Source organism: Rhynchophorus ferrugineus, unplaced genomic scaffold (genome assembly GCF_030347505.1).
Source record: "Rhynchophorus ferrugineus isolate W39M unplaced genomic scaffold, kcgeb_rfMv2 rfM5, whole genome shotgun sequence".
NCBI lineage: Eukaryota > Metazoa > Arthropoda > Insecta > Coleoptera > Curculionidae > Rhynchophorus > Rhynchophorus ferrugineus.
Window position 1 is genome coordinate 27,745,529 of NW_027472584.1, and position 246,653 is coordinate 27,992,181.

Genomic DNA, 246,653 nt, shown 5'->3' on the forward strand with positions numbered 1-246,653 from the left:
AAAATTGGGTAATTAAAAAAAATGGAAAACAAAATAAAACTGGTTAATATCAATAATAAAATGTGGATATTTCGTTAAATAATATTATTTGGTTTAATTCGATATAAAAACTAATATTGCGAATAATATTTTTAAAAACTGCCTTTATTTGTTATCCGAGTATAACAAATTGTGTTAAATAATATAATGCTGGTTATATTTGCGTTTTATTATGGACCATTATTATTAATTTTAATATAAATATATCCTATAATTAAAACGTCTATATATATATATATATATATATATATATATATATATATATATATATATATATATATAATGTTTTTTCTATTTTCTGTTTGAATTTATTACCATATCACTGAGTTTAATGTCCTATTTATTTTAATATCAATAAACTATACAGTTTTAAAATATTTTAATGCACCTTCTGATATTATGAAATGTAATTAACAACGATGGATGCTTAACAATAAAATATTCAATTTATAGGAACTCAAAACTGCATGGGTACCTACATCTATGCCAGTTAATCAACCAACTTTACTGGCTGTTCCACCAATTATAACTCAGCAAACTTCGAATACGACAGTTACAGCTACTGTCCAGCCTGTACCAACTGCTTCAACACAAATCAACTGCGTTGCAACAGTTACATCAACAACTAACATCCAGTCTAAACAGGATACTTCAAGTAAGTCTTATTAATATCTATCATTATATTGTACTTTTTAATATATATTCTTGATATACATACACATTAATTATTAACATTTAATATTCTAGGTGTTATTTAACCGATAATCTTCAAATACAATTTGTATGTACATGATGGACATTTTCTATATATACCCTTTTCGCAATTTGTTACCTTATGATTAACTATTATTTCGAATTTTATTATTAATTTGGTCATAATTTTTATTTTAAAAAATTTGAAACGTATTTGTTACGAACAATATTAATATATAGTTTAATATTTATTATTATATTTAAGTTATATTCTTAAAAAGGAATACCTTTTAAAAAAAAATGTTATTAGAATGATGTGTAAGACGAAGACAGAGTGGTTGTTTATTTTTATCTAGGGAAAAGCTAGCTGGTGGCTGTTTTTACAGTGTAATTGTTATTCGTGTTGTAATGCCTCTCAATTTTGTGCCACATATTGCGTGTTCCTCATACTAATATAACTTTTGTAATTTATGCTATATTGAAGGTTTTATATTTTTAACTTGCATTTAGTTCATAAGCTGGTTAATTAGCGAATAGAACTTTTCTAATTAATGTTAATATAAAATTTATCACGAAATCTTCTAAATTGACATATATGATTATAATGGTTAGAATATTAAATATGAATATTAACACCGATTACAATTAAAACGGCCATATAATTATTATTCGGCAAAATATTTGATATAAACATATTAAATAAAGTTTAAATAATAATTAGTTTATTCTAATCCTATCTAGTGTCCATATATAAAGTCCAATTAAAAATTAATGGTCTCATATACACTGTGTAGCTTAAGAGGCAAATTCAGTTTGATGTTGAATATTTTAGAAAGGATTGTCGAGCTAATCAATACTATTTTACCTATTCAGATATTTGATTTAACATGCTTCAGCTATTTTTTTAACTCATGATACTATTTATTTTAATTAAAAAGATCAGTATTGACGTTGTTAAATACTGTGTGTTGAATTTTGATTAAGTCATTTATCAGATCTAATTTTTTCTTAGGGGGTATATAACATAAATTTGTGTATAATACTAAAAAGGTACGTTGACAAAAATTATCTTACACAAAGGCGAGTTTCCTTCCCGCTAAATGCCGACCTAAATGTCATGCAAACCCCAACATCATAATCAAAAAAGATGAACCGTTGAGAAATAGAGGACAGGCAAATAAGAGATAACTTGTCAAGAAACAATGTAACAATGTTTGATTGTCGTTCAAATTTTTCAATCTACGTACATGCCTTGACCATGTGTTCGATTAATATGCCTAATCCTATTTGCCAGGTGAAAATAACGTAGACCATTTGTTAAATAAATGCATAATCTAGATTTATAGGAGTATTCCATGGGGAATTTCATTAAGCAAACCGAGGGTTATTGATGGAAGTGATATATAGTCAATATCATTAGATATTTATACTCATTTATGCATTGTATAAGAGAATGTACCCTATACGGCGTTGTTTATGGAGTTGGTTAATATTAATGTTCATTATTGCTCGGTGAGTTATGCTTTACGCATGTCATATTTTTCGCCTAAAATTTACACATGTATGTCAATTTTATTATCAAAAATCAACTATCAAAGGTAATGTTTTTATGAACAAAATTGTTTATTAAATTTAGTAAAATCATAATTGATAGGTGTATGATAACCATTTACTAATTATAACGAATTTTTAAATATAATTAAGTAATTTATGATACATTTTATGGGTATTAAAGGTTTATCAAGTTGTTGATATAACGTATAAAAAATAAGTACGATATTATGATATATTTATAAGTAATATATTTCCTTAAAACGATCACCAAAAAATATAATGAACAAAATCATTTTCCTCGGCAAATTCTGAACTTTCCACTTAATTTCATTTAACTCGCAGACCTTTAATAACGTAATTTTAAGTTTGTTCGAGTTTCCAGAAGGTTTTACACAGATTTGCCGCCTTTTTAAACATTCAAATAATACTAAATCTCCAGTTATTCTTGCGTTGTTTTGTTTCATCCGATATCAGTAGTATCCTATTAGGGCTTCGATTTTTTCTACCTACCTACTAATTTAATTAAACGGATTAGTTAGCTACCATTTCAAACTTATAATGACCCTAAAAGCATTGAATGAATTATTTATCAATTTTAGGCTTAGAAACCATAACAGTTTTGTAGTGTTTACATTTCCGAAGTAATCCTCCACTATAAATTGATAATTATGTTTTAATATTCATTGAAGGGTAAACTAAGCCACAGCTGAAATCTACAAAAAGAATTATTTAACAAACCTTTTAGAAAATTCTCTTTATTTTACAATATTTTGGAACAAATGAATATAGATTAACCAAAATAAAAATGTTCAAAGAATTTGTCGGCTATTGTTATTAATTTCATTATCATCATCATCATCATTATAATTATCTTTCCAACTATATTGAAATTTGTAATGATGATTCTCATTATTTAATGATTCGATATAAAAGGAACTTATACTAGCAATTATACAAGGTACCTTAAACATATATCAGACGTTCTGATAGGATTTAATGTTAATATAATTCTGTTAAATGTCACATAATAACTATCAGAATCAGATTAAACTGGAAACGATATATAATCTTAATATATATCTAATACTCAATGATCCCAAACCACTTGACTATATTATCTGAACAGTTTAGGATAAAATATCAATAAAAATGTACGATTAATTTATAGTTAAAAGAAAACGTCTTAGATCATTAAGCTTTATAGTCAAGTATAGGGGGCATTTGATGGAGGTAAGTCCATTAAACTTTTCTACCCCTTATGTGCCACTATCGTCTACAGCGTTTCGACAATAGGATCTAGAATAATCATTTGACCAATTCCATTACTAAATGTGCAATATCGAAATAGATTTAACTTATCACATTTTCCTGCACTGTGGAAAGTTTTAAAATATAAACTTTATCACCGTCATATATATTTTCTTATGTGTACACATGAAATGTGTCTCTAATTTGCATATTTACCCTCCCATGGGGTATAATTCTTTAGAATGTGTCATTTTCTCAACTAGAACCCCATTATTAATATAAATTAAAGCAACAAATTATTTTTCAGCTACTGCACGAGAAATAACTGATTATGCTTAATATTTATAAGTGCATAAATATACTTTTCAAAATGCTATGTAAAATTTATAAACTGATTATAGTCACGGCAATATTCGTATCGTTATTATTCTTTATAACATTATATTTTTCTCAAAAATGAATCGAAAGAGGAAAAACATTAACAAGAATAAAGAAAATTCCATATAATTGTTCCATTTCTGATCAGAGGGAACTGAATATGACGAATAATGGGAATAGTAACTTAAATTTTACGATTTTTTTGAACGATGTTACATTATGAGCTAATAATAGGTCTTATAGAACACGAAAGTCATTGAACAAATTATATGTTTTATTTTACAAAACTCCAAGATATTTTCAAATTAATATATTCTCTTAGCTTTTTCATTTTTAAACCGTAATTTTCGTAGGTAAAGTCAATAAATCATACATTGTGTTATTTTATGCCACACCATAGAGATGAATAACAAAGATATCTTTATTAATATAATATGTAGGTGATAAAATACAGTGTATGTATAAACCTTCACGAGCACAATGTTTCTTAAAAAGCTAAATTTCTTTTTTATTCTTCTAGATTCGAAATACTCATTTATACGTTTATATAATTATAAATTGAAAAGAATAATATACATAAAGAAGCCTTAAAGGTAAATCTAATCAAAACTTAATCAGATACATATACACTAGCGAGTTTATAGGTACTCAATATTCGTCAGCTTATAAATATGAGCCCTTTATAAGATATTGTAAGATATTAAAGCAGTTTAATTAATTTTCTGAAATGCAACACGTGTATGACGGATATATCTGGATATCATTAGAAGGTGGGAAATGCGGTAGTTAACTGAAGATTGATGCTGATACATTTAATAGAGCAAGGAATATTTCATTGATGTTGTGACTTAATTTGCTTACGAGCCAAATTTCAATTAATCTACCTAAATCGTAACTATTTTAATTTCATATCGAAATTGTTGTAATTAAGTTAATATTATCGAAAACGAACATGTATAATTGTTCATAAAACTCTTATTAGATTCTATATTATACTTTACAACACTCTTTTTTCTCAAAAATGAATTGAAAGAAGAATGAAAACATTAACAAGAGTAATGAAAATTCGAATTTCAATTAATCGTAATTATAGTATCAAAATTGATATTATCGATAACGAACCTATATAATTGTTCACAAAACTCTTCTGACGACAAAACTTTCACGAGTAGCCGTTTCAAAAGTCTTCAGCTACAAGTTTGAGGCAATATTAAGGAAACAACAATTATTTTATTAAAAATACGATTTTTTTCTGAGCTAACTTTAAATTATAGGTTAGAAAAAAGTTAGTTAATTAGTATCAAATTCCTAAAAAAAAGTCGAATTACTTTTAAAATGTTTTTAGTGTGTTTTTTTCACGTCACATGACGTATTGGGGTACGGGAGAGGGAAAAGTTTGAACAATCAAACTTCCAGAAAAGTCATCTCGATTTGTCGTTAATATTTTATGCAGGAATTAAAATGTCCTATAAATTAATTGGAATTAAGGGAAAACAAACTATAAATTGCTGGTTCTCAACTATACCTCTTAGAAGAAACAAGTTGAAAAAAGAAATTAAGAAAAGAAAATCGAATTAGATCTACAAACGCTTTAAGCAAAAAAAAGATGAAACTTAATCTATATAATATTGCTATAAAGTAAATTAAACTTTTACAACAATAATTCTCTTTCTTCTTCTTTTATTTTAATGAATATTGTTATACATTTGGATTACTCAACATATTGTTCATCATAGTTCTTTACAAAATACAGTATTTTAATTATTCTTTTTTAATACAAAATACAGTCCGGTGGTAAGTTATGTGATTACAGATGATATACAGATTTTTTAATGTATCATTAACAATAATATAACAAGTTTTTGTTGGGAAATTAATAAAACCTGCTAAAGAAAACTACCACTATATCATCACCAACCCTGTTCACAAAAAGAACAAAACTGTCATCTTTTTATTAGTACTGCTACTTATAAGTACCTACTGAATCTATAAGTTTTTGAAATACATCAACGTCACGTATTTGAAATAACAATTATCAATACATTTTTAAGAAGCAATTGAATTACAAATACTAAATTGTGTAAATTGTACCTGTATTTCAATTACAAGAAATTCAAATAGTGCCAAACTCTATCTATACCTACTCTTATCATGATAATAATGACAATATTATAAAAATAAAGTTGAAATATTACAAGAGTTCAAGTGTTTCTCAGATTTCAATTTGAATCAAATCCCATGCAATAACAAAATACATTTTAAACACATTTCAATGTTTTTGTTAATAATAAAAAACCAATTCATTTGTTGGTATTGCTTAAAATGGAAATAGAAAGGAAATGCTAATGTATATATCTAAAAAAAGGATTGATGTCTATCCGAATTTAATAATTATATCCCACCTTTGACTGGCTTTCATAAATATTAAAAATTTCATGTTCATATTTGGTAGATTGCTTTTTTAACGATATTTTCATTTATCGAGTTAATTATGAGACAGCTTTAAATTAGCTAACGCGTCTCTATAGGGGTAACTTTGCATTATTTGAAAATTAGAGCAGATACCGCAGGTAAAGGAACTTTAAATCTCACCCTTGATGGTTTTCATTTCTATTAAAGGAAATTTAATATCTATGTAAAGATAAAAGGATAAAAAGGCTCTTTTTGACTACAGGAATACTTCTAGTTTTATATTATCAGGCGCAATATATTTAAAAAAAAATATGATAATAATTTAAGATTTAGAATGTAAAAACAGTAAATGATTAAAAACTAGTTAACAGAAAATTTATAGATTTTATAAATATAGTATAATTTTCATTTTTTAAATAACAGTAGCATGTATCTATTTTTTTCAAGTTAATCTTAGAAGGAGTGTCTAAAAATATTTGATTGATTAGGATATTCCTATACAATATCTAATTAGGTGAAGTTAATAGAGATAATTAAAAATCAATTTTTAGCACACAGTTTTCTTTAACGAGATTCAGGTCAATTCATATGAGTTCGTTTTAATAATTATAAATTAAAAGTAAAATTAGAACGACTCAAAATAACTTGAAATGCTAAATTAAACAACTTGGAGTGAAAATAATCTAAAAATATCTTTGAGATTGACACATCATGGTTTTTGAATTGTCCCAATGGGTTCTTTTATAGAAAAATATATATTTTCGCCTAGATAGACATCCGATGGTTTTAAATAATGCGAATACCACTAATTCGAATGAATTAACAATTTGATTTATTAGAATATATTTGATTTATTTGAATAATTTTGATTAATTAGATATAACGTTTGACGTATGTATAAAAAGAAGTTAGCTTAAGATAGTGTATAGAAAATGTAATAAAGAAACAAGTAACAGGTCAAAATTAGTTTTTTTAATTCTACATAATACCCTTCAAAGGTGACAATTTCTCCTCAGCTAGCATTGTTTTGAGAACAGCAAATAGTCGCGGGGGGCGAGTTCTGGAGAATACGGTGGATGAGGAATCAATTCGAAGCCCAATTAATGGATTTTTGCCATCGTTTTCACCGACTTGTGAAACGGGTGCATTGTCTTGGTAAAGCAGCATTTTCTTTTTCTTCAAATGTGCCCATTTTTCGGCGAGTTCGTCCTTCAAACGGTCCTATAACGTTATGTAATAGTCGCTGTTGATGGTCCTTCCTTTCTCAAGGTATTCAATGAAAATTATCCCATGCGCATCCCAAAATACAGACGCCATAACCTTACCAGTCGACTGTTGCGTTTTCCCACGCTTTGGAGCGGGTTCATGGTGTGCAGTCCACTCGGATGTCGATTGGACTTCGGAGTGAAATGATGGATCCATGTTTCATCCATTGTCACATATCGACGCAAAAACTCGAGTTAATTACGCTTGATCATCTTCAAACACTGCTCCGAATCACGAACTCACGGTCATTCAAAATCATTTTGTAGATTTTTTAAATGTTTTCGTCGGTAACAACTTCTTTTGGGCGTCCACTGCGTTCACCATCTTCGGTGCTCATTTCACCACGTCTAACCTTAGCATACCAGTCCTTGATGGTTGGTTTTCCTGGCGCAGTGTCTGGAAACTCGGCATCAACACAAGTTTTTGCTTCAACTGTATTTTTTGCTTTCAAAAAGAAATATTTTATCAATACGCGAAATTCCTTTTTATCCATTTTTTTCACAATAACAAAAGTTGCTTCACTCAAATTGATATAATTCACAAAGACAAATATTTACAAAACACAAACTAAAGTTTATATACACGCATCTTTTGAAGGTTAGGGCTAACTAAAAACATGGATTTGATTTTAGTGGCTACATCTATGTGTCAGGCCGGGAACTTTTCAATTGACCTGTTCATGTGTACAAAATAAAAATATGTGATTTATCATAACGTGTAGAATTATAAATAGTGAATAAAGTCCATAAGCAGTTAAAAAACATTGTTTATTATTTACTAAAGCTAAATAGCACATTAAAAGCAAATTGGCCCTTCGATGCCCGTGTTAATTTCTATAGAGTTAAATATTTGATGAACCGAAATCGCGGGTTAAAAGTCCCGACAATATGTTTAAAAAAATGTTAAATTAAATGTTGTTGAGTGAAATGAAAATAGGAGAACGTATAGACGTTGACCTATGTAAATTTTGCGGTATGCAAAATGTATTCAGCAGTAAAACCTGGGCGTCAGAAAAGATAAAGTCAAACAAGCAACTTAAGAATTTCAAACAGAGTTAAATTATGGAAACCCACCCCAAGTGGTAGACAATGTTTCGGAACGGCGCCCTCTATTTCCACTTACGGTCTCATTAAACGTAAACTATGCGTGTGCATCTGCAATGTTATGTCCTGTGCGTGCTGTCGTGGTCCTCAGGAGAATTTTATTTGCCACCGGCCCAACCTTTCGGACTATTTTCGAAAAACCTCATAAATACTTAATATAACCCGGCAAATTAGTTCACCCAACAAATTGGCTCACGCGGATAACTTAACATTATTTAATATTTTACCAGCTATCCAACAGGAAAAAAATAAACGACGGATTTTACTTTTACCGCTTTCATATATCACCGTGATAAACAATTTAATGAAAATTAAATTAATTACGCACTAGGAACTGATTAAAACGTCTTATAGAAAACATAAAATAAATCATGCTTTACACCTAGTAGATTATGTTTGGATTTATTTTATCTTTTACATGGCTGTAATATAGAATACACACAACACATATGGACGTTTATTTTAAGCTACGAATATTTACGAAATATTGCGTAACACTGTTATTTATTTAATCTCTTTTTATTTTATTTTCTGTGGTATACCAATGTAAATTATTAAATAAATAGAATCGTTTAATGCAATATAAACATTTAACAATTAAAATAACTATCTATAAGTCATGTAAAAAATATTCTAAGAGCTGTTTAGGCTTTGTAATATTAACTTTATGTTTTTAGTGTAATGAATTTTTATCATAGGATGACACATCTAACTCACACTAAAACCTTTTCATTTTCCCAGTGAGACTGTCTTTATACATTTTCTCTTATGGCAAGAATCTAGAAGGTATATCTGAAACGTCCAACAGTAGTCCGCTATCACATAAACACTCCATCTTCATTGCTATCTTTTTCCATCTCATTAATATCCTGATTAGTAATCGAGGTGGGAATGAAGAAAATGTACTTTTAGATTCTTTTGACGATTTGTTTACAACTAGCGCCTTTATGAATGCCTGAAAATATCTCTATGACTTCCTTATAAACAATCTACTCTTCTTTCTCACAATTCGTCATAGTCATGAAGAATTGTAGGTCAATCATAAGCCGTCTAACGTCTGTTCCGATGAAAATTCTTTCTTTCCTCTTGATTTCTGAAAAGCCTGCAATCATTGAAGGAGACAAGTCCTGAAGATGGTAGATGAGATTCTGCCCAGAACGTCGTCAAGACATCAAATATTTTATTAAGAACCAAATGTATCTACCAAATTTTGCTACTGAATACATTTTGCATACCACAAAATTTACATAGGTTAATGTCTATAGATTCTCTTATTGTCTTGGCACTCAACAACATTTAAAAATTTTCAAACATTATTCTCCAATTCTATCTATAAATTTTATATATCAGATTACTGTCTGATTTAAATTTACGGTATTCGCCTTATTTAGCACCGTCTGATTTCTATCCTGTCGAAAAATATATATATATTTTTTATAACATCTTTATTAGATACGCTTAGTACAATCTTTATTATTATTACAATTAATTTATTACTACTTTTCCTATGTGCTTGGATTAATTAACAAGCAAGACGAGTACGAGAAAATACATCAGTATGTATTCCTCAATTATAAAATTATAATTATTTATTAATTATTAACTTATAGCTATAGTTTACACTAATAATACACACTAAATGTTCACACAAGTTCGTATGGTTTTGTTCGTTTCAATCTCCTGACATCCTGAGCGCTGTCCAGCAGTTGTATTGCTTCCACATTAGAATGATTTAGTAATCTTCTTTCGTGTTTCAAGGCGAAATCCTGCACAACTTCGCAAATCCATTTGATTTCCAGGTCATCGTGCAGTTCTTCATTGGTTACATAGCGATAGGCATTGGTAATCAATCGAAGAATCTTGTTTTGACAGCGCTATATGATTAACTGATTTGCATTTTTTAGTGCAACCCCATATTTGCACCCCATAGGTCCAAATTGGCTTTATAATGGTATTATAGATCAACCTCTTTGATTTTAGATCAAGTTGAGAGTATCTTCCGACTAACCAGTATAGTTGTTTTATTTTGGTTCTAATGTGTTTTGCTTTTTGTCTAACGTGATGCTTCCAATTCAATCTACCATCAAGATTGATTCCAAGGTATTTTGCTGATTCTGCTTGAAAAATATATGTTTTCATAAAAAAAACTATAGAGAATATTTAAAAAGTTTGATACGACAATCTAAAAGAAGTTCTTACATTATTTTTACTCCAAAGCGTTTAATTTAATATTTCAAATAACTTTGAGTTATCAATACGGTGCCATAACCAAGAACCGTCTAAGGTCTCTTCCCAAGTAAATCTGAATATTGAAAACTAAAAATCGCATTTTAATTATCAACCGTTTCTGGCATTCGCCTTATCTAGTATCGCGTGATATCTATCTAGTAGGCTCTTCCAAAGTACATCTGACTTTTCAAAACAAAAAATTACATTTTAATCATCAAGCATCAACGTGATTTTAGATTCAGACCGGCCATGACGAATATATAAGTAATGTCGTTAGCAGTATTGGACATATCAGATTATAATAAATAAAAAGCATCTATAAAATTAATTGTAGTTTAAATAATTAATGTTGATATTTCGTTTTAATTCTGCTTATTTTAATTATCTGTACCGAACGAATACAACTAATTTGTTATCGATAAATGAACAGGAGAATTTTTGTAATTGCGGTGGGCATGGATTATTTTGACGTGCCACACATAAATGAAATAAATAAAATTAAATTGCAGTAATCGGATGTGTGTATTGCATATTGGATGCAGTCAATTTGCGACACAATAAATATTTAGGCACCACTTAAAAATGAATAAAGTGATCATCGAACTTAAACAAGCGTGTGCTGCATCGAGTGAAAGCTGAACAAGTGGAGAGAAAAATAAAACCTCTCGTAACAATTTCCATCAAACAATTACTTCAAAATATTATATTTGCTTTTTTGTTATTCCACAATGTACCGTTCGAATAACAGTATATAAACTCTTTTTAAATCGTTCATATTTTATTAATAAATATCAAAAGTGTTTCCTCCTATACTCACATACTTTTTACGTTCATTTATTTGTTTCTAAACTCGAAAATGTATGTTAACACTATTTTTATATATATTTATATTTATTGAGTATTAGAAGATCGGTTTTATTTCAGCAAATTAAATACAGTTCGAAAACACCAATTTATGATCCAAACTAGGGATGGGCCGATATTTTTTGATATTTTTCAAGTAAGGTTGGAGTGAATAAATATCGATAGTGTTATAAATAATTATCGACAGTTTTTGAACATCAATATATTTCTCCGCGCTGGATATCCTTAAACCAAACTATCAACTAACTAAATGTTTTAATCTTCTACTACAATAGGACGAATTTCCGTGACTGAGGTTCGTTGAATATTCTTGAAAACCCAGAGAGAGACTCTCAAAGTTCGTGGAAACCTATATGAAAACAATAAGTCTCCTACGCTATAGTTTCCAGACGCTGTTCCTCGTGTTCATTTTTACTAGATTGCTTTTTAGTAATATTTTTATTTATCGAGTTAATTATGAGGCAGTTTTAAATTAGCTAACGCGTCTCTATAGGGGTAACTTTGGATCTCATCCTTGATGGTTTTCATTTCTATTAAAGAAAATTTAATATCGATGTCAAGATACAAATATAAAAAGGTTCCAGGAATATTTCTAGTTTTATATTATCACATGAAATATAATAGAAAAATACATAATTAACAAAACTATGATACTCCTTTAAGAGTTAAAACGTAAGAACAGTAAATTATTAACAACTAATTAACATACATTTTATGGTTTTCATAAATATTGTCGAATTTTCATTTTTTTAATAACAGTTTCATGTATTTATTTTTAGTTTTTCAGTTAATCTTAGAAAGTGTACCTGAAAATATTTGATGAATGATTAGGATATTCCTATACAATATCAAAATAAGTAAAGTTAATAGACATAATTAAAAATTAAAGTCAATGTTTAGCAAACAATTGTCTTTTACGAGATTCAAGTCAATTAATATGAGTTTAGTTTCAAAATTATACATTATAAATAAATCATAAGGACTCAGAATAACTTGAAATGTTAATTTAAACGCTTTGATGTAAAAAATGTAAAAACGTCTTTGGTATTGTCGCAAAGTTCAAGTTTTTTCAATTGTCACTATGGTTAGTTTTTATCGATAAATATATTATTTCGACTAGATAGAATACCACAAATTTGAATCACCTAACAATCTGAAATGTAAAAATAACTCGAATTGTTAATATATAGAATTAGAGAATATGTTTAAAAAATGTTAAATTAAATGTTGAATAAAATAAAATACGAGAACGTATAGACGTTGACCTATGTAAATTTTGAAAAAACCTAAATAAAATCTATATGCCTCATAACCTATATTTTCCAGACGTTGTACCTTGTGACTAAGACATTTTGTTCAATATGGGATTTAGACTCTGCCTTAATTACTGTTTTTTAAAATAATGTTTAAATATTTTGTTATGCAAAAAACGAAAATGTTATGAAAAAAAAATGTTTTGTTACAATACAAGAGGAGTATAGCAGAGTGCCGTATTTTTATAGATTCCTAAGGAAGGAACCTTGCTTCCATTCCTGTAGATCATTCGATATACCCTAAAGTAACCTGCAACAGGAAGCAAGATCTGAAGATGGTAGATGAGATTATGCCAAAACATCGTCTAAACCATAAAAGGTTCTTTTAAGAATCAAACGAGAAAGTATCAAGAAAAAATAACATATCGACCCTATTCGTATGATTTAGCCCTCTTTGACTTACTTCTAAGCGTTTTCATATCTCGAAAAATTCATTCATAGAGAACGATTTTCATTATGTACGCTTGTGTGCGTTTGACATTCCGTTTATATAAGAAAAATTGAAAAATTTACTACACAAAAATAGTTTATTTTCCTTTCGGAACGCCCTTATTCGCGTCTTCAAAAGGTTATTGAAATAATAGCGCAGGTTCCGTACATAACAAATATTTCAGCTAGCGTTGTACCATATTTATAGTGCGTTATGACTTCGCAAAACCCTTTTAAAAAGAAAAACAAATAGAGTGAATCTGAAATAGTTGAAAGCCCTTTACTATAATATTTCTACGATTTTTGAGGGTACTCGTTTAATCGGCTTTCTCTGTTGCGTGATTTTAATTACCCAAATAAAAAAGAACTAAACTAAATGGCAACTAAATATTTGTTGTATTTGAATCGAGTGCATCCGATATTCATATCAAATTACATAATTCAATTTTATTTATTTTAGTCCCATGTTACGGTAACTAGAACTGGATATTTCATCTGTGTTACAGTAATAGTTCATTCGGATGACAAATAAAGCAATTCGGTTTATTATATATCATTTGATACAGTTTACCAATATATATCCACCCTGCAAATTTAATGCTAATTAGTTTACATTTATAATTTAAGTTCACCGTAATATTTTCCTACATAAAAACTGATTTTAAATTTCGTTTTAACCAATCTAATATTAAAGCCTCGCGAGAATATTGCATTTAACAATGTACTGTATAAAATATTCGACGTAAAAGGGGTATTCATCCTATCTTTTGCGTGTTAATAAATTACAGTTGGCTCTAAGAAGCAGAAGCAATAGAGAATGTAATATCTTAAACTGTATAACAAGCTGGCGCTTTTTTATATACCTGAAAGGGTTAAAAGCCTTTGATGTTTGCTACTTCGTGGAATATTCCACATCCATACGTCAGTATAGAGGTATTCTATTACGTTATAGCTAAGTACTAGTTTATTGCATTGTCTCATTGAAATATCAAGAACTGTGTTCTGTGAAAACTCCTCTCACGTAATAGTTTATTTTAGCAAGTTAACAACGTTAGTTCACTCCAATTTTCCATTTCAATTGCCTCTTAATTCATTTTCCATATAGGATAGAGTTGTTTAGGTTACTGGACATAATCTTTTTGTTTTTAAAAAAAATATTATTTTATTTACAAATTGTTAACGATACGTATTTATATCTAATGCACGTTCACTAGTACAACCATTTCTTTTTCTCAAAGAGGATCTCCATTATATGTTTTCAATTATAAGAAGAAGATGGAAGGTCTCTAAACCGTCCAACAATAGTATGATATCATACTATTATGGGACGTTAAATTTGACTTAATTTACAAATATTTCTCTTGTTGCAAAACTATCTTAATAATTCTAATAATAAACTTTCTGTGTCATATTCTTCTATCGAAAGTTTTTGCATACATTGCACTGACAGAGGTATACAACAGCCAATATTTAAATTTTTATTCTAAAACTGCAAAATACATACGTGGGCCATGTTGATATTGCCTAAATTTGGCACTTGCTAATATATAGGGAGTATCAAAATAATAAATGATTATGAAATCGGGAAAACTTTATCAAAACTCACAATTCTGTTATCAAAAATTAATTATCGGTTAATTAATTACGCTAAATACCCTTACGCTAGATGATTGGTTATTTTCCCATAGACAATATGGAAATTGCCGGAAATGAATCTATATCATTAGGACTAATTCTACGGAACATGAACCGTAAAAAGCCTTTCACTAATATACATTAATCGCCGTCGACTAATCTTTAACGGTTGGATAGTTTTATTTTATTCTAGGACCGTGTTTCGTTTGACTAGCTGAAACTTTAATATAACCCTTATATAAACCGATAATATATTAGTATATTAATACGTGTACATGGGTAATCTCTGGAAATTAAACATGAGAACGACCGTCTATGATAACAAGACTGAAATACACTTTAACCAACGAAATTTCCTGTTTCAGGTCAACAATATATCTTCACATAAGTAAAAATTAGCATAAAGCATAATTCCTCCTACTCTGATTCGCCGTTATTATTTTATTGAATTCCATTACACTTTATGTTATTTATTAAAGAGAAATATTTTTGTCAATATCGTAAATTTAACTAAATACTCTTGTTTATACAATACTTTTATTGATACGATATATTTGAATACAATCAAGGAGATTTTTGTTAAAAAATGTCGACTTTTGTTCACAAAAACACTCACTATCCATAAAAAATGCATTAATAGAACAGCCGTCTATGACAATAAGATAGCAAAGATTATTTAACAAACGAAATTTCTCATTCTTGGTCAACAATATACCTGCACAAATAAAAATTAGCATAAAACATAATTTATCCTACTCTAATTCGCCGTTAATCTTTTATATAATACTATTATTTTTGTGTCATTTATTAAAGAGACTTTGAAAATTTTCAATTATTTATTATCCATCAGAAAATGGCGTTAATAGAATGCACTATTTAAAAAAATCTATTATTCATCATGAAATTTGTATACATCTTAAAATAAAATTTTAAAGATAAGATTTATTATCATATATAAAATAATCTAAACAAATACATTAATATTAACTTAATAAAAACAGTCGACTGATTTATCACATGTATCTAATATATACAAACAGCTACACTAACTAAGAAAAATGATGTTGTCATTAATTTTATTAAAAAAGGCTCCCGCAGCAGCATTTTGCAACATACCAGAGTGTGAATTCGTCACATATAATATATCTTGATTTTTCGTTGTGGATTTTATCACAAAAACATAAAATTCTGAATATAAATCAGATTTTACCTATCAGGACCATTTAAATGTACGATAAAACGTTTTATATTTTATCAATACCGTGTTTGATCAATTTGTCATCTTTATATAACTATAAATTTAAATATGATAGCATCAACAAGCCATCTATCTCATTATTTCATCGGATTTAACACGAATAATGTTGAAACAGTGCAAAATATTTCAGAATTTCAATTAAATCACATTATTTTTAACAAATACAGAGTTACAAAAACTAATTTCCAACAAAATTTGAATAGGAAAAATAGCAGAAAGCACTTTAAGTTACTTTATACGAGTTATTAACAAAATGCTACTGTTTAGAATGAGGTTTAGAACTCATCTAGAACTTTGGTAAACCACCGCTAATAGAATTAACAGAGTAAATTAATTGCTAACTACACCAGTGACATTCTAAGAAGGAAATTCTCTCAAAACGTCCGTCTTTCTTATTTAAAGTTAGTCTAATTTTATAGAAGCCTAGCATCCGCCACGTTAAAAAATAATTAATATATTGAACAGGATATTTAAATAAATATGGAGAAGCTTTCTATAAATTACGACGAACAAACAAAACGTAACGTGTAATTTCGCTATAATGACATAAAGCCAGATTACAGTGAAATATTTTTCAATTTCATAATAATTTAAATCAATTTTGTCTTTCCATATTTACATTGCACACCACTGTTCAATCGGAGAATTGCAATTACATATTCGAACCGAAAATTTAATAGTATTTAATATTGAAGCATTGTTAATATAATTTTGAAATTAATAATTATGCTAATATTGTGCTTTTTTCACGTGTTGTGCTTTAAAAGATTAAAAAAACGGTCTACGGCTGTTTGGATAATATTAATTTCCAGTTATTGTGGCGTATTTTGCTTTATTATGAAAAGATAATACAAGGTACCTCACTAACAAAATATTGTTTTGTTTTTGATGTATTCGTTGCTGTCTACGAAATCTAATTCAGTTAAATTAACAAGTACAATTAAAATATAATTATTACAATATTATTTCTATGGTCAATCCATCAGGTTAACCATAGATTTCAATCAAAATCGATAATACCGTATTCAAATATTAATTAATATTTTTATCAGCTCTATCTGCTTACTATTAATAAATCCACACCATTTAAACTAGTAACTGACTTTGAACATAATATACTATTAATCCAAAGAAAGCACCCGGTTATAACTTAATAACTTAACTAATTAGCTGAAAAAATGTACCTAAAAAGTTAATTATAAAAAGTAAAATCGTAGATCAGTTTGCTTTTATGAACGAATTTTCAACTAATGAGCAGGTGCATAGAACCACAGGCATTATTGAAAAAGCTTGCAAAGAGAAAAAGTTTGCTGAGCTATATTTTGGACATAGTACAAGCTTTAATAAAGTTTGGTATAAAAGACTTACATATAAGTTCTACAAGATGTTACCGAAGCAATACATTGAACTCCGATGTCAGCCAAGATATTTAGAGTTAGAGAACAAGAGGAAGCTTACTCGACAATGCAAGAAACAAACGCAGGTGTACTAGTAAACAGAGAACATTCGCAATGAAGTGATTCGCAACAAGACATAAGGAAAGACACTACTACTATTAAAACCAAAATGCTGTAACCCTTGTATAATACTGGAACTTTTATTTTATTAGGCAACGACTAGTAATAATATATTAATAAATTCTACATACTTACACAAGACAAAAATAACAATCAAACACTACATAATTTATCCTACTATGATACCATTATTCTTGTATAAAATAATATTTTTATGTCATTTATTAAAGAGTAATATTTTTTATAAAATTGAAAATTTAGCTCAAATGTTCCTGATTATACAAAATAATCTTATTGATATTATATAATTAAATCCATTCAAGAAGTCGACAATGACTAGTAATAATATATTAATAAATTTCTAAAAACCTATACCCTACTTCAGAGATATCAAGTTTTACAGTCCTAACCTGAAACTGTTTCTATAATATCTTAGTAAGTTATGAATATATTTTGGAATATTATATCTTAAAATATGCAACAATCAATATACATAAAATATTTAATAGTTATTGCGTTAAGTCTTGTCAACAATTTGACACAGAATACACCACAAAATTTTTGATATAATCAACTTATTATCTGCAAGAGGAATTGTATGGTTGATTTAATAAAAAGTTATATAACGCCGTCATCTGTATATCAAGACTATTCATCCATCAATGTTTACAAGCTTATGTCCCTAAGGAAATGTAAATAATTGTGTTTTTTTTTCGTAGCCGAAATTATAATTGCGAAAATTCCTTGTTAAATTCATTGTGTTTTTCTTTTGGCAATATGATAATTTTTCTTACTAAGGCAACGGAAATATCAAAATCGTAAATATTTGAAAAGACCTTTTTATCATAAAACCGTTATAATATTTAAGAGGCTATTCATACATTAAATATTACATTTAATATCCTAATGCAAAGTGTTTCGTTTTTTTAACAACTTCTAGATCACTCATGCTAAAAGGGAATCTGCAAAAATTTATTTTTACTTTTTATTACTACAGGAAACTATCCTTTCGCCACATAATATCTGGTGTAACAAAAATGTATGAAAATTATAAAATGTATATCATGTATAGACAAATTATGAACGATTTTATTTTAAATTAAAAAAATAACGAAACCAAATTATTGCGAATAAGAGAAGCAAACAATAATCTACCCTTATACGAGTAAAGTATTAATTTCCTTTAGGAAACATTTCGAAAGTTCAATTATTAACTGAATTTATTTTATGACCAAGAGCAAGCATCTTCTGTGCATCTATTTATTACTATCAAATATTTAATGTTCACATCAAAGGTAATTAAAGCTCTAAAGGTTTATTTATTAGACTGTTAGTCTCTGATATTAATAAACAATACAATGGGAATAGTTAATTGGGATAGGTTCACCGTCTAGTTTGCCAATTATAACGCTCAAACCTCCTTTATTCCCTGATAATCGCAATTAAGAAACGCCTCATAAACGCATAATATTATGTATAGCCTAATTAGGAAATCAAACAAACCAGATACTATTACGACAGTATTCATCAATGGTTAAACACACAATATATTAATGTTTCTGTTTAAATATATAAGATGTAAAATATTAATTAGAAAATTAATTATTGATATTTGAAATATTTGGTTAAAGATATTCGTGTAAGAAGCTTTGATCTCATTTCCTTATTATCCTGTTATCATTATCCTTATGGATATTTGATATTTTAAAGAATACGACAGCATTTTGTAATAGAAACTTTAATATGTAAAGCTCGTTTATTAAGTTTACTGCATTTTATAAATAGCTTTAGATAATAACATACCCGAAGGATAATTCAAAAACATAAATTAGATACAGAGTAAGTCGATTTCTGGTGGTATATATGAAAATTGGAAGATTTTATGTCCTCATAACAATTTTATTTCATTCTAAATTGGATACATAAACAGACAGGTATATAAATCTTTTTTTTTCTGATAAAACAGTATTTTTAAGAACTCAAATGATCTTAATTTTTAATTAAATTATTCCCAGTTGCTGGCACATTTATTTGATAACTAGTCTTGTGCAAATGGTTCAAAATTATTTGGAAACTCTTAAACACTGAAATTACTTTTTCTTTATATTAGAATCTCGAACTATTTAGCTATACTTGTAATTTAAATATATACAGAAATATAATATAATGATAGAAGGTACTTGTTGAAGGTATTTTCTATCGTGTAACTCGTAGGAGATTTAAGAGGCTATAATTTATAAGAGTGAATGTAAATTTGGAATATTGCTATGATAGTGTAAAATAAAATATAACAGTATATTAGACAATAAAGATAATGTGAGTAATGATAGAGGGTAATTGTTGAAGACATTTTCTATCGTGCAACTTGTAGAAGATTTCAGAGGCTATGAATTATAAGAGTGAATGTAAATTTGGAATATTGCTATGATAGTGTAAGATAGAATATAAAAGTATATTAGAGAATAAAGATAATGTGTGTAATGTTAGAGGGTAAAGTACTAAAGACACTATCTATCATGCAACTCGTAGGATATTTAAGGGGCTATGTTTTATAAGAGTGAATGTAAATTTAGAATATTGCTATGATAGTGTAAGATAGAATATAATAGTGTATTACAGAATAAAGAGCATATGTGTAAAGGTAGAGGGTAAAGTACTAAAGACAGTATATATCACGCAGCTCATGGGATATTTAAGGGGCTATATTGTATAAGAGCGATTGTGAATTTGGTTAGAATTAGAGGAAAAAAATTGGAATATTGTTTTATGACAGTGCAAGAAACAATACAATAGTGTATTACTGAACATCATTTAACTTGTGGTGAATGAGAGAGTGAATGTAAAATTGGAATATTGTTTTGTGACAGTGTAAAACAGAACAAAATGATCTATTAGAAAATAAAGTTAACGCGCGTTATGGAAGGGGGGGGGGGGAGGTAGAATTATCGAAGACAGAGAGACAAAAGTAGGAACAAAGAAAAAACTAGCGGAGCTTATGCGTTCAACAAAATGAAATAATCCTTCAGATAGTGTAGTTTATGATCTATTCCGATCCTGCAGCTCACAAAGAGTGCGCGAACGGCGCCGAAGCTGATTCCCGTTTGCCGCAGTTGAAATAAGCCACCGTTCGCACCAGCACGGCCACTATAACTGTTCCACCCCCACGTCCTGCCTCCCCCGAACGAACACGACACAACAAGCCGCGTTATGCAGTCTTTGAGTTGCCCGCCGCGTGTTTAGTGTGCGACACACCAGCCACTGCGCCGCTCATTCCGTTCGAAAACGAACTAGCGCGAAACATAAACACTCACGAAGTGGCCGCACGGCAGGAGATTCACGTTCACGAACGTCGAAGTCGGTAAATTTGTTGTTTTTGTTGTCGAACATGTTAACGATGTCAGCGTTGATGATGCCCGCATCCGCGGTACCAGCCGGAATGACCGCACCAGGCCTGTTACCGGTACCAAAACTCGAAGCTATTCGCATCAATCATACTCCTCCGAATACCACACTAGCTACAACTCCAACTACACCATCTACGGCTAAATCAGGTACAATCTTAGGCTACGTTTTTGTTTCGGATATTTATAAGCCACAAACATACAGTCTGCGGCGCGATAACATCTCTTTAGACACGCTGCAGTCTTTAGAATAAGCAACACGTTTCTCCAGTGCGAATTTTTAGTGCGAAAATTTCACCGGGCCCAAGGCATGTCACTCCGGTTTAGTGTACCATAACGCTTAATTGAGAAAATTTAATTACTATAACCCGAGGTTCTCATTGCTAGAACAGACGACTTTATTTCTTCCGCAATGCGGAGAAATTACTAATTGACTATATTTTTTTTTTGTAGCAACAGGACTATATAACCAGTTCTATTTTTTTCCTCACCTAACGCTTCGTGTTTTTAAACCAGTCGAAAAATATGATTGCGATTTTTAAACGTTTTCGTTTTTTTATTTAAACGACCTTACGCAAGAACAAAGAACGCCAGATCAGATATAAGAACACTGTATTATTATGTAATTAACCGTGGATATGGGGGATTTTCGAAAATATCCGGAACAACAATATTTCGGCCGTTAAAAGAAATTATGACTGTATTAAACTTTTAATAATAAAACTTTGCCCTAATTTTTAAATATAACATCCCTTCAAGCTTTCAAAAATGATTAATCCCTTTTAGTACAAAATTAACTTTTAAAATACCAGTCCCCCCATCGTGCTCAATTTTTTTTTGCTTAATTGTTTGGATATTTTTTTACACGATACATTACCTTAATTTCAATCGATATTAAAATATCATTATTCTTCCTTATTTTTTTCCCTTATCCCCTTTTTAGGATGTTTAGGATAAAATTAATGTATATAAAAAAACGAGAGGGATTGTAAAAGAGTCAAGCTTACTCCTAAAGAAAATAAAAAGGGAAGTTTGTGAGGGAGCTGAAAGAAAACTCTAAAAATACCCGCTGTGTAGTTTTACGCGTACCCTTACCAAGATAGTGCTTTTAGTTTTTCAGTGTAAACATGACTCTTTAGATATTGACGCTTTTCGGTACAAAAGTGAAAGTCCCCATAAAGATATATAGCCCTGTATTCACCAAAAAAATCTAATATCTTAATTGTAAAATTGTTTTATTGCAATTAATATTGTAATGTAATAATATATATATATATATATTAAAAGTCTACAAAGGGCAAACAATCCCCATTTTTATGACTATATATATGGAAAAATGGTCAAAATATTTTTGATCTCAGAATATGCCAATAAATTGATAGCATGTGTATTTTGCGGTGAAAAAAACCCATAAAACCATCTATTTCAACCTCAGACTTTATGTTTTCGAAATATTAGTAAATATCTGCGAAAGGTGATATTTCAAGAAAGAGACCAATATATCTGTAACTTTGAAAATATTGAGTATATCAAAATAATTAATAAGTCATTAAATTTTGCATAAAATTTTACATATGTTGTGTTATTTTCATTACTATAAATGTCTTTGAACCAAAGTTAGAATTAAAAGTCTCAAAATGGGCAAATATCACGATTTTTCCTGAGTATATACATGGAAAAAATGTCAAAATATGTTTGATCTCAGAATAAGCTAATAAGTCGGTAATATATGTATTTTATGATGAAAAAAAACTATAAGATCATCTATTTTAAACTCAGACTTTATGCGTTCGAAATATCAGCAGATGTTTGTGAAAGATGATTTTTCAATTTAAAAAAACTTTAGCGGTAACTTTCAAAATGTTGAGTATATTAAAATAATTAGTACATAATTAAATTTGGCGTAAAATTTTGTATATATTATGTGAATCTCATTACATTTATTATTATCTATATATTTTAACCACAGTCTTATTTTATTTGAGTTTTTTTTTTTGTTCGCATAATTTTTAGGTTTGTGATAGTCATTTCTTTTATTTGTTCAAATTCGACTTAATTGAATTAATATCAATCATCATCATCATCAATTCTTTTCACGATTAATATTTTAATTCAACCTCGAATGTATATCTTGCGACTTTATATTAGGCATATAATATATGAATTGAATTGATTATTTATCAAAAAATTAATGTAGAGAAAGAAAAGCATAGAAATATCCTTATATACATAAAAATTTAGAATATTAAGATATAAAAATAAAATAAAAGTAGGAAAATATAAAAAGCAACTTCAATACAAGTTTGAAACCCTTTTATTTTACGGTCCCCCTTAACTCAGATTGATATTATTATTTCGTTTTATGAATGGCTATCTGAAATGTTGTTCATATATTTTTTTTTTAAGTTATCATGTCCTCTTTTCTGGTTCTATGTAACTATCACGTATACTTATGAAATTAGCACGTGTAAAGTCATCGATTTAGATTTAAGTTATTTTTGATCCACCCTATATACTCAACCGTTCATATTTATAATTTATGATGATATAAAAAAGTTATGATGGCATAAAAATTTCAATTTCCATATCAGATGGCAACCAGCAAATAATTTCCTCGATATAATATTTTTCCAGTCAAAAAATAATCACTATAAGTATTTCGATACTGATTAAATGCCTTAATTTTTAATTAAAAAAATCGACTTAAATTAAATAGTTTTCCGAATTTTAAATATTTTAAAATTTAAAAAAATTATTACTAGTCTATTATTCTTATATTTAAAATCATAAAATAGTGTTTCTTATCGATACAAGCTAGTATATTGTAGTTATTCACTTTCGTATATACGCAACGTCATTTTAATTACCACCGAATCACTTAATTTTCATTATGTAACAACGTTCGGGTATAATTAATATTTTATTATAAGTGGCATCAGGTGTGGCTAGTAAAAAACAATTTTTCTAACTCCCCTAAAAGGTTCAAAAACTAACCAAGCCCAATATTAATGTACAAATAATAAATTATGTTCCTAACAATAGGATATTTTTATAGGTCACATCAGTTTTTTACCGTATCTATACCCCAAAATATTGTTTAATACAATTATATCAGCACTCGCCAATAAAATAAAGTATGTTTAGTTGGAAAATGTATTAAGTGTTAAACATTGGAAAGGCCTGCTGCTTTAAAAGTCCAGTTTCTGGCCTCATCTTATTTCGTATTCAAGTCGCAAAATCTTGAGTTGTCTCTTAGCTCTGTAAATTCGTGGTACGTCGATATTGAACTTGATGGATTTAAATGTAGTACAAACAATTCAAACTAGAAATATTTTGGATGTTTAACAAACAAGGAATATATTTCAATCATGGGTACTTTTGGAATAAATTAAAACATGTAATAAATAAACGAATTTCTGCCACAGGCTTATCAAAATGAATAAGATATTATCAAAAATTCATCTAATATTAAACAAAAGCATAATTTTATGGAAAAATCATGTATTTTTCTGATTGTGGAAAACAAAAACTGACTGACAATTCGATATTAAAAGAACAAGTTATTTTATATGTATAATCATATTGCATAATATACTACTCATATAATAAAGATTATCCTATTACGAGGCTTTATATGTGACGTATAATCACGTGGGATAAACGCTAATTTTAATCAGGGTTGCCTAACTAATCGCAAATAACTGAATTCCGGATTGGGTTGTACCCTTGTCTTTTATATTAATTTACTAAAACGTCTAATTCAGACAAGGAGGAACAAGACAATATCGAAAAACACGCCCGTATTTTATGAAATTCATCGAAAAATAAAAGAAGCCAGGCCAGGAGAATTGCGTAATTAACTTTCTCCATTCGCACCATTGAGTATCATTTAATTTCGGGACGTATTTCACCTTAAGACTTTGACCTATTAATAATTATATTAATAAAATTTAATTGAATGTTGAGAAAAATTGCTCCCACACCAAATGTTTGCCTATCTTCATTTTATCTTCTTTTATACAGGATGGAAAGAAAGATAATCTTGAATCTCTCACAGTCTCACCCATGCCCCGCCCAACCCCTTCACTTCTTTGCCAAACGAGGGATCCCGGACAGGGTAAAGGATATCTAAAATCTGTGACCGTTATATCAGCTCAAAGGATTTTTCTTTGCTTTTCTTCCTCTACATTAATTTTCTGATAAACAATCAATTCAATTCATATATTGCAAGCCTAATATAAATTCGTAAGATATACATTCAAGGCTTAATTAAAACATCAATCGTGATTAGAAAGATTACGAAAATAACTTGGTGATTTAGTGTAATAATCTGGCTAGTGCAGTCTCTATTTTTTACTAGTTTCTACAAAGTATTGAGATAAATACATTGAAACTATATACAATATAAAAATTTACATATACAAACATAAAAATTATGCGAACAAAAAAATTTCTCAAAACAAATCTCCAGAAAAACAAGTCTGTTGTTAAAACAGATGGTTTCATAGTTCCTTTTGCCCTAAAACAGATATGTTTCCGACTTATTGGGTTATTTCTAAGATCAAAAATAGTTTGGCACTCTTTCAACCCTTTTAGACTTTTAACTATACCTTTAGCTCAAAGAGACTTAAGTAATGAAAATAACAAATCGTATATAAAATTTTACGCCAAAACTAATGGTGTATTAGTTATATTAATATACTCAACATTTTGAAAGTTACAACTACATTGGTTTCTTTTATTAAAAAAACACATTTTACAAACATCTACTAATATTTTGAAGACATAAAGTCTGAGGTTAAAACAGATGGATTTATAGTTTTTTTCGCCGCAAAATAGGTATGTTACCGTCTTATTGGCTTATTCTGAGATCATAAATATTTTTACACTTTTTCCATATATATACTCAGGAAAAATTGCGATTTTTGGCCATTTTCAGATTTTTAATTCTAACTTCTGTTCAAAGAGACTTACAGTAATGAAAACAACACAACATAGGTAAAATTTTACGCCCAATTTAATGGTATACATATTATTTTAATATATTCTATATTTTCGAAGCTACACCAACATATATGTTTTTCATGAAAGATCATCTTTCACAAAGATTTGCTAATATTTCGAAAATATAAAGTCTGAGGTTAAAATAGATGGTTTTATAGATTTTTTCACCGTAAAATAGATACGTTACCGTCTTATTGACTTATTCGGAGATCAAAAATATTTTAACATTTTTTCCACTCAAGAAAAATTGCCATTTGTAGCCATACTCAAACTTTTAATTCTAACTTTAGTACAAAGATTTTTTTAGTAATGAAAATAATACAGCATATGTAAAATTTTATGAAAAATTTAATGATGTATTAATTGTTTCAATAAATTCAATATTTTCAGAGTTACAGGTACATTTGTCTTCCTTGAAAAATCGTCCTTCACAAATATTTACTAATATTTCGATAACATAACATGATTTTTCACCTAAAAACAGATATATTGTCATCTTATTGGCTTATTCTAAGACCAATAAAAAATCTATATAATAATTATAATATTTGATAGATTCAAAATTCGAAATGAGTTATTAAAATTCCATTTGAATTGGCAAGGACAGTAGAAACACTATTATCCGGTTATAATATATTCCTTAATTGCGATTAATATAGGATAAAGGAGGTTTGGGAATAACAATTAGTTGAATAGAAACTACGTATTACAATAATCTCTATAACGTTTGCTAACATCAAAGATTAACAATGTCAATAAACAAACGTTTAAATTTTAATTGTCATTGTCATCTATACATAACATTAGAAGCTTGGTATTAAAATTAACATTTATAGTTTAATTTTGATATATAATAAATAAATAATCAATTATTAAAGTCTGTTCTATTCATTAAATTGGATAATAATTTATTAATACAGAAAGTATTTAACGAGTTGAAAGAATATTTATATAGCGAATAAAATAAACTAAAGAGAATTTAGACAACAAAGGAATACTGTTTAGTTTACAACACAAACTGTTATTACTGTTTTATTTATGAAGTTTTTTCGGACTTATTCTTTTAACTATATTGACCAGGCATACAAAAACATTGATGTAAATTTACCCTTTGTAAAAATCCCCAGATTATTTTTACAGCCAAATCGGTCTTTCGATGGAATTAAAATATTGGCCTCTCTATTATTTATATTCGAATTGTACCTCATTAATATTCAAAACCTATTAAATACTTTATTTGGTTGATAATACATCAACTTTATTAAAATACTTATTGTTCATAGTTACATATACTCTAATTTTTCAGGTACAGAAACGTTACTTTGATTAAGACGTGAGCTGATCCCGCGTGACTATACATTACCGTTGAAAAAAGCTTCGCTAATTACTTCTAGCGTTCTGCGCTATCGAATCTGTGATATTCAAAAGTCAACTCAATAGAGCCAACGTCAAATACAGGAAAAACTATGCTTAGCTTTGATATAGTTAATTAAAGCTGTTAAATTATTTCTTGTATGGTTTTATAACATAATTCCAATCAAATATATTTATGAACTACATTTTAATAAGTAAAAGTTATCTTAATAATCATATTAATAGAAAGAACCAACGATAATATTGATGATTATGATCAAGGTGAATTTAATTACTTCTCTAATTGTTTATATATTTACTTCCATAACGCAATGTAGTTGTTGTTTCCTACCTATACAGTTGCGGTTATCACAATTACTGCGCCTATATTGATTTATATAAACATGCTATAACTTTTGGCCTTAGTCAGGCAAGCTTGGTCTGATTAACAAAAGAAAATAGTTTTATTCTATATAAAATAAACACAAATAAAAATATATAGTTTATAATAAAAACTATATATTTATATTTGTACTAGAAATTAATTATATATAAGAATGTGACAATCATAAACAAATAAATTATGATGATAACATTGTTAAAACAAAAAAGTTATTGAATTTGAATGAAATATTATTATAAGTTGAATTTAAAAAATTGGATAATATATTTTAAATATTAGGCAATTATATTATTATCATATATAACGAAAAATTTAATATGGAGCATAGTTTACTTTATTCTATTTTCCAACATGGTGACGTGAAATTATTTTTATGATGGCATCAGCTATATACCAGGTGTATCAGAAAGTCATTGTCGGTTTTCTAACATATGTCGCTAGACTTAAGCATGGTATGTTATGATTTGACGCATATGTCATTATATTCTACTGACATCAAGCTTCAAGGCTATATATGTTATATTTTGCGAAACTAACACCGACATAAATTTACCAATACCTCTTTAAAAATGTCAAGTTTCGTACCTGAAAAAGTGCGTTTGTAGCACACATTATTTTATTTAATAATCAAAGGAAAAAATCCGCTGAAAGTCAATGTTTGCTGGTATAAATTTCCGGAAGATATTTCTGATTTATTTTGAAAACCCTAAGCACAAAAATATCATGGTTATAACCTGACAAAGCCGCCCGATAGGCTCCAAGGCCAAATCATTTTTGACGCAAGACAATGCTCTGTGTCTGGTGGGACCAGAGTGGCGAAACCTGATGAACCTGTTAATAGATTTTTATTTTATTATTTAATTAATATATTGTTACTAGTCGTTTCCGTGTAACCTACAATTTGTCTTTATAATAACTTAAATCTAGGTATATATCTAGGAACTAGGAGGACCCATCGATTTTTCGGCCCATCCCGGCCAGACCCATTCATCGGAGGATTTTTTTAATATATGCACTTCACTACACAACACTATACAAGACCAGATGGTTTGATTCTTTTGAGTCTGTGTCCTGTTCTGGTGGTATCCAATAGTTTTAATATTTCAATATTCGTGTGAGAATGGAGTCATTCCTCAGTGCCCCCTTGCAATTCTATTGATTTCTTGACTGATTGTGGGTATCTGAAGGTCTCAATGTAGGTAATCAGCTCTATAGTATTTGGGTGCGCCCACAATACCTCTCAGGACCTTGTTCTGAAAAATTTGTATTATATTTATGTTACTCTTTGCAGAACATCCCCATAATTGAACTCCATATGTCCATATAGGTTTCAATATTTACTTATATAATAGCAATTTATTATGTACTGAGAATTGTGATTTTCTTCCAATTAGCCAGTACATTTTCCTATATTTCAATTCCTGTTCTTTTCTTTTCTTCTTTATATGTTCCTTCCCGCGAACTTTTGCATCTAGATTCATTCCGAGATATTTAGCGTTGTTGCTATATGGAATGATAGTATTATTTAATGTTATGGGTGCTTGTACGCTCTGTTTATAGGTGAACTACACATGTACAGATTTACTTTCATTAATTCTTATTTTCCAAGCTTGTATTCAATTATTTATATTGTCACTTGCCTGTTGTAATTTTCGTGAGGCTTCTTCACTATTGTCTCCGATAGCTATAATCGCAGTATCATCAGCAAATGTAGCCATCGTAATATTTTCTTGTGGTATATCACAAGTGTAGAGTAGATAAAGCATTGGTCCTAGTACAATTCCTTGTGGTACACCTGCTTTAGATTATTTTATTGTAGAGTAAGCTTCTTCCTGTTTGACTCTAAAACATTCTGGTTGTAATGCATGATTTTAATAGTTCGGTGTGTTGTTTTGGTTTTCAATAACATCTGTTATTCTGTGGACCTGGTCAATTGTTGAGTGCTTATTAATAAACCCAAACTGGTGTATAGGTATTAGGTTTTTTTCTCTCTATGATCGGTCTGTTAATTGTGATCGCTATCGACAACAAATGATCAATTTGAACCATGCATTCATAGAAAAATGTCCAGAATGGGCCCGAAGATACGGTAAAGTGATTTTACAGAAGGATAACGCACCCTCTCATAAAATAAACCGGTCAAGTAAACGTTGAAAGCATTTGAATGAGACATATTATCGCACCTGCCGTACTCTCTAGATCTTGTTCCGTTCGACTATCGACTTTTCACAACAATGGGATTCTTCAGAGCAGCATTGCGCCAACTTCGAAGAAGTTAGCAAATGTCCCGATAAACATCCATAAATTACCTGAAAGATAGGCAAGATGTATAGAATCAACTGGCCAATACTTTGAATAAATATATTTTCCCATTTTCTTGAAAATTATGTAGTTTTTTCTTTCGAAAAAACTGGTACACCCGGAAAATATAAAATTATGCATAGTCAAATAAATTTATCGAAATTTTAGTAAATATAGAACCATGGTCAATAACCGGCTAGTATGGGGACCGTGTTCCTAAATCATTTAATTAATGTGAATGTCTAATGTACAAGGATCCCATAATCCAATTACATTAACGCAAGAATTATAGCTTGAAGCTATAGTTAGCTTAATACAATACATCATAAATTTCGATATACTAAAAAGGATTTGGCGAAAGGAATATTAATGCATAGAGCACTGATGATAAATGCATAATATTTATGATCCTTTTTAATAAATATTATTTAATTCATATGAGATAACAGTTATAATTTATTATGTACGCAATTTCTTTTCTATTACAACTAAAATACGCCATTAGGGTCATATCATTAATATAAACAAATGTCATTAAATATTTTATTAATAAAAAATTAACTACAACCATTTCTGATTAATTTAATTAAACCTAAAGGCATTCACAAAACTAGACTAAAATCGTTAAATCCTTTGTTGCACAACAAAGATAATGATATTGAAAAGAGGGGCTATAAAATAATTTATTTAAAAGCATTTATGAATAGACAGCCTTTCATCAATACGATACGTCCCATGTTATAAAAAAAATCACTATAATTTTTTAATACTTATAAAACAGGTAATGACACCGATAGATGGTAGAGCCAAAATTAATATTTATGGTTATAAAAAATGGATGTAAAAGAAAACTTTTATACTTTTACCTTTCGAAATGATTGTCTTATAGATTAACCGAAATAGTATTCCTGATAGCAGATAATATCAATAAATATATAAATGCCAGCATGTTTTTTGTTATAGGTTTTACTAAATAAAAAAACAGAATAAAAAACCTTCACCGTATTAATATTTTAAACATATTTTATATATGTGTCTTCAATATTATATTACATCTTAGAAATATGAAGCAATATATATATATATGAGATAAAAACAATTATGTAAAACATGGACTGAAAAATCCGAAGCTTAACACATAGAGAACTTAACACATCATCGCTTTTTCAGTTAGTACTAACATTCAAAAGAAAAATGATAAAACTTCATGATATTCCGCTCATAAGTTTGTGAGTTATTGTGCTAAGAGCGACATTGCTTTTATTATTTTCAAAACAATGGATCAAACGAATTCGTGTTTTAATATTACACTACTTCTTAATAGGAAAAAGTATGGTTTAAGCCAAGCAATGGCTTGAAAAGTGTTATAAGAACTCCGCTCTATCAGAAACAACAATAAAACGTTGGCTTGCTGACTTCAAACGTAATCGTAGAGACCGAACACAGTGGACGTACAAATGAGGTGGTAACATCAGTAACAAATCCATAGAATCGTTTTGAATGATCAAAAAGTGAAGTTGAGTGAGTTAGCTAACATCTTAAAGATATCAAAAGAACGCGTTGGTTTTATATTGCATGAGGATTTGACTATCAGAAAGTTCGGCTCAAAGAGGGTGCCGCGTTTGCTCACTGTTAACCAAAAACAAAAACGTGTTGATGATTCTGAGCAGTTTTTGGCCATATTTAAACATAACAAACCGGATTTTTGCGTTGATGTGTTACAATGGATGACACATGGATCAGTCGTCATCTGAGTGGAGAGCAACTGGCGACAGGACTATTTTGAGGCAAAAGTTAAATATTTTTACAGAAGTGGTATTTTTTACAGAAATGTTAGAATGGCACTGGAATGATTTTGTGGCCCTTAACGGAAATTACGTTGATGAATAAAGTCAGTTTTGTCAGACCATGTATTAGTTCTTTCACTGAATTTTTGTCCAGAAAAACTTAGTGGCATAAAACAAGTTCCATATTGTTCTACTTTCTGAATAACTTGTCGTATATTAAACAAGTTCATGATACAAATATGACTTTCCGTTTCTTATTGTTATTTATTTTTTCAGAACATCACCACATATTCGTAGGAGATTTGAGTCCAGAGATAGAAACACAAACATTACGTGATGCTTTCGCTGCTTTTGGAGAAATATCGTAAGTAAAATTAAATAATTAAGTAAATTAATTAATAACCCAAAACGTTACATTAGTATAATTAATACAATATTACTGTCAATCGATATCGGACCCAGAATAACTAATACCAAACTGTATATTCGAAAATAATATGGTCCCTTTTCTTCTATAACAATCAAAAAAATGTATGATTAAGTATAGCGAAGGGAAAAAAAGTTAAATCAGATATATGTATAAAAAAAACTTTCCTTTTGTGGATGTTTTTTCCTTGCAATTTCTGCCCGGTATAAAAGCTATGTTTTCATTCAATATCTAACAAAAGAAGGTCCTGAAATACAAACCCCGACGAAAATACTTTTATCATCTTGATAGGCTAGCATGCAGCAAATAATAGGAGGAAATCTAGATTTGACTGAATGAAGGGGAAACACTAATTGACGGTCAACACTTTTATTGGTTCAAGCTCATTTTCCGTTCTGTGAACTGCGTGAAAAGGAACAATTTTATCTTGTAGTAGAACACGCGAGAAAACATTATTGCAAAAACAAAACGATATATAGCTGAGGTTATTTGGTGCAATAACTAAAAATATATTTTGCTAACAAAAATAAAGGTAACAGAAATATATTGTTATAATCATATATTACAAGATTATTTTATGATAAATTTTATTACATTTTATAACAATTAAAGTAAATATTTCATTAATTTAGTATAGCAGATCAATCGGCATACCAACTTTTATTATTCTGATTTATGATTATTGGCTGATTTGTATATAAGGATATGATAATCATAACTAAATAAATTATGATACCTATATTATATTTACATACTACGTAAGTTACAATGAATTAATTAATTTAGTATATATATATATATATATATATATATATATATATATATATATTTATATACATATATAATATATATATTTATATACATATATAATATATATATTTATATATATTGTATATATGTATTTTAGATTTAATATTCATTAAAATCTACATATACTTATTATCTTAGAAATAATTTTTATATAAGGATATGACAATCATAGAAAACTAAATTGACATCAATACTATATCTACATATTATATATGTTATAAATAATTAACACATCAAGAGATGTAGAAAGGCTTATTTATTCATTGAAAATAATATATTTTGCCAATTCTATCAATACTGTGTAATATTTTAGATAAAAGTACAAAATTTTGTTTTTTTTAGCTAAAAAATGTATTCTACAATAGTTTTGGTTAACCTTAATTTTTTATTGTGTTTCATTATAAACATATATAAATTAATAGCGAATATTTGAATTCAGGTAACATTTTATACGTAATACAAGCATCATTGTGATAAGAATAAAAGTTATAGCGAGGTTTGTTGCCAAGAGAAAGGAGGACATTTGGTTCGATAAATAAAGCATATAATTAAATATGATTACAGTGACATTTCCTATTACATATGAATCTGGTTATAAAAAGGAGTTATTTCTTATAGGGTAAAAAAATGTGTAGTTGAATCCCAATTAATTAAATTGTGTTTTAAGTCGTAAAAACGTGACAGTCCATTGCGAGTGACCTCAATTTTTTTTGAGTAGATCATAAACCCCTCTGCCCCTTTGTGTGCGACGCTGCGTTATTTCGGTTGGTTAAAAAAATATATATCACCGCTCCCCCATATAACCGTAACAGTAATTAACATTAATATTTCCATAGTTTACCCTCCAAGGTGTAATATGACCTTGACAAACAACATTTTCAAATTACCTGTTCATTATGGCATGATTAAGTACTCAAAAGTTTGCTGATGTACTTTCTGCAAATGACAAAGTCAGCTCAACGTTATTTGTAATTAAAATTTACTTCCACACGTTGGGTTATTATTTGTTTATATATATAGGGAAATACTAAATGTATAAAGGACGAACTACATTACTCCATATTCATTAAAACAAATAAGCATAGGAAAACAGAAAAACTCATAAAATTACATAAACAAAGTTGCAGGATTTAATGGTTTCTATATGTAATATTTTGATAAACAATATTACTCAGGAAAATTTTGACTATTCTCAAACTTTACTGTAACTTTGTTTCAAAGAAATGTATAGTAATGAAAATAACACAACATATATGAAATTATACATGAATTTAATGCAATATATTTTATGCAATTATACAATATCTTATGCTATCTCATTGTCAATATCTGTTATACTTAATATTACTCAAATTATTAGTAACTTTCGATCGGGATTTTTTGTCTTTTTTTTACCTTTAACCCTTTTTCAACTTAACTTTTAAAACTTTGGTTCAAACAGAGATATAGTAATGAAAATAACACAATATATGTAAAACTATACGCTAAATTTAATAGTGTACTCATTATTTTGATATATTCAATATTTTCAAAGTTATAGATAAGTTTGTCTTTTTCTTGAAATATAACTTTTCACAGATATTTACTAATATTTCGAAAACATAAAATTTGATGTTGAAATAGATGATCTTATGGTTTTTTTCACCATAAAATATACATGTTATCAACTTATTGGTATATTCTAAGATCAAAAATATGTTGACCCTTTTTCCATATATATATATATATATATATATACTGAGGAAAAAATTGGATTCTTTGCCTTTTTTAGACTTTTAACTCTAACTTTGGTTCAAACCGACATATACTAATGAAAACGATACAATATATGTAAAATTTTGAGGCAAATTTAATGGTGTACTCATTATTTTGATATAATCTATATTTTCAAAGTTACAGCTACATTTGTTTTTTTCTTTAAATATCACCTTTCGCAGATATTTACTAATATTTCGAAAACATTAAGTCTGAGATCTGAGGTTTCTGATCAAAAATATTTAACCCTAATTCCATATATATACTCAGGAAAAAATAGGATTTTTTGCCTTTTTTAGACTTTTAACTCTAACTTTGGTTCAAATAAACATATAGCAATGAAAATAACACAATATATGTAAAATTATACGCTAAATTTAATAGTGTACTCATTATTTTGATATATTCAATATTTTCAAAGTTACAGATAAGTTTGTCTTTTTCTTGAAATATAACTTTTCACAGATATTTACTAATATTTCGAAAACATAAAATTTGATGTTGAAATAGATGATCTTATGGTTTTTTTCACCATAAAATATACATGTTATCAACTTATTGGTATATTCTAAGATCAAAAATATTTTGACCCTTTTTCCATATATATACTGAGGAAAAAATTGGATGCTTTGCCTTTTTTAGACTTTTAACTATAACTTTGATTCAAACAGACATATAGTAATGAAAATGATACAATATATGTAAAATTTTAAGGCAAATTTAATGGTGTACTCATTATTTTGATATAATCTATATTTTCAAAGTTACAGCTATATTTGTTTATTTCTTTAAATATCTTTCGCAGATATTTACTAATATTTCGAAAACATTAAGTCTGAGATCTGAAGTTTCTGATCAAAAATATTTAACCCTTATTCCATATATACACTCAGGAAAAAATTGGATTTTTTGCTTTTTTTAGACTTTTAACTCTAACTTTGGTTCAAATACACATATAGTAATGAAAATAACACAATATATGTAAAACTATACGCTAAATTTAATAGTGTACGCATTATTTTGATATATTCAATATTTTCAAAGTTACAGATAAGTTTGTCTTTTTCTTGAAATATAACTTTTCACAGTTATTTACTAATATTTCGAAAACATAAAATTTGATATTGAAATAGATGATCTTATGGTTTTTTTTTCACCGTAAAATACACATGTTATCAACTTATTTATATATTCTGAGATCAAAAATATTTTGACCCTTTTTCCATATATATACTGAGGAAAAAATTGGATTTTTGCATTTTTTAGACTTTTAACTCTAATTTTGGTTCAAACCGACATATAGTAATGAAAACGATACAATATATGTAAAATTTTAAGGCAAATTTAATGGTGTACTCATTATTTTGATATAATCTATAGTTTCAAAGTTACAGCTACATTTGTTTATTTCTTTAAATATCACCCTCGCAGATATTTACTAATATTTCGAAAACATTAAGTCTGAGATCTGAAGTTTCTGATCAAAAATATTTTAACCCTTTTTCCATATATATACTGAGGAAAAAATTGGATTTTTTGCATTTTTTAGACTTTTAACTCTAACTTTGGTTCAAATACACATATAGCAATGAAAATAACACAATATATGTAAAATTCTATGCCAAATTTAATGGTATATTAATTATTTTGATATACTCGATATTTTCAAAGTTACAGCTACATTTGTCTTTTTCTTTAAATATTACTTTTCGCAGATATTTACTAATATTTCGAAAACATAAAGTCTGAGGTTTAAATAGATGGTTTTTTTATGGTTTTTTTTCACCGAAAAATATCAACTTATAGGAGATCTAGATAGACATATTCGGAGATCAAAAATATTTTGACCCTTTTTCCATATATTTTTCATGATTTTTTCGCCCATTTTCAGACTTTCAACCTTAATGATGATTTTTTTTACATTCTCATACTTTAGTTCTAGCTTTGTAAGATCAAGTCCCTAAAAACATAAATCATTAGCTGATAATATCACCAGAACGTCAAACAATAAAAATATCTATCGTTTTATTTTTGAAGTTTTATAATCGTATGGGTAATATTTATTTATTCATCCAGAACAATATCGGGGTACACGCGAAACAAACAACGTTTTATGCAAATATTTAATCCATTTTGAGTCAAGCCACAGATTTAGGTGTTTGAATTTAGGTTTGGCTAATTTAGATAAAATACAAACCATGTCGCTTACAGCAATAAATAATTATTGGACCACACCAAATATTAAGTTGATCAACGAGATTTATTTTATTATACCCTTTAAAAAGCTTTATAATGTTGTCAAAAAAAAACAGAAACAAAATATTTAATTATCTGGCTTTTAATCTGATCGTTAAAAAGCACACACATGTTTGAACTCCAAGAGAGTCGGAAATCAAAGAGAGATACATCTGATGAATAGGGTGTATGAGAGTCAGAGATTTCTGTAAGTTACAACAATAATCTAAGGTAATTTATGAACAAAATGTGTTTGCACCTCAAGAAAACTCCCTTCAAGTTTCTATTATTAGAACCAAATTTCATTTTTGCTACCAAATAATGACTTTAATAATAGCTTTTGAGTATAGTCAGAGAATGTAACATACATTTTGCATAATAATTTCTAGAATCCAAAATTTCATTTAAAATATTACACATATCATTTTTAATAACCTATTTACTATACACTTACATATAATCAAAAAGCCTAAAACAAAATAAATTCCGTATAATAAAATATTTTAACTTAATAAAAAAGGCCATTTTACATAATATACCTTCGACATTTCATAAATTATGAAAATTTCATTTCAAAATCACAAAGGATAGTAAAACCGATATAACGTAATATATTTGAAAAATTCCCAACGTGTATATCGTAAACGAATTATTCTGTTTTAATATATAAGCGTCTATAACTATTTAATGCCTTTCAATAAACATTGTAAGTTCTTCCGATGTGATGTATTAAGATTAGACGTTCAATTTCAACCATGTTTTTACCTGTCAATATATACCAGCATAAGGGATGTAATTTGATATGAAGTAGATGGATTGACAGACTGAACTGAACTTTATCAGAATATAATTTTAACAGGCAACTATTTACGCATATCCTAGTTAATGATATAAATAGAAATATATAATGCTGTAATTTTTGAATATAAGAAGAGGTGTATCATATACTGTGTTTATGTTACCTTCTAATTTAGATCACCAATATTACGACTTTTTTAGAAAAACTTTTTTAAATGAAATTAATTCTTATAAATTTTCATGGTTAATTAATAACATATATGTCATTATAATTAATAAAATCTTGTTCCTTTCTTAAACATATAGATTCATTATCGTAGAATATTTTAGATGATTGTTGCAAGCCTCTTTTGAAGTTAGCTCTACAGAGACTAGACCAGATAGTACTTAAACAGGCTAAGATCCGGGCTGTACGGTAAAAGGGTCAAACACCGAACATTAACATGAAATTTTCCACAAATTTCTTAGGTATTTATCAGCAATATTCCCTTTTTGATAGTTAAAAAAAGCAAAATATCCCAAAAATTACCTGTAATCACTGTTTTCAAACCGAAAAAACGAAATAGCTATTTACCAAACCTCATATTACCATTATCTATCAGCATTGATCGAATAAATGAATAGAAACATCTCTATGGAATCAACGAAATATCCTCGTATGAATCTAATATGAGAGGTTTATCGAAAATAGGTATTTCTATGCATTTATATTCGATATTTGGCTCTAGTTCAAAACCAGTTGCTGATTTAGTACAATTACTATCGTATCTTCATAATATTTCTGCATACATTATGTTTGGAGCTTTACCTAAAAGCATCGAATGTGTGTTAGATTCACTAAGCCATTTTACCAACTAAATGCCTTAATGTATCGATCAAAGAAAATTCAGTTTCCTCACTACTGCTCCCTATTACGTTATATTATATTAATAAGGCTGTTAATTAAAGTGCACTATCCTGATCCTAACATTACATTCTCTAATAATACGTCCTATAATATTAATAATAAAAGTTATTATTGACATTAGGTTTTCTATCTAATGATAAATACTATTGCAACGAACCATTAACTTTTTACTGGGAACTTAATAATTCTAAAGCAAAATTTTGTATATCTTACGCCGTTTTCTATCGATATTCATGCGAAATAAATGGCGTTTTATGCAAATATTTAATCTATTTAAGTCAAGCCAGAGATTTAGGTGTTTGGATTTACGTTTGGGCAATTTAGATAAAATATAAACCGTGTTGCTATTGCCATTAATAATTATTGGACTTGTATTAATATTAACTATATCAAGGGATCTAATTTTGTTTTCTCTGTATACAAAGTAAATCGTGATTTATTTTTATTATTTATTTGTTAATTTTATTTATTTAAACAAGGCTTTCAGCTTAATATCGTTCTGTTGCTAAAATTGTTAGAGATTGGCTAGCACTTGCCCTGCCTTATTATTTACATATCTGAACCAAAATAAATATATCTCGGGTTTTATATAATGTTGTGTATACTTATTGAGGCTTTCAATTGTTGATGATGTGATATTATGATATAGCCTGATAATTGATAAAAATCATCTTTGACTAATATTTACTTTTAATTTTTAACTTTGGTGGAAGAGATTTATAGCAATGAAAATAATGTAACATATGTAAAATTCTATGGCAAATTGAACGGTGTACCAATTATTTTAATATAGTCATTATTACATGTAACAGGAAATTTGGGGTCAAGGAAAGAAAAAAGGTCAGGAAAATTTGCGATTTTTGATCATTTTCAGTACTCATTTTCAGTCACTGTAGTTCAGTTCAAAGAAACATATAGTAATTAAACTAACAAAAAGTCTATAAAATTTTACGCCAAATTAAAGGTTGTTCTAATTATTTTAATATACTCAATATTTTCAAAATTAGAGCTACATTTGTCACAAATACATACAAATATTTCGAAAACATAAAGTTGTTGATGGTTTTATAGTTTTTTTTTCAGCGTAAAATAGATATATTACGAACTCATTGGCTTATTATGTGATGAAGAGTATTTTGGCACATTTTTCATATATGAAAGTGTATATATGCACTTCCATGTATTGACTTATAATAATGAAAAAAAACATAAAATATGTAAAATTGTACGCCAAAGTTTGATAGGATTGTTTTGCGACAAGTTTTCAGGCAACTTATTGAGATTATAACTCATTTTAAGTTATGTTTATATAACAACATATCAAGTTGCTTTAATTATAATACTACATAATGCAAACAGAAGAACTCACACATTATCAGCAACCTATAAATAAATAATAAGAAGAAATAACATAATGAAAACACTATTCATTAATTGTTAACATTGCAATAGGAGTATATGTCCACGATATTTTGAGATTTTCAATAAAATAAACATAGTTCGTGTTTTTATACACGGTGCTTGCTATATACTTGTTGAGGCTTTCAACATGTAGCCTAAGATTTGATTAAAGAAATATTTGGGGATCATTTAAAGACCGAATTATTCAAATAATGTATGATAATCAGTGTAGAATTGAAAAACAAGTCGACTGACTTGCACTAAAACAGTTTGGACATGCTTTTCGACTGAAAAATGAACGAATTTTCACAAGATCTTCACTTTACGACTAAATTTGTTATTTATATGAAGCAGTACATACCGACAAATCCAGAATCAGCAAAATGACGAAGTCAAATTTGTACACCTATAAGAGAGAAAAGAATTTTTTATATTTAACTCTTTAGAATAAACGACTGTATATCATCCGTCCTATATATAATGTATCAAGAGGTGAAATTTAATTCCGACCATATTTTTTACCTGTCAGTGCGCATATACCGATACTGGAAGGGTAATTTGATATGATGTGGATGGATCGACGGAGTGAACCGAAATTTACTAGAGGATAACTGTAATTGGCAACTATTTACACGCATCATCCATACGTCTCCGATCATCTGTGAAACCTCAGTTTAGCTATATCCATTTACAAGATTGTCTTAAACTTTTAGTGGGGCTTTTACAAATTTTCTGGATCTAATTAGCGAAAAGTTCCAAATATATTTCGACTTTATAGTATCTTTTTGCGACAGCTTTTTAACGTCTATTTTCCATGACGTTTTATTATGCTAGTTAAGGCAACTTGTCGAGAATATAAGTCGTTTTAAGTTATGGTTATATGACAACATATAAAGTTACTTTAATTATAATAGTGCATGATGCAAACCGAAGCACTCACTTATACACATACACACACACACACACACACGGCCAGCAACCTATAAAGCGTATATTTTAAAATTTTCTTTTACAACTTTTACGTCAGAGCTGTAACTTATTGGATCGTAAATATATTTTATTGCAAATAAATAATTTATTATTTATGAATAAATAGTGAAAAAACTGTTCAATAATTATCATTATTGTAAAATAAATATATGTTCAAGATATTTCGTGTTTTTTCTAGTGTATCTAAGCTTAAAATAGATGGTTTTATGGTTTTCTTCACCTTTAAATAGATATATTAGCGATCTACTATACTACTGTTACCTTTCCATAATCAGACTTATCTTTAAATTTGGTTCAAAGAGATTTATAATAGTGAAAAAAACACAATATATATAAAATTTCACACAAAATTTAATAACGAACCAATTATTTTAATATACTCAATATTGTGAAAGTTACAGATACATTCGTCTTTTTCTAGAAAAATCATCATTCACAAATATGTAGTAATATTTCTAAAACATAAATTCTGATGTTAATATAAATGGTTTTATAGATTTTTCGCCATAAAACAGATAATATTACCAACTTATTGGCTTATTCTCAGATCAAACATATTTTAACACTTTTTCCATATATATATACTCGGAAAAATTTGCGATTTTTTGCAGTTTTCAGACTTTTAACTCTAACTTGGATTCAAAAAGACTTACACTAATAAAAATGACACAATATATGTAAAATTTTATGCCAAATTTAGTGCTGTACTAGTTATTTTAATATACTTGATATTGTGAAAGTTACACCTACATTCTTTTTTTTTGAAAAATCATCTTTCACAAATATCTACTAATATTTCAAAAACATAAAGTCTGAGGTAAAAATAAATGGTTTTATAGGTTTTTTCACCATAAAATAGATATGTTCCTAGCTGATTGGCCTATTCTGAGATGAACAATATTTTGATAATGAATGGTGTATTAACCACATTAAAATATTAAACATTTTGAAAGCTACAGTTACATTTGTCTTTTTCATGACTTATTAGCTTATTCTAGGACCAAAATTATTTCAGTACTTTTCCGATATATACTCACTAACTGCTATAATTGCAAAATGGAAATATGTTCATGATATTTTGCGATTTTCAATAAAAAAAGAACCGTTAATACCGTCTATTGTTTGAAGTAAATATAATTCCGTTTTCCCTAAAGAAAAACGACAGGCCATTCATTTTAAACGAACTGGATGGGTTTTATTCATTTAGAAGCTAATTAACACCTATTTTAAATTATAATGTTCGAGGCTTTCTGCTCGGAAATCGTTCTTGAGATCAGCTTCGACTTTTAAGAAATTAACTCTCGCCTATCAGTTAAAAATAGTCCTGTAAATCGTATATAAGATTATTCCTAAAATAGAATTTATTAACTGAACAAATTAATGACAATTAAAGTCATTTAGTGATGTTAATTATTTTTTACAGGGATTGTAGAGTAGTCAGGGACCCCCAAACTTTAAAATCAAAAGGTTACGGATTTGTGTCTTTCATCAAAAAGGGGGTACGTATAAATATAAGAGCGCTTTATACAATAACTGTTTTGACTTGACTTTTAGGAAGCTGAAAGCGCCATAGCAGCGATGAATGGACAGTGGCTGGGTAGTCGAAGTATTAGAACAAACTGGGCCACTAGGAAACCGCCTACTGCCAAAAATGAAGGTAATTTAGACGTTCCTTTTGAGCCTTTTATAAACTTTCCTGGAAATTATCCAGAAAATGCTTACAAATCAAATAACAATGTTTTAATTAACAACAAAGAATATTTAATTAATTTCGCGGATATTCCGTTTCTTGACAAATTCTTACGAAATTAAAATATTCCAGTAAATCAAATTCAACATTCCCTTCAAAAATAGATTTAACTGCTTCCCTGTAGACTTAACAATTTTATTTGACGCTTTACAAGCGATAATTAAATTATATTAGGTTTATTAGGTGTTAAAACGTTATTATTCGCTAAAAATATATATAGTCTAATACGCAAGCTTTAAATTATTTATGATAAAATATCAATATCTTATTGATTGAAAGTACGAAAATAACAATGCAATGTGGTTTTATCTAAACCGCAAAGGAAATATATTTCTCCACATAAAAAACAATAACGCTACTGGTATTTGCTGGCTCGAAATAAAAATGTTTATGGTAACATACTATCAAGAAAAAACTTCCACAATAGTGGTTTTTTTCTTAAAAACATCGAAAATAAGTAGACGCTAGGGTTCCAAATATGTGGAACAATCCCCAACAGAAAAATCATTGTTATTCGAGCCAAACTTGTACATTAGCATAGATAGGCTTTTCGGGAAACTACCAAACCTTTACAGTTATTTTTATTTGCTCTCCAGCAGCGTTTCCTTCTGATTTTTAATATCACTTTTACTTAAAAAACGTTTAAATTAACCACACTAAAGTATTTGATTTGTTTTATCAGGTAAAAGAGCAAATACATCTCATAATAAAAAATAACGAATACTTATATACCATAATAAATTATAAATTTCATATAAACATTTATATTTTTTCAAATCATCTTATTTAGTAAGATAAAAAAAGAAGAAACATTAAATAGATAATGAAATAATTTTTGTATAACACATTTTATTTTTATTAGGTATATGTTATTACAAATGTTCAACTTATATTATATGAAAAATGACTCTCTTAAAATCGATAATCACTTTATACATAATTTCGTAACATAATTTCCTTTTTCTTATAATAATTCATAATTTTTTCTTACAATTTCATATAATAAGAAATAACAAATACTTGCGAATCATATAATAATAAATTATGAATTCCATATAAAAATGTTTATGGTTTTAAGTTCATATTTCTTATTTAGTAAGATAAAAAGAAATAATACTAGATAGATACTAATTTTATAGCCATGTTATATTTAGTATTATACATTTTCAACTTATCTTGTACGAAAAATTTTCTCCTAGAATTTATAACACTTTAAATGATTTCGTAACGTAATTTCTTTCATAAAGTGAGCGTGAATGGAAGGTAGAAATTCGTTGAAAATGTATCTGACAAATTGCAACAGATAGTTAGGACGAAAGTTGGAAAATCCCTGACATGAAAGTGAGAAAAGTTCCATCGAAAATTCATGGAAACATTAGGATTTCGAACAGGAAGGAGTTTAAAGCTGTATAACTCACAAGTCAATTAATTGAAGTGCTTTATTGGCTTTAAGTGGGAATCTCGAACTGGAAAAAATGTCTTAACTCTAAAAGCACATGTTAATCTCGCTGAGATCGAAACAAATAGAAAAAAGACAAAAATAAATTATCAGATTAAGGAAATAATCTCGATGAAGCATTCGATTTGTCTCGATTGCTTAACGCGACAAAAAAATGGTTATTTTATTCCTTCAGACCTATTTGAAATATGTAAACCCTGTTTGACTGAGATATGTGACTTTTTTTGCTTCTTTATGGATACATTTTTTTTAGTGCTTCGAGAGCGGCATACAAAATTGCAAAAAAGGTTCTTTCTATTTAAATTACGCTAGTTTGTGATTTTGAGAATATAAAAGAAGATCTTTTCGGACGATATATCGAAAATAGTACCATTTGAAATAAAATTGTGCAATTTAAAGCGTTCTATCGATATCTTCATTTTAGTTTACGTTCAACTAAATTATAGATGATCACATTTAACAAGTTTTGAGCAGCAAATAAAATTTTTATCGAGAACAATTCTTACCTTAATACATGCTCAACTTATCCTTTAATTGTAAACTATAATTACGCTTACATGTAGTCGATATTCTTGAATAATTAGTATATATTACTAAGTTACGTTCAAAATTATTGATCAAGGCGATAGTTCCCACAATTCTAAGCAATATCAGAGGTTAGACTATGATTTCGACAAAACCTTCCTTTTATATAACCACCGCGATGCAAAACCTAATCAATTAAAGTACTTCGTTAGCTTTGAAGAAAAGATTGCGAACTAAAAATGGCTCAACTCGAAGTTTATGTTAATCCTGAAGAGATGAAAACGAAACAAACAGAAAAGGGACAAAAATAAATTATCAGATTAAAGAAAGAATCTGGATGAAGCATTCGATTTTTCTCGATTACCTAACAAGGCAAAAAATGGTTATTTTATTCCTTTGGTCCCATTTGAAATATGTAAACCCTATTTGACTGAGATATGTGGCTTTTTCCCCGTTCTTTATGGGTACATCTTTTTTTAGTGCTGCCAGTATAGCATACTAAATTGTCGGAAAAGGTTCTTTATATTTAAATTAGGCTAGTTTGTGATTACGGGAAAATACAGGAGCAGATAGGCTCAAAAATCTGACCCATCGTATCCAGGATATAAAAGAAATTTTATGTCATTCTGTATTGCACATTATTATCGATTACATTTATTCGGTTTTACTATCCTCTATAAAATAACTGTATTGTGTAATTGCCTATAGATATCTCACCAAAATGTATTATAATGTTAGAAGAAAGGTAATTTCGATAAATCCATTTTGAAAAATATGAAAAAAATTAAATTACTTTTCTCTCAACTAATTATTTAAAAACATTTCTTCACTACCACTTCGTTAGTTTTCAATACTCAATAAATTCAATAATCAAATAATACATCTAATATATTTCATAATGAGAAATAATAAATACTTGTGCATCATATCATAATAAATTATGAATTTCATATAAATATTTATATAATTTTAAATCCCGTTTTCCATATGGTAAGATAAAGAGAATAAATATTAAATGGATACTAACATATAACATTTTATATTTATTACTATAAATGCTCAACTTATGTAGTTTGAAACCGTAACGCTTTTCTTTCATAAAATCAGCGTCAATAAAGGGTAGAAATTCGTTGAAAATTTATCTGATAAATTGCAACAGATAGTTAGAAGGAAAGTTTAAGGACAACCTTTGACACGAAAATGAAAATAGTTCCATGGAAAATTCATGTGAACATTGGACAGGAAGAAATTTAAAGCTGCTTAACCTACAAGTCAATTAATCGAAGCGGTTTTTTGGCTTTAAGAAAGAAATTCGAACTAGAAAATAATGTCTTAACTCTAAAAGAACACGTTAATCTCATAAAGATGGAAAAAAATAGAAATGGTATTACCTAATTAAGGAAATAATCTAGAAAAAGAATTTGATTTACCCAGAAACAACCAGTTACATAAAAATACACACATAACTAATATAAAACTTGATTAGACCTGCACATAAAATGATCCATAATTATATAATAACAGTTTTAATAATAAGTTTGAAGTATACAGTAAGAAACTCCAACAGACAGTAGTTTACGTTAAACAATAGACCATAGATAACTCCACAATTCAATTAGTGCAATCTTTTGTTCAGTATTGACCTTCCTAACATACACTTTATACCCGTACATCTTGATCTGAAACTCGAATTTTACAAAGGATTAACAGCTTAAATACGTATATTGTTTGAATGTTGATAATAGCTCTTACAATATAAATAGAAATCCTTTATGGTTAATTATATTAATAGCAAAAGTCACACAGATTCATATGCCATATGTACAAAATTTAGTTAGTCATTATTAGCAAGTCCCAACAAAAACAAACTCGAGCTTAAAATAAAAATATCGAAAAAAAAAAGATAAATAAATATCCTTTAAATAATAGATCTCGTTTACTTCAAATATTATACGAAAACTGATATCCTTTTAATGTTATCGCCCTTTATTTTTTCTCCGTCTACATATAACTGAAATTAAAATAAAAAAGAACATAAACATACACAAAAGTACGGCTAGATTTATTTTATGCTATAGGTTTTTTTGCCATCCAATCTCCTTCTTTGAAATAAATGATCGAATAAATGCAAATAGGGAAAATGCTTTGTTGCACTTATATTATTTAAAATGTGAACGATTTTCCTTCAATTTCCTCGTACATGTTACTCTATACGGGTTTCAGAAATTGGAAATCGGCAAATACTAAGATTTAAAATATCAAGTTTTTGATTATATAGTAATAAAATAAAAGCTAATAAATTTAAAGCTTTTAACACCTAGATTATGAAAATCATTTAGTATAGATTAAAACACTCTATATAAAGTACCATTAAATAATTTATTGAACAAATTAACTCACTAATCAGTTATAAAACTACAGTGTGTACTAATATTTTTTTAAATATTTTGAATTTTGAAAGTTTGTTACCTTCTTATTGGCTTATTCTGAGATCAAAAACATTTTTACACTTTTTCCATATCTATAGTCAGGAAAATATGCGATTTTTGGCCCTTTTCAAACTTTTAATTCTAACTTCTGTTCAAAGATAGTTATAGTAATGAAAACAACATAACATCTGTTAAATTTTGCGCCAAATTTAATGGTGTAGTTGTTATTTTAATACAATCAATATTTTTAAAGCTACAGGATCGTTTATGTTTTTCCTGAAAAATCATCTTTCACAAATATTTGCTAATATTTCGAAAATATAAAGTCTGAGGTTAAAATAGATGGTTTTATAGTTTTTTTCACCGTAAAATAGACATGTTACCTTCTTATTGGCTTATTCTGAGATCAAAAACATTTTTACACTTTTTCCATATATATAGTCAGGAAAATATGCGATTTTTGTCCGTTTTCAAACTTTCAATTCTAACTTCTATTCAAAGATAGTTATAGTAATGAAAACCACATAACATCTGTTAAATTTTGCGCCAAATTTAATGGTGTAGTTGTTATTTTAATACAATCAATATTTTCAAAGCTACACGATCATTTATGTTTTTCCTGAAAAATCATCTTTCACAAATATTTGCCAATATTTCGAAAATATAAAGTCTGAGGTTAAAATAGATGGTTTTATAGTTCTTTTCACCGTAAAGTAGACATGTTACCTTCTTATTGGCTTATTCTGAGATCAAAAACATTTTTACACTTTTTCCATATAGTCAGGAAAATATGCGATTTTTGGCCGTTTTCAAACTTTCAATTCTAACTTCTGTTCAAAGATAGTTATAGTAATGAAAACCACATAACATCTGTTAAATTTTGCGCCAAATTTAATGGTGTAGTTATTATTTTAATACAATCAATATTTTCAAAGCTACAGCAACATTTATGTTTTTCCTGAAAAATCATCTTTCACAAATATTTGCTAATATTTCGAGAATATAAAGTCTGATGTTAAAATAGATGATTTTATAGTTTTTTTCACCATAAAATAGATATGTTACCGTCTTATTGGCTTATTCTGAGATCAAAAATATTTTTACACTTTTTCCATATATATAGTCAGGAAAATATGCGATTTTTGGCCCTTTTCAAACTTTTAATTCTAACTTCTGTTCAAAGATAGTTATAGTAATGAAAATAACATAACATCTGCTAAATTTTGCGCCAAATTTAATGGTGTAGTTATTATTTTAATACAATCAATATTTTCAAAGCTACAGCATCATTTATGTTTTTCCTGAAAAATCATCTTTCACAAATATTTGCTAATATTTCGAAAATATAAAGTCTGAGGTTAAAATAGATGGTTTTGTAGTTTTTTTCGCCGTAAAATAGACATGTTACCGTCTTATTGGCTTATTCTGAGATCAAAAATATTTTTACACTTTTTCCATATATATAGTCAGGAAAATATGCGATTTTTGGCCCTTTTCAAACTTTTAATTCTAACTTCTGTTCAAAGATAGTTATAGTAATGAAAACAACATAACATCTGTTAAATTTTGCGCCAAATTTAATGGCGTAGTTACTATTTTAATACAATCAATATTTTCAAAGCTACAGCAACATTTATGCTTTTCCTAAAAAATCATCTTTCACAAATATTTGCGAATATTTTGAAAATATAAAGTCTGAGGTTAAAATAGATGGTTTTATAGTTTTTTTCACCGTAAAATAGATATGTTACCATCTTATTGGCTTATTCTGATATCAAAAATATTTTTACACTTTTTCCGTATATATATGGCCATTTTCATACTATTAATTCTAACTTCTGTTCAAAGAGACTTACAGCAATGAAAACAACACAGCATTTGTAAAATTTGACGCCAAATTCAAAAGAGTTATAATTATTTTAATATATTCTATATTTTGAAAATTACAGCTACATTTATCTTTTTCTAGAAAAATCACCTTTTACAAATATTTACTAATGCTCATCAAATATAAACTTAAAAGTATTTAGTATGTATTTAAAAGATATATGTAAAGTGTAAATTGAAATAACCAACTGAATAAGTTACCTCACTATTTAATTACGAGCAAATGAAATTAACACTGCAGTATTTTCTCAAAACATCGATAGAAATTACTTCAACAACAGATATTTCATTTCTTCGACTTCAATTTATATTTAAGTGTGTTGTTAATAAAAGAATGCCGATGATGCGAAATACGTATCGATATTTTGCTTCCTATATGTGTAAAATAATACTTAATTCTATATTTAGGTTATAGTTTGACTCTTGAAAATAAATATAAATATTCATATTCACTTTTTAGTATTTAACCGATATTTTTATCATTATCATTATATATTAAAATTATCGAATTTGACAGTGCTGATTACGGCCCTTAGATAGCGAGATTAGTGTAAATCCTGATCTTAATATTTTCCGACATTTTCCATGGATTAAGATCTAGTAGTAGACAAAACTTCCGTTTTGTTACGTTTGTTGAGCAAATTGCTTATTTATAGTGATATAATGTCCTGTTTAGGTTTTGAGCGATTTTAACCTTAAAAAAGATGAGGTTAAATGTATTTACTTGTTTGCGGCCTATTTCTGTAGCAATATCCGATACGGAAGTAATATTTTTGGTTGACATATCTAGGGGACGGTTTTTTTAATACCGAAAATTGTATACGTATCCTCCCTAGCAGAAACATACGACATAGGACAAGGATAACATTTCATCGAATAATGTTATAATGATTTTTTGTTTTGCCGCGTCAAAAATATCAGGCTAACGCTTAGTAGGCAAGAGGGTGAAAAAGTTTTTCCGCAGAAAGAAAAATACGGTCGTTTTGTCGCAAAAAATCACTTTAAATACAAGCAGTTTAGACACTTTATATTCTTTCTTTCGCCTTTTCTTTTTATTTTCCTGCGAATATCAAGTTATTGTAGCTAGTAGGACAAAAATAAAAAAGGAAAGTATATATTTCACATAGCGCAGTTTAATTTAAAAACATTTCTCTTTCTTACTTCCCCTAATTTTTATTATTTTCCTTTTCTTATTGTAGAAATTACTATACAGAACAATAGATTTAAAAAAAACTGTTTGATAATCAACTAAATCATTACATTTACGGCTCATATTTAAAAATGTGCTAATAAGAGAGTAGCCAAAATAGGAGAGCTTTTGTATTTATAGCGTTTTCGAAATAGGAAATACCATTATTACATTGGTGTTTATCTAAATATCGAAATATCAAAGATAACATATTTGTTGCAAATATTTCAGACTGCATTCTGCCAATTTTATTAAAATACTAGAACTAGAACATTTTTAATTGACAGAAAATTTATTCACAAATACAAAATAGAACAATTAATTTAATTACGATTTTTTAATGTATACCAATTCTCAATATAAATTATAATTTTTATTGACGTTGATTTTGCGATTGATTGAAAATGTTAGAAATAAAAAAACAATTGTATAAAGGTACATATTTCTTAAATAATTCATAATTTCAACATTTATGATTCTCCGTTTATAATCAACTTTCAATTTTAATTTAAAATATAAGCTTTATCTACGGACGCCTTGTAATTATTTCGTAAAGTCAACTGTCCTTTGGCAGAATTTATATAAGTTTTCAAGAATTTGCCTAAATTTCTTCAAAATAAACACGCAATCTTAGTATTCTTGTATATAACACGTTCACTGGAAATTCGAATTCAACAATTCAAATTTCAAAATGTTATAAACAAAAAAAATTGTCGAAAAGTACATATATTTGAAGTTATTCACAAATTTAATCCCCTATGTTCAACTAATCCCTTGCATTTATGGCTTATATTTAAAAATGTGCTAATAACAGAGAAGCCAAAATAGGAGAGCTATAGATAAAAATGCATTTTCGCAATAGGAAATACCATTATTACATTGGTGTTATCTACATATCAAAATACCAAAGATAATATATTTTTTGCTAATATTTTAGATTATGCTCTGCTAATTTTATTAAAATTCTAGAACGGAACACTTTTAATTGGAAGAAAATTTATCCACGAATATAAAATAGAATGATAAATTTAATTACGATTTTTGAATGTATACCAATTCTGAAGATAAATTATAATTTTGATTGGCGAAAATGTCGAAAATTCCGAGGCAGAAAATGCAGGAATTTATAAAATATTTACCGAATTTTAAATATTGAAATAGGATATGAAATTGTTTCTATAAAAGTAGAAATAATTTATTGATCAGAAATATTTCTGTATTTTATTCAAAAACGATAGTTTATTTAATTTAATTTAAAATGTTGCATTCCGGATGAAAAACAGGTCAAATTTAATACCTGCCTAGACAGTTAAGAACTAATTCTATAAAATCATAAATAGCAGTGGATGATTTCATTCTAAATTACCTAATAATAAAAACGTACTTTCATAAGCGAAAACAGATCCAAAGTTTTTGCATCAAAAGCGTCTAATTATAGCAATTAGTATTTATTACGAAACAAAACATAAAGTGTGAACGCTTAAAACCGAGATGAGCGTAACATTAACTGGCATAATATTCGAGAACCGAAGTTTACAATCATTTAACGTGAATAACGGCGAAAATATTAATTAAAACTAAAACATAGTTGAGAGATGGAGCTTGCCAGGCTGAGATTTTGTCAATTTATACCTGGGCAAATAACTTGGCAACTCAATTAGAATGGCAAACCTTCTATCTGGGACCGAAAATTTATAGTGGCCTGTAAACACGAAAGCTAGTACCCTGAGGAATCCCGACACAGGAAATGTTGTAAAATTCATAATCTCAATGGAATTTCCACTGAAAACTGCAATGTAATCAAGTTAGATATTAATTCTTTACGCAGAATATATGTTTCGACCATTTTAAAATGGATAATTATCTGTTAATTGACTGTTAAATATTATTCCATCATTAATGGATAACAAAAAAACAAGTAAATAAAAATATACAGGCTGTCCATTGGGAAAATTCATATTTTAAATTTTAATTAGGTCAGTTTTATCAATATTATTAATTATTAACCACTTGAATTAAGAAACTTATACTGGGAAGTTGATTTTTTTGCTGATGTCTGTTATGGATGTGAGTTCATATTAATATGTACTGATCAGCTTGAATCTTGAACTTGAACAAAAAAATCTTGATGACTTGAACAGATCTCCAGATTTGATTAACTTTTTTGTTGTCATCAAACTATTTTAAAATTAAAAATAGCCTCCACGAAAGCCCGAAAGACCTATTAAAACAGCAAACCAAGTGGAAGAAGAAATACTTACTTTTACCACTGCCATTCAATAAGCTCCTTGGAGAAGTATCCCTATTATTCAACAAAAACAGGCTTAAACATTTCAAAAGAAATTAAAAGTCTAATAGTAAAAACACGTATACTTATAAGAAGATGACACCAATCCAGAAACCCATGTGATAAAACCTTGATTAACAGAACCACATAGTAATTAACAAAGGAAATGAAAGAAATCAAACAAGCATCAATCGTTAGATTCTTTTCGAAACTGTCTCATAGCTCAAATGCCTCCTATTAGAAACCCTGGATAGGAGATGGACCCGAAATAATTTCGAAAAAACAAATATATTTTCAGAACATCTGAAAGAAAGATCCCATCTAAATCAAAGAAAAATTCTACCATGCCTCAATCCACCGATCTACAAAACTTCTAAAAGTGTATAATATCATTAGAAGTCTAAAACGGAAAAAAACTTGTGATGTTACAAATATTTAAACACTAAATGATTCAGTTGAAAATATCTTAGTTGTAGTTGTAGTAGGATAAGTTAGATTAAAATTAATTGTTAACTGTATACTAGTTTCAATAAATAAATCTAAAAAAATATGTTTTCTATTCGGATGACTCTATGCGAAACTTTTGCTATCAAGAAGTGAACTTATTACAAGTTCGAGTCTAGTTTTTGTTGTCTTTAATAGAGATATTTCGATCATGGACAATATGTCGCAAACTTCAAAAATAAAGTTCAGTTACGAATCCAAAAATAAAGTTATATAAATAAATGGATTTATTTAGTTTATCTCGACCGCCAGTTTTCGGCTGGCCCTTCGTTCTTTCGAAAAGCCAGAAAACAATCGGAGCAACACGTAATGCACGGGGAATAGTTGAAAATGTTCAGAACAAAAAGGTTCGCTTTGCGAAAATAAATTTATTTGCATTAGTTAGTGGTCGGGGTTCAAGTCTCATGAATATTTGTCATATTTTTTTTTCTCTCTCTCTCTCTCTGTGTGTGTCCTATCGCATTTTTCAAACGATAGCTGTTGATTCTAGAAATGATTCGTAACAAAAAAAATTACCAAAGCTATGTCACGCCAACAACTAGTTTCATATTCTAATCTATTATTACCGCGTAGCGCAACAGAAGTGTTACCAACGTGAAACACATATCAAACAACACGTAAACACAACTACTCATTTAGAATTCAATCAAATATGTTTCGATAAAGAAACATCTAATAAAAAAACAAACTTATAAAGACGTAGGGTTGTATTTCTGTAGTAATTTAGTAAATTTAATTATCATTTGACAGATATTATATAATTAATATATAAAATTGAAGCCACAGTTATATTAATAAATAACAAAACCACCCAATATCTTCAAAATTAATTCACACTCTTAATATTCTGACGGTATGTCCAGTGGGAATTAAAATTCAGCAATTCTAGATAGTACATATTTTTCAAGTTATTCATAATTCCGGCATTCATGATTCTTCTTTTATAAACAACCTCTAATTTAAATCTAAACTGTGAGCTTTCTCAACGAACACCTTGTAGCAATCTAATAAAATGAAGTGTCATTTGCCAGAATTTTTTTTACATTTTAAAGTCCACTTTTATCAACTATGGGTTTATCTGGACTGGACCTACAGTTTAACGTGGGCTCCGAACCACAGTCCTCAGCATTTATCCTACCGACTGGCGAGTGACCAACTTAGAAATCATCCCAGAAGATTTCCGGTCTTATCCAGACTGATTACTGGCGTGACTGGGATCATTTTCTTTGTTGGATTTTACACCCTTGCCTAGGACATTCACAAATATTAAACAATCACAAATATAAATTGCCCCAGCAGGATTCCAACCCGCGACTATCGCAGCAAAACATGGCCTTCACCACTGCGCCAACCATTCCCGGATTACCAGAATTTGTATTAGATTTAAAAATGGCAAATTCCTTTAAAACCAATTCACAGTCTCAGTAGTCTTATATATAGTTCAGTGGAAATTCGAATCCAGGCGTTCTGATTTCAAAATGACATAAAGGATTGGAGAAAAGTACATATTTCAAAATAATTCTGTTTACAGTTTAAATTTAAACTGAGTTTTCTCAACGGAAGCCTTGTAGTCACCTAGTAAAGTTAACTGTCGTTCTATTGGCAAAATTGATATCAGTTTTAAAATTTGCAAATTCCTTCAAAATTAAGAGTCTTAGTGTCCTATGCTTTATAGAAAAGTACATATATTTCAAGTTATTCACAATTTTAGCATTTATGATTCCCCTTTTATAGTGAAACTCCCAATAAATTTAAAATATGAGATAGCTCAATGGACACCCTGTAGTAATTTAGTAAAGTTAACTGTAATTTGACAAAATTTTTATCAGTTCATCGCAGCTTCAAAATTAGTTCACAATCTTAGTATCCTTATTATTTATATTTTCTTAAGTATTTATAATTTATGCATTTATGATACTCCTTTTATAATAAACCACCAAATAAATATAAAATATAAGTTTTCTCAACGGATGTCCTATAATAATTCAATAAAGTTTACAATCACTTCGTAGAATTAGTGTAAAAATTCGCAAATTCCTTCGAACTTAATTCACAGTCTCAGTATTCTTATATATACATTATGTCCTTCTCACTGAACATACTTCGAATTTTAACATTTTTAAATAAAAAAGGCAATTGTAGAAAAGTTTTTAGTATAAAGTATTCAGTATCTATACCTACTAAATAAAGAAACGAATAGATTCAACTAAATAAAACTTTAAATCTAACCAAAACTAAAATCTAAATAAAAAAAAAACACATGTGCACGATATAAAAAATACGAAATAGCATATGCCCAGAGTGAAAATTGTTTAATTAAGTCAGAAGTAATATTAATTAATTATGGAATTATGTAGGCTAATAATTATATTCGGTGAATTAGTCGAGGAATATTTAAAGTTGCGTAAATGGGAAACAAGGGCGAGGTAACCAATGGGAGTAGTTCGTCTGGGTAAAGGAGCATGTAAAATGGGTAAGCACGGTCTCAAGAGAAAACACACGTCAGTTATAACCCTGCCTATATTATATATAATAAGTAACCGCCAGTTTGAGTGTACACAAACGCACTGTTCCCATTTGTTTAATGAAGAGGCCACGCCATTGCTGGATATAAAGGCTATGCCTTAGAAGTAACCCAAAATTCGGAAGGGGTCAGTTTTCGCCCGTTATATTTCGGAATCATCTAGTGGAAAAGTTAAACTTAGTTTATATAAATTACTCTACAACCTCTAGATATTTATCTGCATATATCGTCCATACCTGAAAATGGCGCTCTAGGGTTTCAGAACTCATTTTAAATTATCATCCAACTATTTTACCATTATATTAGTTTCATAATCTTTATAAACCGAATTTATCTAATAATTGGAATAAACCTATATCCACTGATCTATTTAAATAATAATTTCAGATTGAACATTTTATGTTTTATTTTATCACTGGCTGGTCGTACAATTATAAATTGTGAAGAATGTTTTTAAATTAATCTATGATAGCATGGGGCCATATAGTCCAAATATTTCTCTAATCTTTTATAAAGATAAATTTTGTAGTGGTAAATAAAAGCTAATCTAAAGAACATTACTTTCCATATCCATCTATCCAAGATAATTTGGTTTTACTATACCTTTCTTATTACTTATAAATAGTTATTAATATTATGACTTGTTGAGCTTGATAGTCAAAAAATAATAAAATAAAGAATAAAAAAGGGTACAAAACTTTGGTTCAGAGATAATTATAGTAATTCAAATAAAACAACATATGCAAAATTTTACGTCAAATTTAATAATATATTATTTATTTTATTATACTCAATATTTTAAAAATTACAGTTGTTATGTTTGTCTTTCCCTAGAATAATCAGCTTTCATAAATATATACTATATTTAAAAAATATAAAGCCTGAGGTTAAAATAGATAATTTTATAGTTTTTTTTTTACCGAAAAATAGGTATGTTGCCGACTTATTAGCTTCTTCTCAGATCAAAGATATTTTGTCACTTTTTCTATATAGATACTCACGAAAAATTGTGACTTTTGGCCATTTTCAGACTTTTCCTGCTCAGAACTCCTACTTTGTTTCAAAGAGAGTTATAGTAATGAAAATAACACAACGTATATACAATTTTATGCTAAATTTAATGGTGTACTAATTATTTTAATATACTCAATATTGTGAAAGTTACAAATCCATTAGTCTTTTTTTTTAATCATCTTTTACAATTATCTACTAATATTTCTAAAACGTAAACTCTGAGGTTAAAATAAATGGTTCTATATATTTTTTCACCATAAAATAGATGTATTACCAACTTATTGGCTTATTCGAAGATCAAACCTATTTTGACAATTCTTCCATATATATATTCAGGAAAATTTGCGATTTTTGTCCATTTTCAGACTTTTATCTCTAACTTTGGTTCTAAGAGACTTATAAATAATAAATAACATGACATATGTAAAATTTTACTCCAAATTTATTGATATATTAGTTATTTTAACATATTCGCTATTTTCAAACGAACAGATACATATTTCCATCTTTAGAAAAATCACCTTTCATAGATATTTGAGAATATTTCTAAAACCTAAGGACTGATTTTAAAATAAATGGTGTTATGGTTTTTTTCACCGAGACACAGGTATATTACCAACTTATTAGCTTCTTCTGAGATCAAAAATATTTTGTCACTTTTTCCATATACTTTTTCCATTTTGAGCATTTTCAAACTTTTAACTCTAACTTTGGTTCTAAGAGACTTATAGTAATTAAAATAGATCAACATATATAAAATTTTACGCCAAATTTAACGGAATACTAACTATTTTAATACACTCAATATTTTGAAAGTTATGACTACATTTGTCGTTCTCTTGAAAAATCACACTTCACTTGTTATACTTACATTGTTATTATTTAAATAATGGTAACAGTTAGTTTTCAGTAGTGAATACAAATTAATTTAAAGAAAATTTCTTTTCCGCATACCTAATATAACTTGGTTTTACTGTATATTCAAATATTTATCAAGCTTAGTAGACAAATAAAGAATAAGGGAAAGAATAAAAAAGGTAAAATTTGCGTCAATAAACAAAATAATGATAATAAGGAAAGGCTTATTCCTGGCCCTTTGGCAAATAGAAATATTTTACTATGTCCCATTTTTACGATAAATAAAGTTGCAGCAATACAGAGAGAAGAAAGAAGAGACTTTCGGATCGTATATTTATACGGGAACAAAAGCAATTCGACCAAGGCTATATTTTTCTTGGCTATACGCGATTCATCGTAATTTGCAAGAATTGGCGACGAGAATATAGGGAAAAAAAGTGCAGTGCCATAAACAGTGGGGGCGATATCAAGAGGCCGCCATCAGGGGGTGGTGTTTTGTCCGCAATGGCAGACAAAATCGCTGCGTGACTTGTTCGTTGTCCGTGACGAATAATCTCGCACGCTAACAGTTGCTCATTTTGATTGCCATTAAAGACGGACATTAACTTTCGAATTAAAATGGTGTTGTAGGCCATAAAAGCGTTTTCTTTTCTACGATAATCATTACTATTATAATGCTCTTAATAAAATGCACCACAGATGTTCCATTTATTCTACCAAACTACCATGTATATATATATATATATATATATATATATATATATATATATATATATATATATATATGTATAATATATATATATATATATATATAGCATTTGCAAAATATACTTTTCTATTATTGTTTTCTTATTTATAACATTTTCAAAATCGAACTGTTGAATTCAAATCCCCACTGAACATACTGTATATATAAGAATACTAAAACTGAGAATTAATTTAGAAGGGATCTGGTATCGCGTTTGTTTTTAAGTTATAAATTTAGATATGATAATATATATAAAAGGTTAAGGGAAAAGTAAATATGTAGTCAAATTAAAATTAACTAGTATATAACTTTTTCGACATAAAACTAAACCCAGTGATTCATCAAGAGATAGGTTTGCAAAGACAGGATCAAACGGTCAGGCGGAGCAATATCTGGACTATACGGTGGATGAATCAATACATCCCAACCAATCAACTCAATTTTTTGCTTTATTGGGAGTTTGCTTTAATCACCTGCTTCAATTTTATGTGTTGTTGAGAGCAAAGACGACTCATATCAGTGGCCTAACTGGGCTACATCGGGCTTCGATCAAAATCTTTTTTTACCCTTTATCGTCATATATGGTCTAGTTTTCATCCCTCGTTATCATTCAAATCTCAAGGATCCGACCATATAATATATATATATATATATATATATATATATATATATATATATATATATATATATATATATATACATACATATAATTAAAACAAAATTGAAACCTCAACAGTATTGGCAAATGGCAAATATCAATAACAAGCCTTTTCAATTAATAACTCTTAAGAAACAAAGAGACTAGATCCCTTCAAAAGTAATTCACATTCTTAGTATTCTGATATATATTAAAAATATAAAAGTAATTGTAGAATAATATATATTTATCAAATTATACATAATTTAAGCAGTCAGGATTAACCTTTTATATATACATATACATAAACAAAAAGTTTAAATTAATAAAAAAATTAATTAAAAACATAAGGGATTTCTTAGAAAGTGGTAATTCTAAGTCAATATTTAAATTAGAATGTAAACAATATCGGTAAAAATATGTAAGATGAAAGAAAGAAGAGGGAAACAATGAAAATATTCTTTTGTAGTCCAAAACCTAAAAGGGCTTAATGTTGAGTTGAACTCATCTTGGGTAGCATTTTATAAGTTTATGAAGGCGGCTGACTTGTTTTATTTTTTTTATTATCGCCTGAAAAGAACGTTTTGCAGTGGGGGGCTTTTGCTCCAAATTTTTCAGGCTTGATTACTTTACATTAACCAGATATATATATATTCTTGTTTACAAGAACAGCCTTCTTTTTCATTACGTCCATAATGGAAATTTACTGTTGAGAGTACTTTGAGTACTAAATTTTAATCATACATGGTTACAGGCTTAAAATAATAGGCCGACATAAACAAAAGGGTTAATTTCAAAGGAAGGCAGGAGAGAAAAAATTAGGAGCGTAGTAAAATTGTGCTTTAAATTTCCCAGATCCTATTTTGGATACTTTCCACTCGACTGCCTTCGGCTCATATAAAAATTGCCAATATTTTCTGATTTCAGATTGCTTCGAACTAACCAGAGCTATTACTTTTTTTCTTCGTTTATATGAAATTCTCAAAATACACAACTATCCGCAAAAGAAAAACATTTTAGAGTTTTCTCAGACCGTTTATAAAAACAATAACAATGAAGGTACTTTATATAAAATTTTATATGAGTTTTCCCAATAGAGACGTCAGATAAAGAATATTTTTTTCGAAGGGACAAAAATACAAAATTGATATTTAAATAGAATGATGGTGGTGGTATATTTTTTCCGTTTAAAAAATACAAAAATTTAAATTAACCGTCAGCCAAAATGAATTTATTTGTTTATACAGTATAATAAATATATCAACTATTAAAACAAGTTGGTTTTGCACATAGTTATACAATTATTGTTGAATATTGCCACGTTGTTTTTGTCCAAATAAAATAATATATTAATAAACAAAATTGAAAATTGCAATTTCAATTAATAATATTGTATTATAAGGAAGCAATATTTATATCAGGTATCACAAAATAATGTTTACATTTAATGGTAATGAATGAAAGCTTTTCTGATCCGTATATTTGCGATTCGTTGCACTACAGTGTTCATCAAAATGAAAATAAGCTTCAACTGAAGACAAAAGACAAAGTAAAGGTTATAAAGAGTAAAATTTATTGGTTTTATGAAATCACTCCTATAATGTATAGCACCAATTGACTTTTATATGGGTGCAGTTTTAAATTTATATACACTGAAAGCACAAATACACTTTGTGAGTCAATTTCACATGAGAAAGAACCTCGAAATTACATTTAAAAAAATAAAAATCAAAAAAAGAATTAATTCCTAAATGACAATTATTGTCTTTCAAAATATCATCCATCGTAAGCTATACAACTTTGCATTTTGTTGATTTTACTTGAAATATCTACAAATTATAATTTTTTGACGCAACCTTCTGTTGATAAAAAAGATTATATAATATATCATTTACATGTTTAAATATAATAAAACGGCATTGAAAAAAAACGAAATATATCATAATAACGTCTTTTTTATACCATACAATTTTATTAAAGTCTTAGGAACAAATGAATGAATAAATGGAAAAGAAAAACAGGTAATAATGATCCGAACTGAATCTGGAAAAAAAAAGAAGGAAGGTAGACGTATTCGTTAGGGTATTGTGAAAATAATTGAGAGTTATACCTAGCAGAAGATTTGAAGGCGGAATAAAGGACCATTTTAAGAAGAAAAGTCAAATTGTGTTCCTTCTCGTATGATTGATTGCCAATCCAAAAGAAAACGAGAAAATTTACGCCTAACAAACACATTTCCTGCCTGATACTTGTTTGTGTTTTCTTATTTTAGAACAATAGCTCTATAAGAAAAGAATTTTCATACACCGACCTGACAAAGTTTCAACAAAAATACAAACATAATATAAATAAAAGCATCAACGTTCTAATTCATTATTAATTAATTAAATAAAATATAAAGATTTTCGATAAGATTTTTATATGAATATATTCGAATATCGGCGGAGGCTTCTCGCTATAGTACGGATTCGAATGGTTCAATTTTCAATAACTCTACGGCATAGATTTCAGAATTTCACTTTCCATAAAATGATACAATGAATATGTTATATAGCGTATCTTATACGACTTATATGATGTTAGTTTGACAGTCGTTTTTCACTTACTCGAAGTATTGACTTAATTTAGTGGTATTCGGGCAAAATCATTGTAGTTCAAGTTCTCTAACCAAGACCTATTGGAATCTGTAGACACCAAAACTTGGGAAACCATTCCGTATACACTATACGATAGAAATTTTGATAAAAACGATACAAAATACACGATAAACAAAAGCAAAATGGCGGAGGAGGTGACTGATTGAGGAGGGAGGTGTTATAATACTGCACTGGAAATTCTAAGAAATCCTTGTAGTGTCTGGTTTAGGTTACACTAAAATTAGAGTATCAATATGGTCTATAGAGTAGTTCAAACCAGTCTCCACTTCTTTCCGCTAAAACAAAATAACATTCGAATCAAATAAACGTTTCAAAACTTATATCGATGTTTCAATATTTCCTTTTCATAACTAGTTATCTAACTAATAATATGTCATATTAACCACCACGAACTAAGTTTGATTTATTCCAAATATCAAGTATAAAACGAGTTCAGTAGTTTTATATGGTTTAATTAGTGAAGTTCCTATTTAAATTAAGTACGACGTTACAATATAACGCAAATGAACATACACATTCAACATAAATTAACTTAGATTTATTTAAATAACGTAGCTTAAAAGTTTCCTTTCCTGAAGGATTTTACAAAGCGAAAATTTCAGACACGTTGTTTATTTTTTGTTGGCATATTCGTTAAGATATAGTAGAGTTTATGAAAGTCTGCTTGGCGAACTATGGCGAATATCTCAAATTAGGTCAAGATAATAAATTTCTAAAGGGAATGTATTACTTTTTTTTCAACTCTCGTTTCCTTTTTCTAATTGAGAAACTTTACATAGTTGAAGGATTATAGCTTTAAGGATCAATTAAAAAAGTTTAAGGGAATAATGGCCCCTCTTTATACTGCAGCAGTTCGGAATCGCGATTATCGGCCAACGCCATCTGGACGTGAAGTTTATACGCGCACCTGAGAATCGATAAACAAACTGTTTGCTGTTAACGCTTGTACAGTGACCTATTCCGAGAGAAAAGTTGATCTATTTCCCAACTTGGAGAAAGTTGGAAACCGCAGCCGCTCAAACTGACAAACTTTTAAACTCGAATTATAGTTTTAAATTCATTTGTGGTCTACTTTTCTTGTTGCTTCGTTTCTACTTAAATAAAGACGATAGTTTTATTAGTTTGACTTCCCCTTTTTTTTTCATTTTGTCCACATAATAATAGAAAAAAATATATAATAACACCTTTAACATCACCACTTATTTGTAAACAATGGAACTAAATCATTTACGCCATCTTTCATAAGAAAAAAAACTTACCAGACTGACAGTTGCTATATTCATATTCGAGACCACAAGGTCATTCTCAACATTCCGACTTATATCGTCTAGAGTTCCACAAGGTACTGTCTTAGAACCATTCCTGCATCTGCTCTACACTACTGATATTCCCGCAACAAAAGAAGCAGTACTTGGAACTCTGTTTAGAACAGCCAAAAAGATCCACAAAGGCAAAAAACAGAAACCTATTTATACCACTTGAAAGATACCCAAACCCTCAAGCAGAATCAACGCATTACCTCATCATCCATTTCGACGGTAGATTAAATTCGAAACATCATATTAAACAATAATCTCAGAATATCAAAGATATTGATTTATCAATCAATAATAAAGCCGATTTGGACTTATGGACTAGTGAATGAACTGCACGTTGACCCATAAATCAAATGGATCCACCAAGTTATCCAAGATTTCGTCATAAAACACAAAAGAAAGTTCCTAGAATCTATAACACAATCAATTGATCAAGGAATTTTAACAACAGACAGAACTGATCAAATTATTTGCAAAATAAAGTTCCATTCTATAATTTTTAATTTAAAAAATTGCCCGAATTTCCCCAAGAGCCTTTATTTGAGATACAACGAGCGCCATCTATACGAATCAGGAGGCAACTAGCTAAATAAATAGCGTAAGCAGTAACCTATTCCTTTAAATGATGCAATCAATTTTATGATATGTTATCTGGCATCAGTGGATTGGAAATTAGAATACTGGATAATTTATTGATGAAATTATAATTTTACAGACTGTATTTTTTTGCAATTGACGTTTTCTGTTATTCAATTCAATTAATATTATTGGAATTATCGTATTAAACGTATTTATAGGGTTTTGGGTTTAAACAAAACTAGTCAATGTTATAGAAAAAACACACACATATCAGAGTTAATTCTGCCGGCTTGGTGGCGCAGTGGTGAAGGCGAAGGATGGTCCTCCTACTGTTGCGATAGCCGCGGGTTAGAATCTTGCTGGGGCATGGTTGTAAATTTATGTTTATGATTGTTTTATAATTTGTGATTGTCCTAAGCAAGAGTGTAAAATCCGACAAGGAAAATGATCCCAGTCAAGCCAGTAACCAGGCTGGGTAAGACCGGATGTCTTCTGGGATGATATCTAAAGTGGGTCACTCGCCAGTCGGTAGGCTTAATGCTGATGACCGTGTTCGGGGCCCACGTTGAACTGAAGGTCCAGTCCACATAAACCCCATTTGGTAAAAAGAGACTTTAAATATATATGATCAATAAATGCCAATATACACACACTGTAAAAAAAGAAAAAGATGATAAAACCGAAAAAGTTTTCCTAGTGGTTCCAAATTCTTCAGAAAAAAAAAACATCAAAGCTATATTCATGCCACACAAGACGTATCAGACACTAACTAACCTTAAAACTAAGCTTCAAGACCCTCTATGAGTGCTGGAAACTACATTGGCATGAGAAAATAGTAAGAGAATGAAGAAGTACACAGATGGGTACCGGATGAGAATAATGATTATTGTGGAGGAGGTTTTGAGGATGAAGATGTTGAACAGCCTTGAACATACAATCTGTAACTATGGCGAAACGTCAGTTGGTATTAATCAATAATCCAGAAGCCAATAGTTCATGATTGCAAGTTGTTGGAAAACTATATGTAGATGATAACGTATTGTAAGAATGGTTAACAAATAAATTAAATAAAGGGTTATCATAACAGTAAAAATTTAAATATTGTGTAAATCCAAATACGACAAGAAATTTAGGGTCACTATATCCCTCTGAATATTAATCTAAAGGGAAGTAAAGTAGGTACATATTACCCCAACATATTTATTATTAAATTTGGTTGAGTATTCTAATTATAGCTTTAATATTTAACTGTTCAATTATATTTTTTTCGCGTCGAATCGCCCTTTATGGCGGATTATTCGGGTATAATTTAAATTAATTTGGATTTGGATGATTTCTTCGATAGAAATTAAGAGAAGAAAACTAACTAGTGAAACAACAGTTTCCCTACGCGCCATTTCGACTTGCACTTTGATTAAATTTCGTAACGATACTTCGAATTCGATGACGACTGATCCAGATATTTTGCCAGGTAATCTCTGGATTCTCCGTTTTACATTGCGGGAAAAGCGTGTCTCGGCTCCTCCGCCAAAGTATAATCTATAATAACCATCAGTTCTTTACAAATTTATTATTAACAAAAAATATTAACCAATAGTAAAAAACGTGTTAACTATTTGTTTATGGTGGATTATTCGGGTATAATTTAAATTAATTTGGATTTGGATGATTTCTTCGATAGAAATTAAGAGAAGAAAACTAACTAGTGAAACAACAGTTTCCCTACGCGCCATTTCGACTTGCACTTTGATTAAATTTCGTAACGATACTTCGAATTCGATGACGACTGATCCAGATATTTTGCCAGGTAATCTCTGGATTCTCCGTTTTACATTGCGGGAAAAGCGTGTCTCGGCTCCTCCGCCAAAGTATAATCTATAATAACCATCAGTTCTTTACAAATTTATTATTAACAAAAAATATTAACCAATAGTAAAAAACGTGTTAACTATTTGTTTATGGCGGATTATTCGGGTATAATTTAAATTAATTTGGATTTGGATGATTTCTTCGATAGAAATTAAGAGAAGAAAACTAACTAGTGAAACAACAGTTTCCCTACGCGCCATTTCGACTTGCACTTTGATTAAATTTCGTAACGATACTACGAATTCGATGACGACTGATCCAGATATTTTGCCAGGTAATCTCTGGATTCTCCGTTTTACATTGCGGGAAAAGCGTGTCTCGGCTCCTCCGCCAAAGTATAATCTATAATAACCATCAGTTCTTTACAAATTTATTATTAACAAAAAATATTAACCAATAGTAAAAAACGTGTTAACTATTTGTTTATGGTGGATTATTCGGGTATAATTTAAATTAATTTGGATTTGGATGATTTCTTCGATAGAAATTAAGAGAAGAAAACTAACTAGTGAAACAACAGTTTCCCTACGCGCCATTTCGACTTGCACTTTGATTAAATTTCGTAACGATACTACGAATTCGATGACGACTGATCCAGATATTTTGCCAGGTAATCTCTGGATTCTCCGTTTTACATTGCGGGAAAAGCGTGTCTCGGCTCCTCCGCCAAAGTATAATCTATAATAAAAATCAGTTCTTTACAAATTTATTATTTACAAAAAATATTAACCAATAGTAAAAAACGTGTTAACTATTTGTTTATGGCGGATTATTCGGGTATAATTTAAATTAATTTGGATTTGGATGATTTCTTCGATAGAAATTAAGAGAAGAAAACTAACTAGTGAAACAACAGTTTCCCTACGCGCCATTTCGACTTGCACTTTGATTAAATTTCGTAACGATACTTCGAATTCGATGACGACTGATCCAGATATTTTGCCAGGTAATCTCTGGATTCTCCGTTTTACATTGCGGGAAAAGCGTGTCTCGGCTCCTCCGCCAAAGTATAATCTATAATAAAAATCAGTTCTTTACAAATTTATTATTTACAAAAAATATTAACCAATAGTAAAAAACGTGTTAACTATTTGTTTATGGCGGATTATTCGGGTATAATTTAAATTAATTTGGATTTCGATGATTTCTTCGATAGAAATTAAGAGAAGAAAACTAACTAGTGAAACAACAGTTTCCCTACGCGCCATTTCGACTTGCACTTTGATTAAATTTCGTAACGATACTTCGAATTCGATGACGACTGATCCAGATATTTTGCCAGGTAATCTCTGGATTCTCCGTTTTACATTGCGGGAAAAGCGTGTCTCGGCTCCTCCGCCAAAGTATAATCTATAATAAAAATCAGTTCTTTACAAATTTATTATTTACAAAAAATATTAACCAATAGTAAAAAACGTGTTAACTATTTGTTTATGGCGGATTATTCGGGTATAATTTAAATTAATTTGGATTTGGATGATTTCTTCGATAGAAATTAAGAGAAGAAAACTAACTAGTGAAACAACAGTTTCCCTACGCGCCATTTCGACTTGCACTTTGATTAAATTTCGTAACGATACTACGAATTCGATGACGACTGATCCAGATATTTTGCCAGGTAATCTCTGGATTCTCCGTTTTACATTGCGGGAAAAGCGTGTCTCGGCTCCTCCGCCAAAGTATAATCTATAATAAAAATCAGTTCTTTACAAATTTATTATTTACAAAAAATATTAACCAATAGTAAAAAACGTGTTAACTATTTGTTTATGGCGGATTATTCGGGTATAATTTAAATTAATTTGGATTTGGATGATTTCTTCGATAGAAATTAAGAGAAGAAAACTAACTAGTGAAACAACAGTTTCCCTACGCGCCATTTCGACTTGCACTTTGATTAAATTTCGTAACGATACTTCGAATTCGATGACGACTGATCCAGATATTTTGCCAGGTAATCTCTGGATTCTCCGTTTTACATTGCGGGAAAAGCGTGTCTCGGCTCCTCCGCCAAAGTATAATCTATAATAAAAATCAGTTCTTTACAAATTTATTATTTACAAAAAATATTAACCAATAGTAAAAAACGTGTTAACTATTTGTTCACACGCCTAATATTTATTTGGTGTTTTCAATATTACGTTACTTGTTCTAGCAGCAGCCAAACCGTTAACTTTTGACGAAGTCTACAATCAAAGTAGTCAGACAAATTGTACCGTTTATTGTGGAGGTATCACGAATGGTTTAACTGAAGAATTAATGCAAAAAACATTCGCGCCATTTGGGACCATCCAAGAGATCAGGGTTTTCAAGGAAAAAGGATACGCCTTTGTTAGGTATTTTAATAACTAAACTGATATATTGACACGGTTAAAGTGAGAATTATATCAAAGCCACTTTCAACTGAATATCAATGTTCTTAGTACTGGTTTATCGGTAATATCTCTTAACAGATTCTCAACGAAAGAATCAGCAACCCATGCTATCGTTGCTGTGCATAACACCGATATAAATGGACAAGTGGTGAAATGTTCTTGGGGAAAGGAGTCAGGTGATCCCAATAATGCCCCAGTCACCGGACAAGTACGAATGAAGACCATCCGGATTGTCCACTTCTATATCGCATTGATTTTTTTTTCAGGCCATATCAAGTACCAGTTTTCCTTATGGTACGTATGGGCAACAGCTCGGATATTGGTATCCTCAAAGTTACCCGACAGCAAGTACATCTCAAATGCAAGCAAGTCAGTTCATTGGTGGGATGCAAGGATATGCATATGGTCCCATTGGAGGATATCAGTCACCTTCTTATGCTATGGGGTAATCATTTTCTTAAATTATTACTATCAATAGCTCTCTGCAAACAATCTGCTATATAAACAAAAATGTTGGTAAAGGTGATCTTTATTCATATGCCATTGAATACAAAATTCCCTAGGGGAGCTAGGGATTTTGGAATTTAATTTTAAAGATGTATTAAAAATATCCATACTTTCTAAAATATTTAAAAAATATCCATATGTTAAAGAATATTACCCAAATGCGACAAATGTGGATATTTAAATGTGATATCGATATTTTTCTTTGAAAACTATCGATATTTCTTCACTTCAACTCTAGATTTTCGACGAGAGGGTTAGATAATTCTCAAAAAAGTTCGATAAAACTCCCTTAAAAAACCCTAGGTTTTAATATCGATTTTTCTTTTTAAAAAAATACAACAGAGGGAGACCCAAACTTTTTTCAAACTATCAATATCGATATTTCAAATGTCGGCAAATATCATTCAAAAAATATCAATATCAATCAACTCGGTCGACTACAAAAAAGTCTACTAATAAATAACGATATTTAAATTTCATATCGATATTTTCCTTAAAACAATCGATATTTCTTCGCTCCAAATCTAGATTTTCACGCAAAATTATTTTGACAAGAGGTTTAGATCATTCTCAAAAAAATTTCGATATTCTACTTTCTAAAAATTCTACGTTTTAATAACGACATTTTTCTCACCAGTCCAAATTTTATCGAAAAAATAATTTTATGACCGAAAGGGAGAAATATTAGACAAGTTCGATACTCTTTTTTAAAACCATCGATATCGATAATTTGTAATATCGATATATTCGCCAAAAATATTGATATATTTTCAGAATCCTTATTCGGTCTAACTGATCAGATAATATAGTTGACTGAAATGGGGTGAATAAATTCTTCTACTTCAAATTTTCAGTCACAGTTTCATTTCATTAAGTTACATTTGAAGGTTTTTGATGCTATTGTCATCAACGAATGTGAGGTTATGATTAAAATGAAACTTTAGGGAAAAGCGTTGCTCATTGTTTTGTTGGCGGTATTTCCAGAATGGGTATTCAAGTACCGGCCGCAGCTACATCTTGGCAAAGTATCCCCGCACCATCTCAAATACCAACCACCCCCCAACAGATGGCTGCACCAGCCACCACCTTACAACAACCCGGAATAGTATTCCCGATTCAACAATACCAAGTAAGACAAATTATAGTTTGACATGGAAACTGTATATTTTGAGGTTAAGTAGATGTCAAATAATTGTGTCAAAAAAGTATGATTGTCAAAGTACCGTACCGAAAAAGAAAACTGGTTGAGATCTGAACGCGTGAAGACATTTTGACAATCACACTTAACAAAATGGTAAGGTAAGATAGCATAATTCTCTTCTAATTACTTTAGCTGAAGCATGTCATCGCTTGAAGCATAGTGTGAATGAAATGTAAACTAAAATTTTAAGTACCACGGTACCAGTTAACAAATCTCAAAAATAAAAACCCATGTTATTCGAAAATTCATTCAAGCATGGTATCTTATTCAACTCCTGTAGGATGCTTGTGTACAATATATTTGAATCCCCAGCAAGTTGCTTAAATATCGTTTTCTATTTCAGGCCCAATGAAACATACAATACTAAATGAGCAGATCTAAGTGACTCAAAATGTTTTTAAAATATATCTTCAAGTTCACTATTGAAAAAAATTGTGCCAAAACTTGGCGTCTCTTGATGCTACATATATATATATATATATATATATATATATATATATATATATATATATATATATATATATGTATAAATATTTCTGGAATATGAGGACTAAAGGTCAGAGCCCTCTCTCTCTCTTTTACGCACATGAATTCAAATAAATACCTTGAGGTTTGATCATATATTTTTTATAAACTATTTATAATCTTTAGCCGCAGTATTACAATCATAAATATTTAAACATTTAAGCAACAATTATTTTCGTTTCTTTTTACCAAGCAGTGCAGGAGATCTAAACTAAAATAAACGTTTAAAGCTAGGTAAAACAACATGTATGATAGGTTGGATGATTGTTACACAGACTCTGTACTGAAATCTGCAACGAAATGATTTCTTGTTAAATTTGAGTAAAAAATGGCGAAGGCGACGCCTCTAGCAGGTTTCAATGCGGTCGAGTGATTGTTTGTTTAAAATCAAAACAGGATAATCAAAATTTATTTGAGACCACAACTGCTTTTGCAACCAAGCTAAATTTTCCATGTACACAAAATTGATTTATACCTTAACTGTAAATAAATGTGGTAATTTCGGGTCTTTTTGACAGCTGACAGAAGACAACGAATGGTTGACACCTAGTCTTCTGGTATGAATATAAACAAACATACAAGGCATTCATCAAAAAGACCGGAGAATCATAAATTAATATGTGTCATCTTCTGTGTGTGAGTACCTTTAGGCCTCAAATTTCCAGTTTATCTGTTCTATGTTTAATGGATCAAATATGACAAATGTCCTGAACACTTCGAACGGACAACGTCTTTGAAAAATGAAATTAGTTAGTAAGAGTTTATATTTGTAAACGACTAAAGTGAGAATTTATGTTTAATTTCTGAGATGTACAAACACTAGTAGCGTAAATGTCAAGTAGATAGGGTAAATAAATATATATATACATAATATATACATATATAAAAAAAAACAAGAAATTATATTATTATATACATGTCCTGGGGTAAAAGGTTGGTTGTGAATGCAACACAACATTCACCATCAAGGAGTTGTACAGATAATCTAAATGAAAACAAAATGTATATATAAGTCATATATCGAATGCAAGTACGCAAAGCTACCAAAAATCTAGTTTTTTGTAAGTGTGTGGTTATTCGTAGAGCTTTGAAAGGGAAGTGATAAAAAAATATAATTATCTAACGTGATATTTAGCAATTTTATATGAAGTATATAGCTGAAAATGAGGAAAAGTTTTGATACCAGATATAGAAATTAAAACAGAAAAAAATTAGAACTAACATTTATTATTTAAGATATTAAGTCTGGTAAAGCAGCATTGAAAACATGGAAGAGGCAAAAAAAAGAACTGAAGCATCATACTGACAAACGTCAATTAGCTTAGAACAGTCACCCCAATTGGCTAGTCAAATTATTTTACTGTCAATTAACCTCCCGCGAAAGTACATCAAACGAAACAAAACAAAATATTACGAGGAAAAAAACTAGTCAAATATATTTGATTGGTCAATTGTTTCTGAGATCATCTCTGTGAAATTCCTTCCAGTTTTCAACAAAATAATTTAAGGCCTGTATAGAACGGTTGCGCAAAAAGTTTTTAGCAGTATAAGTTGATTCTTAAGATGAAAAAAAAATTGTAATATGCACGCTTATCCAAAGAAACAGCACCATGATATATAACGACTGTATAAATGTTTGTGAACTGTCACTAAAAAGTGAACTAAAATATATCACATCTAGTTGTTTTAATTTAAGAAAACTGATAATTTTAAGGCTATTACTTATGTTAGTGAAATAATACAAAAGTTAAAAAAATATATAAGAGCAACTTCATTTATCTTCATCCAATATATACTAAATACTTGTTTCTTCATCGATCATAAACCAAAGCTGAAGTGATACTTTAAATAAAGCTTTTTATTTTAAGTTATTAAATATATTTCACTGGCAACGCGTAATATAAACATACAATTAAAATAAAACTTCATCAAAATGTTTATATAACTCTTAAGTGCCACTGGAAATATATGGTTGGTCATTTCATATATCATACCCCTGTGATTATATCTTCTAAATGTGATGACAAACATAACCAATACGACCAATCGTTAGGCCATTAGATAAAGTGAGGTGACGAAAAGGAAAAACATTCTAAAAATCAGGGGGTCGATTAAAATTTCTCCAAATACCTCTGCCCCTTGTAATATCCTGATCTTAGAAGAGATAAATTACCTGAAGGAACCAAAAGTTTTCATTTTATTTTGACATATCCGTAATGTTATAAACGTTAATTTGTTAAATAGTTGTCAAAACACGATATAAACAAGTTTACGTTTTTCATCTGTCGTTAATTACCTAATTTAGTACTAATTAAAGGTGTTATTTAAATAATTTTCCTAGCTTAACGTAAATTCACAATTTTTTTTACTGGAAACTAGAACGTCGCGCACAAACTAACTTGGAACGGACCAAAATCTCGTGTTTTTTTGTAGAATCCATAGACAACTAGAGACTTAATTTTGTCAGCAGTAAATATTTAAATAGCACCTTCTAGATTAATATAGTTATTTTGTTGACGTACCTATGTTATTTTTTTACGAACGATTATTTGTAAATTTTATATGAAATATTTACTCTATATATACTTAAGACTTGATAAGTAGTTTTTAATAGATTTTTTATCGAGATAGTATTTTAAGTTTTTTGTTGATGTTAATATTTTCGTTAGGTCTAGTTAATTTAGAAGGAAAATAGTTACCGAACATCTATTTTTTATATTGTTTCATTCAAATCTAGTCAATTGAATCGATTAGCTTTATAACTTAAATTAGAGTATTTAAAACTTCAATTTAAACTATACCTTCGTTCGATTCCTTATATTGATAACAGGGTATTTCTGAATAAATAGAAATTAAATGCCTTGATGTTAGCTGGAGCGTTTTAGATTCATTTTAGCTCCTCCGTTAAAATTAAGAGGAATTAGTGTCTTGAAATATTTAAGACAATCAAAATAATTATCATCAAATGAAAAATGAAGTTTTAAATATTCCCTCAAAATACGATAAAGCTACTGGTGATTCATCTAGTCAGAATCTGAAATATAACTGTAAAAACCCCAGATATACATATGCGTTCATGCAATATATGTTGATTAGTGCAATATTAATGTACAGATACAGACTTGAGAAATGTCCATGTGTCCACGAAATCGCTCTGTTCATTGTTAAAGCAACCGTATAAACTTTCTCATTGATTTGAACCTATTTTCCTGTCCTATCCCTAGCTTCCTGCGTTGAGCTCATGGCCACAATGGAGTTTTGTTTCTCAACGTCTCAAATACACAAAAGTTGTGATTTGGATAATCAATTGTTTTATATTGACGGTTGCTCTGCGTCTAAGATTAAAATGACGTGCTTAGGTACGAATTATATAAGTTACATATATATAAAACTTAAAATTAATCTATAAATGTAGAAAATGGAATTGAAATAAAACTGTTTAAAAAGTAAAAAAAATACTGATTTATTCCTTAATCTTAGATTTATCTTCACTGTACATATTTACAAACTTTTTTTATTAAACATTCATCAACTCCAACAAATTTCAAAAATATTTCACAGCTTTTCTTCGAAAACACCGGAAGAAATTTATTTTTTAAATAATCGAACGAACAATTTAAACAAATTAACAAATATTATACATCTATTTCTAAATTTTATATAAATTTTTTTTAAAAGTGATTATGCAGAATGCCGATCACTTTATTGATACCAGTAATGCCCTCTTGTCTCAGTTTTTGCAACTGTTCAAATAGCTTTGACTTATCAGTAATATTCTAAAAATAATAAATATCAGTTTGGAGTTTGATTTTTTGATTCCAGTTTTTCGATTACCTTAGTATAATTTTTCATTGTATCTTCTGGCAAATACTGCAACAACACAACAGCAAAAAGTTGCTGATTGTTACTGAAACACGTTTGAATATAAACGTCAAAATCCAAGGCATATATCACGGGACATGTCTAAAATATGAATCATTATATTTTAAAGGAATGAGCTGTTAAAAAAAATTAAAGGAACCTGAAGTAAACGAAGTGCTTTTATATAAGCCTCTCTAGTTTCCTCCTGTGACTTTTCGGTTCCTATATCGGTTTTTACTGATGAAAATGCATCAACTAATATTACGTGCCAGGCCTTCTTGACGAAATCCGTGACACATCTGAATTTTAGGTATTCGACGTATTCAACGAGCTCTTTGATCTGGAACAAAACGATTGTTAATACAATTCATCAGATTAAAGGAAAAATATAGAAAAAAAAAAAATATATATAAAGATACCATGTTATATTGTATAGCTGTATTAACTATAAACTCCCAATATTTCAAGTCATCTAAATGATAAATCATGCAAATACTGGCGATACATTTTACAGCAATATGACCGCCGATTTGGGTCAATTTTTTCAATATTTTCTTCTTGTTCATCTCATCCAATTGTTGCACATTTTCAAAACAAACTCCGAGGTCACCCATCTGTGCAATTACAATAATTTTATCGACATAATCCCTAAAAACGACAAAAAAATATCAAAAAAACTTACATCACAATCTATCATAGACATTACATGAACTCGATATAACTCATTCCTGTCATTGATTCCATAGTTTCGACATCAGTTATACAATGGAAACATTTCAAAGCATTAGCCCTAAAAGTCATACTAAGTTCTAAGTTGTCCTTGTTGATACCATTTTTTAATAAGGTCTTCCTCCAAATATGTATATCTGGCCCTGAACAGATATAGCACGCCCTTAAAAAGATTTTAAAAAATATTAATTATATTAATGAGACATATAAAAACGGAGAATACCTTTTCAAACAGTTGGCTTCACTGTTATCGGCGAATTGTGGTGTAGCCGGTTTAAAAACAGTTGAGTCTAAATCAACTAAAACATTGGATTTCAATAAATCTGATAATAAATCATATCGGACTTTCTTTCCGGTCAAATTAAATAGATTGCAGAGTTCATCGACGGCTTTGTTAATGTCTAAAAATCGGTAAATTGTTTAATGTGCATCGGAAATTTCGTTAGAAAACCAACCTGGACAATAAAAATCGATGCTATCCACTTGGTTTACTATACGAGGATCGGTATATAATTCCGCAATTAGGGCATTAGGTTGGGCAACAAGATTTAAATATTTTGGATTAGTTAGACCGTATTTATACAATATGTGCATTGCCGAGTAGTTAAAATATCTCTGTTTGACTTTATTGTATATCTTGTCCACGTCTTTGGTCGAACTTTGGCGATATACTTGCGCATATTTATAACTAAGTTCGGCGAAATTCACTTTATCGACACCAGGCGGCATACCGCACATTAGCGTATAAACAACTGCAGTAGCCCTTTCGAAATCCGATATATGTTTGGCACATTCATCCACCTGCTTCACCAAATGCTCATATTTCGGGTACAGTTCCCAGTCTTTACAGGAGTTATCCACGACCTGCGTCGATAACACGCTGTTTATGGCGTATATGCAAATGTCATGGTTGTTCAGATATTCCCCAAGTATATTGGCGACTTTAAACCATTGCTTATAGGTTTGCAAGTTTACTTCCGGTTTTATGATGCTCCAAATTTCGTTCGAAAGAAATATATTGGTGAGAGGTAATCGGAATTCGGATAAGGGATCAATGAAAGCTTTGCACGGGAAAGCTCCATACCACTGTTCTACTTCCGAACGTGACGGTACACTAACCCTTGTATATGTTTTTAAAAACGACAACAAGGGCCGATACAAATGGAAACTACTCTTTATATTGCCCAAATAACTTTGAATCGACAACAATGCAATATAGACTTCGTAATAATAAAAATTAATCTGCAAAATCACTTTGAATTATTATTTTGTTCGGAATAACTCGGAGGAAAATACCTACCACAGGCCATATTCTTTCCGCCAGCTTACATACTTCGGTCTTATCCTTAATAAACTTTACAACAGCAAGGCATGATTGTATCAACGAACTTTCATCGTTTTTAATTAAAATAGATTTTTTGCCATATACATCAGTGACATATTCGACTTCCGGCTCCCAATTTTGTAACAGTCTACAAAAAAATACATGATTTACCAAACCAAAAAATATAACACATGAACTGAAAAGTCCTGGGCCCAATACATAGACGGCATTAGTTTTACTGCATTCTTTTTTCAGTTAGTACTAGCCTTCAAAAGAAAGCGGTTAAAATTTTATGATACTCTATTCATAAGTTTGTGAGTTATTGTGTTAAGAGTGACACACTACTTTTGTTATATTCAAAACAATGGATCAAAAACAATTTCGTGTTTTAATTTCACACTGCCTCTTGATGCGAAAAAATACCATTCAAGCGAAGCAATGGCTTGAGAGGTGTTATAAGTGGTGGTGGTCGTAGAGACCCCCATGATGCAGAACGAAGTGGACGTCCAAATAATGTGGTAACACCAGAGAACACCAAAAGAATCCACAAAATCGTTTTGAATGATCGAAAAGTGAAGTTGCGTGAGTTAGCTAATATCGTAAGGATATCAAAAGAATGTATTGGATTCATATTGCATGAGCATTTGACTATGGGAAAGCTCTGTTCAAAGTGGGTGCCGCGTTTGCCCACCTTTGAACAAAATCAAGAACGTGTTGATGATTCTGAGCAGTGTTTGGCCAAGTTTAAACGTAACAGATAGAGATTTTTGCGACGATATGTAACAATGGATGAAAAATGGATCCATCACTACACTCAGGAAATAAAACGATCGTTATCTGAGTGGACGACAACTGATGAACCTCCTCCAAAGCGCTCGAAAGCACAACAATCGTCTGGAAAGGTTATGACTCGATATTTTGCGTGCTGTAATATTCATCGATTATTTTGAGAAGCAAAATACAATCAACAATGAATCTTATATAGTGTTATTGGAGCGTTTGAATGCCGAAATTGCAAAGAAACGACCGCATAGGGTAAAGAAAAAGTTTTTTGTTTCATGAAGACAACGCACCATGTCACAAGTCAATCAAAACAATGACAAAACTACATGAATAAAACTTCAAACTGCTCCTACATCCACCGTATTTACCAGATTTGGCTCCCAGCGACTACCGGCTATTCGCAGACCCCAAAAAAATGCTCACCGATAAGGAAGTTCGCTCGAATGGTTATCACTGAAACTAAGGCCTATTTTGAAGAAAAAGATAAATCGTTCTACGAATAATTATGTGGCTTTTGATGGAGATTATGTTGATGGATAAAGCCAATTTTGAAGAAAAAAAAACAAATTAACAAATATTATACATCTATTTCGTTTTCTTTGTTACGTCCGCGACTTTTTAGTCTATATGTTATAAGTCTAGTATAAAAAAAACTTACGTTTTTAAATATTCGATGTACGAGTATTGTAGATCCAGTCCAAAGTCGCTGCAATATTCTTCGATATTCTTTAAATCGATTTGTTTATTAGTAATTAACTCCTTCAATCTGTTGGCACTCGACGACGTGAAGAACATAACATAATTCATATCAATTCCTCTTAGTTTGTTCCACCATTTACACATATTTAATATGTTAACCAAGTCCTCTTTACCCTCATTGTAATCGTTATTGTAATATCTCAACAACTCTAAGCCAACCTGAGCGATAATAACCAACTTGGTTGTGCGTTTTTTATAAATTTGTAAATATTTTTGAATATATGAGTCAAAATTCGGGCCCAGCATCAACATTAAGTTGAAAAACAGGGATTTATCTATGATCTTGTGCGATAAAACAACATCAATGGTTTGAGGCAACCAAGTTTTATACAAATAACTTGATAGGAATAAAATAGTTTCTTTTTTTATATATGGATCGTATAACAAACTATGCTGAAGTGTCCTAATCATATTATATGCTGTCAGATGTTGATCTTCCTTTAAAAATGTATTCAAATTCCAAGTAAATTGTTTCACTTCGTTGTTTAGTTGAGTCTATATAACAATATATATATATTTTAATGGTGGATATTAAAAATCAATTTAAACCTTACCTGATCGATATGAATATTCGTTGAAAACTGTGTTAAATAACGTAGATTAGGATGGCCAACATACCCTAAAATTTCGAAAAGATTGACGTTTGATCCTGATATTAAGTTAAAACTACTCACCTATATAATCACAATAGGCGTTAAAAATAGTTTTGATTGCTTCTAATTGAGATACAAATGGATACCCCGTGTATTTCGGTATATATATATGATGGGCATCTTCGGCGACGTATTGCTTTCTCAAATCGGTTATGAAATAACAAGAATTAATCCATCTGAATACTTCCATAACGGCCAGGTGATTATCAGGAGAGGCATTAATAACGGCTTTAATCATTAAATCTCTCGCCAAACACACCCCAGATAAATAATCTTCATCTTTATTGTGGACGTTGACTAGAGCGTCCAAAAATGTGTCGTCGCCATTGTCGTTATAATCACTTTTTAAAAATTTAAAGAGATATATCGCACAAAGGGTTAAGTTATGCGAATTTGTGGATGAAGCTAGGACATACTCTGCCAATTTTAGAACGATATTGTAGTCGATATTTCTTAGAAATCTTAAAAGAACGTTATCCACCGGTTCGTTCATGAATAATGAAATTTTTTTCGACATCGTCAATAAATAATCAAAATCCCATTCATCTAAAATATACATATATCGTTATTTTAAGAAATTTAACACGTATACCAACATATAAATAAATCAAACTAACCAGTACTTGTTTCCAAGACCTGTCGTGTTAGTCTATACAGTAAAAATAATCTTTTACTTCTGGCAAAAAAATCAGAGTACTGTGTTTTGATACCAAACGTTTCTTCAATACCGTAAATGGCTTTAGCAACGTTATAATCGAATTCGGCCTGTTTTTTATCGGCTTCATTTTTGGCATATTTACTAAGCCGAGCGTGAATCATAGAGAGAGCATTATGGAAAAAACCTCTTTCTTTATTCGGAGACAACTTCATCGAACTCAGAACGTATGAAAGAATTCGTTCCGCCACAAAATAAATAGTATCTGGCGTGTTGCCATCGAGGATGGCCATGGCTTCAGAATACTTTTCTTTTCTGATTAATTTTACAACCATATGATACTCGTTAAGATTTCGATCGTCATCGTTGTTATACAACGTACGGATGTCCTCGACACCTTCGATGCCTTTTAGGTAAAAAATGCGATTATAGTAAAAGAGTTTCTAAAAGAAAGAACGCATTTGCTTTTATATTATTAACGAGATAAATCATAAAAAATTGAGCTTACATCCTGAGAGTCGGCGAATTGTTTCCATTTAATGCCATACTTTCTCGCAATGTTCATCTTATCTTCTTCTTTCAAGAGATTTGAAACTTCCTGCGCCATGGGATTGCTAGTTTTAAAAGTATATATCATTTTAAAAATGTCGCGAACTTGATCACTCCATGGTATAGCCGCATAATCCGCGATATATTTGATCGCTTCCACTTTTTTTTCTGTACTGTCCATAAATCTTAACAAGATCAGCACTAAATTAATCCAATATTCCTCAGTAAAATGGATTAAATTCTATAAAATCAACAAAAGAGTTGTTTAACGTGTATTCAAGAGACATTATATTAAAAACAATATAATTACCTTTATTTCTAGTAAAAATAAATAATCTTTATCAAGATCATTTCGCAAAATAAAAGGGCATAAGAATTCCTTGATAAATGTTTCGAAATCTTTACTATCCATATTAGTAGAGAACAAAATCTTGACTGTTTTGTTTGGATCGGTTAAATAATCAGATACGTGTAAGTTAATACCGAAATTCTCCTGTAATATTTGGATGTCTTTGAGAGCTGTAAGCAGATAGCCTAATTTGCTAAGAGAATCTTCAATATCAAACTGTTTTCTCATTGGTAAATTTAAGTTCATTAATTTTGTTACGTCCTCGACGAATCTTTAAGAAAAAACATTAATGATTATTTATCCAATGATTAGTAACACTTTTCAATATATACTTGATGCCGCACTCAGGAAAATCATAGGAAAACTGTTTTTCCAACTGATATATTCTTCCATGAAGCCATTCAACAAATATTCCTAAAGCCTCTGGCCTAAACTTTAATGTTATCGGAATAAATGCTGTTAAAAACGCAGTCATATCTTTTCTTGACTAAAAGCATTCATAATATGGATAAATACGTAAATATTTCAAATATATTTATTACCTGGTTAATGATATATAATAATTCTTCTACTTTCTCATCGGTTAAAGAAAACATTGAATCAAAATCTAAACGATTAAAAATAATTATTGACTCTTCAACGTTACCCTATAAATGAAAAAACGAAATCTCTAAATCTAAAATAATTCATGTCAAAATGATTTAAATAACGTGAAATAATGTCACTAGATTAGAAAAAAAAATATAGAGTAGGAATTATTACATTTTTTAAGAAGGTCTTCACTTCATCTATTAAATCGCACTGCATAAAGTAGTTCCATTTTTGATATCGATAATTCTCATATACTTGAATATATGTATCAAACCGATGTAGCTTTCTATTAAATAATGTTTTCATATGAAGTACTGGATTATCCTTATTCTTATTCTGTAAAAAAAACTTGAAATTGCATAGTTTTTTAAATACCACTGAATTATCTTACAGAATCTCTGACATCGATATCCATAAACGCAGCATAATATAAAATTCGCCTTGCATCATATCCTAATTCACACTCAATGATATCACAACAATTTAGTTTAAATAAGTGATCATCTATTTGACTAAATATGTTAAATAGCTCATCAATATCACTCGTTTTACATGACAACTTATTAACTATATGTTGAGCTTTTGCCTCGAGAATTATACCCATGTCAATGTTATAAGTTTTAGCAAATCTTTCGGCTTCATCAAATAGCTGTTTCTGTATAAGGCGTTTTATTCTTAATTCTGGATCAGCTTCATAAATATATTGCAATCGAATTTCATCGATAAAAGTATTTTTAATGATCTCAGAGAAAAACAGGACTTCCTCATTGCTATTCTGCATTTGTACCAAATGAATTGGATGATCCAGTTCTATTGAATAAATCTTTGCCATATCTAAAAGTTAAAATGCTGTTGAAAGTGATAAATTGATGTTACACCCTTACCTGGAAAAGAGAATAATTCGATATGAGACTTTTCAAGATTATCTTTCGTTACACCAATTAAATGATGTTTATCTTCTTCCTGTGTATCATTAATAAGCATTAAGCATTTAAAATGATTTACAATATCTGGAAATTGATTGTTAATACAAAAAACTAACAGATTAGGCGTAATCATGTTTATATTTCCAGTTTCATCATATGCAAAATAATTACTGAAATGCAATAAGTTAGTTAAAATGTTAAAATTCGTACGGAGAACTTACACTCCCAAAAAATGAACAAATTTTAATCCAATTGCCTGACCAACATCATATGTTTTTTCACTAATATCAACGATAATCAGTTCATGCCCTTCTAACAAAATATGGGAATTACCAAAAGCACATATATTTACTTTTCTTTGTAAATCTATAATAACCTCAGACATAAATGTGTTATTTCCTGACATTTGTATCCTATTATTAAAAAAATATATATGAAATACATTCAGTGTTAACGGTAAAGATAAAATATTACTTTTTGATCAATCCATAACTTGTTGTAACATAAAAACATGAGTTTGAATAATCCAATGAACAACTAATGAAAAATTTGCCATAAAAATCACCATCAAATTTCCTATAATATTTAAATGTATGTTTTTATCAAGTTAGCATAAGGTGCATCAAAATCTTACTCGGTAAACACAGGTTCAAAATTGCTATCAATATGTGAATCATATTCTTGAAATATTAGTGAAATTTTTAATATTTTTAGTTGTCCGTCTCTTGTGCAAATTAAGAGAAAATCTTCAAAAACAGAAAAACAATCTATATTATAATTGAATTCCAAACAAAATGGTTCTTTCGATATTTCCTTATCTTTGAGTATTCTTAAAATTTTATTTATACTGAAGAATATTCTCCCTTTATATGTACATGAATTTACTTCAACTGAATTTGGTGCCTTAAAATAAAGATTTTAACTTAGATATTATTGTAAAAGAAATATTTTCTACTTACTGTTTGAGTTGTTTCCTCGGACCTTATAGTTGCAAGCGTACTTATTTCGTAAAGTGTTTGGTCGCTAGCTGTTGCTCTTGTTCCAAAATTAATAGTTTCATCATTTCTGTTAAATCCTGCTTCAAGAACACTAAACCGAGACATATTTTCAGATCACTAAAACACTGAATCTCAAAACACCACAAACGGTTGAATTTTGAATTCTCAAATAAATATATTAACTGTCACTTAATAGACTTATACAAAAAAAAACGTATCAATCGTTTCATCTTTTTTAATGCTTGTAAACAAGCGAGATAAAAGGAGCAGTACAGGAAAATTCTTTATTATTTCAATTACTTAATTATTTAGGGGGTAGATGGCACTGTTTGGGAATAAAATATTTTATTATAAATATATTTCTTTTTTTATTAATATCATTATATAGATTACATAGAGTGATTCTATAATATTTCTTTCTTACATATTAATTTTTTTCTGCTGTAGTATTTTCTGGAGTTGTCGAATAACTTTCTGTGGTAGTAAGTTGGGATGTATAATCCGTAATTGGTTGAATTGTAGTTAAAAGTGTTGTTTTATTTGTTTCATCTGCTAATGTAGTCTAAAATATTTAAACTATTAATTAATGAATTCATTTTTAATGTTAATTATTATACGTGAATTGGATGATCGGTGCTGTTATTGATCTTAGGGACCTGTTCAACATTTAAATTCCTGGATTGCCCGACATTAGAATCATGTGTTGGTTCATTGTAGAAGCGGAATATCTAGAAAAGTAAATTGAATAGCAAAATTCAATTTATAGAAAAATTTGAGCATACATTTGATAATAAGGGAGAATTTTCGATTAAAGTTCTAACAAATGGATATGGAAAAAGGAGCTGTGTATTTTCTGATTGTGCCCCATTAGGTTGGTTCTTGAAAATATTAGATAACCTTTGTTCGAGCTGAGGAACTTGAGGATCCAAGCTGTCTGAAGCTACAGTAATGTGTTTTAGAATGTTTTCTTTAGAATATACAGATGGTCCTATATAATAAACTGTGTTAAATATCAGACTGTAAACGAAATATTGACACAGACCTGTAAAAAATACCACAGTAGAACTGGCACCTTCACCATATTTTGTTTGATATCCAAATCCTCTGTAATTGTTACTGGGTAGTGCTGAGATTTTGGGTAATTGAAATTTTTTTAAAATTGAATTTATATCAGCTTGATTCTCTAAGCCATAGTCGGCAGTTTCAGTTTGATTTACGTTGTTTAAACCTTTATCACCGATATTTTCATTAACCTCTCCATGAAACTGCCGCTGTACATTATATGCAAAATACTGTGGTTGATAATAATCGTTCAGATAAAATTGGGGAATATCATAATAATAAGGATTTTGAGATGTAAATGTTGGTATCTGTGGTTCATATAAATCTGCAATGTATTGTGCCTGAACGCATAATAAACTGCTGACCTAAAAAAATAAAATATGGCTTCAATGAGTTCTGATATTAATTTAGAATATGAATGGCTGCCTTAAAATTACAATGTCTATCTTCTATCATGACTATAATTTAACTTGATCTTACAAAACAAGTTTTCTGAAATTAAAATAAGAACCAGATTGATTCATGAAATATTTAAATCAATAACATATTATAACTTTACCTACAACAAACACATCATATATGCTCCAGATTTCTTAATCGGGATGAAATATATAATCAAGAAGACAAGAAATTCTCGTATATTGACATTTTCATATGCCAAGGTCAGAATTAAAAAAGGATTTCTTGGGCATCAGGTTTTGTTATCGATTCTTTTCGCTTTTTGGGCCTTTTTTAATCAAAGAAAATATTACAATTTTATATTGTGCAAGGTCAAATAAAAAATATATACATCCAGTTCTTTATATTTTAATTACAAGAAGCATATGAATATATTTTGTTTAAAACTAGGAAAATTATTACAATAAATTAGACAAGATACGTTAACAAAAAGGTACATTTAAGAGCAATTAATATTAATAGCTAATTTATTAGAATATTATTACCATAACTGATTAATTTGGTTCATAAGTCAAACAATATATATACATTTATTTGTTAAAAGTTGTAAATTAAATATTTGGTTCAAAGCAGATGATACTTACCCATACTAAAACAGACATTATTAAAAGTCCAGGTCTAAATTGATTTCAATGAATAAATTATATGGTAGTTTAATAACTATACAGAAAAAATCAGTATGTTAAAAAATACAACAGCTCTTGAAGTAACCGCCCAACTATAACTGGCTTGTTGCGGTTACAGTTGCTGTGATTTATAGTTTCTCAAAAGGTGATCAACTCCAAATAATCCGTATACTTTCGCAGTATTTTTTATTTTTCATTTTCATGAAAATTAAGATGTTCTTTTTCTTTTCTTTTATTGTTGCATTTACTTGAACTAATTGGTTTGATATAGTTTGTAAAATTAGAACATTTTAATTCATATCGCGACTTTATGAACTCTGTTTATGATTATTTGAAGTGAGTATTCTGGAAAATGTTATTGTTGAAAATTGAAAGAGAAAATCTAATTTGACATTGAATTACCCCTTAGCATTGATGAAGAAAATGTGCCTGAATTTTGATGCTAATATTAAAACAACTAGTTAAACAAAATTGAACTTTAATTATTCTGATGACCATGAATGTTTTTTCATCAGTATATTGTTTTTTAAGTTAATTTGGAATTATTATTAATAAACATCTGTTGATAGGATCAAAAGTTATGACAGCGTTGCGGCAGAATTAAAAGCAATATATTATATTCGTTTAACAAAGGAAATAAATAAAACATCGTATTTCCTTAAAGACATATTTTTCTATTAAAAATAAATTATTAAATGTATTTTCTCAACATGGTAGCAATAAAATCGTCTATGTAGAAAACATATAATTTGAAATCTATATCACACATAAGGGAAAAGAAATCATATTAAAAGAAACAAACGAAACATAATTAGTTAATATAATTAATCGGTTTGAACGTCATGATCAGAGACCAAATACAAAAACTGAAAAGCGATTGCTAAAAGAGTAATTCCAAGTAGATCACCCACAGAAGTTAAATATGGAATGGCCGAGTTGTCTGGATCAATTCGTTTTTTCCACATCCAATGGATTAATATGTAAGCGATGTAAAGCAGTGTAGCCACTTGCAATATGGCTGCCAGTAGATACACTACAACAAACAGTGAACTAAGTGATGTATCTTCACCTTTGATATAATCTATGGTATAGATGAATATGACGTGACCGGGTACGACCATGGTCATGAGAACTCGGGTTGTACGGGCATGACCGTCATTTCCACAAAATCCTGTCATCGGCGATATAAATATCTTGGTGTCGTCTTCATCATCATTTTCTGTGTTTAATTCGCCTAATTCAGCCTGTTTATGAAGCGCCGTGGATATCCTACTAGCTTGAACGGCCACCAAATTACCACCAACTCCATTTATCACCGGTTGGAATACAGCAATCCCTTCAAATCGCGATACCATAAAGTCTAGAATCAATCCTCCGGTGGAGCTGATCAACATTGCTCCAACAACCGGAGTCCATCCATGGAATAACACGTCCCTTGTTTGAGGGTTTCTTTTAGCTATCCAGATCCATAAGGGGATTGCTAGGATATATCCAGCTATTATCAGAGGAGCTAGCCAATCTTGCTGACCTAGAGGAACGATGAGTGCGGATTATTTGGATGTCATTTGAGTCTCAGTTTCGATAATTCTTACCAATTGATTCGTATAGGAACGTTGAAGCCCAAGATAGTAGGGTTAATGAAGTGATATCGCCAAGACTCGCTGCAATAGGAGTGGCAACATTGTCGGGATTAATGTGACAATATCGGGAGAAAATGATGACACCGGCTGTGATAAGTCCTAAAACAAAGCTGGCTATTGACACGGTTACTAGGCTGCTTGCACATAAAATATAGGCGTGATCTAATTCGACTTCGTTGCTTTTTATTCCTCCCATAACAACCGCAACTAAAGCGCCCAAGAATCCAACTACGATGGCCTGACACTGAAAATAACACGCCCTCAGAATAATTCATCAAGAAAAAACAAATTCAAGCCTAACCTGAATCAGTGTTAGATTTCCTACAATAATACTGATCTTTTGTTTAGTTGTGTCCATGTGTCCTAGATTGGCTTGAGTCGATAAGCGTGATGCCAATGTCATTTCTAAATTTCCTTTCAAGCCCAATAGTGCTGGTATCAATATAACCAATTCCGTTATTTCTTCGAATACTGGCCAGTGCTAACATGAAACACAACACGTAATTAACAACGAACCGATATTGATCATTAATAGGTACCTGAATCTTGTCGAGAACCAATCCAGCGAAAACCATTCCAAAACCAGCGATCAAAAACGGAATAAAAACTTGAATGGCAATAGAAAAATACGTTTCCTCGACTTGTTCTTCATCGCATACTTTTGCCTCCACAACAATATCAGGAAGTTTTCCATTGTCATTTTCGTTATTGTCTTGTACTGCTACGACTGTTATGACATTCGTCATTTCTATTGAGGTATTGGAAAGGACACTTTGAGAATCACACTGTTCCGAGTTTTTTTCTGATGTTTGTATGTGATTGGAACTCTCCATTTTTTCTCCATTGCTTTCCTTACTGAAAATAATGATAGGAAATTATTCGCTAGATGAGTTAATAATAAACTACATCTTGCTAGAAGCACCATTGTATGATTGAATAGAAAAAAGTCAGTGTTTATATTATCGTCATGGCGTTTGTATAGAGCAATACTTTATAAATTAATATCATACATCTTTAAACTAAACATTTGAAGTGAAACTTTAAAAATTACCGGCTAATATTATTTTCGTACATTAATTAGACATGTATATTGAAACTAATTATCTTTCAATTGCATTAAATATCTGAAGTAAAATAGTCTTATAATTAAAAAAATTCTATTAATAAAAACTAGATTTTTTTACATTTCTAACTATTGACAAGCAAAATTCTGGATTAAAAACTATTGTAGTATTTATACAATATTCTTTTTTCGTTTATTTAATATAAAAATACATTAAAATGGGATGTATTTATATAAAATGGTTGAATATATATTAAAATAAATTAAATTTTGAAGGAGATATTATAAAATATAAAAGAGCTCTATTTATGACAGATCGATCGACGTTTTCATTGGTTTTTCCAACAAAACTGGTTTCCTGATTTTGAAAAAATGTACTGGTGTTTGTACAACGTATTTTTTTAAAAAGTATTTGAAATAAAATCATATAACAATTCACGTTAAAGTGTGTTAAATAAAAATGTAGAGTTCTCGTTAATTTATTTAGAAACGAAAAGTATTTCTAAATAAAATTAATTATCATTTTGATGGAAAATGCAACTAGATATTGAAAAATCAATTATGAATGTGTTGCATAATATTAAATATTACAAAACGTGCAAATTTATAATAAAAACGTACCTCAACTGGAGAAACTATTGTTTTGGTTTGCTTTTTTTTTAATAAATATTGGTACTGATACAATTTTGGAATTGTTTTCTGAGTAAAATATCGACAAATTATTGCCGAAGAGGCTTGAAACGTTCTTTACTGGACTACATCGTACAATATACTAACAGTCTAGACAGACTCCAAAGCAACCACTCCGAATCGATCAATTTTTAGAGGTCTGGCTCTACGCTACAGGGTTGTCGAATTAGTTGACCCCTTTTATTGAAAAGAGAAACATTTTCTCACCCCTTTTAAAACCAATATTATAAAACAAACATTAGTAAGGCAAAATTAGCGTTCTAACATGTAATACCTTTCGAACGGTTTTAAAATGGGAACCTTATTAACAAAACCAACATAAAAAGCGTTAATTTTTATAATGACTCCCAACTAGGAAGTTGAAATGAGACTAAGGCACCTAATTAGGGATTATTACAAATTTGAATGATTGTTATTGTTTACAGAGTCGTCTTGTTTTATTTTAGTAAAAATTCAAGGCTTGGGAGGCCAATTTGCTATTAAAAAATGATTTTAGGAAATGTTTTACTTCCTTTAAAAGACGCGGTATAAGATAAATATAATTTCAATTACCTTGGCTTGAGGATATGATGAATTAGGAACATTAAAAAAAAACACTAATCACTAAAAACAGATCTAAACAAATGGGTAATATGAATTTATGTAACCGTGTTGAAGGATCAGCTTAATTTCGTCTACTGCTGTACATAATAATAATAATATTTAAACCGATTGTTATTTCAACAAAATTGACCTACGTCTTAGATGTTAATGTTTAAAAAATTAGTGTCAACCTTAAGGTAATTATTGTTTATACCATTGTTTATATATCTTATTACGAACCACGTGTTTATTGTTTTAATTTGAAATATAAAATATAATAATATATTCTTCTAAATACTATACTCAATACATTGACTACCATAGCTATAGAGTTCAAGAATGGTGATATAATTCCTCATTAATTTTAAAATAAATTTCTCTTACCGTGTTTAACAATTACTATACGTTTTTTTATCAATAATATTTGAAGATATTTGATTCTTACCCTGTGTCCATCTGAGCATACTTTTAATCCTTACTTGAGGAATCATTTTTGAAAAGCGACCAAGCTTTCGTGGCTATACATTTAAAAAGTGGCACTGCACTAAGGATAATTAAAAAAATAACACCACTCACAGTTTTTTGTTTGAATATTTGTTTGTGTAGATGCCAAATATTAAGAAGCTAGTAGAGTTTGCGAAGAATTTTACACCTTTCAATTGAATGTCTTATTTTAGACTAGTTAGTGCGCAATTGGCCTGCAATAGCTTACAAGTTATTATGGCCCATTATGTTATTACGCCCTCAAATGCTTTAAATGCGTAAAAATGGCCCATGAATTTGCTATGAGCCATAGGCCTTGAGATATTATTTATTTCACTTGGACATCTCCAAATCTTTGGACAGTTTCCTAATATACTTTTGTCTAACAAATTGTTTTATTACTAATATTTTTTAAAATTTAACATACTGTTGGTAATTTTAATTAACTGTCTTAATATTTGATAAAATAAATATTAGTTATATTTCTATTATCACGTGCTAAAAGATAAATTGCCTTGGTTTCATAACGGTTTAATCATTAGCAACAAATTTGGGTCAGTTAGGAAAATTGGGTGACTATAAATTTTATTATATAATGACCAGTAAGGGCTTTGGCTAGTCACATTCTCATCTATAACAACTTTTTCAATAATTCTAAAATTATGGTGAAGGTGTTTGGTTTCATTGTAATAAACGTTACACTATAGCTTTCCAAAAAACACCAACAGATGTCACTACACGATGGTTGACCGATCATATGATTGCGGACGTCAAAATTTGAAATTTCGTTTGACGTTTACAGTTTTATTCTAACCAAAGTGACGCTGGAGTTTCGGCTGCTTGCGACTTATATTTGATTATTATCTCTACGTGTTAAAAGTTTCAAAGCATGACAGTGTGCAGAAGATTGTTCTTGTGTGTACTTATGTATATAGAGATTTCGCAATGTTGATTATACAAGATAATAACGTTACAAATCATAATGGATATCTCAGTAAAAAGAAGAAAATTTTTTAAAGAATACGATAAACAATCCACGATGTTTGGAAACGAACATGAAATTGTAAGATTATTATATATTTTTATAGTTTTACATAGTATCATATCTATTTCTATTATAGGAGGATGGTGAATATACAACTGATACTTCCATTTTACTAAATAAAGGTTCAACCAAAGATGATGTAGTTCTATTAGAAAAAGAATCAGTATGGGTAACTGCAATACAAATGTTTATACCATTCCTCTTGGCTGGTTTTGGAATGGTTGCGGCAAGTTTAGTTTTAGATAAGGTACAACATTGGCCAGTATATCAAAGTGTATCAGAGGTTTATATACTAGTGCCAGCTCTATTAGGTTTAAAAGGAAATTTGGAAATGACTTTAGCCTCCAGACTATCTACACATGCAAATTTGGGTCATTTAGATAGTAAAAAACAAAAAACAAGCTTGATTGTAGGTAATATTGCTTTAATTTTGTGCCAAGCTATTGTTGTTGGTTTTCTTGCCTCATTAGCTGCAGTAGTATTTGGTTGGATTCCTAGAGGAGTTGTAAATATTCAGCACGCTCTTCTTTTGAGTGCTAGTAGTATAGTGACTGCATTTGCAGCCAGTTTTGTTCTTGGATTGGTGATGGTGGGGGTAATAATATTTTCACGCCACTTTAATATTAATCCAGATAATGTTGCTACACCAATAGCAGCCAGTCTTGGTGATCTTACCACTCTCGCTGTTTTATCTTATTTTGCTTCATTATTTTATAGAACTCTTGATAGCCACCCTTGGCTAACACCTACTTTAATAGTATTAGGTATAGGTTTAGTTCCCTTATGGGCCTATATAGCTAGTCAAAATAAATACACAAGGGAAGTGTTATTTACTGGATGGAGTCCAGTCATTTCAGCCATGGTCATAAGTAGTGCTGGTGGGCTTATTTTAGATTTTACAGTTTCCCAATTTAAAGGAGTTGCAGTATTTCAATTAGTTATAAATGGAGTTGGTGGCAACTTGGTTGCTGTTCAGGCCAGTCGTATATCAACAGAACTACATAGTCAAGGTGAACCTGGGGATCTCCCAGAGACAATGCAAGTGTGCATAAGTCCCTGTTCAGCTTTTTGTGACAATGAGAAAACCAGTCATACAGCAACAGCCAAAATGCTTATGCTTATGGTCATACCAGGACATTTGATATTTTCTTATACAATCAGTTACCTACAAGCTGGCCATACATCTTTCACAGTTATTTTTATGGTTGTATACTTAACAGCTGCATTGTTACAAGTATTTTTATTGCTTTATATTGCTCAAGTCCTTACACTGAGCATGTGGAGATCTGGTGTTGATCCAGATAATTCAGCTATTCCATACTTAACAGCATTAGGTGATTTACTAGGAACAATGCTTCTTGGGATAGCTTTTCAATTCCTTTATCTTGTTGGTGATAGAGATAGTGATGTTGGAGATTAGTACTATTATGTTTGAAAACAATCAGTTTTTAAATAAATTATACCATGTACATATATATATCAAAATTTATTTCTATCATATCATAATTTTTTAAACTGATTAAATAAACATTATATTCCTTTAATTTTTTAATGAAATATATTAAAAACTATCAAATATAACTTGTTGTTTTTCTTTCATATCGTAAAATATGCGTCCAGTTGCATCATAACCTTCTCAAATAATACACAGTTATTAAAATAATGAACATTTATTTAAAATATGATGGTATAACGTTAATATATAAAAACAATTAAAGCCACTAGAAAATATCTTATTTTCTGTAATATTCTTTAAGTGTCTTTATAAATATAATACAATTGATAACTGTTAAATATATCACGTAAAGTACATTTGATGATAAAGTTAAAATATAAAATTTTGATAACTGGTTATTAATAGATTTTTTATCGGCTACATATATCGTCTACATTGATATACAATTTCCATAATTTACAAAACAAATAGTATTATAGTGTTGCAGTTTTTTACAATGATGACAGAAATGAATGAAACCTGATGTAGTATATTATTCATTTTCATTTAGTCATGTACATCATTACTCAATTAGTTTTTAAAATAATTAACCAATAAAATTTCTTTTTTCCTTCATTTATTTTCAGTCACTTCTGCTTATCATCATAGTAGAATAAATAAAATAGTAAAACCGAAATTTTAATTGAATACCTAAACAAAAGGCTAATAAATAAATGAATGCGAATGTATTTAGAACCAAAAATAGTTTCTATTTTTAGTTCTAATTTTAACAAACGACAGTTGGCTTTCGATTGTATCAATAGAATAAAGTCCCCCTTTTGCTGTTTTAAATGTGTGATAAATACACTAACTATACAAACAATTCGGTTTCAAAGAGCTTTCCCAATAAATTAAAATTCCTGTGGAATTTACAAAATTCATTGAAATGTAAATATAATCGTTTTTATTTCATTGACACTGATAGGAATATAATACAGCACCAATTGACCAAGACATTTTGACTAAATGAACTATTTAATAAGTCGTACTATTTAAAAAGTGATTCATTTGGTAAAAGGGGTTCACAAACATTGTTATATATTTACATAAATATGAACTTGTTATTATCTTAACAATGTCCTTAGTCAAACCTTAGTTAATTAGGGCAGAACTGTTTCAAGGATTTTGCATACTTTGTAATGTTCGCTTAAACCTTGATAAAGTATTAATACGCGAGAAAAATGGTGTAGATAAGAAATCGTTTTCTATTGAATATACGTTATATGTTTTGCACCATTTTCAGCTACTTATTGTTTAAAGTACTTACAGACTTACAAATATTTTACACACGACTCCAAAGTCTTGTCATTCTCACCTTATTTACATTGTATTTTGAAATACTTCTATTTACGTCTTTAATATTATTTTACAATAAAAAGGGCTTGAGAATACTTACGGAAATAAAATCATATCGTATTGAAATACACTAATGATAACCCTGTATGTTTTTTTTTTGCTTTGTGATTTTTCAAAAACAATAAGTACGCTGTTCTTGACAACCAAAAGTGCTACTTCTTTTCTCCTCTTTCTGATTTTGTACCGATCGGGGAAGGCTATCGTTCCCCGCAAACTCTTGTCATCCATAATAGTACTGGCTAGTACCGGCATCTTTCATGCCTCGTGTTGGTATAACTTGAGTGTCTAGGATTGGGCCGGGAGGGCCCCGGAAGGTATGGGAATGCATATGTAGATATTCCGGACATTGTGGATATCGAACTACTTCAGTTATAGTACCCATTGGTACTGGATGGACGGTTACCGATGGTATTGAGATAGGTAATGTCGTTTGAAGATCAATATCCGCATCAACCTAGAAAATAAATAAGCTTTATTTAATTATTTTGGTATAAAGTTGTGTAATAAAGATTTTGCTGTTGCATAGTGGTGATAATTTAAGGTTTTTAATATTCATTTTTGTCCAGAACGAAATAATATTTTTTATTCGATTTATCTAAATACTTTTAACAGTTTATATAGTAAAATTCCTAAATGTTTTATGATGATTTAAGATATACATGAAATTATATAAATATTTACGTACATACATGGATTTTTTTTAATGGAGGAACTGATTACCAAGTCATAACTAAATGTTAAACGTTTTCATTGTTTTTGTATCACATAAACTGTTATTATACATAAAATATGACCAGAAATAAACATATTATTACATTATTGTGTATAACGTCTGTGCAAAATTGAAATATGCTAATAAATATGGAAATTTTAAAATAATTTCCCGGGTATATCGAAAATTAAACAGTGTAACAGTGAAATATTGACTTACTGTATCGTGATAGAGCGATTATCAAGACTAGGAATTAATTTTTATCATATTATTGTTTGGATATGTATTTACCGAGAAATTATAGATACAAGTAAGGTTCAATTAAAGATGTTTTTCATCATTTACCTACGCATTTTTTATTAATTGGATATATGAATAAAATAGAATGTTAGAAAAATCAATTTACCGTTTGTTTTGCGATTATACCGCGAAGATATATTAATTTTACTTCAATCTAGGTGTGAGGTGGGATCTTAAACTTTCCATATCCGATTAGAAACCTTCGTTCTGAGGGATTTTCGCGCGCTATATTGTTTTGTGAATATGCTATTTGTATTTTCTCGTTTCGACAGGAAAGCGGGAAATTCTTCGCTCAAGGTATTTAATTTAGGCGGAGATAGAGGTAAGGTAAAAACAAAAACCAACGGTAAGATTGAAGATGAAATATTGGTAGTAGATTTACGCGTTGCCTGAAAAGTTATGAGCAGGTATATTCATCACTGTGTGTATATTTATTTATTTACTTATTTGCTTTTATTTAATCTGTTTTAATCTAGTTTGTTTTATTAGACTTCATTGATCAAATATAAATTAATTTTCTGTGTAGGAACATATGCAACCCAACAAACTCAACTATTATAAATATTCTTCTATGACTAATGCATTTCAACTATGGATGGTCAACTATCACGTTTACAAACCTCACTAATGTCATCCGTGAATCCGTTGGCGAGTGTGTGATCTGATATACTTGTAGCGTAGAATTTTTCTTCTTTTTGATTTCGTCGACGATTCAGGAATAATCGGCCAAGCAGAAACCCAACGACAATCAACAGGACTACAGCTACGCTTATGCAGATGTAAATGATTGTACGTTTTTGAATTTCTGAAAAAAAGATTCATTTAGAGACTATTCACTAATGAATATAACCCTTTCTGTCCATTATCATCTTTCGGTTAGCGTACAAGCCCCGTGAAACTTTTTTCAAAGGGGGAAATGTCTGGAGAATAAGGTGGGTAGGATAAAAATTGTTTACGCATTTTTTTACGGATGTTTAGAATATTATAAGAAATTAGGAGCATTGAATGAACCTTCTTACAGTACAAGAAATCTAATCATGCGAAACCATCTACAAAAATATTGATTTTGTGTAATAATCTAAATAAAAATGTTTTCTGGTTACCCTAACTGGAGTACGATGTTTCGTGTTTGCTACCTTATTCAAGGACGGTCAAAATAGTTAATGAGTATACAATAAACAACGAAAGTTGTTCAACGACGGCCTGAACCACTTTTGGGGTTGTCAAAATCCCTCTTACATATGTAAACAGTTGCTTTGGTCGTGTTGATTACAAAATTAAAACCGCAAGCTTGGGGAATCAGTTACGTCAGACATAAAATTTGAACGTTAATTAATAGTGTATCAAGTATTGTATCGTAATTTAAACCAAACAAACAATCAAACGGAAGCAACACCTATTAATAATATTTGCGAATAATTCCGTACTAATAATAAAAAATACGAAGCAAATAAATCGATTGCACTAAAAAAAATGTTAACACAATATTTTTAAAAGCAATATGTTGTTTCACGATCGACAAATTTATTAAATTAAATTATGCCTGGCAGAAAATTCTAAGGGTAATAAATTGCTCTTTGTCAATGTATTATATCAAAATCTCAATTATTTCTTATACATTTTCCTTTATTGAACCATAATTTATGATTATATTACGTAATTGATTATCTTGCGGTTAAATTTGTAATATAACAGAGTTTTTTCCTTGTTACCCTCAAAGCAAATCTGATCTATTTCACTTAAGTTAATTAAAATTAGTCATTTCTATATTTGGTTGCGTTGCGTGTTTGACTAACTTATAATTAGAAAGTTTATAGATCCCAATGCAATAAAAGGGTAACAGAGTGGCAATAACACTATAGTCAGAACTTACAGCTCAACACTTGTCTATAAAGGAGAATGTATGATTTTCATTATGATGTTATCATATACAGATTACGAATGTTTACCCAATTATGTATATATGGTTCTGTTTATAGCGTGCCAATTGTATAGGGTGTGTAAAACCCTCGAATATAATGTAAAGAGAGAGTTGATTTATATAAAAATGATATAAATTACGTCTATTTAATTTATATTCAATTAATAATTCAGGAAATAGAATTTTATAACAATCAATCTTTCCATAATAATTTGTCAATGCTTACTAAACATAAATATCAAAATAAGATGGTTTTCAATATCCGTTGGATAACAAGTGACCAATGAAAGTTCTATCGATCTAAAAAAATCGTATATTTCAATATAGATTGACTCCACAAATATTTATTTTTTAAATTATTATTGCTGGACATACGGGTTGACGAAAATATATTTTTATGGTATTTGTAACTATTTTTATCATAAACAGAATATGAAGGATTATAACTGATGTAAAATATTTACTGGACAAACCATATATCACTTAGTCTTGTTTGTTATTTCCAATACGGTATATCAAACATTATCGAATGGCAGATCACATAAATCGAAAAACAACAAAGAATTAAAAGCCAGAGTATACCGAATGGTATATCCATTTATCGTTTTAGATTTTCCCAATTGGGGAATATATCAATTTTGGACAATCCCTGTATAAAATCACACTTTTTATGTAAGCAAAAAAACACCTTTCAATTCGAATTCGGGTAAATAAAAACTTTTCTGGACAACTATTGTATTTACCTTTTTGACTTTTTGTTTATATGCAACCAAACATTCCCAATGTTTAAATAAATTAATTTTAAACCAAATATGTATATAAATGAATCGTTAAGATAAAAATAATATAAATGCATTTTTAAAATATATTTTGGTATGTTATATTATAAAAATGCAATTAATAATAAATATGTTGTTTCTATTATGCTATAAGAAATTTTGAGAATTTTTTTTTGTAAGATTGTATTTTATAATATGCAACCAAAGAATCACATAGAGAAAATTGTATAATTAAATATTTGTTAATCCAGAAGATTGGTATTTCTAGAACGACGTGTAACGAATGTAAATTTTTAAAACGAATGAGTGTTCCGGAGAAAAGAAAAAAGTATAAAATTTATGAATATATAAGGTAAAAGCCCAGCTGAATATAATTCAAGTCTTAAGCCAATGAAATATTAAAAGGCGAAGTGAAGTAAAGAAAAGGGGTTTGTGAGGAAACTTACCAAAGTGCAATTCAGTCGAGTTAGTTTCCGGCGTTAGGCCTGCTTCTTTTGTAAAATTATCTCTAGAGGTGTCGTCGAGATTGGGTACTGGTGGGGAGGCTGCGGATTCTCTAATATGTTCGTTTTCTGTATCGTAAGTGTCGAATTCGTCGGTATCCTCGTTTGGGCTTTGGTCTAGTTCATCCTCTTCGAGCGGCCCTTCATATTGGTCTTTGAGAACACGCCTTGGCACTGAAAAAATTTAGGGCTATTGATTACAAAGGCCCTCTTCGAATATTCTTTTACTACTGTTTAGGGTCGCCTAAGATTTATTTCGTTCGTTCCTCTGTGATATTAGAGTCAGGATGGGAGAATTAAGCGATTTTTGCTAAATTGCGCTTTATATTGGACGGCCAATATGTGCTGACATTCCTCATTCGTAAACATTTATACTTTTTTTTTGTCATTCATTGATCTTCTTTTATAATTCAGCGGCGAAAAAAGCCATTTCTTTTCTTTGTATCTGAACTGTTTTCGAATTTTCAGATAGACTATTTCGGTACAAGGTCAATTTTCATATAAAAGGAGATTCCACCATCTTTATACATAATGCTCGTAAACTAAAAATACATTTTTTTCAACAAATAAACTTTTCTAATATGAATTCTAAAAGAATAACATCATTAACAAAATTTTTTCATTATTTTTTTTACTGTTAAAATTCCAAAACGTTTTCTTCACTATTAAACCAGCAATAAATCGTATGAAAAAATGTCTGGATAATATGATGGTCGTTCAAATTCAAATTCTTTTCCAAATCTTTTTATATACATTCTGTTAAAATACGTTCAAGTATTTTTGATATAAATACAAATAAATTTGGATAACAAACAAATACATTCTGACGGCCCTAAAAAGCAATCATACGTCATTTAATTATTCTCTGGAGTATCAACTGTGGTGGCATCTAACGATCTAGATTATTACTAGTAACTATAGCGATATTTTAAAGCCCGAATAAACCTATTACAGTTACAATGACTGCCATAGTATTCGTGATTAGTACAATCATAAGCTTATTCGAATTCATGAAAGGTGTTTAATTATTGCCGTTCAGTTTTTTTGACAAAAAAATAATGCTCTCTTTTTAACGACAGGAAATAACTCTATTACAGCCCTATTACTTTTTTTGAAAATGTGGGAGTAAAATGCACTAATGGTATTTTTAATAATAAAAATAAATAATAATCACATGGATAAATGTTGGAAATATATGACGTATTAGATGTTTGTATGTATACTGATAGTTTTTCATTTATAATATATATTAATCAAAATATTTTTCCTAACTTTCTACAACCTTTCTGGCAACATCCCCAAAAACACATCCGTCAACAACGTCAACATCAACCGTGTCATAATAATGATGTTGCTTGGGCAGTGATCCAATTATAGGTTCATTTTAGGACTTCTTCAACATTTAGAACCGTGCGTCAGCCAGATCACACGGCGCTATGTCTGGGGAGTACGCTGGGTGCGGCAGAATTTCCTATTCGAGTTGCAACCCGGTATCTTTCACAGTTCTTGCAACGTAACGTCGAGTGTTAAGTTGCTAATACTTTTTGCAACAATATGTAGTTCAATTCGTTGAGCCGGCATTAGTAGCGCATGTGTAATAACTTTTTGGATCTGGAAACAGTTGATTCATCAACTGATAAGCTGTCTGAAAGCTTTTGGAGAGTTTGAGTTGGGTTTTCTTTTTCTTTTTAACTAATTTTAGTCCATCTTTTTGATAGATATCATATTACGACTTTTAAATCGTTGAAATCAAGACTGATAATTGAAATATGACGTGGCAGCATCATCATAAGCTTCTAAAAGTATTTGTTGGGCTTCTACAACAAATTTCTTCAAATAAAACGTCAAATAACCAAATAACTCGATGATACTAAATGGAAAACAGTTAATTTTTATAGAGTGTTATATAAGTTAAGTTAGGTTAAATAAAAACAAAATATTTTAAATAACGTATTTAATTAGCTTCGTAAAATAATAAATGAGAAAGTGTGATAACAAATTTATCGATTTGGGAATGGCTCTTGGTGTCTCTTGCTGTTGTCTTAAAGAACGCATTACAATTAGGAAAAATTTTAAAGTCAGATTTCATTGGACAGGGTGGGATCTGTTCGATGCTACAGAAAGGGCGTGAACTTTCATAAAATTAAACGCAACTTTCTGAAATATGAGAGATTTATTGCTTTGCTCTCCTAAAACATCGAGTTGTTTTAAAGGCTTTCAGTCTAGACAGATAAAGGAGTTTCCCAAATAAGTTTTGCCGAACATGTATATAAAAAAATTGTATGTCAACACGGTAAGACTGGATTAATTATGGAGCAATTGCGAGTAACACTTATAACTTGTAACTTTTAATTAAACTATCGCGCTAAATGTTTGAAAGCAAACACTTGATTCTGTTTATAGTACTCGGGTTTTATAGCATCGTTTCTATTTTACAACAGCTGCCGTATTCTTTTTCGGTTTTATTAAAATTTCCTGGAGAAATAAAACTAAAAATTTTTCAAACGCAATAAAATATTTTTCTATTGAATCTACATGAACTTTTATTCGAACTGATTCAAATATAATATAAGTGTAATTACTATATATTTTAGGACTTGTGACTCTTATTTTATTATGTTTTACTATTTGGGTTCTATTTAAAAGTAAATAACACAAAAAAAATTGGTCGATGGAACATCATGTAAAAAATGTTTTTCTTGATAACACCTTGTATATATTATGCGAATACAAGACACGCTTAGTTTATTAATAAATTGTATTTTAACTTAAATAAAACTAAAAATTGTTCAAATGCAATAAAATATTTTTCTGTTGAATCTGCATGAACTTTTATTCGAACTGCTTCAAATATAATATAAATGTAATTACTATATATTTTAGGACTTGTGACTCTTCTTTTATTATGTTTTACTATTTGGGTTCTATTTAAAAGTAAATAACACAAAAAAAATTGGTCGATGGAACATCATGTAAAAAATGTTTTTCTTGATAACACCTTGTATATATTATGCGAATACAAGACACGCTTAGTTTATTAATAAATTGTATTTTAACTTAAATAAAACTAAAAATTGTTCAAATGCAATAAAATATTTTTCTGTTGAATCTACATGACCTTTTATTCGAACTGCTTCAAATATAATATAAATGTAATTACTATATATTTTAGGACTTGTGACTCTTCTTTTATTATGTTTTACTATTTGGGTTCTATTTAAAAGTAAATAACACAAAAAAAATTGGTTGATGGAACATCATGTAAAAAATGTTTTTCTTGATAGCACCTTGTATATATTATGCGAATACACGACACGCTTAGTTTATTAATAAATTGTATTTTAACTTTAATAAAACTAAAAATTGTTCAAATGCAATAAAATATTTTTCTGTTGAATCTACATGAACTTTTATTCGAACTGCTTCAAATATAATATAAATGTAATTACTATATATTTTAGGACTCTTAACTCGTATATTGTTTTACTGTCTGGGTTCTATTTAAAAGTAAATAACATAAAAAATTGTCGATGGAACATCATGTAAGAATTTTTTTCTTGATAGCACCTTGTATATATTATGCGAATACAAGACACGCTTAGTTCATTAATAAATTGTATTTTAACCTTTCACATCATTTATTAACGTTGTAAACTACAAATTAATGAGCGTGTTTCACAGAGAAATTCGTCATACTTCATTTAAACCACAAACTATATAGTATTCTTTACTTGTCCGCTTGTCTTTGTTACTTATAAATTTAAATCAAATTATTTTTAACGGAATTATTAAAAGCAAACACTTGATTCTTTTCATGGCAATACCTTTTTACAGTCTCGTTCCTATTTTACGGCAACTATCATATTCTTCTCAGTTTTATTAGAATTTTTCTGGCGAAAAATAAAAGTCAACTTTTTCAAAGGTAATCAAATTTTCCTCAGTGGAGGTCTCGAATATTTTTATTTTATATCATTTTTGTTGTATCGGAAAATGGAAGCGCTAAAAAATAACGTATGTCACACATATATTCATATGAATCATAGTAAAAGAAAGACGGAATTAAAAAAAATCAGATTTGAATAAATCATGATTTATTCTTTTGGGTAACGATCAAATTTCTCTGGATATTTTTTCGCCGTATTTACTTAAGGTTTTGGTTTATTTTCTTTTCCTGTGAATAATACTTACGTCTAGCTCTAAATCGTTTTATTCGACGAATTTCGGATAATTTTCGAGGGTTTTTCAGATTGGGAATTAACTGAATAATCCCCTAAGAACTGGTTCACTCCTGAAGAATAAAAATACGATATAAGATCAGGCAAAGGTATAATCTCTCTATGATGTTGCGGGATTAAATTAGACAATATTATATTGATCTGTATTTTACATGATGATATAATTTTTTTTGTCAAACTTTTGGCGCGGGCTTCTCGCCATAGTATGGTGGTGGGAATACCGATTTAAAATCTACACCAAGCAGTTACTTTACTGAACAGGTTAAATAGATGTCGCCAGAAAAAAAAACATAGCCGTCACATGTTGCCAATATCGACCCACCCTTCCCATACGTGACAATATACAATTTTAATACGATTTAGAACAAAAAATTGACTTAATATTCGAACTGGCCTCATTCAAAACCAAGGACGTATAATAAATGATGACATTTCGTGTGTTAAGTCCGTTGTTTTTTGTAATAAAAATAAACAATTAATTAAGGATGCTTTATTAATTGAGGATTTTAATTTTCGCTTTGCCAAAAGGCACTGTTTTTCTTTGCCCTTGTTTTATTGATTTCTTATAAAACATTTCCAAGTAAAATGTACCGTTGCTTTTTAGCATTTAATTGTAATTACTGAGTCTGATGTTTTTTTGCCTTTAGTTTAAAGTATCAGACGTAATATTTATATAATAGAATCATTTAGGGCTTAATTAAAATATTTCTAGTAATATTATTTTTACTTGAAATGAAATAAATTTATTAACCTAGTCAAAAGCCAATACTTGTTTTTTAGTCTTTTTTTAGTAAAAAGGACAATATGTTCCATCGGATAAAAATTAATATGAAGATTATCGAACAAAAGGGAATCGTTATTGATTTAGAATTTGCGTTGAACTAGATATCTATGCTACTTACTACAGTAGATTCATTGGCATGCTGTGGTGCTTCGAAAAGGGGAATTGCCATATTACCATTGAGTGTGATGGATCTGCTCGATTTTGCTTACTTGGAGATTACTACGGCTTGATAGATTCCAGAGAAAAAAACCGGGAATATGGGGGATGGAATTTTTCAGCCTTGGTAAATATTTTATTTTGTTTATTGATGGTTTATAGTTACGTCAACGTTTTGGAAGTTATTCAGTTACTATCCATTTAATTTTTTGCGTGTTTATAAGATGTTAGAGGTCAAACGGACCATCATCCAGTCGACACAACGTTAATAGTCATAGATACATTCTTATTGACAAGTTGATATAAAATAGTAAGGCAAATATTCTAGATAAATCATATTAAACATGACCAGTATTGATCCCCTCTGTTTATTTCATTTTTTCTTTTCAGTGAAAACCGAGAAATACTATTCTTTTCGCCAGGACTGTTTTAATTATCTTGTTGATAAAAGGGATTTATTAATTAAAGACGTCTTATTAAAGGATGCTCGTCAAAAAACAATGTTTGCCTTTCTGCTGCTCTATTGATTTCTCATACATTTTCAATTTAAATGAAATTTCCCTCGTAAATATTTAGTTCTGTGACATTAACGTGTTGCCTATTTTCTTATTTATTATTAAAAACAGTGTAGAATAATACTTGTGTTAATATAGTTTAGTTACAAGAAAACTGACATGTATCATAATGAACAAGATTTATTGATTTTTAATTTGTATTTATACGTTAGTATATCAATTCATTGGGGTGAAAAAATAGGAAATTATTTAGGTATAAAATAAGTGATCTTTTTCCCCGAATTTATATTATTTTAAACCATAAGATGAGTGAGGGAATATTTCGTAATATTCCTCCTTTTGTAAAAGACGTTTTAATTATCTCCTTTTTGGAGGGGATTTATTAATTAAATATATTTTATTAATGAATGTTTCCAGTTTGGGAAACGGTATTGTTTTTATCGGTAATATTTATGGAGAAAACAAACTCGATACTTATTGAATAAATATTCTTTGTACGTTATATTCTTAATCAATATATTTATTAAATAGAATATATCGAGAGAAACATTTCATATACATAGTTGACAAATGAACGGCACAAATGGAAGTTTCTAGTTTGTACGTGAAGCCAAACAGAGTAACAATAATTAACGTTGGTCTAAATGCAAAAATCAATATGTCGAAAACAATATGGATGCTATGGCTTATGATAACTAACTTTGTAAATTCATATTCAAATATAATTATACCAATATTTGCCGGGAAGACTGCCATTTATGTTTAGTAAAGGGCAGATGCAAATATTAATTTATGGCTGCCAGTATTTTAAGAGAATTTGCCTAGGGGCTTATAAACATCTTCATATATAGTGTATCAGAAATCTGAATAGCATAATAATAGCTGCCTAAAATATTTTATTAAAAAATCTCGCTTCAGCAAATCAGAGCTGTGCAGAATACATCTTTTGCTTTAATTAAAATACAAATTACAAAATACTATCTCGCATGTATTTGAAATACGAAATACAATCTATTTTTTTGTTGTTGTGTATTTGAAACATAAAATACAACTTAAAAAATGCTATCTCGCATGTATTTGAAATATGAAATATAAAATACTTTTTAAGTTGTGTATTTGAAATATAAAATACAACTTACAAAATACTATCTCCCATGTATGTGAAATATGAAATACAAACTATTTTTTTAAGTTGTGTATTTGAAATATAAAATACAACTTACAAAATACTATCTCCCATGTATTTGAAATACGAAACACAAACTATTTTTTTAAGTTGTGTATTTGAAATATAAAATATAACTTACAAAATGCTATCTCGCATGTATTTGAAATATGAGATATAAAATACTTTTTAAGTTGTGTATTTGAAATATAAAATACAACTTACAAAATACTATCTCCCATGTTTTTGAAATACGAAATACAAAATATTTTGAAGTCGTGTATTTGAAATATAAAATACAACTTACAAAATACTATCTCCCATGTATTTGAAATACGAAATACAAAATATTTTGAAGTCGTGTATTTGAAATATAAAATACAACTTACAAAATGCTATCTCGCATGTATTTGAAATATGAAATATAAAATTCTTTTTAAGTTGTGTATTTGAAATATAAAATACAACTTACAAAATACTATCTCCCATGTATTTGAAATACGAAATACAAAATATTTTGAAGTCGTGTATTTGAAATATAAAATACAACTTACAAAATGCTATCTCGCATGTATTTGAAATATGAAATATAAAATTCTTTTTAAGTTGTGTATTTAAAATATAAAATACAACTTACAAAATACTATCTCCCATGTATTTGAAATACGAAATACAAAATATTTTGAAGTCGTGTATTTAAAATAAAAAATACAACCTACAAAATGCTATCTCGCATGTATTTGAAATATGAAATATAAAATACTTTTTAAGTTGTGTATTTGAAATATAAAATACAACTTACAAAATACTATCTCCCATGTTTTTGAAATACGAAATACAAAATATTTTGAAGTCGTGTATTTGAAATATAAAATACAACTTACAAAATGCTATCTCGCATGTATTTGAAATATGAAATATAAAATTCTTTTTAAGTTGTGTATTTAAAATATAAAATACAACTTACAAAATACTATCTCCCATGTATTTGGAATACGTAATGCAAAATATTTTGTTACAAAATAAACTGCAAGGAAAAAAATTTTCACGGTAAAATACGTTTTTCTATCAAGGACAATATTAAAACGATGAACAAATTATAAATATGTTGATATGACCTTGTAATAAAAACACATTTTAAATAATTCCTAACAAAATTGCTGGTTAAAGTTTACGATACGATTTCCAAACATAATCCGTTTAAAGTATCCGAATCGGTAGATTGCAAAAGCAGCAATCTACGTATACAACTACGAATGATCGCAAATGAAAGGAAAATTAAGATAGATAAATAAGTTTTGATGCATTTTATTGTGGAAAGGATTTTCCGCTGGTATCGATCCCCTTTGTACGGATAAAACATCAACTACGTATACATATGGTAAAATGATGCAATCTATGTGTAGAATAACTATTTTAAATTTCAATTTCCGACAAAAATGGATCATATTTTTGAGGGAAATCAGGTCAACTCTTCAGGAACTTATCGTTCTATGATTTTCCGACTTTTCCTGGACGAATACGCAAACATAATTTGAATGTGAATGTTATTTAGACTTACCGCAAGTATAAACTACTTTTAGATACATTCGGGATTGAGGTTTACATGGACTGCCAAAAGTGCTGATATCTGCGGCCAGGTCACAACTTCGTTTTCCATGACAGAGCTGCATAACAGTTTCGGTGGCATAACTTGCCAAGCAAGCTGCAAAACAAAATATCCCATCATTATTCAAATGTTTTACGTATAGTTCGGACAAGTTGAATAATAACAATTTCATGGAATAAATTGACACGTTGGCTGTGCATTAATGTCAAGGTTTTTTTAATAAATTCATCGATGGATCATTGAGCATTGAGTGGTGAAAAAGGATAAAAACTGCTGCAAAAAATCATAAATCGTATTTTCAGGAAGTTTTAGGCAAGCGGCTACGGTATCCATTTAACAAGGTGGCGTTAAGTTTATATTTTATCTCGCAATATTGCCAGATTGTATGAATTGTATTTATTTATAGGAAATAAACATTTTATGGAATAAATTAACATGTTGACTGTCATTTAGTGTCAAAGTTTTATAGTGAATTCATCGATGAATCATTGAGTGTTGAGTGGCGAAAAAGAACAAAAAATTGTCGCAAAAAATAATAAATCGTATATTTGAGGAAGTTTAAAGCAAACGGATACGCTAACGATTTAACGAGTTAGCGCTAAGTCTATATTTTAGCTCGCAATGTTGTCAGATTGCATGAATTGTATTTATTTATAGGGAATAATATATATATATATATATATATATTAATGATACTTCGCATTTTTAGCCACAGATGGCGCAAAATATATAGCAAGCAAGTAAAAATAAGAAATAAACCAAATTTAAGTGTTTTGACATAAATATAGTTACGATATTTTCCAATATTGATTAAAATTTCTTATAAGACCGATATCACAATTAATTTTGATGATAAAATGGTCGTAACTTAAAGAACTAAATATATGAGTGTATTTTATTCTAGAAGACATAATTTGTAACTGTTTCCCGCTGATTGGTCGTATAATTTTTGCGTGTTAAAATACTATCTAGTAGAGTCGTTAAAAGCAACTTAAGGGTCTGAGGTTATTAAACAAAATCCTATAAGGTTAAAAAATGCTACGATTGTGCCCTTAAGTACAGTGTAATGATAACGAGAATTCTTATCAGTGAAGAAGATCGTCTAGAAAATGTTCTTGCTCGAACATAATCAGAGTTTAAGGATAATGCAAGTCAGCAAGTAAAAACTTCGCAAATTACACTGGCATAAAAACGAATTCTATTTTTATTTTTGTTAGTTGAAGGAGACACACATCCAGGTTAATAGTGTGTGTGATTTTTTTGTAAAAAATTATGTTAAACTGCAAAATTTATTATCCATAATTTTTTTATGTCTATTTTATGATTGAAAACCAGAAGGAAGTAAATCTGACAAATAGATTTACTTATTCTCTCATGAAAAAACTATTTATTTGTAATCATAGTTATATGTTACTATAGTTAACTCTAGTTTTAATAAAGAAAAGGCTGAAATTGATTTTTTTTCGGACAAAGGGGAAAAAATTTTAGGTCTCAGAATTATTTCAAATTCTCGTATTAAGACAATAAAATGACAATGTGTGTATGACATTTCTTGACAGTTTTGTATAGCGAAAGAATACTTTTGCTCATATCATATAAAATTATGTAAAAGCAAATTTACCATCACATTTAGTATTTCATTTTATATAAGAAAGGTCAAAAAATTGCCAAAAATCGCACATTTTCCTTGAGTATATATATGGAAAAAGTGCAAAATATGTTAGATCTCAGAATCATCTAAAACTCTTACAGAAAGTCAATAAAATAGTGGGAAAAACGATAAAACCATCAGTTTTTGCATATGGATAACTGTTTTTGAACTATTGAAAGAAATACGTTTTTAATAATTTTCAGCTAAAAATTCATTATGCTCATATCTTCTAAAATACTGAAAATCATGTAAAAATAAGTCCACCATCATATTCAGCATCATATTTTATGTAAGTACCAATATTTTTAACAATGTATCTTTATTTAAACTGTAGTTATTAAGAAAAGTCTGAAAATGACCTAAAATCGCAATTTTTCCTGAGTATATATATGGAAAAAGTGCAAAAAAATGTTAGAATTCAGAATCATCTAAGATTCTTACAGAAAGTCAATAAAATAGTGGGAAAAACGATAAAACCATCAGTTTTTGCATATGGATAACTGTTTTTGAACTATTGGAAGAAATACGTTTTTAATAATTTTCAGCTAAAAATTCATTATGCTCATATCTTCTAAAATACTGAAAATCATGTAAAAATAAGTCCACCATCATATTCAGCATCATATTTTATGTAAGTACCAATATTTTTAACAATGTATCTTTATTTAAACTGTAGTTATTAAGAAAAGTCTGAAAATGACCTAAAATCGCAATTTTTCCTGAGTATATATATGGAAAAAGTGCAAAAAAATGTTAGAATTCAGAATCATCTAAGATTCTTACAGAAAGTTAATAAAATAGTGGGAAAAACGATAAAACCATCAGTTTCTGCATATGGATAACTGTTTTTGAACTATTGAAAGAAATACGTTTTTAATAATTTTCAGCTAAAAATTCATTATGCTCATATCTTCTAAAATACTGAAAATCATGTAAAAATAAGTCCACCATCATATTCAGCATCAAATTTTATGTCAGTGTCAATATTTTTAACAATGTATCTTTATTTAAACTGTAGTTATTAAGAAAAGTCTGAAAATGACCAAAAATCGCAATTTTTCGTGAGTATATATATGGAAAAAGTGCAAAAAAATGTTAGATCTCAGAATCATCTAAGATTCTTACAGTAAGTCAATAAAATAGTGGGAAAAACGATAAAACCATCAGTTTTTGCATATAGATAACTGTTTTTGAACTATTGGAAGAAATACGTTTTTAATAATTTTCAGCTAAAAATTCATTATGCTCATATCTTCTAAAATACTGAAAATCATGTAAAAATAAGTCCACTATCATATTCAGCATCAAATTTTATGTAAGTATCAATATTTTTAACAATGTATCTTTATTTAAACTGTAGTTATTAAGAAAAGTCTGAAAATGATCCGAGTTTGGAAAAAATGCAAAAAACGTTTAGATGTCAGAATTGTTTCAATCTCTCATAGTAAGTCAATACGGTGGTGAGAGAAACGATATCTTTCTGTAAACAAATTTGTAATATGTTCAACAATGTCTCTTTGTTTAAGCCATATTGGTAAATAAAAGTTTTATATCGACCAAATAATCGCTTTTTTAAGCGTTTAAACTATTTGATGAAAAATATTTAGGTTAACTGTAGCATCAAGCGAATTTCAAATAATTTTTTCACTAAGTGATGAGTTACTTTCCCCTGGCCCAGTGGAATCCATTAGGCAGGAACTATCTGATCGAGCAGAACCTACGAATAGTTTTCAAATAGTTTCCCAACCAATGTACGATATTTTAGCCAGTTCTCTGACAGACTTTCACACCAGGATATTCAAGGTAAACAAAATCTCTATGGAATTTTCTCTCTGAAGTTTTATCCACTTCCATTTATTAAAACAAAGTATAAAATCAATTAGGCCCTTGAAACTGTTGAGCGAAAATTGCCTTTTTTCCATTGAAATACTCATCAGGCTTCATAGTAATATGCCCTTTTTTCAGCCAATATTTAAACATTTTTTATATACGATCCGTTTTATAATTATTCGGGCTTGATGAAGCCAGTTTTGTTTGCTAAATCGATTGGTAATATCCATATTTTTATTCCATACTGTCATTGGCATATATATCAATTTTATTCCAAATGCCTGAAGGTTTTATTATAAATGTTTCCTGATTTTGTGTTTTAATAGAATTATCCTGGTAAAGTCGAAGAACATACATTACATATAATTCGTCTCCTCTAGTGAAATTTAAAGCCATAGTTGTTTCTCTTGTTAATTAGAATTTAGTAATTCTGTAGTTGTATAAACGCAATATAAGATAAAACATTTAGATAGTCTCTATGTATCACAGATGATTTAAGCTAACTCTCAGGATATCTTTGTTCTTTGGGGAGTATACCATTTCTGCTTCCTTTTTCGTCAGTTTTAAGACAATGCACCCTCAAGAGCAACATAATTTATTAATACCACTATTTTAAAAACAATATTTATTGTATGGAATGTTTAGTGGTAAATAGTATTCGAAATATATAAAATCACATAAAGATCATTTTAATTCAAAATGATAATTTACAAGCCAAATTATCTGTTTTGAGACAAAGAAATCCCATTGAGCTATTAGATATAAATTCTTATCATTTTTCACTTTATAAAAGTATTTATTGAGAAATATTGCTGTAATACATATTAATCAAATTATTTTTCATTATTTTCTACAATATTTCTGCATCTCTCTGGTAATATGGAGATAACCTGTCGGAAGTTCGCAGCAATCCAATGCTGTATCGATATCAACAAGTGGTAATCAAGAAGCGCTATGTCTGGTGAGTAAGCTGGATGCGAACAGTGTATACTTCACGATGACTTAAATCGAAATTATGCCTCCTGGATAGCTTCAAGACTTAAAGAATCCGAAATTGGCAGTTTAAACTGAAAAACCCATCGTGGGACATCATTACAGATTGCTGGCGACGTATTTTAATCGCTAAACTAAAGGAAATGGCCTTTAATGAAGAAGAAATATGATCAACTGACGTTACGTTCAGTGATTTCTCAAGAGATGTTCAATTTTCAGTTTTATTTCTGAAGTACGATTGATATAATAATAATACGTCAATATTAGTCTATTATCTTTCAGTCTATTCCGTTTCTAGTTAAAAAAATCAAGTTTTAACCCTCTTACATCTCCTATAATGCTGCCACAGTAATCTGGGAATATGATTGGCATTCCTTGGCAACCATCTTCCTTTCTTCGTTTTTCAAATGTTTTACAGTCAAACTGTACTATCATGTGTATGTAATATCTTAATTAGAAAGTAATTAAGTCAGTATGTATGCTATATGAGCGATGTACAATCCAATTTTTATTATAAACCAAAAATATAGAAAATAAAAATGGGCGAAATCAAAATTGTACGGCCGTTATTTTGCTCGTATCGATTATTACCGAAGCAAAAATCCCAAGACGGAATTTAATCAGAATTCTACAAAGGGAGCATAATTTTCACCTTTGGTTTGATATGATTTGAATTCTTCTGGCAAAAGTTATTAAAGGAATAAGTTTTCGAAGTTGCCTTCCTTAATATAAGTTTAAAATTTCTTGTTCGGAGAAAGTATATTGTTGTTTTGATTTTTGTATTTCAAATAATATATATGTTTTTAGATTTAGAAACGAATTTAACTTGCGAAATTACTTTTCGAGGTTTTTCTCGATATAATTTTATATATTATCATTGTATTTCATCAATTTTTTTTTAAATTAGTAATCGAATATTCTTGCAAAATGTTTTATTGTTGTAGGATTACAAAGAACCAAACATAAACATTATCCAAAATGTTTAATATATGTCTGTGCATTTTAATAAATATAGTAATTTCTGCTACTCTTATCGCAATTTTTCGTAAGTGTATATTGTAATAGTGAATATCACACAAAAGCAAGCTCACTAAGAGTCCATATTTTCAACAATGTATTAAATTATTAATTTTTAAACTATAGTTATTTAGAAAAGCCTGAAAATGACCAAAAATCGCAATTTTTTCTGAGTATATATATGGAAAAAGTACAAAAAAATTTTAGATCTCAGAATCATCTAAGATTCTTACAGTAAGTCAATAAAATAGTGGGAAAAACGATAAAACCATCAGTTTTTGCATATAAATAACTGTTTTTGAACTATTGGAAGAAATACGTTTTTAAAAATTTTCAGCTAAAAATTCATTATACTAATATCTTCTAAAATACTGAAAATCATGTAACAATAAGTCCACCATCATATTCAGCATCAAATTTTATGTAAGAGTCCATATTTTCAACAATGTATCTTTATTTAAATTATAGTTATTTAGAAAAGTCTGAAAATGACCAAAAATCGCAATTTTTCCTGAGTATATATATGGAAAAAGTGCAAAAAAATGTTAGGTCTCAGAATCATCTAAAATCCTTACAGTAAGTCAATAATATAGTGGGAAAAAAAAGAAAAAACCATCAGTTTTTGCATATAGATAACTGTTTTTGAACTATTGGAAGAAATACGTTTTTAAAAATTTTCAGCTAAAAATTCATTATACTCATATCTTCTGAAATACTGAAAATCATGTAAAAGTAAGTGCACCATTATATTCAGCATCAAATTTTATGTAAGAGTCCATATTTTCAACAATGTATCTTTATTTAAATTATAGTTATTTAGAAAAGTCTGAAAATGACCAAAAATCGCAATTTTTCCTGAGTATATATATGGAAAAAGTGCAAAAAAATGTTAGATCTCAGTATCATCTAAGATTCTCACAGTAAGTCAATAAAATAGTGGGAAAAACGATAAAACCATCAGTTTTTGCATATAAATAACTGTTTTTGAACTATTGGAAGAAATACGTTTTTAAAATTTTCAGCTAAAAATTCATTATACTAATATCTTCTAAAATACTGAAAATCATGTAACAATAAGTCCACCATCATATTCAGCATCAAATTTTATGTAAGAGTCCATATTTTCAACAATGTATCTTTATTTAAATTATAGTTATTTAGAAAAGTCTGAAAATGACCAAAAATCGCAATTTTTCCTGAGTATATATATGGAAAAAGTGCAAAAAAATGTTAGATCTCAGTATCATCTAAGATTCTCATAGTAAGTCAATAAAATAGTGGGAAAAACGATAAAACCATCAGTTCTTGCATATAAATAACTGTTTTTGAACTATTGGAAGAAATACGTTTTTAAAAATTTTCAGCTAAAAATTCATTATACTAATATCTTCTAAAATACTGAAAATCATGTAACAATATGTCCACCATCATATTCAGCATCAAATTTTATGTAAGGGTCTATATTTTCAACAATGTATCTTCATTTAAACTATAGTTATTTAGAAAAGTGTGAAAATGATCAAAAATCGCAATTTTTCCTGATTCATTATATCTCAAAATACTTTCAAACTCTCATAGTAAGTTAGTAAAATAGTGGTATAAACGATAAAACCATCAAATTTTGTATATAGATAGCTGTTTTTGAGAAATTATTGCAAGAAATTATTTTTTAGAGAACTTCTTTTAAAATATTTCAATGTTGTGGGACTACAAAGGAAATAAACATAGACATTATTTCAGTTGTTTAAAACAATTTTTATGTTAGTTTATTTTGAATTATCAATATAGTAACTTCTGGAACTTGTGAGAAAAGTATTTCAATAAAATGGTGAATGAACACAATAATCTTTCTAAAAATGTTTTGGCTTGGCAGATTAATATATATATTGTAGAAAATATTATTATATCTACATCAAGATCATCTCTTCGTCCTTCTTTCATCTCACCGACAAATTGTACTGTCCAGTTTTAAAAATGTTTCAATTTTTGTTCCATTTTCTGGACTGTTCCCGGCTTAATTTAATTATTCAGATGAAAGAGAAAAGAAAAAAAAAGAGATTTTTTTGTTAAGTTTTCGAACATATAACGGAAAAATAATTTCCACCTGCGGTACGATACGATTTGAATTCTTCTGGAAGTTATTAAGAAAAAAAAGTTTATAAAGTTAAGTTTGTTAATATGACTTTAAAATTTCTCGTCCTGAAAAAGTTTGCAGTTGTGGAAATCGTCTAAAATAAAATATTCCGAAGTTTATTTTGTCTTCGCTACGGACGCATTGCAAAAATAGTTTTTACTTCAAAGCGAAATGGTTCTTTTCTGTTCTGGGTGGGCTCCTTGAATAATTTACAAGTTCTAACAAGCGAGAATTTGGCACAGAGCAGAAATGTTTCAAATACTCACTGTTTCACAGTAAATATAAACAAGGCAGTCTTCAAAAACTTATTAGAATGACAACTTTATTATTTTGGCAGATCTCACTAAGCCTATTCAAGCATTTCGTCCAAATACGAGGGTGCAATGACACGTAATTTATTGGGATATAAGTACTACTATCTCCAGTCCTTTATATACGATGGGATATCGACATTAATTGAACGTCATCTCCTTATAAAAAAGGCTAGCAACACCGAATAACATACAAAAAGTCATCATCTCGTTGATGTCAACATCATACTGTTGCAGCTCAAATGAAAAATTCCGTCGCATCCAGTGTACTGACCCAGACACTGCGTGCAGTATTTCTATACAAATTCACTATTTTCATAAAATAATTCTATCAACTATGTAAAAGTTAAGTCGGCCAGCAGATGGGACGGTCCTCCTATTGTTGCGATAGCCGTGGGTTCGAATCCTGCTGGGGCATGGTCGTAAATTTATGTTTGTAATTGTTTAATATTTGTGAATGTTCTAGGCAAGAGTGTAAAATCATCCGACAACGAAAATGATCCCAGTCACACCAGTAACCAGGCTGGGTAAGACCGGATGTCTTCTGGGATGATTTCTAAAGTTGCTCACTCGCCAGTCGGTAGGCTTAATGCTGAGGACCGTGGTTCGGAGCCCACGTTAAACTTTAGGCCAAGTCCAGATAAACCCATAGTTGGTAAAAGGAGACTTTAAAATATATAAAAAAAGTTAAGTCATGGTCTAATAACAAAAAAATATAGATACCTTTTTCTCTTATGATGTTGTTTTAAGAAGGACAATAAGGCAGAAAAGATAATCTTTATCACACTTTAAGAAAAAAACCGTTGCATAAACCAAAAATTTATTTAACTTTTACTTAATTATTTAGGGATAGTTGTATAAAAACATAGGAGTTATTTTAGAAAATTATTTTGTTTAGCATAATTTCAGTGAGTTTTATTTTTTGAAAGAGTTAATTAACAGTTTTTCTAACTTTCGACAATACTTGATGTCGTTTTCCTGGGTTGTGGCTCACTATCTCAAACTTTGCATGTTTACATAACTTTTAAAATAAAATGGTGATCATATAACTGAATATTATGTTATACTAATAATACAAATTTAAATTATAATACACTGTATTTGTGATTAATCTTTCATATATTTAGTGTTAATTAATATATCCAATCAGCAATATCTTATTTATATCAAATTAATTGATTTCAACTCGTCAGATACAGTATGGACAGTAAAGTTTTTTTGAACTCTGGAAGGATATAAAGGAGAGTTTTGCTAACATAGAAAGAAAAATAATTATGACAATCTCTCTAAGCTGCATTTTAAAGTAGATTTTATTACTGTACCTTTATGTACGTATTTTTTAACATACCCCCGTATATAACATTCTACGAATATCTAAATTTATATCTTGTGTTATTATTTCATTTTGTAACTGAGTTATTTTTTGGTTCGAACATTAACAGTGGATGATTAATTATTAACTATTTTAAAGAATAATATAAAGTGTCAGAGGGAGGTTTGTAATTTATTTTTTTGAGGGCATTGAGGTCGTACGCCAATTGAGACCGCCAAATTCGAATAGAAAGGGTTCACTGATATGGGTTAAGTACACAATAATTTGATAAGTGCCATCCCATTAAAAATGTCATTTAAAAAGTGTAGGCATTTGAAAGATTTAACGATACTTTAATATGTGAACTTTAGATGAAACTTTTTGCGTTTATTTTTACTCTATAGTCAATATTATGGTTTCATTTCACTAGCTGATCTCACAACATTTTTTAACTAAAAAAAATTGATTGTTCTTTTGTTAGTTGTTTTTTTGTATTTTGAAGGAAATGCGCGAAGCTTATTTTGATGTTCTTGTTCGTTGTGCCGTTGATAAAGGAGAACTATATATATTGTCTGGCTGTTTACAAATAAATTGTTGAAAATTGAAAAATACTTACATTCTTCGGGAACACCTTGCGGCTGAGGACATTGTATGCTCTCATATTGTGTCCTTCCATAACTGGCACTATATACAGCCACTCTGGAGTTTGGATTGCACTTCAGCTGAATTCGTTCATTCTCACAGGCCACTTTGCTACGAAACTCATCTGAAAATTTACATTTAATGGGAATTTTTATCTGAAGATTGATGGAAATTGAATTTTATCGATTTCAATTTTAAAATAGGTAATTGTCAGGCATTAAATTTGCTGTTTCGTATAAAAGAGATTTACAAGGGTCATACAGAGTCACATATTCAATATAATATATAATAACTTTTAAGTATAGTTGGCTGTGAATTAATTTCGATAGATTTAATATAGATTTCTGATAAATATTTTTGCAAACTTTTTTAGCTGTGAAATTGGTACAATATTCCAGGTGTACCGGAAAGTTATTACCGTTTTTTCTAACAGATGTAGCTAGGCTTAAGTATGCAATGTTATGATTTGACACATATATCATTTTATTCTACTGGAAATCGGTGAAAGTCATCGTTTGCTGGTACAACGATGAACATGCTCTAACCCTAAATACATCTAAGGCGTAGTTTCAAAATTTAAAAGTGGTAATTTTGATATGCAAGACAAAAACGACAGTGTGAAGATGCGAAACTATTATCGTTATTGGATGAAGACTCAACCCAAACTAAAAACAATTGTCCGAAGCGTTAAATGTGACTCAAAATATGATTAGAGACCGATTATGAACAATGGAAAATATTCAAAAGATATACTTTAACACACTTAACACGTGGGACACTTTAACTTTAGCTTAAATAGTTTAGTTTTATTTTAGTTTTGGGAAGTACATATTGGTGAATTAATCCGGTACTCGCCTTGCTTGTGTCTTAACGCAAGTACAACAGAATAGTAGTAATAATGGAAAATATTAGAAGGATGTTACATCAATCGAATGACAGGCATAATGGAAAATCGAAAAATCATCTGTGAACTGCTTCTTGACTTGAAATGCTAGTGACGGGTAATGAAAAGCGGATTTATTCTGAAAACTCTGAGCGCAAAAAATCGTGGTGATCATCTGAAGAAGCCGGCGGATCGAATTCAAGTCCAAATCGTATTGATCCTAAGACAATGTTCTGTGTTTGGTGGAACCAGAGTGGTTATGAACTGTTGAAACTCGACGAGATAGTTAATAGTAATCGTCACCGACAACAAATGATCAATATGAACTATGCATTAATTGAGAGACATTCAGAATATGCCCGAACAAAGCGGTAAAATGATTCTACAACATTATAATGCATAGTATCATAAAGCAGCAATGGTCAAGGAAGCGTTGAAAGCGCTTGAATAGGATGTATTATCACACCCGCCGTACTCTCCAGACCTTGTTCCATCCGACCATCAGCTTTTCATATAAATGGGACACTTTAACTTTAGCTTAAATAGTTTAGTTTTATTTTAGTTTTGGGAAGTACATATTGGTGAATTAATCCGGTACTCGCCTTGCTTGTGTCTTAACGCAAGTACAACAGAATAGTAGTAATACATTAATTTGTAAATTAACATTTTACTAGGCATATCTAATGCAAGATATAATTAATAAAAAAAGTTGTTTACATTCAAGAAGTTTCTGTTAGGTTTTATTCTGTTGAAAATTATTTATTATATTATTATATATTATTTGTTATATTATATATTATTATAACTAAAATTTATAATGAACAAGTTAAATCATTAGAAAAGCGTGAGGGTTTGTTTTTAGGTTTCATAAGTAGTAACATAGACCTGCAGTTCAAAATAGTTTGTTGATATAATAAACTTAAATATACCTACATTGGTTTACAAAAAATGGGACCTTCAAAATTAGTTCGCTTAGATATAAAAGAGAATGGCACGCGCTAAACATTTTTTATTAACGAATTTATTAATATCGATTCGGAAATGGCTGTTAAGTATGCAAGTGGCGTAAGAAAATCATGTTCCACAATTGATCAATTTGGAAATCTAATAGGGGGGAGTTTGTTTTATTTGACTTCGATGCCATTATGTTCGAGAAATGAAGCATTTCTTAAATGAGCATTCATTAGAATTTGTCTCCACAGCGAAAAATCTCCCTCCAGCTAGGCCATTCGAACAACTTAAGGCCGAGGAACGATGGAGAAAAAATCTCGGAATAACATGAACGTAGCCTAATGGCATATCAAATGGAAATTCTACTAAAAAAAATAGGACATTTTTTTTCCTCAACCGGTATCTTTAAACATCGTTTGTTTAACTAATTGAAAATCACGACGAATCGGTGGGTGTGGAAGGGACTTGGAAAAAACGAAAAAATCGATTTCAGAGACAGGGGATGAACTATTAGAATAATTTTAATGTAATTTATTATCTGTCGATGTGTCTAACAAGGAAAACATTTATTTAGCACCCTCTAATAATATAGCAGCACCCCTCTTTGTTCCATATACTTATTTATATAAATATATACATATACTAGTGAGATTTACTTTTTGAAAGAGTTAATTAACAGTTCTTGAACTCTCTAACAATATTTGATGTCGTTTTCTTAAATAATGTCGTTTAAATAACTTTCTAAATAAAAAGGGAATCATATCACTAAATATTATGTTATCCACATAATACAGATTTAAAATATGATCTTTGAGAATAATCACTCTGTATTTGTGACTAATCTTTCGTTTATATAGTGTTAATTAATAATTATGACAATCTCTTTAAGCTGCATTTTAAAGTAGATTTAATTACTGTACCTTTATGTACGTATTATTTCACCATAACCTAAGTATATAACTTTTCACGAATATCCTGTTTTATATTTTGTGTTAATATTTCATTTTGTAACTGAGCTATCTTTGGTTAGAACATTAACAGTGGATGATTAATTATTAACTATTTTAAAGAATAATATAAGTGTCAGAGATTCGAACAGAAAGGGTTTACTGATATGGATTAAGTGAACAATAATTTGATAAGTGCTATCCCATTAAAAATGTCATTTAAAAAAGTGTACGGTAATTTAGAACGTGAACTTTAGATGAACCTTGATGAACCTGTACGTTTATTTTTACTCTATAGTCAATATTATGGTTTCATTTTCCCTAGCTGATCTTACAACACTTTTAAACTCAAAAAAATCATTGATTGTTCTTTTGTGTTTGAAGCAAAAGTGCTAAACTTATTTTCATTTTCTTGTACGTTGTGCCGTTGATAAAGGAGTTCTCCTACATATGTTGCCAGGCTGTTTACAAATAAATTGTTGAAAATTGAAAAATACGTACTTTCTTCGGCATAATGCGTCTTCTAATGACATATAAAATGGAAATTCTACTAAAAATAGGACATTTTTTCTCAACCGGTATCTGTAAACATGATTTGTTTAACTAATTCAATGAAAATCACGACGAATCGGCAGGGGCGGAAGAGAGAGGGGAAATAACGAAAAAATCGATTCCAGAAACAGGGGCTGAACTATTAGAATAATTTTAATGAAATTTATTATCTGTCGATGTGTTATAGCAGGGAAAACACTTATTTAACACCCTCTAATAATATCGTAGCACCCCCCTTTGTTCCATGTGATAAGGAACTTAATCTATAACATTTTGGAGCGTATCATATATTAAAGATATAATAGATTCTGCACGATATACGTTGTATTATAAGACATGACAAATGACATCGAAATGATAATAAATTTAATATTGAATGGGATTCTCTCCATGCTAAGATAAAAGGAACGCCTGTTAGTTGCCATTTTCTATAGAAATACACTGTTTTCATAAAAGAATTTTATCATTCAATGTAAAAGTAAAGTCACGGTCTAATAATGAAAAAATATAGAGATACCTTTCTCTCGTATGATGTTGTTATAAGAAGAACAATAACGCACAAAAGGTAACCTTTACCACAATTCAAGAAAAAAACGAGAAACCACATCTTTTAGTTTTTACTTAATTAGTTATAAACACGGTGTCCAAGTCCAAAGCGAAATAATCTAAATAAGAATAAATCTAGCAAATTATTTAATTTCTGAAAGAATTCATTTCTTTCTAGACTATATAACAATATTGATATTATTTTACATAACTTCCTAAACAAAAATGGTATCATATTACTCAAAATTATGTTATCCTCGCTATTTAAATTTAAAATATTAACTTTCCTAACAGACACAGTGTATTTGTGAGTAATGTTGAATTTATATAATGTTAATATATCCATTTAGTAGTACATTATCTATTTGAAATTAATTAATTTCAGCTCTTGAGATACAATATGTACCTTTACATAATATGTAGAAGAGATTTTTGAAGTACTTTTTCTGTTTTTGGTCTTTTGGGTTTGTGCTTTAAATTTGCGTGATTACATAACTTCCCAAATACCACATCACTGAAAATTATGTTTCCCGCGCAATCCAAATTTAAAATATGAACTTTCCTAATAGACACACTGTATTTGTGATTAATGTGTCATTTATTTAGTGTATAAATGTAAAATATATATCTAATTTATAATAAAGCAAAATTAAAGCCACATAATATATATTATAACGTTTTTAGGAGAAGAAGAAATAAAAAACAACTTTTCTTACGTTTTAAGAAGGAATTTACTATTATTTACATACTTGTGGTTAATATAATCTTATTTGTTTAAAATTTTTTATATATAATCATTAATTTATCTTGTTTTAAATTGATTAAGCAAACTGTACACGTGAAAATATATTCTTTATTTATGTCAAAAGCAAGTAAATGAAGAGGACTGATTGACAAGTCAATTATGAAGCAAATTTAATTTAGGCGAAATAAATTTCATCATTTCTTGTGAGATTTTACGACTAGAACATCCTTAAGCCGAATTACTTTATCTGAATAAGGTATTTTGGAATTGTAAGGTTGGAATTGTGGTAGATTTCGACAAAGGGATTTTACAATGTATTTAATTTGCATTTTATGTGTATATAGATTGAATAATTTCGTTGATGCACGTACGCTAGTTGGAGTGGCTTGATTCGTGAACTATACCGTGTTACGTACATTAACAGTAATTAATTCGTATATTTATATACCGTCTAAAATCAACCTGAATTTCATTGGAGCTTGGGATGACGCTGTAAAGCATCATGAAATAATAAATGATTTTTTTTTAAATTCAACTAAACATAACACTGAAAACAGTTTGACAGTTCACAATCTAATTTCACAGGTTATGGCGAGAAGAAGCGGTTTTACAGCCCAATTTAATTAAATTAAATTCCAATTTAAGTAAATTAGTTTCAAAAGTATTTTCAAACATTTCTTTTGTTGATCTCTGTCAAAAGGTTTTTTTTACACACCTGATTTGGCTCCACATACTAATTTTCATATAGATTGCAAAAATATTTGACTAGATATGACATTTTTCATAGTTTATTGTCAACCATTATACTTAGTACAACAATGAATAGTGCAATGCAAATTAAATTTAATATTGGATTTTAAAAATCGAAACTTTGCGAGAAACTTCGGCACTCCGGTTATAGAAAGGCGTTTATTTCGAACTAGGTAGGTAACATAAAACTTTCGAGCTGAGAATACACAACAAAAAAATTGAGGCATGAGGTTTAAGTTATGAAATAAATTCAAAGCAACGAAAGGCTTATATACCGAAAACTTTTAATGCTGATTTGATTAATTGTGTAAACAAAAAATTGGAACAGTCTTAATTGAAACGAATGCCAAGTACAATTCTTCCTAATATATATTTTTGTTTCGAAATTAATTTCTCAGTAAATATTTTCGTTTCATAATGAAATTTGATCATCGATCCTAAAAGCGTTTAGAATGTTTTAGTTAAACTTTTCGACAGGATGAGAGTGCAGTTTTATTGATATGCCAGACATATCAACAAATTTACTATAAAATAGATTGAAATTTAATAAATCACGAAAAGCGAGTGGAATTAATAGTTATGTAGCTGTTAGTTCCTCCAGATGTTTAACGAGCAAGATTTTTAACTTATATTCGGTTCATAGCTGTCAAAATCATCATCGGTTCATCCAAAAGGGTCAAGAGACGACAATTAATTAATATTGATTACTGTAATACACAGTAAATCCGCTAAAAGGCTGTTAATATACATTTAATTATTATTAGCATTACTATTTAATCATTATAATAAAGCAGTTAATTAGTTAAAATATTCTGATAGAGAAACATTAATAATTTATCGTATATAGACATTTTTAAAATAGAAAATCAATAAATATTATTGTTCGCTCTGTAGAACTGTTTTGTAATAGTGTTATAACCGCCATACAAAAGGAAGATAAGTTTCCCGTAGCAAATATAGAGAAAACCTATATTGATTTAGACGTTCTTTGGCTATAGAAAAGCAATGAATCTAACACGTCAGATAAATCAAGAGAATGATTCAAGATGTGATTGACAAGACCATTAAGAAGGAAATGTAATTTGGTTTGAATAAATTTCGACATTCCTTGTAAGCTTTTACGACTAGAACATTTGTCCTTAAGTCGAATTACTTTATTTGAATAAGAAATTTTAAATTGCAGGTGGAAAATGTGGTGGATTCGTACCAAACGACTTCAGAATGCGTTATCATTCTCATATAATAATAGTTTTCTATTCAAATATTTTGAATTTATATATATTTACTCTATATAGACTAATCATCAAATAAAAATTGATATGTTTCTTATATCTGTCAATGTCAAATGTCAAATTGACATTTACTTCAAAAATAATCAAAATATTATTTAATTTCGACTGGTATGTATTACAACTTGTGTATAGGCCGATTTATTGATTACTTCTGCCAATGTCAAATGTCAAATTGACATTTACTTCAAAAATAAACTAAATACTCTATAATTTCGACTGGTATCTATTACAACATGTGTATAGGCCGATTTATTGATTACTTCTGTCAATGTCAAATGTCAAATTGACATTTACTTCAAAAATAAACTAAATATTCTATAATTTCGACTGGTATCTATTACAACTTGTGTATAGGCCAATTTATTGATTACTTCTGTCAATGTCAAATGTCAAATTGACATTTACTTCAAAAATAAACGAAATATTCTATAATTTCGACTGGTATCTATTACAACTTGTGTATAGGCAAATTTATTGATTACTTCTGTCAATGTCAAATGTCAAATTGACATTTACTTCAAAAATAAACGAAATATTCTATAATTTCGACTGGTATGTATTACAACTTGTGTATAGGCAAATTTATTGATTACTTCTGTCAATGTCAAATGTCAAATTGACATTTACTTCAAAAATAAACGAAATATTCTATAATTTCGACTGGTATCTGTTACAACTTGTGTATAGGCAAATTTATTGATTACTTCTGTCAATGTCAAATGTCAAATTGACATTTACTTCAAAAATAAACGAAATATTCTATAATTTCGACTGGTATGTATTACAACTTGTGTATAGGCAAATTTATTGATTACTTCTGTCAATGTCAAATGTCAAATTGACATTTACTTCAAAAATAAACGAAATATTCTATAATTTCGACTGGTATCTGTTACAACTTGTGTATAGGCAAATTTATTGATTACTTCTGTCAATGTCAAATGTCAAATTGACACTTACTTCAAAAATAAACTAAATATTCTATGATTTCGACTGGTATCTATTACAACTTGTGTATAGGCCGATTTATTGATTACTTCTGTCAATGTCAAATGTCAAATTGACATTTACTTCAAAAATAAACGAAATATTCTATAATTTCGACTGGTATCTGTTACAACTTGTGTATAGGCAAATTTATTGATTACTTCTGTCAATGTCAAATGTCAAATTGACACTTACTTCAAAAATAAACTAAATATTCTATGATTTCGACTGGTATCTATTACAACTTGTGTATAGGCAAATTTATTGATTACTTCTGTCAATGTCAAATGTCAAATTGACATTTACTTCAAAAATAAACGAAATATTCTATAATTTCGACTGGTATGTATTACAACTTGTGTATAGGCAAATTTATTGATTACTTCTGTCAATGTCAAATGTCAAATTGACATTTACTTCAAAAATAAACGAAATATTCTATAATTTCGACTGGTATCTGTTACAACTTGTGTATAGGCAAATTTATTGATTACTTCTGTCAATGTCAAATGTCAAATTGACACTTACTTCAAAAATAAACTAAATATTCTATGATTTCGACTGGTATCTATTACAACTTGTGTATAGGCCGATTTATTGATTACTTCTGTCAATGTCAAATGTCAAATTGACATTTACTTCAAAAGTAAACTAAATATTTTATCATTTCGACTGTTATCTATTACAACTTGTGCATAGGCCGATTTGTTTATTACATCTGTCAATGTCAAATGTCAAATTAACGCTTAATTAAAAAATAAGCTAACCTATATGTTTACCAACAGATTGCTGCCTCTATATACGAATAGTAAAACTTTAGGGAAGTACAAACTTTGGAGAATGATGGATAAAAAAGTCTGAAATGTTATATGTTGAACCTGGCTTAGTATTCCGATATTATATCCGTTTAATGTTGTACGAAAAAGAAAAAAAAGAACCTCGCTAATGCAGCGCCTTAATTTTAAGCTGTAGGTAAAAGTTTTGAGGTTCTGAAAAACATGAAATAAGAGAAAAAAAACTAGGTCTCAGGATAAGTTATGAAATAATTTCAGAGCAGCGAAAGGATTACATTTGAAAGTTTTAATGCTGATCTGATTAGTTTTACTGGAACAAAGTGAGAAAAAACATTGAATTATGTAAATGTTCGGCAATTTGCCACTGGTATTTATTACAACTTGTATATCGATCGTTATTTTGTTGAAGGGTTAAGTTAGTTTCTAAAGTTTGTTGTTTAAAGACATTTTCGATGAAATATGTTATAATTTTGATGCCGATGGCCAACTAGAGCGAATACCAATTTCGATAATGCCTATAAAGGTGAAGGATTTTAACAAACTATAATTAATATTTAGTTTTCGAGCGAGTAAGAAAAATAATTTAGTCCATATCAAGCTTCGGTTAGTAACAAATCGTTAAATGTTGGAAAATGTCGAGGAATCGATTTAATACCAGAATAGTGTTCACGAATGACGAAAGATTTTAGAAAGACGAACCAGATAATGAATACAGTTACATGGAACATGGCTCTAAAACAACTTTTTATCGGCCTAAACGGCAAAACAGAGATGGAGTAGTAATGGGTTGGGGTGCCATAACAGTTTTTGTTAGATGGAATTATGTAACTCTGATTAAAGAAAAGGTACAGAATCGGATAATTACAGTGTCCCTAATAGCACAAAGATTTTTAATGGTTTCTTTTTAATTATTACGATCTTAACTTTTATTTCTTGATCAGTAGAAAATATGTTTCGTAATATTTTTCATTATACATATTACAATGTTTAACTAAATTATAGGAAATATCATAATATCGTAAAAATTTATTTCATACGCTAAATATAAATAATATCTATTTATATTTTAAGTTGTGACAACATTAGGTTTTGACAGACGTCAGGTGGCGCCTTCAACTAAAATGCACTATTTTTCATATCCTTTGGAACATTTCGCAAATATTTCTAAAGGTGATTTAAAGCTTCCAGTTAAATTTACTATTTTCCACATCTTTCGGAACATTTCGCAAATACTTAACTCAAATATAAATAATATCTATTTATATTTCAAGTTGTGGCAATACTAGGTTCTGACAGACGTCCAGTCAAAATGTACTAATTTTCATATCCTTTGGAACATTTCGCAAATATTTTTAAATGTGATTTAAAGATTATATAATATGGGATGGAGTACCCATGTAGCTTCCAGTTAAATTTACTATTTTCCACATCTTTCGGAACATTTCGCAAATACTTAACTCAAATATAAATAATATCTATTTATATTTCAAGTTGTGGCAATACTAGGTTTTGACAGACGTCCAGTCAAAATGTACTAATTTTCATATCCTTTGGAACATTTCGCAAATATTTCTAAATGTGATTTAAAGATTATATAATATGGGATGGAGTACCCATGTAGCTTCCAGTTAAATTTACTATTTTTCACATCTTTCGGAACATTTCGCAAATACTTAACTCAAATATAAATAATATCTATTTATATTTCAAGTTGTGGCAATACTAGGTTCTGACAGACGTCCAGTCAAAATGTACTAATTTTCATATCCTTTGGAACATTTCGCAAATATTTCTAAAGGTGATTTAAAGATTATATAATATGGGATGGAGTACCCATGTAGCTTCCAGTTAAATTTACTATTTTCCACATCTTTCGGAACATTTCGCAAATACTTAACTCAAATATAAATAATATCTATTTATATTTCAAGTTGTGGCAATACTAGGTTCTGACAGACGTCAATTTTGCTAATTTTCATATCCTTTGGAACATTTCGCAAATATTTTTAAAGATGATTTAAATATTATATACCATGAGATTAAATCCATCAAAATTAATTCACATTCCTAGTATTTTAAATTATCTAACATTAAAATTAATTACTTACAAGGCCTGCATTTATATGCTACCTCCACGTATTTTGGAATACCTGGACACGGATCGCCACCAAATGTTGTCGGAGATGTTTGGAACTTGCACTGTCGCTTTTTTTGACAAGCCTCCACCACCGTCTGTAAGAGAGAGTACTAAATATCGTCAGTCAGATCAGCTGATCTTCATAATTTACATTTTGTTTGTGTCAAATTTGTTTTGTGTCGAATTGATGAGATTAGATATCAAATATATTAATAAATATACGGAAATCTGGCAATCTCGACGTAATATTTGGGAATGTTATTGTTATGTGACCTCTAGCATTTATAATACCTAAATGTATAAAAGGTAACCTAATTGTACATAATCTTCGCTTGTTTGGAATTTTGATAAGGAGCTTTCATCCTGAAGGTTATAGTGTTTCAAAGATACTACTTTAAACTTTGTAAGTAGTTACCTTTTCTAAACAGTTCCGAAAGTTTTGCAACCTATCTCGAAAGATTATACTTCAAGGTATATTCGAGCAAGGATAAATTAAAAGAAAAAGGTTTTCAGTTCTCCTTATTATAGAGGGAAAAACTATATATATATATATATAAAAATAACAAAGCCACGAAAAGAAAGCATCGAACTGTCGAACAATTGGTCAAATTAGAATTTCTCATTATTATTACAAGCTAGAGAAAAGTTTTCTCCGTTAAAGACGTTTTGGCTAACCTCTTTATTCGAGAGAGAATTTAAACGAACTGTGTTGCTATTAGTATTCAGGATGATACCAAAGTTATATATAAATGCTTTATTACTGTCTACAGTTTGTCTGGGGCAAGTTTATTTTCTATTAAGGAATATAGCATCTTAACTCGGTGAAAATAATATTATATTAAGTTTAAATCTTTCTCAAAGTACGAGTAACAATTCTACGCTGGTCTATTATAATAACATAATTTTTATTTATGCTTAGTTATATTTCAAAATTATACAGAATTTAAATTATATCTACTTATATTTTAAGTTCTAACAACATTAAGTTTCGTCAGACGGCAGATGGCCCTGTGTTTTACATCCCTCGGAACATCCTCTCATCATATTTTGGAACATCATGTATTTGATGAAGTTTTATAATCAATGATAATCATATAACATTTTAATAAGGGCATGTACTAAATGGGTATCAAACATTGATAATAAATTTGGATCTTGTGTAATTGTATAAAAGCAAAAATGGCCAATAATATTAGAGGGATAAGACATCCTGTGCATATGTGAGGTAAAGACCCAAATCTTATATAATCATACCGTTTACGATTACCGAATATCAGTTCATCCTACGTTAATATTGATATTGAGGGATTTAACTGGGGATTATCCTTCTGGAGATTCTGGAATTGTGTCCGGTTGAATTAATATTATTGTTAAATAATTTCATGCGACTTATATCCACTAATACTGACCGAAATAATTTCACTCGATCTTCCTCAAGATATATTGTATCGAAAAGTATTATGTTATACCCAAAAATTGGTGATTTTGACGATTAAAACGAACACTAACGAAATTAATTTTGAGTGTTGTTCTTTCTTTTTTTAAACTAAGTTTATTCCGTAACTTTCAGTTAAAAGTTTGCTATTTTTCATATTCTTCGGAACATTTCGTAAATATTTCAGTAATTCGGAAATTCATGTCATTATGAAAATTAAGTAACAAATGATAGCGAAACTTCTAGAATAAGGATTGTAATCACTGAGGGCCAGATATGGACAATACGGTGAATGGAAAAACACTTTGAAGCGTAATTTGATGTTGGCTATAAATTGATTAGAAAATATCAAAAGCTGTTTTACTAAAACTATTATAACTTTTAAACTGGAACTTAGATTGTCATGAAATTTTTGACATGTTTCGTTAAGACCGGATATAAAGCCCAAGAGTTCCGGAACTAAATAAGCAGAAAATATAAGGATACATTTTTATTTATATACCTCTAAATAAAACAATTTATTTTATTTAAAAAAAAGTGGACGATCCAGAAATTTCGTAGCATCGGAATGAATTTGATTAATAGCATCCAGAACTATGCTCCTTGTTCCCTTAAAATAAATCTCCAGGCCGAAAGCTTTTCGTTTGACTTTCTTTTTCGGGGCAGGATATTGCTTTTTTACGTTTTACTATTGGCAGTTAATGCATTTGATAGGATTTACTACAATGCATTTAGATCTGATATAGAAATCTGTTTTGTTCTACATACAGACTAAAATATTAAATTTTGCGTGGTCGGAGATGTAATCCAGAAGGTATTAAACCAAGTTTCGATTGTTTTCATTAGCTATTCAACTCTTTAAATAGTAGCTGACAGCCTGGTTTGATTGATGGAACATTTTCAGGATGTTATTTTTGATAATGCAGATTGGGATGATTCATGAGCTTCAATTAATACTGTTTAGCCTGGAATAATTAAATTTGGATCGATTGATTTCACGTTTTTAAATATTTAGGTTCAATGTGATATATTTAAATTATTGGTCTAAAATAGTTTTGGGTCCATTATATTTCACTATAGTTATTTTGATACTCTCCAGTTAATTATTTTGTTTATTTTTATTGTTCTATTTATTCTCTATTTGCTTTAGTTTGTTTTATAATTTATATCATTTTCTTTTTTGGCCATTTTGTATTTTCCCATTCTCCTGTTCGAAATATTATTAATTCTTTCTCTTTATTTCTCTCTCTATCCTTTTTTATCTTTGTTGTTTTCTCTATTGTACTACTCTAGTTGAATTAAATTGTTTTCATTAGCTATTTAATTTCTTATGCCTTGCTCTGATTGATGGAACATCTTCAGGATGTTATTTTTGAAAATGTAGGGTAGGATGATTCATGAGTTTTAATTAAATCTGTTTACCCTGAATTAATTAAATTTCACAGTGAAATATTTAAATTGTTGGTTTAATTATAGTTTGGAACACATTTTATTTTACTACAGTTATTTTGTTACTCTCCAATTAATTATTTTGTTTATTCTTCTTTTTCACTTTCTTCTCTATCTGTTTTAGTTTGTCCTCCTTTCCTTGTTACAAATATTATCAATATTTTCTTCTTGTCCCTGTTCTCTCTGCCCTTTCTTGACTTAATGAGGATTTATATTACCATTTTTTTAACTATGATAGATTTTCCATAATATATTTTCTTCTGAAACTCTTTTCTTTTCATTCTTTACGTATTTAATAAATAGTGACGTATTTATTGGATAATACAAGTTAGGGGAAGTAAAATTAATTTAAAAAAGGGTAAAAACGTGTATCGTAATCAATGATATTAACAAAAACGATCCCGCAATGCAGTGTTTGATTAAGACATATTTCACCCTTCGTTTTTCTTCTTCTTCTTCTTCTTGCATCAAATATCTATTTCTCGGATTCTAAACGGGAACAACTGGGATTTTTATACGGCAATTTCAATGGTGGTGGGAGAGAAAGTTAGGCCGAAAACAAAAAGCAGCTGAATTTAAGTAGGGGAAAGGTAATCTCGTTGGACCTTTGTCTCCCTCGGTACCTATTACACTAGATTCATCTAAAATAAACAATGAAGCAAAATGATAAAACAAAACCTCTTAGGATCCTTCGGTAATTTAACGATTCCAACTAGTAATTTGTCTTTGGAATAAAATTTGTTTTGTTAATTTGGCTCGGCTGTTTTTATTGCACCAAAGAGTATTTTTACCAAAACGATATTATAGAAATTCATTTTTCCCCCCTTTTTTTTTCGAAATCGCTTTTTTTCTGCTTTTGTCTTTTATAGGCAATTATTGAGGAAGCTCGGAGCTATATAGAATTGTGGAGGTTTCTTATTAAATTCTATTACAAAGAAATATTTATTTTTGATTCGCTTTAACTAACGTTTTGCTCTACGTTTACTTATATGAAATACTTCTTTTGGAAACATTCGAAGATTGATTGTATTTAGTCTATATTGATTTATCAAATATACGAACTACGTACGTATTTTCTTCTATTCTTAAATATATATTATATAGAGTGAAATAAAATTGTATTGTTAATTGGTATATATAAGTTATTTAATTAATAATATAATTACGAAGCCATTGTTTGTACTGGTAATTTAGTGTCAATAATAGAGTCCTAAACAAAGTTTGAATAGAGCTGCGGCACTTTGTGAAGCAACCTCAATTTAGTTATTAGAAACATATCTGAACCGTTTTGCCTATCTGCATTCTTAGTATATAGAACCGTTTGTACAGTGAACAATTGAAACGATATTATAACTTTATATAATTACCGGAACACGTTTAATCTTTAATTATAACAAGATCCCAAATTAAAGATAATACTACTTGCAGCTCTCAATGTAATATGAAGTTTTCTAAATTGGAATTTCCGAAATCCTTAATGACTATGTGACTACTTGGGTTTCTGGATGTTAATTATTTGCAGAATGAGTCTACACATATATTATAGTATTTTTCTATCAGTTCTCGTCCATTTTAATATTAAAAAATATGTTTTAGTTAATTTTGAAGTTAGGTTTTCAAAAGTTTGAAAGTAGGGTAGAAGAACCTCAGAGATAAAAATACTTTAAAAATATAAATGTGATATATATTCGGTATTTTCTTGCATATTGCCATAGAATTAATTTAACTGGTATGATCGGTGTTAAGCCAATATCATTATCTTCGAGATAAGATGTACCACATGATATATTACTGTAATTGCCTTGTGAGGAGGACAGTTATTGAATGGTATATTGTAATGAAGTTCAAAGTTTGCGATATATACTCGTATTTTCTGATCTCCTAACTAAATCTCAGACAGTTCGCGTGAATCTTCGAACGCCAAACATAACCAGTAAATGGAATCGGAATAGTTAAAGAGAGATAGCGAAGGAGAGCGAATCTATAAGCGTAAATTTTATACCTGTACCTATATAAATGTCTATGTATGGGTATAGCAAGTTTAAGAGGCCCAGCCTATCTTTGTATATTTGATTATGTTCGTTTATATTCCTTTCTTGATATAGTATATAGTTTCTTCTATGCCACTGTAATATTGTATCAGGAATATTGCAAAAGTTCTAGGAGAAAGACAACATATTGATATTATACATCTGTTATTTTTCAAAATATTGAATACACAAGATAAGGAAAATATTTACATTTGATAAATAGGTAAATTTTAAATATTTAAAAATTCTATTATTTTCACAATGTTGCCAAATTGTATAAATTGTATTTATATATGGGGGATATATTATATTTATATGATTGCAATGTAACAGGTTAGGACGATTCATGAGTTTTAATTATTACTGTTTAGCCTGGATTAATTAAATTTCAGAGTGAGATATTTAAATTGTTAATTTAAACATAGTTTGGAATATATTTTATTTTACTACAGTTATTTTGTTACTCTGCAATTAATTATTTTGTTATTCTCCTTTTTCTCTATCTTCTCTATCTGCTTTAGTTTGTTTTATAATTTATATCATTTTGTTTTTTAGTCATTCTGTATCTTCTTGTCCCCCTTTCCTTGTATCTGCCATTTTCTCTATTTTATTGTTCTAGTTGAGGATTCAAATTATCATTTTATCATTATCATTTAACTATGGTAGAATTTCCATAATACATTTCCTTCTGATACTCTTTTCCTTTCATTCTTTACATATTTAATAAATAGTGACGTATTTATTGGAAAATACAAGTTTGATGAAATAAAATTAATTTAAAAAAGCGTAAAAACGTGTATCGTAATCAATGATATTAAGAAAAACGATCCTGCAACGTTAAACATTCATAACAAACATTAAAACAGGAGAATATATTATATGTATATGATTGGAATGTAACGTTGAATATTCAATATAGTACACACCACCACCAAAATATTTAAAAAGTCTATGTACCCTTCACAATGTTGCCAGATTGTATGAATTGTATTGATCTATGAAGAATAGATACAATATTGCACGGAATACAGTCTTGTTGTGCATACGGTTAGATTAGAAAAGTGTTGTGTATTACGAACTACCAAAATCGAAAGAATCTCTTACTGTAGATGTTTATAATATGGTAAAATTTCTCAATAAAAGTTTTTTTAAAGCGAAAAAAATTATTAGAATACATACAAGTACCTAACATGTAGAGTTTCTGTAATGTATGTAAATTTTGTCTAAATAACCAAAAGGGTTTGGCTTCTAACTACATATAAATATGACATAAACCGATAATGGTTCGGAAAAAGGTTATAATGATGAAAATAGAGGAGGAAAACAATAAAATGGGAAGATTATGTTTATGTTACCACCGGAGTATCAAGTTAACTTTACATGGTGGTGTTTTTTCAACTGTATAAAATGAGATTCAAATCCGATACAATTGTATTTATTCAGAAAAAAAAGGGATATATTCAGCCGACAGCATCCATTTAAGACAAAACATCAAGTTGAAGTTAAGTTCAGCTTTTAGGTGAAAAGATTTGCAAGGGATCCACGTTCTGGAAAGAGAAAAATCCGCTAAAAAAATAGCCTTTGTTAAAAACGAATAAAATATATGAAAATTGATGTCGAATTTCGCCGTTCTTTTTCTTTGCTCTTCTACCGAATTTTAATAAATCGATGATGCAAATACCACTTTATTTGTTCGCCAAACATTTGTATCAGAACATATATATTATGCGTGTTTATAGAAGGTATCTCAAAAGAATGCTTGTATTTGTTTTGCTTAGGCGTCAAGACTTCAGAAATTCCCAAATTCACTAACTACAAATTTAAAGAGGCCTTGTACTGTTAAAAGACTACCTCTGATTTCGGTGATATAGGGTAGGTTATCTCTTAGTTTTTTTTTGCGTGTTTGAAGGTCAACAGCCGGCCCTAATTCAATTCTGCAAGACAATCGATTGCTTATGACTTTCTTTCATGAGCAATGATGCAAATACCACTTTATTTGTTCGCCAAACATTTGTATCAGAACATATATATTATGCGTGTTTATAGAAAGTATCTCAAAAGAATGTTTGTATTTGTTTTGCTTAGGCGTCAAGACTTCAGAAATTCCCAAATTCACTAACTACAAATTTAAAGAGGCCTTGTACTGTTAAAAGCTTACCTCTGATTTCGGTGATATAGGGTAGGTTATCTGTTTTAGTTTTTTTGCGTGTTTGAAGGTCAACAGCCGGCCCTAATTCAATTCTGCAAGACAATCGATTGCTTATGACTTTCTTTCATGAGCAATGATGCAAATACCACTTTATTTGTTCGCCAAACATTTGTATCAGAACATATATATTATGCGTGTTTATAGAAGGTATCTCAAAAGAATGCTTGTATTTGTTTTGCTTAGGCGTCAAGACTTCAGAAATTCCCAAATTCACTAACTACAAATTTAAAGAGGCCTTGCACTGTTAAAAGCTTACCTCTGATTTCGGTGATATAGGGTAGGTTATCTCTTAGTTTTTTTTTGCGTGTTTGAAGGTCAACAGCCGGCCCTAATTCAATTCTGCAAGACAATCGATTGCTTATGACTTTCTTTCATGAGCAATGATGCAAATACCACTTTATTTGTTCGCCAAACATTTGTATCAGAACATATATATTATGCGTGTTTATAGAAGGTATCTCAAAAGAATGCTTGTATTTGTTTTGCTTAGGCGTCAAGACTTCAGAAATTCCCAAATTCACTAACTACAAATTTAAAGAGGCCTTGTACTGTTAAAAGACTACCTCTGATTTCGGTGATATAGGGTAGGTTATCTCTTAGTTTTTTTTGCGTGTTTGAAGGTCAACAGCCGGCCCTAATTCAATTCTGCAAGACAATCGATTGCTTATGACTTTCTTTCATGAGCAATGATGCAAATACCACTTTATTTGTTCGCCAAACATTTGTATCAGAACATATATATTATGCGTGTTTATAGAAGGTATCTCAAAAGAATGCTTGTATTTGTTTTGCTTAGGCGTCAAGACTTCAGAAATTCCCAAATTCACTAACTACAAATTTAAAGAGGCCTTGTACTGTTAAAAGACTACCTCTGATTTCGGTGATATAGGGTAGGTTATCTCTTAGTTTTTTTTGCGTGTTTGAAGGTCAACAGCCGGCCCTAATTCAATTCTGCAAGACAATCGATTGCTTATGACTTTCTTTCATGAGCAACTGTTTATAAATACTGGATGTAGAAGACCGTTTACTTAAAGTGGAGACGGACATGTGGGATGTATAATAAACAAGCGACTACGTAAACCATTTTTAAACATATTTAAAAATCTCTATATGTTAGTTCGCAATGTTGTCAGACTGTAGGAATTGTATTTATATATGGGGAATATATGTATGATATATTTATATATTATTTATATTTATATATTTATATATATATATACGTATGATATATTCGTAATGTTGCCATATTGTGTTAATTGTATTTACATATAAGAAATATATATTATAGCGCTGAATAATCAATGTAGTATAGGCGCAACCACTAAAACAGTTAAAAAGTCTATATTTTGTTCGTAATATTGCCAGATTGCAGGAATTGTATTTATATATGGGGAATATATTATACGTAAATGTATGGTTTTGTTCTCCTGTATTACTGATCCTTAGCAATTCAGCTTCCACTGAACCAGTACCTTGGTCTTTTCTTCATACGTCATTCATGTTCACCCCTGCAGCCTCACCACACTTTTGTGATTGAAATAGCAGATGCCCTACACTATATATAATGCAGATGATATATAATCGATGTGTGGTTGTCTGATCATGGTTGTTCTGATGTATTTTTCAGTAAGTGATAAAAAAGTAACTTAATAAAATACTGACCTGTATGGTGTTGGGCAGAAGACAGACCGTGGTGTCCGACATATAAGGTGCCAGACTGGTGGAGGTCGATTTCGAATTGCAGAGTCGATGGGAGGATGCGGATTTTCCATATTGAGCTATCTGGACCGAAATGCTTGTCCCCGCGGGACATTTTAAGGTAACTATATCGTTGTCGCAGCCTGCTCTTTGATATGTCCGCAGAGTGCCAGAAAGTAAAGCTAAAAAGAAAAATCTGTTATCTCTAGACAGTTCCGGATAGCAGTTTTACTTAATTAACCGCAAACTCGAAAGCGAGATGCTGAATTCTTTTACATTTTGCCTGAATAAACATTGCTTTTACATCTCTTGTTTCTATTTTAGCAGATTGTTTCTTTACTTTTTACAATTACCATGGCAGGATGGCATTTTTCAACGAAAATTATTTGAAGGTTTACCGTTTTAATTTGTTCAGTTAAACGTATTCATTTTAGAAAAACATGCCTTGTTATTAACTTTCGGAATATAATAGCAGGATTTCTCGTTAAAAATCAACTGAAAATTAACATTATTGGAGTTAAATTTAAGTTAAATATTGAATTCCATCTATTACGATATCTGTTAAAATTATATTAACCTTCTGTAGATATAACGAAAAATATATATTATACAAGGTGCCTCAAAAAAGTGAAAAAGTGATTTATAAATTCTCACAATACAGAGACACCTTGTATAATACACCAATTTTATTATCATTGTTCTCTATTATTATAATATAAAAAGGTAATACATATTTTCTCTACATATAATAACTTCAATTAAACATAAATATACTTTAGAAATTATAGGGTGAAACATTTTTGTAGGAATTTCGTGTATTTATTGAATTTAATGTTTAAATGATTGGTGTGGATGTTTTGCTCTTAAAATATGTAGTGCAGGATTACTATCAAGCATCTCTACCAGTATATGTGAGTTTGTATAACCTCAAACTCCACCGTTACCATCAACATAATAATGAACATTTACTTTTCAAGGAATTTAAAGACTCTGTAAAGAATTGACAGTAACCTATTTGTCAATGTCAAACGCGTTAGTTGCTGTGTCAAAATAACCCTTTTTAAATATGAAAACAATAGTTGAAATTTATATAAATAATTAAATTACTATTATTCTTCATTATTAAATATTATATTAAAATGTGTTCTTTTAATTATTGGGGATATGGCTTTATAATATATCTAGATATTGTATTGGAAGCATTTTGATTAGTTTTCTTGTCAAGCCATCGTAGAAAATTTTATTGTACTCTTATGCTACGTTGTATTTTTCATTTTTGTACTGTTACAGAATTATGAAGCAGTGGAAATCGCTGCAGCACTTTAATTTGTAGCTATTGAGTATCTCATGGACTTACAGTGGATATAAAAGAAATAAATGATCATTGAAATCAAATCGCTTGGTAATGTCTGACGTTAATGTAATATAAAATTCTTGGCATGTTTCACAGAAATCTGCAATTGACCATGAGATGTTAAAATATCCACATTTTTCTGCATAATGCCAATCCTCAATCCACATGAGATTCCCCAGAGATTGGGAAATTCTGCACAAGTTGGCAACACTGAAATTAACAGTTTCGTTTCCCAATATTTTTACGTCATATAATAATTTTCATAAATCACCTTTCGCAGAGCGTTTAATCCGTTATCAACAAGCTGATAACACTTTAAACAGTTTGTAATTCAAATGAATTACTTAGGAGGGGGAAAAGTTAAAAAAAACATATATAAACCAATAAAGGGGGATGGAACATTTGGGTCCCTTTTGTCCTTTTTAAAGATATGTCGAAACTGTGTTGTCAAATAGTATAATATATATGTTCACCGCATTAGATTTGGATATGCGTACCCTACTTTAGCAGGAATTTATGGTTGCCGTCTAACGCGGGTTTTTGTTAATTCCTTTTACTCACTTTAATTTTAAAACAAATCGGCCTAAGCTAATTTTACTCATAATTATCTTTTTAACATAAATTTGTACGTACCATTTCGGTTTATAATAGATATAATACCAGGAGACGATAAATTTGTTTTCGAAGGCGCCGTATATACCTCGATACACTTTTTTCTCGTTAAATTAAATGGCATAAGTGAATTCTGTTCGGAGCTTTAAGGATGCAATATCGGTAAATCCAGCAAGGCGACGCTGAAGCTTTTCCTTGTCGTAAAAAAAGGGGCAGAGGGTATCATTCATTAAAATGCAACCCGGAATTCTTAAAGGGGACTTTACTTCAACCTTTTAAGATAAATAAACGGTAGAATGCGACTTGTTTCAGATTTTTTTCCCCCGTTTTCTTTTACTTCTCGCGTTTATTCTCCCAGATATTAATGATTTCTCTGTAATAAAATTGTTATTACTGTTTTATAATCGTTATTTTCGACAATATTTTCCTCAATATCAATAAACATTGACAAATTATTATAAATTTTGTCATATGTCATTTAATTTGTTTGCAGTTTTCGATTTTATCATCTCGAATATATTTTGCGGATGAAAAACATTGACAGTCATCAATGATCACAAAAATATCGTATTTATTTAATGAAATACATTAATTGTTTTTATTAACATAATCTCCTAGAACGTCAACAATCTGCCCGTGGGCAATAAGTATTATTATATGATTTCAGTTATACAATATAACTATCCTGACATGTAGAACTTTACTTCAGAAAGTGATCTACTCTACAAATACATTAATGAATTTATAAAAATGTATTTATTTTCAATATTTAGGCGGAGACTGATAATTTATTTGATACAGTATAACCAAATAGAGCGAACTATGTTAATGTTCAGTAGCGGATGCTATAGAGATGTTAGTAGTGGAAAATAAAATCGATATATCATTAAATTTTTGAAAATATTTTATAAATTTACTGCTGTGGTGGCATAAAAGGTCGTCGGTCTGGAAAATATATCGGTTTGTTGAAAAAATGTCTTTTCAATTATCGATTTTATAAACGTATCGATATTTTTCCACCTGACTGAAATATAAATGTCATTTTATTATGAACCTTTGGGTTTTTTATCAATTGGACGTTTTATTTGCTTTTTACACACTTTAGAATTCGTAATAACACGCAAAATGAACGAATTTGATGCAGGTACATCATCTTCAGTGTTTTTAACTGTATGCTGACGTCATATAATACCGGTGAGAGTTTTGGAGCGGATTTCAATATTAAAATTAAAAGAAAAGGTTTTTTTCTGACACCATTTAATTTCCTGTAGAAATAACATACTTTAAAGAAATAGTAAATACGTTCCAATATTACCGGACGAATATCTAGAGCAAAATTTAATAAACACCATAAAAAAATTGCTGATTTGAAAATTTTTCCTCTCAAAACCCAAATTACTACTTCGAAATATCCGTTTTGCGTCGATAAAATAGATAATCAAGATATCTGTGATTGAATTGACAGATTATCGATTAAGAACAGAGACACAACAAGAGTGGTACACGTCAACTGTCATTTCACAGATGACAGAAGCCACCTTTAAATATAAATTAAGTTTTTTGTTGTTAGAATACGATCGACATAACAAGAAACACGAAAATTAAGCGATAAATTCCCTAAACTGATGTGATATTTTCTATAACATCCGGTATTTAAAACTGGGTAGGCAACCACTCACCCCTTTATCTTTTATAGCTCCGAAAGTTCAAAAAAGAAAGTTGAAATGTTTCGAAAGAACGATTATATCAGAGAAAGTGTGGCTAAACTCGGCACTCTTACTTACTTTATAGTTTAATTAAATCATAGATCTGACTAATTTAAATTCTGGGGATTTTTTTATTTTTCCAGAGAAGGATTTGGATCGAGGTAACGTATCGGTCTAGAAACAAAACTAAACATAAAAAATGGGCGAATTTATTGGCAAGGGGTCAGAAAATGTCAAGATATCAGATGCAGAATATACGTGACAGAACATAGGTTAAATCATTTTTTTTATGGACGATTTGCCAATTTCCACGAAAAATTACGCTCTGTGTATAAAAAGACAAAAGAATTTTTGATGTACCCTACGCATCAACATTTCTTTTATCTCTGCGTCGAAATAATGAACATTAAAAGGAAAATCCTGTTTCCAGTTTAAGCATTGTTTATTTTGATTCCGTCATTCCGCGGGGATATAACATCCAACACACAACTTAGTTGTTTTTGTACTTTAAATATTATATTTGGTATTTTTCTTTTCCTTTTCAAACAATTTTGACAATATTACGTATTTATGTATGAAATCAAAAAACGATCTACAGTTTTTATTAAGACACTCAAAATGTTTGTTCGGTTTTTCTTTTTTTTTTAATATTAATTTAAGAAAATGCTTGATCTGTATCTTGATCTATTGGTAAATATCACTTAACCTAACTGTTTTTTCTATTTAATATTGGATTCATTTAATACTTTTGTTGCTTTATTTCAATAAATCTGCTGCCAAATGAATGTTGATGATAAAAAAAACCGATTAGAGAATTTACAAAGTCTGAAAACTATGAATTGCAAGATTTATTGGATGAAAACTCAACCCAAACTCTCAAGGAACTTTCAGAGAGTTTAGCAGTTGATGAACAAACTGATTTTAGAAGTGTACATGCGATGGAGATGACTCAAATGAAGGTAAAAATGTCTACGACACGAATTAATTGAAATTTCTATTTCGATATATCTATTTTATTGCTTGCTAGTGATAAAAGAAGAGTTTTCTGAGGAGTATTACGACTCGCGATGAAAATTGGACCTATTATGATAACCCCAAGCCCAAAAAGTTATGGATTAGTCCAGGAAATCTATCTAAATCAACACCGAAGCGACCTAGTGGGTTCAGTAGGTGTAGTGATTTATGAGCTTCTGAAACCGAATTAAAACGTTACTGCAAATGTCTGCACTTGTTAGTTAAATAAATTAAATGACGCAGGTTTGGTAAAAAGATCAAGTACACTGTTGCTGCTTTATGGAAGGTTCTGCAGCATCCAATGTACTCACCAGATCTAGTGCCTTATAAGTACCTCTTTCTCAGATCGATGCAGCCTATCTTGGCTGCCACAGAGTTTCCAAATGGTGAATAATGAGATAAAGAAGTAGAAAATGATGGAAAATATATTGATCAATATATATTGTACAAATTTTTCTCAATTAACGCGTTTTTAAAGTAAAAAAAAATAAATAAAATAACACAAGCGCCTAGTAAATCGTAATTTTGTCAAAATTAAACATTTCCTCTGGGGTCTGCCTCTCACAAATCAATTTGAAAAGATAAAGGGGCCATTTAGATTAAATTATATGTTAAAATAGTTACATGCCCATCTATTTTGTAGGTAGAATTTACTACCTTTTACCCAAACATAACGCCCATATCTGAGTGAATAATAAACTGTTTTATTTCCGATCTAAATGCGAATCTGTACCCACAATTGCCTGTTTGGACTAATTCAGCTTAGACAAGTGCAAAGCCCTGCTACTAGGATTTTCCGATGCAGCGCAGATTTAGGCTTCCTGCTTCTCTAGCTTCGAATATAAAATACGCATAAAGAATTTCCCGGATTACACATCATATTTAAAAGGTTTAATTGAAATATACATTTGGAGAATTGTAATACAATTTGGAATAGTATGTTTTGATAATATAAATAGAATATTTTTATATATTATACAATTTGGAGTAGAATACAGTTGGAGATGTGTAATCCGGGAAATTCTTTATATATATATATATATATATATATATATATATATATATATATATATATATATTCTTTATATTATTAATATTCTTTATTAATTCTTTAGCGCCAACTAGAACACGATAACGAATAGCTGGCAACCCCGAGACGTTTATGTGAGATGTTATTGAAGGGTATTTCCGATCATTCAGTATCTCATCACTGTTCAGTTTAGACGTGCCACCATCGACTGTCCAAGCCTCGTCACCAGGTAACACCACTGCCATCCGTCTTATCTATTTTGTATATTTTTATATTACCAATAAATAACGGTCACATAATGTAAACACCACTTTTTCATTTCGTTTTACCTCCATTCACTGAGCCATATCATTTATATATATATATATATATATATATATATATATATATATATATATATATATATATATATATATATATATATATATGTATGTATATATATATTTACAGAAAATATTAACATTTTATTAAAATTCAAAAAATAACCGACAAAATAATCAAAAGTTATCTGAAAATGTTTCTCAATCTAAATTAAATATTCCGTGGTTTAAAAAGTAATTTCGACTTTTTTCCATGAAAATGGAAACCGATCTTGGGACGGGGTTTTTTCTTGGAGCCATATCTTAGATATTTCGATGTTTCGTGATAATCATATTTTTATGTGATTGATTTAACAAAAGTTAAAACCTTATTGGATTTTAAATAGTTTACATATAACGATAATATTCATTTTATATTTGTTCACCTATAATAGCGTAAAGTTATTTCTCAAAAATAACATCGTTAATAAAAATAATAGACTTCATTTACAATTTGAGGGTATTCTGATGGTTTCATTTCGGGTTCATTAAGACGTCATTGTCCATTAATACGAAAATGAGGTTCATTCAAAAACAAGATGTCAGTAAACTTCGAAAATCTTCTTTTGTAGACGACAGTAAAAGGACCCCAGCGTGCTTGTTGATTGGCTAGAACAACTCATGCGCATTTATTCTGAAGTAATTTGACGGATCTCCCAGCCACGTATTGTTGTTTTTAACAGTTTGCAAGGAAGTTATTTTTAGGTTAAGTTCATATTTACACAGTTTTGTTTAATTAACATAATTATTTATTTTTTAATACAGAAAATTAGTAGGCAATAGGAAAATAAGTATATAAGATACGAATTATTAGTGAAGTATATACGAAGCATTTTATTTAGATTATAATTTTCTTGTATATCAAAGCCCAACTGAACTATAACTTAGAATCGATTCGACAACATCGCGACTTTTCGATGTCAGTAATTTATATGACGTATGTACAAAATAACTTTGACAACAGTAGTGGACCGTCCTCTCGCCTTTACCACTATGCCAACCAAGCCAGCATATATTATTATCCTGTTTCAAATTATGCAAACAAATAAAAGAACAGGTACATCGGTTACAAAATAATCAATATTTTATGCATTCATTCACCCTGTACCAGATATTTGGTCTATGATGATAATCAGAACCATATATAATAAAAAATGTACTCATTATAATCTGTAGCATCTTTGTAGATAAAAATACAACGCTGTCTAGACTTATATATGTGTTGTTCTATAAAAATCGTCTCTTGTTATAGAGAAATGCTATCTTCCTTAACTAGTTCTATTCATAGAAACTTCTTTACTGTTGACACGGTTTTGTTTATGATTGTTACAGATGATGTTATGTTAGGGTGATATAAATATATCATTTTAAATTTTTGTATCTGAATTGAATGAATTTTAGTTTCAAACCAGAAAAATGAGGACGTAGTCGATTTTATTACCTTATTGTGTGTTCAAATATACACTATAATGAACTAACGTCGAGTTACACGAACTGTAAAATATGTGTAATAATGTATCTATCTGTCTCCCTCTCTCTATCGGTTCTCTTATGTGCTGACTCACATCTTTTTTTATCTTAAATTTAATGTCCCTTTTTCGGCAAATGTCCTTTGGAAAGTTTTTCCAATTTCTAGCTTTTAATTCAGAAAAGAACTTGGGAAAAGAAAGTTTTCCCGATAGGTATTTGTTGACTCGCATACGAAGGTACATTGTATTGAATCAAAATTTTTTTCTTTATACCTACTTGTAAATGTACTTTCATTAACTACCGAGAAATATTGAATAGGACCCGATTTTCTGTCAATAAAAGATCGTCTTTTAATTAATTTTAATGATATTATATTGAACTGGTAGCTTATATTTATTTTAGGTGCCTATAATTTATATATAATTATGTTTTTAGCAGAGTTCTAATTAAAAAAAATATTTAAATTACAAAAAAACTTTTTAAATCTTTTTATATGTGGCAATAAAAATTCAAATATAAGCAACGTGTGGGGTGTCCTTTAGTTTATTCTTACGTCAAAACAAAATGACATTTTGACCGACAATGACCGATTGAGTGGTATCTTCTATTCAATATTTCTTGAAGTTAAGTGAAGTCGAAAAATAAGTGATATCTAATATACATTTTTTCTTCACTGAATAGCTTAAATTAATATAAATAAACGCTGTACTATACGCCCTCTTAGTATTCTTAGTATTCAATCCTTACATATTCTTATCAAATCTCAAATCAAATCAAATCTTACATGTTATAATTTTTACTACTAGGAATAATGACATTAAATTTGGCATATAAAAATTATATAAAGCCTACCAAAAAGTAAGATAACTAGTTACATTTTATGACATACTGGGATTAACATATATTCATGAACTTTATTTGTCATCTCAATTCCGCTATAATTCGTTAACTTCTTCGATCACTAATGAAAAATTAGTATTTTTTCTGAATTTCATCAAATATTCACAATTATGTATAATAAATCAACAAGTATGTAAAAACGTAACCCTAAAATTAATAAATAATAAACACAACCAGAGCAGATGATCGAAATGGTCATGTGCAAAACGAATCTGTCATCCTATATATGTATTTGGAGAACGAGATTCGATTAAAGTCCGACGAAGTGAAATTAAATTAAAGAGTCATTGGCTCTATTCCTATTCGAAATTAATTCGTTAAATATTACTTTTTAATATTTTTGGATGTTGCAAATAAAATAATTTAAATTGTATAAAATTAATTGAAGTTTTGAAATAATGTGACATTATGGCCTACTTTAAATAAAATGTCTGCATAAACAAACATCTTCAACGAAAATGAATAGTGTTATTTTTAATTAAGCTGAATATTTTTGGGAGCAAATGGCACAGCGGCAAAGCTAAAACAGCAGGCAGTCTACCCAGGCAAGAATTTTAAATAGAGGCGTTTGTAATTTAATTAACCACAGTTTCTAATTGCATTAAATAAAGCTAATGACCCGACCTGATTTGGCTCATATATATGCATTATACTGGGCACTATTACTTTATACCATTAAAATTTCCATATTCAAATGAGGTGTATCACTTTCAGCAAATTTGGACATTCTCGCATTTTATTTTCAAGCACACGCGTATGTTTTATTTAAATGATCCCCAATTCAAAGTAACGTTAACGTATTAAGGTATCATATTTAACCACTTCCATATACGAAGATGTTATGGAATATATATGTCTAGTAATTTGAATCTGAAAAAAATTACTCTGGTTATATTCGCTTTAAAATTTTCATGTTAAAAATGTTTTAGAAGATTTTTAATAAAAAACATGTTTAAATTACTATACAAAATTTTTATATGATTGACAATTAAAATTGAAAAATTAATAACGTGTGGGGTATCCTTTAGTTTGTTCTAATGTCAAAACAAAATATCATAGACTCAGTCGGTATTTTCAGTTCAATATTTGCAGAATTCGGTTTTTATTAAACGGTCGCTAGGATCTTTATTAAAATATTAAAAAATAAGTGATATCTTAATTAATTGATGGAACAACACAATATTTTACTATATCCAGTACAAAAATAAACGATTATATTTCATTAATTCAGAGTTCTGTCCCGTATCGTGCTATTTTGTGAGTTATAGGTTGGAAGACCAATAACAATCGATTCTATAGACGGTTTAGCTTAGTGTTAGTGTGCGATTTATGAACAAATTGAATAATAAACTTTAAATATTGTGTTTTTGTGTTATTGATAAGTGAGAGTGATATCATGCAGGTAAGTAGTTGCATATATACTTTAGTAATAAATAGTTAATACGGACGTCATCTGTCAATTATTTTCCTTATGAATAGAAATAAAAATATAAGTGTATTTATATAAGTACAACGTTATTTCATAAATTATATTTGAGTTTTAACAGGAGAAAACATTAAATTTCCATAGTATATTATTTCTAATTACGATTTTCCAAGTATTATTTATTTTGAGCCAGATTTTACTGCCTGTATATGAAATGTAACTTTTCCCCTTTTATTTAACTATCCACGAAGCAAACTAAATGATTTCATAAGACGTATTCTACTTATTACAAAAGCTTGTAAAATGAACATTAAATTTTCCGATTTAGAATTGAAATGATAAAGAGAAGCGGGATGTTTATAAGCGATCCATCTGAAATATAGAAACCAGAAAATTCCTTTGATATAAATGAAATAAAAGCGACGTGTGTATTTTAATAATTTTTATTCATAACCTCTTTTTTCGACGGGAAAAATATTCAGCTTAAATTATAATTCATTCAACTCTGGATACGTTCAACTGGGGCCAATTAGTTTTTTATTCATTCAAATTGTTTTCTTTATTTAATTATCTTTGAAATTTTATTTCGTGTGTAAGTTTTGATATCTAATAAATGAATTATTATAAAATATTTTACAGAAAATCTACGTGAACTTAAATAGTCAATTGATTCTTAAACTCTTATTTATTTTATTGTATATATTTCTCTTCGTTAACAGTTTATATTCAGAGAGAGAAAGAGGGAGAGAAAATATACTAAGTTCAGTAGTAAATTATACTTACTTTGACATTAGTTTACAATTTTAATACATATTTTTCAACAAAACTATTGTTTTAAATCAAAATTGTAATGTTACTATTCAATATAACGGGATATATATCACTGTAAATCATACAAAGGAAACTATAAAGAAGGTTATGCCGAAATATTGGAAACTTCGTATTGGAAATATCAGGTGATATTTTACGGTGTTGCCAAGACTCATATATCTTTGGTTTTTTTGTATAAAAACTGATTAAGCAAATATTAAATGAATTAAATAGTGTAAAGTGACGGCAAATGAGTGAAAACTAGATACCTGAGAAAGAAAATTTCCTTATAATGGTCTGCAGGGTAAATATGATGGTTCTACCCTGAAATAAATTCGGGATTTACTTCATATGGTCTTAAGTAAGAGGATCCAGAAGATAACTTTTTCGGCCATTTGATAAGGGAACAGTTTAGGGTTTTCCGTATTTTATTAGTACAAAAAGGGAATTTCTGCCATTCACTTAACGCTAACTACTACCTCTTGAAACCTTACTTACTCGAAATAAATTGGAAAATGAAAGTAAAGCAGGCTCTTGGACATTTCTTTCTGTTGTGATCTTTTACGTATCTCGACCGTTATAATTATCTCCGAAATAATTGTAGGAAAATATTAATTTATAATTATTTTAATTAAAATTTTTATTCGCCATTGTACGAGGCGTATTCAAAAATTAACGGGATTTTTATATTTTTGAAAAGATTTTTGTTTATTTTTCTAAATTAATGTTACGCTACTCAAAATAAATATTATGAACTCCTTTCAGTGCCTAAATTACTTGTGGAATTTGTTCGTTGAGAGAAACTTCTGACGATTCACTTTTAATATCATTTATGCTTACAAAATCACATTTTCTCACGATTTTTAATTTTTGGTAACAATAAAAAATCACATGGCGCCATGTATGGCGAATAGATATATTGGTGCATGATTTCAATTGTATTTTTTCTTTAATCTGTTGTTGCTAGGAGGATATATGCCATATTAAATACTTTTTGATTAACAAACTGAAAATTAAAGTCTAAACCGTCATTATGTAAAGAAATCGACATATGATTCACCCTATAATATATTTGGAATTTGGTCTAGAGTAATGGCAAGGCAATAAACATGAAGAATTTCATTATCCCATAGCTATTTCTATAAGGACCGTTGTTTCGATTAAAACGAAAATTAATTTAATAGTCCCATAATAACCCAAAGTCAATTCGTCTTGTTCCGAAAAATCCGGATATCTTTGTTTCATATCGAGTCATTAGTTTTCATTTTAAAAATCACTTCATTCTTCTTCTTCTTTTTTTTTAAATCCGGTCAGCATGACTGTTTTTTATCTACCATTTATGCTTGGATAGAGAAAATCACCTTTAAATGGCCACAAAAGATTTCTGATATCTTGGCGCATAAAAATGTGGAAAACCTTCGAAAGTAAACGCCCCGCATTTTTCCCGACATTTACATTATCTAATCTGCACTAAATCATCAAGTAAAAGTCGAAATAATATGTACTAAGTGTTCATAGTGTTCGAATTTATGTAGTCTGTATGTTTTATTATGGAGAGACCAAAAAAAAACAGATAAAATTTACCGAAACACAATTCTTGTTCGCTTGTTTCTACAAAATAAACTAAATAATTCATGAGTTTTCCACTCAACAGATTCTAATGTTTTAAGGGGAAACAGCACAAAAAATATAAAAGATCAAAAAGCTTTTAAAAGTCCAAGTGTTTAATTTTTTTTTCATAATAAACTGGAAATATTCGTAATCAAATTAAAGAAGTATTTATTGATTTTATCAAAATAGGCACCATATTTTGTTAATATAACTTTTTTTAAAATATATTTTAAAGTCTCCTTTTACCAACTATGGGTTTATCTGGACTGGGAGTAAAGTTTAACGTGGGCTCCGAACCACGGTCCTGCCGACTGGCGAGTCACCAACGTCAGAAATCATCACAGAAGACATCCGGTCTTACCCAGCCTGGTTACTGGCGTGACTAGGATCATTTTCCTTGTCGGATTTTACACTCTTGCCTAGAACATTCACAAATGTTAAACAATCACAAACATAAATTTACGACCATGCCCCAGCAGGATTCGAACCCGCGGCTATCGCAACAGTAGGAGGATTGCGGCGTTAATATAACTGCTCTCGTCCTCACACAGACACAGATCCGTGTATTATTATTGATACGATATATTACCCAACATACAAGTCTGTGACAAAAAGTTGTTTCAGTATTTTAAAATTATTTCTGGAATTCCAGGAAGCCCCGAGCCTACCGTAGTAAAACACATTTTTTTCGCCAAATTATATTTTTTTTTATTCAACATAATTTCCTTCAAGGGTGATACACTGATTATAGCAACCCTCCAACTTTTCGATACCATTTTTGTAGTACGATTTGTTCTTTGCTTCGAAATAGGCCTCAGTTTCGGCGATCACTTCTTCATTCGACGAAAATCTCTTCCCAGTGAGCATTCTTTTGAGATCTGAGAACACGAAATAGTCACTGGGGGCCAGATCTGGAGAATACTATGGATGAGGAAGCAATTCGAAGCCCAATTCATGGATTTTGCCATCGTTTTCACTGACTTGTGATAAGGTGCATTGTCTTGGTGAAGCAGCACTTTCTTTTTCTTCAAATTCAATTTCAAATTAATTCAAATGCGGCCGTTTATCGGCGATTTCGTCTTTCAAACGGTCCAATAACGCTATGTAATAGTTGCTGTTGATGGTCCTTCCTTTTTCGAGGTAGTCAATGAAAAATTTTCCATGGGCATCCCAAAATACAGACGCCATAATCTTGCCAGCCGACTGTTGCATTTTCCCACGCTTTGGAGCGGGTTCATTGTGTGCAGTCCACTCAGATGACTGTCGATTGGACTTCGAAATGAAATGATGGAACCATGTTTCATCCATTGTCACATATCGACGCAAAAACTCGGGTTTATTACACTTGATCATATTCAAACACTGCTCCGAATCATCAACTCGTCGTTGTTTTGGTCAAAAGTGAGCTCGCGCGGTACCCACTTTGCACAAAGCTTTCTCATACCCACATATTCGTGAATGATATGATGTACATATGCAGTTGATATCTTTAGAGTGTCTGCTATTTCCTTCAGTTTCAATTTACGGTCATTCAAAATCATTTTGTGGATTTTTAAATGTTTTCGTCGGTAATAACCTCTTTTGGGCGCCCACTGCGTTTACCGTCTTCGGTGCTCATTTCACCACGCTAACGTCTAGAGCATACCAATCCTTGATGGTTGATTTTCCTGGGGCAGTGTCCGGAAACTCGGCCTCAAGCCAAGTTTTTGCTTTAACTGCATTTTTTTCCTTCAAAAAGCAATATTTTATCAACACGCGAAATTCCTTTTTCTCCATTTTTTTCACAATAACAAAAGTTGCTTCACCCAAAATGCTATAATTCACAAACTAATGATCCGACAGCTGTCAGATTTATACACGTATCATCTGAGGGTTAGGGTTAACTAAAAATCATATAGACTTAATTCTAGTAGCGCCATCTATGTGTCAGGCCGGGGACTTTTCAATTGACATATTAACTGCCCTCCTTCTCACACAAACACATATCCGTATATTATTATTTGATACGGTATATTAAAAAACATACAGGTCTGTGACAAAAAGTTTTTTGGGTATTTTCAAATTATTTCTGGAATTCCGGGATGTCTGATGTTAAGTTTGTTAACATTTATTGTCAAATTATCACGAAACTGATTCAGATTCGGATTTAGCACACCCATTAACATAAAGATTATTTTTTTCCAGGCCCGTGTAACCATTTTCATACAGCTTAAGTTCTAATTTATTTGAGATTGTTTAGTATATGCTAATTCATCACCAATTTTGCTTGCCGAAACAAAATTAGTTCCTTCTCAATAACTGTTTTAATACCGGAGGCTTTATTTGTATATTGCAGAAAGTAATACCTGGGAAAATATCTAATATATCCCGTTTACATTAGCTTTCCAAGCTTCAATCATTTTATAATTAATTGTTAAAGTCTAGGTTGATTAAGAAAATATATATGAGCTTCTACACGAGGGAGAACAACATACGCAAGATAAACGTATAAACGTGACTTAAATAAAGCATTTTGCATCGTGATATACCGTGTTTAAGCGAAAAGTAACATACATGGGGTTGTTATGTTTATATCAAAACCTTTTTTACTCTTATTTATTCAATGGAATAGGATTAATAGTTTAATAAAAATCTATTGATTGTCCTATTTAGATCAAGATGGATTATTTATTTGATAAAATATATTGTAATATACCGTGTTTAAGCGAAAAGTAACATAGATGGGGTTGTTATGTTTATATCAAAACCTTTTTTACTCTTATTTATTCAATGAAATAGGATTAATAGTTTCATAAAGATCTATTGATTGTCCTATTTAGATCAAGATGGATTATTTATTTGATAAAATATGACCAGGAAATACAAACATCCGCCATGATAGTTTAAATGCCAATTAGAGAAGGATACATTAAAAATCATCGTGGTCCTGTAGATTGTATGTGCGCGCGTCCCCAGTGTTAGAAATATTTAAATATACTCACTATTGCTTGGGACGTGCGATAGCGTGGTACAAATTCTGGCGGCTTCGGATTAACCCGGAGCAAAACTCAGACTATTCTGTTCCACCGTAAGAAGGAGTCTCGCGCCTATCGCCTCCAAATCGACAAAGTCCCTATCCCTTGGCTCCAGAAAGTCTCATACCTCGGTCTCCAGTTCGAAAGCAGATTTCTGCCCAAATCCAGTACGCCATTTACAAAGGAAATTTCCACTACTCTGCAGAAAAAGCAAACTTCCAATCCCACAGAAGGCGACGTTGTTTAAAATGCTAGTCCGTCCAATCTGCCTCAACGGAACACAGGTATATCTCGGAGAGACAACTCGAACTCCTCCAAGTGTTCCAATCCAAAGAAGTCCGTGCGTTACTCAGAGCCCCCATGGTTTATGAGGAACGTCAACACACACCTCGAATCAGGCATCCCGTTTGTGAGGTTCTCCATAGGAACCTTAGCACACGATAACACATTAATAAAATCCCTACCCGTCCACAAAACCCGGTAGTAAACAAACTACGGCAGTCCCAGTCGTAACCCAGGGTCTCTGACGCCCGCAAAACAAACATATCCCGAACCTGAAGCGACATCAGCCAAAGACCATTTGGTTCTAGCTGGGTCAACCTAGTAAACGAAAAAAAAAAGCTTGGGACGTCATGAGTAGGACTGTGTCTTATCTATAACCAAACTTCTGTAAATATCAATAAATGCTCCGAGCATTTATCTCCGTCCTTTCCTATCTCACATTTTATACAGACAAGAATTCGTACATCTTCGTCTGACATCACGAATAGAAAAGAACAGTCGAACCGTGCATTTGACTGAAAATAGTAATTACTATTTTCAGTCGCTATTATTTTGACTATTTCAACTATACGACTGTTTCAACTGTTTTCAGTCGATAGTTCCCAACGCTAATAAAAACCCTGTAACTTTGGAAGACACCTCGTATAATGAAAACTGTAATTGTATTTTCAAATTATAATTTAAATCAGTGGTCTTATTCAAGATTTCACTTTAAAATATTTAACTACAAAGAAAATATGCTGGAGAAGGTTGGAGAGAAAGGAATATAAATATAGAAGGGTGGATAGGACGTCAGGTAAATTGACCCAATTAAATTTTTGATATAAATTAATACCAGAGGAAAGGAACAAAATAATATGTATATAAAATATCCAAAATATGGTGTATCCTTAAAGAACTTATATAAATTCGGCATTAAAATACATTCTTTTGCAGATTCTCCAAAAAAAAGGCCTTCCTTTTTAAAAACTTTTAATTGGATTTTAACACAATTTTCTCTCCTGATTTATACAGCACAATTTCTTTTTAAAATTGCTTTCAGTCAGCTAATTATCGATTTTGGAAATTCTATCTAATCAGTTCGAATAAGAATATATATCTCATTCCGCGATATTTTGGCCGTTGCAGATTAGAAATTTTAATATTCGAATGATTCGGAAACCGAACAGCAAATTCATACATTTCTAAAAATAAATTCAATGATTATTTTTGTTTTTTTTTTAATTAAAATTTCCAGTTTTTCCTAATAGATGGTTTTAAAATTATATTAGTATCTGTAGTAATACTGAATCAATGAACCCATAAGGTTAATGAGGCTTTGAATCTTCTTTTCCAATACATTTAGAACTGATTTAAAAGTGCAGTATTGCAGATAGTGCGATTTTTCTACATGTCATTATAGTTATATTATATAACGAAAGTCATATAATAATACTTATTGCCCACGGGCAGATTGTTGAAGTTCTAAGAGATTAATAAAAAAAGTGGTGAAAACAATGAATTTTCATATATTTTACCAATCGATAAATCATTAATTTAATCATCATATCATTACAGTTTCATTGTTTCGTGAAGCATATTTTGAAAATAGCAGTAGAGAGAGTTTTGTGTAAAACGAAATAATGAAAATCAGAAGGCGCTATGTCCGGACTGTACGGTGAATGCAGAGAAATCTCGAATCTCGAGATAATAGTCCAAATTATCTTCATATTCAACAATAATCAAGTTTCCAACTAGTATTTCGTTATTTATATACTTAAAATAACACTCGAAGTGTATATATATATATATATTATATATATATATATATTATATATATATATATTATATATATATATATATATATATATATATATATATATTATATATATATATATATATATATATATATATATATATATATATATATATATATATATATATATATATATATATATATATATATATATATATATATATATAAATATACATTTGAGAAGATTATTCGTTAAATTAATGAAATAAAAAAAATGTCTTGTTAGAAATATCAAGTCGGCGAGACATATTCCAAGCGAATATGAGTCTTTTTTTAATCCCATTTGATATATTAATTTTTTTTCTCTGGTTTGTTTATCTCCGTATATGTATTATACTGACATATATCCAAGTTCATTTGCTATAAAGGCATTAGCACAACTGTTTTATGTTTAGTAAACATTTCGTTCGTTTATTTGAACCTATCCCTACCGTTCTTTATAAACAATCACATCCAATGCAAACAAATAATATCATCGAAAATAAATTATATTACCGAAACCAAAGTGTCCTATTTTAGATGCGCCATTGTTTTTGTGAGTCCCTACTCTTCGAAAGAAGATAAGATTTTATAGTTACGACGTTCTTTCCACTCTTACGTTGTTTATCTATAAGTTTATTTGTTCCTTTATGGAATGTATTTTTTGTTCTTACCTCACAGATAGTCGATATAGCTTCGAAACAATTTGATATTAATCAGTCAGATTTATAGATTTCTGTATTATTATTATATATGTATGTATTCTGTTGAATGAAGAAATGGCAATTATAAGATTAAAGTAAATTAATTTTTATACTATAAGAAATAGGAAATAATAAGTTAAATTTTACTAAAATAAGTAACGCCACGAACTATTTCTCAGGCTTAATATTAATAATTCTTTAAATGGCGTCTTAACGTGGTCTATTTAAGGGGATAAAATATCGAGGTGTTTTGAATGCTATCCAGATATTGAATAAGAGAGAGAAAAAACCCCGAAATTAAACCATAAAAAAATGTGACGCCTCTTGGATCCTAGAATGTAACAAATAGGTTTTATTGTCCTTGGGATTTCCAACAGACACACATTCTTAAGCTTTAAGTTCATTTGTCATTTTATTTCTAGTGTTACCACGTATTACAACTGTCCAATCTCCATTGGCGAAGAAAATTTACCGAATTTATAGCATAGATTTAGAAATTACGTAGCTATAAGGTTTAGTAACATATAAAATTTGTTATATTAACAGTTCTCTAGTTGCTTTTGTTAAATTGTCCTATAAAACGGGCGTTTAAACATGAAAACTAAATATTTTACTACATTATTAGCGTTTTATTTTGAACATGCTAATTTATAACCGCATAAATTTTATAGTTAAAGCTTCTGCGAAATTGAAAAAGGATTTTTTACTTGAAAGAGCGTTAATAAAACTTAATTTTAAATCAGTTTTAGATAGAGTTAATTTCTTTTTCACTTCCAAAGTAATTTTCTAACAGAATATAGAACAATTTAAAGTAGTTCCCATTAATTTGCCATACTAAAAAGAGTTCTAACCGACTAGACTTTTTTTTGTTGGAATATTTAATTAAAATTGCATTTTTGTCTAACACATTGAAAGCTGATATTTTAATAAATATAATAAGAATATATGCTCCAAATATAAACGGTGTCTTTAGTCTAACTAAGCAGGTGTTTCATCAAAAAGTCCTCACTTATATTTTTTGTCGATTAAAATAAAATAGTTCTGAAACAAATTAATTTATTTTATAATTTCATAACCTTTCATATAGAACAGAGTATGGGGTAATGTTACAAAAATATGTAAAAATATTTTACACAAATGGTATTTTAACTACCTTTAATTACATACAAGCAATTAGAAATGGGGGTACGTAAGGAATACGATATGAAGTTTTAGAATGGGACGTGTGAAAGTGGAATTAAGCTTTATACATGCTGAAATAGAAAGTATACAGTGCGTATTTTATAAATAGTGCTATATAATATGGCAGCAAATAGATAGAACTAATATCTAACAGTGCAGTAAACATCAGCGTCTGTTGTAGTTAATGAAAACAATATTTATGTAATAATTTAGGAATTCTTGACATTTTAAATATAGGTTTTTGAAGACTAATTACATTTATGGTTTCGCATTTCTAAATGCTTTTAAGCAAGGCTTCAATTGATAATTTTAAACTGTCTGATTAGCGTTTAAGATCATTATGGAATTATTTTTGTAGCGACCTTGAGGCATGTCGAATTTTACATACTGGAATAACGGTCTACAAAATACGCAGAAATATAATCCCAGATGTTGAACACGGGCGGGGTGCCAGCAGTGCCAACTAGAGCCCGATAACGAATAGCTGGCCACCTCAAGACGTTTATCTGGGATGTTATTGAAGGGTATTTCCAATGATTCAGTAACCGACCATCGTTTGGTTTAGACGTGCCACCATCGACTCCAGGTAACACCGCTGCCATCCGTTTTATCTATTTTGTATTTTCTACATTTTTTGCGTTGCCAATAAATAACGGTCACATAATGTAAACACCACTGTTTCATTTCGTTTTACCTCCATTCACTGAGCCATATAAATTTACCCTAAATTTTTGTATTTGATGGTTATATATATTTTTTAAAAATATATTTTAAAGTCTCCTTTTACCAACTAGGGGCTTATCTGGACTAGACCTACAGTTTAACGTGGACTCCGAACCACGGTCCTCAGCATTAAGCCTACCGACTGGCGAGTAACCAACTTTAGAAATCTTCCCAGAAGACACTCCGGTCTTACTCAGCCAGGTTATTGGCGTGATTGGGAGCATTTTCTTTGTCGGATTTTACACTGTTGCCGAGGACAATCACAAATTTTAAAAAATCACAAACATAAATTTACGACCATGCCCCAGCAGGATTTGAACCCGCGGCTATCGCAACGGTAGGAGGACCGTCCTATCGCCTTTACCACTGCGCCACCAAGCCGGCAACGGTTATATTTTATCAAATAAATTATCAATTCCGATCTAAATATGAAAATTATTGATTTCTGTCATCATCCTATTTGAATTTATATTGATAGTTCAATATATTATCGCGAGATGCCCCTGGTAATATTAATTTTGTTAAAACAGATCTAGGAAAATATTGTTTTAACAATTTTGGATAGTGTATTTAATGTTTACATTCCTACAATATCAAAATACGAGATACGAGAGAAATACAGGGTCAAAATGACATGGCTGTTAATATCGATCCGCCTTTATTGAAAAACCCCTGTATAATAATCAAGGAAGTAATTGAAATGCTCGACTGAATTGATGTACTTGTGGAAGTTTAAGAAGGCGAAAGCAATTGAATGATAAAGTTTATTTGAAATAATTAAGCAGTCTTGGATAGTTAAGTCTCGTTCTATTCGATTCGGATTATTGCAAAACTTGTAAAAGTTGTATTGGACTTTCCACGCTCGATATTGTAGCATTTAAAAATGATAATACGAAATAAATGATCGGGCCAATAAAATCATATCTGAAATAAAATAGTGGAAAGAAAATTCAATAACATACTCTTCCTTTATTATAGTAAATTACAAAGGATAAGTTAAGAAATATAAAAAGTCGTATAAAAAAACTGACTGGAGAATCTAAGTTCACGGTTTTAGTGGCAATATCTCGCAAAAGTTTCGCAAAAACAAGAGATTACAGATAATAAAGTATCTGAACTTTTTATTAGGGACAATTATTATTTGATTTTTTTTTTGAAAATTCCCTTCGAATAAATATGGCAAACGACCTGTTTCAAAAATAGATCGTTTTTTTTGGGCGATTCGCATTGTTGTATCATCTTTACACCAAATATATTTAAAAGGTCCGTGTACGCTTTTTTTATATACACAAGAAACTTTTTATTATAGCGTTACATTATAAAGTTCTAAAAATAAGTTTCCAGTTTTGATTTTTTTTCACGCTGTTGTACGTAGGGAAGAAGACATGTGTCAGAATAGCATTAAACTTTCCTTATTTGGTTTTTTATCTGCTTGAAAAAGAATTTCATACAAAAAAAACTAAATAATCGAAGGAACAGTGACTCGAAATATTTTTTCAAATACACAACAACGTAATTTTTGTTGTTATACATAATGCGAGCTTTATAGCGTGGATACATCAAAACTTCTTACCCAACCTCTTTCAATTTTTACCAAGTACGCTCTAGCGTTAGCACATGCAACATTCGACATGTACAGAAATCACATGGTGCTAAATCGGGAGAATACATGGTGCTAAATCGGGAGAATACACAGAGTGGTTGATCATAAACTGAGATTTTTCGTTAAAAAATCGATTACAGGGTCAATATATTTCTTACAAGAAAATTTTAAATATATATTTTATAGATTTATCAATTGCTAAGCTATCTGAAAATTCTTTGAGAGTTTCCATTCAATAAATCTTGTAATTCATTGTCTTTTTCAAACTTTTCTAGTCCATTAGGTGTTGATTTGTCATTGACATCATAAGGTTTTAAATGTGTTTAATGGGCATATTTTTTCGAATTAAATTCAATTTAAAGCGTTTCATGATTGACGTCTGTATAAACTGAATAACTCAATAACTGAATAGAAACGTTATACCGGGTTGTTTACAATTACTATGATCAAATTATATGCAAGAAGCTAATAATTAATTAACTATTTATCAACGCTGATAAAAAATATTTAAATATATAGCTGTATTTTTTGCTAGTATAATATATGACCTGATGTACGAGTGTTCCCACATTTTAAGCTCTTTGGTCATATGAGAATAGTTGGTGGCGGCGTTTTTTTGTCTATTGTATGGCAAAACCCTAATTAATATGTTTTTTGCCCAAGCTTTATTTTCTGAATAACTAGATTCCTTTTGTGATGGGATTATTTAGGGCGTTCTGTGGTAAATTGTATTAGAAAATCGATAGTCATTTTTATTGCAATGTGTTCCAGGCATTTTAGCGAAAAAAAACAGGGTTAGAATAAAACGTTCGACAAAGGGCTGAAGCCATTGAGCTTTTTTGTATTCAATGTGTATACGGGGGCGAATCGCAACTATGCTTTCGGTTTAATCGATAAAACAGGCAATGCACGTTTTAGATACTAGTCGGCCCTGTTGCCAAATGTCTGCAAAATTCTTTAAAACATTAGCGAGAATGTTTAGAGGCATAATCTCGTCAGATTCCCCACCCTATATGAGCCATTAAATTAATAAGGGCAACTGTATCATTCTTTAAAAAAATGCATTTTCCTTTGTACCCTCGCCATCTATACAGAAAGTTTTAATATAGCTTTTACAAGTTTTGTAATAATTCGAAACTTCAATGGGATTTAACTAGACCTAACTATCCGGAACTGTTTAATTATTTCAAATAAACTTTATCATTGAACTGCTTTCGTCATCTTAAACTAACTCAAGTATATCAATTAAATTTTAAAACTAGTTTCGTTCTGATTTAATCGCGCAACATTTTTCGGAACATTTTGTGTGTGGCAGATTTTGCGAATTATGTGTTCGATAATTGAGCGTATGTGAGAAGAGCCGTTCTTCAGAATCAATCAATAAAAACGCCCGAGGGTATATAAAAAAGCAATTTTTTAAAAAGTTAAGCAAAAAAGTTCGTCCTTAAATTTTATGTAAAGGCTAAACTTCACACTAATAGCCATACCCCAAAAGTTAAAGGATAAAAAGGAAATTTAGAGACTATAAGTTAGTTTATTGAGGAATATTGAGATGCTGTTCTTTATAGTCTCCAAATATTCAAGTCTGTTTAAAGAGTGTCTATATTCTGTCAAAAAATATCGAGAATTGATCATTTTAAAAAACCCTCCTATAGGGACTGCTAAAATTATTTTTGTGGCGTAGTTGGTATAACAGTTCTCTATACTGATGTGTGGGAATGTTCGTCGGGTCGGTCAGTCGGTCGAAATGTGTGGCTGCCGCGGCGATTATTTGTCAGAACACTCACTACTATTTTTGGAAGGAATTTGCACGGGAACTAAAAACATTGGTTGAATCAAAGTTGTTTATTCTAACTTACGATTGATACATGTGGTCGATGGGAGAATTGACAGGATATTAGGTTAAGGTGAAGGAAGTACGGTAGCGCTGTGGAAGTGGTACTGTTACAGGGGGACGGTGATAAGAAAAGAGAGCGAGACGTCGTCCTGATGGTCTTTTATACCCTGGAACTGCACGGTACCAATCCACCGGCGTTGCCAACCTTTGTAGTTGTTGATGGTGAATTGGTGGTGGCCTAAAGGGTCGTGGCGGTCGCCACAGATGCATAGTTTGAACGTTTAGTTGCATTTAGTTTGTTTACAGTTAATCTCAAGTGTTTTTTTGAGATTATTATAACAGATACAAATATTTAACAGAGGATTTGTTTTAAAATTTTGAACTTTGTGTGTAAGTTGCAAAAAGATGTACATTTGAGTTGTAATAGAGGATAGCAACTATAAACTAAATTCGTAGAATTTCCAGTATAATTGAAAGCTTTTGATAAGGTGTGGCTTAATTTTATATTAAGCAAGATGCTACCCAGATAGTTTGCAGAATTGTCATAATCTTATAATTCAGATAGAGCTCTCGAGGTTTTATCATTAGAATGCATCTTGGAAGTGAAATAAATGAAAACGGGAATGCCAACATATCCTGAGTTGCAACATAGTCAAATAAGTACTTTTCCTCAGTATAATAACTCTAGGAAGGAGACAAAATTAACAGTTGGACCAAATAATGGACAACTCGCTTGAAGAGTCATGTAAAGAAGAAGAACTAAGAAGAATTGGATATTGAATTTAGAGCAATATATTGGATATTTGGAATAAATCCTTTCCTGTCAGTACACAATAAAGGACTACTACTTAAGAAAATCCTTAATCCCATATTGGTATAAGAGGTTCTACCAACAATAATAGTGACAATTTAAAACAAAATATTAAGGAGGACTGCAATTGCCTTATGGTACTTCAGAAGTAAAAATGTTCGACCAAAAACTGAATAAGCCACCGTATTGACCTGATATAGCTCCTGTCGATTTTTTTCACATTCCAAATCTCATATTATCACTTGAAAACACCCATTTTCAGTCCCTAAAAATTGTTTTGACGTTTTGTTTACCAATTTCCTGTAATTTTTCGACAAAACACATTATTATTCCTTATTGTGAATCACCATGCTATCCATCCACCATCCAACTTGGATAATAAATAATAGAATATCTAGCCGGCAAGCTGTAATTGTCACTTAGTCTTTAGTGTTGGAGTTAACGTGACCGAAACTTTGTTTCTATTGTTTATCTCGAACTGTAATAGCTGAAGTTTGATTATTGTTGTATTGTTACGTAAAAATCTATTATTAGACAATTTAATTTTATTTGAATTCTCTTAAAAATACATTAAATCATGGTAATAATGCGAAAGTTTCGCATAGTTGTCGATATCGTCTTCGAAAACTATTGGAAACATTCAGACCACTTATGGCGGAAGTATATTGAAGACTGAATATAGGCGTAGCTCGATATAAGCAAGATGAAAATATATCTAGAAAGTTATCATATCAACTTTTAAAATAGGAAGTGAAACTGATGGTAGTTGAATTTATAGACATTTTCCTGCTTAGATTAAGGGTCTCCGCAAGGATATATATTGAAAACTTTTAAAACTGATTGATGTTCAAATCGGTATACATATAAATATACTTTTACTATTCACCGTTATTTAAATAAATCAGTTACAATGATATATTCTACATTTTAGACAATATCAATAACATTTTGTTAGATTTCTATATGGTATTACATTATATGTCATTATTGTCATACTGTCTATTAATATACATTTATTGGGGCAAAAGTCCCGTTACTATTTAGATCGTCTATAACTTTGCTCAAAGAAGAGATAAATAACTTTAGTTTTCATAGAAAGTTTATATGGTCTTTACATTTTTTTTCGTTGTGATTGAAAAATTATATTGCCTAAATTGTGATGCAACTTTTGGCTCTTTTTAAGGCACTTTTCATGACATTCTGCAACATTTGAGGCTGAATTTCCTCAGTTTCGTGACGAATAGTGTGTTTAAGATGTTGAATCGTTTGGGGCTTATTCACATAAACTTTTGATTTTAAAAAAACCCCATATGTGAAAACCTGGTGCTGTTAAATCCGGAGATCTGGCAGGCCATGCTAAATCGCCACTTTGCGAAATTAGTCTTCGTGAAAAACGTTATTCAATCGAGCTGCGAATCCCATCTTGCTGAAACCACATGTCCTCTAGTCTTTGCTCTTCCATTTCAGGCACAAGAACATTTTGAATCTTATCTTGGTACCGTTCAGGAGTAACAGTAACTGCAATACCCTGTTCCTTTTCAAAAAAATAGGTACCAATGATGTTTCCAGCATGAATACCACACCATACAGTTGTGTTTGAAGGATGCAATGATGTTTCATGAATTAATTGAGGATTCTGCGTTCCCCAAAACGGACTGTTTATTGACGTGGCTACTCAGAAGAAAATGCGCTTCATCGCTCATTATCAATTTAGAAGAAAATTCTTCAATTTCATCAAACAGTCTTAGGATTTCATTACTGTACTCAACTCGTTGATCAGGATCTCTCGGTAGCAATTTTTGAACTAATTGAATTTTGTACGGCAACATTTTCATATTAGTTTTTAAAATTCGCCTTAAACTGCGTGCAGAAATATGTAACTGGGAACCACGTCTGCGAACTGATGTTTCTGGAGACTCTGCAACACTATCGCGCACCGTATTGCCTAAAATTCGCATGTAAACAACAAAATTGTGGTTTTGTGAGCTACTGGACGATTAGGATATTTTTGACGCAATTTCCGATGAGTGGCAATAATTGAACGATTATTTTCAATAAATATTATCACTATTTCTGCTCGTTCTTGTGGCGTATATTTATCTGTAATAAAATTTCGACGTCTACACAATACAATGGTTAAAATGAAACTGGGCTAAACGTCACATAACTAAGATGGCGCGCAATCAAAATGGTAGCGGAACTTTTGCCCCACATGTTATTAGGTGTTTTAAAAATCAGTGTTATTTATGGGTCAAAATACGAAGTAACAATGTTAGCAACCTAACCTAACTGTTAAATTTGATGTTTTTGATATTCATCTACAGAAAATATCAGTTTTTTCATTTAGTTTTATAAATACTGTTAAATATACGGTTATATACTAATTGTTGAAATATTACATGTTGTATGTTGAAAATAAATTACCAGCAATAATATTTATTTGAATAAAAAGAATAGGCAATTATTAAACCAAAATTGGGCGTCTTTTTCATTAAGATAAAAATGAATTTGGATAATTTTTCTGTCCGTTGGGGGAAGTTCACTTGTATTTTTAACAATAAAGCTTATTCTGAATGAAAAATTCCCCTCTCACTGTATAGTCATATTATGTTGGCATCGCAAGCAAATTCAACAGAGCCATTAATGGAGGCATTTGATTATTTCCTTCAAATATTCAGTTCCAGATCGTTTTATTTTCCAGAAAACAGGGCTCTATCGCGAATTTAATTTGCCATTGAGCGGGTAGAATTTTTTTCTAGGTCATTTTAGGTCAATTAATCCAATAATTCTGTTTTTTTACTCTCTCTCTCTCTCCGCTTGTTGTTTCCCGAACTATTCGGATTTTTTTTTTATTTCAGAACATCGTTTGGTACTCACAAATGAAAATTTTAATTCTATGAAAATATTTAATCAAAAAACGCTTTCAGCTATAGTCTGTTCAGAATAACAGTGAACTCCTAGTCCTTCTCAATTTATTCTAGTCAAAAAGAGATGCATTGCGTCCAAACATGTAACCGAATCAGCCAAATGGTTGTCAAATGTCCGCAAAACTTCTCAAAACATTAATGATAATAATTAAAGGTTATAAACCGGTAAATTAACTATAATATTAAAATAAATTGTAGTTGATAACATTATTGTTGTTTAATTATTTTATTTACATTATAATTTTGTTATATATCAAAACCAGAATAAACTAAAAGTTAAAGTTGATGCGGCAACATTGCGCCGTTGTGACGTCATGAATTTCGATGATATAAGCTAATATATCGGTTCGATGAAAGTATTTAATCAAAAAACGCCTTCAATTACAATCTGTTCCAATTAACAGTGAACTCACATTATCACAATGTTGAATGTATTTCCAATTGCAGTTTTTAAAATCGGTTTAAAATCAGACCGTATTTGTTCTTGTAACTTTGTTCCAGTTAAAAAGAAATACAAACATAGGCATGTAACCGAATCAGTTTATGAAATTCGCGTGGTTGTCAAATGTCTGCAAATTTCCTCTAATCATTGGTGATAATAATTGAAGGTTATAAGCCGGCAATTTAACTATACCATTAAAACAAATTATATTTGATAACATTATTGTTTTTTAATTATTTTATTTACATTAGGATTTTGTTATATATCAAAAACAAAATAAACTGAAAGTCAAAGTTGATGCGGCAACATTGTGACGACATGAATTTCGAGGACTTGACTTCACTTGACTGTTATTTTAACCGGACTATATAAACCAACATATCAATTTGATGAAAACATTTCAAAACAATCCAAAAGAAAATAGAAAACTTTCAACTATTTGATTTTCGTGTTATTTTAGTGACAATCTAATATATCTATTCGTTTTCGATTAAGTTCATGCTTTGAATAACATAGTAATTGGTCGAAAAGTAAGTAATTGCTTTTTGTCGAGAAGAAAACTTTTTAAATGATCCTTTTAAAGTTAAAGAAGTCACGTTCTGGCAAGTAGAAAAACAAACGGAATGGGAAAGACATATTTTTTATATATATATACTTTTTTTGGACATAAATTTTTCTTTAAGAATATATTGACAAATATTTTCTCTAAATTGGTGAAACAGGGATAAATTATTCGTATAGACACGTGTGAAAAAAGGTAAACAGTCAACTACAGAGAAAGTATTCTGTATCTTATATACTGACTAGAGTGATTTTTCTTCAAAATTAAAACGTGCTTGTTTTTTTTTCCTCTATATATATTTATATAAATGGAATAATATGATCTATCGATACATAAACGTGTCTTTAATATGGCTCTACGTTTCTATTTATCAATGAAAGTGCTGTATTGTCTAATATTATTTCTCTCGCCAACTCCAACAGTCATTCCTCCTAAGATCTGATGTGACCATTTCTATGTCACACCGAATGTTTCTCTGTAAACACAAAGGGTTATTGCTCTTACATATTAAGTTAATCCTCTTAAAAGCCTGTCACAAACACTTAACGTGGTTTTCCACCTTTCTGATAATATCACAATTCAATTAATTATATTGTCTAAACTGTTCCATATTTAATACGACAATTATATTAATTATTCTTATGAGTATCGCGTGATTTTAGTTTGATTTTTGCAGGGGAAATGTTTGGTTAATATGGCCGGTAGTTTAGGATTTTTTATAAAGGGTATTTTTTAGATCTTTCGCGTATCAGTGTGGACTAGTAACTATATATCTCCATTGAAAATAGTCTATCGGTGTTAAATCAACAGATGAAGTTATAACTACATGTTTATTTCAATAAATCGATTATTACAAGAAGTGTGTGACATGTTCCGTTCTTTTGATGTTACTAAAACCCGTCTACATTCGTTGATGTTAGGAGTGAAGAGTTTGATGATCATTATTTTAAAATGTTAAAGCACGTTTAAACACAAATTTTATAAAAATAATTGTTTAAAATATAATTATACTTGAAGAAGTTTTGCAGTTACATATGCTTATAAGTTATAACTTCAAAATTATAAGTTGTGCATTTTATTTATCAAAATATTACAAGGTAATTTGATACAATATCGTCTAGATTTATTCGATCCACAGATCTACTAAAAGTGTAATAAAATCAAAAATCCATCAGCACATATATTTAACTAGCGACCCGCCCCGGCTTCGCACGGGTGCAATGCTGATACTAAATTAAATACACTACAGAAAAAATATGAACGTTGTATATAAAAACATAGCGGCCCGCTCCGACTTTGCACGGGCATAAAATATATGCCTATGTCACTCAATGAAAACATGATTAAAATCGATCCAGTATTTTTGGTTCATTCATTACTGCCCTTGGCCTGCACGCATTAAATTTGGAGTAAAACAATTCCTCTTCCCCTCTACTTACCATGAAGATTTCCTGCTATCTTTGGAATATCTAAATTCATACAATTTTTATTACATTACACATTTTTAAACGCAAATTTTAAATTTGTAATATCTCCGAAAATATTTGTTTAATTTACATGCTGTAAGGAACCATATTGATCTATATTAATTGCACACTGTATTTAAGGTACTTAATTCGATAAGGATTAATGCCGTATTGCTTAAAATAGCTTCGTAAATAAGCCATTTTCTCACGTAAAAAGTAAACAATAAAAATGGTTAATGTGGGTTATCCCTAAAAGATAAACATATACCATCGCGGACTTTTTTGTAGACCTTTTCATGGTGTACAATACTGTAGTACATTAATTTGATCTAACTCGTAGGGTTAGGCAGCGTTTTTGCTAATTGCTAAATAAGCCTAAAAAAATAGGTTAATTTACGACATCACGTTAGAAACCTCTAAAATTAGCAATGTTGCCTTAGTATATTATGCATGTATTATACATATAAACCTTCCTCTTGAATCACTCTATCTATTGAAAAAAACCCTTGCATCAAAATCCGTTGCGTAGTTTTAAAGATTTAAGCGGACATAGGGATATAGGGACAGAAAAGGCGACTTTGTTTTATACTATGTAGTGATTCAAACCTTTTTTCTGTTGTAGTTCTTATCAAATACATAAAATAATTTTTTGGTAGTCCTATCAAATATATTAGCATATGTGTCTTCAAATTACCGTCATAAAATTTTCAGTAGGTTTAGCATCGATACAATTTTGATTAGTCTTGACAAATATAGGGCATTTAATTTCAATAATATTATTCTAACAGTTCCCAACTGGCGATTGTGCTATTATTGGTTACGCTTTCGAGTTATTACTTAAACTTATTAATTTTCTTGCCAAAAATTATACTGAAAGCATTTTTGCTTAATGTTCTTGTACATTAACTTTAATTCTATAAAAGTTCTAGTATTAACCGTAAAATATAAAATAAATAATCCAAATAAAGCTCAAATATTGAAATGTGGAAATTATGGTAAGGAAACGGTGAGTGACGTCAATGTTTCGTAACCCTTCTGATTGACGTTTGATCTGGTAAAATCTTAGCTTAACTCCACATTTAATTTTAAAATAAATGTTAATCAATATTTTTGTGATACTTTATTACAGTCAGCTAGTCTATTATGTATTGTTAAATGTTGGAGAAAAACAAAGAAGTATTCGTTGGTATTCTAAATACTCACGTGTATTTATAATGCGAGAGAAGCTCTTACCATTTTTGTGTTATTATTTTTAAATAGCGTTGACAAGTACAAAGTGTTTTGCCAAACGAATGTACTTGTCATTTCTCCATCCTTCTACTTTAATTCCCCACACCAAAAATATACGGTATATATATATATGTGTGTGTGTTTTTACAGATGGAAATGATAAATTTACTAGAATTTGTGTAATGGGATATATACGTCGAGGATCTTTTTATTTTTACTACTGCCTTTTTAAGTTTCTTTAGCGTTCACTACATCTATTTACCGTTTTCACACATACTACCAGAAATAATTCATCTTTTACTCCAAATATATAGAAAAAAGTATATGTCAATATAATCCTAAAATAAAATTTATGACGACAATATAAAAATATGCCCCTTTCTTTGATGTTACTTGTTTTCCTTTTTCTTCTCCTTTCTGACGGTGGTAGGGGGGATGGCTTGCAGGAACCGGACATCTACTTCGAAAAAGTTACGTCTCACTTTTATTTATACGATAAAAAAAATTCCCGATGTTACATGTTAATTTTGATGGAGATATATGGACGAAACCATATTTATAAATCCGAAAAGTTTATCTATTATTTATTATTTGTTACTAACTTATAAAATTCGATACGTTCTGTATAATATACGACGAATTAATGTTATTCATGTATAGTGGTGTCAATCGGAACAAAACATAATCTAAAGGGGCAATATTTGGTGAATAAGGCGTGTGTTTATATGCATATTTATTCATAATCTCACTCGATTTAAATTTCCAGTTCGAATTTCGAACTAGCAAAAGATAATACGCTATATTTTGCTGTTTCTATGGAATTCAGGTGGATGAAAATCTGTATAATGATACTGGTTCTGATACTGTAACAGCCAATCATGTGAACTTTAGGTTTTGTCGATTGCATTCCAGTAATTTCGATATCAAATTACCACTCTCTGGAAGGCCAGTTGTCAAAACTTTATAAAATCGTGGCGGTTAAATGTCACTGCCATCTAAGCACTGTTTCTATTTACCAGGAGCTAAATACTGCACAACAGCTTAGAACCATTTAGTCACCCGAGTTAGACTGTAGGAATATTCGCCTCGAAATGTGTGGCTGTCGATGCGATTGTTTGTCCGAACCGAACTCGCTACTATTTTTGGAAGGAATTTGCACGAGAACTAAAAATACTGATTGAAGAAATGCTTGTTTATTGCTATATTGAACGATACATGCGGTCGACGGGAGAATTGACAGGATACTAGGTTAGGGTGAAGGAAGTACGGTAGCGCTGTGGAAGTGGTATTGTTACAAGGGGGTAGAGAAAAGAAAAGAGAGCGACACGTCGTCGTGGTGGTCTTTTATAGCTGGGAACCGCATAGTACCAATTCACCGGCGTAACTTTGAACTTGCTGTAGGTGAGTGCGTGGTGGCCTAAAGGGTCGTAGGGGTCGCTACAAAACTCAAAAATCACAATGATTGAATTTCCATCTACAAATCGCAACGAATTGGTACAAACGGTCTCCAGGCCGGACTCTAAGGCTAAGTTTGGCCAATAGGACAGGTATTGTGCTTCATCAAGACAACTCCAGATAACATACAGTGCTAGCAAACTCACCACAAGCTTTAGGAGCTTGGTTGAGATGTTCTTATGCATCCTTATAGTCCGGACTTGGTACCAAGTGATTATAAGCTATTTATTATTTACCTAAAAGAAGGCTTGGAGCATGAAATTGTTATAATAATATACATGACGTCATAAATGTGATTTTTAAATGACTATATCTATAGTCTGTTCAAGGTTATTTTGTGCATACGTCATTTAAATTTGTGACATCAAAACGTCGCAATGTTGCCGCATCAACTCTGAGTTTTAGTTTAGTTCGGCTTTGACATACAACAAAATTCTAATCTAAATAAAATAATTGAACAAAAATGTTATTAAATACATTTCTTTCACACTATAATACATCTAAGAACTACAATTAATTATACAGCCACAATAGTTAATAAGTTAGAGTTAGAATGTGTTATCACTATTGTTTTCAAGAATTTTGCATACATCTGGCAACGGGACGACATTGACAGGCTCATTCGTTTACGTGTTCGAACTAATCAGACAGCATTGTGTCTCTTTTTAACTAGAATAAAATGAGAAGCAACATATCGTCTGATTCTTAAACGAATTTACCAATTGCGGCAGGCAATACATTAAACATCTTGATGACGTATAGACAAAAAGAAACCTTGAATAGACTATATTTTTGTAAATGTTTAATATTGTTTTCAAGTAAATTTAGAAAAAATATTGGGTACACTTTCAAGACAGCGTTAAGTATTTTACGAAACGAAGGAAAAAGGAAACCTGAAATACTGCAGCATTAAAGTGTGTGTGTGTGCGAGAGAGAGAGAGAGAGCAAGCTCTTACCATTTTTGTGTTATTATTTTTAAATGGCAATTTGCGTTGAAGGGAACGAGGTGTTTCGTTAAGAGCGAGTAGTTGTCATTTCTCCATCTTTCCACTTGAACTCTCATCATAAAAAATATAGGGAATTTGTTTTTACAGCTGGCAATGACAAATTTGCCGAAATTAAGGTAATCGGTTATGTTCTGTCAGTAATTTTTTTTATTTTTGACTGTTTCTTTCCAGAGTTTTACAATTTCTACTGTGTTATGGCACTACTGTGTTATATATATATATATATATATATATATATATATATATATATATATATATATATATATATATATACATATCAAAATTCGTTCCAACCGTTTAAGAGGATTGCAATTATATACACACGGATAGGATATGTATAAATGTATATAAAATTATTTTTCTACTAGATACATGAATTGAGTAGAACAAAGATATATTTTTTTTTATTCTTAACAAGTATTTATTTTTACCTATTTTTAATAGTGTGGTATTTATTATTTAATAAATACTAATTACTAGTTAATTATTTAAAGAAAATGGATATATATATATATATATATATATATATATATATATATATATATATATTCATACATATCAAAATTCGTTCCAACCGTTTAAGAGGATTGCAATTATATACACACAGATAGGATATGTATAAATGTATATAAAATTATTTTTCTACTGGATACATGAATTGAGTAGAACAAAGATATATTTTTTTTTATTCTTAACAAGTATTTATTTTTACTTATTTATAATAGTTTGGTATTTATTATTTAATAAATAGTAATTACTAGTTAATTATTTTTAAAAAATTGATATATATATATATATATATATATATATATATATATATATATATATATCAAAATTCGTTCCAACCGTTTAAGAGGATTGCAATTATGTACACACAGACAGGATATATATATGTATATAAAAATATGTATATAAAATTATTTTTCTATTGGATACATTAATTGAGTAGAACAAAGATATATTTTTTTTTATTCTTAACAAGTATTTATTTTTACTTATTTATAATATTTTGGTATTTATTATTTAATAAATACTAATTACTAGTTAATTATTTAAAAAAATGGATATATATATATATATATATATATATATATATATATATATATATATATATATATATATATATACATATCAAAATTCGTTCCAACCGTTTAAGAGGATTGCAATTATGTACACACAGACAGGATATATATATGTATATAAAAATATGTATATAAAATTATTTTTCAATTGTATACATGAATTGAATAAAACATTTTTTTATTTTTTTTATTCTAAACAAATAATTGCTTGTTTGTCAACCAGAGAATTTGAAACGATCTTTTTAGAGCAGAAAGTCACGTTTCAATAAACGAAAAAAAATGGATATATATATATATATATATATATATATATATATATATATATATATATATATATCTGGAGAAAAATTACTTTGAAAATATCTCCATCATAAATTTCCCTTAATATAGATTATAGACACTAGTATTACAGCCTGTAGATATATTTAGAACATGGACAATTTATTTGTATTTGTACGTGTGAAAACAGTAAATAAACTCGGTGACTGTTTTTTAAAATTCTACCGAACAAACGCTAAAAAAAGATGGTATATTAACCATTACCAACATTCCCTGGTTATTTATCTTTGACAGGTTTGAAAACAAACTCTTTTTGACAGAGAGAAGAGTGGAACTTTGAACCTAAATAAAAACTAAACTGAGGTATTTTTATATATTTTAGTGTCCTGTTCATTCAACTGTCATATTTAAAAGAAAAACGTTGCAAAAGTTCAAACCTATAGTATATTTTTGTCATTTTTGTCGTATATATATTTAATCGTAAAAATTTAGAATTTTTAATAATTTTTATACATTTTGCTCTAACTCAAAGAAAAATACAGATATGTTAATGTATTTATCACCACATATAGAGAATTTTCAGTTCTATTTAGTAGTGTAATCAAAATTTCGATATTGTTGAAAATGTAGAAGATACTAGATTTATTATAGTTTTCGAAACAACAGACAAAATCAGCACTTTTTCCATATTTTCGAATTTTCGGTCATTTTTAGACTTTTTGCTCTAACTCAAAGAGGATATATTAATATAATTATCACCATATGTAGAGAATGTTTAGCTTTATATATTAGCGCAATCAAAAGAAAAAATTTCCATGAAAAGTCGTGTAAATTTCGAATTTTGTGCCATTTTTAGACTTAGTTCTAACTCAAAGAACAGTAGAGATATATTAATGTAATTATCGCCATATATAGAGAATTTCGAGTTCTACTTAGCAGTATAATCAAAATATAGTTTCCTCTTCATTTATCTGTCATATTTAAAAGAAAAACGTTGCAAAAGTTCAAACCTATAGTATATTTTTGTCGTACATATATTTAGTCGTAAAAATTAAGAATTTTTAATAATTTTTTATACATTTTGCTCTAACTCAAAGAAAAATACAGATATGTTAATGTATTTATCACCACATATAGAGAATTTTCAGTTCTATTTAGTAGTGTAATCAAAATTTCGATATTGTTTAGTATGTATGTAAATGTAGAAGATACTAGATTTCTTATAGTTTTCGAAACAACAAACAAAATCAGCACTTTTTCCATATTTTCGAATTTTCGGTCATTTTTAGACTTTTTGCTCTAACTCAAAGAGGATATATTAATATAATTATCACCATATGTAGAGAATGTTTAGCTTTATATATTAGCGCAATCAAAAGAAAAAATTTCCATGAAAAGTCGTGTAAATTTCGAATTTTGTGCCATTTTTAGACTTAGTTCTAACTCAAAGAACAGTAGAGATATATTAATGTAATTATCGCCATATATAGAGAATTTCGAGTTCTACTTAGCAGTATAATTAAAATATAGTTTCCTCTTCATTTAACTGTCATATTAAAAGAAAAACGTTGTAAGACTTCCAACTCACAGTACATTTTTTGGTCTTAAATTATCCTCGGTGATTCACAAAGATATTCGTTCTTTATATAAATCGCTAAAAGACAAAAATTCGGATGAGTTTTATTATCTAAGAATAGTCCGGTTAGAAGAATTATGAAGTAAATGCAGAAGATTGTAAATAAATGGCCAGTAATGAACTATTCTTTCTGTCAGGCATAAAATTTAGACGGTTCTCGTTTTAGAATAACGTACCATAAAACCCGACCAAAAAAGATAAATTCTACGAAATGTAATTATGTTTATAATTTAAATTTTTAAATTATTACTTTTTCTGTGATCCTATCACAGGCCATGTATTTTCATAATATATATAAGCGAGGGTTGTATATTTTTATCGCAAGACGGAAATTATATAAGGGATGAAGGAATGCCTCTACGTTTTATAGTATTTTGAGGTCAACTTATAAACATGTATATATTAAATAAAACGTTTAATATTCGCCTTCTTTTATTAAACCGCGATGATGTAGTTACGTTTATGAATATTGTGGTCGTAAATAATTCAGTTAATTATCTTTCTTTTGTAAAACGGTTATGAAAGGGGTGAGACTTTTCTGTCGATATATGCTCAAGAACCATTGAAAAACGAAAAAGGATTCCTTTTAATTTGAAATTTTATTGTCAAAAATCGGTACAATGTGTTTTATTCAAAGAATTTTCTGTCGATAGCTGCTACTTTTTCCACTCCATCTTTCAGGCAATTTACGAATCCTTATCGAAAGAACGATGTATCTTTTGAGGCTATCCACAAGTCGATTTTTTATTATCTTCACAGGAACTGATCGACAGGTCACGACTCATATCTCGTAACAAGTAGTAATCAGAAGGAGCAAGGTCTGGAGAATACGAGGCGGCGGAGTAGCAGTTCCAATTTTAATGTTTCCAAATATTTTTTCTCTGATTTTGTAACATATGGTCGAACGTTGTTTATCTGTCGTGTCTTTGCTCGTATTCGGGTCGATTTTCGCGCAATGCTTTGCTAAAACTCATCAATTGTAGTTGATAGTGATCCCCATTGAGAGCTTCATCGAGTAATGCCTTCAAATGCTCGTATAAAACATTTTATTGACTGTCCAGAACGCTCTTTGTCTTCGGTGTCAAAATAGAAACCTTTAAAACGTTAAAACCAGTATTCACATAATGAAATCGATAGAGCATGTTTTTCACCATTCTTTTAACTTATTTTATTTCTGCTGCTTGTATCTTACTTTTATCTCTCTCTGACAATACCCACGAATGTCTCTAAATTGCCCTGTATACTTTAATTTTTTAATTTTCCTTGATATTTAATTTTTATTTTTGAATTTGATATTTTTAGTAAAGCACAAATTCCTGTTTTTTTCCAATTGCTCTATTTCTCGACCCTATTTATTACTTCTGGCACTTCTACAGCGTGCAGCAAAAGTCCTGCTACCATTGACGCAATTTCCGCTGAGTGGCAATAATGGAAGAATTATTTCCAATAAATATTATCACTATTTCTGCTCGTTCTTGTGGCGTAGATATATCCATAATAAAATTCGGACGTCTACACAACACAATGGTTAAAGCGAAACTGAGGTAAACACCACATAACCAAGATGGCACGCAATTAAAATCGTAGCGGGACTTTTGCCCCACATTAGTGTCAAATCAAAACGGTAGAGGGATTTGTGCCCCACCTTATATATCCATGACTTTTCTTTAACTTTTATTCTCTTAATATAATATTCCATCTGTTTAAGATATTTATTATTATAAATCACCAAAGATCAAAATGACACTTCTTGCAGAATGTTTCAATATTGTAAGAGCGTGGAGCAATGCTGTCCGCTCCTCTTAAAATATTAATTGCTTCTTAGTTTATAAATAATTATGATATTTGGACGTCCGACATTGTTTGTATAGAGCCAGGGAAAGACATCAAGTTAATATCTTTAGGGTAAAAAGTTTTATGGGCCCCTTTTCTCGGAAATTATCTTTTCAACTGTAGTTACTTATTCGTACTGAATGTTTCCGGATATATGGCCGTGTTTTGGATCAATAAATGGGACAAAGTTGAACAGAACATTCTTTTATATATGACCGTTTTATCGGAAACGTATTAACTTTACAAAGTAATTATTTTTCTCGTTGTGTAATGTAAAGTGTACAAACAAAGATAGTTTTGAAGTTGTTGACCTTTTGAGCTAACTCAAAGTAAAATAGAGAGATGGTCCTGTAATTATCGTCACATATAGTGAATTTTGGGCTCTATTTAGTAGGGTAATCAAAATTATTTAAATAAATTCAATATTATTTAAAATGTAGAAGATACTAGAGCTCTTATAGATTTTAGAACAAATATGAATATTTTAATCTTAGTTTATATTTCATAAACTGTTCTAAATAATTAGAAATAAATGGTTTTATCGCTTTTTGCACCATTAAAAACATAAACCAAAAAAGTTTGAAGCCATTTCCAGACCCAAAAAAAATCGGCTCTTTTTCCATATATATAGTCGTGAAAATTTAGAGTTTTCGGTCATTTTTAGACTTTTTGCTCTAAGTCGAAGAAAAATAGACATATATTAATGTAATTATCATCACATATAGAGAATTTTGAGCTCTATTTAGTAGAGTAATCAAGATTTCGATATTGTTTAAAATGCAGAAGATACTAGAGCTCTTATAGATTTTAGAACAAATATGAACATTTTAATCTTAGTTTAAATTCTATAAACTATTCTAAATAATTAGAAATAAATGGTTTTATCGCTTTTTTTACCATTAAAAATATAAGCCAAGGAAGTTTGAAGCCATTCCCAGACCTAAAAAAAATCGGCACATTTTCCATATATATAGTCGTGAAAATTTAGAATTTTCCGTCATTTTTAGACTTTTTGCTGTAAGTCGAAGAAAAATAGACATATATTAATGTAATTATCACCACATATAGAGAATTTTTAGCTCTATATAGTAGAGTAATCAAGATTTCGATAGTGTTTAAAATGTAGAAGATACTAGAGCTTTTATAGATTTTAGAGCAAATATGAACATTTTAATCTTAGTTTATATTTCATAAACTGTTCTAAATAATTAGAAATAAATGGTTTTATCGCTTTTTGCACCATTAAAAACATAAACCAAAAAGTTTGAAGCCATTTCCAGACCTAAAAAAAAAATCGGCACTTTTTCCATATATATAGTCGTGAAAATTTAGAATTTTCCGTCATTTTTAGACTTTTTGCTCTAAGTCGAAGGGAAATAGACATATATTAATGTAATTATCACCACATATAGAGAATTTTGAGGTCTATTTAGTAGAGTAATCAAGATTTCGATATTGTTTAAAATGTAGAAGATACTAGAGCTTTTATAGATTTTAGAACAAATATGAACATTTTAGTCTTAGTTTATATTTCATAAACTGTTCTAAATAATTAGAAATGAATGGTTTTATCGCTTTTTGCACCATTAAAAACATAAACCAAGAAAGTTTGAAGCCATTTCCAGACCTAAAAAAAAATCGGCACTTTTTCCATATATATAGTCGTGAAAATTTAGAATTTTCCGTCATTTTTAGACTTTTTGCTCTAAGTCGAAGAGAAATAGACATCTATTAATGTAATTATCACCACATATAGAGAATTTTGAGCACTATTTAGTAGAGTAATCAAGATTTCGATATTGTTCAAAATGTAGAAGATACTAGAGCTTTTATAGATTTTAGAACAAATATGAACATTTTAATCTTAGTTTATATTTCATAAACTGTTCTAAATAATTAGAAATGAATGATTTTATCGCTTTTTGCACCATTAAAAACATAAACCAGAAAAGTTTGAAGCCATTTCCAGACCTAAAAAAAAATCGGCACTTTTTCCATATATATAGTCGTGAAAATTTAGAATTTTCCGTCATTTTTAGACTTTTTGCTCTAAGTCGAAGAGAAATAGACATCTATTAATGTAATTATCACCACATATAGAGAATTTTGAGCACTATTTAGTAGAGTAATCAAGATTTCGATATTGTTCAAAATGTAGAAGATACTAGAGCTTTTATAGATTTTAGAACAAATATGAACATTTTAATCTTAGTTTATATTTCATAAACTGTTCTAAATAATTAGAAATGAATGGTTTTATCGCTTTTTGCACCATTAAAAACATAAACCAAAAAAGTTTGAAGCCATTTCCAGACCTAAAAAAAAATCGGCACTTTTTCCATATATATAGTCGTGAAAATTTAGAATTTTCCGTCATTTTTAGACTTTTTGCTCTAAGTCGAAGAGAAATAGACATCTATTAATGTAATTATCACCACATATAGAGAATTTTGAGCACTATTTAGTAGAGTAATCAAGATTTCGATATTGTTCAAAATGTAGAAGATACTAGAGCTTTTATAGATTTTAGAACAAATATGAACATTTTAATCTTAGTTTATATTTCATAAACTGTTCTAAATAATTAGAAATGAATGGTTTTATCGCTTTTTGCACCATTAAAAACATAAACCAGAAAAGTTTGAAGCCATTTCCAGACCTAAAAAAAAATCGGCACTTTTTCCATATATATAGTCGTGAAAATTTAGAATTTTCCGTCATTTTTAGACTTTTTGTTCTAAGTCGAAGAGAAATAGACATCTATTAATGTAATTATCACCACATATAGAGAATTTTGAGCACTATTTAGTAGAGTAATCAAGATTTCGATATTGTTCAAAATGTAGAAGATACTAGAGCTTTTATAGATTTTAGAACAAATATGAACATTTTAATCTTAGTTTATATTTCATAAACTGTTCTAAATAATTAGAAATGAATGGTTTTATCGCTTTTTGCACCATTAAAAACATAAACCAAAAAAGTTTGAAGCCATTTCCAGACCTAAAAAAAAATCGGCACTTTTTCCATATATATAGTCGTGAAAATTTAGAATTTTCCGTCATTTTTAGACTTTTTGCTCTAAGTCGAAGGGAAATAGACATATATTAATGTAATTATCATCACATATAGAGAATTTTGAGCTCTAGTTAGTAGAGTAATCAAGATTTCGATATTGTTTAAAATGCAGAAGATACTAGAGCTTTTATAGATTTTAGAACAAATATGAACATTTTAATCTTAGTTTATATTTCATAAACTGTTCTAAATAATTAGAAATAAATGGTTTTATCGCTTTTTGCACCATTAAAAACATAAACCAAGAAAGTTTGAAGCCATTTCCAGACCTAAAAAAAATCGGCACTTTTTCCATATATATAGTCGTGAAAATTTCTAATTTTTATAATTTTTAGACCTTTTGCTTTGACGTAAAGACAAGTACAGATATATTAATGTCATTATCATCAAATATAGAGAATTTTGAACTCTATTTTATCGTGTAATTGAAATTTTTTCAATGTTATTTAAAATAAGGGAGATACATTGTTTGTTATAGGTTTAGGGCAAAAATGAATATCTTAATTTTAGCGTATATTCCTTTAGCAATTATAAAATAATAAGTATAAAGTATAAATTTTTATAATTATTTATAAAAAGTTCAAGCCAATCTAGGGATTAGAAAATTTTAACAATTTTTCATTTATATTCTGTAATCTAATTGTTATTTAAATGATACAAATTAATCATTTTCGTCGTTGTGTAACTTCAAGTAAGAAATATTAAATTTGTAAAATAATATTGTATTATTTGTCAACTTTTAAAGCAGATTATCTAACTTTTGACAAAAAAAAAGCAATAACGAAGCACCTGCTATGGAATAATGAAATTTCGTTTATGTTTTTAGAACAACATTCAACGTGTGTGATGTAGTTTATAACTTTGTTTTATGTTTTAATTTATTTATCAATTTCCTAACTTCAACAAATTCGTGTTTATAGTCCTGCGGGACCGAAATCATTTGTCTAAAATAAATTTTATGCCGCCATTTCCCATATTGGAGGCTAAACTAATAAATACTCAATCGAATTGTGTGTTATATTGGCGTAATTAGGGTATTTTATCTAGCACCTATGCAAATTATTCAATCAGGAATAGTAATGTTGTTGGATTTAATGGTTCCCTCGAAAAATATGTGCCGCAGATCAAGATTAATATTCGGCTTTTGTACGAATCTCCGTTCTTTTTCCTCAATAAAGCACCAGAAATAGTTGGCATAGTTGCTGTTTTGATTGATGACTGGTGCGGAATACAAGCTGTCAATTTACGATTTTTATTTCAGAAATAATACTGACGTACGTATTAAGCTGATATCTTGAATGAAACTAATATGAAAATTTCGATTTAGTTTATATTTGATAAACGATTCTAAATAGGCCAATATAAATTCTATTTTCATCATTAAAAACATAAACAAAAAAAGTTTCAAAACACTTGCATCAAGATTTTAAAATTGTTTAAATCGTAGAAGATGAAATAATTTTTACAGATTTTTGGAATAAATATGAAGATTTCAATTTTAGTTTACATTTCATAAATTATTATATTTTTTTATTATTTAATTATTACATTGTTACTAGTCGTTTCCGACTAACCTACAATTTGTCTTTATGGTAACTATTAAATCCAGATATAACTAGAAGGACCCATCGGCCCTATCTCAGTCTTTGGTGAAATAATGTTTATACATGTCACTGCTGTATTTTTTTATTATATGCACTTCACTACACAACACTACACAAGATCAGAGGGTTTGATTCTTTTGAGTTTGTGTCCTGTTCTAGTGGTATCCAATAGTGGCAATATTTCACTATTCGTATGAGAATGGAGTCTTTCCTCATGCCCCTTTGCAATTATCTTGATTTCTTGACTGATCTGAAGGTCTCGATGTAGGTAATCAGTCCTATAGTAATTGGGTGTGCCCATAATACCTCTCAGGACTTTGTTCTGAAAAATTTGTATTTCTTTATGTTAATTTGCAAAACATTCCCATAATTGAACTCCGTATGTCCATATAGGTTTCAGTATTTGCTTATATAATAGCAATTTATTATGTACTGATAATTACGATTTTTTCCAAATTAGTTCATTTTCCTATATTTCAATTTTAGTTCTTTTCTTTTCTTCTTTATATGTTCTTTCCAGCGAAGTTTTGCACCAAGATTCATTTCGAGATATTTAGCATAGTTGCTATATGGAATGATAGTATTATTTAAAGTTATTGGTGCTTGTACGATATGAATGTAGGTGAACTGCTCATGCACAGATTTACTTTCATTAATTTTTATTTTCCAAGCTTGTGTCCAGTTATTTATATTGTCACTTGACTGTTGTAATTTTCGTGAGGCTTCTTCACATAAACTTCATATACAGATAGCTATAATCGCAGTATCATCAGCAAATGTAGCCATCGTAATATTGTCCATTTGTGGTATATCACAAGTGTAGAGTGGATAATGCATTGGCTTCAGTACACTTCCTTGTGGTACACCTGCTTTAGCTTCTTTTATTGTAGAGTAAGCTTCTTCTTGTTTAATTCTGGTTGTAATGTACGATTTTAGTAGTAACATTTTCTGTAGTTTATGAACAAGGTCTTCATGCCAAACCTTATCAATGGCTTGTGCTACATCTAAGAATATAGCTGAGCATACTTTTCTACTTCCGTAGGCTTTTTCAATAACATCTGTTATTCTATTGACCTGGTCAATTGTTGAATGCTTGTTAATAAACCCAAACTGGTGTGTTGGTATTAGGTTCTTTCTCGCTATGATCGGTTTTATACTTTTCAGTAGGAATTTTTCTAAAACCTTAGATATTACTGACAAGAGTGATATACGTCTATAGGCTTTTATTTCGTTTGGTGACTTCCCAGGTTTTGGGATACTATTATAAATAAGTAAAAATAAATCACTTTTATCAGTAAACATAAACCAGAAAAGTTTCAAGGCGTTCCAAGGCCTGAAAAAGTGCCTGTTGGCACTTTTTCCACATATAGTGTCGAAATTTTGGAATTTTTTGTTATATCTAGACTTTTTACTCTAACTCAAGGAAAATTAGAGATACATTAATGTAATTTTCACCACAAATAGAGAATTTTGAGATCTATTTACTAAAGTAATCAAAACTTCAGTATTGTTAAGATTATAAAATATACAATAATTCCTACATTTTTTTTTGTTCTGGCCTAAAACCAGGCGGTGGAACGGTGTTATGTCGACCAGCTCGCGAACAAGCGCGTTTTCAGGAGAACTTGAGCTGAGTTGTTGTTTGTGGAATGATTGAGATATGAAGTGCTTGATTTCTGGAGTGTCAGTTTCCCTATGAATTTGATTATTTCTGACAAACCATGGAGCGTTTAATATTCTCCTGAGGAGCTTATTTTGGAAAACTTGAAGCCGTTAGACCTGGTTGGGTGTAACAAACTTGAAGTAGACATTAGATCCGTAGAGGAGTACCGACCGAATTAACATCTTGTAAAATAAGCATTTGATGGAGATGGGAGTAGTTCCTACAGTTTTCAGAGCAATTATGAAAATTTCAATATTTGTTTAATTTCATAAATATTTATAACTTTTTATTCTGGGTTAAAGTGTTTTGTTTTGCCCGAGAAATGATTTAATTAAGTTTGCTTTAGTTATTAGCCAGAGGCTTGTCCATACAGCTATATGCTAAATAAATTTATCTAAATAAATGAAGGACTTAATAATTATGACACCTCTTTTACGTTTAATTTATTAAACGAATAGACCCACACAGAACACCGAAATCACGTAACGCATTTTTTCCCAAAGATTTATTAAATTAATGATAGATGTGTTTTCATCATAGGATTAAACCATCTAAAGACAAATAATGCCAGTTCCAGAGGGTCATAAAGAGGAATTTCGTAAAGTTAGAGAATTAATAAATGAACTAAAGCTTTCGGAACATCCTTTGTAGATGCTCGAGAGGTTAAATAAAGAGAATTCACTTTCAGACACCTTACTTTTTGTTTTAGATAATGGACAAATTCCATTTTGAATTAATAAGGTACGATTATGGGTTTTGTATTCACTTTTTTAACATTTTTGAAGAGGCCGGTAAAAATTGTGAAAAAAGAAAGTGAAATTTTCGAATTTTTGACCATGGCTTGGCATATATTTATCGCAGCATTGTGAGCTCTAAATTTACAGTGCAATCAAAATTTCAATATTTATATTTCATTAACTATTTTAAATAAGTAAATATAAGGGCTGTTACCGTTTTTTTTAACAATAAATAAAATAAACCAGAAATATTTCAATTCTCATACGAGATACATTAATGTAATTATCACCAAATATAGAGAATTTTCAGCTCTATTTAGTACAGTAATTAAAATTTCAATATTGTTTAAAATGTATAAGATACTATATCTCATACAGTTTTTAGAACAAATATGAATATTTTAATTTTAGTTTATATTTCGTAAACCATTATAAATTATTAAAAATAAATAGTTTTATCGGTTTTTTCTCTATTAATAACATAAACCAGAAAAGTTTCAATCCTATTCTTAGACCTAAAAAGAATTGACACTTTTTCTATATATATATATATATATATATATATATATATATATATATATATATATAGTCATGAAAATTTCGAAATTTTGGGTCATTTTAGACTTTTCGCTCTAACTCAATTTAAAATAGAGATATATTAATGCAATTATTACCTAATATAGAGAATTTTCAGCTCTATTTAGTATAGTAATTATAATTTAAATTTTGTGTTATTTTTTTTTAATTTTCAAACACGCTGGTAAAGAAATGGGAACAGCTTTTAGCATAGTATAATAGTTGAATCTAAATTAGCGTGATGGCTGGTCAGGATGTGTATTAATTAGTATAATGGGACACTTTTTTTATTAAAAATGGTCGTAATGCGTGTACAACCTTCGCATGTTTACGTTTTACACATTCTTCCAACATTTACACGCCTAAAAATATTTTGTATCACTGGCGAGGCTGCCAGATATTTATATATATACGAGGGTGGCCCGGTAAATACTTAGCTTACAAACGAAAAACGAAAATGTTGGAAAAGTGGTCACAAAACTGAAAAAAAAACATGGTCTCCTTTTAGCTCGATACACTTGACTCAGCGATGCTCTAACTTCTTTAACCAGTCCGAAGCCTTAAATCTTATACCTGTAACGTATTTAATCATTTGACTTGAATTTCTGTTCGGCGAGCGACTGTTTCAAGTTCGGAAACAAAAAGAAATCGCACGGTATCAAATCTGGCGAATACGGTGGATGGGGCACCAATAATTCGGCATAGACCATGCTCTTTTCCAGGTAGTCGATGTAAATCACACTTTGTGAATCTCTGAAGACGATGGCCACTACCTTTCCTTCCGATAGGTTAGTTGTCGCCTTCTTCGTAGCACGTTCGCCGGGTGAAGTCTGTTGTTTCGACTGTTCCTTGGTCTCTGGTGTATACCAGTGATTCTGTGTTTCGTTGACAGTCACGAACCGACCCTTAGGATTACGCTTAAACAGCATCAATCACTGCTCTGAAATATCTATTCAAAATATCAGTGAACTCACGTCATCACCATGTCGAATATATTGTATATGTATATTTTTTTTAATCAGAGTTTGTATTAAACCAGAAAAACATGATTTCGCATGTGGATTCTTTCGATAAACAAATTGGTAATTTTACAGTAGTGATATTATTGATTAAAAGCTAAAACCGCGTGTTAGATGACAGCATATAACCTTTCCATTTTTCGCTCCATTCGAATGAATTCACTCCAGAATTAAATTTGCCTCGATAACTTCACAATTCGATTTACATTTGTTTCCCATTGCATATAAATAGATAAACTGTTTGTTAGATATATTGAATTACGTGATTTTTTTTCTTTTCATTTTTCAAATTGTTCGAAATTATTGTGCAATTCAGACTATAATATAATTTATTAGCCGAAATGTATTGGATATTTTATGACGACTAATTTAAATAACGTAGAATAATGTTGATAATATTATGAAAGTAGTACGCAATGTTTATACATTAATATATAGGTTGGGGCAAAAGTCCCGCTACCATTTCGATTTGACACTGACGTGGGGCAAAGGTCCCGCTACCATTTTGATTGCACGCCATCTTGGTTATGTGACGTTTAGCTCAGTTTCGCTTTATCCATTATGTTGTGTGGACGTCCAAATTTTATTATGGATAAATATACGTCATAAAAACGAGCAGAAGTAGTGGCAATATTTACTGAACATGGTGAAGTGGTCACAAAACTGAAAAAAAAACATGGTCTCCTTTTAGCTCGATACACTTGACTCAGCGATGCTCTAACTTCTTTAACCAGTCCGAAGCCTTAAATCTTATACCTGTAACGTATTTAATCATTTGACTTAAATTTCTGTTCGGCGAGTGACTGTTTCAAGTTCGGAAACAAAAAGAAATCGCACGGTATCAAATCTGGCGAATACGGTGGATGGGGCACCAATAATTCGGCATAGACCATGCTCTTTTCCAGGTAGTCGATGTAAATCACACTTTGTGAATCTCTGAAGACGATGGCCACTACCTTTCCTTCCGATAGGTTAGTTGTCGCCTTCTTCGTAGCACGTTCGCCGGGTGAAGTCTGTTGTTTCGACTGTTCCTTGGTCTCTGGTGTATACCAGTGATTCTGTGTTTCGTTGACAGTCACGAACCGACCCTTAGGATTACCCTTAAACAGCATCAATCACTGCTCTGAAATATCTATTCAAAACATCAGTGAACTCACGTCATCGCCATGTCGAATGTATTGTATATGTATATTTTTTTTAATCAGAGTTTGTATTAAACCAGAAAAACATGATTTCGCATGTGGATTCTTTCGATAAACAAATTGGTAATTTTACAGTAGTGATATTATTGATTAAAAGCTAAAACCGCGTGTTAGATGACAGCATATAACCTTTCCATTTTTCGCTCCATTCGAATGAATTCACTCCAGAATTAAATTTGCCTCGATAACTTCACAATTCGATTTACATTTGTTTCCCATTGCACATAAATAGATAAACTGTTTGTTAGATATATTGAATTACGTGATTTTTTTTCTTTTCATTTTTCAAATTGTTCGAAATTATTGTGCAATTCAGACTATAATATAATTTATTAGCCGAAACGTATTGGATATTTTATGACGACTAATTTAAATAACGTAGAATAATGTTGATAATATTATGAAAGTAGTACGCAATGTTTATAAATTAATATATAGGTTGGGGCAAAAGTCCCGCTACCATTTCGATTTGACACTGCCGTGGGGCAAAGGTCCCGCTACCATTTTGATTGCACGCCATCTTGGTTATGTGACGTTTAGCTCAGTTTCGCTTTATCCATTATGTTGTGTGGACGTCCAAATTTTATTATGGATAAATATACGTCATAAAAACGAGCAGAAATAGTGACAGTATTTACTGAACATAATCGTTCCATTATTTCCATTCAGCGGAAATTGCGTCAATGGTAGCGGGACTTTTGCCACGTTGTATACGTAAAAATTATATCCTACAATTTACACCACATTTGAATTTGCCGCTATTTGTACAGTGAAAGGTCGACAACCCAACAACATACAGCTTGCTTTAACTCAAAGAAAAATAGAGATATATTAATGTAATTACCATTACATATAGAGAACATTGAGCTCTGCTTAGTGTAATTAAAATTTCATTGTTGTTTAAAATGTAGAAGATAGCTCGTATAGTTTTTGGAACAAATATGCATTTTAATTTTAGATTATATTTCAAAAACCATTATAGATAATTAAAAATAAATACTTTTATATCTTTTTCACCATTCAAAACACATAATTCACTAACATCCATTCAAAATATGGAGGACGATAGCTCAAAAAATTCAAAATGTCTTAAAATCTATTGGTGATGATGAACCAACTGGGCTTCCTATACAAATTCACCCACATTTATACAAACTATTCTCAAAAAGCGTCAATAATTATTAGGTATATTTGGATTTACCAAAAAGTACAATTAAATAAACTGTATTTTGGAAAACCTTATATAATATATCGCACAATATTTATAAAATATTTCGACTTCATAATACATAATGATGAAGATATCTAGCTGGATTTATAGAATATATCATAAGAACGTTTTATCATCACATTAAAACGTTCTGAATATAAATAACAGTTTGGGAGGATCATAAAAAGGAATTTGGCGATGTTAGAACATGAATAAATCGAACTGAATCTTTTTAAAAATGCCCTTTTTAGATATTGTCGAGAAAGGCTGTTGAAATTTTAACCATTTCCCTAAAATTATTGATACGTTTATTTCAACCATTAAGTTATCACATAATACGGTATCTCAACCCATCAATTTTAAATACGTTATTGCTTAGGCAAGGAAGTAATCCACGTGCTTTTTTTAAATTGCATTGTTTAATATTAATCTACTAACTTGATGAATTGACTGAATAGATATATAAAGATGTATTTCAACTTTAAACGTTTATAAACTTTAAACATATAGAAACTATATCACCCTGTGGTCGATAATCGACAGCAATTTATTAATTTAATCATTTTTTTTTCTGACAGAAAAAAAGGGAAGAATTAAAAAATGATGCTTTACTAAAAGTTGTTTTCACAGTATTTTCAATATAAGATCAGAGATGTATTTGATATATATAACACTAGTTAAAATGTATGTTATATTTATGTATGTATGTTAAAAACTATGTATGTCTAAATTAAACATATTAAAATAACAATCTCAAGAACTAAGACTAACTAACCTTTGTTAAATAGCATTTAATTTCCAATAAGTTTGAATAATCAAAAAGGTACTAATAAGTTTAAATTACTACACCACTAAACATTATAACAAAGTATCATAATTATATTATTTTCAGATCTGTAACAGCTTCAGAGCATCAAATATAAGTATATATGTTCTTTCTTTATTTTTATGTTATAAACATAAAAATAGAATAATGAATAAATTAATTTATGTTTGTATATGAGAACAGAGAATATATGAATAAAACAGTTTTAAAATTGATATTAGCATGTATATTAAAACAATAACGAACACACAATTGTTTATTTACAATCGTTAAATTAACTATAGAGTTTTCATAATTTAGGTCTATAAAATAAATAATCAAAATAATTGATACAAAGTTCAAAGAATAAAATGTCATATAGTTACATATTTATCAATGTTTTAAAATGTTTGCAAATTTATTTATAAGCCGACTTACTGGCGCAGTGATGAAGGTGATGGGACGGTCCTCCTACTGTTGCGATGGCCGCGGGTTCGAATCCTGCTGGGGCAGGGTCGTAAATTTATGTTTGTGATTGTTTAAAATTTGTGAATGTTCTAGGCAAGAGTGTAAAATCCCACAAGGAAAATGATACCAGTCACGCCAGTAACCAGGCTGGATAAGACCGGATGTCTTCTGGAATGATTTCTAAAGTTGGTCACTCATCAGTCGGTAGGCTTAATGCTGAGGACCGTGGTTCGGAGCCCACGTTAAACTTTAGGCCCAGTCCAGATAAACCCACAGTTGGTAAAAGGAGACTTTAAAATATATATAAATTTTTTTTATTTATAATAATTCATAATTTCTTTTATTTGTGCTATATTTTCCATCAATATAAATTATGTAGTTAGTTTCATTTTAACTGCTGCATTTCCATTATCCATAATTCTTACCAAATATATATCTACTGTTTTGCATTTTGTCTTTTGTTCCACACGAAACAACAATTCTATAATTGTTAATATACTTTACAATTCTTTACAATTCAATTAAAGAAAATCTAAACACATTTACTAAAGAAACCTGAAGTGAATCTGAAGTCAATACCACTAAAATTCTTAATAACCTTTAAGGAATATAGACCTTTAAGGAATAATAACCTTCAAGGAATAATAAAGGAAATTCTTAATAACCTTTAGTACAATGATATACTATATCTCCAGAACCATATCAATCACCATATCAGTTCTTAACAATTTTTCTTATCTGTTCTCTGTTCACCACACAACACATTAAATCAAAATGAAAAGTGATTTTGAAATTCGAAATATCTTTTAAACCTGACTAATATTGTTAATATGAATATAACACGTTCTTCAGTTCTTCAGAATAAAGTCCTAAGAGGCCTATAAATTCACCCAGATACTATAAAACTGATTACTTCAGATATCACAGACCGTCACTCAGTAAATCAAGAGAATCGTAAGAAATAATTGTGTAAGCTTGTAATTATCATTTTTTTAAACTCACCATATTATCCAGACTTTTGTCCAGGTTATTATTATTTATATTAAAAGTTATTCTGTGGTGGGCAACAATTATTTCGATTGTTTTTTCAAATATTAAATAATGTCTCGTATAAATTAAAATATTTACTAGATCGTTACATGTAGTTTAATTTATCGTTTTAATAACAATTTTATTATATAATTAGTATTTTTATTAACAAGCAACACGGATTGTGTGAATGTCGGTTTATTTTTGAATCGAAATCATTCCAATTAGTCTACGGTAGAAATAAATTTATTTTTTGCATACATCTATATATACCATTTACATTTTCCAATGGGGGGTTTAGAACGTGAAAAATACGCAAATCGTTTGGCGAATAAATTAAGTCTCCTCTTGGTTTATTTATACTTTTTAACACTCAATAAACCTCGCCGATAGAACCGTTTTCTTTTGTATTTAATTGAAAAAAAAATGTTTATAAATAAACATAAGCTTCGGGACAAAATCGTAAATACTTCCGTTGCTTCCTCCGCTTATTAAACTCAATAATTAAAATACTCGAATAACAGACCTTACCCTGACTTATTGAGTTGCTTTGTAGTTGTAATTCCTTGTTTGGGCGAAAAAAAAGTCATACCGAATAAAAATCAATCGTCAGAAAGTGCTTCATGAAAATTGACGCATTTCCTTTTCGTACAAGCTTTTCCAAAAAAAAAAACTAGCCTAACCCTGTCGACTTACAAATATATATATATATATATATATATATATATATATATATATATATATTTTTTTTTTTGTCACATATTGTTATTGATTCTGATATATATGTATATCTTTATAGGCATCTAGAGACCTATCATGTACTTGTACGTAAATACATATACAAAATAATATGAGAATCATAAATATAGTCGTGAACATTTCGAATTTTTGGTCATTTTAAAACTATGTGCTCTAACCTAAAGAAAAATAGAGATATATTAATGCAATTACCACCGCAAATAGAGAATTTTGAGGTCTATTGAACTCTATTCGGAAGTGTAATCAAAATTTTAATATGGTTTCAAAAAAAGATTTCAGCTTTAGTTTATAAATCATTACCTATTGTAAATAATTAAAAATAAATGCTTTTCTCGCTTTTTTCACTATTAAAAATATAACCCAGAAAAGTATAAAGCCATTTGCAGACCTAAAAAAATTAATACTTTTTCCATATATATATAGTCGTGAAAATTTCGAATTTTCGGTCATTTTTAGACTTTTTGCTCCAACTCAAAGATAAATAGGGATATATTAATATAGTTATCAAAGGATATAGTGGATTTTGAACTCTGTTCAGTAGTGTAAACAAAATTTCAAATTTTTTTAAAATGTAGAGGATATAACAGCTTTTATAATATTTGGAACATAGATGAATATTTCAATTTTAGTTTATATTTCATAAACTATTGTAAATAATTGAAAATAAATGCTTTTATCGCTTTTTTCGCTATTAAAAACATAAACCAGAAGAGTTTCAAGCCATTCGCAGACCTAAAAAAAATAACACATTTTCCATCGTCGTGAAAATTTCGAATTTTCAGTCATTTTTAGACTTTTTGCTCTAACTAAAAGAGAAATAGGGATATATTAATATAATTATCACAGCATATAGAGGATTTTAAACTCTATTTAGTAGTATAATCAAAATTTTAATATTTTTTAAAATGTAGAGGATATAATAGCTCTTATAGTTTTTGGAACAAATATGAAGATTTAAATTTTAGTTTATATTTCATAAACTATTGTAAATAATTGAAAATAAATGCTTTTGTCGCTTTTTTCGCTATTAAAAACATAAACCAGAAGAGTTTCAAGCCATTCGCAGACCTAGAAAAAATAACACATTTTCCATATATATGGTCGTGAAAATTTCGAATTTTCGGTCATTTTTAGACTTTTTGCTCTAACTCAAAGAGAAATAGGGATATATTAATATAATTATCACAGCATATAGAGGATTTTAAACTCTATTTAGTAGTATAATCAAAATTTTAATATTTTTTAAAATGTAGAGGATATAATAGCTCTTATAGTTTTTGGAACAAATATGAAGATTTAAATTTTAGTTTATATTTCATAAACTATTGTAAATAATTGAAAATAAATGCTTTTGTCGCTTTTTTCGCTATTAAAAACATAAACCAGAAGAGTTTCAAGCCATTCGCAGACCTAAAAAAAATAACACATTTTCCATATATATGGTCGTGAAAATTTCGAATTTTCAGTCATTTTTAGACCTTTTGCTCTAACTAGAAGAGAAATAGGGATATATTAATATAGTTATCACGGCATATAGAGGATTTTAAACTCTATTTAGTAGTATAATCAAAATTTTAATATTTTTTAAAATGTAGAGGATATAATAGCTCTTATAGTTTTTGGAACAAATATGAAGATTTAAATTTTACTTTATATTTCATAAACTATTGTAAATAATTGAAAATAAATGCTTTTATCGCTTTTTTCGCTATTAAAAACATAAACCAGAAGAGTTTCAAGCCATTCGCAGACCTAAAAAAAATAACACATTTTCCATATATATGGTCGTGAAAATTTCGAATTTTCGGTCATTTTTAGACTTTTTGCTCTAACTCAAAGAGAATTAGGGATATATTAATATAATTATCACAGCATATACAGGATTTTAAACTCTATTTAGTAGTATAATCAAAATTTTAATATTTTTTAAAATGTAGAGGATATAATAGCTCTTATAGTTTTTGGAACAAATATGAAGATTTAAATTTTAGTTTATATTTCATAAACTATTGTAAATAATTGAAAATAAATGCTTTTGTCGCTTTTTTCGCTATTAAAAACATAAACCAGAAGAGTTTCAAGCCATTCGCAGACCTAAAAAAAATAACACATTTTCCATATATATGGTCGTGAAAATTTCGAATTTTCAGTCATTTTTAGACCTTTTGCTCTAACTAGAAGAGAAATAGGGATATATTAATATAGTTATCACAGCATATAGAGGATTTTAAACTCTATTTAGTAGTATAATCAAAATTTTAATATTTTTTAAAATGTAGAGGATATAATAGCTCTTATAGTTTTTGGAACAAATATGAAGATTTAAATTTTACTTTATATTTCATAAACTATTGTAAATAATTGAAAATAAATGCTTTTATCGCTTTTTTCGCTATTAAAAACATAAACCAGAAGAGTTTCAAGCCATTCGCAGACCTAAAAAAAATAACACATTTTCCATATATATGGTCGTGAAAATTTCGAATTTTCAGTCATTTTTAGACTTTTTGCTCTAACTAGAAGAGAAATAGGGATATATTAATATAATTATCACACCATATAAAGGATTTTGAACTCTATTTAGTAGTGTAATCAAAATTTCAATATTTTTTAAAATGTAGAGGATATAATAGCTCTTATAGTTTTTGGAACAAATATGAAGATTTAAATTTTAGTTTATATTTCATAAACTATTGTAAATAATTGAAAAAAAAATGCTTTTGTCGCTTTTTTCGCTATTAAAAACATAAACCAGAAGAGTTTCAAGCCATTCGCAGACCTAAAAAAAATAACACATTTTCCATATATATGGTCGTGAAAATTTCGAATTTTCAGTAATTTTTAGACCTTTTGCTCTAACTAGAAGAGAAATAGGGATATATTAATATAGTTATCACAGCATATAGAGGATTTTAAACTCTATTTAGTAGTATAATCAAAATTTTAATATTTTTTAAAATGTAGAGGATATAATAGCTCTTATAGTTTTTGGAACAAATATGAAGATTTAAATTTTACTTTATATTTCATAAACTATTGTATATAATTGAAAATAAATGCTTTTATCGCTTTTTTCGCTATTAAAAACATAAACCAGAAGAGTTTCAAGCCATTCGCAGACCTAAAAAAAATAACACATTTTCCATATATATGGTCGTGAAAATTTCGAATTTTCAGTCATTTTTAGACTTTTTGCTCTAACTAGAAGAGAAATAGGGATATATTAATATAATTATCACACCATATAAAGGATTTTGAACTCTATTTAGTAGTGTAATCAAAATTTCAATATTTTTAAAATTATAGAGGATACAAAAGCTCTTATAGTTTTTGGAACAAATATGAACATTTCAATTTTAGTTTATATTTCATAAACTATTATAAATAATTTAAAATAAATGCTTTTATTGCTTTTTTAATTTTTAAAAACATAAACAAAAAAATGTCAAGCCATTATCAGTGCTAAAAAATGTGACACGTTTTTCCACATATATTTGTCGTTAAATTTTTGAATTTTTGGTTATTTTAAGAGTTTTTCCTCTAATTCCAAGAAAAATAGAGATATATCAATGGAATTACCACCACATATAAATAATTTTGAAGTCAATTTGATAATGTATACGAAATTAATATGTATATTAACTTTTTATATTGGCTTATCACTAATTCTTATAAGTTTTATAAGCCACTTTTTGCCACACGTTATCTTTACGATTTCCAGCGAAATATTTTAAGGTTTGGTTTTTATATTTTTAAGGTCTACTTTTTATATTTCTTCGATGGTTAGCAAATATTATCCATCGCTCAACGACAATTCGTAGAGTATTGATTACAGTTAAATATTTTCTGGTTTCTTTTACAGTGTGTGAATTTAATGTCGGAAAAGTGGACACATTGGTGAGAACAAGTGATATGTTGAATACGACGAATGGGGTAAGTCTTCCAATTTATGAATTTCTATGTAGATTTTCACATATTTCACAACATATAGTTTTAATGATAAAATAAGACAATTGTTTAGTTGACTCAAAATAATCGGAAAAGTGCAATTAAATAAGTTTTTATTAGTAATATATGGATATTGTGCACCTTCTATTTGCATCCAGATTTATTTTTTGGTTAAATAGACACGAACAGAATAAACAATCGATGAATTTGTGCAAGCGGTTAGTTCGATAGCCAAAATACGGATATATTTTAAATAACATTTGCATTTGTTTATTTTTATATTAAACGAACCATTATTCGCAATAATGCAATTTCTTATTGTCCGAACAGTTTTTCGTGTTATTTAAATACATTATAATAATAAAAATAAGGTTTTTTTCACTTGATGGGAACAATTTTCGGTTATTTTAAGTAAATATAAGACACCTGGTGAAACATAAGAAGGAATTTAAAAGGTAATAACAGAAATAAATTTGAAGGGGCCTTTTAAAATCTTCTCGGGTATTCCTAAGGTGGATGGTTTAAATAAACGTCTCACTACCAGCCAGCAAAATATATGAAAATGTCTTTAAAAGACATTTTTGTACAAGTTAGACTCAAAATTATGTCAAAGGCCAACAGAAATGATTATATCGAAATGGCCTATACCGTAACCTAAAGAAATAAATGTACATTCATATATTACAAGCTAAGTATTAACTATATACATTATTCATAATTATTTTCTACTAATAAGTAACCAAATAGAAATTTGTAGTAAATTTATGTACAGTATTAATTGTGGTTATTAATAATAAAGACATCCAATGCCTTTTAATGAATTCAATCTTCTGAATGCATAATTTCTATATTGGAAATAAAGAAACCTATTAGATGAAGATTCCGTGTGTTGCTAAATGTTATTCTTACATAAAAGTGTGTTCCTATAGTAATATTTCCTAGTTTTAACAACAAACCACAGTCACCATATACCCAAAAGACTTTTGGAGTTGTCATAATAAATCCATGTTTCATCCTCATTAACTGTCCAATGAAAAAACTTTTCTTTTTTGTCGTTGAAGCAGTTGCCGACATGTGGACGACTTCAATTCATCTGACAGCCAGTTTCCTTTTTTTTTTAAACCATTTATTTTGCTGTTAATTGCTGGAAAATAGCTTGTAGAATCACATGTAATAAGTGGGTATAGTTTGGCAGCAATCTTGGTCCAACCAAAACCTCCTTCAGCACCTTCAAACTTCATTACCGGTCCGTTCTGATATTCTTGGTCTCTGGAAAAGTTCTCGGTACTATTGTCAATCTAGGAGCTTCAAGGGCAGTTTTTTGCAATCAAAAACAGCAATACTTCCTGTAATTATCGCTTGTTAAGCTTAAAACCAGTCAGAAATGTAATGATAAGGAATTGTGAATAAATATTTTGCCTTGTTATCAGATCCTTGTTCGCCACCATGAGCCCCTATTGTCTACTGGGGCCATTTTTGTAAAACGTCGAGTTTCAATTAGCACCTGTATTAAATTTATCAACAGAAAGGTATAGATAGCAATATACAGTGTAAGCATTCTTGCGAATCGAACATTTTTATCATATGTAAATTAAAAGGCAAACATATTGGTTTTTATTCGAAATTCTTATCCCATCGTATCAAATATTATTATACGGAATGATAAAAACAATTTATAACAGATACGTTCTATCATCGCATTAAACACATTTGGGGAATAAATAATTTCAGCTTCACAGAATCATAAAAAGGAATTTGGCTATGTAGCAACATGAATAAATCTAACTGAATCTTTTAAAACGTCCCTTTTAGATATTCGAGGAAAGAGGAAAATAAAAAAAATAGAAAGATGCGAACAATAAAACTGTTTTAGTGTTATTGTTTAGGTTAATTCATTTTGGTAAATATGACGATCATTATATAATATTCAATATAATAGAAGGATAAAATATAAGCTGAATATATAAAAGGCATAGGTTTATAAGAAAAACCCAGAAATAGGTAGCGTTTAAAATGTCGTTGGATATATCTATATAAATTACAGTGGAGATTTATTATCACGTAATTTGATGAATAACAGTAAATAACTGTTAGGTTAAAACTATACCTATATATAATCAATCAATGTCTTTCAATCATCGATTTCTTCAATAACCAGGAAAAGAAAAACGAATATGGACATTTTTTGTGTGTTATTTTATCGTGTTTTATTAATAACTAAATACAATTTGGGAATTAGTTGCGTATTAAAAATATTCTTTAATGAATACGTCAATTAATATAACAACACAGACATCGTACAGAGTCTTTGTTGTTGTATTGTATTATATTTATAAATGCATAAAATTGAATACCATACTCCCGAATAGACATTAATCAACTTTATGATATCAAAAACTTGTTTTATATAAAATAACAAAGTGTTTGAATGCACGAACAACATTTAGGAGTGTCTATATATAAACAGTATACAACTTTCTTTGTTTCATGTTCGTTTCCAATTAGTTCGCGATGAAATTAAATTTATTTTGGATGTAGCTCTACCATTTACATGTACAAATGTGTTTTCGATACACGGAAATTTCGGCAAACACATTATTCACAATTAGATGATTGATATTCATTAGAATACCCCACATGTCAAGAGGCATATGTTTATAAAAAAATATCCAGAAATGGGTAGCGTTTAAAATGTCGTTGGTTATATCTATATAAATTACAGTGGAGATTTATTATCACGTAATTTGATGAATAACAGTAAATAACTGTTAGGTTAAAACTATACCTATATATAATCAATCAATGTCTTTCAATCATCGATTTCTTCAATAACCAGGAAAAGAAAAACGAATATGCACATTTTTTGTGTGTAATTTTATCGTCTTTTATTAATAACTAAATACAGTTTGGGAATTAAATGCGTATTTAAAATATTGTTTAATGAATACGTCAATTAATATAACAACCCAAACATCGTACAGAGTCTTTGTTGTTGTATTGTATTATATTTATAAATGCATAAAATTGAATATCGTACGCCCGAATAGACATTAATCAACTTCATTATATCAAAAACTTGATTTATATAAAATAACAAAGTGTTTGAATGCATGAACAAAATTGAGGAGTGTCTATATATAAATAGTATACAACTTTCTTTGTTTCATGTTCGTTTCCAATTAGTTCGGGATGAAATTAAATTTATTTTGGATGTAGCTCTACCATTTACATGTACAAATGTGTTTTCGATACACGGAAATTTTGGCAAACACATTATTCGTTTTTCCACACTTTATTCAACAATTAGTTCAATGATAGACTATCAATCATTAAAATAACCAATAAATATTTGTTATAGTTACGAAAGTAATACAAATGCAAAGAAATGTCTGTTTATTTGTATTACTGGTATAATATTTGCATTCAACCATATTTAACGAATAGCTAAATTCGATTTTTAAGCGACGGTTTGACTTAATATTGTAGAACAGAATTTATATAAAATAGAAAATGAACAAAAGCCAATATCGTGTCTTGGACTTAACATATTTAGAAAATTTATGGCACCTATTCGGGTTTGAATATAATTTTTCTATCTTCCGTGGAATGATTTATATTTTTACCGGAATATGTGATCGATTTATATATATATATATATATATATATATATATATACCGGAAAAAAATTAAAACTAATTTAATTATTTACCGAATATATCCAAACGTTGGTAATCTTGAGGGGTGGCTTCCACACCTAATCCAATTCCGACATAGAGAATTAACAATAAAAACAAGAAAAATGACATAGTAATGGCACAAAAGCACTGAACATTATACGATCGCGGCTATGCAAAAACGCTCCAGCCAGAGAACCGTCCGCACTCTCTGCCTTTTCGATAACGTCTGAGCGCCAGACCCTCTGTATGATAGGCTCGAGTAGTTTCTTTTAACAGCACCAGCGCAATTAACAATAGAGCTTATTTCCTTCTTTCCTGCTAGGGAATGGTATAAAGTAGTGACATCTCCTTATCTTTTGTTTGGGACGAGACGGCAAGCTGCACTTTTCACTTTTTCCTTTTCGTTGCTCTTCCTTAAAAGTCGAATGTGTACTTATATTTTTATCTTTTAATATAAGCTCTTGTACGAGAAAGCTTTCTTTTCAAAATATTCGACATGATGTTCCAACGACTGTTGTCATTAATCCAGTTTCACACATTAGTAGGCTCGAGTACTATTTTTAATAATACAATAGAGCTTATTTCCTTTTTTCCTGCTAGAGAATCGTATAAAGTAGTGACATCTCCTTATCTTTTGCTTGGACGAGACGGCAAGCTGCACTTTTCACGTTTTCCTTCACGTTGCTCTTCCTTAAAAGTCGAATGTGTACTTAAATTTTTATCTTTTAATATAAGCTCTTGTACGAGAAAGCTTCCTTTTCAAAGTATTCAACTTGATGTTCCAACGACTGTTGTCGTTAATCCAGTTTCACCCATTAGAAGGCTCGAGTACTATTTTTAATAATACTATAGGGCTTATTTCCTTTTTTCCTGCTAGAGAATCGTATAAAGTAGTGACATCTCCTTATCTTTTGTTTGGGCGAGACGGCAAGCTGCACTTTTCACTTTTTCCTTTTCGTTGCCGTTAGTTTAAAAGTCGAATGTGTACTTAAATTTTTATCTTTTAATATAAGCTCTTGTACGAGAAAGCTTCCTTTTCAAAGTATTCAACTTGATGTTCCAACGACTGTTGTCGTTAATCCAGTTTCACCCATTAGAAGGCTCGAGTACTATTTTTAATAATACTATAGGGCTTATTTCCTTTTTTCCTGCTAGAGAATCGTATAAAGTAGTGACATCTCCTTATCTTTTGTTTGGGCGAGACGGCAAGCTGCACTTTTCACTTTTTCCTTTTCGTTGCCGTTAGTTTAAAAGTCGAATGTGTACTTAAATTTTTATCTTTTAATATAAGCTCTTGTACGAGAAAGCTTTCTTTTCAAAATATTCAACTTGATGTTCCAACGACTGTTGTCGTTAATCCAGTTTCACCCATTAGAAGGCTCGAGTACTATTTTTAATAATACTATAGGGCTTATTTCCTTTTTTCCTGCTAGAGAATCGTATAAAGTAGTGACATCTCCTTATCTTTTGTTTGGGCGAGACGGCAAGCTGCACTTTTCACTTTTTCCTTTTCGTTGCCGTTAGTTTAAAAGTCGAATGTGTACTTAAATTTTTATCTTTTAATATAAGCTCTTGTATGAGAAAGCTTTCTTTTCAAAATATTCAACGTGATGTTCCAACGACTGTTGTCGTTAATCCAGTTTCACCCATTAGTAGGCTCGAGAACTATTTTTAATAATACTATAGAGCTTATTTCCTTTTTTCCTGCTAGAGAATCGTACGGGGTCACCACTTTTTTGTTTGGATGGAACAAGGTGCACTTTTCACTCTTATAATATAAGCTGCTGCATGAAAAGCTTTTTTTTTTGATATACATAACGTGATGTTCCAACGACTGTTGATTAAAGTGATTTGAAGACAACACACACATAATATTTGGACATATGAAATAATTTTCTTATTTTTGTAACACTTTTAATTTTAATTTTTAATTTAAATATTTTTCCCCTGGACACCGTATATATCACAAAAACGACTACAACAATTTGATGTCGAAAATTTGCCCGATAATTGATTATCTAATTATTAGACATTACCTGATTATTTTTCCAACTTTGAACGATTAATTTTAATTAGATCTAACGTACACATATTTTGGGCAACTCACTATTTAACATATTAATGGGGGAGATATTGTTGGTTGAACAGTTGTAAGTGGAATCATCAATCAGGGACACGTCAAAACTTTCGAAAAACTTAACACTATTTCTATACCTATTTAGGTCAAACCTCCTTGACAATATTTCAAACGTATTCCAACTTTAAACAATACTTGTCTAACTATTTTGGTCATTCTAAATTTGCTTTGTTTATGTTATGTTATGTATATATATATATATATATATATATATATATATAAATATAAAATAAATTTATGTATATGTATATATATATATATATATATATATATATATATATATATATATATCTCCACTGTAATTTAATAATAAATCTCCACTGTAATTTATATAGATATAACCAACGACATTTTAAACGCTACCCATTTCTGGATATTTTTTTTTATAAAAATATGCCTCTTATATATTTAGCTTATATTTTTTCCTTCTATTATATTGAGTCTTATATAATGATCGTCATATTTACAGACATTTTATTGCATTTATATCGCTTCCGTAGAACAATATCTTATATACATGTGGGGTATTTTAATGAATATCAATCATCTAATTGATGAACCGAGTGTGGAAAAAAAGAATAATGTGTTTGCCGAAATTTCCGTGTGTATCGAAAACACATTTGTACATGTAAATGGTAGAGCTACATCCAAAATAAATTTAATTTCATCGCGAACTAATTGGAAACGAACATGAAATAAAGAAAGTTGTATACTGTTTTTATATAGACACTGCTCAATGTTGTTCATCCATTCAAACACTTTGTTATATTATGTAAAACAAGTTTTTGATATCATAAAGTTGATTAATGTCTATTCGGGCGTACGGTATTCAATTTTATGCATTTATAAATATAATACAAAACAACAACAAAGACTACGTACGATGTTTGGGTTGTTATATTAATTGACGTATTCATTAAACAATATTTTAAATACGCATTTAATTCCCAAACTGTATTTAGTTATTAATAAAAGACGATAAAATTACACACAAAAAATGTCCATATTCGTTTTTCTCTTCCTGGTTATTGAAGAAATCGATGATTGAAATACATTGATTGATTTTATATAGGTATATATATATATGATGGTATATGGTATTTTGGGTGGTGTAGAACTTAATTTTGAATAAATTACTTTATTTTGGGATCGAATATTGGTAATAGCGTGACGAGTGTTTTCCACATTGAAATCATCTGTAGTAATTTACTTTTAGTTTTCCTTCAAGCTCCTACCGAGTACAACACCTTTCAATTTTATTGCTTATACGACTTTGTTCTAATATCTTTTGAATTTAACAGTGTTTTGTTATATACTTGAATATTGTCTTGACTTCAAATGTGACAATTTTGATTAATGACGCAGCTATTCAACCTGACACCTGCCAAAATGACTTCCATTGAAAACAACACCGTCAACTTAAAGTTTTATATTGAAAAACGTTGAAAATATAAACAAATAAATGCACGTTTTGTTACTCTATTTGATTGTTTATGCCAAATTTAGCTTCCCAAAGCTCCTTTTGTGAATAAAAGCTACTTTTATAAACTTTGCACGATGCGTCAAGACTAAATGTAGGAATTCCACCAAAATCAATACCGGACCCTTTTCTTTTTAGCATGTATCCAATTAGACAACCAGAATGTACAAGTTAACCCCATGTCTCTATACCAGGATTAACAAAAAGGACAAACCTACGACTTGGAATTTGTTATTTAAGTTTATTTAACACGAACCAAACACTTAATAATAAATAACGGTGAAAATTAAAACGGTCTTCTCAAAAAATACTCACATATTAAGTTATGTTACTTTTTATTATAAAATAAATGTTGTTCTTATACCCATCCATCATCAGACATCCGCCTGTGTTGTCGGGTATATAAGAAATGAGATTTGTGTTCGATCTTCCAAGCTTTTAATCCCTAGACAATACAGGGCATTGTTATTTCATCATTAAACATTTGGATAATATCAAATTAAAGTTTCAGGGCTCGACAGTGGTTTTAAGAATAAAAAAGGAACCTATGTACATTCGCTGTGTTTATTATCTCTGTTGTCATTCATTTTGTTTTACTCTAAAGGATTAATTTTCCATAATACAACTTCGTTAGACGGTGTAAGCAATATTTAGGCTGAAGTTTCGTGTTTCTGAAAGCTTTATACACAGTACCTCATACACTAATAATAGAACAAACATTCAAATATGAATTTAAAAAAAATTAAAAGGATTTCGTACGAGGTTTCCTAATTATAAATCCAAACAACATTGGTTAAACATGTCTTAACATATTTTTTTATCTGAAAACTTATTAAAAAGCAATTAGGTTGTTATTGTAACTTCTTGCATTAGTTGGATGTAAAGTTTCTAGTTTACAGCACGATAAATCATGGAGAAAATCGACGAATACTTATAATATCCACCCTATTCACCAGATTTTGCTTCATGTGACGTGGGAATTGATCTTCCAAATAGATGACGTTAACGTCGCATATATCTCGGCATACACCCGTACTCAAAAGTTACTAATTTGTGAAAGTGGGGATTCCAGAAGGTCACCTTTGTCATATTTAACTTTTTTGCTTCAAAAAAAAAAAAGAAAATTCAACTCAGATACATCGAAAATTGATGGTAGATTGAACCACGGTACTAAATACCGATTATAAAACAATTCTGAACTATTTATGTTACTAAAAGTATCATCCCATACATTCGCTCTATTCGCCAGATTTATTCCCTTTTGAATTCGGAACTAAATATCGTGATAGTATGTCGAATGTAAAAGATCTGAAAATCTAAATCCAATATATCAACAATAATCTAATAATAATATTAATTATATTAATTCTGTTGATTATTATATTATGTTTGGATTAAAATCATTCAAACAAATTAGGAAAATGTCTTCATTGTCTGTTCATTGTTATGCGTACTATTTTGATGCGTTTCTGTATTTACAAGCATTTTAATTAGCGAATACAGATTAATTATAATTTAACGATTCGAAGAAACGTACGTTTATAAACCAGAGTTTGTTAAAAGAATGTTATCAATTATAATGATGATAAATTAAACCGATACGTGAGTGTTTCGATATACGCCGTGTGAAAATGTTCGAAACGCATTTTTCAGAAAGTTGAATACTGTATAATGGCGAGGTAATTTCTATTCCTACGTTAAAATCACACAAAATCATTAATCATTGTCAGTATAATGTTTTTATACGACAAGAAATTTAATCATTTAGAGATGTGAAACAATTATTAAGTTGAATCCTGATTAACGTTAGATTGTGTACTATGTAAGCCTAAATTGTAAATAATTAAGCATACCAGAGTAAAGGTTAGATAAATGAACATTCTGGGTCAGTATGTTATTAAATTTCCTCGACAAATATTTGATTATGTTTCATATAATTGTTGTTTTCAATGTTTATTTTCAATATACGTCTATAATGCTTGAATTATCACTACATAGTATAAAACAAAGTCGCCTTTTCTGTCCCTATATCCCTATGTGCGCTTAAATCTTTAAAACTACGCAACGGATTTTGATGCGGTTTTTTTCAATAGATAGAGTGATTCAAGAGGAAGGTTTATATGTATAATACCTGCATAATATACTAAGGCAACATTGCTAATTTTAGAGGTTTCTAACGTGATGTCGTAAATTAACTTATTTTTTTAGGCTTATTTAGCAATTAGCAAAAACGCTGCCTAACCCTACGAGTTAGATCAAATTAATGTACTACAGTATTGTACACCATAAAAAGGTATACAAAAACATTAACCATTTTTATTGTTTACTTTTTACGTGAGAAAATGGCTTATTTACGAAGCTATTTTAAGCAATACGGCATTAATCCTTATCGAATTAAGTACCTTAAATACAGTGTGCAATTAATATAGATCAATATGGTTCCTTACAGCATGTAAATTAAACAAATATTTTCGGAGATATTACAAATTTAAAATTTGCGTTTAAAAATGTGTAATGTAATAAAAATTGTATGAATTTAGATATTCCAAAGATAGCAGGAGATCTTCATAGTAAGTATAGGGGAAGAGGAATTGTTTTACTCCAAATTTAATGCGTGCAGGCCAAGGGCAGTAATGAATGAACCAATAATACTGGATCGATTTTAATCATGTTTCATTGAGTGACATAGGCATATATATTTTATGCCCGTGCAAAGTCGGAGCGGGCCGCTATGTTTTTATATACAACGTTCATATTTTTTAGTGTATTGTGTATGTATGTTCATATTTTGTAGTGTATTTAATTTAGTATCAGCATTGCATCCGTGTGAAGCCGGGGCGGGTCGCTAGTTAGCAATATTAATAACTCCCTCTCCACTACTTTTCATAATAGAATGTATAAAGTACAGATATTGATGCTTCTAGCATTCTTCATGATATAGTTTACAATAAGGATGTCAAAAAAGATCGAATATCGATATTTTTTGACCGATATATCGATATATTTAAAAAAAATTAAATATATTTCTTAATCATTTTAAAAATCCTTTTAATTGTTTTTAACGAATTTTTGAAATTCGATATATCGATATATCCGAGCTTTGCCTTTTCTAAGCTGAACACAGGTAATCTTGACGTCTTTCAAGCACTATACCAAAATCGTCTTAGAAATGAAGTAATTCTTTTAATAAGAGACAATCAGTGTCCTGCTGACTCAGCAAAGACTCAGAAAAGTTTTGATGCAGTCACCGTATTGTCCGGATTTTACTCCCTCTGATTATCATTTGCTTTGGTCTCTGACTGATTAACCAGCTTTTATATTTCGAAAAAAAAAACAATTTCATTTTTCACCATCCATTACTTTTAATTTATTAGAATATCTATCAAGAAAAACACGCCGTATATTAATATCAAACATATAAAAAAATTTAATTGAAACTTAAACGATAAAAAAACCGTTCACAAGCAAATAGAACACAAATGTCCATGCTGGAAGCCACGGAACGATATAAAATTAATGTTTTTTTAATCGTCAGTTATTAAGTCTTGATAGCTAAAACCATATTGTAAATAAACCATACGGCCTGTAGTTTTTATTCTTTGACTTGATAAATCCAGATTTCAGACTGAAGTGACTGGCTTACTATTTAATCTCTGGATTTATTGCCACGAAACGTTTTGAATATGTCTTCGTCTTCTTCTTTTTTTCGCCTTTCTCTGTTTTTCGTTTACGTTTTGGTGTATTCCCTTTCCTTTTAATGGTCCCGCTATTTGTTTAGACTATTGTATTGTTATAAATCGGACGAAAGAGGATGTAAATACGTGCACAAACAGGATACCAATACAAATACGCGTATTTTTTAAAATATACGATGATTATTAAACGTATATCGAAAATAAAGGGAATGTAAATTCAATATTGACCCAAGGATTACGGTTGATATTTGTCCTATTTCTTTGCCAGGTAATTTACTAAATTCATTCAGCGTTTATTTACAACGTATTAGTAACACTGTATTAGCGTATCGATTTTACATTTTGCCATGCCGTCATATGGGCCCTCATTTTTATTTTCATTCGATTATTTACGCTTATTTTCACGTTAATTTGTGAACTGTCAAAAAATTTATCATCCCGTATTTTATAAAATGAGGAAAAAATCTATATCGAATATTAAATTAGGTAATAATTAATGTTGAGAACTATCGGCTGAAAACAATCGATATTCAAAAAATTCACGGTTTTTCAATTTGTGATATCAGACGAAGATGTACGAACCCTTTCCAGTATAAATTGTGAGAGAGGAAAGGACAGAGACAATCGCATGGAGAAGTTAATTTTATATGTGCTCATATTTTCCGATGGTAGTATAACCGAGATGGAGATGTACATATTTCTTCACGTAGTAACTTTAAACAAGAAAAGAAAAAAAATACTGAGCACTATTAACATGCAATTTATAATTTTATTTTAAACGAAGTAGAATTACTTTTGTTTTTGAATGTTCTGTGGATCTGTAAAAAGAAATGGAATTTTTCTATGGACCGGAATAATTCCCCACAAATATTTTATCGTATTTAATATGTTAATTGCCATTTTTAAGTAGTATACTGTAATAACTATAGATAATAAATCAGAACTTAAACAAAACCTAAAACCTAAAGATGTACAATAACCATAAATTCTAACTAAAAATTAAACATATACCTAATCATAGAAGAAAAAACTAATCCATGACATAATTAAAAATGATCGCCCAACTACTAGAGCTTTTTTAAATAAAATAAATGCTTTATTTATTTTTGAACGGAAATATTTTTTAACAAAAATCGAGAGAATAACCGAAATATTACTTATTATCGTATTTAAAACAGTCAAAAATCTTTTACTATTTATCATTCACAATCTTTTTACCCTATTACTTTAACAATCTTGAAAAATATCGTTCCAAAATACTGCTATATTAATATACAATATATTGTTTTTTACAAGCAAACTATCAAAAAAAAAAACATGTATATTACATATAAATCTATATCAGTATAAATTGGATACATTTTTGTCAAGGTCGCGGCTAGGACGAGAGAGCCAGAACGTTAAAAATCAGTCGAATGAAACTAGTAGAACCAAAAATAGTAACTAAAAGTACACGACTGAAACAGTCGATAGTAAATAGTAACAAAATCAGTCGGACCAAAAATAGCGACTGAAACAGTCACTAGTAAAAAGTAGTAAAATCAGTCGAACCAAAAATAGCGACTGAAACAGTCGATAATAAAAAGTAGTCAATTACTAAACAGTCGGTAATCGATTTCTGTCGATGGTTCCCAACACTAATAATAATTATCAAGTATATAAAACATCTTTAACATGTTTCATTATATCATGGTTCGAGGATCATAAGGGGATTGCTCATAGCTCTAATCTTCAAAAAACCTGATATGTACGAAACATTTATTTATTATTAAGATGTTGAGCTACCATTTTCTTTAAAAATAGCTGCAATTCTCGGAATACATTATTCTATGATGTTACTTCAATGACGTTGTAGATGTAAATCTTCCCCTCACTATCTGCTCCAAAACTGCCATAATGGCTCAATTATGTTGAGGCCAGTGATTGTTCTAGTCAAGAACGGTGTTTAACGATTTTCTGATACAACTCAAACAAAGATTGAATCTTTTTGGCTGTGTATGGGCACATTATCATTTTAGAACATGGCAGTATTTGTCAGCGATATGCTAGCCATCATTGAATATGATTTATCTTGTCCTGATTATTATTAAAAGCACATTATATAAGGTGTCTCGAGAGAAAACTTGTTGATTACAACAAAAAGTAACCTTGGGTTGATAAGACGATACAAACTAAGTGCTACCTGTTCGGTTATCGAAATTAACGCATAAAGGGTACTGTAAATTTACATCCAGAATGTCAGTATACAAAATAGAGGATGCAATGATAGTTGATAAACTTATTGAAGATTGTTTTAATTAATATAAACTCAACAACTCTTTTTGTTATTCAAGCAAAAAAAAACAAGTGTACATGTCAAAGAAAGGTGCTAAACCCTGTTGAAAGCTTTATCACCTTCAAAGAGTCAATATATAACATAAAAATATGATATAATTTGTAAATAACTACAGAAAAATAATACTGAATCTATGATTGGATAAATAACTTTATGTTAAAAAATTCAAGGATAACAAACTGTCTTTTGAACTACTCTCTTTATGAATGAAATATTTTTGGTAAAAATATTCACCCCTTATGTAAAATTTAAGGGTGTATCCCTAATGACATCAAAAATACATTAAAATTTGATGGTGAGTCTGTAAAGGAGTTTAGTTTAGTGAATTCATTAAGGAAACGTTTTTGGAAATTAAAAATTAAAAATATCTCCTAGATTGAAACTTAATCTAAATTATCTTCTTCATCATTTTCTTCCTCAAGTCCAGGTAACTAAATACGTTCATTTCGGATTTTTTTACTCTTTTAACTCCTACTTTCGTGTTCATTAAGATAGGATTGAATTCCATTTCGAAATAAGGTATTGGTAAACATTGAAAAGAGCACTGATGTCTAGTTGTAACACCAATTGAACTTTGTAGAGATACCATATAAGTGCTGGAGCTTTGAGATACTCTCAAAGTTATCTATTCTAATTTAATTTCCTTTTATTATTGATGATCTTGGTTTTTTTTCGATATTGTACGGATGTTTGTATCTTATATTGACTGAATAGGCAATTAATTCTCAAGAACTAGTCTACCAATTGGTATACCTTCTTTAAGACACCTTGCAGAAAAATTGTTTTGAATATTAATATTATTTTATTTGTTATAGCAAGTCAATTTCCAAGAGCCAAGCTACGTATTATACATATCTTCTTGTAAGACACCTTGCAGAAAAAGTCGTTTTGAATATTAATACCATTTTTGAGTAGATCTATATGGTAAGCATATTTTTATTTCGGAAAATAAAGGAAAAAACGATTTTATTACTTATAGCAAGTCAATTTCCAAGAGCCAAGCTACATATTGACATATCTTCTTGTAAAACACCTTGCAGAAAAAGTTGTTTTGAATATTAATATTAATTTTGAGTACATCTATACGGTAATAATATTTTTAAAAAGTTTCTTTTTGAAAACGATTAAAAAACCGATTTTATTCATTTGATATTTGAAGACAGCTGATTCAGTTGAACATTTTCCGAATTAAATTTCGTGGAATTTGTAAAAGACGTGACGAGAACTATCTAACCACCACTCAATCATGCATACATATACGCATACACCCGCACAAATACAGTCAGTCACTCAATATGTCGATATTTCCAATGTGAAACATGTGCTCAACACGGAATGCGGTTTGCTAAAGAATTTCATTTGAAAATTAAATCGTAAAACTGGAATTATTTCCCGCTAAAGGTCCTCGTTTTGGATCGGAGTAAAATCTCAGTTTTAAACAAAAGCGATGCTGTGGTTATCGAGGTTGCCGGAACTAGCGGGACTAGGAAAATTCGTTTTAGTTTGCACAAGTGATAACATGATAAATGTCAACCATCAGTTTTTTTCCTCGAACACGAATTTATCTCGTTTATTCGTATTAACGTCTATATATGTTTCCCTTTTAATCTAGCCTAACAAATCTCATCTGAATTTTAACCAACAATTAAGTTTTTTTTACAACAAATATGTTACAAGTTTTAGAAGTCGGGGAAATAATAAATATGTAGTTGTAATTAGACATCAATTGAGAAAAATAATTTTCAGTTTTCCTAATATGTCTCCAAACTGACATATTTTTGGTAATCAGCGTTGCCAACTTGTGCGGAATTTTCCAATCTGTGGGGAATCTCATACTGATTGGGGATTAGTTTAAAATATATATGTTTCCTTTTTGATCTAGCTTAACAAAGCTCGTCGGAATTTTAACCAACAATTAAGTTTTTTTACAACAAATATGTTACAAGTTTTAGAAGTCGGGGACATAATAAATATGTACTTGTAATTAGACATCATTTGAGAAAAATAATTTTCAGTTTTCCTAATGTATGTCTCCAAACTGACATATTTCTGGTAATCAGTGTTGCCAACTTGTGCGCAATTTTTCTATCTGTGGGGAATCATTTGCTCATTGGGGATTACTATTAAAATCTACATCTGTTTCCTTTTTAATCTAGCTTAACAAAGTTCATCAAAATTTTAAACAACAATGAATTTTTTTAGAACAAATACATTAAGAGGTTTATAGGTTGGTGAAATAATAGAGATGTACTTGTAATTAGACATCGATGGGGAAAATAATTTTCAGTTCTCCTAATATATATGTCTCATCAGCGTTGCCAACTTGTGCGGAAATTACCCCATCTGAGAATTTTTGAACCCTATTCTGTTTTTTAAAATATTGTTATTTATTATAGCTACCTAACAAATTAACCCTAATAAGCTATATATTTTGATCCTAATTTCCTACGGTTTTAAAATTACTTATTCTACGACAGTTTGGGCTTAATATCTATGTGCACTGACTAAAACATCATTATCTAGGAGCTGGAGAACCTCAATATTGATGTCCTGATGGAGCATTTGTTTATGTCTTTGGGTATAGTCCTTGATAACGTTATCGACAGTTTCTATATTCAGGTACTTATGCATTACAATGTACCATGAAGCACCAACAATATCTTGCAATACATTGTCCTGGAATCTTTGTATAATATTTCTATTGCTTTGGCTGGTACAACCCCAGAGTTGAACACCATCGGTCCACACTGGTTTCAACACGTGTTGGTAAACTATTTAAACTTACCGCGTATTACATTCCAGTAGCTATATCTAAATCTGGTGAATAAGGTGGGTTTTGAAATAATTCATTCTTTCGTTTATTGATTTTCGTGATATTTTTTAGTGCTTTGCGTCGTTTCTACTATAAAATATAGTTTTTCTTTAATATTCACACTCAGAGGTGAAAAGGAACAAGATCATCAGGAATAATAGAGAATATGGTAGGTGTTCATGAAAGTCACTATATTTATATTTTCTTTGAGGAAACTTAAATAATGTTACATTAGTTATAATAATTATGGTTTTAACACATAAAATACTATTTGCTCTGTCGAAAACACCCATATAAATATAAATTTAACAAAATAACTATTTTATTTCAGAAGATAATTACATAATGGTAAAATTTTCGATCAGCTCAAAATTCATTAAAAAATATCAAGAAAAATGATTTTATTTATTATCGTCGTTGGATTTAAGTTATTCTACTGTTAGTAACACGAATTTAAAGACAAAATCACCGAGAACTTCTTTTATATTTACCTTAGGTGATTTACAAAAAAACCTATTAATTAAAACAAACCTCTAATAATACCTTACTTAATTCCGAAGATAATTGCTTTCTAATAACTTTTTAAAAACATCTTAAAATGTTTTCAAATTTATCATTGTCGATTTAAAATAAATTTGAAAAGTATAAAAGAAGTTATAAGCCTGCAACTCGCGTGTCAAAACATTTTATCGACTATCTTCGTCATTAATAAGAAAATTTGAAAAGTTTTTATTATCCATTTCAACGTAACTGAAAGAAAAAAGAGAGACACAGTGTGTGTGAGAGAGAGAGCGAGATTGTAACAGAAAAAAGGCGCGCCTCAAAAATATTTTGCGAAACTTCTAAGCTGCAGTGAGAAATGGTCTACGGGAAAACGTAAATTACGGAAAAATCATTTGGAATATTTAACTTTGCAGTTTCTTAAACGTCCCCAATTTAATGCTTTATTTACGCTTCTTAATTAAACAAATGACAGATGTCTGGAGACGTGAAAAGCATTGCTGTCGTTATTCTAAGGCAATAAATTTAACATGAAGTTGCCACCCACAACATTTTTGTTGCTTTAACATACAAGATACGATTTTTAGGTTTTTTATTACGTCGTTATTTACAATTTTATTATTGTTTAATTAATACATTGTTACTAGTCGTTTCCCTCTAACCTACAATTTGTCTTTATAATAACTTAAATTTAGGTATATTACTAGGAGGACCCATCGGCCCTATCTCAGTGTCTGGTGAAATAATGTTTATACATGTCACTGCTAAATTTTTTAATTTACGCACCTGATTCTTTTGAGTCTGTGTCCTGTTCTGGTGATATCTAATAGTTTGCAATATTTCAATATTCGTATGAGAATGGAGTCTTTCCTCGTGCTCCCTTGCAATTCTCTTGATTTCTTGACTGACTGTGGGTATCTAAAGGTCTCGATGTAAGTAGTCAGTCCTATAGTATTTGGGTGCACCCACAATACCTCTCAGGACTTTGTTCTGAAAAATTTGTATTTTATTTATGTTACTCATTGCAGAATATCCCCATAATTGAAATCCGTGTGTCCATATAGGTTTTAGTATTTGCTTATATAATAGCAATTTATTATGTACTGTTAATTGTGATTTTCTTCCAATTAGCCAGTACATTTTCCTATATTTCAATTCCAGTTCTTTTCTTTTCTTCTTTATATGTTCCTTCCAGCGAAGTTTTGTATCGAGATTCATTCCAAGATATTTAGCGTTGTTGCTATATGGAATGATAGTGTTATTTAATGTTATTTGTGCTTGTACGATCTGCACATGTACAGATTTATTTTCATTAATTCTTATTTTCCAAGCTTGTGTCTAATTATTTATATTGTCACTTGCCTGTTGTAATTTTCGTGAGGTTTCTTCACTATTGTCTCCGACAGCTATAATCGCAGTATCATCAGCAAATGTAGCCATCGTGATATTTTCCATTTGTGGTATATCACAAGTGTAGAGTAGATAAAGCATTGGTCCCAGTACACTTCGTTGTGGTACACCTACTTTAGCTTCTTTTATTATAGAGTAAGCTTCTTCTTGTTTGAGTCTAAACATTCTAGTTGTAATGTATGATTTTAATAGTTTGGTGTGTTGTTTTGGTAGCATTTTCTGTAGTTTATGAACAAGGCCTTCACGCCAAACCTTATCGAAGGCTTGTCCTACATCTAAAAATATAGCTGAGCATACTTTTTTACTTTCGTAAGCTTTTTCAATAACATCTTTATTCTGTGGACCTGGTCAATTGTTGAGTGCTTGTTAATAAACTCAAACTGGTGTGTTAGTTTTTTCTCTCTATGATCGGTTTTATTCTTTTTAACAGGAGTTTTTCAAAAACCTTAGATATTACTGGCAGCAGTGATTTAGGTCTATAGGCTGTTATTTCGTTTGGTGTCTTCCCAGGTTTTGGGATCATTATAATTTCCGCCATCTTCCAAACGTCTGGGACATGTTTGAATCTAAATGCTGTATTGACCAAGTTGGTGAGTTTTATAATTCCTTTTCTTGGTGGTTTATGCAGTAATTCTCCTATTATTAAATCGTAGCCTGGTGATTTCCTGGGGTTAATGTCAGTTCTAATAACTTTGGTTAACTCTTTGGGCGTGACTAATTCAATCATCGAATTTTCAGCTTTTATGTCCGGCAAATTATGTTCAATATTAGTTTCGTTTTGTTTGAAAGGTTTTTCTAGATATTCAGCAAATGCTTCTGCTTTTTGGTGATTGTCACGTGTCCAATTCCCACATAGGTCTCTTGTAGGTAAAGTGTGTAGATATGAGCGCTTTAGATATTTTGTGGCTTTCCACAGTGGGTAATCAGTTTCTTTATCATCTGCTAAATTTCTTAGATAGTCATTTATGGTTTTGTTTTTAATTTCCAGTATTTCCCTTTTCAGTATTTGGGTTATATTGTTTAAACTATTTTTATTTTCAGGTGTTCTGTTGTGTTGCCATTTTTTTTCGTAATTTACGTTTTTCAGCTTCCATTTTCTTCACTTCTTTTTGATAATTAATTCCTTTAGTTGCACTCTTAATTTCTGGAGTATTATTCCAAGCAGCTTGTTGAATATCAACTACGAATTTCTCTGCTTCAAAATTTAATTGTTCAGATGTCTTGAGGGATGCATTTAATTCAATTCGTTTGTTCAATTCTTCAGCAAATTCCTTCCCAGTCTGTTTTCTTGTTTGATAAAGTTGGTTTCTTTCTTTTCTTGACGTATGATCTGAACTTAGCTCAAAAATTTCTTCGACCTTTATATAGTTGGATGTTATGTTTCTTACTATGAAGAAATCTAACAGGTGTGGGGTTTTCTCTTGATCAGTCGGCCAATAAGTTGCTTTTCCAGTTGACGTGTACTTCTTAACTACATCTTAGTTCAGCAGCTGCTTTATACAGTTCATTGCCTTTAGATGTTGTCATTCTCGATCCCCATCTATTTTTGCATTGAAATCACCTCCAATTATAAATTTTTCTCCCAGGTTGCTTAGGACATTCAAATAATTTTCCTCTTTTTGTTGTATCTTGGAGGACAATAAATTGCCGTTATTGTAACCTTGTATCTACTTGATTTAATAGTTACTGCTGTTACCTGATTTTCTGCTGTACTGAGCCCGGGTTCTTCATAGTGGGAAATGTTCTTTTTTATTATTATTGCACTTCCTCCTCTTGTGGCGTCAGCTGGATGTATGGTATGATAAAATGTATACCCTCTAAATTTTATAAAGGATACTTTTGTTAAATGGGTTTCTGATATTAGGCAAATATATATTTTTCACCTTCATGTCTGGATTTATCAGCCTGCAACTACCACATGTTTGGACCACTGAAAGAAGCCCTCGGATGTCAAAGATTCAACACTGAGGAGTTCGTGCGCGCATGGCTGTCCCGAGTTGCCCAAGGAATTCTTCGATAGCGGCATCAAAAAACTTCCGTAAAGATGGACAAAATGAGTAACTAGTGAGGGGAAATACCTAGAAAAACTACATTTTTTCAATAGTAAACAAACGTGTCAGGGTATTTGTCTCGATGATATTTGAACCACTCTAGTATATAAAGACTTGCTTTATGTAATATTATTTGCAAAAGTCCAGAAACCGTATATATATGTTATTCATCTACCTCAAAGCAAAATCTTCATCTTGAAGATAATCGTACTTTTCACCTAAAAAAAGTCTGCAGTCAATACATCATTATTTTTACAAGATAAAAACGTATTTACTTATGCTCGTGTATAAAATATATTCTGTTTTACTTATTTGTTTCAAACTGTCAAAACACTGGCAATTTGTTGTGTTCCTTATTTATTTGTCTTTGCGCCTTTAGAGCTGTAGTCAATCAATTGTGTTAAATCATTAGGATCTTGTTGATTATTCAATTTAGGTCAACTCCAAGTAGTAAATTTGAAATTTTCAAAATACCGTTCTCCAATATTCCTGCATTTCGCAAAATTACATTTAATTTATCTTATTCTAATTTCGCTTTCTTCGGCTTCCCATCAGAACTTATGCAAGTACATAATATTTATCTATAAAACTATCCGCAGGAAACAAAAATATACTCCTATTATTATTTATTTAAATATATATAAATATATATAAATATATTTAAATATATATAAATATTTATATATATATATATATATATATATATATATATATATATATATATATATATATATATATATACAGACACGAAAATATTCCTGACAATGGGAAGGATTCCTCCGATACCTCGAAATAGTCATTCATATTATAAAAAAATATGTGTTGTAAGCTTACTGAATAATTTGAGCCTGAATAAAGCTCGGCAGTTATGTTTACGTTCTATCACACTTCGACAAAACTCAGATAGAATATACGTATAGGCTACGGGGAGAATTTCGTAAAAACCGTTTTCGAAACTATATAATTTAACTATTTGTATTCTGGGGAATATAAAAGAAACTTGTTCAAAATACAGAGTATACGGAAGTTATCATATAAAAGTCTATTAAGGCTAGAAACCAAGGAAAAGCTGTCCTATAGTCTATTGGCTTCGAATGACATTTTATCGAAGGAAATTGTTATTATATAGAGACTCACGGTTCCAGAAATAACAGGTTTTTCCCCGATATAATCCTCTCTTTTTGTTATTCTATTCATATACACACTTTCTATGCTTTCTTCTGAAAATAGCTCACTAAAAAATCAAACAGTTCTGCCTTTTTTTATTAAAATAACATTAGAATCAATCCAACACCATTGTAACATTTTTGCAGTTTAAATACGTTCAGTTTCAATTTAATACCAAACAATATTGTCTAGATAATAATTTAACATTTTAAATTATAACATATAGTCTATCCAAAGTAGCAATGCACGCACGTCATCAAAATATATAATGTATTGCCCATGGCAGTTTGTAAATTCTTTTTAATACCGGACAATATTTTTTCTCATTTTATTCGAGTTTAAATATGGAACCGAATCAGCCTGCAAAAGTCGTTCAATTGTCAAATGTAAAACATTAATGATAATAAGAGGCCAAATTCTGTTTTGTCGTTTTGCTTATTTTGATAAATTTCAAATCCCTACCTAATATTTATAGTGATTAGTCTGGTATAAAATGTCGAGGCCAAATAAATAATCAAACAGAAACAGATTACGTTTCTGACCAATAACTTGGGACAGGAACGAGATAACGAGGGCTGTACTCCATGAATACCTCAATGGAGATCACTGTAAATAGGAGGAAAGAGACAACAATGTTATTGTTCAGCATGACAACGTTCGACACATATTATCACAAAAATACTTGGAAACATTAAAATGGAAATGTTAACCTATCCGCGGTATCCTCCAGACCTTATCCCTTCTGATTACTACATGACACATCCTTCTTTCGAGATGCAATTGTATGAATTGGCTGAATGATTGGAAAAAGTAGCGGATATCGATGAACAATACTTTGGATAAAGTACATTGTACCGATTTTTGGCATAAAATAAGTTGAAATTAAAAAAAAACTGCTTTAAAAACTAATTTATAGGCATAATTATGTTCTGTTCATTTTGTTTAATATAATATAATAACAGAAAGCATGTATTTCAATTAGCTCGACTTAAAAATTTTCATTAAGTTTTTTATTACAGGAGTTAATATTGCTACATTTGCCGCAGTTGTTTCTCTATTTCGAATATAGAGGAAAAACTCGGAATTGCAATCTGGAAAACAATGATCTCGCATATAAAATTTAGACAGAATCCCATATAAAAATAATATTTAGTTATTAGCGTTATAACAAAGTCTATTAACAAATTAATAGGGATTGAGTTATATTGGTGGATATCTCGACATTGGCAACACTACCGCGTGATATGTTAAGAGCCAGTATTATTCCAACGATCCAGAGATAATTGATGCACTTAAGGAGAATATTCATCGAGCTATTCGCGAAATGGAGCTACAATCAATAAACATTCGCCAGGAAATGAGAAATATGCGATAAATAGAAACCCTACAATACTTTGACTTTAACATATGTCCCACCCTATATTCACAGACCTCCTTTAGTTAAATTTAAAATATTATGGGCTCTACTTTAATTAAAATAAAGCCGATATCAATTTGACATCTTTTGAGGTCAATATAAACGCTCGTTGATTAAAATTTGTTTTTTTTTTCGCTCTCTCTCTCTCACACTTTATGGCTAGATGATAAGATTTGTATTTGACCGTTGGCACGTGTACAGTTTATCTGGTCGAATATCGAACCAATACACTAGCAGATATAGAACCTGAGATTCAATTTTGTATTTCGGATAATTGCTATGTAGGCCAACGAGGTCGAATTAGCTTAGAACCAAAACTTAATTAGCGGAAAACGCCCTATTTGTTGTTTTGAAAATCAACTAATATAATAGGGGACATCAAAATTAGGTAATTAAGCCTAAATGGAAGCGAAGTTTTCGTCCAAACTATGTTTGTTAAATATTAAGGAGCCTAATTTGAATTGTAAGGTTTTTTATGAATTTGAAAATTAAAAAAACCCCAAAAATATTGTTATATAAGAAATAATCGATGATCATGACTGTTGTCGGTAAATTTTGTTGAAATTTATTTGAAACTCAAGTAATAATCAATAAAGCTTAACTAGAGAAATCTTATTAAATTTAATATAGTTATTTACATTGATTTGATCAGAATACATGCAAGCACCTAATACGAATTGAATCTTAAAATAATGGCGGTACCAGAAGTCGTACAACTGTTAAACTGATTTTAGAGAATGCTCATCATATTTAGTCGTACCCAATTGTTTTTAAAAAATACCTTTTAATCCTAAATTTTTACAACTTCATTGGATTTTTTTCTTCTTCAAGTATTTGACATTCAGTTAAATTTAAAATATTATGGGCCCTACTTTAATTAAAATAAAGCCGAGATCAATTTGACATCTTTTGAGGTCAATATAAACGCTCGTTGATTAAAATTTGTTTTTTTTTCACTCTCTCTCTCACCCACTTTATGGCTAGATGATAAGGTTTGTATTTGACCGTTGGCACATGTACAGTTTATCTGGTCGAATATCGAACCAATACACTAGCAGATATGGAACCTGAGATTCAATTTTGTATTTCGGATAATTGCTATGTAGGCCAACGAGGTCGAATTAGCTTAGAACCAAAACTTAATTAGCGGAAAACGCCCTATTTGTTGTTTTGAAAATCAACTAATATAATAGGGGACATCAAAATTAGGTAATTAAGCCTAAATGGAAGCGAAGTTTTCGTCCAAACTATGTTTGTTAAATATTAAGGAGCCTAATTTGAATTGTAAGGATTTTTGATGAATTTGAGAATTAAAAAAATACGGAAAATATTGTAATATAAGAAATAATTAATGATCATGACTGTTGTCGGTAAATTTTATTGAAATTTATTTGAAACTCAAGTAATAATCAATAAAGCTTAACTAGAGAAATCTTATTAAATTTAATATAGTTATTTACGTTGATAGGATCAGAATACATGCAAGCACCTAATACGAATTGAATCTTAAAATAATGGCGGTACCAGAAGTCGTACAACTGTTAAACTGATTTTAGAGAATGCTCATCATATTTAGTCGTACCCAATTGTTTTTAAAAAATACCTTTTAATCCTAAATTTTTACAACTTCATTGGATTTTTTCTCTTCTTCAAGTATTTGACATTCAGTTCGGCTGTCGAATAGAATATCCAATTAAAACACTCAAATTGTTTTAGGGGATGATGTTTGTGTTTTTGTATACAAGAAGAATCTTCAGGCTTACGTCAATATTTGCTGTGAGTTAATGATAACTTAACGAATTCAAAATCGCTTTTTTCTACGCAAAATATGTACCTTATTTATTAACATACACCTAACAATATTTACGTTACGTTATTTTATTATAAATAACAATATTAATTATATACAGGTAAAATATTATTTAGTCCTTAACGTCTATTTAATTATGTAGATGTAAAAATACAGGGTGTCTTAAAAGTAAAAGTGAACTAATACTCACTAACCTTTTTAAAGGGTCATTTAATTAAATCTAATTTCAATTAACATTTAATAATCAACAAGGTATTGATAAGTTTAGATTTTTCACAACTTAATATTATAACAAATTGTCAAAAATAAGTTCAGAGCAGTAGCAAATTCAGAGCCTCAAACATAAATATACATAATATTTATTTTTTTTATGTTATAAAGATAAATATGGAATAATAAAGGAAGTAATATGTGCTTGTATATCGATTTATATTTATATTTTTGGATTTATATATCACTATATCATGTATATTAAAACAATAACGAACACAATTAGATTTATAATTTATTTTCTCAATTAAGAAAAGCACATATTGAAAGAATGTAATTACAATCATAAAATATTAACTCTAATTTTTAAAAACTTAGGTCTATTAAGTAAATAATGAAAATAATTGATAGAAAGTTCAAAGAATAAAATTTCATGTAGTCACATATCTTATAAAAAAATACCTTAATATTTATCAATGCTTTAAAATGTTTGGAAATATACTATAAGTATATTTACAGATGTTCTCAACTAAAGTATATATTGCAAATATAATAAATACAGCAGGCTGTTTAGAAGAACAATTTATTTACCTATATTTTTAAATATAATTGCATTGTTGGTTGCTTATTTCTTCGACTGTTCGATCTTACCCTTCTAGAGAGCTTATCTTTAACTTCTTTTAACTTTAATTTAACTACTGCTTTCTACTTTGTCATATATCCCACGTAAGAACTAATAACTGACTGACAAATGAGGAATTAAAATTCTATGAAGCTATTTGATAATTGTTAATATTCTTGCATTATAAATGAATCAGAAGTTAATGCCACTAAAATTTACAGAAAAATCAGTTCGTAAGCAAGAACAATCTTTCTGAGTTGTTCTCTGTTCACCAGACGTCAATTTAAATTAAAAGCTGATTTTAAAATTCTAAATATCTTGTAAACAAACATGATAGACGATTATTGTTGAAATTTAATTTATAGAACTGGAGAATATAAAAAATTATAGGAGAATTTAATAAAATGCAAATCAAAAAATTAAATAAACCGTCGTAAATAATTTTCTAATAAATTTTTAATATTTTAAAACAATGCAAATTGTTCTCGTTAGAATAAGAACGTTATTGTTAACCTAAACGTATCCATGGAGAGATTTAAAATGATCTTAAACGACAGCCTCATAATACCTTCTCTCAAGTTGTCTGGATGTGGCAGGTTTTTGGAACGAGTTTGTAAATGTACATATTTCTGAATGAAAGTCTGGTAATAAAAGCCACATGGCATGGGCTCCTGGTCATTTCTATCCGCAAAAACTAACGAGTTTAATTTGAAGCACGTTCAATGACCGCCAATCCAACTTTTTGTTTACCATTATGTTTAGGTTAAGAACGGTGAAAAAAGATCTTGCCACATCATTAATATAAACGGACACGTGAAAAAATGTATTGTAACTCTGGCAACGTATATCCTCTCATTATATCATTAACATATATATAAATAGGCACGCTTCTGTTCTAAAAATATGTTGGCACCCTATGAACTTCAAGGGGAATATAATAGATGGCCAACCAAGAATACTTTAAGTATGTCCTTAATAGTTTTAGGGGAATAATGGCGTTTTATAGGAGCCAACCTGCATATAATCATCATTATTAATTTAAACGCTTTATTATCTATAACCAAAGGTTATGAAAGAGATTGCCCTATTAAGTTTATTCAAAAATAGCCAGTCTCTCGTTTACATGTTACGTTTTTCGATATTTCATGACACGTGAATTCAAATGGTCCAATTTTAAACGATTCTGTCGATTCTATTAATGAATGTTCCTAGTATCAATTTAAACATATTGTTAAATTCGATGGTTTTAATATTTTTCTACATAAAATAATAGTTTTCAATATTGAGTGCTTTTATTGTTTGTTTCGAAACCCTTCTACTACATTTAGAAACTATGATGACGATGTTTCAGCTATTTAAAAAAGGCGATATTGATACTAAAATAGTTCCAAGACAATAAATTAGGTGAAAATATAGCCCAAAACCTCTTAGACAGCTTAACAGTTGATGAATGAAAGGTTTTCAAGTGTTCCATTACTTACCAGGCAACCAAGGAAGATTTTTCTGTGACGTATTGTGACTGGTGATGAAAACTGAATCTACTATGACAATCCCAAACGCAAAAAGTCATGGGTTAGCCCATAACATCATTCTTTTCACACGGTATTACTGTGTTGCCAGAAATATCAGAAAAATTAGCATAAAGTGAACACATTTTTGCTCTAATATCATTTAAATCAGATTAGAACAGAGATATAAATAAATAATAATCACATGGATGAATGTCTGGATTATATGATATTCCAGCATAATCTATTCTAATTATCCGTTATAATGAAATAATAAAATACTTTTTTTGTACAGTAGATCTTTTTCGTTAAATTGATTGATGCTTCTGATTCAATATTGTTGTGTACGTACATCAAACATTTTGTTGTTCTACCACACTTTACTTACTGTACTTTACTTTTTTCTTCCTTTCATACTAATTTGTCTAATTCTTCAATTCATGTTCCACTATCAGAACAAACAATAAGTTGCGTGATTTATCTTCAGGTGCTTTTATTCTTCAGATGAACAAAAAAACCGTGTCATGACTTTGCTAAAATTAATCAGCCTGTAAAATTGAACCAAAATTAAGTCTTAAAAATATTGAGTCATTCTGTTATACTAGATAAAAAAAAACCAAAAATCATTGGTTATATTCCCAGCCTAATCAAGTTGAAATAAGCTGCCATTTTAATCACCTACATATAGATAATTGTCATTAAGAACGATATGTTGTTCGACCAATGTTTACTGATTGTTTACTGATATTTTGATGTGATATTGATCTTTATTTTTTTGGTTAATACATCATAGTGGATGTTTATATGGAGATTATTAGGATAGTATCATTTAGTTTGGTTATCAGAACATATTATAAATCGCTTTATTCATTCAGATGACCAGAAAACTGCGTTATAACTTTGCTGAAATTCAAACAGCCTGTAAAAGTTAACGAAGTGCCAAATTTAAGTCTTAAACAGTAAAAATAATGAGTAATTCTGTTACACCGGATAAAAAAAGGACAAGAAACAGTGGTAATTGGCCATATTCTCAGCGTAATCAAGTTGAAATAATCTGTCATTTTAATGGTTTTCTTGGCGTTAAACTTAATTAAAAATAAAAACTGATTAGAGCCACCCTAAACATAGCTGGTAAGTAGCTGGAATGATTTCGTGAAAATGGTACCTGCTATAATAAATAGCCACATAAATTATAACTGTTTATAGTTCGGGTGAAAGGATCTATTATTGTGGTGAAGTTTAAAGTAAATATTTCCACCAAGTTGAAGTTTTAAAGACCGAAAGCCCGAGACGTGCCGGTAAAATGGTTTTCAGTGGAAAAGAAAGCGACGGAGACATCTTAAAACAACATAACTGTGTTTTCAGTCAATGCGGCCTATCAACACTCTCCCGCCTTCCCATTTTATGGGTATTCCCGTCACATGAATATTTCTTTTTAATGATCGGTGGATTTCGTATAATTAACTTTCATTTATTTGATTTGCCTCATATTTAGATCGGATTTTGACACATTTATATGTCGCGCCAGACTAATTCTTAGTCATAAAAAAATCATTGTTACCTTTATATGAACACTTCTAAAATAAATTTAATGGTGCCTTTATTTTTATCCAGACAAATTCAATGTAAATCAACTTTTATTATATAATTATCAATTGAGATAGATTGTAGAGGATGACTGAATGACTGAAAATGATGATTATTCTATATTTGTGATATTTCATTTTATATTTAGAGAAGATTACTCAATGATATGAAGTGATGGATTAGTATATATTATAATAACTTGATATATACTGATCTAAATTCCATTATTTTTTCCATATATATACTCAGGAAAAATTGCGATTTTTGGCCATTTTCAGACTTTTAATTCTAACTTCTGTTCAAAGAGACTTACAGTAATGAAAACAACACAGTATATGTAAAATTTTACGCCAAATTTAATGGTATACATATTATTTTAATATAATGTATACTTTCAAAGTTACACCAACATTTATGCTTTTCCTGAAAAATCGTCTTTCACAGATATTTGCTAATATTTGGAAAATATAAAGTCTGAGGTTAAAATAAATGGTTTTATAGTTTTTTTCACCGTAAAATAGATATGTTGCTGTCTTATTGGCTTATTCTGAGATCAAAAATGTTTTTACGCTTTTTCCATATATATTTTCATGAAAAATTGCGATTTTTTGGTCATTTTCAGACTTTTAATTCTAACTTCTGTTCAAAAAGACTTACAGTAATGAAAACAACACAGTATATGTAAAATTCTACGCCAAATTTAATGGTGTACTTATTTTCTTAATATGATCAATATTTTTAAAGTTACAGCAACATTTATGTTTTTCTTGAAATTTCACAAATATTTGCTAATATTTCGAAAATATAATGTTGTGATAAAATATTTTGCAAGATGAACATGAGAAAGCTTTATTTCAAACAAGTGCTTATTGTCAAAAAAAGTGAATTAACTAACCGTAATCGATTAAACATTAAAAACTTAAAAAATAGTACCCAAGAGAAACAGGGGCGAAAAAAAGCAGTATCTTTTATTCATATTATTTTTGGTTTTACATTCATACATATTATAACAACGAAAATTTAAATTAAAATATTATTCAAGATTCGGTGGGAATTTTTGAAATGGTTCTTGAAAAAAAAAACATATTTTATGAAAGAATATAGTTAAAATTTTTGCAGGTTGGGGAGTATTTAAAATTCTAATGGTTTTTTTCCTTCTTCGGCGTCAGTTTTAAATAATTTTACACAACGGTATAAAGGAGGAACGTACTAAATAATGTCTTTACGAAAGATTTAATATCTAATGCATTTAAAAAAAGATTTGAATCTGTGGCGTTTTAATAAACTTAAAATAATAAAATAATAAAAAAGAGAATTAAGAATTAAAATAGAGAAATATCAGGTCTATGCCAATTAACGCTGTTTTAATCAATAAGGTCCTTAATTTGTGAATACTCAATTGCTAATAAATTAATACAATATCTTGCAATAGAATATTTACATTTTAGTTAGAGTATTTGTAACTCAAAAATCCAAAGCTATATTTTTAAATTAAAAAAATCCAGCCAATATAACACTACAACCTTATAAAGCATGTCATGTTACAAGTTTTGATGTTTTCATTGGAATATATTTTTTTAAACTAAACAATGAAGATGTTGACCAAAATTGCTATTATTTGCGAAAGGCTTTTTGGCTATATTTTTAAATTTAGAAAGTTTCCAGCTACTATAGTTCTTCCACCTTATAAGGTATCTAATTTTACTAAGTGTTGATATTTTCATTAGAATATCTTCTTTTAAATGTGAGTTACAAAAAAAAACTTGAAAATTGACAAAAATTACAAGTATTCTTAAAATCTTTTGGGCTATATTTCTGAATTTATAAAGTTTCTAGCTTATATAGATCTATCATCTTATACAGTATATATCTTGACAGTACAGAAGTCTTATATATATATATATATATAATATAGTTATATATATATATATATATATATATATATATATATATATATATATATATATATAGATCTATATATATATATATCGCTATACTTTTAAATTCAGAAAGTTTGTGGCTAATATAGATCTTCCACATTATAAAACATCTAATTTTTCATAAGTGTTCATATTTTTACCACAATATCTTCTTTTAAAAGATAGTTATAAAAAAAATTGAAAACTGACAAAAAAATTCTTTTTGGCTATATTTTTAAAATCAGAAACGGTCCAACTAATATAGCTATTCCACCATATAAAACGTCTAATTTTACGTAAGTACTGATATTTTTGTTCGAATATCTTCTTTTAAACGAGAGTTATTGGAAAAAGTTCGAAAATTGACAAATATCCCAATTATTTCTGAAAATAAATATTTATTCCTCAAATGGGCGCAATGGGAAAACTGTCCTATTTGGTAAATATTGTGTTGAGAAAAATATTAGAATGATTGTTTTAATTATAAGTAAATATATTAAGCTATATTTATATTGTGGGAAAATGTAACTTAGCTATATTACAAAGCATCTATTTCGACATATATACTGATATTTTTGTTAGTATGTCACCTTTTGAGTGTCCCAAAAATCGCAATTTTTCCTGTATATATTATACATATATAGAATATGAATTATACGAATTATAGAAAAAGCAAAGTGTTGTGTAGAAAGGCAATGCGTAAATTTGAGTTGATTGTATTCGGGGAAAATTTAATATAGGAGAAACATATTTAATTTATCAAACTGACTTCACCCGACCTCCCTGCCCCGTCCCGTCCCGTCCCGCCGTTGCCCTAATACCGTAATATAATTTGGGCGCATCCCTTTAATCAAATTTAAAAAGCCATAAATAATGTTTGCTTTGACAAAAGTATTAAACCGCCTCCCGAATTTAGCGGCATGAACACATTAGTGAACGGATCAAGTCTTCACGTATCGATGCTGGTGGATTATAATTCTCTACTGTCGAACCACGCACACCACCTATGCCTCGCGTAAATAATTTTGGTCGATGGGTGTGGACCTGGCTCTGCGCTTTTCGAATTCCACAAATTCACTGAACAGCCCCATGTGTCGGAAGAAATTTATTTCATTAATAGCCCCACAATCAGCTTAATAGCACCTTGTTATTTCCACATATTAGGTTTTTCACATACTTCGATATATTAGGTATTTCATATTTCTATCTGGTATACAATATATCAAACGATATAAAGGCCATGTATCATGTTATATCGCATCATAATTCCTTTATTAATCTTAATGTAATACGTGTAAAAAATTCTCACTATAATTTATAGATAATATTTTAACAGAAATAATATTGAAACGATTTCAGTGACAAATATCCCACAAAAAAGTCTAAGCGAACTAAATAGTATGATCTTGGCTGCCAATAGAGATCCAGTTAACTTAGGTTGTACAGATTTAATAGCTAATAAGCCAAATAAAATAGTCGATGGAACATTCTATTATTGACAAGCCCTACAATCAGCTTAATAGCACTTTGTCATTTATATATATTGCAATAAATTAGGTATTTCATATTTCTATCTACATACAATATATCAAACGATTTAGAGGCCATGTATCATGTTATATCGCATCATAATTCCTTTATTAATCTTAATGTAATACGTGTAAAAAATTCTCACCATAATTTATAGATAATATTTTAACAGAAATAATATTGAAACGATTTCAGTAACAAATATCCCACAAAAAAGTCTAAGAAAACTAAATAGTATGATCTTGGCTGCCAATACAGATCCAGTTAACTTAGGTTGTACAGACTTAATAGCTAATAAGCCAAATAAAATAGTCGATGGAACATTCTATTATTGATAAGCCCTACAATCAGCTTAATAGCACTTTGTCATTTATATATATACATATATATATATATATATATATATATATATATATATATATATATATATATATATATATATATATATATATATATATATATATTGTAATAAATTAGGTATTTCATATTTCTATCTATATACAATATATCAAACGATTTAGAGGCCATGTATCATGTTATATCGCATCATAATTCCTTTATTAATCTTAATGTAATACGCGTAAAATATTCTCACTATAATTTATAGATAATATTTTAACAGAAATAATATTGAAACGATTTCAGTTACAAATATCCCACAAAAAAGTCTCAGACAACTAAATAGTATGATCTTGGCTGCCAATACAGATCCAGTTAACTTAGGTTGTACAGACTTAATAGCTAATAAGCCAAATAAAATAGTCGATGGAACATTCTATTATTGACAAGTCCTACAATCATTAATAGCACTTTGTCATTTATATATATATTGCAATAAATTAGGTATTTCATATTTCTATCTGTATACAATATATCAAACGATATAGAGGCCATGTATCATGTTATATCGCATCATAATTCCTTTATTAATCTTAATGTAATACGTGTAAAAAGTTCTCACTATAATTTATAGATAATATTTTAACAGAAATAATATTGAAACGATTTCAGTGACAAATATCCCACAAAAAAGTCTAATAGAACTAAATAGTATGATCTTGGCTGCCAATACAGATCCAGTTAACTTAGGTTGTACGGACTTAATAGCTAATAAGCCAAATAAAATAGTCGATGGAACATTCTATTATTGACAAGTCCTACAATCATTAATAGCACTTTGTCATTTATATATATATTGCAATAAATTAGTTATTTCATATTTCTATCTGTATACAATATATCAAACGATATAGAGGCCATGTATCATGTTATATCGCATCATAATTCCTTTATTAATCTTAATGTAATACGCGTAAAAAATTCTCACTATAATTTATAGATAATATTTTAACAGAAATAATATTGAAACGATTTCAGTTACAAATATCCCACAAAAAAGTCTAAGACAACTAAATAGTACGATCTTGGCTGCCAATACAGATCCAGTTAACTTAGGTTGTACAGACTTAATAGCTAATAAGCCAAATAAAATAGTCGATGGAGCATTCTATTATTGACAAGCCCTACAATCAGCTTAATAGCACTTTGTCATTTATATATATTGCAATAAATTAGGTATTTCATATTTCTATCTATATACAATATATCAAACGATTTAGAGGCCATGTATCATGTTATATCGCATCATAATTCCTTTATTAATCTTAATGTAATACGCGTAAAATATTCTCACTATAATTTATAGATAATATTTTAACAGAAATAATATTGAAATGATTTCAGTTACAAATATTCCACACAAAAGTCTAAGAGAACTAAATAGTATGATCTTGAACATTCCGTTATTGATTAGTCCTGCAATCAGCTTAATAGTGCCTTGTTATTTCCACATATTGTGATATATTAGGTATTTCATATTTCCATCTAGTATACAATATATCAAACGATATAAAGGCCATGTATAATGTAACATCGCGTCATAATTCCTTTATTATTCTTAATGTAATATGTTTATAAAGTTTTCACTGTTATTTATAGATAATACCTTAACAGAAACAATCTTGAAACGATTTCATTTACAAATATCTCACAAAAAAGTCTAAGAGAACTAAATAGTATGATCTTGGCTGGCAATATAGATCCAGTTAACTTAGGTTGTATAGACTTAATAGTTAATGAGCCAAATAAAATAGTTGATGGAACATTCTATTATTGATAAGCCCTACAATCAGCTTAATAACACTTTGTCATTTATATATATTGCAATAAATTAGGTATTTCATATTTCAACGATATAGCAACCATATATAATGTTATAATGTGTCTTATACAATGCCTATCCAATTAACTTAGATTGTACAGTTTGCAATATTTTTTTAATTTGATAATTTCTATTTGATAAAATAATCGATGGAACATTCTGTTATTGATATTTTCTATTTTAACTGATATTAAGTAAAATATTTTATTTAGGAAAATAATAACATTTTCAAAATAATCTTGATAAAATCTTCGGTAAAGTATCAGAAATGATAAGTGATGAGTTACAATTTATTAAGTTACACTATAATAAACAAAAAAGGTATCTTATATTATTATGAATTATGCAAAAAATATATTTTATTTAAAACTGCATCTAGTGGTTACATTACTTTAGGGTGTTTTGCAGGAAATAACCTGATAGATAACTCGAAAAATACGATAACAGAACATCTTTTACCGGTTTTAATAAAAACATTTTGAGCAAAAAAGACATGTGTAACCTAATTAAAATCATTATTTTATTATTTTATGCTTTGTTTTTCGTATTCACGTTTGAATATTATGCTATTGACTAGTTCAACAAGATAGTTATTTTATATTGAATCGTATAAGTGATTGGTGAGAAGATCATTCGTTAGATCTAATTGAATTTTCGAACTTAATAGTTTATCGATAAGACGTCTCGAATTCGCGTTAGTCGGTTTGCCATTAGGGTAGAAACAGATCAATGGAAACATGCAAATTTCCATTATTTTAATGCCATGATTCCATGTGAATTACCCTAATACTTATTACTATCACAATGCTCGTAGGAATGTATGTTAGAATTTATGGTAACAACTTAATTTTAATGATTACCTGCCTAGGATTTGACTGATCATTTATAATATAGATAAAAAATGCATAAAATCCTTTAAAACACCATCAACTACGTAAATTCGAGTCCCTGTACTTTCGCGAAGAGCATTATTTAAGTAAATGTTGGATGTAGGTGTGTTCTAATAGAATTTCCTGATGTCTAAAATAAATATATCCTTATGGGCTGAGATTCATTTGCTTAACATTGCCTGAGGGCGCATACAAACTGCACGATCCAATACAACATTTTTAATTTTTAAGCTAATATTTCGCAAATATGCTTCAGGAGAATCACGAGAGAATTTTTCAAAGATAGTAGTCGAATGGAGTAAGTTCCGAACTATACGGTGGTTACCTCAAAACTTTACAGCCAATCTTATCCAATTTAATGTCGTTCATTAGATATAAACCGAAACAACTTTTTCCCTATCCTTATTCCTAGTAACTTGTTCCATATACAATCTAAATAGCAAGATTAAAAAAAATAAAACGAGTTGCAAGCTTTGACGAAATTGCAATATGATTGTACGTAATGTTTTTTTAATTAGAAACAGATGGGGGTGAGTAGCCATTAAAAAAACCGGTACACTGAATGATATCGGAGTATTTATATATAGCATCATTAAATTCACGATACCATATCGATTGAAAGTCTTAAACAGAACTTATTTGTACCTTAAAGTTAATCAGAACAAAAGCAATAACAAAACTATTACGTAGTTTGTTATTTCTTATATGTGAATATAAAATGGATACGCTAATATGACAGATATCAGATGATTAGGGTATTGTTCGAAAATTAATATAGGAGTGGGTTCTATTAGAGTTTCCCAATGCCTGGAATAAATATATTATTACAGTCTGAGATAAATTTGCGTAATAATGTTTCGTGGCGTATATAAACTGCACGACATAAGATAAACATTCGGAAACTTTTAGTTCATATTGACTTAGTGTTAACACTGTTTTAAAAACATCGCCATGATATTGGAATATAATATGTGATTTTACTGTTTATATTCGTATATTGAACCGATTATGTATATGGGGTATGTGTTAAAATATTAATTGCCTTATTATAAACAGATTAATTTATACATTGTTGTTTTTACAGAAGTACTGATTTTTTATTACACTAATTCTTATTAAACTAAATGTATAAAACAGTCCGCAAAAATCAGCAAGAGGCGCAAATATTTCTGAGTACATAGAAAGTGTGAAAAAAAATTTTCTCTCCGAGTAGGACAATAAGTCGGCAATAGATCTGTTTTTCTATAAAAAAAACTATAAAACCATCTATATTAGCGCTAGACTACATATATTAGCAAATCTTTATGAAATATGATTTTTCAAGAAAAACATAAATGTTGCTGTAACATTCAAAATATTGATTATATTAAAATAAAAGAACGCCATTAAATTTGGTGAAAAATTTTACACATCTTGTGTTGTTTTCATTACTGTAACTTTCTTTGAATAGAAGATAGAATTAAAAGTGAAAATGGCAAAAAATCGAATTTTTTCCTGAATATATGGAAAAAGTGTAAAAATATTTATGATCTCAGAATAAGCCAATAAGAGGGCAACATGCCTATTTTGCAACGAAAAAAACTATAAAATCATCTATTTTATGCTCAGACTTTATATTTTCTAAATATTAGCAAATCTTTAGGAAATATTATTTTTCAAGAAAAACATAAATGTTGCTGTAACTTTGAAAATATTGACTATATCAAAATAGTTAGTAGACCACTATATTTGGCGTAAAATTTTACATATGCTGTGATGTTTTCATTAGTGTAAGTCTCTTTGAACAGAAGTTAGAATTAAAAGTGTGAAAATGGCAAAAAATCGCAATTTTTCCTGAGTATATATATGGAAAAAGTGTAAAAATATTTTTGATCTCAGAATAAGCTAATAAAAGAGTAACATGCCTATTTTGCGACGAAAAAAAACTATAAAATCATCTATTCTAAGCTCACACTTTATATTTTCGAAATATTAGCAAATCTTTATGAAATATTATTTTTCAAGAAAAACATAAATGTTGCTGTAACTTTGAAAATATTGACTATGTCAAAATAGTTAGTAGACCACTATATTTGGCGTAAAATTTTATATATGTTGTGGTGTTTTCATTACTGTAAGTCCCTTTGAACAGAAGTTAGAATTAAAAGTTTGAAAATGGCAAAAAATCGCAATTTTTTCTGAGTATATATATGGAAAAAGTGTAAAAATATTTATGATCTCAGAATAAGCCAATAAGGGGATAATATACCTATTTTGCGACGAAAAAAGCTATAAAATCATCTATTTTAACCTCAGACTTTATATTTTCGAAATATTAGCAAATCTTTACGAAAGATGATTTTTCAAGAAAATCCTAAATGTTGCTGTAACTTTGGAAATATTGTCTATATTAAAATAGTTAATGGACCAGTATATTTGGCGTAAAATTTTACATATGTTGTGATGTTTTCATTACTGTAACTCTCTTTGAACAGAAGTTAGAATTAAAACTCTGAAAATGACAAAAAATCGCAATTTTTCCTGAGTATATATATGGAAAAATTGTAAAAATATTTATGATCTCAGAATAAACTAATAAAAGGGTAACATGCCTATTTTGCGACGAAAAAAACTATAAAATCATCTATTTTAATCTCAGACTTTATATTTTCGAAATATTAGCAAATTTTTACGAAATATGATTTTTCAAGAAAAACATAAATGTTGCTGTAACTTTGAAAATATTGACTATATCAAAATAGTTAGTAGACCACTATATTAGGCGTAAAATTTCATATATGTTGTGATGTTTTCATTACTGTAAGTCCCTTTGAACAGAAGTTAGAATTAAAAGTCTGAAAATGGCAAGAAATCGCATTTTTTCCTGATCATATATAAGGAAAAAGTGTAAAAATATTTATGATCTCAGAATTAAATAAAAATCACTATATTTGGTGTAAAATTTTACAAATGTGTTACATTACTGTACGTCTCTTTGAACAGAAGCTAGAGCTAAAACTCTAAAAGTGACGGAAAGTATTAAAAAACTATGGAAGGAAGAAAAAGGCTATATTTTTATTATAGATAGAATTTTTTTAAGACATCAAACACTATTTTGAGCTATATTTTAAAAATTAACAAATGTCCAGCCAATACTATTTTCTATCACCACATAAAGCATCTAATTTTACATAACTACCGCTATATTCATTGATATACCTATGGATAAACTGAAGTTATAAGAAATCTATACAGGAACCTGTATGAAAACCTGTAAGGTGTATATATTATATGATATATATGTAAAAAAGAAATTGCCTTATTATAAACAGTTTAATTTTCGTGATATTCTTGTCACCTCAAAAAACCAATAATTAAATACGAGGGGATTTTGCCTCCTTATTTTTCATTCTAAACATGCATTCAGTTTCATCTTCTAATTTTGTCATTTCATAACTTAGTGATTTTTATACATATATAGTGATAGATTATCGTTCAAAACAGGCAATATTAATGAAAGTTGGAAGAAGATTTATTTCGAATATTTCAGTATTTTCGGTTCAACTAATATACACTAAACATATACAAAAAAAATCCTTTTTCTATATAGAATAATTTATGTGATATAAATTAGCAAGTCTTTGAGCGAAAAACAGATATCAGATAATCAATGTTTAGGGTATTGGTTGTAAATGAACGTAGGTGTGTCCTATTAGAATTTCCTGATGTCTACAATAAATACACCCTTACAGACTAAGATAAATTCGCTTAATAACGCGCAGTGACGTATATAAACTGCACGATACAAAATCTATATTATGTATTTCATTTGTTCGGTATTAATATCTTTCCCCTCGAACATGTTTAGATTTTCGATCGTGTAATATCTTGTAGTAATAAAAAATAAATCAAATATTAGGCCTATAAATTAGTTTTAAAGGATTTTTTTAATTTGAAGCTTTATTGTGAAAAACCAATACAATAAATATTTTATTTATTCAAAGTACTCTCATCTTTTTTTGGTATATTCATAAGAAGTGGAGCTCTACAAGCTAATAGGTCTATTGAAAAGTCCCCGGCCTACAATAGTAAAACACATTTTTTTGGCAAAATTAGTTTTTTTAATTCAACATAATTTCCTTCAAGGGTGATATACTGATTATAGCGACCCTCCAACTTTTCGATACCATTTTTGTAGTACGATTTGTCCTTTGCTTCAAAATAGGCCTCAGTTTCTCAAAAGATCTGAGAACAGGAAATAGTCGCTGTTGGCCAGATCTGGAGAATACGGTATGAGGAAGCAATTCGAAGCCCAATTCATGGATTTTTGCCATCGTTTTCACTGACTTAACGTAACACGGTGCATAGTCTTGGTGAAGCAACACATTCTTTTTCTTCAAAAGCAGCCGGTTTTCGGTGATTTCGTCCTTCAAACGGTCGAATAACGCTATGTAATAGTCGCTGTTAATGGTCCTTCCTTTTTCAAGATAGTTAATGAAAATTATTCCATGCGCATCTCAAAATACAGACGCCTTAACCTCGCCAGCCGACTGTTGTGTTTTCCCACGCTTTGGAGCGGGTTCATCGTGTGCAGTCCACTCGGATGACTATCGATTGGACTTCGGAGTGAAATGAGGGAGCCATGTTTCATCCATTGTCACATATCGATGCAAAAACTCGAGTTTATTATGCTTGATCGTCTTCAAACGCTGCTCCGAATCATCAACTCGCCGTTGTTTTTCGTCAAAAGTGAGCTCCAGCGGCACCCACTTTGCACAGAGCTTTCTCATACCCAAATATTAGTGAATGATATGATGTACACGTTCAGTTGATATCTTTAGAGTGTCTGCTATTTCATTCAATTTCAATCTATGGCAATTCAAAATCATTTTGTGGATTTTTTAAATGTTTTCGTCGGTAGCAACCTCTTTTGGGCGTCCACTGCGTTTAGCGTCTTCGGTGCTCATTTCACCACGTCTAAACTTAGCATACCAATCCTTGATGGTTGATTTTCCTGGGGCAGTGTTTGAAAACTCGGTATCAAGCCAAGTTTAAGCTTCAACTGTATTTTTTCCTTTCAAAAAGCAATATTTTATCAACACGCGAAATTCCTTTTTATCCATTTTTTTCACAATAACAAAAGTTGCTTCACTCAAAATGCTATAATTCACAAACTAATGATCCGACAGCTGTCAAATTTATACATGCATCTTTTAAGGGTTAAGGCTAACTGAAAAACATATGGATTTAATTGTAGTAGTGCCATACATGTGTCAGGCCGGGGAATTTTCAATTGATCTGTTAACAAGTAGTAATCAAAAGGAGGAAGGTCTGGGCAAAATCCATATTAAAGTTTCCAAGTATATTTTCACCGGTTTTTCAACATATGATCGACCGTTGACATGTTGAAGAATAGAAATGTTCTGTTTTTTCTCGTAGTCCGGTAGTTTTTCACACAGTGCTCGACCCAAACGCATCAGTTGCAGTCGATAGCGATCCTCACTGATGATTTCGATTGGTGCTTCCAAACCCTCGTCTTCAATTTTTTTTAGCTGTCCAGAACGCTCTTTGACTTCGGTGTCAAAATCACCCCTTCTACAATGTCCAAAGCAAATACTCACATGTCGAAATCATAACTTTACACAGCACTCGATGATCTTCAGTTTTATTTCTCAAATTGAAGTATAGTATCTAGAAGATATAACCTTCTACCTGATAAGATAAAGTTAGAGTAGAAGTAAGTATGGTTTATAGATGAACTCATCTATAAGGTGACGGATGGAATTTCTATTTATGAATCCCTGCTGATATGTCACGATATGAAGCCATTTTTGAAGTGAATGATCACATGAATTTAAATGACGATAAAATGTAGACTACGTATAGATAATAAGGGGTGAAAGATATTTTAGTCGAAGCAAGGAGAAGCTACACAATCAGTAGCGAAGCCTCCAATGACGCCAAGGAGGGAAACTATTAATTAAACTCTTTACTGTCAATATCTAAAGCAAATGAAGCAGCTAATTAAAGAATAACAGAAAACAGAAAGAAAAACAGTGGCTTTCACGAAGTTGTTCAACATTTACGTTATAAACCAGACCTTGCTCCATCTGACTATCATTTATTATCCTCCCTATAAAACTCTCTTAATGTTTAAAATAAGTTCTTCGGTGATGAAAATATGGTTCATTTTATGAAAATTCCCATTGAGAAACGTGAAATAAATCGAAATTCTCAAACCCATTATATAGCAGACAAAAAATATATCGAACGGTTGTGGCTAATGATGTTGCAATTACCGGCAGACGAGGTGAGTGACCATCAAAAGGGCAAGGCGCATTGAATAACGTCAGGGTATTCAGCATGTCATAAGACTGCACCTAATATTAACGTGATTCTAACTACGTTATACAAAAGGCATTCCCGTATTGATCGTTGTTTCTACACGCAAACGAGATATAAAATATTAGTTAAAAATATCAACAACGATAATATCAAACCATATTTGTTTTATAGATACGGTAGTCGAAGAAATATAACGAGCAGAAAAAGTTCATAGAGTTTAATTAACAAAATTTAATGTTGTCATTTCGTTTGACGTAAAATTTTACTTATAGACTCTCTGAACCAGTTATAGTCAAACCTCTGAAAATGAACAAAAACTCGTAATTTTTCCTGAGTATAGGGAAAAAGTGTAAAAATATTTTTGATCTTAGAATAAGTCAATAAGTCGGTAACATATCTATTTTACGGTGAAAAAAACTGTAAAACCATCTATTTTAACCTCAGACTTTGTATTTTCGAAATATTAGCAAATATTTGTGAAAGATGATTTTTCAGGAAAATCATCAGTGTTGCTGTAACTTCGAAAATATTGATTATATTGAAATAATAAGTACACCATTAAATTTGGCGTAAAATTTTACATATGTTGTGTTGTTTTCATTACTCTACGACTCTTGGAACAGAAATTAGAATTAAAAGTCCGAAAATGGCCAAAAATCGCTATTTTTCCTGAGTATTTATATGGAAAAAGCGTAAAAATATTTTTGATCTCAGAATGAGCCAATAGGTCGGTAACATATCTATTTTACGGCGAAAAAAACTATAAAACCATCTCTTTTGGCCTCAGACTTTATATTTTCGAAATATCAGCAAATATTTGTTAAAGATGATTTTTCAGAAAAAACCTAAATGTTGATGTAACTATGAAAATATTGATTATATTAAAATAATAAGTACACCATTAAATTCGGCGTAAAATTTTACATATGTTGTGTTGTTTTCATTACTCTAAGACTCTTGGAACAGAAATTAGAATTAAAAATCCGAAAATGGCCAAAAATCGCTATTTTTCCTGAGTATATATATGGAAAAAGTGTAAAAATATTTTTGATCTCAGAATGAGCCAATAGGTCGGTAACATATCTATTTTTCGGCGAAAAAAACTATAAAACCATCTCTTTTGGCCTCATACTTTATATTTTCGAAATATCAGCAAATATTTGTTAAAGATGATTTTTCAGAAAAAACCTAAATGTTGATGTAACTATGAAAATATTGATTATATTAAAATAATAAGTACACCATTAAATTCGGCGTAAAATTTTACATATGTTGTGTTGTTTTCATTACTCTAAGACTCTTGGAACAGAAATTAGAATTAAAAGTCCGAAAATGGCCAAAAATCGCAATTTTTCCCGAGTATATATATGGAAAAAATGTAAAAACATTTTTGATCTCAGAATGAGCCAATAGGTCGGTAACATATCTATTTTACGGCGAAAAAAACTATAAAACCATCTCTTTTGGCCTCAGACTTTATATTTTCGAAATATCAGCAAATATTTGTTAAAGATGATTTTTCAGAAAAAACCTAAATGTTGATGTAACTATGAAAATATTGATTATATTAAAATAATAAATACACCATTAAATTTGGCGTAAGATTTTACATATGTTGTGTTGTTTTCATTACTCTAAGACTCTTGGAACAGAAGTTAGAATTAAAAGTCCGAAAATGGCCAAAAATCGCAATTTTTCCTGAGTATATATATGGAAAAAGTGTAAAAACATTTTTGATCTCAGAATGAGCCAATAGGTCGGTAACATATCTATTTTACGGCGAAAAAAACTATAAAACCATCTCTTTTGGCCTCAGACTTTATATTTTCGAAATATCAGCAAATATTTGTTAAAGATGATTTTTCAGAAAAAACCTAAATGTTGATGTAACTATGAAAATATTGATTATATTAAAATAATAAATACACCATTAAATTTGGCGTAAGATTTTACATATGTTGTGTTGTTTTCATTACTCTAAGACTCTTGGAACAGAAGTTAGAATTAAAAGTCCGAAAATGGCCAAAAATCGCAATTTTTCCTGAGTATATATATGGAAAAAGTGTAAAAACATTTTTGATCTCAGAATGAGCCAATAGGTCGGTAACATATCTATTTTACGGCGAAAAAAACTATAAAACCATCTCTTTTGGCCTCAGACTTTATATTTTCGAAATATCAGCAAATATTTGTTAGAGATGATTTTTCAGAAAAAACCTAAATGTTGATGTAACTATGAAAATATTGATTATATTAAAATAATAAATACACCATTAAATTTGGCATAAAATTTTACATATGTTGTGTTGTTTTCATTACTCTAAGACTCTTGGAACAGAAGTTAGAATTAAAAGTCCGAAAATGGCCAAAAATCGCAATTTTTTCCTGAGTATATATATGGAAAAAGTGTAAAAACATTTTTGATCTCAGAATGAGCCAATAGGTCGGTAACATATCTATTTTACGGCGAAAAAAACTATAAAACCATCTCTTTTGGCCTCAGACTTTATATTTTCGAAATATCAGCAAATATTTGTTAAAGATGATTTTTCAGAAAAAAACCTAAATGTTGATGTAACTATGAAAATATTGATTATATTAAAGTAATAAGTACACCATTAAATTCGGCGTAAAATTTTACATATGTTGTGTTGTTTTCATTACTCTAAGACTCTTGGAACAGAAATTAGAATTAAAAGTCCGAAAATGGCCAAAAATCGCAATTTTTCCTGAGTATATATATGGAAAAAGTGTAAAAATAGTTTTGATCTCAGAATAAGTCAATAAGTCGGTGACATATCTATTTTACGGTGAAAAAAACTATAAAACCATCTATTTTAACCTCAGACTTTATATTTTCGAAATATTAGCAAATATTTGTAAAAAATGATTTTTCAGGAAAATCATCAGTGTTGCTGTAACTTCGAAAATATTGATTATATTGAAATAATAAGTACACCATTAATTTTGGCGTAGAATTTTACATATGTTGTGTTGTAAAAAAAGTTGAAAAGAAATTTTTGCCATTAGTTTTCAAAACTTTCAAATATATACTAAATATAAAAACACTATCCCTTTATGTATTAAATTCAATATAGATAGTGGCACTTTCATTAATATAGTTTAAATTGTTGCAAATTTACACTGACAAGTTAAAAATAATTTTTAACTGACAATATATTCCTTTGTTATTTCTCAAAACTTATAATTGTACACGAACTACAACTTTGTTATCTTGATTTATATATTTAAAACATAAATTAATTCGTCCAAGATGGCAGACAATCCCGAACTGATAGCGCATAATGATAGTTGTGATCCCAAACGACAAATAAAACAACAGGATGTATGTTTTTTGTTGCGTTTAAAAAAGGAACGTATTTAAAACGTCACCTTGCCAATAAATCTGGTGCAGTCTAAAAGAAATATTGGTCGAAAATGCGTTTTATATGGTGGGTTTTTCTTTGGAATTTAAACACGTGCAAACAAACTATTTTGGGGTGTTCCAAACATCACTTATCTCCTCGTTTCTTCGCTTGTTTTGTCACACTGAAATACTTCGAATGTTTACGTTATATATGGCTCATAAGATATATTAATTCATCACCTCTTGTCATTCAGTCATCTTTTACGAATATTATACGAAATATATTGCATGATAATGCAGAAAAATCACTGTTATTATTAATAAAATACATATAATATAAATCAGTATATATCTAGTTATCATACTATATATTAATTCATAACAAAATATCACTTAGTTATATTCTACGAATATAATCTGAAATATATAGTATAACAATATATAAACATCACTGATATTAATAACTAATAAATATATTAAGTTTAAATCAGTATATATCTGATGATGATTAATAATAAAGTAATTCATCACCCCAGGTCACTCAGTTAACTTTTACGAATATTTTTTATTACTCTTCGTGATTCCACAATCTGCCCTATTGGCAATAAGTATTTCTTATGTCTATATTATATATACATGGCATTTAGAAAATCACTTCATTAAGCAATCTTCTGTATAAAATATTATCTTAATTAATTAGTCTTATTCTGAAGCTTATTCTATTAAGTCTGCGTATGTCCAGTAATCAGATCAGGTGGTATTAAACGTTTTAGTCTACGCACTTCACTATCACGTGGCATATTTAGCTGATTAGCGAGTACATTGGGTTGCATTGACACTCTTTCGAAGTACTTTACAGAAACACGTTGAATTACACTCGTTGTAGGTTCTAGAGGAATATCGCGTTGTATCACTATTTGAAATATAGTACGGAGCATCAACAAGGGCACGCAACACCTTATTTTGGAACCGTTGAATCATGGATATATTAGATTTCCTAGCTGTACCCAATAGTTGGATTCCATATGACCAAATAGGCTTAACTATATACTCATACAGCAATACCTTGTTATCTAATAATAACTTGGATTTGCGCGGGTGGTCCAATGCAAGTTGTTTCCGTGTAGAGCGTATGTGCTTCTTCCGGGTTAGGCGTCGATCTAAGTGTATACCAAGATATTTAACATGCTCTGCTTGGGGGAGTTGCCGATGATTGTTATTCACTGGTGGACATGTTTTTCTACGCAAGCTTTACATGCGTGGATTTTGTTTAATTGGCTTTAATGCGCCATGTCTTCAACCATAATTGTATTTGCTCCAGGTGGGTTTGTAGGTTTATTGATGCTGTGACTGGATCTTTACGGGGTGCTAAGATTGCTGTGTCGTCTGCGTATGTTGCCACAGTAGTTATTTTTGTGGTGGGCAGATCGGCCGTATACAGAAGATACAGTACTGGACCCAGAACACTACCTTGCGGAACTCCTGAATATATGGGATTTAATTCAATATGTTCATCGCCTTGATTTACAATAAAATTTCTATCAGTGAGATACGATTTTAGTAACTGATAGTATGGATGAGGACGAATTTTCTTTAGTTTAACCTGCAAGCCCATATGCCATACTTTGTCAAAAGCCTGAGATATATCTAGAAAAGCAGCAGAACGATATCTTTTGGCAGTTAGGTCAGTGTTTATTTTGTTTACAAGTCTATGCACTTGTTCTATAGTCCCATGCTTATTGCGAAAGCCAAACTGATGTTCTGGAATTATTTTTATTTTTATATAGTTATTATATAGTTTAGCTTCTTTATGTATAATTTCTGGAAAACTTTCGAGATTATCATCAATAAACTTATAGGTCAGTAGGAGGTCACATCTTCTGGTCTTTTTCCTGGTTTAAGCATCATTAATATTTTAGCTACTTTCCAGATACTAGGGAAGTAATTAATATTTTATATTTAAGTCAGTATATATCTAATTATCATATTCATAACTCATAACCACATATCACTCAGTTATATAATGTGAGTTGTATTATATAGCAATATAGAAAAATCACTAATATTTAATAAAATTACATTAATCTTTATATATATATATATATATATATATATATATATATATATATATATATATATATATATATATATATATAATGAATATATTGAGATATTAACAAAATAATTATAAAAAAAATTACATTGAAATTTATTCCGTACATATTTTGATATTTAATGAATAAATAACAAACAAATGAGTATTTATAATAGATTAAATCCCTTTATTAAATAAAATTAAATCGTCAGTTTTCGTAATATTCTCTATAATACTTTAAACAACATTTTCTCGATATAACAAAGTCGAGATAGCTTTTATCTACCTAACTGACGTGTCTTATCGATTTTTCTTTGATGTCAGAATTATAATGACAACAATTAATCCTTTATAATAGATTTTTCAGTATAATTGAGAGCAAGATATTTTCTAGCATCGCAAAGGGAGGAACATTTTAATCTCGGAGTTTGTCATTAAATTTAGTTTTCTTTCTAAAGCTCTTTATATTAATTAAAAACACTAAGGTTTGCGTTAAATATTATTTCGAGATGTTTTTCGGTACACCGTATCCGAGGCATTGAAAGTAGGGTGTGTTAGGTTATATTTTTAGATCTCTCAGGTAACAGCTGTGATTTTTTCGCTTTGTATGTATTTTGTTGGGTTTTTGATGAAGTTTTCGTTTCCATATCCAAGTAATTTAAAGAAAAATTGTCTTGATACAATAGAGTTATGTCTACATCAATGTTTTATATCGATATTAATGCTGTTAGGAGTATATTACCTTTAATTTAGTTTTATTTAATTTTTATTTAAGTTACTAAGTCAATTCAATATCACTTATGTGTCATTTTTATGCTTACATTGTAGTTATAACATAAGTTAGGCTAATTAATAAATTAAAATTGATTCTCACGACTTGAAATAAGCTTATATTGTTTCTTTGTTTGTACTGACTATATTTAATACTGGAATATTTATTTTTTATTAAAATATTTGCTTATCTAGTTACTAAAGTTGAGATATTATGGTTATAATAGAAGTAAAGTCAGTTGTGTCGGTTGTTAAGTCAACAATGACAATTAATTAATTAAATTTGATACTTTGATTTGAAATAACTTTATAAAAATTATTTCTCTGATGTACTGACTGTATAGAGTATCAGAACAATTATTTTTTATTAAAAAAAATTGCTTGTTTAGTTACTAAAGTTAGTTATAGAATATTAACTTGTAGAAACCATCAATCCCTATAGTCTTATTTATGAAATACCGTGTGGGCACCCCCCATTTCTCACATATATGTTAACAATTTCGAAAAGGATATCGAAAGCAATATTTTCTTTTATTATTTCCGAGGAAAAAATGATGTGCAAGGTCATAAAAAAGTTATGTTATGGTGTATGGTGGGATGTTTTAAAACTACGGTAGTAAAATGGATCATTTACAAGAACCTTGGACGAAAAAGATCGTAAGTTAAACGTGATGAACATACCCAATAACTTAAAAACTTGCAGATTCTCTCTATGGGCATTATTAATAGTTAATATTGTTATTAATATCATAAGAGCGAGATTATTTCCATATATTATTATAAATCATCGTTTGTAGCCCTGTGGTTTTTCCAACATTTGAGGATTTATTATAAAAACATTCGTTGTATATTAATACTATCGTCTTGACTTTTGATTTTGCCTTTCAAACAGTTTTTATCCACAAATAAAGCTTTATAACTGACTTTTTAATTAAGAACAATTTCGTGTCAGATCAAAATCGACTAATTTTTTTATTTGAAGTTATTTCATGACTGTCTGTGATCTATTTATCTCGAGATTTATCTTGAGCAAAATTTAATACTTCCGAAACATCATAAAATTAATGAAAACAAACAATTCTCTCATTATAACTTTTTTCTAATGCTTCACCCTGTTATAAATTCAATTTAAAATTTAACTGAAATCTACACCATCAAATAAAAATCGATATAAACCTCGAAATTCAACTCAACTTTGTCATAATATAAACATAAATGTTTCCTCGAATAATATAAGACGATTTTTTAACTTTACCGCACAATAAACAATTGTAATTATAAATAGGTCTATGATGATGGATTTCTGTCGAATCTGCTAAATAAAAAGCACTAAAAGCCAAATTATTTCCTTTGAAAACATTTATCTTAAAGGAAATGACAATCCATTTCGTCTTTATATATTTTCAAACTGAATGAAGTCCTTTTAACTTTTCTAGGTTCCTCTTTGTTGAGAAAAAATGAGATTTTAAGGAAACTATTAGTGGTATTTAATGTATTTGTTGAAAAAATTCCTTAAATATTGTGTTTCTATTTAAAGTTCATTCGATATTACGCTCGATTGATAGTTATATAATGAAAGTTCATTTATATCAGGTTTGTCAGAATAAAAACACCTCATGTCATTCATTCATCTTTTGTGAATATACTATAACATATATTGTGTCACAACATAGAAAATCACCGATATTATCCAAAAAAAAATTGAATTTAAATCAGCCTATTTCTAGTTATCATAATATATATGTGTTTTAATCTAAGATTAAGCCAATTAGACGGCATATATATGTATATATATATATATATATATATATATATATATATATATATATATATATATGTATAAATATATATATATATATATATATATATATGTATATTGTATATGTATATAGGCATATATATGTATATATTTTACGGTGAAAAAAGCTATAAAATCATCTATTTTAACCTCAGAATAACATAAATGTTGCTGTAACTTCGAGAATATTGATTATATTGAAATAATAGGTACACCACTAATATTGGAGTAAAATTTTACATATGTTGTGTTGTTTTCATTACTGTAAGTCTCTTTGAACCCAAGTTAGAATTAAAAGTCTTGAAAATGGCCAAAAATCGCAATATTTCCTGAGTATATATATATATGGAAAAAGCGCAAAAATATTTTTGATCTCCAAATAAGCCAATAAGACGGCAACATATCTATTTAACGCTGAAAAAAACTATAAAACCATCTATTTTAACCTTAGACTTTATATTTTCGAAATATTAGCAACTATTTCTGAAAAATGATTTTTCAGGAATAACATAAATGTTGCTATAACTTCGAATATATTAATTATATTGAAATAATAAGTACACCATTAAATTTGGAGTAAAATTTTACATATGTTTTGTTGTTTTCATTACTCTAAGTGTCTTTGAACAGAAGTTAGAATTAAAAGTCTGAAAATGGCCAAAAATCGCAATTTTTCCTGAGTATATGTATGGAAAAAGTGTCAAAATATTTTTGATCTCCGAATAGGTCAACAAGACGGTAACATATCTATTTTACGCTGAAAAAAAACTATAAAACCATCTACTTTAAATTTAGACTTTATATTTTCGAAATATTAGCAAATATTTGTGAAAAATGATTTTTCAGGAAAAACAGAACTGTTGCTGTAATTTTGAAAATATTATCTATATCAAAATAATAAATACACCATTAAATTTTTCGTAAAATTTTACACATTCATTCACAAACATCTATGTTCACCTCAGACTTTATATTTTCGAAACATTAGTAAATATTTGCAAAAGATGATTTTTCAAGAAAAACATAACTGTAATTTTGAAACTATTAAATTAAGACAATACGCAATTTAAATTAATACACCACTAAATCCTACATGTGTTCTGCTATTTTTGTTATTAAAGTATCTTTGAACCAAAGTTATAGTTAAAAATACGTAAAGGATATATATGAAAAAAATGCTAAATTAGGGCATCAGATGGTCTAAATCTTTCACATTTATCAAATATTAGGGTAAAAAAAACGCTAGATGCGATTGTTTGGTACAAATCGAGTTATATTTGAGATACCAACTAAATAACATTAAAACAATTGCCGACACGAAAGCATTTTAAACAATGTTTTAAATTTTTTAAAATTCCAGCCATATAGGGCATATAATTTTACATTAAATGTCTAAATAAAAGAGAAGATTAAGAATTACATTGAACATTCTGAAAACAATAGAAACATCAATTAAATTGCCATTAAAAAGTCCATTAGCATTAAAGAAAAATAAGTTTTGTGTCCATTAATTTGCGTTTGTATTGTTTTTTTTTGTAACGATTATACCTAAAATATTTTTGTTTTATTCTGTTTGAAAATTGTTCGAATTTCGGTCGATACTTTATTGTTTTGTTTTTTGGAAATTTAATTAGTGCCTTTTTTAAGTTTATTCGATTAAATGAAAAGCCTAAAGGTTGAAGTTGAAAAAGTTAGCGTTAATTGTTTTGTCAGGATGGAATGTAGTTAATGACAGTTATATAGGACTCTTATAAAAGGAATTTCGCAGTTAATATTGCACTAAAATGTAAAGGTTTTTAGTAAAATCGGAGACAGGCAAGAGATTATTGCTTTTATTATCATTGGCCTTGTAACTTATATTCAATTTCAAGCTATTTATGTGGAAAGTAATTTCTTTACACTAGATGTCAGTTGGGAAAATTTATACTGCAACATCAAGACTTTCACCACGCACACTGTCAACCATTTATAATGAAAAATTTTAATTGAAAGATTATCCAAAGTTTTTCTTATATAGTGGAGTATAAATTACATGATCTTCAGTACATTTTCATTGTAAAAATAAACAAAAATGCCGATATTTGATAAAAGTAACTTTTTGATGGCAAGAGTGCAAACATTTTTTGATTTTTGGGTGCTTATAAAAATAATAATTATCAAGGAGTTAAAAGCAATTTTTTAAAAATATAAAATGCAAATATTAAATCGATTTTAACCTAAAAAAACTATAGAATTATACAAAAACCATGCGCTAATTGCTGTTATTGCTGAAAATTCGAGCACAGTTTATCCGAAACGAATGAGAAGTCATACCGAAATTCAGTAGTTAGGGTTTTCGGTAACTAGTATGTTTAATTACTTCAAATCCTTTTTAAACTCGAGTTGCTACATCGAAACGCTCCAGCATTCACTTGTTTAACAACACTTATCTGATGCAAACAAGGAAAACATTCATTCGAGATTGTTTGTATACCGAAACATTTAATTTTTAATTCCTTTGTTGTTGTATTCTACGAGATAACAGCCAAAACTAACGTTTTTTGGTTCGATAATTTATGATATTAGTTCAAATTGATGAATTTCCTTGAGTTTTTTTTCGAAATATAACAAAAAATAATTAGGAAACCCAAAGAAAAACGAAAGTATTTTAATAAATATGATTGATTGATACACTTTTCTTTATATTTTTTTTTGTAAATTCAGTCAAAACAAGTTATACCTTAATGAAATATTACCCTGTTATCAAAGTATACGAGAAGTAATATTAATTCCTTTTACTTACCCGGTTTGTGTCGTAAAAATTCTGGTTGGGAACCTAAATTGCTTAAATGAAAACCCCTTCAGGATAGATTTTTAGAACTAAATTTAAATGTTGGGCAAGATTAATGAGTACATATTTTAAATAACGTTATACGAGGTGAAAGATTATCCAAAGTTTTTCTTAGATAGTGGAGTGTAAATTACATGATCATCAGTACATTTTCATTGTAAAAATAAACAAAAATGCAGATATTTGATCGTAGCCAATTTAAAACAATATGAAAAATGACTACACGATTAAAAGTAACTTTTTGATGGCAAGAGTGCAAACATTTTTTGATTTTTAGGTGTTTATAAAAATAATAATTATCAAGGAGTTAAAAACAATTTTTTAAAAATATAAAATACAAATATTAGATCGATTTTAACCTAAGAAAACTATAGAATTATACAAAAACCATGCGCTAATTGCTGTTATTGCTGAAAATTCGAGCACAGTTTATCCGAAACGAACGAGAAGTCATACCAAAATTCAGTAGTTAGGGTTTTCGGTAACTAGTATGTTTAATTACTTCAAATCCTTTTTAAACTCGAGTTGCTACATCGAAACGCTCCAGCATTCACTTGTTTAACAACACTTATCTGATGCAAACAAGGAAAACATTCATTAGAGATTGTTTGTATACCGAAACATTTAATTTTTAATTCCTTTGTTGTTGTATTCTACGAGATAACAGCCAAAACTAACGTTTTTTGGTTCGATAATTTATGATATTAGTTCAAATTGATGAATTTCCTTGAGTTTTTTTTTCAAAATATAACAAAAAATAATTAGGAAACCCAAAGAAAAACGAAAATATTTTAATAAATATGATTGATTGATACACTTTTCTTTATATTTTTTTTTTGTAAATTCAGTCAAAACAAGTTATATCTTAATGAAATATTACCCTGTTATCAAAGTATACGAGAAGTAATATTAATTCCTTTTACTTACCAGGTTTGTGTCGTAAAAATTCTGGTTGGGAACCTAAATTGCTTAAATGAAAACTCCTTCAGGATAGATTTTTAGAACTAAATTTAAATGTTGGGCAAGAATAATGAGTACATATTTTAAATAACGTTATACGAGGTGAAAGATTATCCAAAGTTTTTCTTAGATAGTGGAGTGTAAATTACAAGATCTTCAGTACATTTTCATTGTAAAAATAAACAAAAATGCAGATGTTTGATCGTAGCCAATTTAAAACAATATGAAAAATGACTACACGATCAAAAGTAACTTTTTGATGGCAAGAGTGCAAACATTTTTTGATTTTTGGGTGCTTATAAAAATAATAATTATCAAGGAGTTAAAAGCAATTTTTTAAAAATATAAAATGCAAATATTAAATCGATTTTAACCTAAAAAAAACTATAGAATTATACAAAAACCATGCGCTAATTGCTGTTATTGCTGAAAATTCGAGCACAGTTTATCCGAAACGAACGAGAAGTCATACCAAAATTCAGTAGTTAGGGTTTTCGGTAACTAGTATGTTTAATTACTTCAAATCCTTTTTAAACTCGAGTTGCTACATCGAAACGCTCCAGCATTCACTTGTTTAACAACACTTATCTGATGCAAACAAGGAAAACATTCATTCGAGATTGTTTGTATACCGAAACATTTAATTTTTAATTCCTTTGTTGTTGTATTCTACGAGATAACAGCCAAAACTAACGTTTTTTGGTTCGATAATTTATGATATTAGTTCAAATTGATGAATTTCCTTGAGTTTTTTTTCGAAATATAACAAAAAATAATTAGGAAACCCAAAGAAAAACGAAAGTATTTTAATAAATATGATTGATTGATACACTTTTCTTTATATTTTTTTTTGTAAATTCAGTCAAAACAAGTTATATCTTAATGAAATATTACCCTGTTATCAAAGTATACGAGAAGTAATATTAATTCCTTTTACTTACCAGGTTTGTGTCGTAAAAATTCTGGTTGGGAACCTAAATTGCTTAAATGAAAACTCCTTCAGGATAGATTTTTAGAACTAAATTTAAATGTTGGGCAAGAATAATGAGTACATATTTTAAATAACGTTATACGAGGTGAAAGATTATCCAAAGTTTTTCTTAGATAGTGGAGTGTAAATTACAAGATCTTCAGTACATTTTCATTGTAAAAATAAACAAAAATGCAGATGTTTGATCGTAGCCAATTTAAAACAATATGAAAAATGACTACACGATCAAAAGTAACTTTTTGATGGCAAGAGTGCAAACATTTTTTGATTTTTGGGTGCTTATAAAAATAATAATTATCAAGGAGTTAAAAGCAATTTTTTAAAAATATAAAATGCAAATATTAAATCGATTTTAACCTAAAAAAAACTATAGAATTATACAAAAACCATGCGCTAATTACTGTTATTGCTGAAAATTCGAGCACAGTTTATCCGAAACGAACGAGAAGTCATACCAAAATTCAGTAGTTAGGGTTTTCGGTAACTAGTATGTTTAATTACTTCAAATCCTTTTTAAACTCGAGTTGCTACATCGAAACGCTCCAGCATTCACTTATTTAACAACACTTATCTGATGCAAACAAGGAAAACATTCATTAGAGATTGTTTGTATACCGAAACATTTAATTTTTAATTCCTTTGTTGTTGTATTCTACGAGATAACAGCCAAAACTAACGTTTTTTGGTTCGATAATTTATGATATTAGTTCAAATTGATGAATTTCCTTGAGTTTTTTTTCGAAATATAACAAAAAATAATTAGGAAACCCAAAGAAAAACGAAAGTATTTTAATAAATATGATCGATTGATACACTTTTCTTTATATTTTTTTTTGTAAATTCAGTCAAAACAAGTTATATCTTAATGAAATATTACCCTGTTATCAAAGTATACGAGAAGTAATATTAATTCCTTTTACTTACCCGGTTTGTGTCGTAAAAATTCTGGTTGGGAACCTAAATTGCTTAAATGAAAACCCCTTCAGGATAGATTTTTAGAACTAAATTTAAATGTTGGGCAAGATTAATGAGTACATATTTTAAATAACGTTATACGAGGTGAAAGATTATCCAAAGTTTTTCTTAGATAGTGGAGTGTAAATTACATGATCTTCAGTACATTTTTATTTTAAAATAAACAAAAATGCAGATATTTGATCGTAGCCAATTTAAGACAATATGAAAAATGACTGCACGATCAAAAGTAACTTTTTGATAGCAAGAGTGCAAACATTTTTTGATTTTTGGGTGTTTATAACAATAACAATTATCAAGCAGTTAAAAACAATTTTTTTAA

At 29.3% G+C, this 246,653-nt stretch overlaps 6 protein-coding genes across 10 annotated transcripts; 2 read left to right on the forward strand and 4 right to left on the reverse strand.

The window, feature by feature from the left end:
• Nucleotides 1–510: 510 nt before the first annotated feature.
• LOC143197483 (cytotoxic granule associated RNA binding protein TIA1) lies at nucleotides 511–71,042 on the forward strand. 4 transcript variants are annotated; one of them, XM_076406017.1, is made up of 9 exons: nucleotides 511–694; nucleotides 32,464–32,551; nucleotides 42,934–43,009; nucleotides 43,065–43,167; nucleotides 67,898–68,078; nucleotides 68,196–68,325; nucleotides 68,384–68,562; nucleotides 69,609–69,753; nucleotides 70,869–71,042. In XM_076406017.1, exons 1-9 carry the CDS (start codon nucleotides 523–525, stop codon nucleotides 70,911–70,913), a joined length of 1,119 nt encoding a protein of 372 aa, XP_076262132.1. In that variant the 5' UTR covers nucleotides 511–522; the 3' UTR covers nucleotides 70,914–71,042. The 4 variants fall into 4 exon arrangements, with proteins under 4 accessions (XP_076262132.1, XP_076262134.1, XP_076262135.1 ...); XM_076406019.1 differs by having other exon boundaries at nucleotides 67,901–68,078; XM_076406020.1 differs by lacking the exon at nucleotides 70,869–71,042 and adding an exon at nucleotides 70,169–70,274.
• A 2,756-nt stretch (nucleotides 71,043–73,798) lies between these two features.
• Nucleotides 73,799–82,709, reverse strand: LOC143197479 (kinetochore-associated protein 1). The gene is made up of 23 exons (XM_076406011.1): nucleotides 82,489–82,709; nucleotides 82,164–82,432; nucleotides 82,004–82,105; nucleotides 81,751–81,942; nucleotides 81,488–81,699; nucleotides 80,995–81,437; nucleotides 80,775–80,939; nucleotides 80,555–80,659; nucleotides 80,345–80,499; nucleotides 79,974–80,283; nucleotides 79,623–79,904; nucleotides 79,077–79,557; nucleotides 78,481–79,005; nucleotides 78,361–78,425; nucleotides 77,706–78,301; nucleotides 76,241–76,412; nucleotides 75,396–76,182; nucleotides 75,164–75,341; nucleotides 74,918–75,103; nucleotides 74,631–74,859; nucleotides 74,372–74,551; nucleotides 74,185–74,313; nucleotides 73,799–74,126 (listed from the first exon to the last, which is right to left on the reverse strand). The coding sequence occupies exons 1-23, from the start codon at nucleotides 82,630–82,632 to the stop codon at nucleotides 74,022–74,024; spliced, it is 6,012 nt and encodes a 2,003-aa protein (XP_076262126.1). The 5' UTR covers nucleotides 82,633–82,709; the 3' UTR covers nucleotides 73,799–74,021.
• A 161-nt stretch (nucleotides 82,710–82,870) lies between these two features.
• LOC143197694 (uncharacterized) lies at nucleotides 82,871–84,788 on the reverse strand. The gene is made up of 5 exons (XM_076406322.1): nucleotides 84,633–84,788; nucleotides 83,570–83,954; nucleotides 83,310–83,515; nucleotides 83,145–83,255; nucleotides 82,871–83,089 (listed from the first exon to the last, which is right to left on the reverse strand). The coding sequence occupies exons 1-5, from the start codon at nucleotides 84,648–84,650 to the stop codon at nucleotides 82,955–82,957; spliced, it is 855 nt and encodes a 284-aa protein (XP_076262437.1). The 5' UTR covers nucleotides 84,651–84,788; the 3' UTR covers nucleotides 82,871–82,954.
• A 692-nt stretch (nucleotides 84,789–85,480) lies between these two features.
• On the reverse strand, nucleotides 85,481–89,235 carry LOC143197693 (solute carrier family 41 member 1). The gene is made up of 5 exons (XM_076406320.1): nucleotides 89,095–89,235; nucleotides 86,854–87,169; nucleotides 86,616–86,795; nucleotides 86,267–86,558; nucleotides 85,481–86,202 (listed from the first exon to the last, which is right to left on the reverse strand). Exons 1-5 carry the CDS (start codon nucleotides 89,103–89,105, stop codon nucleotides 85,499–85,501), a joined length of 1,503 nt encoding a protein of 500 aa, XP_076262435.1. The 5' UTR covers nucleotides 89,106–89,235; the 3' UTR covers nucleotides 85,481–85,498.
• Nucleotides 89,236–89,929: 694 nt separating this feature from the next.
• LOC143197129 (solute carrier family 41 member 1) lies at nucleotides 89,930–91,758 on the forward strand. The gene is made up of 2 exons (XM_076405319.1): nucleotides 89,930–90,195; nucleotides 90,254–91,758. The coding sequence occupies exons 1-2, from the start codon at nucleotides 90,115–90,117 to the stop codon at nucleotides 91,595–91,597; spliced, it is 1,425 nt and encodes a 474-aa protein (XP_076261434.1). The 5' UTR covers nucleotides 89,930–90,114; the 3' UTR covers nucleotides 91,598–91,758.
• A 73-nt stretch (nucleotides 91,759–91,831) lies between these two features.
• LOC143197137 (uncharacterized) lies at nucleotides 91,832–195,152 on the reverse strand. 2 transcript variants are annotated; one of them, XM_076405341.1, is made up of 8 exons: nucleotides 194,951–195,152; nucleotides 134,967–135,184; nucleotides 126,153–126,291; nucleotides 115,572–115,721; nucleotides 105,660–105,803; nucleotides 97,187–97,417; nucleotides 94,661–94,845; nucleotides 91,832–93,482 (listed from the first exon to the last, which is right to left on the reverse strand). In XM_076405341.1, the coding sequence occupies exons 1-8, from the start codon at nucleotides 195,045–195,047 to the stop codon at nucleotides 93,249–93,251; spliced, it is 1,398 nt and encodes a 465-aa protein (XP_076261456.1). In that variant the 5' UTR covers nucleotides 195,048–195,152; the 3' UTR covers nucleotides 91,832–93,248. The 2 variants fall into 2 exon arrangements, with proteins under 2 accessions (XP_076261456.1, XP_076261457.1); XM_076405342.1 differs by having other exon boundaries at nucleotides 93,110–93,482; nucleotides 126,153–126,276.
• Between the last annotated feature and the right edge of the window lie 51,501 nt (nucleotides 195,153–246,653).

What these genes read in the sequence shown, in the direction of transcription:
- LOC143197483 (XM_076406017.1), top strand. Translation starts at nt 523, where the DNA reads ATGCCAGTTAATCAACCAACTTTACTGGCTGTTCCACCAATTATAACT. An exon ending in AAAGGATACGCCTTTGTTAG is followed by an intron (nt 68,079 to 68,195) that starts GTATTTTAATAA and finishes ATCTCTTAACAG; the next exon opens with ATTCTCAACGAAAGAATCAG. An exon ending in TCACCTTCTTATGCTATGGG is followed by an intron (nt 68,563 to 69,608) that starts GTAATCATTTTC and finishes CGGTATTTCCAG; the next exon opens with AATGGGTATTCAAGTACCGG.
- LOC143197479 (XM_076406011.1), bottom strand. Translation starts at nt 82,632, where the DNA reads ATGTCTCGGTTTAGTGTTCTTGAAGCAGGATTTAACAGAAATGATGAA. An exon ending in TTTGAACCTGTGTTTACCGA is followed by an intron (nt 82,106 to 82,163) that starts GTAAGATTTTGA and finishes TAAATATTATAG; the next exon opens with GAAATTTGATGGTGATTTTT. An exon ending in GAAGCCAACTGTTTGAAAAG is followed by an intron (nt 75,104 to 75,163) that starts GTATTCTCCGTT and finishes AATCTTTTTAAG; the next exon opens with GGCGTGCTATATCTGTTCAG.
- LOC143197694 (XM_076406322.1), bottom strand. An exon ending in ATTCTCCCTTATTATCAAAT is followed by an intron (nt 83,256 to 83,309) that starts GTATGCTCAAAT and finishes TTACTTTTCTAG; the next exon opens with ATATTCCGCTTCTACAATGA. An exon ending in GCACCGATCATCCAATTCAC is followed by an intron (nt 83,090 to 83,144) that starts GTATAATAATTA and finishes TAAATATTTTAG; the next exon opens with ACTACATTAGCAGATGAAAC.
- LOC143197693 (XM_076406320.1), bottom strand. An exon ending in GAAATCTAACACTGATTCAG is followed by an intron (nt 86,559 to 86,615) that starts GTTAGGCTTGAA and finishes TGTTATTTTCAG; the next exon opens with TGTCAGGCCATCGTAGTTGG. An exon ending in GTTCCTATACGAATCAATTG is followed by an intron (nt 86,203 to 86,266) that starts GTAAGAATTATC and finishes TCGTTCCTCTAG; the next exon opens with GTCAGCAAGATTGGCTAGCT.
- LOC143197129 (XM_076405319.1), top strand. Translation starts at nt 90,115, where the DNA reads ATGGATATCTCAGTAAAAAGAAGAAAATTTTTTAAAGAATACGATAAA. An exon ending in TTGGAAACGAACATGAAATT is followed by an intron (nt 90,196 to 90,253) that starts GTAAGATTATTA and finishes TTTCTATTATAG; the next exon opens with GAGGATGGTGAATATACAAC.
- LOC143197137 (XM_076405341.1), bottom strand. Translation starts at nt 195,047, where the DNA reads ATGTCATTTTTCTTGTTTTTATTGTTAATTCTCTATGTCGGAATTGGA. An exon ending in AGCATATAAATGCAGGCCTT is followed by an intron (nt 115,722 to 126,152) that starts GTAAGTAATTAA and finishes GTAAATTTTCAG; the next exon opens with ATGAGTTTCGTAGCAAAGTG. An exon ending in TCACGGATGACATTAGTGAG is followed by an intron (nt 93,483 to 94,660) that starts GTTTGTAAACGT and finishes TTTATTTTCTAG; the next exon opens with GTTGATGCGGATATTGATCT.